This window comes from Bombus vosnesenskii, unplaced genomic scaffold (assembly GCF_011952255.1).
Source record: "Bombus vosnesenskii isolate JDL3184/JDL3185 unplaced genomic scaffold, Bvos_JDL3184-5_v1.1 scf7180000013267, whole genome shotgun sequence".
NCBI lineage: Eukaryota > Metazoa > Arthropoda > Insecta > Hymenoptera > Apidae > Bombus > Bombus vosnesenskii.
The window spans coordinates 7,759,542-7,978,651 of record NW_022882927.1 but is presented as its reverse complement, the minus strand read 5'-3'; the positions used below and the strand labels follow the sequence as shown (position 1 = coordinate 7,978,651).

At 41.2% G+C, this 219,110-nt stretch overlaps 5 protein-coding genes across 17 annotated transcripts; 1 reads left to right on the top strand and 4 right to left on the bottom strand.

Moving 5' to 3' along the window:
* Positions 1 to 56,319: 56,319 nt before the first annotated feature.
* On the bottom strand, positions 56,320 to 121,494 carry LOC117230822 (serine-rich adhesin for platelets). Of its 5 annotated transcripts, none has more exons than XM_033488667.1 (13): positions 121,114 to 121,494; positions 71,054 to 71,261; positions 67,180 to 67,683; positions 65,712 to 66,666; positions 64,263 to 65,237; positions 63,662 to 63,925; positions 60,482 to 60,666; positions 59,632 to 59,880; positions 58,772 to 58,933; positions 57,840 to 58,125; positions 57,420 to 57,657; positions 57,192 to 57,342; positions 56,320 to 56,981 (listed from the first exon to the last, which is right to left on the bottom strand). In XM_033488667.1, exons 2-13 carry the CDS (start codon positions 71,213 to 71,215, stop codon positions 56,721 to 56,723), a joined length of 4,392 nt encoding a protein of 1,463 aa, XP_033344558.1. In that variant the 5' UTR covers positions 71,216 to 71,261; positions 121,114 to 121,494; the 3' UTR covers positions 56,320 to 56,720. The 5 variants fall into 5 exon arrangements, with proteins under 5 accessions (XP_033344558.1, XP_033344561.1, XP_033344562.1 ...); XM_033488670.1 differs by having other exon boundaries at positions 60,482 to 60,663; XM_033488671.1 differs by having other exon boundaries at positions 60,482 to 60,648; positions 121,114 to 121,493.
* A 2,201-nt stretch (positions 121,495 to 123,695) lies between these two features.
* On the bottom strand, positions 123,696 to 126,167 carry LOC117230826 (selenocysteine insertion sequence-binding protein 2-like). Its single transcript, XM_033488683.1, has 7 exons — positions 126,074 to 126,167; positions 125,820 to 125,974; positions 125,397 to 125,724; positions 124,662 to 125,317; positions 124,152 to 124,372; positions 123,941 to 124,095; positions 123,696 to 123,869 (listed from the first exon to the last, which is right to left on the bottom strand). The coding sequence occupies exons 2-7, from the start codon at positions 125,858 to 125,860 to the stop codon at positions 123,696 to 123,698; spliced, it is 1,575 nt and encodes a 524-aa protein (XP_033344574.1). The 5' UTR covers positions 125,861 to 125,974; positions 126,074 to 126,167.
* A 150-nt stretch (positions 126,168 to 126,317) lies between these two features.
* LOC117230823 (serine proteinase stubble-like) lies at positions 126,318 to 204,194 on the top strand. 8 transcript variants are annotated; one of them, XM_033488676.1, is made up of 12 exons: positions 144,381 to 145,272; positions 145,836 to 146,011; positions 146,736 to 146,926; positions 148,150 to 148,448; positions 194,904 to 194,993; positions 197,819 to 199,020; positions 199,238 to 199,506; positions 199,965 to 200,238; positions 201,215 to 201,681; positions 202,084 to 202,381; positions 202,668 to 202,793; positions 203,053 to 204,194. In XM_033488676.1, exons 5-12 carry the CDS (start codon positions 194,912 to 194,914, stop codon positions 203,209 to 203,211), a joined length of 2,877 nt encoding a protein of 958 aa, XP_033344567.1. In that variant the 5' UTR covers positions 144,381 to 145,272; positions 145,836 to 146,011; positions 146,736 to 146,926; positions 148,150 to 148,448; positions 194,904 to 194,911; the 3' UTR covers positions 203,212 to 204,194. The 8 variants fall into 8 exon arrangements, with proteins under 8 accessions (XP_033344566.1, XP_033344568.1, XP_033344565.1 ...); XM_033488675.1 differs by lacking the exons at positions 144,381 to 145,272; positions 145,836 to 146,011 and adding an exon at positions 126,318 to 127,400 and having other exon boundaries at positions 146,753 to 146,926; XM_033488677.1 differs by lacking the exons at positions 144,381 to 145,272; positions 145,836 to 146,011 and adding an exon at positions 126,318 to 127,400 and having other exon boundaries at positions 148,190 to 148,448.
* LOC117230825 (location of vulva defective 1-like) lies at positions 204,122 to 211,509 on the bottom strand. 2 transcript variants are annotated; one of them, XM_033488680.1, is made up of 7 exons: positions 211,166 to 211,509; positions 210,422 to 210,723; positions 208,698 to 209,907; positions 207,916 to 208,121; positions 207,068 to 207,253; positions 206,135 to 206,354; positions 204,122 to 204,374 (listed from the first exon to the last, which is right to left on the bottom strand). In XM_033488680.1, exons 1-7 carry the CDS (start codon positions 211,200 to 211,202, stop codon positions 204,235 to 204,237), a joined length of 2,301 nt encoding a protein of 766 aa, XP_033344571.1. In that variant the 5' UTR covers positions 211,203 to 211,509; the 3' UTR covers positions 204,122 to 204,234. The 2 variants fall into 2 exon arrangements, with proteins under 2 accessions (XP_033344571.1, XP_033344573.1); XM_033488682.1 differs by having other exon boundaries at positions 206,213 to 206,354; positions 211,166 to 211,506.
* A 1,656-nt stretch (positions 211,510 to 213,165) lies between these two features.
* Positions 213,166 to 218,353, bottom strand: LOC117230426 (ionotropic receptor 93a). Its single transcript, XM_033487869.1, is given in 15 exon segments — positions 213,166 to 213,316; positions 213,388 to 213,548; positions 213,842 to 213,973; positions 214,033 to 214,384; positions 214,888 to 215,035; positions 215,515 to 215,811; positions 215,871 to 215,996; positions 216,229 to 216,462; positions 216,537 to 216,704; positions 216,892 to 217,056; positions 217,204 to 217,427; positions 217,509 to 217,658; positions 217,791 to 217,886; positions 217,967 to 218,125; positions 218,263 to 218,353. Coding segments are annotated over 15 exon segments (2,601 nt in total). The 3' UTR covers positions 213,166 to 213,218.
* Between the last annotated feature and the right edge of the window lie 757 nt (positions 218,354 to 219,110).

The window sequence follows — 219,110 nt, the reverse complement described above, 5'->3', positions numbered from 1 at the left end:
ATACCTTTCATTTCTTTCATCTCGGCATAGGTTCAATATTATACCCTAGTTATCCATAGCTGCAGCGTTCAAACTAAAATTTCCAACAAAATCACGCACCGATGTTCCAAATAAAAGATAATTTCAAGAATGAAATGTTTTCCACGTAACATTTACCCCTAGAGCGCGTTTCAAACTAATTTACGAATTAGCCGCAACCCCTTTATGGCCAGGCTGTACATATGTCACGTGTGCACGCATCTACGTGACACGCAACGCGCTACAACGATAAATCAATAAAGCGTATATACGTGTGGTCTGTAGTATGCAATACACGCGTGTGTCTAGCTTTCTCGCATTAATTCTGTCTCTCTCCGACCAAGCTCCACGCATTAAGGGTGAACTGGGGCAAAGTGTCGGGGGAATAGACGAACAAGACAGTCTCTCGAGTGTACAGAACCAATAAGAGGCGCGCTGATAAGATTGCAACGTTCATGCGACGGATTATTAGCATAGCTGAGATCGATGGACCGTGTACACACGGATACACGTACCACATAATATACCGTATATACGTTTTTCCAGTCGGATTTTTGCTTATGAAAGGGTTAGGAAATCGACGGTTTTGATGGATCGATCGTACATTAAACAACGTAGGTTGATACACCCTTGATGATTATTTGAATCGGCCGCAACGAGGTGCAAACGCAACGTTTGCACAGTCAACTATCGAGCGGTTTGCGTGGAAAGCTGCGAATAAAAGCGGACAAAACTTTTGACATGATCGTTACAAATTGATTTCGACCGGCTGGAGGAACCTGATGCGCATTTGTTATCCGGCTATCTTAGTCGCGTTCCGCGCCGATATTAGCATGTAAAATTAAACGAAATACCAGACCGTAGAAAAACGAATACGTGTTCGTTACGATATTTGTCTCCTTGACTCGGTTTCACCCTTCGATAACCCGAGATCCATCGGTCGCGGGGAACAATTTCGCGTCGATCGCAACCTCGTGCAATCCCATCTCGAAATATTACAACGCGTACCTTGTAACATGAAATCCTGTATTAGACGGTCGGCTGGATCCTTGAGAATTTATCGTGCACGAAATAAAAGGACTGGAGATGCTGTCGTAGGATACTATGTTCTCGAACGCGTAAACGGAAGCCAGAAATGGATACACATAACCGAGTGGAATTTACGTTCTAACCGAGAGGCCGGATGCTCGGTAATATTTCAGACGATCAAACATCGATACAGAGCTCCCTGCTGCTTTTTCCTTCTTTCGCTCTTTCGTCTCGTTATCGCTGATATCCAATACGTTCGTCTCTTTTCACGATCTATTGATCTCGGTCCACGTTTTTGATCTCCATCTAGAAAATCGTCGAGGTTGGAGAGACACAGAGCAATCTTGAGAACTTGTGCCTTTTCCTCTCTTGTCTTTTTCCTTCTTCTTTTTTTTTTTTTTTTTTTCGTTGCTCTCCAGAAACCTTGCTCTATTCGATACCCTGAAAATTCCTCATCGAACGCTCGCCGTGTTTCCCCGAAAAGCGAGATCGACCGAAGATTATCGATCTCTCTGCCAAAGTGGCACGGAATCGAGACACACGCAGCAATAGGAAAGAATAAATGAATCGTCGAACGTTTCTCCTCGTTGGTTGTTAGTTTCAGAGTTAATTAGATCGATATAAGATGTAAGCAAAGTTCGGACAGCGAGATTCGACATTTTCCTGTAAACGAGTTACTTGTAAGATAGTAAGATTAGGTCTGATGAGACTAAATAATAAAATGTAAGAGAAGTGTGCTTGGCGTTGGCAAACGCTAAGACGAAAATTGCAAAAGAGGGAAATACCGTGAATCCGTAAAATGCAACGTACTAAGTAATTACGATAACGTACTGTCGTTTACCATTAATATCGTTAATGAAACTACGTGTACGCGGCGATCTTGCCTTAGGCGGTCGACCAAATTTTTTGCAAACCAAATTTTTCCATGAATCTCTCTGTGTGTCAGTAATTAATTACCTTACCATACGTACACACGATGTTAACTTAAGCTGTAAGCATAAGAGAAATTTACCAACGTTAGAAGCAAAAGACCTAAATCGTGCGGAGATTTTGAACGAATGATATACGAAGAACAAAAACGACGAAGAACGATCTCGAAGGACTGGTGTAAAGAGAGAAGCAAGCTAAACGATGTTTAAACTAAAAAAAAAGGAAACCGATCATTCTAATTCTAATATTACGCTCGTACCGTCTCTGAACCTAAGCGACACGCAACACGTTGTCACGAGATTAAAATAATAAATTAACGAAGACACGATACTTTGTATTTATACACGTTGTATACAGATATGTATATTGTTACTAATATTATTCTTATTATTATCAACAGATTACCATTATTCTTATTATCGTCATTATCATTCTCGATTCTTATTACCATCGATCATTCTTACATATTAAATAATCCAGCGTCGCCGTAGGGATCGAACGATCTATTTTAATTATTATTTCTACTCGTCGAGCGGCACTACTCCTTTGTCTGCTCGAGATTTTGAAGTAGAGCGAGATCGTTCGTTATATCCACCTCGCTGATAACGCTGCTAACAATCTATTTACCCGATTCCAATCAAACTTTTCCAAAAATATCTCCGGTATCCAAGCGGCGACGAACGGACCACCGAGAGCGACGAGATGCATCCAGTAGATTTACAGACACTTTTATCGTTAGATTCATCTTACGAGAACGCAAACTTCCGAGATTCATCCTTGTCCGTGGAAAACCAGACGAACTGGTATATTTCACTTCGAATCACCGACTAAAAACTTGGATTAATTATCTCGATAACCTAGTCTCGTTACTCATCCCGTTGTTTTTTCCTCTCTCCAACTTTTGTAAACTCATAAAATTACAGCCGGATAATACTCCATTAATAGTACGTTGATTCGAAAATTTCTGCAAACTAAACGCAGTCAATTGACATTCCACCGCGTTAAATGTACGATAACTGCACGCCTTTCAAACACGTACACACACCGTCGAGCTCGTAATTAATTCGAGCATTTTCCATTTCCGTGCCTCTTTTTAAGACCCACCTACTCTATTTACGATTTCAATTATCATTGTGATACCGGACCGCTTAAAAACAATTTCCCATTTAATACCATAGCTTCCGAAGCATGATGCATTGTTTCGTTCTTTAAAATGTCGTAGGCATCGCGAATTAATTTATTTGCTGATTTATTCACCTACCGCGCCACTATCGTATGCTCTACCGATATTCTAACAATTATAAAAAAAAATTTTTCATTCGTGATTAATCACACGACGTAATAACCCGAACGATCTCGCGCTGGGCGCCGCGAAACGATCTCTATCGATAATATTGGAGCAATGAAATCACTGTGATATCACTAAAACGCTTTCAAGGTGTGTGTTGGAATCGACAATTATCGCCACGCTTGCCGGGCTCAGCGTGGCTAAGTTTCCAATAAATTAAAAGTGGCAGAAATGGAATTAGATATTTGGGGGGGGGGGAGGTGAGAGAGAGAGAGAGAGAGAGAGAGAGAGACAAAGAAAAAAAGATGATTTATGGTATCGATTATCGTAAATTATTGTAAATCATATTGTATTGTATATACGTATACATACTTATACATAATATATAAATATACATATAGAGTATATTACGGATGACTACTAATATCATTAAAGATTACTATGATCGTATTACCGTCATTGTTAGCCGACACTATTATCGATGCAACAAGTTCTACTGTCTAATAGCGTTGATCGTCTGTCGCGGAGAGAGCGAGAGAGAGAGAGTGCAGCCTACGCAAGATCAAAACCGAACACGAAACTATAATACAACGGCCGAATGATATCGGATCGTTTGCGAACGATTGTTTTATTGTACATGGGAAACCATATATCCGGAAGGGATCTCGTTTCCGGTTCATTCCGATTTTTCTTCGATCTAGTAACGTTTCTATATATAAGCGAACACACGGTTTTCTTCGACTTTATCATCGATCGTCGTAGAGGAAAAGAAACGTAAAGAGAAGAAAAAGAATCTGAAAAAGCGTTGTAGTAGTCTATTTGAAAGGGCAGTTGCAAATTCTATCTAGAGACAATAGCGAGAACGCGATTAAACGAAACGCGAACTTGTCAGTGGCCGAGATAACCGGAAGGGCGATCATTGCGAGATGATAAACCACGACGATATTAAAGTCCGTTGAAAGCACGCGGAATGCCTCGTTCAACGCGACACTTCTGTACGTAATTTTAGCGAGAGGTTTCGCTGGCGTTTCCATTTCTGCGTGAAACGTGCGTTTCATTCGCCATTCGAATACATCTCGAGGCAATCGAAAAACAATTTTCTTCCATCGCAGTGATCGCCCTTCGAAGCAGCTTAGGTGCGTGACAATGAACGGAATCACCGCTCTTATTCTTTACTCTATGAACATCGCTCGGCGTGCCTCGGTCCGAGAATAAATCGTGCAAATCAACCGAAGCAAGATTACGTGGCGTCAAAGAGGTAATTTAATAATTTGCCAGTCGGAGATAATGAAATTTTAAGCAGGATACAATTATCCCACCGGTTAATATTCATTATATTTAATCACGCTCCATCGATGCTCGTTTTAATCCGATCCGTATACAGTGGCAACCTTACGAATTTACATCGATTTTCGGATCGAGGATTTCACGCGTTGCGATCAGAACGATTGAAATTCGTCGGTTTAAATCTTTAATTTGAAACTTGCGAATATCAACGAGTTGTCACGACGATTATCAAGGCCATAAAATAACCATCTACCGATCACTCCGAAAATGCTTGAACAATCAGACGAAGAATGGTAATACCGATCACACCGCTAAACGAACACTTTCGTTCGCGGATCTCTCGTCATCCCTTCGACCTTTCTGCTTGAACGCGAGGTCATGTCGCTTCGGATCGATGTGCAAACGATACCTCGTTCCAGATCTATTCTAAGCTACTACTAATTCGCGTAGAACGGGGTACGAAACAGTACGAACGATTTTCTCGTCGTTATTAGAGAATGCACGAACTCCACGAGCCAGATTCTAACGTAAATCAAAATTTCCAATTCCCTATATAGCCTCGCTAAGAAGCATCGATCATCCTATCGCCTATATCGAACAGGCGTGACTTTCGTTTTTATTTTTTAACTATGTATGTATGTACGATTGCGAGGGCGATTTATCTTCGTAGTTAAAAACACAAAGCTTTCGTCGCGAACGTGACGACTAATTGATCTCGATACTCGTTGTTTAGCGATTAATTGTAACGTTTCGAACGGAACACCATCGACTCGTTCATCCGATACTCGCTGCGTTTACCGCTAAGAATACAACAGGCTGCACAACTAACCGAATAATTCAACGTGACTGAATCGAATTTTTGTACCGTTCTTTTTATTCCATCTCGTTTCTCTTTTAAAGCACGCGTGGATTCTCGACAACGATCCCGCGACTATACGCAGCAATAAAGTCAGCCTATTTCGTAAAGCCACACCAAAAGTCAGACCAAAAGCAAGTTCAGCCTGAAGAAGCGTGCGCCGAGTCTGTAAAAACGTAGCTTCGTAATTTTTCCGTTGGAATATCCCGTTTTTATTACACGCTGCGTAAAAATCCGTGTTTCCATGTAATATCGCTCGCGAGAACCTTCGAAGAGATTTAAGTTCCTAATTAGAATACTTCTCCCATTAAAATTCCAAGTTTCCAAACTTTTCTCGAAATACTCTCGATCGGGTGTAAATAAACACGGGTTCTTACACAAATATACACTGTCATGCACGCACGAAGTGTACACAACGAGACACTGTATACACCGGCAGAATACCGAGAAGCGAACCGCGTAAACGCAGAAACAAAAGAATCGTTCCGTTTCGGAAAAATGATAAAAGAAAACGAGGAAGAGGAGAAACACAGAAGAGAGAGTCTCGATAGGCGCAGAATTCGTTTTACGTCAAGTTTAATCTATAAAAGTCTTCCATTCCTTCCTCAACGTGTATTCGTCTACGTATTCGGCTGATTGGTTACGGACGTAGAGCGCACAGTGATATAGCGTGATTTCTGGAAACGGTAGAGGCCGAGCACTGACGGATCACCGGTTCTCGACGCGAGTTCCTCTCGAGATGACGCCACCAAAAACCGATCGATTCCACTGGACTGGCAGATATCGAAAGCGTAATCGCGCGTGTCCTCGTCCGCCAAACATTTACCACCCTTAATTTAGTAACTCACTGCGATACGGTTGAATTTCAGCCAGAAACGGTTTAACAGTAACGCTCTCGTGCGAAACATGCGAACAACGCGTCATTTAAACGCGTTAATTACATTTCGACGTTTAAATACTTTCGTCCGATTGCGTGCACGCACACAGATAGGCATAGAATAAGAGAGAGAATAAAGGGAACGACGAGAGAGAGAGAGAGAGAGAGAGAGAGATATGGTTGGATGATCGAAAATCTCGCTGGGCTACGATTAAAAAAAAAAAGAAAAAACACATGGCGGAGAAACTAATTCCAGCCAGCGTGTAATCGAATCAGAGGACCAGTTTTCGATTGCAATTTTCCACCCTCTAAAGGGAGACAATAACGCTCCGAGGAATATAATGGATTTTATACAGAAACTCCAGTCCACGGTGCTCTTTAATTCGTTTGTGGTACAGCCGAGAAACACGAAAGAAAGAAGGTATATATCTAGTTTATTCGTTAAGAAAGTTCGTTCTTATACAACGAAGTTGTAATTCGCGCTCGAGAAAAATCAAGCGACATCCTCCGGACGTTCGTCGACTTCGATAATACAAATTATTACAGCGAAACTTTCGACCGTCCGCGACACATTTCCGCTTTGTTCCGTTCTCTCTGGTCGAAAATTTCACGGAATCTCTACACCAACGGGAATTTTCGACGCGACTCCGTTCGCGATTAAAGTGTGCCCGTTCTCACGGTTCTTCGTGCATATGGAAACGAAACAACGCGAGCACGCTACATTTTTGAAGAACGTAGGCTACTTGTTGCTTCGTAGGGAACGCGTAAACTAATGGCCAATAAAATTTCTGCTGAAAATTTAACAAGCGAAGCTACGAGAACGGGTTCTGGGCCGCGTTACGATCACGAAACTCCCGCGAATAATCGAGGCAAGTATCCACGAGGCGAACGGGTAAAAGTCGAAAAGCCCAAAAGTGTCGATACAATATGCTGATCTTTTGCTTGTTTGGAAGAACAGGGCAGGAGAGAACAGAACTCTCGCTATTGTTTTGTCGCGAACCGGAGTTCCGTTGCGAATTGGATAAGGTCGCTATAAGATGCGGTCAATGAAACGAGAAAGAAAAGAAAAAGGAGACTCGCGTTGCTCGTGTTTGGAGCTCGCCGATTTTTGCTCGTCCTCTCCGTTTGGCCGGGAAATGCTTATCGCGGATATCAGAGACGCCGGTTTCTCTCTTGCGTGGTCGGTAGGTCGAAAAGCGTTTAAGAGAATAGAAAGGAGAAACGAAAACGGGCAAACGATCGTAGAATATTTCGTTCGAAATAGCGTGACAAAAAAGGAGAAATAGTGAAATGGAGGCAATAATATTGAATGTGTCTTTTAAGGAGAAAACCGAAGCAACTTTCTGTACAGTTGTAATAATTTTATGATTGTTTATGTAATAATCGTTGCGTTGTACATAAAATACGATATCGCCTTAGTTTTTCAAATATTCAAACGATGTACAGGTTTACGTGGATTTTATCTAGATAAAAAGGTTCGAACGATCTTGTTGAAATTGATTTCACTGTATATCGAGATGTTATAGCGATTCTATAGTATGTATAATATAAAGTATAAATATTGTAATAATTTCTTCGAAATTTCTCCGAGAGCGAAGGAGAGATCCGGAGAGGATAAAAGGAGAATGAGAGGTCTGCTAGAAACTATCGGAGTGCGAAAGGTGAAAGACTCGTTCTCCAAAAACTGGCACGAGAAAACAGGTACTTCGCAGAGCACGAGCTGCTCATAGCGTCTTAAAGGAAAGAAAGTCTAGTTTATACGACGTGGGAAGGGAGAGAAAACAGTAAAGACAGTAACAAAGAGGGTAATAATTAAACGAGCAAGTGGAAATAAAATACAAAATGAACGGAAGTATCAAACAGCTTTACCGGTCTACGTTTGCTATGCCGTTGTGCTCGAATTGCCTGTTTTTGCAGAAACCCTGGAGGTTCGGTCTATCGATTGAGTCTGATCGATCGATCGTCGTCGAGAATCGACTCGAACGACCGATCGTTCGTCGGTGAAACCGTTAAGAAGGTCAAGGAATACGAGTACTACGATGTATACTGGCATTAAACGAAAGGAACTATCAGTACATTACGACTTTGTTTTATAAAAGAAAGATAAAAAACGAATCGACCTGTGTTCTCTTTTCTAATACCCTCTACTCTTTTCGTTTTATACGATCATAGTAACAATAGTCGTTTCTTGCATCTCGTTAATTAACACTAAAATTTCCAACGACTAAAATACTAGAAAACTCGAGCCGAAGAAATCAAAAATGAAGGATGAGGAACAAGCTCCTGTTCATATATTTTACAAAAAATCAGTCAAACGTTAAAAAATTAAATTTCTATAGAAAATGACGAATTGGTTTGATTATTCTGGTATTTCTAGCGTTAGATTTATTTTGTATTTTTCCTGTTTATTTTTCGTAGACTGAATTTAGAAGAATAAAGATCTGCCACGTTTCTCTCAAGTACCAGAACAGGTAAGTGTTGCTACAATTGAATTTAGAAATTTGTCAAAAAAAATATTAATTAGTAAAGAGAAAGTGCTTTAACCTTTTGCGCCAATACGCAGACATGGATTTATGAAAGTTTAAATAAACTTCCTATAATAACTTATAACAGAGTTCGGGACTAACAGAACTTCTGATAATTTTGGCGCAACGAAATTCCGCTTAACTTCTTCGAAATATCGGGGCCGAGTTTTAAACAATAGTCATACTCGAAAGTTGTTAATAACAGTTTCAGATAAGCCATCGCCGAGGTTACATCGAGCAACCATTAGATCGTCATTCAACGTCGGTATCGAGAGTAGGATGGAAGAAATAAAACTTTAACCATCAATTTACTAGTGAATACGATGAAATTTCATATGATTTCCTTAAAATTTCATTCTTCTTTCCGTTCCAATCTTATCGTTTGAATCTCTTCTCAATTGTTTGCAACCTTGAACTTTTTCAGTTCTTTCCTTCAGTTTTCTCAACAAAACAATTTTCTTTCTATAGATACGCTCGTCGAATCCAACCGAATCTCTACGACCTCGCGCACAAAAAATCAGCTCATCTCGACAAAAATGTAATAAATATATGATAAAAAGTGTAGCGAACTCGCTCGTACTGCGCTGTATATAAGGATCAGAGAATTGGAAAGGCAAAGATACTCCGATAGTCCGTGCGAATCCACTCTGGAATAGAATGCAATTCCACACTTCGATTTCTCTGGACCCATTGTGATGATAGTGGAGTAGACCGATTTCCACGAGCGTAAGCGAGCGTCAATCCGATTGGCCTTCGAATGAGTTTCTACTTACCCTGTCTATCGCGGTATCTGTACGCGCTTCCAAAATGCCGGATGTACGCATTCCTTAAGCTGATCGAATAGTAAAAAGTATAAATACCGCTTCCAATCAATCCATGAACGATATCCTTACGATTATATACATAGAATCTCTAAAAGAATCAGGTAATATAAGCAGCAGTCATATTAAAATCTACAAATTTCTGGTATAACTTCATTTAAATAATAGGTGTCTCGTAACACTATCTACTTTAATGAAAAATTCTATGGTACATTTGTAGCGCCACATGAGCTAGAAGACAACTCAAGCTACGCTGTTGTTTTGCCTCTGAGTACCAATATCGTTAGGATATACATAACGTAATAATAAACCAAGTCCGAGCAAAACAATGTCACCGCTACGCGTAACCGTCAAACAAAGGCGAATGGAAACTTACCGGTACCCCCTCGATCAGTATAAATAAACGAACACGGTCGTAAGGTGACCAGTTTTTCAGCCTCCGTCTCGAGCGATTTTATCAGCGATCAATACACAGTCTTTAGCGAATCAGTTAGTACCGAGCGTCTTAGCGAACACTATTTTAACGACACGTATCGAGCAATCTACGGTTGACTCTGCATTTATAATTATTTTAAAATATATTTGACGGTTCCAACATCGAGTAATCTCGTCATTTAACTATCACGCGACCAACCATCCTCCACAAATTTATTTAGAAATTCGCTCGGTTTAATTATCCACCGAACTAATTAGAGACGTGCATTATTTAAGTTATTTCTTAAGGTATCTATAAGGCATTATTTAGGATACCACGAAATAAGCTATGTCTATCCCGATATTCTCTGAGATTCGAATCAACTTTATCTAAGAGGTGGCATCAGGCACGCAAGAACTCCAGTGCGCCATTATTCTGTGAACACGGAGCAATATCATCTCAGCAATAACAATTTGGGTCGCGAAAGCCGTGGCTGTGAACCGACTACGTTTGGTTCCCGATTGATTCACTTGTCTTGATTCCCGCGTACTTTGGGTACAATGCAACATAACTGAGAACACGTATATCTCGACTTAGGGGTGGGATGAGAAGGCGGTTGCCAGAGATGGAAGGAGCATCGCTGTTGAAAGGGATACCTTGCGGTGAGTTCACAATCGGTATCGATTCGAGGTCATTAATGACAGTCTATTCTGCTGTTCTGAGTGGATTAGCGACGATCTGCCGTGGTTATTCGTAACTGACGAAGTTCATAATTAATTAAAATTAAATATAGATTTTTCTCGATATGATATCGTACTTCTTACTATCATGTAATCTCTCTTGAAAATTAATTAATACCACTACAGAACTTTATTTGATATGCCTACAGTAGTTACAAAAAGTATTAGCACACCATTGTATTTATTATGGAATTTAGTTAATTAAACGTAAATATATCTAATTAGTTTTATTAATCCTTACGATACGCTCAGTATGCTTCATTTTCAAAGACATACAATTTTGTTATGATAAACGATCGATAAACGGTCAAAGTGTTGGCAAACGTATGCCTCCTAATTAATTCCCCCTTGCGGTATGCTTTGGAGAAAGAGAGAGAAAACTAGTTCCCCATTGGAGCTGGCCGACGTGAAAAGCATCGGAATACTAATCGGCAAAGAACGCGGTTTGGAATGTCGGATGAATGTGAATTCCTACGTGCAAATGAGATTGGCCGTCGCGGGGCTGCGAGCAAACGTGTTATTGGAAAAGATTCTAACGACAGGATCGAAGGCATCCCATTCGACGATCGACAGGCCAGTCAACAAAAGAACACGAGAAAGTAACAGACAAAGGGGAAAGGACGAGTGGGTGGAAACGTTGGAAAGAAACGAGCGAGACATAATGAAGGGAAGGAAGTGAATCCTTAAGAGGGCGGTAGACGAACAAAGGATATCTCGATTCGGTTTCGAGAATGTCGTAGAGTTATCCAACGGCGAGGATGGAAAGCGAACCAAACGAAATCAACGCAACGTTAATTAGTCAAGACGAAGGTACGACACGGACATTGAGACGCAAATGAAATTTACCGCCGAGTCGAAGCGGATCCGGCAAATTTCCTCTAGCACTTAACGTTACTCTCGGAATGAAATTAAACGTCCGGCTGAACTATCAGGAAAGATCGGAGAAATTTGAAAATCGGTCTCGATCATTCGTAATGGAATCACGATATCAAGCGTTAACTCGTTTCCTTCGCTACTATCAACAGTTCGGATTCGCCTTTTAAAAGGATTCAGTTCGATGGAGAGTTTCGCGCGAAGGTTCGAAGGTGGTAAGAAAATAAAAACATTGCGAATGAAAAGAACAATAAACGTGCGAAAAGAAAACAACGATGGTAGGATGGTAAAGAGAATAGACGACAACGGGAAGATGGACCGAAAAACTGACGTATCGCGCCGACCGAGGATATGGAATGTTTGCAAAGTAAATTTGGCTGAACGCGAAAGAAGAGGACAACTCGATTTCGAGTTTTAATCCAATTCCTTGCACCCTAGGGCTTTCAAACACATCGCGTCTCCCTTCATCCCTGATCGTTCCTTGTTGACTCGCTATATTCTTCCTTGTTCAGTCATCCTTTCTACCTTCTCCATTTCCTGTCTCACCATTTGCCAGGCATCTGTATTCCTGACCCGCGGAAATATTCGCTCCGAAGGAACCCAGCCACAGTCTCTCCAGCAACTATAACTCTCCTCGCATCGACTAGCCCACGTTCACCTTGCAAACACGTTTACGTAACCGCACACGCACGTACTCATGGCCACGTATACATCCCACCAACTAAGGATTTTCTGGATCAGAGGCACGAAGAGAGAGAAACGAAGTTTCAAGTCGACTCTATTGCCAACACCGAATCTCTGGACAAAGGGAAATACTGGGAAAATGTCGTTAGCGAAGAAGGGTATCATCGTAAAGGTGAGGCACGAGAAGGTGAAGCCATTCAGAACAGAAGCGTGGGATTTGTTGGAAGAAAGCAAAGTGTAGGATTTGCCCAGAAATAGAAAACTGGCTTCGATGTCTGATCCAGGTATATGCTTGAACACGGGCAAGAAGATTCTTTGCTTGTTACGAAGAAACAGAAACAAATTGTTCGGCAGCATGAAGGACGAACGGAAGGGAATAGAAAGGAATAAAGTGTGAAGTATAGAGAACGATATTGCAAGAAATAACTTGCGTTACCATAAGCAAGAATATCGTTAACGAAGAAAATATTTTCTGCAGATTTCCACACTCGAACAAAATGGCTGATACTGAAACTATCTTGTGTTCATACATGTGTATACAGTGAACGAGCTGTATATAAATGGTAATTCGGTAATAAATGGTAATGGAAATCAATGTGATTACTTAAAAAGTAAAAAAAAAGACGATCTGTATGAATATGTAAGTCAAGCAAACTCTTTAGAAAAGAAGTTTTCATTGTTGACCACAGGGAAGGATAATTGGAATTGGGTGGTTTACGCGCGATTGAACAAAAGAAAGGAATTATTCATGACGGTTTGATGGGATATTTCTGACGCATGGCCTCGTTAAAATGACGTATTTCGTTATCGACGCGACACAGTGCGTAGAGGTGTGAAAATGTACCGAGTGGAAAGCGGATATTTATACCGGTCGAAATAAATCAACGGATTGATCCCAACTTTGATTACACTGTTCGTCCACGCATGGACCTATACAACCAATCCATTGATCCAAGTGCAATACTAACGCGATAATTTTTCATTCAAGTATATTCCTATACATTCAAATATCCTATGCGCCTTGAATTTATGAAAAATATTATTTTTCATTCTCTTTTGAATATTTAATAACGTTTAATGCAAAATTAAATAGAAACTCAATCATTTTAAATGAAGATAAATTTCTATCATCCAACGAAGCTCGTCGCGTTATTTGTTAAATATAATACAAACACAAAATCCACATCAGAGGATAATAAGCGAGCAACGAGAGACAATGTCAACAAGGTAATTTAATCGAAATCGTATTTTCTGTGCCGATCTTGTTTAACCACGCGGTACAGCGCGACATCTACAACGGTGTAATTTTTGTGTAACAATAATACACTTGTAATGTACAAGTTTATACGTAATTGAATGAAAAGAGGCCGCGATGTTACGTTCGTATCGCGTGCATTCCGTGGACTGCCCGCCTACCCTCTTCACGAGACTGTTATGGCTCTTTATTGAACGAGTTAATACTGCTACGATATTTAATTAGTGTCAGTTTTCGGTCGGGTCTCCGAGGATTCGATCTTTCATTACTATCACCAGTGTCGACACGATATTAAATCTGGTAATTTTCATACTAACTGGTTGATTAACCGAATTACCAATGCATGTGAAATACTGCATCTCTAATAAATGACACAACGAAATCGATATTATCCAAATAACTATCGTTTAGCTTTGAATTGTAGTTTAGATGGAAATAATACAGTGCGAGCATAAAAGCAGCTAAAGCTTCACACATTTCGAGTGCCGAAACATGTAAGTGAAAACACTCTTGAAGAAATAAAAATCTCGAGTCCCTTTTATAGCCATGCACTTTCAACTTGAAACTGCTTCTGTTTGTCTCTTTCAAAAATACGGTAACTATGAAAACTATATTTGCACATCATTGCATTTATCAGGCTCAAAAGTCTCAAGTTCATAAATTTCATATCATCTAATAGTTCTCTCATGTGACTAGAAAAATTTGATACTATGAAAATGAAACGTAGAATTTGATAAAAGAAACGTTTCATTGGAAAATAAGGATATGTACAAATATTTTTGTAGCCACTGTATACATTTCACGATTACAATTACAAACTTCCCTTTGTCTCATAAATATTTTTAATTGAATGAAGAAAAACAGAGACGAAAAATACAACGAAACTTCAATTTTATAATAGGATAAGGAGACCAGTATATAGCGATATCGAAGTAGAGGAGGAGGAATATAAGATAAGAAATTACGAGCAATTGTTCCCCAGAATCAGGAGATTTTAGATTTTCGAGAACCGTAATCGTTCATCGGTCGAGCAATTATCGCGTCACGCTTAATTCGATATTTCAATGTCGTAAACAGGAAGAGAGAGAGAGAGAGAGAGAGCGTATAATTGATATGGGCTTCCATCCGTCACAATTTCCATTGGAAATGATACAGATCTAATTACAGATTGCTCGAAGAAATCCAAGCTAAGAGGATACTTTCAGAGATTTTACGATGTTGGCTCAGCGTTTCTCTCGGCTTCCCGTAAAATTAAATCCATAGATTTGAGGTAGCTGGTTTTGCTCCTTCGTGATCTTTACATGAACTATATATATCGAGCCGAATACCGACACGTCGAATATCTCAATATCGAACGAAAAGATCGCAGTTTCTTTTGCTATTCGTAAAGAAACAGATTAAAGGCGGGCCCCTACCGCGACCATCGTAATAAATGTTATCCCTAATCGAAATGGCTACCTTTATTCCAGATTTTACGGGTATGTATATCGTTACGTTCAATTCATATTTGAATGACAATGAGCACATCGCGCCATCAAACTCAACTTCAGAAATTCTCTACATTCTATGTAGACGATCAAGAGGTTGAAGGTGTTTGACAAAATTTGAAGTACCATAGTTTGTCCTAATCTATTAGCCAGGAAAACAAGTTAACTTGTCACTAGGAATCCTAATTTCTTAAATTTTTAAATTCATCTTCTGAAGCCATTATTTGTGTCATTTCTTAAGATGTAAATGCAAATGTAATGTAATATGTCTTTAAGAAATTAAATTATAGGAAGACATTACACGAAACAAAATCGATTAAACAGAAATTAATCTATATTAATCAAAGAAGTCGGGGAAAATAAACAATAAACACCAAAGATTCTATTGATACTACTATAAATTAAAACACTAGATAGAACCGGATACGAATAAAACATAGCATCTGTTAGTACCTATGAGAATTATGTATAAGATTAGATTTCAATAGAATTGTTCCGCTTAAATTCAATGGAAAATGTGTTTCCCATTTGTTTTACTAAATCCTATTTTTTTTTCATGTCGAAAACTTCTAAAGTATTTATGGAACAAACTCGTTATATGTTCTGCGAAAATTATATTATACCACGATCGATTGAAATTTATGCGAGTATTATATGCAATATGGCGACTAATGTGCTTCGAAAGAGCGCTCAAATATTAAACTCCAAAATGTTTAAATATGAAACTCTTGACTTACCACATCCAACAATTATGAATAGCAAGCCCTTGGTAATCTCACAAAAAAATCCTTTATATTCTTACAATATTAATGGAAACACTAAAAGCCACGGTAAAATCGAGCGTAGAACTACACGATATGCGTATCACAAATTAAACTGGTAAACAGTGCTGCGCACGCATCATCGACCGGAATATCGATCGCAGAGCCGTTTCGTGTTAATTCTTACAACTATCGAAATGAAACGCCACTGCGAATGCGTCGTTTGTACGTTGTGTCGTAAACATGGACCCCTTGCGTCAATTACATAACTTATGTTACATTACTAATTGTATAACAAAGCAATCGAATTGCTTGTTTCGTGTGTAAATCGTATGTAAATTATAAGACATCAATTAATATACTGTGGAAAGTGTAAGTTGGAGAAATCAAAGTAAACGCGAAAGTGTGTTACTGAATCGAGTAGTCCGAGAAAATACGTGTTCGAAGTTGTGCGAGCATAATCAGGTTAGCTGATCGACCGGTTGATATGTATTTACTGGGATAATTCATTGTCAAGCAATTCGTGTGTGCAATAAGCGTCCACAGCATCGGAGTTTGTCAAAGTCCGAAATACGGAAAGCCAGTCAGATCGATGGATGGTTCGCGAAAGTCAGGTTGAATGGCGAATCTTCTCGATGATGGAACGACGTCGTGACAAATATTTTGGATGGAATAACATACTGTCGACTTCAGTTTTGCTTGACGAGCCAAGGTAAGCGAACGAGAATGTATTACAAAATGCTATTATTTATCTTGTCCTTATGAAATACCATTGTTTTCAACTATTTTATACTTTAAAGTCAGTGGCATATATTTCGTTGTTTTCCTTTTAGTACCCGACGTAGTATTTTCTGTGATAAGCTTATTTTATGTTTCACTCGTAACAAAGATATTTCGGGGACATCAAAGACAAACGAAAACCGTTTGCAGATCGTTGCACGTTGGATTATAATAAATTCCTCGCACGTGCTATTGCTAGCGTTATTTGGTGAAGCGAAGCTAAAGGAACTCCCTTCGATAAATATTACAGCACGTATACTCGCAAATTTGATGGAAACTGCGCTCTTGCTGGTAAAACAAACATGTCAGGGTTAACGGTTATATGATGGTTGAAAGCGTGCTATTAATCGCAATGCCATCTCCATTAAACGTTTCGCGAATTTAATCCGCCAAGTAGAATGACGTATGTACTTAGTACTGTAAATTTTTACTATGTTTCCTTAATGGACACTACATTTAGATATTCTGACACTACACATTTACAATATATCTTTTCATTTTAATTAGAAAATTCTATTTGTTATATTAAAAATGTTTACAGTTACATTTCAACATCCGCTAGACCGAAAATAGAATCTTATACTACTCAAATATCGACCGCTTGATAGAAGGACAATTACAATTCATCCATGGAATAGAATCAAACTTTAAGGAAACCCATCCCCTGGTAATGTAGCTAGTTTGCTTGTTAATCGCGCCCCAAATTGCACAAAACAGATCATTATACACGAATCAGTCAGTGTTCCCTTTCTTCCTCTATCCGGTAAATAGTTCATCTTCTAATCCATCCACTCCGGAATTCCAGTTTCATTTAAGAGGATAGCAGTTTCCATCCATTCTTCACCGATTACTAGCTCGACTGCTTCTCAAGGAGAGGGTGAATTAAGCTTGAAAGATGACGTTGGGACGCTCGTCGGATATTTTCCTTTACGATCAAATTCCACGAATTCGTCGGCGGTTCAGCAGCCTGTGCATGGTCTTATCGCTGTTTATGACATCGAACATAACGTTTCGAAGGAGGAGCAATCTCTGTCCAAGACTTTCTACGCTCGATACATTAAAGGGAACTTTACGATCAGGCCGAGTTCCCCGCCAAGATTGATTGAAAATGCCCGACTCGAAATGCGAAACCATCTCAGGGTAAGTTGATTTCCGTTAGTCGAACCTCTATCCTTTCCATCCAGTGTACTTAGGGCCTCTGGGAAGATTGGTCGGGCTCAAAATCAGTCGGAAAATCAGCTTTTAATCGAACCGTTTTATCGCGCGTTCGTTTCGATGTACGAGAGCTAACCCGGGCTACGCCCTCGAAGCAAAATCGAGTAGTACGTAGTTAAATCTGACAGCGACTGATGAACGAGTCGAGCCCGAACCGGTGTTAGATAATCTTTGTAACGTTAACGATCGCTATAACTGTAACAAGCTGGATCGACGAAAAACCCGATTCCGCTTCGATTTCAATCCACTTTTCCAATTTATCTTCTCTCTTCCTCTCTCACCTGTTTTCTCTCGGCTTATCATTCATTTTCCAACTCCTCTCATTTTCTCGCTGATATATGCAACGACAGGAACCTTCTTGCAACAGAACGTTTTCCTCGTTTTCATATCGCTGCATCTTTCTTAAATAGCCGATAATATCATCTTTTTATGAACATAAAGTATTCCGAGAAAATTGGATGAAAATACCGTTATCCCGTTATACGGTGAATGGATCGCGGTAAATATCGGATTAGAGAATAATCGTGGTGTCAGAAGATTTAATTAATCAGTAGATGCAATTTTTGTAAGTCCATAAAGGGGAAAACGAGAAGTGATGATTATAAGCATCTTCGCATTTATATTCCCTCCCCTTTTCCTTAGAATTGATGACACGGGATCCCTCAGGGTTAAAGCTCAAATAGAATCACGATAATTTATGGTCGAGGTCAAACTTGATCGGTTAACCAGAAACGTACAGGTCAATTGACGAATCTCGTTGAAAGAACAGGGGTCTCCTAGAATTTATCTTTTACGCTGAATGCTTCAACTTCGAAACCGCATCATTTAGAACAGATATATATGTATATTCGCGATTTCCAAAAATTACCGTGGAACAGCTTCATCCATGAATCATGTAGGGGGATTTAATGAAACGTAAATTCGTTCTTATTTAATCGTTCAATCTAATCTTCTTTTATGGAAATTTCTTGACCTTTTTGCTAAACCGTCAATTTTAGAAATGTTACCGAGAGCCATTAGTACGTAAGTTGGTTGAAGAAATGGACACTGAGAACTAATTGCTCCTCCTTGGAATCTCTGTCTGGTTCAACCTGTTTCTTTCTATCATTTGTACGAAGCCGAAAACCTTTACCTCTAACGCGAAAGCAAGCCAAGGGAACTTATACAGAGAATTTTATTTAAAATGAGAAATGAAGGTTCTTCCCGTTTCCCACTGAGAACAATACTTTCTCAGGAAAAAATTCTGTTTTTCTATCCACGAGATCGATGTTTTTCGAAGTGTTTTACTCTTGCTGTTCATCTTTGTCAGGGAGCAGCGCAAGCAAACGAAAAACAGGAAGCAGAATGAATGGAACAGAAATTCATGTAGATCGATGTCCCACGGAATCACACGTTTCTTATTTTTAATTCAACTATCAAATATAACTGCTGTACGTCTATCGATAGACCATCGAGCGACGACTAAATTGCTAAAGTTTATTACTTAAAAGGCTTGGAAAGTTTCCAATGGATCTTTTTACACGCCCTTCCATAAATATACGCAAGAAAGCTTCGCGATAACTTCGATGTAATATCATTCGCAAAGAAGAAGAAATATCTGGCCGATAAAACGATAAAACGTGGTCTGTAACTGTATAAAGTACGAAAGACTCGTCGAAAGCAACTCCCAAATTGTACAACAGTACATGGAATCGCTACAGGCTGTGTAAGTTAGAAACGTAGCTTATTCGTTGTTCAAAATTAAGGTGGTAGTCGCGTCGACTACCATATGCTCGCGTTCGTTGGTCTTATTACGTTGGAACCGAAATAGCGAATATAGCGATGTCGGCGCGACTTTATTGCGCGAAAGAAGCCTTGAAGTTCCGGGCTTTCCCTGGAGATAACTCGGTTGCACCGCTACTACATCGGGATTACAATGTTTTACGCTTCGCGGAGCCATTTCTATTCCGGCAACTGCGCGGAACGGTGTATTAGCCGGTCGTTGTGACGTTTATTCGGGTCGTAGGGAAGCTTCTTAATACGCGCTAGCTCTTGCCACACCGGCCACGCTTTTAATAGCATTCGCCTGGCCAGGACTTGCCCCTTGTCGTTGCGTGTTCGAGACAGAACTTCGGTCGGCTTTAGCCTCTTCGACTGGTCGTGTACAAAGCAACGATGCCTGAATACCCTCGGGGAACGGACGAGAATTCCGAATAGACGGTAGACAGACCCGATTACGAGCTTCTTGTTGTCTAATTCCGCGAGCAATCACAAAGTAGTAGCTCCGTCGGATTTATGAAAGTTTCATTAAAGAAAGCGCAGCTGCGTGAAAGAATATCGAGCGACCAGGCATTGTCGAGGCCTGTTTCCGGCTGCACGAAGAGGTGTCTTGATTATGGGAAAAATGTCTCGTGCCTTTTCGATGATGTCGTGCTTTATCATCACAGCTGAGAGTTTCAAAATCGCTTTATTTAGTATCGACAAAGACTTATTCTTCGTTTGCTTGAAATTATCGTGAGATTACTTTGCCTGCAGGACACATAACGAGGCACAACGAGGAATAATAAGGAAGAGACGTTCAATTCGGCGATCTTCTTTTTATGCTTGTTTATTATTTAAATCTGGTATCTGGTATCCTCGTTACGTTATATTTCGCGAAGGATTGTTCTCTCGGTTTTATTGCCACGTAAAAGTTTCGCATCGGCTCGTCCATTCTTGATTCATGAACGACGGAGAAAAATTCCATTGAAATTTAACGCATTCAGTCTTAACGGGTAACGTTCTTCTAACAGCGAATTGTGTAACATTACAAAAAATATTGGAAATTCGTTCTGAGGCGAGGCAGCAACCGAATCTCATGGCCGATATCCATGTTGAAAGAAAAAAAAATCGCCCCACGTACGTTCGAGTTTTGCAGAAAATGGAAATTCTCGGTGCTTTTTATCTCGAATAGTTTTTGCATATCTCGTTCTCCCATATTCTCGTTCGTATCCTTTGTACATAATCATCAATTTCCCAGTAGAATTGATGGATAGACCACGACATCTTTTATAAAAGCTATCGACCCAAAAATAGCGGAGAAGAATTATGGCCCTGGCCCTCGAACGTTCTACCCGCAACAATAGCGTTGGCTTGACTGGTGTTTAAAAATCCTCGAAGAAATAAATAACGCATCACAAATTAACTTCACCTGACTGCCCCTTCGTTTTTGTGGCAACTTTTTTGCGTATCAGACGTTCTTCCGCGAATCCTATTTCTCAATTTTCGTCTGTCAGAAGCAGACCAGTTCGTTCAATTACCCGCTGCAATTTGATAAGAACAAGTAACCTCCCATCCCGGCAATATTCGTTTCTTTACCTCTCTCGCAAACAGAAAACTTTATTGCTTAGCTTGACGTAATACTACTCGTCGACAGATGGATGGATCGCTTATTGGCCTTGTTGCTGTATCTCGAAAAGACGCTGGAGAAATGTGATTTTACAAAGAGATTATTTCGTGTGTTACGGACTTTTGTGTTTCACATAACGTAACTTTCTATCTGGCCTTCTGAATTCATCGGTTTTTCTCCTTATCGGCACACCATCGTTTCCAGCCGACCACGTTAATCCGCATCCACTTCGCTCGCAATCTTGCTTGCGCCTTCAGGAACCACGGAGAAATTCAAGTCACGTGAACGAATACTCGCACGAGTGCTTCTTCGTACAAAGGGGAGAACAAGATCGTAAACATAATTTGCAATTAGCTAATTTTGCTGCTCCGATCGACCGTGGCATCGACGGGGCAATTGCTGGTCCTTTCAAAACAACCGTTTAACCGAGAATATTATCGATCCCGCCGTTTGCATTTTAACATGGAATCTGTTTCAGCCGGGGTTCGTTTGTAGTTCTCGTTAAAGTAATTCAAGGGAGAGACCCGTTTATCGCGGCTCCAACTTAGAAACGCGGGATCCGAGTTCGAAACTCTTTAACAAACGCGATTATGATACCGCGTTATTCCCAGTTCGTCGATTGTTTCGCGCGTCTTAAAGTGGCAAATAAAGTTCCGTTAACAAATTGTGTAAATCGCGTTGCCGATATGAAATGCAGGCTGAATGGGACTGGCAAGGGCGACGCGAGGACAGATGCTAAAGTTTTCCGTTGCTTCGTCGCGGCACGTCCATGTTCCCATTAAATATTTCTTTGTCAGATACGGGCGAAACTTCCTGTGGGAGGGTCGGAATATTTCATCACTATTCTCTCGTTGCCAGGCACAACTGCAACTCGTAATTATAATCTCGAAACCCGATCCTTATTTCAATATTCCCACACGCAGGCATGCCTTTCTCAAAATTCATTTCATCTTACTCCAACGGCACAAGGAGCAATTACTTTCGTAATATTATGCGAGATTACGTTGTTTAATCTGGCGAAACGGCGAAAGTGTCTAAGCAACAACGCCGTTTTAATAACGCCTCTTTTATACATCAAACGCAAGTAGAAGCAGACCTCTCTAGTCAGACGTCAGGCCGGAATCAACTTGCTACAATACTTATGTACGATGTGAAACTATACGAAGGTTTCAAACAATGGCAAGAAAGAAAGGATAAAATTTTGCAAGAATAAAGAGGACAAAGGCAGCTTACCTGACGAGTTCTCATCAGCAAATGACGTTAATAATTGAACGGTTTGAGGAAACAGTTCTTCGTGTACCTGGTACTTTCGCTATTCGAACGAAGTTATAGTCGTGTCTGCATGTATCACAAGTTTCCGCACGAGAAGAAAATTGTTCCAAGCTTGCAAGATATATGCCTGCTTTATTTGACCCATTCAGGAAATGTATACATTTAATTTAACTGCGTACACCTCCATTCTAGGATATAAATTATGTTTTCAAGTACACCAGTAATAACGTTTATCATTGTGCAGCTTCTAAGGTACAAACATATTTCCATTCATTTGTACGCGTGACAAGTGCGGCATATTGATGTATCGCGGCCGTAAAAGTTAGGAACGGATTACGAAAGGGAGTAAAAGGGGATGAAACGTTAAACTTAATGAGGTGAATTTATGCTCGGCAGTAATCGGTTTATAGAAAAATATTTAACCGCGATGATACTTCCATTGGTGCTCGGATATTCGTTAATAGACAGTTTTTTGGCCTACACTACGTTTTAATACACGAATGCACTTTAAGCTGGATTTTTCCTTGAACCCTGAAAGATTCAGTATTTACGTTGTATTATCCGTTTCTCAACCAGAGTTTCTTTCGAGATTTCGCGTAGCAAGGATCGGCTTTCCGATTCCTTTGGTTAAATAATAGAAGCTTGCAGAGAGAGCCTACTTTTCGCGAGATTCTTTGCGAATTTGTAATACGGCGACTCTGTAAATTCTCTCGGTCGAGAGAGAAACGTTCGGACCCGGAGTTGGGTAATTGACGATATTTCGCCACGGCCCTACGTGTTTCCATTACGATATAAAAGCGAAATTGAAACAAGAACGTCAGCGAGGCCAATCAATAATCGAGATAATCCCCGGGCGAAGTGATAGCGAGAAAACTCTCTGTTCGATCAACTTTTCTAGGAACCAGTTAAACGTTTCACGAATGATTTCGAACGAGAGGTAGAAATACCTGGAACAAACGAATGGACCGCCGTGAATGATACTATCTCTCCTTTGTTAAATCCAATTGCAAATCGCTTGCGCATAATGACCTCTCTGGCAAAGGCGATGTCGTGGCGACGGTCTATCGATTAGCATCGGTTTACAGTCACCATTAGATTCGATTATGCAGTTCTACGGACGAGTTGCAGCCATTGGCAGCAGCAGGAGCCACTGCTGACTGAAACGCTTCACCGCGTCGCGTCGCGTCGCGCCGTCTCGTCGATATGTAACCGATCTGTCCTTCTAATTAGCCGACACCGCAATGCCAACCATTCGATATATGCTAATGCTCTCTCGTCCACGTGTGGCCTACTTTTCTCTTCTATGGCCTATTTCGCACTCTCGCAAATTTCTCTTCGTCCCGCAAATAGCCTTTCAATACGTCTGATCCGCATCTGGCCCGCGTGTTGCGTCAATTGTGGCTGCCTGATGATCGAACGACTCGCCATTCTCTACCTCGGCGGTTGTATTACTCGTACACAGACGTGGGTTGAATAATGCCAAGAGTATAGAGATTCCTTTTAAACTCGAGTCGTTCAACGACGCGGAACTTAACCCACGAGATTTCGGCAATGGTTGAGCCAATGGGGATCGAGAGCTTTTAACCCTCAAACGTTCTCCGTATTCCTCCGGTTCACTTTGCGTACCTTAACTACGTTGAACCTTTTCCACGGTTAGAACCGCGTATGGACCCTCGTGGCTTAGATCGACCGAAATTCCCGGGTAAATGGCACGGTCTTATCCTGATAGCGTTTTACTGTTTCATCCCTCGACGAATGGATCGTTACTCGGTGATAGGCTGGCAAACACCAAAATGACACAATGAGCTCGCCATCGTGAATGACGTTCATCCGAATGAACGACTGTCTTCCTCCAAGTATGCTGTGACCGTTGATGTGTCGAATGGACCGCTCGTAAACAACAACGACCCTGTCAGAGGGGACGAAAGTATCATTCGATAGGGTGAAATCGCGTTAAGGCAAAGATGTTGTTTGAGAGTTACAGGGAATGTCACTTGGTATAATTAGATCACACTCTTAGCTCATAAGTAGTAGGACACTTATTCGTTTCGTAGAAACTTTAATAAGTGACGTAGACTGTCGGAGAAACAATTAATTCGTTAGTATTTCCTACTTGAATATTCATTACGATATCGAAAATACGTGATCTCGAGCGAGTAGTAATTCTTCAAATTCTTACTAATTTCCAAGCAATTCGTTAGGTTTACCTCGTTTCTCTATAAAGACCACTTGCGCTTTACTTGAGGAAACCCACTGATATTCAAGTATCGTTCGTTGAAAGTGCGTAAATGAAGCCGCGAGCCTCGAAGAAACATGTCGAACGTATCGGGGCAAGGGAATATGGACAAATTTGTAAACAACGAGTCCGCACTTGTGTTATATGAAACAGAAGCGTCGAACGGAAGAGAGCGTGCGACGTATATTTACAGAAAGTACGAACGACGAGCTTTTGATTTATTCGAGACCGGTTAAAAGCGACGAATGGAACACGGCCCACTTTGCCTGCAATCTATATCGGCTCCCGTCGATTTCATCATGTGCGTTTCATTGTAAAATCCCCCTTGGAAACTCGTCAAACCGGCAGAATTCTCAGTTCTTGTGGATAGAGTCAAGGAGAGAAAGGTCGACACATGCTCTTGGAAGGCGATCGATCGTCGGTCAGAGAACGGTGAATAGAGGAGGCGTACGCGTCGAAAGGATGAGTCGAGAGATACCAGGACGTACCCTCGGGATCGGCTTTGGATGAAATACATTGACCAGCTTTTGTTCCCGTTTAGCTATCGTTCCTTGATAAAACACGCTCGCGGTGAGTACCATAAATACACGAGCGAATTCGTGTGTTTCTCTGCGAATTAATGTCATCTCTTGGGCTGAAGATTGCGATCGAGTTAAAAAAACTTTTCACGTGTTTTACTTCTTTCTGACCGATTAAACGTGAAACTTTTAATCTAAATCAGACGTAATTGCGACGAGATGAATAGAGTGATATGCAAATTGACAAAACAACGACTTTTTCTGTCTAATTATATTTGAAGATCACAGAGAAAGAATATAACGAGCAGTTTTAATATCATTGTACAAAAGGGTGTGATAAAAAAAATCAACAGAAATGAATTTTTATACCTTTTCCGTGTGTTCTTCAGTTATGGTTGTCATAAAGGAGATTTAGTACTTCGTTACACTTTTTCTCAACTAGTAGCCAGCTAATAATTAAAGAACGTACAGGAGAAAGTTTGTGAGAGATTTTTTTCTTTCGTGTTCACCTTAAATTTATCCGTCCGAGCATTGGCATGCAATTAAGGGTCATTGTATATATTAGGAGAAGCAGCGGTTATAATGGACGAAGTCGCTAGAGTTCATAGCAAAGGGTCGGCCGTAAATCTGGCAGCAAACAAGCGATGTGTAAGGTATGCAAATCCTTAATAGGAAGTACTCGTGGCAGGCTGAGGGTTGAATAACATTCCAACCCCACGAAGGTGGAAAAACATTCTCCTTCGTACGACTGGATATTTGAATACATAAAAACGAATAATTTTACTTTAATCCTGAAACTCGCTGTTCCCTCAAGTTCCTGTCTGTATTTACGTTGTCTTTAAGTTACACCGGACTGGAAATGTAGCATAGAAGAGATCCAGGCGGATATAACGCTTAAATAAATCCTCACTGTGACAGTCGGTTAAGTCGTAAAATAAGGTTAGTAAAATGAGATAGGTTTGAGTCAGCTAAGAGGGAGAGAAAGAAACGAAGAGAGAGTTTTAACATCTTAAAGTTCAATCGTAAATTGTCTAAAGAATAATCAGACTTGTATATGAACCTCTCAGAAACCAAACTAAGTTTTAGAAAATTTAGACGTAACGTATACTACAATAGCAGAGGGTGTCTTAATATAACAACGAGAATTGAAAAAGTGTTATCTCTAGCAAGAAAAATCTTATGGACGGGGCTAAGAAAAATTCGTAATAGTCCATTTTCATACGTAGGTCGGCCAAAAATTATTTTGAATCGAATTGAACAAAGCAAATTTCTTAGTTTGAATTAAATATCCAATCGACTCAAGTAGTCCTACCTTATCCCAAAATATATTTTTTACGAGAGGAACGAACAGGATGGGAAAGCATTTATTCCAAATGATTTATCTCATCGAAGCAATGTAATTGATCTTCGGACAAGATAAACAAGACGATGTCAAATGGTAGCGATATGTTTGAGGGAAGAAGATATCAGTCTATCCCTCAATGGAAGGTAAATGTTTAAATATCCGCAAGAGCGGACATCGTCGATTGAAATCGGTCATTAAATAATGCAGGTGCTCCGTGTTTATCACGATTCAAATTACTTCCGCACGAACTAAATATCCATAATTGAGAGAATGCTAAATACCGGGCTGCAAATACCGATTTGCGAGTGGAGTTTAAAAGTAATTAATAAATTTGGAACGTACCAAGGATGAAACATTCGAGAGCACTTTCAACAAGATTTCCTTGAACAAGACCAGTAGCGTCGTTAATTAATTTTCACCGATCCTACTTAGTCAGTCTGTCGATAATTGAAATTTTATCATTTTTCTCTCTTCCTCTTTCCTTTGTGATACAATGAGTTTGCATTTGTTTTGTAGAGGGGAGAAGATCGTTACTCGAAGACGATCTGTCTATTCATTCGTAACTTTCATCGCCAACTAATTCATGAAGTAGGTAAGAGTCAGGTAACCATTTTGGATGCGTGGTGAACATAATTGGTCGAACCTCGATTAGCGTTGGAACAGCTCTCGCAGATTAATGGCACGCTCTCGCTGATGGTGAGGCTAACTTGGGCGGCGTCTCCTCCATCACCAGATCGTTTCTGCTGTAATTTGTAGCTTTAAAAGTTATGGTTATCCAACGGACGCGATGGTCTGAGAAAATTGCTTAATTTGAAGGTTCGAGATCGTTATGCCCGTATTTATGATCTTCGCACAACTTCTTTTTACCAAAATATTGAAACACCCAGACGACTGTAATTTTCTTGAGAAATTGTTATAAATTCGCGAAACAAACGATCCTCGTAAAGATATGGAACGAGGAAAACTTCCTTTCTTCCTGTTCCCATTTTCAGGGAAGAAAAATTTGGCTTTTCGGATGCTACGTTAAATTACTGAGGCAGCCGGCGACAGTGAACGACTGTATTACTGGGGGCAAGCCGCAGAATTAGGTAAAAGTTGAGTGTACGTGATACCACGTACCGGACGGCGCAAGAGGTTTCCCTGAAAAAATGTTTCCGTCGCGTGACTTCCGGTGGAATACTTCGTACCGGGCATTTGTATTTTCTGTCAAAATTCCAGCTTGAAAATACCGGTGCCCCTCGTTACTTGTACATTTTCAACTTTCTACCGCTACATTTTCTCGACGAAATTATGACAAGAACGTACACGCGGGCCATGATATCTCCTTTTCATGGCGGTAAATAATTGATGGGCGGGTTAAGGAGGTCGTGGAAACGTTTCATGAAAGAGGAAATATACTCATTATTACTCACCGTTTCAATTACACTAGTGTTTTTCACAATACAACAAACTCCGCTCGAAGGATCTCGTTGTTAGCGCATAAAAAACGTAAAAAATAGCATCCGCAAAAATGTTCCATGCGTGTCTACCTATGTCCAAGTTTATGATGCGTTTCGCATTTTACCTACGAATGTGACATATTTGCTTTTTTTGTGGGTGTTATTGTTGCATATCCTACCGTTGTTTTCTTTATTCTTTTTCAATGGCTGACACTGTCAACCACGAAGAGAAAAGAAAAAAAAAGATTTGCATTCTAAAAAATTGCAGTTCATCGTCGTGATGACCAATCGTGAATAAAATCAGTTAATTCGGTTTGTTTAATTTCAACGTTTCCACTCGACCGATTGTATTAAATTTCCTATTAGAGAAATTACTCGGGAACTAATCGGCACGTGTTTGTTTCTAATTTTGTTTGCACCTAGTCGCGCGTCGTTTTTATTTGACACGCGCCGATCCTGTCGAAGGAAAATATTCGTTATTCGATATTTCGAGGGAAAACGATTCGCGCTGCTGTGACCCGGGGCATAAAAGCGCCGAAGCGAACGAGTACGAGGATTAACTTTTTGGATATTAACTCTCGGTTTACAGGCATTGTGCATTAGTCAGCGGTGTATTGAAAGTTGTGCTTGCGTTTCGGTTTCCTCTCTGGCGTCCACGAATTTCCGATTATTATAATGCGCGCAAGTTTACCTCTGGCAACGCTTATTGGCGAACGTATGAAAGATACAAACCGCAAAGCTTTTACGAGTTACGTATAAAATATGAAAAAAGGAGAGTATTACGTTTTTAATGTTTCCTCCTTTTCATTTAATCGACACGAAGCTCATTGAGAGTTAACACAACGTTTAAACAGTTATCTCTCTTTCGAGGCCAGCATGGACGTAGGGAAAAGTATTTGCAGAGTGACGTTTACAAGAGTAACGAAAAGGATGGTAAAAGAGAAGTGTGCGCGACACAAGGACATTAATTAATTGCTCAATCGCGACACAAACGTTCTGCGACGTACATTGTCCCGGCGAAAAGTCCCTCGGTGAGGAAAGTGCAAATAACTCTTGCAATTTCACAAAGCCTTTTCTCTGGCCACGGATAAGCGACTGGAATAGAGACAGCGAAGGGAGAATGTAGACGGGGAGAAATAGAGAAAGAAGAGGGAAACGAGCGTGGAATCGCGCGAAAAAGCGTAGAGCTGTCCTGCACAGTTCGCTCGTTAAGGGACTCCGAGCCAAAATGGATCCGGTAAAGCAACAAGCGAGGCACGTATCCTGGTCTCATCGTCGTACACAGAGATACACCGCCAATAAAATAATGAGAGAATGGCTAAATTCAATTCTCCGAAACCCACTCGTTCCAATCCACTTCGCGTCCCCGGACGCCTCCAATAACATTTGCAACGACGATCCTTATATTTCTCTCGATGGAAACGTGTATTGCATACACGCTCGCCGTGTTTCTCTGCCGAACAGTTCTTTCGATTCGAGAATAAAGAAAAGAGGAAACAGAAGAGAGGAGTCTCGCCCCATCTCGTTTCGAGGGATGAGACGGTTTGCGGCTTGGGAAATGAAACGAGATTATTCTTTTTTCTGTCTGTGCCTCTGAAACGATACGTCGAACCTTTTCAACTATAATCAAGAGGGAACAATCAAGAAAGAAAAATCAACGTCTGTGACGTTAATAAACTTTAAGACCAAACTGGTACACGCTGTAACCTGTTTCCTCCGCGTCATTTAGCCATGTATAAGATACGGAGGAGGATTTGTATAGCGTTGGACAGGTCCAAGCAGAAGAGAAACGTATTGAAGCAGAAACAAGCAGACGATGCATAAATAAAAATCCCTTTCGCTCGAACCGACGGGGTAGAAGCGCAACGGGGATAAATAAGGAGGGCCCAAGGACGGAGGCGTTGAATTAGTGGAGTGAAAGATTGCCGGGATGCCCTTTCTGTGACACGATGCACGGTTGACACTTTCCTTTGCTGCATCTCGATGACTCGAGAGGCATTTCCTATTTGACAGCTATCTCGTTGTGTACAAAGCACACCCACGCACGCTACTTTGCGAAAGTATTTTTCAGTTTCGTATAAATATTCATGAAACCTTGGAATTCAAATCCCACGTTAATTAAAGCCCAGTCTATGATGTCTTGGAAATTTACAGATCATTCTTTGGAACATTTATTCTCTTTTTTGGTAATCCCTTTCTTCTTTTTTTCTTCTTTCTCTTTTTCTTGTCTGCAATTATTTTTATCATGAAAACTTATTTTTTTTTTCTAATTAAATTTAAGCGATGAGTGCACATTTCTCAGTAAATGCCCTTTAAAATATATTCAAGTTTTTACTCGTTTTTCAATATTTAAGTCTTAATTCTTCTTTCAATCAATTTTATGTCGCTTATAATTACATTTGTAACGATATCGTATCACACTAAACGTTTTCCATTGTGAACAACAATTAATCGTGACACGACTTTCGACGCTCGCTGTTGGTCGGTCAATGATAAATTCCGCGAGACGCGACATAAATTTTCTAACATCTGTGTATGCCCGTTAGCTCGTAATTAGTACGCCGATCGAATTAATTGGCCGCCGATATCGCGTATCCCGCCGCGAACTATGCCCGGAACTACACGCGCCATCGTAATCGATACCATAGCACGAATTGCTTTTCTAGCCGGTTGGAAACTGATTCTAGAGATCAGGGGGCGCGCGTGCTGCTTAATTTCGCCGATTAAGCAGCCTGGCCGAGAAATTCAATTTTGTTTGAATAACATACGATTGAATCAGAGCTAGCTGGGCGGACCGAAGCACGTACGTGTATATACGCGAAGCAAAATTCGTGTTACGACCCAAGCGATTTTGCTCCGTGAACGTGATAACCCGTACGGTTCGGTGTCCATGAAGCGCAGATAAACGAGGAGTCTCCGTTCCAGATTAGTCTTGGTCTCGATTCGTCGAAAAGGGCTCGAACACAGGGGTAGGTAGAAGAGACAGGGGAGCACAGGTTATGAATCTCTAATCCGGCGTACATTTGGTTTACGTAGGAGCAACTGCATGCAATTTCGTACGATCCGCACCTATACACGCCCACGCATGAGAACAGGTGTACGGGACACAACAACGAATCATTCAGGGTTCATACGAACAACCCTGCCACTGATGCCTCGAACACCGTCTATCTACAGAGAAATTATTGTCCACTTCAGATGGACGATGTTTCGAGTTAAGTCATGACAATAGTTACGCATCTAGCCTCGAGCTAACGTTCCTCCGTACCATGTCAGAGCCAGGTCCGATTGCCGCTACAAACCAGGGATTACGAATGCTTCCAAGGATTCGTTTCCCTCCGCGTCCTACGAAACCTTGACTCGTCGTAAACCTGCTCGTTTTACCCTTTCTCCCTTTATTTTCTTGCCTCTACACGTGGGACCATAACCGAACCGAATACCCGGTAGATTCGGTAAACCTCTTCATATTTGTCGATGCAACCGATGTACAGTGGAATGAGAGGAGAGAATCTGTTGCAGCACACGCCACTGGTTAAGATGTAGCATCAGATGGGTAACTTGTTTCTTGCTGTTTAAAACCGATGCAAGAAGGGATGAGCCTTGTTTTCTAACGGCAACTTGTCGGTTTTAGTACTTGCTTCTTGTCTGGATTATCCTCGTTACTTCGGTTCATGTTCGGGCTGATAATGACCGATTAGAAACATAGAATATTCGAAGAAGAAATGAGTGCTTGCTTGGATCGAAAAGCTTAGAGAAACTATTAGGTGCATATGAAATTTCGTTTACCCAGAGTCAGAATTTGGCGGTCTAGTGCTACTTATTAAATATTCTACTATGGTCAATCATTAAAGACGAAGAAGCTCGTTAAAACGACATTTCATATGCGAACCAACCAAACGCGATCAGAGACAAGAATGCACCAGAGAGAACGGCTTATCGTCGTTGCGTGTAAAAGGCAACAAACGGTTAACAGCGGCTAAAAATTCGTGCAAAGGGAAATCAAACAGGGAAATCAAACAAGGGAATCAAACAGGGGAATCAAACAGGAATCTGATTTGCGTATGTAACAGCGTTGTCAACGACGAAGAGCGATAATTTTACGCGATCGCAGATCAGAATAGTCGGGGAGCCCGGTTCTCTTCTTCGTTTTGCCCTAGGTTCCATTTTTCTCGCTGGTGTTACTCTTTCCACCGACGTCCACGGAAATTGCATCGACTAACCGTTGAATCGAGCCCGCCGCACGCCACCTTAACCGCGATAAACTCACCCTTCGAGAAACGCCGCCAGAGAGAGGGAGAAAGAGGGACAGAGAGTGAGAGGGGTGGAGAGAGAAAGAGAGAGAGAAAAAGAGGGAGAGTTAGAAGAAAATCAGGAATCACGTTGACCTCCTTCGTCTGTTCTTTCTTCTACAATTGTATTTCCCAGAGTGTCGGCGCGTTGCTTCGTTTCCTCGTCAGCGGTCAGATTTATTTTTCGGAAACACGGATCATCTGCGGTACAACGAAGCGTGCTGCTTCGATCCTCTGTTCGTTGATTGGTTCGTTTCTTGGCGAGATACGAACATCCCGGTACATTTCAGAGGCTGAAGGAAAGATTGGTGTGATGGAATTTGGAAAAATCGTGTTGAGGATTTGAGATATAAATACGTTTCAAATAGGAAGATATATATATATCCTACTGTATACACATATGTATATACACACATATATATGTACACTATTGGGCAAAAGCTAAAATAGCTATGTGTTTCATAGAATCTACGAATTCAAAAAATATCGATTGAAAGTTCTATTATTATAGAAAATTGTTTTATAAAAATCTATCGAAGCATGGGAATTTATCAGTGATATCTGCAATATTAATTTTAAATTAATGAGAATCAAATTAGGAAGAGATAGAGTTTAGATTTTAGTTAGAATTCAATTACTACGTGTATAGGAATCACTTAGGGTTCAATTAAACTAAGCTAGAACTCGATCAGTTATTGTATAGACCCTTGTACATGTATTCCAATGTATTGCAAACATTCCTCCAGCTATACTGCTCGATTACATTACAAACTCTTGGATACCTCCACTTCCAATATTAATTTATTATTGTTGCCTAACGTATCATCACTTTACTTCGCAACAGATCGTAAGAAACTTATGATTCTCCTATATTTCCCAATAATTTTCTTCGAAGATCAAAACTTGTAATAATAATCTAGCAGAAAACTTTTTCCATACCAAAATTCCTTCGACGAAGTGGATTAAACATTATCGATATCCAATATCCTTATTCAAAGTTTAATTTTTCAACTACCACTACATGTGCTTCAAGAATTATTAATTATGACGATACTGAGCAAGAATCCAATCTCTATCGTTTACATTCTACTCTCTATCCCGCAACATTTTACCAGTTTCTAAAACGTAGAAAATTTTAATTATACCGCGAACATCTATACAAATTCATAGTTTTATAAAGATACCTGAAGAAATAATATCCGAACGGAAATTTATTTCGGCCTCTAAATAATACGATAAATACTTTATTTGTTTATATTTCGTGCATTTTTACATACTATATATGTATATTATTGCATCTATAAATTTCATATACATGCATAAACATCCGCCGCTTAATTATAATAATAATAAGCGTTGTGCCGAAAAGCGAACGCCGTTACGAAGCATTCCTCCCTCATTTACATTCACGAATCGATTTACCTTTCTTCCGACGTCAGCTCGTAATTTCTGGCGAACGTATCGTACGCAAGTTCGTTGATTAGTGCGCACGCGAGACATAGAAGCGACGATGCAGCGTTGCTGCGTCGCGAACTTTCCACAAACTGAAGCCACGCGTCCGTGATCGAAGAAAGCTCGTGTGAACTCTACGTTGATTCGAGCAACAACCTCGCGAGAATTAATTGCCGGAGGACTTTCAACCGCCCCGAGGTCTCCCAGATGTGATTTCGTGCAGAACTAGGCGCGATGTATCGTTTCGATCGAAAATATCGACGAACAGTCACGTACTGGGTACACTTGTGCTTGCTTAAACTTCCGCGGTAAGTAGACGATTCGAAAATTAATTCGACAGGAAGCTACCGCGATTTAACCTTTAAGAGAATTGGCCAAGTTCCTCCGAGTTTGTCGGAGACGATAATTAATTTTATTATCTACTGTATACCGTACGAGTTTCTCTAATGATAGTTTTCACGGAGTATTATCTATAGCGGCACATGAGTCAAAGAAAGATTTGAATCGGGGGAGACTCATATTATTGTGCCTTGGAATACCAACGCTGTTTTGATTTGCTAGGTTCAAAGGTAAACGAACTCCAGACGAAATATTATCGCCATTATTTGTAATCGTCAACCGGAGTTACATTTGAGCTTTTTATAATAACACCGGTCGATACAAATAGACGAACGTGGTCTCTAGGACAGTCATTGTAACGAGTCATTATAGCGAGCCATACAGTCGAATAGCGAGCATAGAGTTGAACAGTAGCATTGGGCGAGAGACGATTACGACCGCCATATCTCTGCACTTGTACTTAAAGTGATTTTAAACACTGACTATTACAATTTTATCATTCGTCTCTTTAATAAACCAACCAACACGTTTAATAATAAATCCATCTCATATTTAAGAATTTTGACTATAATGTCCTTGGAAGAGATAGAAATATTAGAAGATAAAAATCATATTATTTACGTTCGATATGAAAATAAAATTATAGTTTAACATATGGAAAATAATTCTAAAATCTATAATATAAAATATAACGTATTAACTGGCAATAAAAAGTCGCCCATGATTTTCATGTCTACGATATTTTCGGATAAAGTAAAAAATTTTATCGAAGATTAAGCAGGAAAAATTACAACATATCAAGATTCTCGTTGGATTGAAATATTCTTGATAACCTCTCGAGATATTAGCGTTAGATACCATTTTCTCTGAAACCTGTCAACGATGCATCCTATGCCCAAGGAGCACAATATTCCAGAATAACGTTCGATTAGCGTTTCGCTAGCCTGTGAATCGTGAATCACGATTGAACGAGCGTACCTGCCGATTCAAGCCTGATGCGGAACAGCAGAGAGAACCATTCTGCTGGCTTGTACGAGAGAACCTTCATCAGCTTATCGCGAGGGAACATTATACGTGATCATTCATACGAGATGAACCGCAATTGCTGCTAGTATTTACAAGGTACAAGATAGAATTTTATCTCGTAGGTATAACCCACAGGAAAATATTTCACGATGATTAATGATTTCTGTCAACAACACGCGCCTCTTCCCGTCCATTTTTCTTCATTAGGTACGCGATACTTGAGAACAAGGAAATAGATACAAGGGAAGCCAACTAACGTTTTTCAGAAATTTCGCTCATCTTGTGTCTCAAGACCGTCATGAGCGTCACGTTAATGAATCTTAATCGTTGACTTTCATTATTGTTCCTCGTTTAAATCTGAAATCTCAAACAATCGTAGCAGCTGCCAGGGATAAATCGACGATGGCGTCTGCCTCTATTATATTTCGTATGAGATGCCTTTCATTAATTACGAAAAATAACATAAATGATCCTATTAATAAGCGTAAACCAAACAAATATAAAAAAAACAAGCGTAAATAAAACAAGTTTTATCTGGTTACGCTGTGCGATATATTTTTGAAAACTCTTCTTTTTCGAAATGAATTTTTAAACGCATTACGTAACTCTATACAATTTGCGATATTCCCATATTTGTAAAAACTTCGTGACAACGTTGCAAACCTCGGTAACGCAATATGCAAACTTCGTCACACGTTGCAATAAAAATAGGAAAACGGTGATGAATCGATAGCAAAGTTTGATATCTCTCCGAAAATAAACCCGGCCATAATAGCACGTGTTGGTAAACGGTCAGTCTTATCGAGATATCCAAAAATACACCAGAGCAGATCCCGGTGGCACGATAATAAACACGAATCGTTGATCAGGATTCCTAACGTGTAATCGTACTACGTAATATGAGTATTTCACGGTGGCAGGCATCGCGGATGGGGTAGTCTGCAGCGTGCAATCGAATCGCGCGATAAAAGGAAGGAAGGATGGCCGTGACGGGCGAGAGGGGCAAGATTAAAAGGTAGATAAACCGTAAAACGAGAGATGGATGGATGAAGTAAGGGAAAGGAGTCGGAGCGGCCTTTGCAGTCAGACCAAAAGGAAGAAAAAAATATATAGAACACAGATTAGAAGGGGTGGAAGACTGAAGGTTGGCGTTGGCTAGGGACAAGGAAGAGAAGTCGCACAAAGGGAAACCGAGAAACGGAGAAGGTGAAAAGGGGAAAAAGCAGGCAAAAGAGTTCGACTGGTTGGCGTAGGCAATGGCAAGCTTTTATCGGCAATCGCTGCCAGCAATTTCCGCCTTTATCGCCTATCAAACTGAAGGTATCCGGCTGTGCGAGTCCGGCTACGTCTCTGAGGCAGAACACCCTCGTTCTAGAATTGCGATAGCCTAATAGAGCGGCAAGCGTTGAGAGTAATTTATGCCAGTTGGTGCGTCGTGAATCCTCGCACGAGTGGCTCGGTATATGCGACTTTTAAAATAACAATGTAGAGATTGTATGGTTACTAAGAACTGGTGTGGTTACAACGATCGGTGAGTACAACACGAGACTACGTGATATTGCTATGAAAATCAAGAACACTGAAAAATAGCAAGAAAACCGTGTCACGAACCCAACTTCAAATTTACTATTGCTAACGACTTAACACCAGTAGACAGCGGAAAGGAAAGTTACTCCCTTCGAGTGAGCTTTCTCGATCCCCTTTTCTCGACCCCACGTGTTCTACGGTATGCAACGTACGCTAGACGCGTAGCTTCTCTGGAAAAATTGAATTATTGGGAAACGTGCCGCGTTTCGCGTCGGGTCTCCACGGAAACTCGGGGAGAAAAACGAGAGTCGGGCTCGCGGGCGGCGGCAAGTTATGTCACCGGTTAACACCCGTACATTTATTATTCGGTTCGAATCGATAGGGCAATTACATCGCGGTCGATACAACCGGCTAGATTAATTTGCATCTCATTGAAGATTGCGATTCGTTAAAAAAAATGTAATCGATATGCTCGTATCGTAATCAGTTGTTTAAAGCATTTAATTACACGTACGTTTCAAATATTAATCAAGATTTTACTCAGAAACTTCCGATTTTCAACGTCCGTAGTTTCTTTTCATTCGCAGAGTCGAAACGAAGGAAAGATTGGCAAGCAGCGCGATTTTCTCCGTTCTTGTCGCGCAGAAATTGCTTTTGACGACGAACGATGATCGATTCGAAGTTCGGGTTATAAGCCTTTGGAGGATTGTAATTCCGGGAAGCTTCGAGCGCATCCACTGTCCTCCCCTCAACGACGATGGCACGAAGTTCGCGTGCACCAACCATTTGCGAGATTGCCAGCGAGAATTCCTCTCTATCTTCCGGAATGCTCGCGGATAACTCTTCGGTGAGTTTTCTCTTGTGTACTTAGGCAAAAGGTTAGAGATGTGGCGCGGGCGACTGCGCGAACAATGGATTTTTCCAGCTGCATTATTCATTCTTTGCCCTTTCCTCGCTATCCTACGGCACGCCGCTCGAGTGTAGCTGAATTCGTAGTAATTTAAAGTAACCTTCGCCGTCGATTACGCTCCCTTTGTGTCGCCAAGGGCTTCGCTCGCGCCCATTGCGCTCTATTTCGTGACTGAATGCTCCGCCCCCGCATTTCGTTTCCACTTCCTTTAACAGAATCCTCTGATTTTTTCGCTTGCCCTTGTTTAATTATTAGTTGCCGATGAAATGGTTCAATCTTTGATAAAGCAAATGCAACAAATATTATCTAATGGCATTGGGTATTATTTATATCATGAATGTCATTGAGTGCTTTTAGACGTTCGTAAAATCATCCATTTCATATACGATAATCTAATACTTGCTTATCTCTCTTTCCACTCCATCCGTGCAATAAGTCAGCGTAAAATTTGTATTTCAACGATGTGGAATTGTTTGTCAGTTACACAAGTTATTTAATCTTAGGGCATTTTGCTGTCATATTTGATGCATGGACCTCGCTTTTAATTTCTCATTTCATATTTTCCGACTGGAAACCCGATTTACGTGATAAAAATGAATATTGAATGCGCGCGAGAGCTTTCCCGTGATCGAAACGCGGCGCTGCTTTTTCAAACAAATCTAAAAGGCTGGCGTATGTGCGCGTGCAAATAAATAACCAACCGCGCAAGCAATAACCAACGATGTATGATTAAATCTGTATTTTCCTGACGGTTATCGTACATTTACAACGTCAAATACAAATTTCATCGAAACCGCCGGAACGTTCGTCGGGTGGAACTTATTCCGAGTTAAAACAAGAAAAACAAGAAGTTCGTTGGAAGCGTCGAGGCGGGGATCATGTCGTTTTAAAACCTGACGCGGATAACCTTAAGGATAAGTTTCCTCGATAGATTCGCCGTGGAAGTTTGGCCGTGAATGAAAATGCTACAAGAAAAATGCATTTTTCGAAGTACATTATTCACCTTTAAACCCATCTGCCTCAACGTCGAAGTGCACGCGACGGCACACGTCCCGTTTTCATCGTGAATTTTTGAGAAAATTTTCGAACTCGACACTCTCACGTTCACGGCAGACGTATAATATTTGACGAAAAGATGAAACGTTCGATTCGTTTGGGGAGATTGAGCGAGAATGATAAATTGCACCACAAGAAGCGAACAATCTTCGAGCGAATGAAAACCGAATCGAAGAGGAAAGGGGTATGCAATTATATCGTCGTAGAATCTTCGTGATTTCATTAAATCGTGTCTTAATGGTTTCCTGAAAGAGTTTGCCCGTTTCTCAGCACGCTGTAACGATATATATGATTCGAGCGACAATAACTTTTCATCGAGACATTATCGTGGGACAATTTCCAATGAAAAACAGACGATCGTCTTTCTTTCCTCGAGAGTAGTGGAAAATATACAATGAAATTCTTTTCAGTCCCGTCTAAGGCCATGGAACAAGATATTTATTCGACACGCGTCAATTAATGTGAAGAAACTTTATTATTATGTACCCGAATGAATTGCAGAACTTACTCCTAGTTAAGCCAAACGTATTCAAACTGCGGATATAAAAGCTGATTTGCTTATTTACCCGAAATATCGTTTCTTCGTTTTTATACTCGTGCTCCCCTGATGATACAGATGTTATCTTTTACTATCAGAGTATTTTCTCTTCCGTAGATATCAGGTGCCACGTTACGATCTTTTAACGTTCAAGCTCAATTGCAGCCAATTACGTTATGTTGACTTTAACGAGAAATATCGTTAATCGCGCCTTATGACAGCCCATTCATTGGAACGAAGTTCAGACAAGAGCAGCTTAATCACCAGCAGCTTACCAGAAGGCCTTATCGAAATGTCAAGCTTAATATCTCGAGATTAAACTGAAATTTAAACGCAACATCAGTAAACGTTCGAGAATTGTTAGATTAGATCATCCCATAAATACAATTTTATTGATTTTCTGATTTTTCACGTTATCTTGTGGTTAAAAGAGTATATTTTAATATCACGTAATTAAAAAGAGGAATATTCGATCGAAAGATATAAGTTTTTCGACGATAAATGACGAACTCATACTACTCTCTCTCTCTCTCTCTCTTTCTCTCTTTTTCATTCAATTTTTCTGGATTGTGCAAATTTATCGACCACCCTGGTACGAACCATTATGATCCCTTTAAAGCAATTTACTCTGTGAAAACCATCGTTTGTGGAATTAGGAAAAATTATTTCGATTCCCATAGAAATTCCCGATTCTATCGCGAATGAAAAACAGCCAGGAATCCAATACAGGGGCCGTTGGGTGCACATTCAACTACCACACTGATTTATCTGCAATTGCCAATATCAAATACTACTAAATTATATCCATATCGCTGCATTCGTACATCCCTCTTGCATTCTCCTTTCGATTATTATGATTAATTTGAAATACAATAAAACGATTCTCTTGTCGATTGTTAATAACTCGAGATACAGCAAAAAACAAAGAATCACCTATTGATCGATATTATAATTGCGCGCAATAATTTTAATGAAGATTAACCATACTTTTATGAAATATTTTCACATAGTGTTGCGTGGAGACTAATCTTCAAATGATTTCTTCACAGTGCTATTTCCTCCCACTTTTACATAGCTCGCAATGAATGAAATGAATTTTTTTTTTCGAAATACGTCGTCCGAACGAACTCGAAAAATTAGTTTCATTTTCGATTATGTCGTATTAAAATTCTCCTGTTTAATCGTGAGATATCATTAAAATCATAAGATCAAGAAAAATGCTATGCTTGTCACGTTTTTCTCTTCTGATCTTTGCATAGTGTTGTATATCTTGCGTGCTTCAGCGACTAGAAAGAAAAATTTCAGAAGATACATTGGCGCGAACTTTTACCTTAGCGTTGATGCAGGAAATTCATAGGGAAAGTTTCGAACAAGGCTCACGGAAGCGTCCTGTATTGGATTATCGATCGACAGGAGCGCAGGTACACGCGATGCTTCCGCGGCGTCATTAGCAGTATCGACGTTGCGAGTCATCTCCGATAATGTACAATGCGGGTGATATTCGCACTGACAACCGGAGCTCAGGATTATCTTCTTGTCATGATTAAACCTGTCTCTCGTTCTGGCCTTATCCTTTGATGATTGGAATAGGCGAGCGCGCGAACACGTGGCCGGTAGATCTTAAATTTATTGGCTGCGAACTAATTACTAGTTAATTACAAATTCTAACTGATGCGAACGAGCCGCTAGCTAGAGACTTCACTGGTCTGACTGCCATTAGCCAAAATATCTCTCCCATGGAAAAAAATGTTCGGTTGGATGACGCAAACCTTTCAAAAAATACTATTAATCGGTCTGGTTCATTTTTTGACTCGCGGCGATGCTCGATCGTTACGTTAGGACCGATACGACTGTTTGTGACAAGTTAGTTTCCACCGGTGCTAGACATGAAAATGTTTTATGCTTGTAAACGCAATGCAACCGCGTCAAAGTGCGTTTGTATGTTCCACGGTATAAAACTTTCGTGTGAATAGTCTGAAATTGATTTTACTCGTAAATGAAATGACGTGGCTTATAGAATAGCATATATACACGAAGAAAAAGGTGAATGAGCTTATTGTATTTAATTCGATACAAAATAATGGTTTCTGTTGGCTAATTGGTTATGATGACAGTAGATGGAAAATATATGACTCGCTTAAGAGTTCTTTCTTTAGTTAGGATCGTACATTTGATTAATAAATCCTTTTACGCAATTGTCTCATCAACCATCAGTCTGGTGGAACTCTCCTCTTGACAACAATGTTTTAACTACCACGATAGTTTAACTTTCCCCTAAATGAACTTTCATGTGCGTACACGCTGTTAAGGGACGAGTGAACACGTAAATTCGGCGAAAAGGTCACTTGAGATCGACTCGCATAGCGGAAGACTGGAACCACTTGACCTGTAAGATGCACTCGCGTGTACCACAAAAGATTATAAAAGACCAAGGTCCGAGTTACCGATATATTTAAGTATATCGGCCAATGTTTGCAACTACACTACGGATCGCTGGTACATCAGGAAAGTCCGAAATCGTTTTCGAAAATGTTTCCTCGTTGGTCGCAGCTCATGAATCCCGATGCTGTGGCTGCTTGAATGCCACTCGCGTTCGACGTTCGAGCTGTTAGAAACCACGAAGGAGAATATGGCCATTCGATGCACTCTCGTCGTTCGAGTAGCGGAAGTTGGCCCGAAAACCGGGACAAGCAAAACGAACAGCATGCCAGAGCTTTCGATTCCCTAAATCTTCTTAAGTTGTAGATAAGCGTCGCAGCGCATCTGCACGATGCTAAACTTTCTTAAGCTTCGGATGCTTACATGGGAAAGTTTTTCCATAAAGCCGACCGCTCGTCGTTTCGTTAGTTGGTGAATGCTGGTAAAAGAAAACAGAGCGCGACCAATGGAGAAACGACGAACCGCTCTTTACCGGGCCATTTTATTCGTTTATTCCGTCCCGACATCCAACGTACGACAATCTGACTGGAAAATAACCCGATCGTTTGATTCCTTTTTTTCATATTTTTTCTCTTCCATCTATGTATGATTATACGTGTATATACACACGTCTGTACACGTATTTCTTCTTTTTTGCTTTTTACAATTTCTATCCCCCTCATACCGACTAGCGTCGTGTCCACCGATTGTAAATTATTGCCGAATCGTCGCGTCGCATCGACGAATTCGCCTCGGCGGAAAACGAAATTGTTATCTCCATTAAATGCACATCGACGCGCTGTGCTAATCGAGTAGCGCGCTGTTTACACAACGGCCCGATATTCGCTTTTAATTATTATTTACCGTACGAGACGATGCTGACGCGATCTTTTTCATTAGCCGCTCTTTTGTATGTATAACGAGCAATGAATTTGCCGATTACCTACATCCGTCCCCTACCCACCTTACCATGTAAAAACACGGCCCGTATATTCACAACAGTTGACGCCACGTCGTAAAAAAATACCCTGACCTGCGTACCGTGTCCGTTAACCTCTGCTCGATAATTTATTAGAAAAAACACGAAGCGACAGGTTTAACGATGATCGAGATACAAGGATTACGAGGCGTAATCCCACGAAGGAGATAAACGCTGCCCATTATTTATAACGCCAGTTGCGCTGCCGACTGAATAATCGATTTTACATAATAATAAAGCGCCGTGGACGCATCTATATATCATAGAAGTTGTCAACCGGCGAGACTAGGATAACCCATAGATCACACACTCATCCGTGAACATAAATTACACGCAGAAACAACGGCGTCGGTCACCAACGTCTTCGATTCCGAGTTTCTCGATAGCATGCGATAGTCGCGTAGAAGTTTTCTTTCATCTCTGTGAACTATATCCGTCGTAATATTACGTGAAATCGATTTTTTAGGCTTACTTCAACTTTATATTCGGACCAATCGACAATTGATTTTGGAATATTCGGTACTTTAGACACCTTTTGGATCTCGGACTCGTTACTTCGTGTAACAAATCGTGAATTTCGTTTACGTTTGCTCGATACTTTCGTGAGTCACTGTGAACGAATTGTGCCACCACCTTATTGCACGATGTAATACTATGAAAAAATAATATTTCATAAACGAAATATTTCATTAAACAAAATATTTCATTAAACGAAACATCTTACGCATTACGAATCTATATTTCGAATTCAGCACAAGATGTGTGTGTTTTTTAATAACAACACTAATGAGCTTCCGATGATGATGAAAAATTACCGCGACATCAAACAAATAACCACAGGCAGTTGTATACTAAATTCTGCGCAAATTACGAAACCGCAGACGTGACCGCCGCTCGTATGTTTACGCATAATTGTCCAGAATTTAATTAGTATTTCCGTGGAGGAGTATTCGAGGTTTCGCGCGACCATAACGGTCACACGAAATGCGTTAATACATCGCGTGTTCCGCGGCATCCAAAACTTCCGTGGCTGAATTTGGAGGTCTGAGTTTGAAGATCGGAACCATCGAAATCTGATTAACAGCTAGGTCACAGGAAGAAAGAAGGATCCGAGGCTGTGCAGGAGGCGAACAAAACACATTTAAGTTCGGTTCAGAAGTTTGGTTCGATGGGCACGCGATATCGCCAGCCGATTCGAGAAACGAACATCGGATGTAATTGTATCTTCTGTAATGTTGTTTTTCGCTTGCTTTGCTTCGTGTACTGAATTTTACTTTTTTCCTCTTCCTCTCTCCCTCCCTCTCTCTCTCTTTCTCTTGTTTAAATTGCCACAGAAAACACCTTGGATAAAGTGTTACGACAAAACAAAGCGGAGCGAAAATATGTCCTCCGGCTGAATAAAATGAAAATACGCCAGGGTTCCATGAAAACTGCGATGTTATTGTATTATTCTTTCATAACTCTCTACAGTGGTCGGACCACAAGGAATGCAATAACCGAACGAAGTTCGATAAGAAGCATGCTCGAACATTTTCTTCTCTGCTCGACGTACTAGGTTTGCAAGGCTTCGTTTCCCGTATATCGGATTAATATTTCTACTTTCTCCTCCTTCCACTTTCTCCTCTTCTTTCACTTCCAATCTTTTCCTTCTGGTGGTTTTTAATATTAGTTAACTTGGAATGAAACGAAATTACGTGAAATTTTAATTGTTCGTTTCATACTGCCTGTCGTTTTTAAGTAATTAATCCTGGTAGATTAATTCGACTCTGGAAACTGCTATTCAAATTTCATCGTTATACCTTTAATGATCTTTGCATTTTAATATTCCCTTTATGCTGCCCGAAACTGATGACTTTTAATAAAAAAAAAAAAGTTTAATATACGATTACTTAAAACCCGTATTGCCCGGCGCTGTAACGTAACGAGCGTTCATTATTCAGCGATGTCTGACCAGGCGCCGACCCATTCTACTTCCACTAGCTCGTCTCTTCGCTGCGACGCGCAACTTAAAAACTTTTCCCACCTGAGCTCATCGATCAGTTATTTCCAACTATTCGTTTCGTTCACACTTCCAGGCGATTAAACACCTTAAAGGGCAACGATTCATCTCGTCGCTGCTGCAGCTAATGTACGTGACGTCACTGGCATCGATAAGCGACGAGTATATTACACGTCAAAATTTCAACGTTTGTAATCAACGTTTATTTTTGCCAGCTGGATGAAAATGTTTAATATCATGATACGGTCAAGCTGACCGCTTAATTAACCTTTCTTTGGTGCGCGGCTATTAAAAGTCCGACACGTCTCGTGGTAATTGAAATCTCGCGAGCGAATTTCGACGCCGACCAGGTCTGTCTCGCTCGTGGCAATGTTCGACGGCAGCGAAATCGAAAATTTCATCCGGCCTCGTTCGTTATACGTTGCTGCCGACGAGAGAGGGTCACAGTCACTTGTTATATTAATGGGGGAAACGTTTAATTGCGTGATATGTTTTGCGGCGACCGCTTAATTAACCTTTCGTCCCATGAACCTCGAAACGCGCCCGTAAATTCTCTCTGATTTTCCTAGCCCGAATTCAGCTTCCAGTTTACTGTGTCTAGTCACGCCCGATCTCATCGTTCTCTCTCCTTTCTCTTCTCTTTCTTTCTTTTTTCGAACACTTTTACCAAGGCAACAATGAAAATCGTTCGACGAGGTATCGCGAAATTATCCGACAAGAAACCGTCCATCGGGGTCAATTAATTTTAATGAACGCCGCAGTGCAGCTCGTTATACGGGACCCAGAGCATGTTTTATCGGGCAAATGAACCGTCATCCGGCTACAAAGCTATCCGATTCGCGACACCACGTTATTATTACTTTTAAGATTCGTTTTCGTTCGATCTTTCGAATCTTCGACCAATGGTCCGACGCTCGTCACTGTTCCGATTACTTTCGAGTAGTTACAAGAAGCGCGAGTGCTCTTCAGATATCGAGAAGTTGCAACATTCGCGAAACTTTTATTCGCGCCAACAAAGTCGTTCGATAGGTCTACGTTCTCGCTCTCGGATAGGATTCGGGAAATGTAGATCATTCTAGAATTGTATGCTTTTGTTGGAACGCATGGAACGATAATAAAGTAAAAAGTAACGAAGGAAGCTACGTGAGAATGCCGCTACTCGACTCTCTAAACGTTTTCACGAATAAAAACTGTCCACGAGGATGAGACACGAACGACAAACTTGGATAAGAATCAACAAAGTGTAAGGGTTCGTTGCTTCAATGTGTAAATCCAACGTTGGTGACATTAGCTTACAGGAATCTAGAGGCGCCAGTGCTTCGCTCGTACGTTGAAACAGTGTCGCGCGTGTAGTTATCGATTGCAGGTGCTCGTTTTCTTCGCGTCTTTCTCCACGTCCATCCTATTGGTATTCCTCTGACGTTTTTCTGGGACTGTTTACGACGAGATGCTCGAGGCCTCGAAAGAAGTTGTACGAATGGGTGATGTAAAAAATTTGCCCCAAACTCGCACGTATGGTTGTTTTTTCTTTTTCAGAAATAATGGCGCACGAGAGCGAGGAACACGTACCGCGGCGTATACCTGATCTGTGAGATTGCTTTCTTACTTGTTTCTTGCTTCTCAAAGTAATCTTAGGGCCGCGTGCCATCCTCTCGAGAGCTCGACCACGTGCAAACGGACTCGCGCTGGGAAATCTACTCCGAGTAAATTTTTCCACCAATTAAATTCCCACGACAGGTTCAAGCTGCCCCGGATAATTAAGAGAAACGTTTTGAAATATGGTCGCAACAAATTAGCAACGGTATCGTAGTCGAACGTATGAATAACGACAGTAATTATGATAGCGCGTAATTTAGCATCGTAATATCTTTTGCAATGTTTCCCGAGCCGACTCCGTGGCAATACGCGAAACAAATTGCTTCGTGTCGATTAACATCGTTCGATAATTTATTCACCGTTGACGGTGCCCGTTTTCGAAACGTGTAAATTGCTACGAGTACAGTAGGTGAGCTGTTGTCGAGAAAACTTTCGCGAAAATTCGTTCGTTAAGGAAGGAAAACAGGGGTGGATTTCGTCCAAGTCCCGGGATCGTTAAGTCCCATGTGTTGATTATTTATCACGTCTTTCGCGTGTAATTTACGAAATAACCAAGTAAATCTGAAATAACGCTTTTAGGTAAATAGCGCGGCGCAGTTCGAAGCACCTGTGTCGGTGCACTTGGGCCCAGCGTTAAAGTCGTTTGTCTTTCGACCGGTCGAATTTTGCTAGAGAACGAGAAACCGATTTCTGCGCGATCGTCTGGTCTATCGGGAGATAAAGAATAAATGATTTTCGCCGTACGATATCGATCTTCCCTTTCTGGCCTCTGGTTATGAAATAAATTTAATATATCGTCCTGAAGATGTTAGCTCTGGCAGTGTTCTAGATTTTAAACTTTGTGTTAATTGAACATAAACTTAGATCGAAGTGGAGTTTTGGTTTCGGTTATACCTACCGCAACATACTAGACGTCTTTATGGCGTCTTCCCTTGCTGTTTTATAGACGCATCTTGTATGCACGTCATTATCATAATATACAAGGTGGTATTAAACCAGCATGCCGAGAGAATTTGTTTTTTCGCTGGCAAGAGCAGAGGCTGGAAATTACGTTATAACCATTAATACGCAAGAGGTGAAAGGGAAAATTAATTCGATGACGTTTCTAATTAACGCAAGCATAATATTCAGCATTTGAGTGTTCTCGATTTGCTTGCGAACGTATACCATTATAACTCGGTAGCCGGGACCTCTCCATTTTCCATAACACGATCTATGTTTTCAAACTAACAATGTCTCTTCTTCGCTTTATCAACTTTATCGCAACATTGTTTCAAAATATCTGATCCTCGGATGATCGCGTGACGATCTTGTCTACAAAGATAACATTACATCGTCACGTTTATGTTACAATGTTCACAGTCTCTCGAGTATTTCGAGTTTTTACAACAATATTGCGAAACATATCCTGATCCTTTCGAGAGCATAAATATTTCTGGATACCGTAACAAGTTTTTTAATGCGCGTGTGTAGCAAAGAAAAAATCATAGGAATGATTACCAAAAACAAAATTTATGTTTTCTATCGCAAAATCTATTGCTAGAACGTTATGCAAGAATATTTATTAATACTTTTATCTTGTAAAACTTCGCTAAAGACGGTCTAAGTACGTAATCCAACGTTGCACAGATTCTGCGACGATATCTCGAAACCTTCGATATAACGCGATATGACTCTAACTCTTCGAACGTCGATTTAAACTATCAAAAATCATTCTAAAGTTCGCGTAAGACGATCCATCGCGCATAAAAGCCATCGCGTTCTATCGTATCTTCTCGCGTAATGTATCGTGAACGTCGAAAGCTACCGACTGTTGAGTCATTCCTTGCTACGAGGCTTCCATCTCCGTGTTGGAGTGTCGAAAATTGAACAATCTCCTATGCGCCGTTCGCGTCGACCGCACTGTTTCACGCGCATACATTACGTGCACACTCTCCGCTGCACATCAGAGGTGCGATGCCGTTCTAGCTGTTCGGAGCGAGAGTTGCGAGCGTGTATCAGGGCTGAGAATCTGCCTCTTCCCTCCAAAGAGGCTTTTAGCGCTTTGCACCGCACCACGCGTACACAAGCGCCTGTATACGCGCAACCCGAACTTCTCTGCGGCCAGCGTGTTGCTCGCTCGACTACCTGCTACTTGTAATCAATGTAATTCACGGGATTACACAGCCGGATGTAGGTCGTGCTACCATCGTCGCCGGTTACTTGCCGGCAATATCGTTATCCCGTCGACTTTTCTCACCGATGCCAGACGGCTGTCGTTTACGTCGTTACGAAAGCATTAAGACCGATTATAAGTAAGCTAGAGAGTTCCAGACACTTACAATTGTCATTGATTACGCTGTTATTAGCAGATACGACTATCTGCATGATACGTACTACCTGTAATTACAATAACAAAATGGAATTTACTATATTTTTATTAACAGATGCAATTACGTTACGAAAAGATTCCAACACTTGTAGATACCTTTCATAAACGTATCCTGTATAAACGTATACGAAACATTTTGAAATTTCTTTAGCACTCTTGCGAGGCTCTATACATACCGTGGCCTTCCCTTTGGAATTCTTCAGAAAATCCCCGATATTTTAGTCTCTATAATTTAACTCGATTATAATTATCCGAGATTTGTGATAGTGAGCTTAGGCTCGAGGTGACACCTCGCTTCGATCAGATTGAATCATAACAACTATTTCTAAGTTTTATTATTTAGGTACAGCTATAATAAATAGTCTAGAGTAAAGTATTGGGGATCTTCCCAAAAATTCCAAAAGAAAGTCCCTCATGTCCTTTCATCTCCGACACATATATTCTTAGATTTCTTTCAAATTTTACCAATATTAAAATAAAACTATAGAAATCACAAGATATTTATTGCAAACATACACTTTACAAAATTCTTCAGGCATGGTTATATATTAAAAGAAGAAAAAGCTTGGTTTTCCCTTTGGACTTGAACGACCGTGTTTAATGTTCAACATTAATATAATGCCAGATATGACGATTTGTCATCGATGGTAGGAAAACAAGAAAGCAAAATGAAAATATATCTGTTACGACCGTTCGCGGAGAGACGCGGTCGCGAGGAAAACGCGTCAGCGAGAGGCGTAAATTCTCGCTACGATTCGGTTAATCGACGCCGCGAAGTAGTCGTTCCCCTGTTTCGGTTAAGATAACAGAGGTGGTTAAATGAATATGACACAGTCTAGTAAGTTATATTTCACCGTTTATTCCAACAACTTATAACGAAGGCAGTTACGCTGGTGCGTATGTACGAAATGAATGAGTGACTGATCTGCGGGTGTGTGTATCCGGTTAAAGGATGTTGATCGTTCGAAGGATGTAAAATCAGTACTGTCTTGGGAGACGATGCTGTGTTGGAGGAAAGCTAAGGATGGGTGTGTCTAGCGCACGGGACCATCGGATTTGTTGGTGACGATTTTAGTTAAGAGAGTGAGGGAAATAGGCTTCGTTGTTAATTGGTTAAACGAAGGGTCTTAACCGCCCTCGAGAGAAAGTGGTTAATGGGAGGCAAGTTGCATCATACGTGAGAAAAACTAACTTTCCCTTGTCAAGCCGTGGTAGACAATAGTCTTTAGAAATTCTTCGGAAACAGACGCTTGTTTGGTTTGAAGGACCTCTACTAGGAAATTCCTGAGATTTATGGAAGGTACTTGAGGCTATTGAGGGTACGCAGTGAGTATCCGAAGACATCTGGTTGCCATCTTGCCCGCGGTATGTGGCCTGGGCTAGGTAGAGTGTTACGCGACGTAACAATATCGGAACCGCCTCTTTCAATGAATTGGCCATCTTCCGCGCGGCTACGCTTTAAGGAGCGCGCAAACACCATTTATTCGTTTAATTTCGCGCTACGATAAGGTAGCTGGATTTAATGTCAAGGAACAAAGTGGCAATTAGGTGATAATGCATTCACGGCTTCGGTGAATTCTCGTTCAATAAGCCTCTTTAGACTTTCGCGTACTTTCTATTGTGCCAGTCACGTATTCAGCGCATGTATACAAACACGTATATGAATTAACGACTAAATGCCATATAATCTTTTCGCGGAAACAAACATTTAAATGCTTTGTTAAAAATCTTATCGATGATATATTAAAATTAAAGGGACGATTTATCGAAGTATTAATTTTGCTTCTCTTCTTGGCTCTACGTATATTAGCTACACTGAGAATTATATTTTAATTTTTCAAAGCAAGTTCTCATTTTCGAACAAAAAATAACCTCATTTTTTCTTCTATTCTACTTTCATATGAAATTAGATTTAGTAAAAAATAAGTAGGTGTTCAGGAACTTTTGAGGAACACCGTATATCACGCTACTTCTAGTAGACGAAGTTACGAACGATACTCTTTCAGGTTTTTCTTCGACGTGAACTTCAACTGCATGGAAATGGGCTTGAATTTTGATTTATCAAGCCCGGTTAGTCGATAGCAAGGGTAGAAAATGTCGGACACGATAGAAGGCATGGGGTGTTTTCGATTGGCAACAAACGGAACCGCCCTAATAGCACGGTACCCGTTCGTGTCAGTCCAATAATGCGAGATAGACGTACTGGGAAAGCTTTCGACAGCTTTCAACTCCGCCGAGTTTATATAAATAACTGCGGCCTCTACAACACCCTCTGCCATCACAAGAACGTGTAGCTTTCGACCAACGAATTTCCAGGGCGAATATGCCGGGCACACGTACCGCGAGTGTACGTTACTGCCACATATTTGTCAATGATATCGAGTTTTGCTCGAATGATACAACAATGATACGAACTAGTTACAACTGTTTCAGAGCAACGTCGTATAAAGTTGAATGGCGTTTCGTACCCTACGCCACAGCACGAATTGAAAACTTACACGACCGGATCCCAATTTCGACGGGCCGAGCTATAAACGTTTGTTATTGTTTTACAACGCTCTATTCGCACCTGTCGATGCGCCGATACTGCTGTGGAAATAATAAAATAATCGGTTTCTGTCCCCATTTCATCGCGTATCCATGTTTCCCCCTTTTGTCTCTCTTTTATTAGCCGAATATAGAAACATAATATCTCGCACAACGAGAAACACGATTGTTTCGTTTAAAATACGAATAATTCGTGGACTATACATAATCAACTTCCACGACGAGAAACAATCTATATTTCGTTCGAATCGACATACCAATTACGAACAATTTGCTGCTTTGGGTATTTTAGCCCCTGTTCGTCGACAAAATCATTACCGGTTAGAGACGAGACAAATTAACAAGGAAGAACCTGGCTCGGTTTACTGCCATGGCGGAATAATCAAGCTTACGACATTAAACTGTTTAACGACGTTCGCGCTCCTTTGCACGACCCCTTTCGTGCAGCAGGTTGCAGCAAACAATTTGCGCCTGTTTTCTACCTGGCGTTTTCAAACGCAACGTTTTTTCCGCATAACTCTCATCACTTCCCGGAAATATATCGCGTGCATTGGCGACGATGTATTTTAAAAATCAATGCGGTCAGTTAGCTGTGCTGTTCAATTTTGTGTCTTCGGTTAAGTTACTTAGCAACATTTTATTTATACGATACTGCAGTCGCTAATCAAAATTTTTAACACGTAATTTCAAGAGTGTCGGAATTTCAGCTGTTCCAGATATTTCTTGCAAAAAAAAAAAGAAAGATATTCAGAATTCATTAACTCGCGAAAGGAAATTGGTCTAAAAATTTTGGCCAATTTAACGCATCCTGGCGTTGCTAAGTACAAAAACGCTTTTCACTTTCGTATCCGTACTTTTGGGCGTACGCCAAGCAACGCGAGCGGTTACGCGGAGAGACACGGCCACTGCCAACGCAAGGCCAAATTAACCAACCGGTAGACCAACGAAATTGACCTCACGTGCTTGAATCCGCCTCGCCAGGATAATCTGGATTCTCTCGTCGAGGCAAATTAAGCGCTGCTTTCGAAATAACTGCTCGTGTTTGCTTGTTTCTCGACAACATACGGAATTAGTAAACAGGTTGATCGGCCAAAAATCATGTTGCCTGCTTGTCCAGCCACTCGTTAAGATATATATTCGTGTTCCCGCGTTTTCTAAATATTAATGAATAAAAGATAGTGTATATTTTTCCACGAGAATAGTATGATACGGCTAAGTGAATTCTAACTCAAACTTCCAACACGGTTTACGCAATATACCATTTTGATTTATGCGTCTTTCTCCTATAGATCTTCGATTCTAATAATTCAAAAGGGAATTATCGCGTTAATTTAGACATCAGTTATATGCGATAGAATACTGGACTGATTTAGTAGCGATGGGATTTCACACGTGGCCGAACAAGATTGCTGTAAACGTAACTTAATCGCATGGAGGTTTAATAAACATACCTAATTCCTCATCAACGCCGGATATTCTTTATTCATGTCAGTAGGAAAATCGTTCATCCGCTATTGGTTTATGTTATCGCTATGCGTTAATCCTCAATCTGTAATATAGTTGAACAATGCGGGTTGCTACATTTGGAGCGGAATACACTACGTGTAAGGGAACGTGAAAATCCAGGTGATATCCATTGAAACTAAACGGTGCGTATGACGATTCGAAGATAAACACGTTACGCGAAAGCGATGGAAAATAAGAATCCCCATAGTCGATCTATTTTAAACGAAAGAGAAAAATGAGAAAAGACCGGATACAGAAAGTAAACGACAAAAATTGTGGACGAAAACACTCAAAAAAAATTATACAGACGCCCTGTTACCGCGACTATTTTCGGAGTTTTACAAGCTTTCATCGTAGAGTGAAGAAAGCGCAATGGTACAAAAAAGAGGAGAAATCTAATGGCTGGAAGATCGAGGGTAATTATGCGTTTTCACCGTCTAACGTCGCTCTTCTACTCGCGTAATGCCATCCTTTGTTATTCTTTTTTCTGGCCCTTGGTAAGGCCAGTTCGTCGTCAACGTACCAAAACTTTGTTTCAACTAGCTCTTAGCTCGAGTACCGGGTCTAAAGTGGGTCGACTAATTAGTTGGATACTTGAGCCATTCGCGTGTTACATTTTGCACCAAAAGGAGTGCTGCTTTTCTTCGAGGAATTGATGGTAACGATTATTTTTGACGTTGCAACAGGAATGCGGACACGACGTTGTTAAAATTTGGTGAAATATGCCAACGTACGTATATCGTGGAAGTTGAAGTGTGGCCCATTATGAAAAGAAACAATTTTTCTCACCAAATTGTCTCTCTAATGTATTCGACTATACAGTATACGTAAGTATGTACGTATGTACATGTAATAGAGGTTGGTAATTCCAATGTTCGAATTCTTTCGTTGATTGTATCTTTGGATCTACTTCAAGAATCTAACTCTTTCGCTAGAATAGGTTTTGCATGCACGGCCACGCCCGTGCATACCAAAGACAATAGAAACAAACGAACGTGCTCATCCATTTTGTGTTCGTTTATAGTAATTTGCTCTGACTTATTATGATCTTGAATAGTTCTAAATCTTAATATATGTAATCCACTGCAATAAGTAGTCGTATGTGTCGCGATGCTTCCACGAACCACTGTACGTTTCACTTCACTGAACCTGGAAATCATTGGAGTCCTTCGTTTGGAGAAACACTTTATTCCCTATAACCGTTGCCTTAGCAATTTACATTCGCCGCGTACTGTCGTCATGTTTGCTCAAACAGTTTGCAAGACAAACGATGCTTCCGGCAGACGAAGTAGCAGACAAACGTTTAACAGAATCTACTCGACGTTCTTGAAGGAATGACGTTGTTGTTCGATCTTGGCTGCGTCTTGTTGCGCCGGTAGATCAGAATCGAGCGCGAAGCCTACTCGAACGTTACGTACCTGTTATGGAGATGGATGCAGTCAGTCACCTACAATTTCGATGGCGAGCACTCGGCCTTCTTCGAGTTCGTGCTGCTAAAAGCACGAAAACTGAAGTACGTGCCATTGTTTTCCGTATCTGTCAATGGTATCTGCTAACAATCGACGCGTCGCGACGACGTTTCGTCGCGTCTGAGAGTTGTATTACAACAGGCGTCCTGACGCCGTAAAAGACGCAGTCGAGAGCCAAAACGACGATTGTTTTTGCCTGTAAACTACGAGCGAAAATGATAAGCTGCGAGTAATCGAGTTCCCATCGATATTAAGCATTTCATGTACTACTTCGGTGACGAAATTAAAAAATCTAAATTAATCCCGTTGACAATCCTGCCAATTATATCGACAATTCAGTAATTGACCTGTACGCTTTCAGTTTATAACAGATAGCATAAAGCCAATGTATTTATAGATAATTATCACGTCATTCGATCGACCATATCATTTGGTATAAAATGATCAAAAGCAGCACGGCGTTTAATCTATTGATTTAACACATTCGTAACTGATAATTTTACCGCAGTCTTATAATACAAAAACCGCATGATTTTGTAATTTAGTTCAACAATAACTTTACATTCAATTATCAGGTGTTCTGCCACTTTGAGATAAATACAAGAGATTTTCGTTTCATTAGAGTCTGAATAACCGTATACTTTAATCACGCGAAGACCTAGTAATATTGGCAGTAATTTTTAATGCGTCGATGGACTTCATTCCCATTGTCTTTTTCTCCAAGAATATCGTTCCAACATGGTTCCGTAGTAAATCTCCGTTGGAGAGCATTAAGCGTCACCTCAATATCATCACGGCAAACAGATTTCAATAAGACGAGCTTAAATTTCCTTTGGAAAGTTTTTGTAAACCTTTAAAGCGGTCTGCCAACGGGTCAACCATCAATTTCTACCCTTCCACCACATATGACGTATCGTCTTGAAAAAAAAGTGTTCGTCTCTCGTTCGAGAGCGTTCAAGCTGCCAGGAAATAGAGTCGAGGGTAGAGTATGCGACATCTATGCCACTCAGCCCGAACAGAGCCACGTCCGGTCAATAATTGGTATATACTACTTGCTGGGAAACTTACCTCGACAAGAGGGACTCGAGTGTCGCAACAAACAAGCAGCTCTTTATTTCGTAGCAACGAACGTTCAAGCCCTCTTCAACCGGAACCTCTGTTTCGATAAAACATTCAATAGAATATTTTCTTCCAACCCTCGGCACAGCCCTTCAGCCTTTTCTTGACGAGAAAAAAAAACTATTTTACATTCGCTCACAACAAATCTAGATTTGTCCGATTCCTTCGGCTTGGAAAATTTTTCATGATTATTGGTTAAGCATGCAGAGCAGCTTCGTTTAAAAATCGTCTCTCCGAGGCGAGTTATTAAAAAGGGTTGGTTTACGAGATTCCGCGAGCGTCTCGGCGTCCACGGAAACGCGTCCATCCGGCCTGCTTTTGTACGCGTGTGGGTGTGTGTATGTGTATGTGTGTGCCATTAAATTCATAAGGTTTAATTAAAAACTCGTTTCTGCTCGGCGCGCAGGTAACGCGGCATTCCTGCGTGGTCCAATTCCGTTGCTGGAAAAAATGCGTCTAAAAGGAGTTGGTGAGGTAGGAAGAGTGAAAAAGGTGGACAGGAAAAGGCAGAGGAATTACTTAGAACGTGTTCGGGAACCGCGCCAAATTTTTAATCCGTTGTTCGAGAGGCATTGGGGCCACGTGTCGCGTATTTCACCGAGCCCCTCCAAAAAATTGCATCTTCCGTCGGTCGCCATTCCGATTATTGATTTATCGAACTACCAACGCCGCACGTTGTTATTGCATTAACGATAATACGCGTTCGATCTCGTGCGTGACTATTACACGGAATTTGTTGTATCGGATACTTGGCTTGGATTTCGCGCCGCGACGTTGACAAATCGACGGTGCCTGGTGCCACGCGAGAATGTGTGCGTTTGCGTGTCGTACAAGCGGACCAGTGTTTCCAGCAGAATGTTAGAGCAACGATCGGTAATCGGTGCCTTTTTTTGTCGACTCGTGGGTGATCTCTGAAGGAGTTGATGTACGTTGCCATTTAGAAGTTAAGATCGAGACAAACGAACGAGCTTTCTAAAGATTTAAGAGAAGACGTTAAGCAGACCTTTAAAATAGAAGTATTCCTTACGGACCGAAGTATTAACTTAATAATAGCCTTTTCGTGTCTTTGATATTTACGGTAATAACCGCGCAACGAACGCTTCGGTAATTTAGCGTTTCCACTTAATCGGATCAGCTATAAAATTGTTCGCCAGAGGGAATACGTCAAATAGCAATTGTCGTTTATTTGTACAAATATTTAATAAGATTACACTCGATCGGGGACGTTAATCGAAGGTAATTATCGTTCTTAATTATGAACGAGAACGTTCGGTCGAAAGCATCGTCCCACGCGATCTCTCTTCGAACGAGCGTTGATATCCACTCGGAACCTCGCGTTCTCATCTGTACAATCGCGACTATCGTCCAGTTTCGTTCGAACGAAACGTCGTTCCTTTCGATCGTCTGAAAACTGTACACGTTTCTCGAATTTAGAAAATCTTTAATACACTATTTACCAGATGTATAAATATAATTAAATAGTATTTCGTCTATGAAAAACTGGTCGATTCTGTTTGACTTCGTCCCTGATGACGATCGTTTGAAGAAATAGAACGATCGTTTAGCGAGTCCGAACCAGACGATTTCGTTGTTCGTCCAAAAGCAAGGACGCTTCGCCCATAATTTTCGCACTGGTTCGAACCAAGAATAGCAATTGGTATTCGTCGGTGACGGTGAGCGGCGCCCTTGTCCTCACTAACGCGTGAAGAACGTTCGCTCTTTCCAGATCCAACCATCTTTGGAGGGTAACTTCTCTTTCTCGTGGACCACCGAAAGTCACGTCCGCGGGACCCCACAGAGAAAATTCCAGGATGGATTTCACCTACGTTGAGAATATAGATTTTCGTTCAGTTCTCAATTCTTCCAGATTCTGACGCAGACAAATATTTTTTGTCGTCACTGTATATCACCATCGAATATTTGACATTCGCGTGACGGCACTGTAGTATCGCTAGTCGCCGTAGCGTTCATCTTTAAAATTATTTGTTCCTTCGCGAAAACAGACAACCGACGACGTTCTAGTTAATTTTACCTGAGACAAGGTGACTGCCTTCTCCCGTACGAGCAGCTCCTGAATCAGAGGCAGTCTACTGGCCAAGTTGAGTTGTTGAAGCGCCACGAGCGCGCACTGACACAACGAAACCCTCTCCTCGTCGCGTTCCTCGTTCGTCTCCACGTTCAATCTGTCAAACGTTATCGAGCAATGAGCGAACCAATTTCGAGCTGGCGTCGAGCAAGCTCCTTCGACGCGTTTACCGACCCTTGAAGAAGATAGAGCCTGTAATAGGCGTCCTTGTCTTCTCTACATAGAACCACGTTGTTCAAGCTTCTCGCAGATTCTTCGATTCCTCGCGCTTGAAGGCTCTTTAGCGCTGTGACGAATTGAAGGAGCACGAACGATGCTTCTCTAATTGTTCCTTCATCGTGCAAATCCTTAATCGTCGCACCGTATAATTGTATCGTGTTCACTTGCAAACGCGGCAGTACAGAAATGGTCGCTGAAATAATAAAAACGATTTTACGGTATCGCGAATTTAAATTTTCATATTTTTACGGAATTTAAAGAAATTAGAGCGTTTATAACGTTCGGAAAAACTGTCGTTTGGCCCTTAATGAATTAATATTGGTTCGTGGCAACGTGTAATTTATGGAGGAAAGGATAAGGAGATCGATAAAATACCTTCGAGCTTCTTGCTCCCGCGCAGACACGTCTTGTCGGTAATTTCCCTCGGTGGGCTGTCTATAAACTCGATTATAGGTGCCAAATAAAATTCCTTCCGCGACACATGCGTAGCCAGATCGAAGGCGATGCACAAGGTGACGTTCAGCTCGTTCCACGTCGCCGAGCAAAATATTCTTCTACCGACTGTGATCGACGTATTGGCGTCGATGCCGAAGTGGCTTACACGCGGATTCGTATTTTTCAACGCTCGCAGCCCCGCAAGCATTTGAGGCGTTTGGTTCAGCTGCAACAGTAAATGTACGTCCCATGCATATTCTATGAACCACGTCGTACGAGTAAAATACACATCTAAATACAATCTAAATAGAACGATCCAATTAGAGGACAATACTCCATTTATTTCAGTTGTATTTATTGCAACGAAATTTTAGTTAATCCCTGATTAATTAAACTCGTGCTGACTGAATCTATTTATAGCGGTTCGCGGATGTAGTTCACGAATATTTGCCACGGAAAACTTTTACGAATATACATCGTAAATTTCACACATCATAAGTCGAAAGTTTTTGAAATTCCATTATCACCCTAATGAAACATTACGCGACTGTAACGAAACAAGAAAGTTGAATATCGCAAATATGCATTTTTACATATTTTGCTGGATCTTGAAATCTCTTTAGACGGTGAATTTTTGCGAAAAGATTCCAGGTCAATAAGATAAATTAGATACCGGAACAATGCCGCTTCGTTAATCGTAAATCACCGCAGCATGAACGCATACTCCGGAATAACTAATAATAAAATATCCTATTGTATTGTATGAAAGAGCACTTGAGATTTTATCGAAGATTTCATGAATGTAGGATTTGGATCTCGGAATAAGTAGTTGGAAAATTTTTCTTAGAAGGAAGCGCAAAGTGAGAAAGTACCTGGTCGAGAAACTGGGCGAGAGCTTCGTGATTTGCAACGACCACGGCGCCGTAATTATCCTCGAGGCTTCGATGAACTATACTGCGACCTCTGCGTTGCCTCAATCGGCTTATCCTTAATTCGTCGTCCTTATTCTTCCAGTCTTGATCCTCCTCGGGACCCTGCGTTTTAAAAATTCCATTATAAATTCCGCGCGGTTGTGCCACTGATAAAACTATCTCAAAGTAAAATTGTTTCCCGGGATCTTTATTAAATAAGAAAAGTCCAGGATGCGCGCGCGGACCACGAAACTTCCCCGTCGAGTAATAAAGTTCCGCAAATACCGCGGGATCGAGTTGCATGGTAATAAAATCGCTGGGCCTGCTAAACAGTTGTGAAACCGATCCACCTTTGAAAAAACAACGAAGAAAGGTCGCTCCGGCGGAAGCGTGAAAAACCTAGTCTCTACGGGGTTTCGTTTAATTTTAAACCTTTTCTATCTGGTTAGCGTCCGATCGATCGCCATATTCGTATCGCTTCTTTTCTAAAAAGCATAAATTCCGACGGAAACGTAATATACATACACCGATTCACGAAAGTATTCCGACTCTTGCAGACACTTTTCACGAATATGTTACATCGAGTGCGAGGTACGAAACATTTTAAAGTTTCGTTGACATCGCTACGAGACCAGAATTTCGATCAAATTATTCGAAACCGAATCGTGTGTAGCATCAAATTTGTTCGTTTCGATGGCGTTCCACGGTAGTCGCCATAATTTTAAAACTAGCACATACGTTCTTTGGTTGTACAGTTTCCGATATCTTACGCGACCACCCACGCGGTCACGTCCAGTTCGGAAAATAGCACGAGATCGTACCTCGTCACCGGTGTAAAAACCATACGGGGCATACAACTCGCTCTCGGTCTCGCTGCCGCAATATGGAAGCGAAGTCGATCTGACGAACGTCTGATGATGAAATTTGAATTCCGAAGCGGGTTCCATCGCGTTGCTGTCGGATTTCCTCTTGCAGCTGAGATGAGATACGCCAGTGTGGCGCAGCTCGAGATTCGAATCGCACTCCGGCGAGCTAGAAAGGCACTCGTAAACATGACTGTCGTTAGACGTCTGGAAAAATCGTGTGAAACCACGCTGGAATTAGTAACTCGTTAGATATGGTAATTCTATGTAACGAAATTGTGGTACAAATGAAACGAGGAGATTCTACGAGTGAAAATGAGACAGAAAGCAACAATAACAACATCGTGTTAGAGTCCGCGGTACAGAAAGGAACTTTTGGAAAAACAGTTGAAATTAGCACGACTCGTGAAAAAGATTTTATTTCGAAACGATAAAATGCTCCAACTCTGTTTCGTTATTTTTAGTTTTCAACTTATTTTGACTTGCAGATTCCCTCTCACCTTACCTGTACCATCATTCTTGTCATGCAAATCGTGTAAACGGATCGACAAAGGAAGATGTTTCAAGAACCGATCAAACATAATCCACCAATGTATTAACGCCGAATGGTGAACGCTGAGAACACTGTACGTACTATGTACTAACCTAGCCGAACGTGCCATAAGTGTTATTTCGAGAGCACACTGACGTCTAATAGGTGAGACATTACGGTAGCCTTAAATTCTTGAACACCTTTCTTCCTACTTCCTGTGTACACTTCCGCGGTCAGCCATAAAAATCGTTAAAAGCCCATTAATTGTAGCATTACCAGAGAATCGGACGTGGGTGGCGCAGTAACCGCGACAGTCTCGTAATCCTGATTAAGGGCCGGGCTTGAAGAGCCGTGTTTCTTGAGGATTGGCTGCGAGGTCGCTTGGTCCCTCATGCTGGCGGTTCTTTGCGGTTTCGAGGGTGCCAACGAGCTGCGCACCTCACCTGTAACATCCTCCGCTGCTGCAGGCACGTCCGCCATCGTCAAGCGCCATGGGTTAGTACCACAAGACACAAGGCATGTCACAAAACAGGCTAGCTAGCGTACTAGCGTGCTAGGAGAGACGGAATTATCGTTCCCGGCTAAAACACTAGAGACGCGCTAGCACGTACATACGTATGTGTATATCTATGCAGAATGGACTGTTGTTGCGAGAGGACGAGGGCAAAGCGACAAATCAGACACGTTGGTGAATCACTCGAGGTCGTCGTATCGACGATTTCGGATCGCTCTTCCGCTCGTCGGTGTTTCAATCGTGAATCATTTTTCCGATAAAACTCTTACGAATACGACTACAGCGTAAGTACGATAATGATAATGGTAGTTTATTCGATCGTTCGATAAGTTTTGTATCGATTTTTAAATGGTTCGTAACATTACCTTTTTGAAATACGAGTATTTTTAATACGATATACACGTACAGTTTCGTTCAATGATCTTTTTCAACTGTTCCGTTTGTTTTAGGACTCCATTTTCCTACAATTGTTTTATATCCGAACAATTCATCCATCTTCGAGGTTTAAATCAACTTTGTACCTGGCAGACCCATTCTCGCGGCTCTATTATGAACAGCATGTTCTTGGCGAATGGAAATCGAGAAAATAGAAATACGAGAAATCGATGTTTCCATCTATACATAATACCGATGACGCGTAGTAATTGACGCTGCGAATTAGATATTGTGCTACAAAAATCAGCACCAGCTTATCGAACGATCCGATACTGTATGATAATCGAATAACGAGAATCGTGTCTATTTAACCCTTCAACTTTCTTCCAACGTTAAATCGACTAAATAACACCGTTCGTATCAATTGGAAACGTAATTCCTGTGGAAGGAGAGACACATCTCTCTCGGTATCCTAATTCCTTGGAGAAGTTCCGGCGGAGCTAAAGGGTTCAATAGAGTTCTAGAAATTCCAGGGCGAAACACAGTGAATTAAGTGGCGTTTAGAGTTCCTGCGCGAATCATCGGGAATCCTGGAATTGGCAGGCATTCGTTATCAAGGTTTGACTGAAGGGGAAGGGGGAGAGAACACGATGCTAATATGCAATCAATACATGCGGCGTTAGTTGCACCCTGGGACGGTTAAGGATACCTTGCGCAACAATCCTACCACCGTTGTCACGTCGCCGCCGACATGTTCACTATTTACAGCGGACTAGGAATGAGACGAGCACCTCTCTACCCTATAGCTGTTCGATTCTCGTCTAACCAAAGCAAATTCGACTCGTCGTCCGTGAGAGAAGGAAGGTGTCGAGTAGATCGATGCTTAGCACGCGAATGAAATTGTCTTTTTGAATCGAAATGAAGGAATACCGCTATCACTCATTGTGTGCATGCTTGTTTGTAAATCACGTGATATTTGCTAATTTCGCGCGTAAAATATTTTACGCAAAAATGGAAACCGCAGGGAAAACGTGAAAAGTCGCGTCTTCTGCCTTTTATAGAAGAACAATTTTAAAGTTTAAAGAAACCAAGAAGTTTACAAAAGATGGACTTTAACAATGTGGTTCAAGAGGGTCGTTTGACAAGGATATTTCTATTCGGTAAATGGTAACGAACTTATTAAGGAAAGAAAGGAAATAATGGAACGAGCGGGATGGTGGATGAAAAAGGGAACGTATGCAAGTTTCGCGTGGTTTTTGAATACAGTCGTATCCGGTGCATGCGGTTAACGATGAAGCAACCCCAAATCGAACCGCGCAAACGTCAAACGATCGCAATCCAATAACAATTATGAATGGGAACGATCGTGGTTCCTTTTTTCGCTTCGTCGTTTCACATCGTCGAGGCCTTCGTTCCGTTCGTCATGAAAAAAGAAAAAAGAAAGGAGAAAGCACACGCAACGGATAGAGAGATACTAGGATCACGACGGGTGCAACGAACCAAAAATCTAAAAGAAAAGAAAAAGAAAGAAAGAAAAAATTGCGAGAATATTACGTGACCAAGAAAACAAGGCTCTCTGGTTTTTCAGGCAACAAACGTTTATTTCAGACACAGAAATTCGAGGTTACAGAATCTTTCGTACTCCATTTCTATGGTTTTATTTACAAAAAAAAAAAAAAACAATGTGTAATCATCGGTTCATACAACTGGTTTCGCACTTTTTCCAGTTTCAAATTCTTTCTTAAATTCGGTCAGCCATTCTCAAACTCTTGATCGCACTCTGGTCCGTTGGAGGCAACTTTAGCTCGTTCGATAGAGAAATTTCTGTATCAAAACGACGGCGATTCGCGCGGTACAAAAAAGACAATCACAACTACGGTGTTTCGTCGACAAACGTAGCTGTTGAAAAACACGAGGCGCGAAACGTCATCGCGCGTTGTTTTATCTAACAAGACGGTAATAAGATATATCACAGAGAATCGTGAATCGTTCGGTATAATGTCTCTAAATAGAGCAATTAGTCGAGAAAGTACACGAGTATAGAGTATAGTCGTTCGAAGGGATTAGTCGTATAGAGTATAAGAAACAATAATTAGAATACGAAACGCGTATGGCATATAGCAAAAGTTTAAAGGAGAACGTAACTTCGAGAAGAATATTAATCTGACTGATTCACGGGAATCCCGATATAAACAGGATCACGCGACTCTTCGTCTTCATCGATCGTCTAAGTCCTCGTTCGTGTCCAGGCACGGACAAACGAGCACTATCCAAATTGAGAAAAAAGGGGGCAGACGGGTATAAAGAAACGGCAATTTCACGACGACCGTACGTCGACCCGGCGAAACGAGGAACGAAGAAAAAAACCCGTGAGGGAAAGGTGAGAGTTAACCACCGTTATCCAGCGTTACAGGATTATATTCCCCGATCGGACGTACTCTCGCAAAGAAAACTGTAAATTCGTCAAGGAAGCAGCTGGCGCGAGGATTCGTGTGAGTATGGCTGTTACAACATCGAGATTTTTGCCGTGGATAATCATTAGTTACATTGGATGGGCCTGAACTTACCCAGATTCGCGTAAATCGAGTCTGAGGTGGTCGAGGCTGCTGGCTGCCAGGACGATGTCGAAGACGACGACGTAGACGACGAGGACGTTGAAGATGTGGACGACGAGGGCGACGATTTTGTGGATGACTTGTCGTTCCTCGACGGTAGTTGTTTGGTCTCGACGCGTGGCGGTGGTGGTCTGACCGGTTTGCTAGCTGGATCCAGTCTCGACCAATCCTCCAAAGACTGGTTCCTTGGTGGTGGCGGCGGTTTCCCTGGTCTCGCTACCATAACATAGTAACGCATATTTTATACAGCCGGCATACGATCCTTGCAAATTTACTATCTTCGGAGAATTCGCTCTCGATGGTGGAGAACCATCGCGGTACGCGCTTGAATATTAAACGTTCTCTTTGAGGAGACTGCGAAATGAACGTGACACGATGATGTCCGCACCACTAATATACATGCTAATTAATTGACAAAGGGAGACCAGGTAAATTTTGATAAGCCAAAATTATGGACGAAATTCTAAAAGAACCGCTTCTCCGTTTCCCTCGATCCCTCACCAAGATAGATCATTATCGGATAGAGCGATCGTGTGTCAAAAGGAAAACTTACCGGCGGCGTGCGATCCGGCGGACAACGGCGATCGAGTTGCTCTTCCCGCGTCGTTCCTAGAACCGCAGGAATCTGGTTGATCTTCGCTTATCCTGCTAATCCGATCGTTTCCCACCACTTCAACAGCAGCACCATCCAACTCCAACGGATGAATAATTTCTAATCGTGGTTTAGGTTGCGGCGTCGATGGTATTTCGTCGATCCTCGAGTTGGACGCGTGACCGCTAACCATATCCACGTCTTTCCTCGAACCCATCCTGAGAAATCTCTTCAAAGAGAAACGCGGTCTACCTCTCTTCTTTTCTTCTCTAACTTCTGGCCCACTTGCCAGGCTATCCTGCGACAGAGATATCGTTCTCCTGGACGCTGGATCGCACGTTTGCGCGCTCGTAGGATCTGGAAGATCTGAGACAGCTTTTCGAAACTTCGGGCTGCACGACGAGGCTCTTTCTCTCTTCTCTTTTTCCCTGACCACCGGAGAGTCTGATTTGAAATTCGCTCCGGGATTCCTGGCGAACAAGCTACAACTGGGAGCCAGTTCTTCCGTAGAATCGATCGCTGGAGGTTTTGGCGCCATTCTTCTTTTATTCGGCGACCGTATCGACTCTACCGTCGAAAATTGGGGATCTGAAATTTCTTCGTCTACCTCCGGATTCTCCGTACTATCTGCTGAATCTGTGGTCTGACTTCTGACTACGCTCGACGACGCCTTTGACTTGCTTCCTGGCGACGTTTTCGATGCAGACATCTCAACGGTCGGTAACTTCGACTCGATACCTTGACATACAGACTTTGAGTTGATTTGGGATCGAGAAGTTTCGTTCTCTCGCTGTTCCAAGTCTTTTGGAGTATCCGCGTTCAAAGATCCACGATTTTGATCTAAGAGCGAAGCGGCAACTTGCTCCTCCGACTTGTCTTTGGTAGCTGTTAGACGAGAGGAAGTTATTTGTTCCGGAGGTGGAACGTTGTTGGCGCCTGTAAATCAGTTGAAAATGCAAACGTCGTTAATTAGAACGGAGAGTGTTGTACCGTGGACGACGTAATCGTGGATCTACGTGGTCGTTTCAACTAATCAGAAGGATGACTTTGCTCGAACCGTCTACCGAATCCCTAAGTAATCCTGGTATCGTCGCGACAGTGATCTAATCGTTACGCCCTTGTCGCAGTTGCGAATGACTCGCAGATCATTAGGTTTAGTTGTTTCTTGGGAGATTTAAACGTTGGAAAATCGAGAATTTATTTGAAAGTTATTTCGAAAAAAGAGAATGTTTAAACGTTGAAAAATTGAAGTATTCGAACATTTGGATATTGGAAAACTTGGAAACTCGAAAGTTTGGAAATATTTACACGAAAATATTTGAAAGTTTAAGTATTCAGGGATTTTATATAAAAATCTTAAAAGTTCAAGAAAGATGCGACATATTTTTCGAGAAAGAAAAATATTCTCACCTGTGCTCGAAGCGGGCTTGCCTGCGGCGTTTTGAACCGAAAGAGGCGGTAGCACGTAACTTTTCTTTCCATTTGTATCAGGCGACGTAGGACTACTCTTGGCCAAGAAATTAGTCGGCTTCTGAGGCACCATAGGTTTCATCTTCGACTCCGAGTGAACTGTTCCATGTAGGAAAGACGGTCTCGGTTCGGTTGTGATGATCGGTGTCTTACACGTTTCTGCCTGAACAGGATGCTTAGTTTCAATAGGCGGAGGACTCTTTGGAAGAGCTGGCGGTTCCGTCATTTCCTCTTCGTCCGCCTTTCCATCCGGTTCACCAGCCGATTCTCGACTTTCTTCAAAACTGAACTTCTTCTCCACGGGTGTAGCTTCACCTTCCACTTTTCGCACTTCAAGTAACAACGGATCGTCTTTAACGATTTTCCTACTGTCGTTTAACGTTGCGTCGATTTTATTGGCGTCTTTTCCTCGAACAACCATGGATCTATCGCTCTCAGCAGCGTCTTCAGCCTCGTTCTTCAAAGGTGTCAGAGTCAATTCGATACCCTTGTCCAAGGATTCATTTTCTATTCTCGATACGTCGCGTGCTTTCTTCGTGACTTTCCCGGTAAAGTCATATTCGATCTTGACACCATTTTGCGAAGCTTGCGCAGGAGTCTTGGATTTCTCGTTGTCGAACTTTTTAATTGGCTGGCTTCGTGGAATATTGGCAGCCTTCTTATCCGATTTGCTATTCTCTAAATTCCTCTCGACGTTGATTATGTTAGATTCGGACGTTCTGTCCTTGGTGTCATCAGGATCCCCCGATTCGTTTCTTTGCATGACAGAAATTAAATTATTCGACGTGATCAGGGGCATGTCCACGATCTTCTCCATGCCGGATGAAAACTTCTGATCCTTCTTTTCTTCCTTTCTCGCATCGACATCGGTTTTTTTCATGCTCTTCGACATCGTCTGTAGGAATATTAAAAGTCGATAAAAAAAAAAGAAAGAAACTTTTCACCAAGTATAGAATATTTCTTTAACGCACTTTACGATACGAATTCGACGGAAAGTTTCAATAAAGTTTCTCTACAAAGGGAAGATCCCTTTAATGCGTTTACCGCGCATGACGTGAATCCAAATCGGCAAACGTTTATCTTCCAAAGTGCTTCTAAAGACGTGAAATAAAAATCAGAAAATCGTGACTAAAAGTTCTTAGTAAGTATCGTAAATTCAGGATAATAATTCGCACACGTAGTATTTTACAATATAGAGACAGGTGTTATACGAAAATTATCTGTTCATTTGCCTGTTAACCTGGACAGAACAACTGTTTCGTTATATCTACGTCTGCAAGACAGTAACACTAAAATCGGTTTAAATGAAATTCATTTGTCTTTGTTAATTCTATGATCATTCTGTGACTATGCTAATCAAGGGACGACGAAAATCGAACATGCAACGAACGTAATACAAAATACCAACCTCTGACTTGTCAGTTTCCATTAGTTTAGATTTGGTAAAGTTCGTTAAGCCATTAACGAATCCATTCACCTTCTTATCGCTAGGCCTCTTTGCTGTTGGCAAAGATTCGTCACCGCCAAACGGCGTGACAGAGACCAACAACGTAGTCTTCTTGCCTTCTGAATCCTTCTGTATCCTTCCCAACATAAGGGACGCGAAGGATCTCGTCGTTGTAGACGACTTACTCGTCTCGTTCGTGGAGACGATCTCCGTCAAGTTTGCGGTGATCGTATTAAAGTTGGTATTGGCACGCGTCAAGTTGCCCAAAGCCCTTTCCTCTTCGCTGTCTGGCAACGTGTCATCGTCGCCGTTGAACGACTCCACGAAGTCCTGTTCATCTTCCTCTTCACCTTCGGAGACGAAGTCGTCGCCTCCATAACCGATTACCTCCGTCAGCCGCTCCGTAAATGCCACGCTCTTTTTTTTCTGATCCTTTTGAGACACCGCCTTCCCGCGCAGAATACTCTGAAAATGATCAAAACTTATATTTATAATTTATTATTATAAGATTTGAACATTTAAAGCGTCAGCTGAGACACGGATTTTTTCCGTGCAATTATTTGTGCTGTAAAATAAATCGGTTCTAGAATATTTATGAATATCGTAGTAAATTTGGACGCGTGTTTGACGTCAACCTCTATCGAGATTGAAATATAATTATATATTCCTATTTCAATTTCGACGTATAATTCTAATTATGTCTGTTTATACATAGTACATTTAGACAATTAAATATACAATATGTTTGTACAATTAAATACACAATTAGATACTTATTATTGTAGCGCGAACGTTTCTATGAATTTCTATGATTTCTATACGAATTTCTCTAATTCATTACGTATTCAATGAACGTGAAATGAAACGTTGTTCCCTAGACCGAAGGAATGGCGGAAGTTTCACGTGGATCGAAACGTTCGAAGGATGCATTATGTACCACGATTCTCCAAGTGATCGGCATGAATCGTAATCTTCGTGGACGGCGATCAAGTATCTACTCTATGGACAAGTTTCCAGGCTAGTTCCGCAGATTCACGATCCAATCCTCTTCGACAGGAATTAAATATTATTGTTTGGCAGCAGCGCCGACGGATAGGAGCAATCTCGAGCCAGCTTAAGTAAGTTATAATCGTCCATACCACTCTATCCTCGTGTAATCCGTCTAATAATTCACCGGTACTCGGAAGAAATAGTATTCTGGATCTGGTTAAAGGGTCTCCTCGTACACTCGAACGTCTTATCACCGTTTGCCAGGAAATGAAAGTTGCTGGCTCAAGTTGGATCAATGCAGCCGGTGCAAAAACGTTATTTTTCGCCGAAACTCTCGGGTGGTCAGCTGGCGTTAATGAAACCGTTGATGAATTATTCAACGTGGATCCAAGCTGTTCTCGAATTTCACACGTTTCGGACTGTTTTAGAATTTTCGTTTATCAGCTACGACAAGAAACTATCGACTAGCTAGAATATTCGTCGCAGATTCGTCGACGTTGTCCCTGTTTCATAACACGAGTCAGCGAATAGAAGAGGGTGGTGGGATCATCGAAATGACACTGCGAATTCTTTCGAAAACGACGACTCGACAAAAGCTATGGCAAGCTTCTACGTCGTTCCATAGTCTCGTACGAACACCTTGGCAATTTTCTCGTTCGACTTTTCATCCCATTCCCTCTCGTCGCTGCGAACATCATTTTTTCGCCAGTTGCCACTTTTCACGCGTTCCTTTCGCCGGATGTTATCGACACACTTGAACACGTATCCCCTCTACGATCCAGTGGAACGAAAAAAGATCGCTCTCGGATGCGTTATTTTACATCTCACCGGATGTTGAAAAGTCTCGAGATTAATCAGCTGGAGAAAGTAATCGTAGATGCCTGTTTTCTCATTTTCTCATTTTCTCTCTCTCTCTCTCTCTCTCCTCTCTCTCTCTCTCTCTCTCTCTCATCTGCCTGCCGTTTTATTTTTCCCTCCAATTTCCTGCATGTAAATGAGAAAACACGCGAAACGATCTTAAAAGCGTCGTAAGTATGTGGGCGAACGATGATTTCCTTCGATGGAACGCGCCCACATGCGGCATTAAACCCTCGTAGAATAACGCCTACCCTCTCGAGCGTGGACAGAGGCGCGCGTGTCGCGCGATTAAACGTTCACCCTTGTCACTGGCTGACGCGCACATATGCTTCATGTAAATTTAGAATTCCACGACAATGAGGACGTCACACTGCGATTCAGTCGGTCTTCTCAATTGGATATTAACGGAAACGAGATGGAGCCACGAGGTGTATCTCCAGTAGCTTCTTCTCGTGCTGGTTCTTTAAAAGAAATACGGTAAGACCGGACGTTATCCGGTCTCGCTTTAACTGGCCACATTTTTTATCCAAATGAAAACAATTAACCAGCAGACCAAATAAACTCGCTTAATTGGAATCGACGGTCTATATATAGTAGCGGAACACTTATCACCCGGTGTTCTCGGAGATTTTTCCTCCATTATGTGGCGTGTTTGAACATCTTACAACGCTCTTCGATCAAATTTCTTCCTCCATTACCATCCACTGCTGTGCATCTCGAGGAACGTGAATTCCAACGTGCCTTGGCGAGAATAAGAAAACGCGAGTACAAAACCGAGCATAAGTTGGTAGAAATTATAGATGGAGGAACGCGAATGCGATCCGCGGGTAAAAAGCTCGTTGGACATCGCCACGTATTACGATCCGCATGGTTACACATAAATTCCCTCTTTTTCTTACCAGCGGCAGCCAGGAATTCCCGACGAACGACAGTGCACGACGGTCCTTTGCTCGAACGACCCAGTTTTACGAACTTGATGCCGCTGCCATAATGCAGCCGCGATTCGTGGCCGGAACTTCGTAACAATTTTCCGAGCGTAGAACAGTTTAGCTCGCCGCCTGCTCGATCCCAACGTCATGCGTGAAAACGATAGCGGGACCCTGCCACGCTAGTTTACCCGAATCGATTTTGTCGTTTGCTCGCCGGTTCTTTCGCTCCTATAACCTGCTAGCAAAATGCTAATTCCACGCGGCTGGTCCCTTGATCTTGTCCGTGTCTCGAGAAAGCCAATTTCGTGGTCCGCATTTATCTCGCCATCGAAGCTGTTTTCTTCACGTGTACCAGAGATCATTACTAATTAGTAGTCCCATTCCAGAAGCATTCTAGTTACTCGATTAGAATCAATGACCAAGGAATAACCAAGTTTCCCGGTTACGCCGCGCAGCTGCTTCGCTCAGGCACAGAAAATTAGCGATATTTTCTAGGGACTTGTATGTATTGCAATATCATTTAGCCTAACGATAATATAATAAACCACATGATATTCTAGTTTTACGATGTTGCTGCTGTATGATATTTTTACTTGCCATTTAATAGGTCGTTAACTGTAACAGTCTTATGTAAAATATTGGACATCATACACACACACATACACACACGCGCGCGTATGTAATTTATATTCCGTAACTCATAGTCTGAAGAAACTTTAGCTAAGGTTCGTAGTACATTTTATACAAATCCGATTTGTCTTCGTTGAATCAAAACCGCAGTATGCTATACAGAGTGTACTGTATACGACAACCTACTGTGTATGTATAATATTCTACTACTGGCTTGCTTTTCAAGCGGCAGTAAAATCGTTGACATTCCTTTAAATTATATCATCCGTGTTGGAAGTACTTTTGCTTCGATAAAAAAGGATTTATTCGTCGGCGAAGACAATAGAAGAAACAATTTTCACACTATCAATGTCCCTGTAACGGGACCAATAAAATGCAAAAGACTGAAATTCTAAAGCAAGTAGGTAACTCAGTAGGAAATAAAATACCTGTATCTTAACATTATCAGTCTTCACATAGTTCAGAGCCTTGCCAATGTTCAACCTGAACGTCTCTTCCGGCAAAGTGTGTTCCTCTCTTGGCTTGAAGCAATTCGAACAGAGTTCCTTCTTCCAGGCGTTCTGCACGAAGCGGTTGCATTGTGTGGACATCGTTGCTTCACTGCAGCGACAGCGAAAGTCCCGTTACATCATCACCCTGAAAGGAAAGAGGCGAAATAGTAATCGTCCAATTCTTAACCCGTCGCTATAGCATCGCCGGTGAACGGTGAGTTTCGTGCTGCACGTGTGCAACATCGCGCACGAGAGAACCGCTCCTCCTACACGACTGCACGTCGTGCTCTCCTCTAGGGAGACATTACTCCAGATATACACGGTGTCTCTGCTAGAAGACTGATTTAACTGCCGGAAGCGACTCAGACTTGGTTTCGTGAGCGAGAGATACCGAGTCGTTTGTTAGAAAATTAAGGAAAGGGACCAATAAAGAGGTCTAGAATTAACGGTTAATACCCAGAACTTGTGTCTCGTGAATGTAACAATTTCTTCGAAGTAAATTCTATACTATACAACTGGTTAAAATATTGTTAAAATATTTGTTGCAAATTTGTTAAAAATATTCTGCAAGAGAAATAAGAGGAACGATACTGAATTGACACAATGCAATTCTGAACGAGGTCTCGAGCATCTTATTTCCCCTTGCACGTTTCAAATCGTTGTTTTGTCTCTTGGAACGTATAGATTTGTACACCTGAACAATTTTATAGCCTCTCTATACCGCTTCCAACAACATCACGTCGAAGAGCCTATTCACAACAGGATGGTTGTAATTTGCTCGTGAACTGCTCACCAACCGCACTACGTAGACACGACACTGTCGTATTTTTCTACTGTGCTTTTATACGATAATTCTCTAAAAATTGGCAACTTTCAATTTATCTTCTCAATATTTATCTTCTCCTAACAAATTACACAAAAATGATAATGGATAATCAGGATAATTAATGCGAGGTTGAAATTTGATTATTCCTACAAAACACAGCACGGTGCAGTACGATATAGCGGAGCTAGTAAATTTTGCGAGAGCACAGTCGAAACGCAATCTCGCGATGAACCTCGAGGGTAGGATAAAAAGATAATTAAACGTCTCCTTCTTTTTGCCGCATACGTTTACGGGAAAACTGTCCGTAGCGTTCGGTGAAGTTTAATGAAGGACGTGGCTATAAATTGCCCGATAAAACGATGCTTTATTGTTAACGCCGGTCCGTTGCAACAAAGTTTGATCAGGGAATGAGTTGAATAAATTATTCGGTCTTCGGAAGCACGGGGGTAATAGGAGTTTAATTCTGAATATTCCACGAGCTTCTTACACGCGATGCTTTATTTTACAGGAGATATAGCCCACCGGCTCTCGTTAACCATCCCTTTCAACCTCCGAAGCTTTTTCACAGCCTTTGTTTTTCTATCAAGCGAGATTGAAACGAGTTCAACACATACTGTGTTAAATAGCTGTCTGATAGCGAAATAATCGTCGCTTTCTGTGTAGAGTCACATCCTCCGATGTTTAACTCGTCGTATTGCTATACATATTTATTCTTTAAAATTGCCCTGTTATGGGATACGAGGCATTTTGATTTTTCTGTAGTATCGGGGAAAAGGGTCGTCGGTCTTTCAATTGTATAGTTTTGTAGAAAAGGTCTACGTGACCCTGGCAATGAGCGTCTGCGGAACACGTGCTAGGAAAAGACAAAGGGATGCTAAAACGGCCAGAATGTAAGTTGAGAAGTCGCAGTGTGTCAGTTGAGAAGTCGCAGTGTGAGTCGAGAAGTCAGAAAGTGTAAGTGGAGGAACCGGAGTGTATGAATCGGGAAGTTGAGAGCCGAGTATGATAATAAGACGTACGACGATATTGTAATCAGTTTTTTGTATTGAGTATTACTTGCTAAACTAAACTTAACTCCAAATAAAACATCATTACTTGCCCTTACTCTAAGATCCATACAAGTTACCACATATTTTTAGGGGCTCGTCTAGGATCTAGAGCAGGAAAACACGGTGCGCGAGAAGACGACGACGATGAGATTGGCGTAATGGGGAGCGTTTAGACGTCAACGGTCCAGGAAATCGCGATCTCAATAATCAAGATGGTGGAATTCGGGTAACTCCAGTGATAAAACTACCAAGGCAAGACGAGCCTAAGCGCACAGTGTTAACGCTCATAGACCTAGAGGACTCGCTAGAGAAATTCAGCGAATGAAATTAGCGCTGACGAATATATCTGAGGGCAGATGTAATTGTCAGGTATGGCCGAGTGTAGTGTCGTGGAAAAAAAGGCCTGTGGCGACACTCGATAGCAAATACCACCACTCGACACTAACTAGTGTCGGACGACAGCAGCGCAGTGGTTAGCGCCTTAGGTTACGAACGTTCGGAACCCGGGTTCGAATCCCGGCGACCGGACTCCGATTTTTCTTCCACGATTCAAAAATAAGAAGAAAAGCGGCCGTACCCAGCAGCGACATCTCAGCACCCTAAGCAGCTCACGGATACTACATTTCATTAGCGTTATAATAAGACAGGACCACTATGATTATATTGATGAAATTTATACGAAATTGAAAATGAAATGTTTATCGTATATACAAGATATTTAGTACAAATGTATACATCGTAGAGATCGCGAAAATATTTAATCCATTGTGTCGATAAATCCCAATATTCAGTGGGACAATCATTAACATTTATTATACGCTTAATAAGAGAACTTGATTAAAGTATCATTGAAACTAGCAGGTTCGAAGGGAGCGACGGTATCGTTGGAATCTTTAGTGAATAAAATCTATCGGCTTCGTTAATATCGCACGTTCCTGCCATCCGAGAGAACGGTTCCCACCGTGGACCTTAAAACGATAAGAAGTTTCCGTGGGAGGATGGTTTATCGTCTCAGCGAGAAAGCGTCGGAAGCTATGGTGTTGGTTAGTTTTCAAAAATTTCTCTCGCGATGGTCACGTCTTGGAATTTCTTTGGCCGGGCTTCGAACCAGAGCCGTTTGAAATTCACCAGATCCTGCCAACTTCTTCGCGATTTTTATCCTTTCACGCCAACTTCCGTCTCGAAACTTTTTCAGGCGAATAACAAGTTCTTCTCTCGTGGGAAACCATAGGAAAAATGGAAAAACCCATCGCCATGTGCGAATGTAGACGAAGGAGCTGTTGCGTGAACTCTTTTGATTTAAAAATGTATTATTTATATAAAAGAGAAACGTTTCGTAATTCCAAGCGATTGGAAGAATATGAAATTGTCTTATAAATTTCTTTTCTCTGTCTTTCGAATAAATTTGCCAAGAATCACGATAAACGATAGCGAGATAAACATTTCAACGAATAGTATCTCCAATTTGTGTAATGAATTTTTATGACATATATCCGTCACTCTGATACATTTCCTCTACCGATTCATCTTTTATGTTATCGTTGCGTTTTCCTACGATGTGGCTATGAGCCAAGTTCTATACATCGTTTCGCTGCTCGATCTTCACCGTGTTTAATCAGCAAGGTGAATCGTTGGTCACGTTCGAAGCAATGGGAAAAGGTAGAGAGAAGGAAACTTAATCGATGTTCACGCCGACCACGAATCGCATGGTCGTTTGTCGTCGACCATTGTGCAACCAGGAAACACCGACTCGCGGAACTTGCATTTAACAAACGAATAAATTCATTCACCCTCGTTCAATAGAAATTTCTTACCGAATATTCTCGTTTTACGACCCTGTCCGTTTATTATTTTGCCTCGAATCGAAACACGTTGATCCGCATTGGTCGCACAAATCGAGCGTACCGTGTTTCTTCGTTTTTCCTTCAATTCGTTCGAACGATTCCATCGACGAGGAGGGTTCGACAACGATGATAGGGATCCTTTCCTCGAGAACATCTTCCCAGGCGATGGGGCGTCACGATCGTGCGAGTCTCGAGGTATCGCTGGCAAATGTCGAGGGTCGGCCAATACGATAGCAACGGATAAAAGCGGGACCGGAAGCGGGGCAATTATTCAGTCGAGCGACCAGCTCGGGTCAATTGTCCTGATTGTGTTCACGGTGGCCGCTGTCGACAGGAAAGCATACTCTCGCCCGGATTAACCTTGTCGATGCTATATTTCCTCGCGTACAGTGTCGTTCATAATTAATGCGACTGCAATGTAGCCTCGTATAACATTGTAACGTAACGATTTGTATAACGTGACGTAAAATTGGCGGCCGTATTCATGGATAAATCTTTCTGTAAAGTAAGTACAATTTTTATCCTTTCTTTTGCAAAAGAAAGATTCGTGAAATTATACGTGACGAAAAATCGCATTCTAGCTAAATTAGCGGTTGCTTGTTAATCTCTCGATTTATTCACTATACTCGCGTTCATTCCAAAGAATAACGATTCCTCGTAGTTGCAGATTCTCTTCGATCTTGAACGCTCGTCCGAATCTCGACGATCTTAGCTCCTAGCCTTCTCGACGTCCATCAATCCGAAAGTAACTGCAGCTACCGCTACTCACCGCTACTCTAATAGCAGGGACGACTTCGTTGGCAGAAAAAGAGAAATCAAGGTCGGCTTCTATGATCGACCAACTATCATTACGTCACAGGTTTCGTGGTACAGCGTGTTTTACCCGGACGAGTTCTCGGGCGCCGGAATCCGCCATGAATTCCTCAAACAGGTTCCCACGACCAGTCTAATCCCGAAGGATGAACGATCGAGCGCGTAAACGCGCGCGACACGACCCGTCAAGGACAAAGAACCGTAGTGACACCGCGGTGCCGCATTAACATGCACGAGAGCTGCAAGCAGACCCAGGCCAGGAATAAAGTACCGTTTCCAATCTCGATGATCCGTTACATCCCCTGCGTTCCATCCGCGCGCTGGAATCCCGTCCATCGAGGACTTCTTCGCGGGGAGAGGACGTTCCAACGAACGTCTTCGTTAAACTTCGTTTCCGGACCGATGCGACCACCTGAGAACTTTAACGGCTTTGCTACTTTGGCGACAGATAATCTGCGGATTAATCTTTCGTTGTTTGAAGGCTACTGGCATGAAGTAGCTTAATTGTTTTAACTAAATTCGAAATTGCCTTTGCGTTATTAAATTTCAAAAAGTTTGTGTAGCTGCTGATTTCCTAAGGGTGGCCTGAATAACTGTCCTCGGTTAGATCGATTAAATTTCAAAAATTTCACGATCGTTTAATAAAAATCGATAATCGGAATAGTTCCGTGTTTGTTTGTCTTCGTTAAATTCTAGGAAATGTCTGTTTTGTAACAACCTATATAATTATCCGAGTACACGCAGAGACAGGAAATGTATTATTAATGTGGCAATTAATTAAAGAAAGTGAGACACAACGTTTTGATGTGAAATACAGGTGAAATCCTATTTAATTTATACTTTTAAACGTACACGTTAAACACGAATAACGATCATACCTAGTACGATAAAATATTCTATCTGCGTTTCAACTGTTAATTCAGGAATATCTGTCTTGGTCGATGATACATAGGATGTTATAAACTGGTAAAACCATGTGAATATCGTTCAAGACAAATAAACTAGAGTATTTCTACGTTCTTAAAAATCACGTAGGACGTTACAGCATCGTTTAAAAGGAAAGAAACGTATCGGTCTCGAAATATTTCAAAATATCACGAGAAATGAGAAAAGCGGTAGATAAATCGTTTTACCTGAACAGAATACCGTAAGGGGAATATTTTCAGAAGAAATTTTATTTCAAAATATGTCGGAAAAAATTGTAAACAGGTGATTTTACCTAAAGAAATGTAATATACGAAAGATATTTCAAAAAGAATTTTTATTCAAGATAGAATGAACACCAGTGATTTATACGACAGTTTCTGTTAAATATTCCAAAGCCATTCGTTCCATCGTGGGCTCGATTTCGAAAACGCCCCATCGGCTGCAGATTAAATCAAGCTCAAAAATAGAATGTAAACGAAGAAAAGAGCCAAGATATAACAACCTTAGGCACCTAAATCCCCGGGAAATATTTAGTGACGGTAGAAATATCGACGCTGAAACCGAGGACGATAACTTATCCACGACACGGAGGCTGCGGTATGCCTGGCGTGCTCGGAAAGTCGTAACAACCTCGCTCAATCAATTTCAAGGAAATTTTTGCTCCATTTCTCCGTAGCAGTCTCGTGGATGCCGCCGCATCTGCCGAGGCCTCGAAGAAAAATTAAAGGTGACGGGGACAGGTTACGCGTTCCTGACCAACGCGACCAGGATTATCTTCCTGCTGAACGATCAGCTAGAACGGTTCCGTTGCCGCGAAACAGGCCTGTCAATTGCAGCGAATTAATGACGCATGCACGAGCCTGCGTTCGACCGTGTTTCTCTCAAGATCACGTTCAAGACCGAGACGCGTTCCATCGGCGTTCTTGGATCCTGTCTTGGCGACCCAATCGCTCGAATCACATGGACGCGCGAACAACAATCCGCTTTTTCTACTTGATGAAATAACACGGATTTTTATGATATCCTGGCCAACGTTGCTTCTCGCTAGAGATCGCTGCGCTTCGGAGTACTTTTGATTTAACAGCGAAATCAGGTTTAAGAAAGCATAGAGCGAATTTCAAAATCCTGTAATTTATAGCTCAATTAATTAAGAGCGTATAATTTAATTGTGCAGCTGTTTTCGAATTTTTGGTGTCTCTGTCTTGCGTTAGTTTCGAGTTTCAAGTAGTAAGTTTCAGATAATAAATCAAATAATCTTGCAGACTTCCTCTAGAAAGAGGAAGAAGAGGTAAAATGGAAACTCGTAGAGTAGGATGACGAATAAGAGAAAGTAGAGAGAACGGATGGCGGGACCTTTGGAACGTAGGAAACCGAAGGAATCTTTCACGAGGCCTCGTATAACGAGACCTCTCACGGCGTGGCCCGTAAACAGGTTCGTGAATCGATCTCTTCACGGACTCTATCCTCGCCAGTTGAACGGGTCGTCGACCCTCTCGTGCCAAAATCATTTCAAATTCTTGGCGCGCTACATGCGCCTCGATGAAACTCGGTCTCGTTCATTGCCACGCTGCCAACTATAGAACAATGACAGACAGAGACGAAGCACGAATTTGCAAACAAAAACCTCTATCGTCATCCTCGCCTCGTATATCTATTATGCATGAAGAACAGCGAATTCTTTCGATCAGTTCGCGATTGGTCGCCTTTCACTCTAACACCCTCTCCGACTCTCGGTGCGCTCGACGCTGATCGGATTTTACGAAAGTATTATTCAAAACCTCTGAATGTTTCTACTTGCCTATTGTATTTGAGTTAGTATCGCGTTACACGGTAGTATCTATCATACGGCGAGTGGGACGAAATCGATGAAGGAGATTAAAGCGATTCTTCTCGAACACGCTCCGAGCTTCTTATTGTTAACGAATGATAATGATACGCTGAATGATAATCAGTATTGGCAAAGAACATCGTTGGAATGTGACACGTCCATCTTTCTTGGCTTCGAGGCTTCATCGGAATTACGCGCGTCACAATTAAACGACGTAAACACAGGAATTTTCAATCAAAAATTTGTGTTCAACGGCCTCGTATCTCGATGCTATTCAAGGAAATCGCGAAAAGGAGCGACTGCAACGAGGGCAAAATGTTAAATACCACGGGTGGATCGAGTCGGATGCACGTCAATAAGCAGATACAGCTATCTCTCGTTTGTAAAACTTCACGCTTCCGTACTTTGACCGGAGCATGATTTACGAAGCAGTTCCTCTCTTTGATGTCTAGGGACGACGCTGTTCGTTCGTTGCACGACCGCTCCACGGGCCAACCACGACGCGGCCACCGGACTCTCTTTTCTTCGTCGCGGCCACAAAGTCAGAAAGGCAGACCTTGCCGAGACATTCCATAAAGATGACGCGGCCCAAGAACAGCCGAGGAAACAAACTCGATCCACGCCGTCGTATTGTTTCGAACCATGTTTTCTGTTCTGTATCCTACAAAAATGATCAGTCCTGTAATCAACATAATAAGCAGCTTCTCTGCTTGACAACTTATTAAAAGACAACGTATCGTTAACACAACGTTTTATTTACGTTACGTTACGTTAATTTAATTTTTCGAATGCTGTGTTTCAACGTTGTAATTATGAAAGGAAATTCCAAGGTTTAATACGTTCTACCTCGTTATTTCCGATAATGACGAAACGAACCAGCATCCAACAAGTTGTTTACAGTCTACAGTGTATAATCGTCGATTTTGTTCTACAAACAATACGTATATTCGTGAAAACGCACGATGGTAAGCTTGATTTTCGAGGAGAGCGGCGAACGTTCATGAAATTCGCGTAAGAGAAGAAACGCGTGGAAAGCAAGCTAGGCGATCAATTTTGCGGAACGACGAAACAGGCGTCGAGAATCCGTGGTTCGTGGGAGTCGCACCCAAACAGTGTTTCCCTTCTCACGACAATAAGGGAACGCACGGCGGCACACCGAGACAAAACAAATTATTATTCGCGCCATCGACTAACAGCTGCCAACGTTAATGCGTGACAATGGAGAATAAATCGACATCATAAACCGTTAGAAAGAGGTTTCGATTCGCCTACGAATAGATTAATCGTGAAAACATGGTTTATAGATCTATCGTGGAACTGTAAGCTACGCAAGCCGTTAATTTAAAAGCGTTAATTCCTAGCCAAGGTTTCAGATCGCGCGTCTCGGCGTAAGAGTGGAAACAGTGACCCAAATAATATATCAAAGTTATAAGAGGCATCTCGCTTAGGTTAATAGAAAACAGCGCACGGCGTTTTACGATGATACATATTTGTTAAGCGTTCGAGCGCGAGAGGAATAGGCCGCAAGTACAGTTACCTGCGCGAGTCGTCATTAGCACGAAAGGATCAAGTGTTAACGTTCCATTAATTACGAAGCGCTCCGGAAAGAAACTTTCGAGTTAGTACGAGTCTGGAAATTCTCCTCGCCGTAATTATTATGAGCCTGCCCCGTCGGTTAATATTAAATTCGCTGGTGTTTAACTCCACCATTCTCTCTATCATGCACGAATCGTTAACGAAACAAAAGCGATAATTTTCTAATATACCCAAGAGAGCAACAGTCGAGCGTCGTGTATTAAAAATCTGACAAAAACTTTACCTTAACCCGGTCGATATTTCATATTAATTTTCTACAACACCGGAAGAAGCAATTTCTCAAAGTCCGCGCGTGACACTAAAATGCATTGAAGAAAGTTCATTTATCCTCGTAGTACCCTCAAGGCGACCGAAATTCTACGAATGCTCAGATCGATTCTTCTGTCGCTTTGCTCGATCCCGGACATAAATATCGTCGGACTATAATGTCGCAACGTTTGGGAATTGGTAAGCAAAACATGCAGCAACCGAGAGAACACACAGAGAAGGAGATTCTTGGGCAAAAGCCACCGAGACTGGTGCCTGGTGGCGCGCAGGCTGATTAAAAGAGCGAGATACCGTGTTTCCCGCGAACCAGTCCCCTCTGGAAACTTATTAGCCATTTCGGATTGGCCGCGGTTCCACGAGATCTGCCGGTGATCTTGAAGCTCGAACGGATTTATCGCGCGGCTATGGCGCCGTTCCTACGGGAATAAGAAGCGACGAAGATTTATTCGGCCCCGGGTCGAGACGAAAAAAAAACATTCCAGCGTTCCTCGAATCGAGGCGGACCAAAGAGTTCCCTCGTGGAACGTCGAATGTTACCTGTTTAGAATCGGAGATTCCAGAGTCTACGAGCGAGAGCATCTGCTATTTTTTAGAGATTCGATATTTAGTTTATATAGCACTCGAGTATTTTACAAGCCTCGACATGCCGAATATGTCGAAAACTTAACTCTTGAAACTAGCAGTTGAATCGATCACACGGACGTCGTGTTTTGAGCTTTGCGTTTTGCGCTCTTTAGACTTGGAGCACCGAACTTTCCATAGCACGACTTTCGGACGTCGTATTTATACCGAAGTGTTGCATTTATCAAAGATTTAACGTTAAGAAACAAGTTTCTATCGATTCGCTTTATACCCGGCTGCACGAATTACGCGAAAGCTTTAAAACACTAGCAGCTCTGCTCGATGAAGGATATTCGGCCCGGCGATACCCTTTTGTTGTGCCGTGAATAAAAACCGAGAAACCTTGGCACGCTTGAATGGTCAATTAATCGCGGAATTAAAACGTCGTTGTTTCGTCGGTGAATTCGAATCTGAGATGGAGAAGAAAGGAAAAAAATAGCTTGGGGGAATAATTGTGTCGATCCGGAACAAAAGGTTCGCTCGTTTGTGCTAGTTTGCAATCGGAAATCGCCAAAAATTTGCAGAAACGTGAAATCAACGGTCGAATGCGGTAAAAATACGACAGGAGAAGCGGTTACCTGTATGCGAATAAAAGGGGGAGGGGGAATTATATCGACGATCAATTGGTTCCATGTATTCGAACTCGTACCCGATAAAATTAAAATACAAACGCGTGGAACTTTCGTCCGGGCTCGATTGATTACGCCCGATTAATTACCGGATACGTGCAGCGCTGACCCCGAGTTTTTAGTTAAAAAATATCTGGCGATGAGAATTAAACAGCGGATCGACGCAAAACACAGAGAATTATCTTCCATCGTAACCAATTAACGAGGTTGCTTCCCTTATCGAGCTGTCCAACGCGATCTCTCCTCGTCGTAGAAACAAAGAACATCGCAATGCGTTTCATTCTAAATTTACGATACCACATGCGGCTTAGAAACACGGATTAGAATGTTTTATCATTAGACCGAGGCTTTTTATGCGTTTATGGAAAATACGATGATACGAAAATTCGCAGAATACGCATAAAATTTCCACAATGATATGTAAATCAACGAATTGCATCGCATCGATATACGATTGATTCAATGTTTCCTATAACTCTTGGAAAATATTTTTTGCAAATATTTTCTGCATATTCAGAGTCGTTATTTTGCACGAATACACAATTCCGGCCAATTAATCGTTTCCCTGATATTCGGGATTAAATATCACACCTGCACGAAATTATCGGGTGTTCTAACAATTATAGACGAGAGTGTATCTGTAGGAACGATCGAATTCTCGTGCATGATGAGCGGATGATGAACATAACAGATTTTTATGATAGGATATCTATAGGGAGTAATTCGAAGAATTCACGTGGATATTCGGTATGCCTGGCGCTACGCGGAAATTAGATTACACGTGGCAAGAATGTGTAGCGTATGCGTGAGACCTGTGACCCTTTGCCTTTACACAATTTATATCATATTCAATGCACTTCCGCGATTAGAATCAAAAGTCTTCGAATTTAGTAGCCAGTATATTTAAATTTTACGCTATTCACGAATGTATAATATATTGGAAAATATAAGAAGAAAGTATCTGTAAAATACAAAGGCGAAGAAGAAACGAGTGGACCAGAAAGCTTAATTATACCCGTAAGAGCATGAATTTGCATAAACATTGCTAATCTAGCGATTAGAATTAAAGCAAGGTACTCTAATTACAAGAAACTGCACGAACGTACTCTGTATCTATTTAAGTGTGACAATCCTCTCTCGCTGCGAAACGAGGTGGAAACAGCTTCGAGGATCGAAAGTGGCCTTTGTTGGCTTTCAGACTCTCAACGATCCATGAACGAGTCGCGCGGCTCGCGATCGTTCCCGCAGCTGGCTGCTTTCAAGGAAAGCGCTGCTCGCGCTGCAGCATCGCGATACACGATCTAGGGAACAGATAAGTAGTCGCACGCGCGTAAGAGGATTCGCCGTTTGCAATTCGCTGCTATGTGTCGTTGGCTACGTTTGACTTTCGTTAGTAACCGCGCGTTACGACGACGAGATAACGTACGCGCTTAAACAAACGCGGGACACTGCTCTTCGCGGTGTCGCAGGCTCTACGTTTTCGCGATAGGGCACGCAAAACTTTCTCGGGATGAAAAATGGACCCAAGTTCGAAAGCCAGACACCCGCGCCTTTCCCGGAAATCAACTTGTATATTGTGTACATAGAGCCACTTTCAGCTTGCACAAGTTAAATCTATTTAAGTCGCTCGGGTTTCTCAAATGTTAGATTAAGCTCGGGACCGTTTAAATTTTAGTAATTTTATGAGGGAAGAATTATCGGTCATCGTACGAAAAATACACGAGTATATTTAATAGAAATTAAATTTATATGCAGTGGCTATGAGAAAGTATTACAAGTATTTCGATAACAAAATCGTAATGAAGTTGGCAATCGTTTGAATACAAGCAACTTGAAGTCGGATTGATCAAAGTAAACGAGTGTTACGAAGTTTCAAGGATATTTCAAGTAAGTAACAGGTTGAAGCTTGTAAAATGTGAACTGTTCAAATTCCTGTAAGTTGACTGATCTAGACGAGGTTGTAGAACCTGACTTCCTACTTGAAACGTGCGACGCAACTTTTCAACCGGTTAACGCGATGGGGAATTGTTATCCGAATTACGGGTTGACCGATATCGTCATTCGTAATTGCACGGACATGCCGCCGCTTGTCCGCTGATTACAGAATCACCGAAAGCCCCTAATTCGAAACAACAATTAAGCAATAACGCGGTGATTCGCAATTTGTAGCGGGTATCCTGTGGCAATTTATTCCGCTGCTTCGGGCGAGCGTAATCGGCCCCGGTGTTCCTCGTGGCTCGTCAACCGTGTATCGCGAAACAACTTCGCGCGTCGTCTTTATAACGATGTATACAGTGTGATAACTAACCGCGTTAACTTTCTAATTGCCGCTTTTCGGGGATAAAGAACGCTCTGAGATGGAACGGACAATAGAATCCTCGTTGCACAATAGTCTCGAGAAGCTGACACACTTCGCAACGCGTTATTCCATTTACCGAAGAAGGTATTTTTCGAAACTGAAAGTTTACGAGTATGTCGTCCGGAAATAGGAAACTCGGTGTGTGCGAATATCACGTTTCAACTATCTGACCGCTTACAAATCACGAATTCGAAAGGACGACGAATCTAAATCTTGAAAATTGGCTACGAACGACTATAATCGTCAGAGCCTTTCAAGCATCGAAACCGAATAATCGGCTGAATCGGCGCCAAGCGTTGACTGCAGCTGCACACTTTGCATCGCAGACGAGGCTTGTACTGCCGTGGTGCGGTTTGCGACCGGCTAAATTCCTTCGGGGCGCTTCAAGGTGACACTTAGTATGCCGGTATCGTTAGCGATGCTTTTATTTAAAAAGATCGATGCTCCGAACGAAGAATTTAAAAGCGCGAATCACAAGCAATCGCGAGCCAACTATTCCGTGTAACGTTCGAGATTGAATTTCAAAATGTTAAAGCTTAGGTGACACAAATAACCCTATCTTAATATATTTATTGCGATTCGTTGGAACTGGGATTCTTTCGGTCAATATTATTCTCTGGGTCGAATTTACACACAATAAACTCGATTACCGTCCGCGGCTATTCCGTTGCAATTGAACCTTTGCTCGTCCTGCCACAGGGAATTCAACATAATTAGTAAAAACAAAGAGCTTTTGAGCGGAACACGCCGCGATGCCATCGCTGCAAATGAAGTTACGTTCGATCGCGGTGTGTTGCATAAATATTTATCCGTTTAACAACACTGTGGATACGATGCGATTTTTGATCGTGCTACATAAATTACATATGCTCGCTAATTTAAGACGATATAACGCGGTATCGATACAGCTTTATAACTTGTAAAAAAAAGAAAATACGAAGAAAACACAAAGAATCGTGTACAGTCGTCGTCGAATATTACTTTTCGCGCGCGCGATAATTTTCTCCATTTCCTTTCCGAAAACAGTTCGACACTGGTTCGACGGAGTGAATCACGGCCGCGATGTTTATCGTGCGTTCGCCTTTATGGAATTTACATTTCTACCGGGAAATTAAAACGACAAGAGACATTTCGCTGGAACGGGAAGTTGTTTCTTCTTTCCAGCTGGCAATCAACGCCGCATAGTCTCGCGGTTCCCCTAATGCCTAACAGTAATTCACGCGTTGGAAACCGTTGTTAAACCGTGTACAGTTTTTCGTGGCCGCAAACTTCAGTCACGTAGTCTCCTCGTAAACCGTTTAACGTAAATCTGCGGTCGAGCACTCTTCATTCTTCTCGTTATCGATTATTTTCTCTAAAGCAATTTGCTAGCGCTTTGCTAACCGATCACGAGTCAGAAAGAGTTTCCTGAACAGTTATCGGGGGAAATAAATTTCTAAAACAATTATGCATTTATCGTTAATCATGATAATCGAGTCTCGTTACAGTTCTAACGAAGTTTCAAATACATTTACATAATACGCGTAATATATTCATAAAAGTCTTCTATAATAGACTTATAGGTACTCTCTGCACATACATTTCTATATTATACTTTCATGAGTTACGTATGTATAACACGTAACACCAGATTCTTCCTCCACGAAATTATATTGAAAACGTATGGATAATTAACAAAGAAGGATACATTGCTATATAACGCTCTCTTAATGAGTTCAAACGTCTGCCTTCGATTTTACCGCGCGAAAGGACACGCTTGTTATATCAAACGCGAACGAAGAGCCCGCGGCATCAGAACTACGAAGTAAACGAAGCAGAATTTCCTGCTATGCAAATGAATTCCCGCGATTGCTCGAAATGTCAGTCAATCACGCATCGAAGGTCGCGGCGTTCCGGGCAAGGTGGCATGAATGAAAGCGTGTTCTTTTCCATCGTTGCACGAGTCTTCTCTTCCGCGACTATCAAGCTTTTAGTTTGTCGTTCCAATCTGGTAGTGCAACTATCCTATCGGACATCTCCAACCAAGCTTCGCGTCCGATTCGAACGTATTTCTCACAATAGCCGTTCTCTTGCATTACGAACAACGGAGAAACCGCACGCAAAGCGCGTGTTCTAAGGTTGAAACGCGTCGAGGCAGCCGCCAGTCGATTTGTAGTTGTACTTACGTGCGTCAGTCCGTTCGTGTATTCGTGTTATGCCTTTACCGGTCCTAAACGAGGTCGACCAGCTCCGACCATAACCACACCTCCTTTTACCAGAGTCCGCGTCCGTGTATTTTATCCCGCGATGTCGGGCGCGAGATTCGACGGCAGATAGGCTGTGCCGACCGACAAAAGCATCCTGAACCCTGGAATCTCTATCTCGTTTTCTCCCCTCGTGGTGGACGTTCAACGAAAGCCAAACGACACATACCCTCTGGGGTACGCTCGTCCCACCCCTCATTTACATAACACGAACGAACCGCTTCGACTAAACGTATATTATGGTAGAAATCCGTTTATATGAACTTATACGAGGACAAATGTATAGTACGTCTACGGTATATAGGCGGCCGAGTAATCACGGTACGATCGGCAAGGTGATTCTAGTAAAAAAAAAAGTAAGTCGGAAATATAAAGTGACGTTTTTTTCGTGGCACGCTTCTCGTTCGAGATTATCGAGAACGTTTCTCAAGTATAGTCGAATTTGGCTAATTTCGAATTGAAGGAAAACGAGCAATCGACAGGAGGTTATTCTACGTGTGGAAATAAGTCGAAAATGCAAGATACGTTTCCCTCGTACCACGCTTCGTCTCTGAGGAAAATGAAGTTTCAAGTAGATTGAACCAGCTGGAGTTCATTTAAGCACTGATTAAAATTTCGTTGAAATAAATGAAGTTCTACCGTACATGTAAAGTCATGATAGTATTGCAGGTTGCTTTACGTTAGTTTGCTTTAATCGAATAGAACTGGAAAGGCGAGGGTGAACGTCTTGAAGAATTACTTTGATGCTCAACGTTTGAAATGCCACGCGATGAGATCATCTGGGAGAAAGCGTCCGATCGTGAGTTACTCTTGCCAGCTAGACCCCCGTGTGCTCTAGAGACTGTTGCTCCAGGTATCGGCATTGATTTCTAAAAATCTGTATCGATTCCAGTTTACTCGTCCGTTATACCACGCTTTTTCCAAGGTTCGTTCGTGTTTCGAAAGCTTTGATCATTTCGCTGTTTGGACAGATATTATATGAATATTTTCGTGTTTCGTTGTACGTGCATTTTTCCACGCGATTAGATTCTTTGAGGGATGTTTTTTTCTTCTCTCTTTAGACTCTTTGTATGCAGTAATTTTTACGAAGATGAGTTTGTATTTTATAAAAGGGAAGGAGAAGGGGAGGTTCGGTACAGTATGATGAAAAACTAATCTGGGGCAAAATTTTAAAATTATAGAGAACCTTTTATCGAGAAGATAGTTTGATAGACAAGCGAGAGGCACGTGTTAAAAATCCACCAAGTTTGAGATATCCGCAAAAATTCATTCCGAAAGCTATTTCAATTCTCAACGATGCTTACGTCGAGTATCGGAAATGACTATCACATTGTCCTGTAATGTATCGTTCGAAGAACGAAGAGAATCGTCCATCGTATCTATCAACTTCCCTCGAATCATTCTCCAAAAAGTCTACAATCTGCTTCACCTCACAACCACATTTTTACGAAATGATCGATAATTCACCTTAGCCATCGATCACAAACGCGATCATTATTATGATATATAATACGTGATCTGGAACGAAGGTTGACAAAATAGCAACGCAATTTGGCCGATCGACCGCGCGTCAAGGAAAGCAAAATTATCAGAAACTGCAATTGGCTACAGAATCGACCAATAATAGCGGTTTTTTGCTTTTGCGGCACGTCGTGGAAGGAAAGGTTTGTTTTATTATTCGCCGATTGGATCGTTGGTATCGAAATGAAAATGGTTCCGTGGCGGTCGTAGATCCGCGATACGACTACGCTCGATTGCCCGCGCCTTGTCGGCCAGGAAGAGTTACATAATTTCGTGGCCAGGTTGTGACCGTTCCCCTCGGCCGTTCCTCGTAATCGAACGGCAGTAAAAATCGTCGCCTAGTTGCTCGAGTTTCTCCGGGTAGAGAACCACCCACCGTTAAGCTTCGTAGAACGAAATTTTCTTCGTGGCTGACAGTAGAGGAAGCTAGAGGTTTGTGAAAGCCGAAAGAGGACGGCTTTTGTTTCATTGTTCATTTACCGGATATTATCGGAACCTTTCAATTCCATTTTTATTATTTCATGTTCGTTGCGAAGGCATTCAATGGATACAATTTCGATTACAAAATTTAATTCATAAATCGAATTACTATAAAGCTAGAAACTCGAATACCCGGTTTTATACGAGTTTCCTATATGTGTTTCATTGTTTTAACGGGGCACCGCAAAATGGCCGACAACGTGATGGATTTCTTTGTACGTGGATATACGCGGAGGCGAGGCAGCAACGATCAAACGAATGGACAGTCGTAAAATTGCGATGGTGGAGGGTGAAGGCCGAGTGATGACAATAACCGTGGCTCGTAAAACTGGAGAATGGCTACCTCGTTTCTAGGATGAGGTGCCAAACTTTAAAGACACGTTGCACACATCGTAGTAAATACGATTTTTCGTATAATACGGATATAGTAAATCGTAAGCACAATTTCTCCGAACAGCCACGTTTTGCGGGCAAATGAAATAAAATGATAAAAGGATTACTGACGTGTAGGAGTACGGAAACGTTCGAAATATTTATGTAGTATCGGGGAAAAGGGCCTAACATCGAGGTAACCATGAACAATGTCGCGAGAGCCGAGACGCTGTCGGTCCATCAATGTGTCGTTGGTCTTTTCAATTCTATAATTTTGTAAAAAAGGCCTACATGACCCTGGCAACGAGCATCTGCGGAACACGTGAGTGGTGGGCCTAGGAAAAGACAAAGGGATGCTAGAACGGCCAAAATGTTAGTTGAGAAGTCGCAGTGTTAAACTCTATTGGCTCACGGGCCGACGCTCCAAACTAAATATACAGAATAAAATTACCCTCTACAAGACCGTAATAAAACCTGTCTGGACCTACGGAATCCAACTATGGGGAACAGCAAGTAACTCCAACATTGAAATACTCCAACGCTTTCAATCGAAAACGCTAAGATCCCTAATTGACGCACCTTGGTATGTAACCAATGAAACAATACACCGCGACCTCAAGATACCCACCGTCAAAGAGGAAATAGCAAAATATAGCAACAGATACAGCAAAAGAATCAACAAACACCGAAACCCCCTAATCACTGGACTACTCGATACGACGGACCAGACTCGCAGGCTGAAGAGGCACTACCCGCTAGACCTAAACGTCAGATTCATTTAATTATCCAAATTAAGCATATGCACTTACTTATAATACTTATAAATTATACCTATCTATAATAAGTATTAACTTATTGTAAATAAACAGCCATGTCACTGCGCCACGCCAGAAAAATTACTGAAAATTCTCAACGCGAGAATTGATTGTAATTTCAACAAATAAATAAAAAAAAAAAAGAAGTCGCAGTGTGAGTCGAGAAGTCAGAGAGTGTAAGTGGAGGAGCCGGAGAGTATGAATCGGGAAGTTGAGAGCCGAGTATGATAATAAGACGTACGACGATATTGCAATCAGTTTTTCGTATTGAGTATCGCTTATTAAACTAAACTTAACTCTAAATAAAACATCATTACTTATCCTTACTCTACGACCCATATAAGTTACCACATTTATATAACGTATCGGCGAACACGTGGATTTGATTTGACCGTGTGCCGATGATTTTTACGACCACGCGTTTCTCATAAGCGATGCATGATCAGATGCGTAAATTGAAGCATCTATGGAGCGTGTAAGTAGCTTCAAATAGTAAAATAATTATTTATTACTTGGATAAAATGCATGAATGGCAACGTTCAAAGGAAATGGATGTATGTATGGAGTGGTACACTACAAATTCAATTGATACGATCAGTATTGGATATATCCGTCCTGTTTATTGGAAAAGCATACTTTTGTTTGAAAATTGGAACAGAATTGTGATTCGACTTCAATCGGTTGTAGAATTATATACAGCGAAACAACGGGAAGTCAGAGATAAAGAAAGAAAAAAAGTTATTTTATTGGACTAAGAAGATTCGTAAAAGTTCGAGGGTAATTCGGTTTTAAATCAATCAAACGTAGTGAAACCAGGGAGGGGGCCATTCAATGAAATATGCGAGCTGTACATTAAAAGTTCAGGCGAAGTCGTATCCTCCTGGAATGCGCCCGATGGTCCTGAAATTCTCCGCCTCTTATTACGAATTTTTCTTGTTAACCGAGGCGGAGCGACGAGCATGCTGCCGAGAAGAGAGAGTCCGAGCGTTTCTTCAACTCTGGCCCGAAATTAATGCGATAACTTGAGAGGAAGTTTTTCAAGAATGAAAACTGCGCTCTCGGAGAATCTCGTCCTCCTTCCTTGTTCAAATAAACTTAAAACCCAGAGTACATTTCTCTTCGAAGCCGTTTGCATCGGTCGTATATTTTCACGGAAGACCGGTCTGTTGCTTCGGTGGAACACGGTCAATGTGACCAATAAAATATATATAATAATAAAATATGCGACCCATCGAATTAGGGCTCCGTGCGAATATTTCACTTCTCTTAACTACAATGTTACACGACAGAAAGCAAATAGTTTTGACTGTTCGACATTAGAATACAGTAGGACCTTGATCAACCGGCTTAATCGAGGGACAGACGACCCGGATAAATCGAGTTAAAACGTGTTTTCTATATCAAAATAATCTCTTTCCTTTAGAAAATTTGTTTCTGTTTGTTACATTATCATTTTCTTATTTATAACACACAGCGATGCACTGGACAAAAGTATTCGTACATTCCATAAAACAGGATAAGCTCTTCTAAACTTGGATCAAACTATTTAAATGTTTTAAGAAATTAGAAGCATTGGTTGACATTTGTTAAATATTTTTTTGAAAAGTAAAAAAGTAAGTAAAAAGAGAAAAGTAAGGCTCTTTTCGCAACTCGGCTATTTAAGTTTCTAATGAAGATCTAAACAACACAGTTTCAAGATTTATGTCTGTTATATACATGCTGGAACCTACTGTGTCTACAAATCGAATGCTTTCCATTGTTTTTATCCTTCGGTCACGTATTTTATATCAGCAGAAATGCTGCTTCCAAGTACCCTCGCAATGTGAATCGTTGATTTCTAATTCAAACGCAATTTCCCATAAGTATCGATGTATCTAATCACGCCACGTTGCGATAGTTCAAACAAACGGTTCACGCGTCGTTTGCTCGTCCGCGTTTTTAATGGCGGCTCTTTCACTTTGAGAGCCAGAATGCGCGAAGGCAACACGTAGTTGATACGTGCCATGGACTTTCCCTCGTAACCCTGCAATCTTACGTGTCTGGTACCGTTCCACACCATGGTCGCCATTATAAGACGATCAATGCCAGAAAACAAACGAATTAATGTTTTTTCCTGTTAACAAGAATGCTACTTCCTGCGGCAGCTTGCGTGCACCACGAAGCGAGAGATCCGTTAAGATAAAAAAGGAAACGGGATGCTCGTTCGACGTGCAAAGAAATTAATTATTGACGAGGTTATAAATCTCTGTGTAATCGCGCGTAGGCAATCGGGGTGTGTCACCTGTTTGTCCCATTATTATTCTCGGTCATCGTTTTTTTTTTAATCTTTTATCTTTAAGAATTCTACGCATCGTTACACCTAGCTAGGCATACGCAACTCTCTATTTCCCAACCGTGTTATCAATATCAGCTTCGTGCGATTAAATATTCTACATATAGGTGCAATTACTCTTGGAATGTTCGACATTGGTAAAAACGCTACAGCCAGATTCAACCGAGAACAGCTTGGCATCGATGTATGTATTTGGAAAGCGGTTCTTTCACCGGCGAGCTTTTGCAGTATCACCTCGAGGAATATGAGCCGTTGCAAATAAAGAAACTTTCGTGCTGGGACTCGTAAAAATGTGAAACGCGCCTCCATCCAGACTTTTATTCCTATGCACGTGCCGTCTCTCGAGAGGGAAAAGAAACGAACGTATACACATACTTTTAACGCGTTTACTATACTATTGTACTTGCCTCGAAACATCCTGCTTCGCGCCATTAATCTTCTAAATATACATACGGTAGCTACATTTTTATAAATCGTTCCCTTTTACCGTAAAAAAATGACGTTCAACGCGCAAATATAAATATTTATTTTGCGGCAAGGAGTACGGTAGAGGTGCAAAACTAGCAACAGCTTTGCAATAATTAATTTCAAATATTCCGCCAAACTTTTTCAACGCGAGTAGATGTTCCGCGTTTGTCTCGTTATCCGGAATGGTCCCGCGAAAGCGCGATCCATCCATAGGGAATAAAGATGAGAAGAGCGTGGCCGCGAAACAAAGCGGCCGACACGTCGAGAGACAATAGAGAGGTGCTAGACTGCACAATGGGTTTTTATTTCCTTTCCCGTAACATCGAGGCGACCGCGTGACGCGGTTCAATCGCAGAAATGACAGAAAGAAGCGTTTCTCGTGTCGAGGATTGTGAACATCCTGGATATATGCGAACGTTTTACATGTATTTGATGTTACTAAGTTTTTCGATGACTACAAGGAAATCCATAGTTATCGTTAAAATTTCCAACAAAAATAGCCAGTCGCTAATGAAAGTTTCAGTCGGAGCTAGTCAAAGTGTTAAAATTAATGAAAACGTCGACTATCTGCTGCGCGTTCTCCAAAATGGCGAAACGTTTCCTCGGGACAAACCGAGCGTAGAGATTTCGTTTTCCTACTTTTACGGAAGTTCGCCGTCCTGATTTTCGTTCCTTCTTCCGACTTCGAATAAGTTCGTAGTTTAAGGAGATACGAAGCCAACGGTTAATAAAGCGGCCGGTTAAACTCCCATTTCCACCGGAAACTTCTTACACTCGTTCTCGATTGTATGTATATGCTTCCCGCTCATAAGCGTTAAAACACTCGTTTGAAAAGGAAAAGTAAATCTTAAAAATGATTTAAAGAATTATGAAAATCTTTAGGAATTGTCTGCTAGATTAAAACTTTAAGTTACACAGAGTTCGTGTATTTAATGTGATAATCAACATTTTATTGATTATATAGAGAGTCGAATATCTGACAATTTCATTGGTGTTATTCCTTGACCATACATTTCAGATAAATACTTGCGTAAAATGCCATGTATTTTATGAATACCCACTTCGATTCAGTGAACATTCCACTCCACAGCATGACAATATTTAATTAGAAATACATATTTCACGCGAGCTATCTCGCCACGCTATAATAAAACTAAATGTTTCTCTCGTGATTTACGTCTATCTCGAAATACTGCTTTGATTAATTTTGACACATATACTATTCATTTTTCTATTTTACTTGGCGTTATTTAGTTTCATGTATATTATATAAGGTACTTCGTGAATCACGTTCTAATTTTAGCCATGCTCTAAGTCATTTAATTTATCGCGAACTCTTTTCCAATGAAGCTTCGCGTTCGAAAATTGTGGAAACATGTGAAACATAAAATATAAAAGCATCAAATTTTTTTAGCGGAGAAAAAAGACTTGTCTGACTTAAAATTATTTTCGAAATTTCATTTGTTTTCATTATTATACGATCTTAAGTGTACGATAATGCAAATGCATCACAAAATTTTTTACTTTTTCCACTAATACAGTCAAAATTCATCAGAAAAGGGTTATTTAGTATTAGATACTAAATATTATACTATTTGTAGAGAAGCCTGTACATGTCATCTGTAGGCACATTCGTTTAAGTTTGCAAGCACTGTAGATACCAATCCTGTTCGCCTCTAAATAACTTTAATTAAAAAAATAAAAACATATAACAACAAAAATTATATATTGTTCTTTGTTATAGATGTTTTTTTTATGTTTACTACACAAATATATCTTATAATGTTCCGAGTAAGAATTGTCACAGGATTGGTAATAAAAAAAAACAAAGTCAATCGCCTTTTAACGCTAATAATTAATAATTATTTACAAATGGAAATTGCACAAACAATATTTTTTAATTCTTATACTTACAGTGTTGTCTACAAAAAATCTTCAATTATTAATACATTATTTTCCTCTTAACTGTTGCAAGCAGACTTTCTTCGTTTCTGCCGTGCATTTTGTATCGTTATCTTGCACGAATATGATATTCTAACTGATTATTCGTTTCACACGAAACTAGCAGGTGTCCTAATACTCGTGAATGGATGTATACTACACAAATACGTAGAGCAGAGACGAACGTTGAATCGATCGCACGGAATTAATTATCGTTCGTCCATTCGTTCGACTTCGTCCACTTGCTTTATCTAGTACGAACAGCGAGTCCACGTGATTCGATAACAATAGCGCGTATTCCTCAAACAAAACAGCAGATACGTTTCTCGTTTATCTGACGATTGGTCGCCGTGCTTCTTGTGTCTTCTCTAGACTCACGTTCCCCTACAACCGATGACGAACAATCTATTTTCATTTCTCGTGTTATTTATTTTATCCGCCCAATAAAACTACTTCTTTTTTTCTTTTTGTTCGAAAAGAACGTCAGCATTAATCTTTTCAAGTTCCTGTTGGTGATTTAATCGACCAACTCGAGTCGAAAACGATCTAGAGAATTCATCGATCGACTACGAGATCTCACACAGCTATATATAGCTACTATTCCGATAAACAGTAGGGAGGCTGAAATTCTCAACGGAATTTAGTCGGTTGCAGCGTCGCGTCGGTTGCGCGATACCAAGGCAACCGAATGACGTCAAAGTTTTCTACGTACACAACGCAGCGTTGGGCAGGAAGAGATCGATGACCGCGATAGATCTCGCGACCATTGTGACGACGAAACGTTGCAAGAGAAGATTTCGTGGAAACTCGTAACGAAACGAGACCGATTTCCGGCCGATAATCCTCCCACCTTCAACTTGTTTTCCGCATCTTCGTTTATCGATCAATGTTTGAAGTCGATAGACAAGTTCAAGGAAAACTTGATTAGCTAACTTCCAAAATAAGCTTCCTAATCACTATCTTCTCGCGATTACATAGATCGACGAGAAATACATTTCCATGAACCCTGGAATTAAGAAGAAATTCGATACGTTCCACATATACTAAAATACGGGCCTCTAGGAAATTAAATCGATCGTCGAATTCATCGCTATCTTCTAAGAAACTTCTGGAAACTTCGCGCGTGTCGATGGAAAGAAATCGCACGGAAGCGAGAATGAAGCAGAAAATCTCAAAAACCGCCTTCGCGGAAGCGCAACCGATTTCTAATTGCCCGAAGACGAATCGTCGCTTCGTTGTCCCCGATTTTAGAACCGGTAGAGCCTATAGATCCCCGTGAAGCCGGAACAATCGCCTTGATCGTCGATCGTAAACGATGATCCCGGAAACAACGCTGTTCCAGGGCTGTGGCAGTTCACCGCGCTGGTTCCGCGGCCTACGACCAGGTTTCGAGAGAGTCGCGAAAAAACTGGACCCGGTTACTGTGTCATCCGCTTCTGGAATCGTCTCGATCCGCTTTCTGATATTCCTTCGCTATCTCGTTCCTTTTAGGCAACGCACGTGGCACGACATTGACAATCTTTCTCGCAACATGTGCACGCCATATTTGAAACGGCAATTTTTAATCGTCGATGAATCATGGAGCCACGTCGAAAAGAAACTGTTTTTGGATCTGTTGGAACTCCGGTCTCTCTGCAACGCTTCTACATTTTTACGGCGTGCCACGTAAGATCTCCATACAAGATCTTTCGAACGGTTCTTAGCATTTTAGAATCTTAATCTCGGTTGGAACGTTATAATGTACGTGACTTGTAGAATTTCATTAGTAATGTTATTCGATCGTATAAAAGAATCCTACTATTAAACAGTTTTGATCTTTCTTGCTGCGTTGAAAACCTACCACAGAGTATACAGAACTACCAATACTTTAGAGATTTAGAGAAACAAAAATTAATACACTCCACGCTATTCCACTATAATACTCCAGGGTTGGATTCCGTATACTATGATCGTTTAAACTTTTAAAAATCGAAGATGTATCTCGACAGAGTCGATCGATTTGGCTCGAGTCTAAGTGGATGATCGTTACGCTGAATCTGACATAGCCGAAAGAAACTCTTCTTCGCGGAAGGAGCAGGGCGTAAAATACGAAAGAAAGAAAGGAAGGCAAGCTGGTTTGATCGGTGAAAAAACTAGGCCCGACCGGCATGGCGTGTCAGGGTTTCTAGGATCGTCGAAACTCTCTCTCGGTGCTGTAGAAGCACGTGATGCTCGTGTTCCGGAGTCGATCCGCCGTGGCAATGAGCACAAGGTCCCCGGACCCGGTTCCCTCCTTCTTTTTTCTCTTCTCTGTTTCTCCCGGCTATCAGGCATACAGCGTCGTTTCCCTAGCCCAGTCTGAAACACCTCGACCCGTTCTGGGACGACCTAACGAGGCGCGATACAATTAATGCGAAGCCCTACTTCGCGACCGATGCACCCGCGGCCAGAGTTTTTCCTTTCCTTTGCCCGTTTAATTACCTGCTAGAAGAAACGGCCCCCTAATGAGGTCGTTCTCGATTCTGCGTTACCGTGCGGCCAACTAATTCCGATATCCGCGAAATACCCGCCAACTTTTACCCAGATTTCCGGTCGGTCGCGTTAATTAACCCAGGAACTCTTCGTACATCTGATTCTTCCGTATGCCTACGCTATGTTTTCAGACGAGACGTACGATTATGTGGAAATTTTTTATTGTAACATTCGTGGACCGGCTGAAAGAGCAGGAATATTAGGTGATTTTAAAACCGTGAATAAAATTGCCGTTCGGTGTATTAATTTGACTTTCGTATCATTTTCAGACAAATGGTACGATACGTTCCAAGATAAATTTAAGAAGATTGTTAAGATATTATAATCTTTCTGACATCATCGTAGAAATTTTGTTCGTAGTATCTTAACGTAACGATACCTTACATGTTCTTTCACGTTCTAATCTCAAGCACTCGGATTGGTTCATCCACGTAATTCGCTTCTTATAGTTTTTTTTTTTTTACTAGATTTACTCGAATATGACGATGTATTAAAATCTGACGGGATTTGTATAATTTCTCGATTGACAGATTTTCGCTCAGATTCCTAATATTCACTCAAAGATAGTGTCACTGCAGCAATATCACTCTAATAACTCGTCTGGTCAGACACTGTGTACGATCGAAATTACCGAAGCACTGACAGGTACTGGTGCAAGGAATTCGTTCTTCCGGTAGTTTCTATTATCCGCGCGAATATCAGCGACGTCTGCACCGCGGGTCGAAGAACGTGGGAAGGTATGCTGGACGGGAGAAAGTGTGTGGCAGTCGTGGGTTTAATAACTAGAAACTGAGTACGCGAATCGAGAACTTCACAATTAGCCGTTTCGAGGAAACCCTAAAGATCGTTCTGTGGCTCGTAAAATGGCAGACTGAAATAATAATTAGAGGTAATAGCCTGCGCGGATTGCGAACGATCATGGCGACGATGACGAAAGTAACCGATCCGAAAGGTTACAGTATCCCTGACCAACGTTAACAGTCTCGGCTCTTTCCTTGCGCGCGAAACCTCCGTGTAACCTTTCCCGATCGAAATCTCAAGGCGATTCAGACGTTGCCTTGTACGAAGCCTCGATCGTTCGCAATACGGCACGAAGGAACTAAAACTAATCGAAGAATAAAGAATCGTAAGTTTGCTGGATATGTTTTACGCGGAACTGGAGTTTTAATCATTTAGAATTTGAACGTGTTCGATACTCTGTAATATAAATTTTGCGGACGTTATTTTTGGTTGCGAGATAACAAAAACAGTTCCTGTTTAATGTTTTATACGTTTTGTGTAAAAACATAATGGTAGTCAAAAACGAGATCCTTAACAGGATAGAATCGATACCGTAAAAAAGGATGCGTGCTTTGATTTATTGTCGGATGAAACTTAAAAATACCGATATTTTTTAATGTATTTTGTTGTTTATATTTTTCTTATTTAGCGGAGAGCACGTGCAGGTGAAATTCGCGCGGGGATACATTATTCGCCATATTTAATTCAAACGTTTAAGTGAAATGCACATTTTCATAATTTGATTGGCTATTTAATCGTTCGATATAATGAACTTTTTTTATGTATAATTGAAATTTATTTAATACAGACTGGAGGTTAATCTGGCGTATATTTCTACTCTTCTGGAAAGAATTGTCGACTCTTCGATTCCCAATCAAATCTCCGAAACGAAACGAACTAAAAGAATATTTTCATTTCTAGTAGTATTTTAATAACCATTCTTAAATAAAAAAAAGTAAAGGTAAATAAAATATTCACGACCTTCCATTTTCTAATCTAACTTCCAATATAAACCAAAAATCCTATTTTCCAATATTTTAATAAACGGTCTCGAGTAAAAAGGATGTGTAAAAGGTAGAAAGAAAAATATAGAAAGTTTTTGATCCGTAGTCGATCCATCCGGAGAAGGCAGAATTCGCACGCGTGCGGTGTCACTGGCGCGCACGCGTGTGCAGGTCGCCAAAGAGGTCAATGCCTCTGCTGGTTCTCGTTCATTCGCATACACACAGTCGACCAGACCGGTGTCAGCGTTTCCTCTTCGCATTCAGAAGCTTCCGCACTTCCCCTGCCCGGTCCTCCAAACCAGAGAAACCGAACGAATCTCTTAGATTTATATTCTTATCCGAGATGGTTTCGTTCCCGCGCGCGACCAGTATACCGTAAACTCAGTTATACGCACGCTCACGCGCTATTCAACGAGATTTTCTCCGTGTTTGTGAATGTACATGCTTGTGGAGTGTACAGGATGATCGTCTCGAACCGCGACCTGGGTTAATGGGAATCGTTCATGAGATTTTCCTCGCTCTATAGGATATTGTTCTGTGCAAAGTATAGAGTAGGGGTCGTATCAGGTGATCGTGAGCTACTTTTCGATACAACTGGGTCAGATACATAAGAATCAAAGCGCGAATTATCCGAAGAGATAACAGTAATATCATCGGCGAGTCTGCTGATAATTTACTTGTTTAAATAGCCTCGGAATGGAAAACTGTTTAGTATATGGCTACTAATTTCTAGTTCAAAGTATGTTTCATGCGACGCACGTATCTCTTGGACGAGTGAGAGTCTTGCGAAAAGTTCGAATCAGCTGGAAGACAGTAAACGCGTGAAAATTGACCTGAAAGGTGCGGTCGTGAGAATCGAAGAAACTCGTAACGACGTCTTTCGCAATAACGGCTGGTTCGTTCTCGCGTCACGAATACTATTTATTATTCGTTCACTGCATTTCTATAACTTATGCCCGCATTCCTATCGAAGGAGAAACTTTCGATACCTTCGCTCTCTTTTTTTTTTTTTTTTTTTCTTTTAATGACCTTCTCACATCCTCTGCATATTTCCCAAGAACCGTTTATCGGTATTACAGCGAGGAAATGTGTCTGGTACCGTCCATTTCGATACTCGAATCTTACATCTGTATATGTGAGCTTTATACGTTTATTACAACGATACTGACTTCTCGTGGTTAACTCGTGTCACGATTACGATAACAAAACAAAGGAAAATATTTGAGTTACGCGCAAGAAAGATAAAAGTATATAAGTGTCGATTTTCAACGGAAGATTTCCTTTAATTTCGACGAAGTTTCAAAGCGGAGATCAGGCTGTACGGAGGACGCACACTAATGCGGACAATGAAGGCGTGGATTATGTGTGCGAGGACCACGTACGAGGCAAAGTTCCGCTACGTGCCAGCACGTTTGCCATCGGCTGCCGAAGAAACGCATAACTCTGGGAGGAACGTACATAAACCACGCGAAACGCTCCATTCGTTTCGATGAAACGTTCCCGGAGCTGAGAACGTGCCAGTGTCCATTCCACCGTCCGGAGAACACTTTTCAGATCGTCGTCACGGGATTTTAACGCGAGCAAACACCGGAAGACCATCGAATCGACCGGAGGGAACGTGATACGTCTTCGATCGACGTGGCTCGCACAGTTATTTAATTAATACCAGATTATTTCAAGGGAATGGACTTTAAATTCTTGTATCCAATAATTCACGGATCTTATCTTTTCGTATCGAACCCAGTGAAATTAATACAATTCTCGTTTTTAATTATACAGTATCGTGACGTTGTAATTAAAAGAGAGAAAAATAGAGACATAAATTGTATTTTGCATGTGTTAATATCAATTAATGCGATCCATGCTAACGTTTCGCAATAGGTTTGTGTTTTATGAGGAGAATGTAGGATATTCGTGTGGTTAATTTAGAAGAAACTTTAAACTCTGATAGATTTCGTCATTTTATTTAGAAAAATAACTCATTATGGAATTTTTCGTATCATATTCGATCGAATCGTATTATATTTATCGTTGATAGATTTCTTAAATCGAAATAGGCAATTCGCAATTAGATTCGATCAGTTTGATTTCTAACAAGCTAAAGCATCGATCTGTATAAAGATACGAGGCAAAGAAATCGCTTGTTTCTTGTACAAAGAAAGAGCAAACCTATCGATGGAAATTTCACGCCTCGAATAACAGACTACCAAAAGATAATCTTAGCTGTCGAACGAGCAGAGACAAAAACCAGAAACCAGAAGGAGCGACTTCGGTAGTCGACGGACGGGAAGTTGAACGATTCGGAATGGAGAGAAGAGCGAAGAGAGAAGTGGACGTAACAGGTTGTTACTCGTTAATAAATCCCGCCGCTTTACAACTCTATAAACCGCGTATCGCGGCCAGCTCGTCCGTCCTTAGAAACGATGCTGCAAATTAAAGCAATCGCCGACTCCCTACTTAAAGACCGTACTAGTGGAATCTGGCGAAGTTGCAACCGCTCGAACGAAATAAATATTAATGCCGCGACCGACTCTATTCGCCGCTAGATTCACCGATAGAAGTTAACGAACACGAAGCGGAGTACCGTTTGCCGGATGGCTGGCTGGGGAATCTGTGCCGAACACTCCACGCTCTCCTAACTTCCGTTTCGTCGAACTTTCCTTGGAAACCGGCATATCCTTCGTTGGGTGTCTATTTTCCTAAGCGTTAATTGAGCTTAATTAGCGATCAAATGATTTTTCTATGGCAGAACATTCAAAGGAAGAGATGAAACCACTTGAGGCTGTGAATTATTCGAATGTTACAAAATTAAGGTATCGAAGCAAAGGATATGGATAGAATATTACGCTAGAATTGCTACAAGTAGGAATCGAATATATGGTAAAAAGTTTGGAACAGGTTTAATTTACGATCAAACTTTGTTTAACTTTGTCGATTCCTAAAACAAACGTAACGAATTAGTGCGAAATTTCAGCTGCGATAGCGTCAACTTTAACTATAGCTTTTAAAAGAGTTAAAGTTGTCACACGTAAGAGTAGAATAAAACAAAGGCCCAGAGCGGTGCAGTTCTGTCAACGTGCTGCCAGAGTTTCGCAACCTAACCGCGATTCGTTTCGCAACTCGAAGTGGACCGAAACTAGGTTCCTGCGTCAATATTGTCATTAAGTTGTTGGAGGGAGAGCACCTACAGCCTAATCATCGTCGGTAATTCGAACCGCGGCCGTGTACACCTTAATTACCAAGAGAGAAGAAAAAAGACAGGCACAGCAGCGTGAATTCGCTCGTAATAAGTGAAAGTCCGCCTTTTGTGATAGAAGCAAGGTCTTGCTTTTACAGTACACGAGTATATTCGCGTGTTCGCGCGCGCACGGCATTGGCAATGGCGGTCGACCAATCGCCAACCCGTCCGCGAAATGGATTATTTGCTCGCGTGCCGATCTCTTATCTTTGGTATAGAAGCATCCAGCTTATCGTAGGCTACTGAGAAAAATTACTTTCACCAACTCTCCCTATGAACGCATCTTCTCGTTTCAGTTAGCTGTGCGAATGTGTGACACGATGACTTCACCTCGTTCCTCCACTTAACGCTGCTTACGACTTCTCGCGAAATCAATTTTGTATTTCTTGAGACACGGCCGTGTTTCATAAGAACTTGGTTAAGAATTTTTTTCCAAGAAAATCGAGCGTAGTGATGTATGCTACGATGAACGAAGCATAGTTGGTATGACGAATAATTGTAAATAAAATCTGAATGCCGTAAAGAAGGCGGAAAAACGCGTATATGTATCGCAATATACGCTACTATGAACAGGGTTCTAACTAACTAATTAGTTCGATGTATCATATTCCACTGTAGAATATTCTACATCTCCCGATACATGAAACACCTGTCGGCTTTCCAAACATCTCCTACGTCTCTCTATAAATTACAATCGTACTCTTACCTGTACCACCTTCGAGCAAAATTCATCTTCGAAATTTTTAAATCGCGAACGAAACTTTCATCCGACGATTTATTAATCCTTTTTCTCGTACAATATCCATTTGTCGGATTTACTTTGCCAAAACACTGGGAACAACACACGAAATCTCCGTTAATCCTACCGCGATCCGCTAACGACCACGCATCCAACGCAAACTGAATCGAACAACGGAACAACCACCGCGAACTGTGCAATCAGGTCTCACCGAAGAGCTCCCCTTCCACCGCATAAAACGAACGAGAACAGTGTTTAATACGACGCCGGTGAAAACGCATAATTTAGGCCGAAGCATCAGGATAGTTGTGGACTTTCTTGCAGCCGGTTTATTTCCTTTTTCGTTCGTCCCACTGCGTTTCCGCCCTGCATACCGTTTTTTCCCACTTTCCACGACGATTAGACACCCTACGTGTCTCATACTAATTCACGATGCACACCCACTTTCCACACTTTGTCGTGGAAAGTGCAATCGAGCACAGGAGAATCTCGCGAATTCCGCGATCCTTTCACGCGGTTGCTCGTCATCGTGTGTTTGCTTACTCTGCACTGTGGACACTTTCTAGACCTGTCCATTCGTTCAAGGTTAAAGCGTGAACGTATGAGACCATTTTTCATCGCAACTTCTGAATCGCGAATAATAAAACCGGCTGCAAATTCTTTTCAGACTTTCTGATCCGGTATCTGTTGCACTGGAATTCTGGAGATTTGCATTTGCAAGGAAATTCATCGTTACGCGAGGCAGAGAAAATCCACGTAAACGACGAGTGATCGAGAACCGAGCACCATCGTTCGTAAATATTAAAATATTTATGAAAATTTAAGCAAACCTTGCAAAATCGTTCAGAAATTATGAAAACTTTAAAAAATGACTACTTCGTTCGAAACGCTGGATTGCGAAGAATTCGTACGTTTACTTTAATTCTCTCACAGATTTAAAAAAGACTCGGTCTCTGAAGGGTTCAGATAAAATTTTCCTTCACTTACTTTACATCGCAACCCAACATTCCTACAATATTGCATTTGCATAAAATGGCCAGTTAAATAGACTAGTTACGGGGGTAGGATAAATTCAATTTCGCGAAAAATTCTGGATGCGCTCGTCCTACTATTTTAACAAAGCGGAATATTCGCGGTGCAATATACGAGGCAGAGGTATTCAAAGGTCACGGACTTCGCATAAATATACAGGTTTCTACGGTTGTAGCTACGCTAGCAGATTCGATACGGTGACATCTTTAGCTTTTCCCTGGCATAGATTGTCGAAGACGGTCGCGTGATTCGTTCGCTGAGTCCGCGATTCTATGGAACAGCATTACGAACTTCCAAAAGCAATCGAATCCGAAAGTCTCAAAGCAGTTCCAGGGGACCGTGAATAATATGTTGTAATAAAAATGTTCTCGTTCTGAGAGTTGGTCCACTGTTTCTCGAATATTCTTATGATACATTGCCTAACTTCTTAAGGACTGAATATACGAATCTGTATATCGTAAATTTGTCGTTCAGAAAATATATTTAGATAAATATGAGGAAGAACACTTTGTTCGTGCGGTCTTACAATAACAAAATTACAAATTACGTTAATATCGTGAACATTGTCTTGCTCTTAAATTATCTGTCAATCGACCTTTTTAGCAAAGAATACAACAACATCGCTGTGAAACTTGATGGAACTGTGTTTGAATAAAAATAACTTTATTATAGAGTATAGCAAATATCCAGAACCTGTAGAACCACTTTTGCCGCGATACCTTTCGATATCTCTCACGTTGCTTCGAACCAAAAATAATTGACACATCCTCCAATAATGCCTCGAAATAACTGGAGAAACTGCGAATTCAGTTACAGGTCCTGGAGAATGTTTCGAAAGGAAAGGGGTTAACGATGGCGAGCAAAAAGGTCGCCAACAGCCTTTCTCCGTGGCGTCGTAAAGTCGAGGCCACGCTGTTTGATAAACGGCGTCAAAGCATGGACCAGCTTAACAAGAACTCGTTGTCGAAACAAGATCCGGCGTATCCAACCGAAGGAAGTATTGTCGTCTATGGTATAAGAAATTCAGAATCGAACGAGATCTAACTTTTCCTCCTCTGATCGTCCTCCTCGAATGAACGAGAGGGAGAGTCTATAGCACCCTCGGCGACGATGTCAAGGAACAGCACGCGGTATTCAAGGTTTCTACGTGTAACTTCATTAAGCTCCTACCAGAACGAGCCAGAGTCGACTACGTCCCAAGGAACGAACTTAGTCTGGATGATTGTTCTTCGTTCCATGTCAAAGTTCAGGAGTTAGGCGAAGTTGGACGAGGTGTTGGCGCGTCTATTGTCTATCGCGTGTCGATAAGGTCGCTACGATTGCAATTAAACTTTGTGCGTGAAAGGACGAAGAATTGCTGGAGCAGATTACCGGGCTGGGATTCCAGGCTCCTTCGATTAAACCACTCAGAGCTTCTTCGTTCTTCTCGCAATTCTGCGAGTTCGAAAACGGCTGTTTACGGTGTCACCGTGATAAAACACGGAGAAGAAGGATCTCGTAATCGAATTTCCCACGATGGAAATTGCGTGGAAACGACGCCCGTGAGGCTGACCAGTGTACGCTGTTTCCCATCGTGTCGAGAACTCTGATTAGCAAGGAGACAATGGCCGCGCACCTCGGTGAATGTCGGTCGATCGACGTGACCTTTAGGCCGACTGACATTTGAACCCTGAAGAAGAAGAGGGAGCCGCGAGTAACTGCGCTGGACGGCTCCGTGACGTACGATCGGAGAAATCGAATCGGAGTATACGTCCACGGGTCTGCAGATTGATCGACCTTTCTACGAAAGTTCTCCGCTCTCCGAGTACCGTTCTTGCCCTTCGTCCCATGAAAATCAATGTCTTCCAAGAACCGGCAAGATCTACGGGCTGTAAATGTCGTTCGTACGAATTTACAAGGTGACAGGAGAATTCATTGGATATTCGAGTTCTTAGTATGAATGGCCCGCGCTGGTTACGAGCTTGCTACACAGTGGTGCAAAAGTAATATAACGTTTACGATAAGAAAGACGAAGCGATAGGATTGATACGGTAGGAAAACGCTATATACACGTATCTATAGGATATTCCACAAAGTTGAGACAAGTAAAATGATCTGAATGTGGTCCTAGATGCGAAACTTTCTCCTGTCAATCTAATATACGCAGACACAACGATATACAATACATTATTATTAGACGAGTTGAGAGATACTAAATCGAAAACTATCGTTCGATACCATCCTATCAGCATTTTTGTGGAATTTAAATAGGACGTTGAAATGGACTCGAACCTGAACCAATTGCCCGCGTTTAAATAAACCGGGAAATCGTGTCGATCGACAGATACGAGTAGCATGTAGGTAACCCTGCTATACACACGACTAATCTGGTCGCGGGTCGTTCGGCGAAGAAGCAGACAGACGTCGGCGAGGGGAGGCCGTCGATCACATGATTTCCCCAGGAGCGAGATAATACAAAGTTATCACAGCCGGCCAAGCTTGCTCGTTAATCTCGTTCGTTGTGGATTCACGTCCGGAGGTTATTTCGAGCGGAAGTGCATCGCTACTTAGTCTGCGCTCGCTAAGCTCTTACCTCTTCTCTTTCGCTTCCTGACCCTACGCGTATATACTCGGCGCAGCCAAACCCTCTACAGAATCTTCTTCCGAAAGGAGATGCATGCCACTAAATTTAGATTTACGCGTCGAGCGTCTGCTCTCTGCCTGTTAGGCAGAGGCCATGGCTCGCTTAAGCAAAACAACGATAAAGCATTCGAAAGTGGACGGCCACGAAGCTTAATGGAGACGCATCGCGCGTCGAAGGACGCGATCGGCACGCGACGCCGCGTAAATTTAGCCCGGAGGATCGAACGAGCCAGGGATTAAGTGCTATCCCTTATCCTCGCGTTCCAGTTATTTATGTGTCTTGCCTTTTTCTCCCTTTTGTCTGTTTCGCAGGAACGCGTGGGATGCCAAGTTGTAGGTTCAAGGGTGAAATTAACCCCTTGTTATCTTATATCAAACTGAAATATAACTCTGTGTATAACTTATTTGAAACTCTTTTCGATCTTGTTCTACAACTGGAACCTCTATTGTCACGTTGTCTCGTTCCCAAATTTATTCGGACAAACGAGAAGAATCTACTGCTATATCCGAGTTAAGGAACAAGGTCGTATTGATGCAACTCTTGTTTGCAATGTTTTATCAATCAATCTATAACACAGTTTTGACGAAAGATTTCTAAGATTTGGTTGATATTTGTATTGTTGCTATTTGCTATTCCATCTAGACACCACAGTTGGCACGACGTTTGAAGAAGTTGAAATACATTTATAACTACAGGATAATTTCTTTCTCGAGTGCGGGCATTTTTTCTATACATCTGAATTGCGCAATAAATTTCAAGACTTTTCTTGTGTTTCGATGAAACGATATGTTGCTTTATTTACATTTTTCAATAATGTTGTACATATATCGGTCTCGCTGCCAGTCGCTCAATGGATTCATTTAATAGGAACACGTCGATATAGGTAAGTTACTGAATCACGAATAGCTTTCCAAAGTAGTTTATGCCTAACATAAATAAATTGTCGACGTTCAGGAAGAGTGAAATTTATCGATATTTTGGAACAATACAGTAGTATCATGCAAGAGTCGTTGTATAGCGTTTTGATTAATAGGTAATCGGTGTTTCATCAACGTTACAATCGCGAAACGAGCGTTCCAATTTCGTAGCGAGCGTTAGAGCACGTTCTTACGATGCCTCTAGCCTCAGCCAATTGATTCTTGTTGCAATATTTAACAATAGACTGAACGGGCTTTAATTACACGGGTGAAAATAATTTTCTCGGCGCACCGACATGTTACGCCCTCGATGCTCCTTCAACTATTAAATTCCGAAGGAAATAAAAGCCGCACTCGCACGCCTTCGCCGCCGTTCTAAATCATCGGCATATTAGATCATACGATGAGTAACGCGATTTTCCTTCCAACCACGTCCAATAGGTTGTCGCACACAAACGCGAATTAAACGCTACCAGGAATGCTGATTTATCTTCATTCTTCTGTACAAAGCACATGACGAACACGAGTCGAGTTTTCGATATTAGGTAAATATATTGATATATTATCGATGTAATAGGTATAATATAACTGATCCATACAACGGATTTTTCGATTATTTCGATCTGTCAGAATTCTTTGCTAAGCCTACGTTTAAAACAAATATACTTTTGTGCACATTCTCAAACTTATTTTACAATTTACCGGTATGATTATTTTGTACAGTATAATATACTTTGTATAGTATTACGCGTAATACAACATAACATAAAAGTTTTCCGGCAAGCGTTCAAATATGTTCACCAGCCTCTGAATATCCGTAATTTTGTAATTAAAACAGATCATGTCAAAAATGAGCAAGTATCTGAATACTTTCGAGAGTTTTCAAGCACGCTGGAAATTTCTAAATAATGGAGCAAACAGGAAACCATGTTCTAATCCTTTCTTACAAATTGGCTTTCTGGTTTGGCGAAACTGCGACGAGGCACGAATTAAAGTTGCACGCTATCTCGTTGTGCCGCCGTAAATCATACTCCCGTTCGCCGCGGGACAAGAACAGATGCGTTTGCCTGGTTCGTTGCGAAAGATCGGATGCCCCACGCTTCGTTGCCTTTAGACCCAGCGCAGTCCACGCGAAGACGATCCAGGATTTCAACACTTAGGTTCGACAACGACGATGAGCCAATATCTGGCGGGAAACGATCGCGAAACAAGGAAGAGACCTCGATTCCGCTTTTTCGCGTGTCGAATCTGGCGCCAATTATACGTGGCACAGTGGCTTTCACAATAATTAATCCACGAAACCGTGAAAGCCTGCGTGCTTTCCATTCGGTGATAAGTTCATTTGAAAAGCTAATCGGAACGAAGAAAAAGAAACGATCGGAATAGTTCAAACTTTGCTGTTACGCGTAACCGTGCTAATCGAGTCTCGTAACAAGGAAATTTCAAAATGTTTTCGAATACTTCCGTGAGCCTGCGTATATCACTCGAATAAATCTCCAGTGCGCCAGGATACCGATCGACGTTCCGAATGTTTGTGCTCCGTTTCGGCTAATTGCGCCTGCAGAACCGGAATACCGTTATCGTGGCCAATACGCGTGTAAGCGAGACAAGATGAAAACGGCGGAGGAAAAATGAAGCCGTTTTACCGCACGCGAAGGACATCCACTTTGCTCGAACGATTTTCTTTCTATAGGTAGTTTACAGAGGTTTATGATTTTAAGTGAAACAGATTGAATGTTGTAACTTGTAATCGAGAGTTCTGGCTATAAAAATAAACGGCAATCGTATAAATGACGACTTGGTGAGAAAGTTACAGTACCGATAAGTGTTAGGGCTGGATGGATAGATCGATGTAATGGTCGATTGCTTACGAAGATGGTGTCAACGTTCAGCCTGTAAATCTTCAAACACAGATTTCAATAACACGGATCGTGAAAGTGAAATAAATAAAGTACTGCTTTATGTACATGTATATTTTATATGAAAGCGATGTCACGTGCATGCGTGTTTATAAGAAAACGTGAACGAACTCGTTTCTTACCGCGTGTTTACTAAACCTTCATCCAATTCAAAGATACGTGGCTCGATTAAAACCTCAAAACTCGAACAGAGATTTTCTCCAGATTCATCAAAAGCGAACAGTGTACACGAACGATCAAAATCATTGCCTTAAAACGGGCCATAAAAGATCGCTGAACGATGGCTGCATAATCTAAACAACTCGAGCAAACCATTCGGCCACGATTTACCGTAGAACGCCGCAAATCAGGTGGATCGGGACGGGGTCCGATCGTGGAACATCGTTTCCTATTGGTGTTATCGGCGTTCACGGGATAAACGCGGCAAAAACGAGGAGACGGCGGAGTGTTTCGCGACCGGACGATTCTGACTTTAGAGTTGGTCGTAAAGTTTTACGAGGCTTTTCGCCGCCGTCGCCGCCTTTGGTACCGTGCGCACCCGGCGCTCTCTTGAAATAGCGATCGTGGAAAATGAGCGCGTACACCAGACGGACCCTTCCTTCCCCGCGATCCGTTCTTCCGACCGGATGTCGTGTCGTACCACTGCCCATTCATTCGTATTGTACGAATGAAGCGTTCCCCCGCGAGCCTCTATGCACGCGTCTGTGACTCCGTCACGCGTCACGCATACGTATGCGCTCGTAATAGCTTGGAAGTACATCGTGATCGTTTCTACATCGACCTGACCTTCCGTTCTATTCTGCATTCTTCTTTCCAATGCAGTTTCTAGAGTAGTATAAGGAGTTGAAAATGTACGCTACCAATCGGAACTTTGAAACCATTTTATGCTCCTACTTGTATCGAATATTCGATTAATTTCATTATTAATAATTAGGAATCGGTGCTACCTATAGGCAGATCTTGGACGAGAAAATGTTCTACGATGAAAATAATTCTGAGCTGACATTTTCTATTTTTTAATCTATTTTATTCCTCTACGCTAAAGTTTAAGTAATCCGAAATTCTGGCTGGAATTCAAGGTGGATTCTTATCGGGGGTCCTGGCATTCAAGCAGCGCTGCCTGCGCACAAAAAATAAAACCACTGCACGAAGAATGTCAAGTATGACCAAAAACACGCGCCGTGGTTATCTTGGAAATTCAAGGAACAAAGTTTCTTTTTCACCGCGAAACACTCGAGTTTTTGTTTATCAAACGATCGGAGGAAAAGCAGCAGAGTAATAATCGATCCTCGAAATGTACGAGCAATTGCCACCCGTCATACCAAAGTATGCAATACTTTTATCTTTTAGACGTTTTGTTATTTTATTAGTGTCTTTTATCTCTCAAGTCCTTTATACTTCTCTACCTTTCCCGTTATTGTTTGCATAAATTTTATTATCACGTCATTGTGGTTTATTTATCGCCACCAGCGTTTATTCTAAAAGTTCATATAAACATCTTAAAATCGTTCGCCAACCTCTGATTGCATCATTTTTACGATCCGGTTTACGTACACCATTTCGCCGTTTTATCGACCTACTTTTTACGTACCGCCCTTTGAATCTGACGATCGTTCGAGGTGTACTTCGTTCTCGTAAATAAGAACAGAGGGACTGGAAATGCAGTGTTTCCAATAAGAAGGTTAAGAAGAGAAGAGAGAAAGGGAGAATTTCAAAAGCGCTTCGCACTACGCTTCCGGACGATTATAACGCACAGGGGAGTTTCGAGGGTTCTTCCGGCGGGAACGGCGGGGTTTTAACGGTTAGGGGCAATAATAATAATAGCTTAATAATAACTTAACAACACGTTGACGAAATAAAGAGAAAGAGAGGAGAAAAAATATATTGGACGAGTCTCGGCCCTCGAATTTCCAAACACGAAACTTACCCACGGAAAGGTGGAGATCTCGCGAGTTTTACGCGCCTTTTTATCGTTGGCGGAATTTTATTTTCCCCCGTGTTTCCCAACCAACGTGAAAAATAAGGTAAAGCAAAAGAGAGTGGGAGTGTTTTACAGTTCTCGAGTTAAAAGGTGGCCGAGGGTAGAATTTTCTCTTATCCCTTTCTCTCACTCTCTCTCTCTCTCACTCTCTCTCTCTCTCTCTCTCTCACTCTCTCTCTTTCTCTCTATCTATCTATCTACCTGTTTGGAGGGCTCGCGAATTTAACCTACCTTCTGATCAAGTTTTATCATTAGCGGAATTTTCTTTTCTCCGAGTGTTCCAACCAACGTAGAAAATAAGGACGAATACAAGGACTTGGAAATATTTTACAGTTCTTAGATCAAAAGATAAAAGCTTAAAAAGGAGGACAGAGTTTTCTTCTGAATTTTATGCCTTCCATTTTTCCATCTAACCGCCTTACTCGTATATGAATCTAGAGCAAAAGTAATTAAGAGCGAACAGTGTCTCCGCGCGAGCATACCATTGTCGAAATAAAAAGCGTCACCGTGTCGCAGTTTTATCGCGGTAACGACCAACGAGGCAACGAATTTCAGCAGGATCGCGGAGGTAAAGAGCTTACGAGGAGAAGAGAGAAAGAAGAACGGGAAAATAGCGTATGGTTGTAGAAAGATAAAAGATATCTAAACGCCGTGGGTTCTTTTCCGCGCGAGGTGTAAAGTTTTGCTCATTCTCCGCACGATCGGGGGGACTCGTCGGAAGAGATCTCCAATGCCGATGCTTCCGGTTCGCGATCCGTTGAATCGTACCTCGTTTCCTGCTCCCCGAGCTTTTCACTTCTTAATTGGTAGATCTGCAGATTAAATAATATTCCAGTCAGAGAGCGAGAAGGGAAACAACGTTCGGAGCGCGTGCAGGAATTAGAGAGGTGTGCGATCCATGTTGTCTGCTCCAAGAAGGAAAAGGCTTCGAGTCGTTTTGTTTCCGATGATACAGAACAAAGAAGATCGTAGAGCACATTGGTATTTGAACATTTATCGTAGAAAATGTTTATGATCATGCGGTGCGGTGCAACATTTTGAAATCTTTGTTAATCAGATACGACTGTCGTGATTACATTGGTAAAGTTTGAAATCAATCTAAAAATGTATATGTATAGAAATTACCGAGTATTTATCGCAAACATGTGTTTCGTAAAACATTGACACACAACATGAACATTCCTTTTAAACGTGTAATCGAAAGAGGCCCTCACGTCGAGGGTTATTTTTTTAAGATAATAAATGATCGATTTTGTATTATCATAATCCGGGAATTTTATTGTCGCGCAGTATGCTTCTCGTGACGGGATGTAAATGGTCGAAAATCCCTCGCGCAATTCGAGATAGGAGATCGGGGAACCTCCAACCACGTTCGTGGACCGAAATTTAAATATCTCGATACGTCTAGATATCGCGGTAGAATCAAGGTCGTTGTCTGCTACTTTCTCAACGATAAATACGTCACGCGACGGGAGATAGATTTACAATGGCAGATAAGAGCAATCGGTCGAAGAAGCTCGCCTCGAAATCGGAAGGTCCCGTGTCACTCGACGGAGAACCGCTACAGAGGCTCGTGAAAGTATTTCAACACTCGCACATAGATACCTTTCATGTACGTGTTCTGTAACAAATATATTTTCGATTTTCAAATCTTATCGATATAATCACGACAGACGTGTTTCGTCGCAGTGTCAATGAATTGCGAAAGTTTCGTACGACGCACACGGTATATTCATAAAACTGTTACATAGTTGACAATTGGAAACTTCCGTGAATTCAGATACTTTGTGCATAGAATATAACTTGAAGGAAACGTGGAAAAATTTAATTGAAAACCATTAGAACTCGTAGTCTGGTACCAGTCCGGGAACTTTGCTGTCGTGCCGTATATCTCTGCGATATTATTTAGATCGTCGATAAATGTATAATCACAGCATCGTTATAAGACCGGTACTTGACAACGTGGAATTTCAGATCTCAGGTGAAATTTTTATCTCGATACTTAAAAATGACAAAGACAGTCCGCGATTTAACCGAATTAGCGGAATCATAAACTGGCATTACCACTGCCGCGACGTTATCTGCTTAAGTAGGTAACGTCGCAAAACGACTAGGTTGACGCATAACCTCGCGGTTTTAAATGTAGGTAATGTCCCTGTAATGCGATCCAACGGCGGTCGGGATCAGCGTCTAAACGCCTAGACTTTCTCTGAATGCGTTCTCTTTTATCTGTTTCTGAAATCGCTCTCGAAAATAAACAAATTGAGAAATCCATGTCATCAAAGATAATCGTACAACGAGATCGTTTTTTATCGGACTAAAAAGATCGACTATGTTTCACACTGTGTGTATATGAATTAGAGGAATCGTAGCTAGTGTGGAGAGTTAGTGAACTCCAATTATCCCCAAGCAAGTTCACATAAATGGAATTCTACTGTACTCTAAACTCTAAGGTCGTAAAGCACTAGACCCCTCTTTTCATAAAACATACCGTACATCTTCGAAGCTGACTAAACAATTTCGAATTAAACACGTGGCAACGATACTGAGACCATGACCGAGGTCAGATATATATATATATATAAGACAACAAAGACACGAAACTCGGAAAAGTATCGACGAAATCTTCTAACCGGTCGATTTAGAAATTCCTGTTCTTCCTGTTGGTAACCAGATAAATCGGGAGAATATAGTTGAAAAACGTAAAGTAAATATGTAACGAGCATACGTGTTATTATTTCGATGCGCGTTAACATAGTCGTTATTGCGGCTTTCATCGCATCCCGATGCCTTCTCCTCCATTAAAGAACGAATTCACCGAACTTCGTCTTCGCCATTCAATTTATTACTTTCCATCGACTTTCACGTAGCAGGAAACCGCTGGAACACGCACGCGTTTACACAATGAGAATTCAGTTTCTTCCCGTTGCGCAGGCAAGCCGTTATCAAACCGTTTCTGATAGCGATGCTGTGAAACGTTTCATGGCTAGAAAGAGAAAGAGAGAGGCTGAAGCGAGTCTGTTTCAAGAAATTATCGGAGCTTTACCGCGTTTCCCACCTCATGCATAAGGAACACGAGTTTGCATCTCATCCACGTGAAAATTTGCCTGGAAAATTCGCCTCTGCACAGACGAGGCGAATTCGATTTAATTGCAATGTACGCGTAAATTCGAAAAGTCCCACCGCGAAAACGACGTCGTGCATTTTTCACCAGCGTTCGATCCTAGTGAAAACATCGTCGTGCAATTGCTCGCAAAAACGCTCGATCGCTTGTAGACATTTTTTATGAATACGATAGTCGAGTCTCGTTACAGTGCTAATGACATTTCAAAATATCTTTTATAACACATACGATATGGACGTAAAAGTTTTCTATGATAGACGCTCAATTATCGCTGCATATGGTCGCGAGCCAAGAACACCTAGATGGAAAGTACCGTGCTTGGTTTTTCTACGAACCGATTGGCCGAGCGACATTAACTGTGCATTGTCGACCGTGCAACGAATCGCGCGCATTTCCGCGCGCCTTAATTTAATTAGAGCCACCGCTGCAATTACAAAAAGCGTTCACAGGATCGCGGAACTGGGGTTACCTCGAAACTGGAACAGGAAACGTATTCGGTCGCGCGACAAATAAATTTCGACGAAACATGCCACGTTGTGGCTGATGAGACTTGCATTTTTGTGCAGAGTTCTGCAAAAATTCGGGGCCCCAGACTTTGATGGCCAACGGTGTTACTTTGTCCTCCTTTGTTAATAGGTTTGGAATTTTTGCACAGCACAGTATCTTATAACGGTAATGACGATAACGCGTCTTCCTTATGCAAGAACAGCGTTCAACAATAAACGGCTTTGTTCCCGGTTATCTTTCGTTTTGTTGTTATTTGTACAGTATCTTTCTTTGTAGACTTTGCAGTTTCTAAACGAGGAAAAAGGATTCTCTCCATACCGCGTATAAAAGTTGACTTTGACGAAACGGTCGGTAGAAGTTTGATATATTAAATCGGTTTGATTTATTCAAATGGTCAAAGCTAGGATAGAGCTTCTCGCTCATAAGTTTAATATTTGGAAATGTTTCCCACGGATCAGCTTGTGTAACGTTCATACTGAGTTGATCAGAAAGTCTTTACGTCAGCCTCGATATTCGATTTTTCCGTCTTCTCTTTGAAGAAGCCTGTTTACTTTACGTGGATTATATAGCAGCGGGATATATGGAACGTCCGATTTTAATCAGTGCAAATTTTCAGAGAGCCAACGTCGACCGGCGTTGTTTTTCCTTTCCACGCTTCGATAATTTTAACCAGAGCAGATAAATGCGATCAAAATATAATTTTTCTTCAAAGAACGAGAATGCATTTTTTGGCCAATTTTAGAGAAAAATCTCCTTTCATAAGCAAGAATATCTACCCTCTAATGTTTACGTAATATATTCATAATAAGTAGGACGCATTTCTTATGGCCGACACTGCGCTTTATTAGCAGCCTGCCGAAGAAAGAATTTTAGTAACGCGCAATTGATCGGCAACATACAGAATTTGAAAATTGTTCTCCGGTAGGACATCGAGAATGTAACTTATCGTGTTCTTTTCCTGTAGTTTTCTTATTCATAAAACACTTCTATGTACTTGTTGAGATACTTTCGTGTGTCACTGTAATTACACTCATCCCTCGAACAAATTAATCAAGTTCCGCCTCTTCGCGCAAATATCGGAAGGACTTCTAACCTTTGATAATTGAACAGGAGGGGAAAGTCACCGTCCCTGGGTTGCATTAACTATGCATAGAACGTTTGCCGGATCGTTGCACTCTGAACGGTGAATAACTACGTAAATAATACATTTTACTTCGTCGGTACGTTACGTTCGTTTCCTTTTACGGGACAGCTGGTAGTTGACTCGTGACTTTACGTTATCGTTCGAGTCCGCAGGCTTGTCCTTTCATTTTTATTATTTCAAAGCACAAAAGAATCTTACAGAACTAGAAACAAAGCTCGTCTTGTCGTTTTTCTTTCGTCGTCCCTCTTCTGTAGATCGTTACATAATTACAACGAATAATATGCTAATTCACCGATATTATTAGTCGATAAATTATTATGCAAAAGGAACGAAATATTTGTGCACGGCAGTGTAGCTGCTAAGCGTTTTTAATGTTTTAAGGATCGCGCGCTATTAACCGTTTTATATTCCGCCCATAGCGAAATAAATCTCGTCCATCGACTTTGCCCTCTCGTCGAGTTGCCACCATGACCCGTTTACGACCATGCAAACGTTGTTACTACCAATAATGTTCATATTACGTCAGGTTCATAGCGAAATGCCGGCCACTAGTTTGGTCCACTATCGATTACGCACAGTTCACAGTTACTCAAGCATTGCTCGCTAATTATTCGATAACGTTATGCTCGGTCCACATCATAGGATATCTACATAACTCGCTGGTTAAATTACGTCGAGTTCACAGCTTACGCAAACATTGTTCTCCATTGCTGACGATAGCTATACTTTTCTTTGTTGCTTTTTCTTTGAAGCGCGGCTCGGACATTAAGCGCTATTCACACTGGCACGCGAAAGTATTCTAATATTAACCATAGATAACTTTCGCGCCAATGTATTGTATACATAAAATTTCATTAGCACTGTAACTGTAAACACGACTGTCATAATCATATTGGTACATTTCGAATAACATATGAATAATATTTGAATATACTACTATACGCTGCGTATGTATCCGAGGAAAGAGATTTTCTAGATGAAATATCGTTGCTACTCCGATCACGAGGCTTCGCGCGTCAATTTTCCAGGCGTGTTGCCGTTCAAGGTGAATCTTATTAATCACCTGCAGCATGGATATCTGGCGATACAAAGGAGACTCGGTTCGACGTTGGTCGAAGCATCGTATTTCGTGCACAGAAATCCAAGATTTTCTTTACGTGGTGTGGCTACTACGTAATAGGAGATTTCACATCCTGCTTTCGTAGACGTGTCCACGTTCCACCACTCGATACTCTAGATCGAGTCTCGTTATGAATAAAAATAAAACATGGAATTCTTTCCAGTTTAGTCAATCGAGTCGTGAAATTCCTTTTGAATCTTAATAAACAGTGTCAGTCGTGTAATCGATTCCGCGAAAACTCGTTGCGTCTTCCGCTCAGCGATCGTTCCTCGCGTAAGGTAATTCGTTACAACGATTCAGTAATTTCTTGCTAACGATAAAGATCGTTTCCAATTTAACGATCTATCAGTAACGATGTATACGAACGGGGAAAAGAAAAACGAGACGAGAAAAACGACGAGGCTAATGAAGTGCTTCAGAAAGCTAGGACAATTGGCGTGAAGAATCGACGACGAAAACAAGGAATTTCACACGTGACCGATTGATACGCGAGTAATTGCCGCGCGGTCTCGATTACAAATCCTCGTTATGCCGGCGCCCTAATTGGCGGTGTAATAGAGATATCGAGCCGGAAACTGGAACGAAACTGAGCGACGCGAAAGAACAAACCGAGCCACCAGCTTTTTCACGTGTTCGTGCTCTCTTAAGAAGAGACACGCGTACACACGAGAATTAGCGGGCCGCGTATAAAACGCAGATTAAAGCCGTGCCTGTTGCGTTCCAATTGAGCTCTGACAATTGGTCACGCGCGAATTACGTTATCACGGTATTATGCTACAAGGTGTCTCTCGTGCTGCGTCATTTTTTCTCGCTGCTCCGATCGTAACCAACTTCGATCAACCGAAACGATTGATAGCTTTAGATGTCTCTGGATTGCGAATGTTTCTGCAAATTCATATCTTTACGAACAGTAAAGTCATCCAAGCAGACGTTTGTTTCATCCGCTAAATATCATTATGCTTACTGTACTTCGAGTGTTTTACATTTATTATTAGAGCACGGATGTTTGTACATTTATGGAAACGTGCAGAAATATATCAAATTTAAGAGGCTATTAATAACATTTATTCGGCCAATTTAATAAAACACCACCCTCGTAAAATGATCTTTAATAACACATAACTGAAACTCTAACTTACAATTATAATTTTCGAGCAAATTTTCAGAGCGTGAAACATTTAATCCTGAAATATTTTTAGGAACAGAGTTCATCTCTGTCGAAACAGTGCAAATTCTCCACGCTCAGATCGTAGACGTAGCGTTATCATGCCACATAAAATTAAAAAACGTATTAAAAATCTGCATTTCCTTTGCATATCATTGTTGCACGCTCGATAAAACTCCGGATATATAGTGTCCACAGAAAGTATTTGCGCACCATTGTATCTATTATATCATTTGCATAGCAATTCATTAAGTTCCAATGTATTAAATTTCTTATCATGTTAGTAGCTCTTACAGAGGCCAACCGTAAAACCCGATAAAAAGACGATTCATTGAAAACTAAAGGTACGTGCAAATACTTTTTGTAGCCACTGTACACCAACCTAATGCAAATAGTGGAAAAGTGCCGCTTACCGTATAGATATTACTTTAGCGCGTGAAAACTGTCGACTGTGTAACCGATTTTTATTCGTCGTAATTCAGACAGCGGATACGTTTGATGTCCAAACGAGGAAACCGCGGGCCCGTAGCACGCGGTTAAATTGCCGTTAACCAACTTATCGAATAATATAATTAGTGACAATTAACGCACGTTCAATTCGTTTTGGCAATCAGCCACAGAACGAACGGAATGGTATCCGGTTACCGTTAGAATTAGATTATATCCTCTCCTCGATTTCGCAAGCGCGCGTACTTTCACGTGTCAGACCTTTTTCTCCTTTAAATCGCGCGCACGCCTGCCGCGTGTTCACCCGCGTCGAAACACCTTCCGCCACACCGCAGCGGTGAAACGTTGCCAGCGAATTACGTACGCTGATAAAGACCGCTCCAAATACAGTTTTCGACGAACGTAGGAGAAAATTAAAAGCAACTTTCTTTTCGACGCGCTATTCTGGTCGGCGCTGACTTGAAGAATATTTGAAGTTAATTTAAGAATAACATTTTTTCATTAACCGTCCGGTTCTTTTCCAATCTGTCTGATGCAGAACGAATGTTGCACCGCGATAGATATTATTACAAAGCAAGTTTTAAATATTTAGTTTTAATATTCGATATAATTGGACTAGCTTTTTGTAAACAAAGTATACTCAAAGAAAAAGAAGATAACCGAAGAGATAAAAACGCGAGGAGGAAACGAAGAACAGCCCAGTTAATTTAGAATTTTACGTAAAATGTTTAGCGATAGTAGTTTTCGTGCGTTTCTTTTTACAATTTAAAACCTTCAGGTTTTAACCTTCTTAACTTAAACATATCGTGAATGATCTAGTTGTAGAAATACAATTGTCGGACTTTGAGCTATTATATATGTCTGACTTTCTTCGAGCAAGTCATACATGTTTAATGAGATAATTTCTAAAAAATATCTATTACATACTTACGTCAAAATAGATAACTGCAATTCAGTAAATGGCAACAAAAATTACAAGAGTCTAGTCGACGTATTAAAAATGTTCGCACAATGATCGATGATTAAGTCGGATCATTAACAAGGATCGATGTGTCGGACATGGATGCGACGTCACGACGCCGTCCGTCTGGCTAAATATAGCTTGAAACCAACGAGTCAGCAACGATCACGAGTTTCGTCGCACGCTCCTCAGACACGCCTCCGCTTGTGTCGTTCTCTAAACGCGGCGGTTAAAAGGTTCATGAAGAAAAAACCAAATGTTTCCGACCGATAACGCGGCTGTCTCGCGAACGCTGTTCCCTTTGTCCCATTAATTCCATCGATTCTGTCGAAATACAACCGTAAAAACAGATTGTATCGAAATATACACAAAGGAGTGGACGGCCACTCTCGTGCCGCGACTATCGCGATAATCGCGGCTACAGATCCTTGACGAGGAACGACACTTAAAAATCGAACGTCGAGCATTATCTCGTGTTTGCGTTGGATCGCGAGCGACGTTCCTATAGCCTCGTTAGCGGCAAAGGGAAAGGGAATGACACACGTCGAGAATTCCTACGTAGACATACGTGACGTACAGTGGCTTGCAAAAGTATTTGAACTATGTATAAAAATCTTGTATAAATATATTGTGTATTTATGTCGTAGGAAGATTCTTGAAATGTCATTAACACTGTAGTGACTCACAGCTATCGATGATATATTGGTAAAGCTTGAAACAAAGCCGAAAACATGTATAGAAGTTATAAGATACTTACTACAAACGTACGTTTAGTGAAAACTTAAATTAAAAAATGAATAGCCTTATCTTAATCGTATAAGAAAGCCATTTGAATATCTAGGACTATTTAATACAATGGATATTTCGATCGTCTAAATATATTTGCCATCTCTGCGAAATATATGCTTTTAAGTACTCGTAGCTTTTATGCACATTTTGAAATTTGTTTTAAACTTTGATATTTGAAAACGTCACGCCAAAGAAATGTCAGAATGTTTTGTATAAGATACGGGTGTCTGCGTGTATTCGAATACTTTCGTGAGCTACTGTACGCTACATCTTCGATTTAATTGCGTGCCTGCTCGTGGAATTTGTAATCATAGCGTAATTCAAATCTTCAAAGAAGAATATTAAAAATGGAATTGCGACAGGAGCAATTAAATAAAACAAACAAAACGATCGACTTGAATGACGCAGTATGAACAGCGAAATGCGACGGTTTTTACTCGGTCTAGCCGGCTTGCGGTTTCGCGCGTTATCGCGTCCACTCGCGATCCAATCGAAACCGAACCAGCCGACTTTCCCGTGGTTGTATTCGATGTGATGACATCCCTTGATCGCGGATTTATCCAAAACGGGGTATTCGCCTGATTCCACGTATTTTACGACCCGTCCATTATCGATCCGTCGATCGTTGACGCCTAACGGGACATGAAAATAATTCAGCCTATCGGCACTTGGAACGCGCGTGAACGTGTTCGACATCGAAGCAAACGATCATCCATTCCTCTTTCAGCGAACGACTCTTCTTTGTAATACATTCTTTCGACATCATTCTACTGTTACTGTCTCTTCAACGATCTCGAGGATTCAAAGCTTTTCCCATACAATGTCAAAAAAATCTCACAGATAAAAAAAATTCCAAATCTGCAAACTTGCTATATAGTTACAACGAATACGTATCCGGATGGACTGCAGTTCTAACAAACTCGATACGTCAAAGCAATCAAATACGTATACAGAGAGTCTTGTGAGCGTACGCATTATAGCGTTGAGATGTTTAATTCGCCAGAACGCCAGTTAGAATTCGTATCCACCGTGACCATATCCTTAAGAATTCGGTTCTAGGCTTACCTGGTCGATGCTGAGACGTGACCCTCTATGGTGATTTCGACAGGCCCACTAATCCGACGAAGCACACTGACACTCGGAGCCCCTTGTTGGTACACGGGCAGGTTTCTCAACCTGGAGGGAAAATCGAGACGGAAAAACTGGGCCGAACAACAGGCCGGGATCGAGTGGCGCGCGCCACTCGCCGGAGAAACAGAGGTAAAACGGTGTTTGTCGAGGCGTGCAGGCCACTCTATCGTGTTGTGTGCGTGCGTATATACGTGTGGACGGAGAAGCAAGAAAAATCCACGCGATCGTGCGTCGCGGCCGGTGCCGAGCCGACTGACTGACTGACTGACTGACTCCGCCAGTCAGCACGTACAGTCACCGCACTTGCATCAACACACACCGGCTGGCATCCACTTCCCCCGCAGCCTCTCGTTTCCAGCTCCATTCCAGCTCCTCTCAGAACCGTGCCTTCTCTCGTGCATCTCGGCCGAGGCCCTGGTTCGTTGCCTGCATCTTCGTGGCCCGCACTCCAGCTGCGTGCTTTCTTCGGTTCGCCACGCTTCTTCGCCCCCTTCGGAGATCCTATTTACTTCGTGAAAGCGTGGAATTCGATCAAGAATTCGAGAAATTTGTATTCTGATTTTTGTCTCTAATTGTCTTTGATTTTCCGCTTTTATTTGATTTTGTTTGAACGATGGATTTTTGAGAGAGAATTTTAAGATTGAGAATCTAATAGTGTAGATCTGTGCTATTTTCCATGCAACAGTATCCTGTACTATATGTATTGGATATATATTGAAATATGTGATCCAATTCAAATTGTCCAAATCTTGATTTACTACACCACTATGATTTTTAGCCCGCCAATTGGAGCGTACATTTGGGTAAAAGCATTTATCGCTGTTAGCATGGTATCGTGTGGTAAGGACATTAATTGAAGAATCGATAATGGTAATACGTTCGTAAATAGAGTTGTCGAGAGATTAAATTTTTTCGATATCGATAAAAGTTTTCTATACGAACTGCTTATCGTGCAACGAACGCGCGAATTTAAAATATGCTACATGACGTTGTAATATTTAGAAATTAATCGTCGTGACTCTGGCCGTACTAGCTTGCATTATTTATAAATGCCTGAATGAAATTAATTGTTTCAACTTCGTTTATCATAATGAGCACAACTGGAAAACAAGGCCACAACGAACATATTGCGGCACACGATACACGCAAGAAGCTGAATACCAAAGATTCCTGGAATCACTGCTATAGAGCGATAAAGCGTTTACACCTGGATCGATTAGCATCCTTCATTAAAATTAATGGAGAATCGATACTAATCCTCCCACGATCGAGCATCCGTGTTCGATGCATATGAACGTAGTAATTAAGCGAAATATCTGCATCCGTCCGAGGTGTATCGGTGCGTTGGCTTTGGTTTTAGGGACAGGTATGCATTACGTGTTGTGCAAACACCGATGTATGTAATATACTTACACACCGACTAATATTGCCCTGAAAAATACCTGCCGCAGCATTGACTAAATACAGCATAGACCTGACATTATATGAGATTTCGTGTTTCATGTTCTGAAATACCGACCTCGTGAAAATTCAGAGTTTGTTACGCCCTCTACGATTTACTACGTCGCATGTAGGAATCTGTATATTTGTTTCAATCGTCGGAAGCGATAAAAGTGGAAAATTATATTCTGTAATACCGACAATTCACAGATTTTATTACGCCATCTACAATTTATAACATGGCGCGAGTGTAATTAGTCCGCTTGAATCTGCTCATTTAAATAAAACTTTAAACAAAACTAATTATTGCATGATTAAATAAACTTCTGCCGATTCAGTTCATTTAACTAAACGTAAACTACTATTATACGAACGAGATAACCTTAGTTTTAGTATATTTGTAAAGATCGATGTACTTAGTCGATATATTTATCGACAGAAACAAGATTTCTTTTACGCTTTCTATTGGGCGTAATTTGTCTTTGAATAATACATTTTTCCCTTAGAAATGGCAATATATCAATGCGATTTTTATTTTAGATTTGTAATGTTTATAAATACGTACTATGGTATTCTCAATTAATGAATATTAGAGTCCTGATTTTTGGTTATTACATATATGTAGATCTATCTTTAATCATATATGTATATATATGTATATACGATGTGCTCAACAGTAAAAGACTTCAAAAGAGAATTAATATTCCAAAAAATTCACAATTGTTCAATGTCTATCAATGAATAATATTATTACATTATATTATGAGAGATTAGGAATTGTTTCAAGATCAAATGAATTTTATGATAATATTGACTTAAGTTTATAATGATACGAAGATGATTTCTAATACGAAGCCAACATACAGATTGGAATATACTATTTATTATACTATTTCTAAACAATCTGTTATATAATAATGCATTTAATAATATAAATTCAAATTATAAAAAATATATCTATTATAACAAACGTCGATATGTATCGATTTCATAAATCACATGCCAATCAATATTTTCTATATACACAATTAATACGTAATAAATACAAATATATCACCGCTTTTATGATTATTTTATCAACTATGCATATTATAGGACAAAATTTTCAAAAGGGCATTAATATTTTCTGAAAGTAAATAATCTTCCGAGATCACCTTTGATATATCGATAATTGATTCGGTGTCGCCATTTAGTTTTTTGAACGCGTTCCTCGCGTCTACAAGTTCCGTTAAAACATTTTTGAAAAGTAACTGAAAAAAGTGTCTTTCAAATATTTTGTGCGTTTTATATGTTATGGTTTAAAGGATTATGGTCTGCTTACCTCAATTCCACTATAATTTGCAATGCCAACGCATCCTACAAACCCTTTTCCGTGAGTATAATATCCTAACTTCCTTCTCCGTAATCCGAAACAGTAAACTACATGTTCTTTTTTACACGCATTGAGCAATTTATCGATTTGATCGTCTAATCCGTCTAAAATTACACGATCGTCATCTTTTTTTCATTCGAAAGAAAAATTTGATATTTACCTTCGAGTTCGACCTTTTCTATGTCAGGAGCGATAATTACGAATTTGAGCTTTTTCAATTCGACGTGTTTACGAACTTCTTTCAAACCGGAATAGTAACGACGCTTGTACTTAGATTTGTTTGGATTTTTCTCGTGAAATCTTTTTTGGAGTCTCGTGATTTCTTGTATGAATTTTTCAAGGTTGTCATTCAAGGCCACTGTTAACATATTAGTGCAGTATCTGTAAGGTATTTGAATTTTTAAAATCAATTAAGAATAATTTAATATCAATAATCGATAATGTTTTGTATAAGGTTATAATCATGGAAAGGAAATAGGATAGAAAAGAGGATAGGTTCTGATAAACATTTTGATAATGTAATGTGTTTATATCGTTTATTGCATCTATAAATAAGAATTAATGAGTCAGGTGTACAAATATGTATATTACAATGTCATATGATAGCATATAAGTATTGTATCAAATATTTTGCTGTTTATGAATATAAGCGCTTACTTACAGTACTTACTCTCTAAAGTTACGAGAAAATTTTATAAGGCTTTTATCATCTATGTCTGTACTATTTTGACCTTCTTCCTTCAGGTCTTCTGCAATATGAAGGGAGAGTGTCTGTTTGACAATATCATTCTCTATTATGTCACTGACAAGATCAGAAAAATTTGTTCTGCTATTTCTTCCAACCAATCTGTTTGTCAATCGTCTTCCTTGAATTCCAAGATTATTTATTTTCCCAATCACATCTGGTCTGTGAGATAATGTATTATCTGAAATATTTATTTCATTTACATTTCTGTGATCTTTATCATACAGCGTCATTGTCCACATATTTCTAACATAATCTATATTTGTTTCTGGATCGGCTGTAATTTTTAAAGCATCAAAATTCATGGCATCAACATCTCTATAGATAGCTTCCATTTTTTTACGTTCGAACGCTTCTCTTTTCTCAATGTTAATTTGTGCTTTCATATTACGGTTTAACAAAATTAATTTCTTTAGTTTCGAGGGCTTCTTGTTTTTAGAAATACATATTCTCACTCTCCTTAGATCTGAACATTTGTTTTTGCCCAATGTGTTTGGCATCGTAAATCCAAAACTACCCATGTATAAATTAATCCTTAGTTTAGGAACTTCTTTTCCAATTTTACTTGCGTGTATAGTATTCTATAAATAGAATTGTGAAAATTATTTAACGTTTATCATTATAGAATAACCACTTAATCATAATATTAATAACAGTTACCTGTAAAGCTTCCTGAAGGTTAATACAAATTTTATCTGATTTCTTATACCTTTTTAAGGATTTTGACCTCTTTGATTCCATACTTGTCTGCATGGGTAATACAATCTGCACACTGTTGGGTCTTGACAAACAATGATCTCTTGGTACAACAAAATTTTTACTCTTGACAAGCGCACTACCAAGTTCTGGATACTCAGAATGATCTAAACTTGCTGCTCTATCATCATCAGCAATATTTATGAAATCTTTTTTTCGAGAAGAATGTTTGACTTCATTCTTCTGACAAAGTTCCGGCCATGGATTACGAGAATTAGCATTTCCATTTATACTGAAAAATATACGTATAATATATACATAGAAGTGTATGATTCAACTTTCCAAATATTTGCGAAATCCATTATAAAAATTACATGCAATACTCACTGAAATGACCACATGAAATTATTAATCTGTGATTTCTGCATCCTATCTTATTTGCGTTCAATCGTCGTAACTTCCATTTATGTAGAAAATAGAGTTCATAAAATTGCTACAGATGCCTGTCACTAATCGTGAACTACGCAAAACTGCGTCATTCACTAGGAATATATAAACAAAACTATATGCTGCATTCTATTTATTCTTAAAGATCCTAGATTTAAAATTCTAAATTTAGAAATCTAATTATAATAGTATACCTAGCACTATCCAGTGGAAGTAAGCAGTTTCTTATTCACTTTTGTTAGAAACGAATCAATTCCATTGAGTTACAAGTTACAACTAAACTAAAATAGCGGGTAAATATTTTTTGAAGGATAGATTTAATGGAAAGTTAGGTATAATAAAGGTTGGTAGACATGATGACCTAATTTCTCAATGAAATAATCTCAGCGCTTCTCCGTCAGAGGGTACTGCTATCGTATACGATTGTTCCATTAAATTTTTATGAAAATTGCAGGTAGGAATTTTTTACAAAAAATGAAACATATAGATACTCTTATCAAACATTTAAAATGATTTATTATTTATAAAATATCTCGTGTACATACATCAAGGTTTATTCTACGATAATTCAATCGCTCGACAAGTTAAACCACACGTTCGTATTTTAGGTTTTGTAAAGGATCCAATCCTCCGCAAGAATTCCTCGGCTAAAAAATGGCTTCATTAACTCGCACCCAATTAAAAATGCACTGCACGTACAGTTAGTTGTAGGAAATTTTATGCATCGCCATCTGCAATTCGGAATACCAACGAAAGAGTCAAATCGCACCCATCTGCGAGCCTAATGGAATCGTTTTATCCTTCACATTCCACATTATATCAATTCCTTCTCGCACTCCATATTCCAATATTTCTTTTTCAATACATTTTAACACATTTACGTTTCAAGTAACATTTTTCGTACAACCCCATTTATGAGCAAGCATTTACACATGGTACGCAATTCTCGTTCGTTTACTAACCCTTGTGGGATGCATATTTTATTCACCATATACAACGCCATCCTCCTAACATTTCCTCGATATTTAATCTCCTATAAAATCTCATGAGCTGAAACGTAACCAAGTCGATGAACCCGTCGACCGAAAGTCGTTGCATTATCTAACAGTAGTAAAAACGCCTCGCAATTACCCCCGTTGGATCGAGCTATTCGTTGGTGGTTTATCGCCGTTCATAAAATCGCTCGTCAGAACATCGCGCCACTGGCGCGTGGAAATGAACATGTCGGGGGCGGGCGACTTTCTTGAAAAAGTATTTCCTTTTATTTTTTCTTATTTCGCTGGTGGGAACGTCGCGTCGGTGGTGCTCGTGCGCCGTTCACCAAGGACCTGCGCACGTGCACCGGCCTGGCGGAGCGATGGAAATCAATAATTTCCAGGGTATAAAAGGTCCTGTTTCCGTAACGTGGCCACCTCTTTGAGTTCCGGTGATCGGTGTGTCGCGCACCTCGGCTTCGAACGTGTTTAGTGGATTCTTCTTCGTTTACGATTTATCAGTTTCATCGAAGAGGTATACAAGCAGGTAGTTGATTAAGTGATTTAGCGTATAAGGCACACGCACCGGCATCGGGTATGCCGGTGTTTAGTAATAAGTTTTCACTCCTGTGGTCACACGGACGATCTCGGGATAATCCTATCGAATCGCTCTATCGAGGCGTCGTACGGTAATATACATACATACGTACACATATATATATACATATATATGTATGGTTGGAATTAACGAAATTGTCTAATTTTCCTTATCTTTTTCCTTGTTGTCGATCTTTCTTGTCGTTTTCGTCAGGAGATAAATGTAAGAAGAACTGTCGGAGGCCTCGAAGAGCGCAACATCATCGTGGCTTCCTCGAATACCGATAAATAGATTCGAAAGATAAATGTAAAAACATTGGCGTGTGGGAAACGATTAAACGATTTGATCCGTTCGATCGAACGATTCTGATTCTGCATGGGGATGGTTTTCCACGGTAGAAAGTGCGGTTGCACGTGGCAGGCACGTAATCGAACGAGCGTGCAGGAAAAATACGCGACGAGTCATTAGCGTTAAAATACTTTCACCTCTTAAATGATGGTTGGCGATCGGTATTCGTTGGTCGTCGCAATAACATTTCACACCCGAAACCGTCCGCTTGACTACGATTAATTTAATTAAGAACTTCGAAATCAGAAAGATGAACTTCTTACGAGATTTGCATACATCCACGAGACTGATGGCTTAAGGATTATACACTTCTCTTCTCGCTCTCTTTATAATTTTGTCCAAATACTATATATTTGGTTTTTCTTTTCACTTTAATTTCATTTTTTCCACACGGACATACCGTGTGGCATGGTGTAGGCCTCCTGGGGATCCCCGCCATGTAAAAAAACGGGAACGCGTTCCGGCACAGTACCCCTTGGGTGACGAGGAAAGCTGTGCCATTTTTATGTTCGTTTGACACCCAGCTTTCCTTGTTTTCCACCCTTCTTTGTCTATTTCTAAGAACAAGATTATTTCCTCTTTTTTTTTATTTTTCTACCGGTTTACGCTAATATACGAGACACGTTGCTCGACGCTTTCATTCTCGATTCGTAAATTGACCGACCGAGGCGGGAGCATCAGCTCGAACAGCGTAAGTACACAAAGTGGTTAAAGTATTGTTTCAAGGCTGAAAAACTTTGAGTTGCTCTCGTCTCGAGCGAAGTAAACTGCTTTCATACTGTGCCACCTCGCTTCAAGTTCCCTTCAGCTTTCCCTATTCTCTACTTACACAACCCTTCGTTACCAGGGACATCGTTTTCTTTAGAATTAATTCTTCGCACGACCGGATGTCCTACCTTGATTTATCCAAGCAAAGAAACTTTTAATGCAACGTATGTACTCTCTCCCGTCTCTATCGTGAAGGAAGGCAGCAACTGCAAAAAGAGCTTGGAACCAGTTTTTTGCAATTTTCTAACGTTGTCCCGTTATTATCTCGCGTCTGTATACGAATTAAAAACGTTAGGTTTTATAGTTACGAGATGCGGTGTAATATCGACGATCGAATCTATAAAAGTTTATATCGATTTTCCCCTTTAACAGATATTGTCCTCCTCCGCAGTCGAGCGGTGTACACCTTCGCAGTTCATAAAATCTACGTATCTAATAATCAGAATCGAAGACACGCGTACGAACAATCGTTTTCTTCGCTGATTAAAGAACGAACGCGTATCGATTTTATGCAATTGGTTAACAATAATCTTACCCTAATGGGAGAAATTTCTACCTGTCAATCATTAACTCGTTGCCAGCCCATTTCTTCGCCTCCAGCTGAACATTCTGACGCGTGTTTCATTTCTTCCGTGATAACGATCGGATTCGTTGGAAAGTTTGATTAAAAGTGCAGCCTTACGGCCACGGGAATGATTCATTGTTCGTGGAACGGGTGCATCGCGTTGCTCCTCGAACAGGTGATACCGGAAAAACCAACACTGGCGAAACGTTTCATTGTTCGAGCAATTGCTAATTGTTCTGTGACAATAGAAGTCTACGAACCTTGTCGCTTTTTATTTCAAAGGGAGTTTTCCAATGAAAAGAAACATCGTCGGTTTAGAAAGGAAGCGTGCAAGAGTAGAGTTGTGTCTGGTTAACGTTAAGTTGTTCCTTCGCTATTGAGGCATACAGTACCACGTTTATTTCTCTACGTGTAACGCTGCTGACGCAACTGTTGCGTTTCCTGTTTTCGTGTTTCGACAAACAGAGAAGCAAATCGATAAACTGTGCGTTAAAATAGATATTAATTCGATACGATGGTCGGAAGGGAATTTTATTGCAATTTTTCGCAACATGGATGATCGACTTGTAAATAGATGATCAATTTTTGAAAATGAGCTACTAGGGATACAAAAATTTAATCAACGCATTTAAACGTACATCTAAACCACAAATAATAAAATGATATTATTTAAAGAAACACCGCAACAAAATTTGCACATATTTCGCTTAACTCAAATTTTTCGATACATTTCTGATAAAAAGAGCATACAACTTGGAAAGAGGAAAAGGTGTTAAGTGAAATCAAGCGTTTCCCTTCGATCTTTCTTTTCCAAGCTCACACTCGACGAAGAGAGGATCGATCGAACTGGCTGTTCTCTCGTAATACAATCCCTTGGCACTTGCACTTTGGATATTGGATTCTCGATTGTTTGGTCACCTCTGTTTACGGGTACTTTCCTCAAAAATGGATTCTCTTCTCCAGTTACTAAGAATCGAGGGAAATTCGAGTCGTCGTCGTGATAAATAGGCTGGAATTTCAATTTTATTAATAGCGGTATTATCCCCGGCGGCAACTCGTCCCGCGATTTATGCGATCGTTTGGTTGAACTTGGGTAATCTAGAATCGAGAGAATTAAGGAAGACATTGGGTCACGGTGTGATCCGGCGATTCTTGGCTTGATTCAATCTAGCCATAAAATTTCATTCGTGTAGCCAATTTGTAAGGTTCTAGCTAGGCGTGAGAAGGCGAAACCGCAGCAGTGCGCATTAGTCCGCGCAAAAAAACCTATTGATTATTATAAAACGACCAGGCAATATCTCCGGCTGCCTACTTGCCTACTTACGGCATGCCGACGATGGCTGTTGTGTTTCGAGACGAGTTGAACGGAAAAAACAACAATGAAACACCACCCTTCGAAGATTGGCTTCGAAGATTGGAGTTTCGCGTGCTCTAGGTAGCACCGTCATCGTGTCATCGCCCTATTTCGTTAACAGGCTTCTTGGTAATCGTCGTCGCTCATCGCGATTACCGTACACGTTAAGTCATACTGCCGATCGCTTTACCGCGAGATTTTCGTTTAAAGTGAAAGTGGAATGACGTACACGCAAGCATTGTAACGAGAATTCATTGGAAAAGTCGACGAGGAGAATCATTACGATATTTTTCATAGGAATATTAAACGAAGCTACGTTAGAACACGAAGACGTTCTTTCGTTCTTTGAACCGCAGTTAGAAAAATCTTTATTGGGTGTGTGGGAATGAGAGAAAAACTTCTTAGTTTTATAAGCTACCGATGTTCCGCTTCTGTAAAACGTTTATCAATCAATGAAACTCTAACGAAACATGTACGGTTAAAGAAGATTAAGGATGAGAAAAAATTCCTTGGTACGAATACTTGTCGATGATCTTAATCAAGTTCGAACAGCAAAATTAATCGAGTGGTCGATATTTCATTCTTGTAAGATACGCATCTATCGTTGATGGTATTGTAACCGCGTGTGTGTCTCTTTTAAAAAATAATAGAAATTAGAAAAATTCTATCGTTGATCTTAATCGAGGTTGCAGCAGCAAAATTAATTAAGTCACCTCGCAGTTGTTAACTTAGTAAGTGGTCGATGTTTCACTTCAGCGAGATACCTATCCACCGACATGATTGGAGCTGGAAACATCAATTAATTTTCTAAGGTACACGATTTTGGAGTAGGTTAGTAGAGGAGTATCGAGAGAGCTAACTGGTATATGGGACAGCACGGAAACGAGCTCTTCAACCTGACAACACGAGTATCACGACTAGGACTGACACGCGTTTGCCCTTTAATTTCATACGTCGATCGCCTATTATTAGCGAAATGCATTGTCCCGAAGCGCGCTTGGCCGCTTAATCGAGACGTTCGCCGCTAATGGAAGTGGAGAACGCCCACAAAATCAAATTCATCGGGAACACTCTGTTCAGAGTGTCAACGTAAACAGAAGAGACGTATAGCAACCGCGCGTACCTATGGCGCGAACGCCACGATGATAATTGATTGTTTGTCGAGGGAAACAGCAACGTCGTCACGCGATGCTTCCACTCGAACTGGAACGCGTTCACGATTAGGATAGCTATGAATACCACGATGTGAATGCTACGATGTGAATACGACGCATCATCGTCGAGAGCATGCAGCGCGTTCAACATGCTAATATAATCTTGTAGGAGGAAACTTGGCCTCGAGACCCTTTTGGCGCTATTGTGAACAGCGACGTCTGTATATTGAGATGCAACCAGACCAAGTTCGAATACTCTCACCAGAAAGATCGAGTGGGCTTTGTTCGAGAGGTGTGCCTTTTTAATAGACGAGATAATTGAATCGTGTAGAGTGTAGGCGATGTTAGGTGTACAATATATGTGTCTACAAATATTAAATCGGACAAGGAGGAATTTGGTTGACCTACATTGTCCGATCGTATTCGAAAGCTTCTACTTTTTTTTTAAGATATTTTTTCCAATATCTTTTTTCCAGGGCTCCTTATATGTATTTGACCTTTTTCTGAGTTCGGTGTTTTTAAGCAGCGCATTCCACATCGTATCTTCTTTTTGGTACAAATAGCTTTTTACTATTTTTTGCAATTGAATTCTTTTTACGTTTTTATAGACGAATTTTTCCTCCCATCCTCTTATAATTCGCTTGTAAATCTTACTCTTATGATAAATGATGATTGAAAAATGGACCTTGTATTATACACGTTTTTACGTACATGTACGTTTGCTCTTTCTTTTTGGCACGAAGCAATTCACTAGACCCTACTATAGTCATTAGCAACGATCAAAGACGAAAAACTTCGGCTACGAAGAAAATTACAGTGAGCGAAGATTAACTTTAATTATCGAAGAACAACTAAAAGCCCAAGTGTATCCAAACTACACTTCACTCGTAAATTAATCATCTAACTAGAAATGGGTTTCGAGGAAATGATCGATCGATGTTCTTTCTTCCTTTTTGCGTATAAAACCATGAACGCAGTTAGAAACTCTAAACGACGAGAAAATATGAAAATATCACGATTTAACTTTTATGTAATTTTTCGCTTGACAATCCATCTGTGACTATGTAATCGTACAATAAATGTATACGATAGCCACCAAAATTTACCACGATCCACGAGTGTTGTATTTTTTTCCTAATACGCAACGTTCGCGGAATATACGAGGCGGTCTCGAGAAGCATGTGCGGCGTGGTAAGTCGCGCGGAACGCATTATTTTCCTTTGGCAGCCTTAAAATATGTTGCTACTTGCGAACGTAGAAACGTGAAGAGAAAGAGAGTAAGAGAGAGGAAGCTTAGTATTTTTTTCGAACCTTGCGTACCACGAAAGCCGCGCGGAAATGAGGACGCTCGTTGAAGCACGAAACCACGAACACTTCTCTGTCGAACACGCCTTGAAATTTGCTAAGATGATATCGAACCATCTCCAACAACCGCTTATTTTCCACCTCGTATCGAATTAATATAGTATTTTATTCGTTCGATGGCAAGAGTCGTGGCAGAGTTCGTTTTCACTTTTGAAGAAATATCCACGTTCAAACGTTTTTCCCATCGTTTTCCCGGTGAGAAAATTCTGCCACGTTTTGCCGAGATGTTTCGATTCATCATGATCCCGAAACAAACTTGCAATTACTTATCGCACAGCACGCGATTCCAGACGTATCTTTATTCCCAGTAATTGCTTTCTTAATGGAGACCGATTTCGAGGCCGTGCAAACTTTCTCGACCGGCAGCCGTAAAGTCAATTTGACGACAGTTAAGTAAATTTAGGTTTCTTGGACAACCTTGAGCCGACGATGTAATTCGTGTCAAGCGATTTGACCGTACGCTTCGTGGGATTCCCGTGAAATCTTCCGGTTCCCAGGAAAATCGCGAATAGTTGCACGAAATCCCGTTTAGTTTCCCTTAAAAGTCGAAAGTTCCTAGAATTACTTTGCGTCTCGTTTTTTGCTTCACGTGGTTATCATCTCGCTAATCAGTCCATAAATTCACGAGGACAGTAGTAAAACATCGAAAATGGAATATTTCAACGAAATTACGCTTGTTTCCTTGAAAAAAATGGATACTCGTACAATTTCCCATTCTTTCATTCCGTTTTCCTTTCATCCATTCATCCATCTCGATAATCGATCTACGAATTTACGAGTATAGTAACGAGTATAATACTCGTTTCTCTCAGAAATAAAAGATTCCTGCAGATCCTCAAATTTTCGTCTCATTTTCCTATCACGTTTATCGTTTCAATAATTAATTCCACGTGTTCGCTGAAAATGGTATTACCAATAGAGAATGTCAGATTACATTCGTCATCTGTAAAAATAAAAACTTCCTACAATTACTGTACATTTTCGATTGCTTTCTGTCTCGTTCGTCCTTCGTTTCACATACGCGTTTATCATTTCGAGAATCAGTTATTGACGAATTTTACGTATACGGTAGTAAAACATCGAAAAGTCGTAAGCTAATTAACTGGAAGCGAGAGTATCGATGGAAAGGCGACGATAACGAGCAGCAGGGTGGCTGGACACAATGTCCACCGTACAGCCCGTACCGTTATTTTTTTATATTTATAACGTTGCCAGGTTCGAGGCCCTGTTACGCAACTTTCGTAACTGTATATCGTGGACCGTGTCACGGGATCAACCGGAGAAATATATCTGGCTTCGAGAGCGAGCTTTCGGCGAGAACTTACGAGCCTCCTGACTGCGTGGTGTGCACACAGCATACGGGAGTCATTCTTCTGGGACGATAAATCGTCCCTTCGATACGCGTGACCTCGTGAAATATGCGATGACGCGTTTTATCCTGCGACCCAGGGCTTTGCCTGTTTCAGCTATCTGAAATTCCGCCATTGTACTCCTCGAACTTTGTAAGGTCTGTAACCGTTTGAAGATGTTGCGCTTTCTTCTGAAGCGTGCTTTGAACTTTGAAGTATTCGTCGATCAGAATTTCAAGGATATAGTTATGCTATATAACAATAATTATTAGGCTTATGTTTGTGCGAATTCATATTTTCATTAATAAATTTGATGGATATTATGACGGTGAATTTGGATATTTTTGCATCTTGAAATTCCCATATCTACATAAAAAATCCGCAATTAATCCATATGTATTGAATTGCATTTCAATGATGATAAAATGTTTCCAACGGGTGTTCGACGTAATTTCAAGTGAAAATAAAATTCATTAAGTTAGAGCGTATTTGGCTGGGTAATTTTGACCGAAAATAAGATCTCGTTGAGTCGCAAATGAGAAAGCTACGACGACGCGCACGTACAAGGGCGTCGCGACGGCCCTTGCACTCTGATTAGAGGCGTCTGTTCGCCTGCTCGAGAATTCGCTTTATCCGCTGATACTTTGCATAGAAATTGCCTCGACCCATTTCACGAAGCGACCAGAAGCTCGAGCGAAGATTCCCAGGGTACTCTCCAACCCTAATTCACTGTCCATGCAAATGCTGCCGTTATTGGCGGGCGTACTTTCCCAGTTGCAAAGTACTCCGACACAGATTGATTGAATTTTACTGGGAAAGCCTTCTTACAACGTTCGCATAAGACCATTTTTCTTTTATAGCCGTGGAAATCTCTAACGTCTTAACGCGTGAATTATGGAAGGAAAATTGTACGATAGCGATGGAAAAATTGTGGCTTGTAACAAATATAAATCTCTTAGAATCCAAATTGATCAACTTCATTTTTTGACCATTTCAATTCTCAAGAAGCAAATCCGAATACTTAGGTACAGATCCTTTAATAAAATTCTAATTCCGTGAAAATATATAATCTGCAAATTTTTCTTCAAATCTACCACGAACCTTTTCAACAACCTAATATTTCGTAACATTTCGAGGAAACAAAAGAGGAATAAACATTTGACAAAGATCAATTTCATCGAGAGTTTCTCAATTGAACGCACACTTTCGACGATGCTTTTAACGAATTGCGAACACGTATACGCGAAAGATATCGCAATGCTCGAAAGCGTACCTCGATTATACCGTGTCCACCTGGTGCAATAACGAAAAACCGAGGACGGCGATTTATAGGCAGTAAATCATCCAGCAAAAACAATGTTTCGTCGTACGAGGTTCGTTCGTATCTTTTAACAATGCAGTGGGAGGCTCGGCTATTCGAGGCCATCGGTACCTCCACGTGACATCGAATAAATGGAAATTCCGACAAAGCGGAAAATACGCGCGGACGCGAGATCAAGTGCGCTTTAGATCGCGTTTCCATCGAAACGGCAATATCCTGCTCGATTAAATTTTATCGAGATGTTGGATTAAAAATCGTATACGTGAAAAGAGAGGCGGATAGGAGGAACATCAGCAATATTTTTCCACGATCGTGGCGGTAAAAGGGCGGCTCTAAGCCGCAACCCTCGATTATCGGGGGCTATCGAGGGTGAGGCGATCCGGGACCAGCCGTTTTGTCGAAGAATAAAACGTAACTTTTCCCAATTGGCCTCCAATCGCGACAAACTCCCCTCGCTATTTCACCGAGATGAAACCTCCTCTCTACGATGCGCTTTTGTGCTTTATACCTGCTACTGGGTTTAATCTTTTGGATCTCGAAGTGTCGGAACGTAGAACGTCGAAACGTGGCGTATTAACAATTTTTCTCTGCAACCAATAACACTTTCGTAGGATAACGATTCTCCCGTGTTTTTCTGAAATTTAAGAAATTCTCTAACGATGTGAAGTAACGATTCGGTTTACGACAAACATGGACGAGGATGGAGGGCAGCGAAGTTTTTTGTTAGGACGAGTGGAATTGTTAAACGTCACGTCGAATACATAAACGGGGCGACGTTTAAGAAGAACGATCGGTAAAAGTACTGGAAGACGGAGGATGTTTTTTTGAAACGTAGTGTCTCTGTTCGCGTGCAACAATGCAATTTCGGGGATGACAGGGACAAGTGGCTCCGACAGAGAAAAAGATTGTGGCCCCGAGGTGAACGGTTAGCCATTCTCTCGCAAATCGTTCCCCCATTTACGTGTGAGAAACGAGGTTGGAAGCAAGTCAAACGCGAAGTCGAACGAACGACTCTCTCTCTACGATCGTTCTCGTCGCCTTGGATTTCTTTAGAAATTCGAAATGTAAAATTGCCGACAATCCTGAGCTTATTACCTGGAAACCGAATGGATCTTATTAAACGACTCTATACGTGACGAAATAATAATATTCTCAAACATCAGACAGCCACTATTCCAAGTTGCTGAAAGAAATTGTCGATCGGCACGTTTCTATCGCTTGAAACCGCACGATCGTCACGTTTCCATTGACTCAAGTCGATCCGAGTAGTAAAAATAATAATATTCTGCAATATCAAAATGTAACCACGAAGCGGCAGCAGGTGATTCGAAGAAGTTTTCATCGCGTTTACAGGATAGAAGGATACGATGTACGTTCTCCTTGTTCGCGAAATCTATAGTTGGCAACGTTCCTTCGACAGAATCACGGCGAGGCGAAAGATTTCTGTTCTCAGCGCGCATCCCCGAGACGAATGCCTCTGCATCTTGTCTGCGTGCAAACTTTCACCAGTGTGCATTGTCCCCATCGTTATGCCGACTCACACGCGCCGTTGCAAACTGATTGAGGCTTTCGTTTCGCCAGCGACAGTCCGTTCATTCAGAAACGTCGATCCTCGTGGATGATTTCTTTTGCTACTCGAGAAACGCTTCGATTACGCTTAATGCACACGCAACGAACGTGCGTTTTCTTCTTCTTGCGTACTTTTGCAACTTGCAATCGAGAAACTCTCTGCAAAAAGTACTTATACCGTATGTTTGTGTAATCGTGTATTTGTGCGATGGAATCGTGTTCGATCAGAAGGCCCATAAAAAGCGAAGTCGATCAGCAGCTTCTGAGAGATTCAGTTATGGTATTTGCCCAACAGCGAAACAGATAATAGAGATTAAAAATCCATTAGAAGGATAGAAGTTAGCCTTAGCACTTTTTCACTCTTCTCTTCAAGGTTTCGTCTAACATGCAGAACAAGGCCGCGTTTGTTTCAACGTTCTGCGAAACGAGCACGCGCATGTACACGCTTGTAGACTCAGGCAAAGCGTCAAGATAGTTGCCCGTGACAAACAATAGACTGGCTCGTTTCCACCCACGACTTCCACCTGCTTTTTTTTCCGTCTGCTTCCTCTTCCCATTCAGCGTTATTACGAAACCACGTGTCTCGCCAACCGGCACTTTCATCCTTCTCCTTTTTATTCGCCATCTTTTTATCAGGCCGACGATCTCGTGATTCCGAAAATTACCACGTATTACGTAACGTTACTCGCATGTTGGCGACAATAACCGGTACCGAGGACGCAATTTTAGAAAATGAAGGTAAACCTTCAAAACGACATTATTTCCGCTCTTATTTTCTCAACAAATGTAAAGTGGTAAAAACCAAGCACCGATAGAGACTCCGATATTCCCATTCTTATCACGTTCTATGCTTTAACGAATTTTTCAAAGCTTGTGTTCGCGAGAACGTCAAAATATCGCCGGTATTCGTTCGGCGTTCGTCGTAGTCTACAATACATCGTTGTAGTATACAAAGTAAAATCACCAGGGGGAAAGAATGTTGGAGCACGGCCAGATCGTACGAGACGTCGTATCTCAAACGAAGATCGAGACTCAAGCTCGCGAATGTATCGAAATACCATCGGCGACGCTAAGAACTTCGCCGACCGGCGAAATAAGATAAATCGAGGGATTCGAGTGCACCGAAGCTGGAAGAGACAGTGTACGGAACGAATGGTTAATTTTACAGCCGAATGTTGCACGAAGATTCTTACTGGGCCAATGCCGGTTTACAGAACGGAACGGACGATCTCTCGTTTCCCACTTTTTAATTAGCTTCACGATGATAAATCTCAGCGTGCTTCGTTTAATTGCGCCTCGTAATCCATGATACCTCGCGATGGTTTCAACTCGATGAAAAATTCGACAGCGGTTAATCTCATCAATTACACGTACGAATTTCATTGGTCAAGTTAAAACAGCGGCGTCGATAAACGCGTAGTCGGTTGACGAGACTTCCTGGACATTTTCGAAGGGATTAGATAACAAATAAGTAGCTGAAGATTCGCACTCTTTTCAAGATTTATTTCGGCAAGAGGAATTTCAATCGTCGATCGTTATAATTTATTTATTCGAGATTCACGTCGTAGGAAACAGCACGAAGACAAGAAAAAAGGGATTCCACTAAAACGAGAGCGTCAACGTACCACGAGGAATTATAAGCCGCAAGAACGATAACCAATATCGAGAGAGAAAAGAAAAGAATTGATGAAAGACCGTAATAAAAATAAGACAAAGAATATCTAAAAATTGTAAAGATATCCAAGACAGCTGAAGATACTAAAGTACAGATTATCGAAATATGTAAACACAGCTCTGGGCGACGTAAAGATGAGATACAAAGCTGTCAATATGAAAATGACAAAATACACGGAAAGTATAGACGAGCGGTAGTATAGTATCGCGTCCCTGTTGCCATACGCTCGGCTCGACGGAACAAATTAATATCTCCCCTAGGAAATGTTTCTCCTTGTATTTATCATCATTCCGGTGTACCCCGTGGTGAACGGATGCGGCGAGAAGCGGGGTCAGAAAATGCCGCTAGAAAATGTGTATTGCGACCCAGTGACACGACGAAGATCCCGGCAACCGTTATCGCGTGTTGCCGCCGCTTTTTCTTCGCGTTTCTGCGACACGTTACAGGAATGCGTGAACGTTATCGATGGTGCATAGTGGTTCTTGATCCCTGGCTCCCTAACATATAGCCTCTCAGCATGCTAGCCTTTGGGAAATTCCCTCGAAAATACCTAGAATCATCGCTTATTTCTCGCAATTTCCATTTTTCTCGACCATATTTTATTCAACACGTCTTTATACGTTTCTGACCACCATGAGGACCAACGGCGACACAACGCACGTCGTACAAATATCAGTTATTATACATGATGTATAATGACTACAAAAAGTATCGGCATATATTTCTGTTTTTTAACGAATTATCTTCTAATAATTAAGTTATTTTTAATTGTTTTCTAATAGGTAGTCGCTAATAACCCTGACGATAAATACGATTTCGAATAGTTCAGAAAAGGAGAAAGAAGAAACGCGTTTCGATTTCTTATAGATCTCGGAATCAGTTGAATAACGAAGCACGGATGGGCGAATATCGGAAAGAACATGGCTCATCGTCAGGTATGCGATTAACTGTGTTTTAACTGTACCAAAAAACTCGCGGCGAAGTTGATATTTATCGCTGATATCGAGTTAATTAAAATATATTGCCACGTCTGGCATTCGTCGTACCGCCGCGTGCGTTTGTTAAGTTTATTGGAAATTCTGAGGGCTAGAGGAGGAGTGGGGGCATCGAGCGGAGGCAATTAAAAGAGAATAAACGGAGCCTTTAATTCAATCATCAACCACCATCAACAATTTCCCATGATTACAAATAAAAGAAACGTTACAAAAGAATAAACAGGGCCCTTAACCCAGCTATCAACCACCATCGGACTTCTCACAATTAAAACTAAAACAAATATTACGAAAAAATAAACGGAGCCCTTTGTCCAAGCATCATAACCGCCATCAAACTTCTCACGATTAAAAATAAAGCAAATATTTCAAAAAGAATAAGTAAAGAAGCGAAAAAAAAAACGTATCGAGTGGCTCGTCCTGCAGATCGATCGCCCGTTTGCTCCTCCATTTCCGTCGTTTCTCTGTCCTTGAAAAGCAATTAAACGCAAGTACGTTCCCGTGAAGGGGCCACGACGAGAACGGGAATACTGTTGGAGACGTGGTCGATAATTAAGAAGAGAGAGTCGACCCTGCAACAGGCTCGACTATCTCCTCAAAGCGTTATGCCAGCTTCACGCTGAATCTTAAAGTATCTTCGGTTTAGTTAATAATTACAGTTTCGTTCGTCCTGCCAAATATTTTCGTTAAAACGTACAGAAGCAGAAATTCAGCAGTTATGTCGACGGTACGACCAAGAGTAATCTAAGTTTTAGATAGTTAAGATTGTATTAGTTAATGTATTAGTTAAGAATACGTCGACAGCATTATGGATACAATTTCCTAATGCACTTGCGAAGTGGCATCGCTGTTGAGAAATGTAAACTCGATCGTCTAAGACCCAAGAGGATTATAACGACGAAGCTAAAACGAAACGACCCGTCTGCCGCCAATGACACCGTTCTTTGGATTTTATTGTATAATTTACGGAAGTGTTACGACCAACATAGTAAATCCAAGAGAGATTCGTGTGTTCTCGACGATCTTTTTGATTCTCTCTTCATTCTATGTAGCGTGTTTCGTGGCTCGTTGCGCGGCTTATTAAATTAAAATTCCTGACTTTACACGGTGTAAAACAGTCATTACACGAGTTGCCTTCACTCTGCTACAAATATATTCAATTCATTATCGAGATGAGCCTTTGAATCCTAGTAATTAATAAAATCTTGCTACTAGAATTCGTCTACGCCGCTTAATTTTACTAAGAAACGTGAAAAATGTCGTAGATTTCGAGTGGTCTTTTGGTCGATTGGATGACTAGAGATTGTAATATTCCATCGGACCAACCCTCTACGAAGAGAGTACTCTCGAACCAAATTGCCCGGCAAAGGCGAACGAGTCTGAAAGACAGAATAAAGGATAAAAGGTAAGAAGTGGACACGGACTAAGAGGACATCTCGATCGATATCGAACTCAATTACGCGCAATGAACGGAGTGGCGTAAATAAATTCAATTCAACGACGAGCCGTTGTCTCTGTGGTCGGCCGTGGTCCAAGTGACCCACTTCCGTCGAGGAGGAAGAGGACGAAGACTCGGTTCAACCGCAGGGTAAACGAAAACGCGACAAAGAGGAACGTGCTCGTCGCGAAGGGAAAGGGAAGAATGTACAGAGTCAGAGATCGGAATCGTGCGTGACAGGTTCCGTAAAGGGGGACCTTTTAACTGCGTCTCGTCCAATAAACCTGCGGGTTTCGCCCGTGGAAATTCCTCTTTAGACCGTCGTAAACCTGCCATCGCCGTCCGTGTCAATTAGGGGCGCACACACGCCACGAAAATTCGGCACGAATCGGCGCAGCGAATCGAATTTATGCCTCGTGCCAGTTTCATTCTCGCCTGTGTTCCTCCTTGTCGTGCCTCAAACGATCAAGGCTGTGGCTCGTCGAAACGAGCAATATTCAAAGTTGCGGCTTTATCTAGCTCAACTCTAGTTTCCAAGTTTCCCAGTGAACGGATATTGATTCCATTAAATCCCATACTGTCGGTAAATTCTGCTACATGTACTTACATAGTTAACGTAGTTGATGCCGGATAGCGATGAAATGTTCACTTGAATCGGTAATATTCTACCGGATATGGAGATATAAAATGATTTTCGAGGATTATCTAAACAGCGTAATCTAAATTGCGATGTACGGCTTTAACATGGAGATGATTATTACACTTTAGATAGACGTTCGTGTATATTCGTATTTTTATATAAGCATATAACTAAAGAAGAAGATATCACGTATAAATTGTATTGGGATATATTTTTTATTTTGCATATTTAATTCGAAAACTATAAACAACACCACAAAAGTGACATGTTAAAATTCGTTTCCGTATAACAGTATGTGGAAACGTTTTCTGAAACTATATTTCTCAAGCATAAATTGCTAAGGCACTCCGTCAGTCTGCGACTCTAACCTAAAACTCTCAGCGTAGGTGGTCGTGAATCTCGTATCATCGCCGAAGGAGCCCACACGCGCAATTAGCAAGCCCTTACACGAGATCCAAAGAGGGCTGTCCTAATTAAAATTTCACTTAGCACGCATCGTTACAAGGCAACAAGAACTTGCTACATTTTTCTCGATGGAATACCTCGGGGCCACCCCGTGGTAAGCAAACCCATCGAACTCGAACACGCGTGTCGTCGTCGATGCAACAACCAAGTGCATCCTTCTCCATTATTCTTTCTTCCGTTTTCTTTTTTATTTTCTACGCGGCTACTCTTATAACGAGGCGCAATTAACGAGACCAAGCCGAGCCAGCAATTTCGAGCATTCGTGTAACGTCGATGACCGAAATGGGAAGGAGGAGGACGGTTTCTAAGTCATCTCATCCGGTGGCGTGGCGAATTCCGGTTCGGCTAATCGGCTGCGTGCATCCCCGGGCCACCACGCATTCCAAATGAGTCTGGTCCCCCGCAGAGGGTCCCCCATGTATTTTAAATGTATGCAAAGCCAAGATTGCCTCCGCGATTTATGCCGTAACGTTAAAGCCGGATTTCGCGTGATACAATTACCGCTGCGTTCATATCGAAGATCGCGAAGGATACTGCAACAAAGATACCGAACGAAAATTAAAATTGTAAGCAGATTGGTCTTAGACGTGCACTGTTACACCTCGGCTCGAAGATCTTGGGACAGCTATTATGTTTTATGAATTAGCCGATTTGCGAAGCAGTGCCACGTAAGTTTCCTTTTGATCCTCGAGGAAGACTTCTCTGATCCGATAAACATAGCTGAACTCGATAACGTCACGAAGAGAGATATCGACGAAGGGAAAAAGAACGTCGAACGGGTCACAGTGAAAAAAGAAAGCGATTGTTAAGCAACGAGGAGAAATTCCTTTTTCAACGTAGTCCTGTCGGACCTCCGCTGTCCGAGTGGAAACAATGGAATCAACAGCGGCCGCGATATACGCGACGCAAGTGTACCGTGAAAAGAAAATGCATCTCAACCGCGTGTCTCGATCTCCTCGAGCTTTGCAACGTATCTTGGTGTCTTCCCATTAGCCAAAGAAATGGTACCATATCGATAACGTAATTGAGAAATTTATTTCTCTTCTATATGATATATTAGCCAACCTGTACGATAAGATGTTCTACTTGTATTACACGATAAAAGTACTCATTACCCTAGAATATTTATTCACATTTCGTAGTGTAAGCTTACATAGGTCAGGCGGTTCGCGTCACATCAACAGAAACGAGGGAATTGTCACGTCGAACAGTCTAGAACTGTAAACTGAACGAGTTTGAGGGATATCGATGTCTAAGTCACGTCAGGTTTCTATTACGGTCAGATAATAATAGGAGATTACAAGTGAAACTTGCTGGAAAGGTTAGGAGTCGAGACAGTTGAAACGACAATGCGGAACAGAGAGCATAGCACGGAAAAGGGGTTAATTAATCGTGTCAATTACCCATTTACCACCTGAAGGAAAAAGAGTCTCGGTTTCATCAGGCGTTTACCTGACATTTCCACTCTGAATCGCCGGATTTTTATACGCGGCCAGGACTCGCGAGCCTCCTATAAACGTTTCCCTCTATCTCTCTATTTTTCTCTCTCTTCGGTATCTAGCTCATCGCAATATATCTTGGCTCACGCGTTCGCAATTAGTGGACGCATTTAATACAAAGCAGCGGCTTAATTAACGCGGCAATTTTCACCAGGTCGTCGAGTTATCAGCGTGCAGAAACGTCGCGGTATTTTTCCGTGATTAGATCGGACCCGGCATGTGGACGCTATGAGAAATCCATGAAATCTTCGCGTTGTTAATCATCGCGACGAAAAATCGAAACGATAACGAACCCAGCTGTTCGCTGACGAATAGTTCGTTATACAGGGTGTTCCAATCATCACGGTACAATCGGCAAATTGCTAATTATTCGTGAAAAAATAGATGGAAAATATAAAATAAAAGTTTTTTATACGGCGCGGTGCTTCGTATCTAGAAAATTCAATTCGAACATTTGTTTGGTATATTCGCTTCTGTCCAGTGCAAAATTAACCAAGTTCGAATATATCCACTTGACAAATTTTCAAACTCGATCGTCTTAAAAATGTCATTTGTCCCTATATTTTCGATTTACTCTTTTACGTACAGTCACTCCCTTGCCGATTGTGTTATGATCACTAAGACACCGTGTATTAGAAGCTATTCGCGAAAATACAATTTTGCCTTGTTAACCTCGTGACAATAGTAATTATTTTCTAGTAAATACGATGAAACGATAGCTTTAAATATGCCCAGCGTGAAACGTGTTAATTCCTCCGGGCTAATTGGAAGAGTGGCTCTGTTTGTCGGCAATTATCTACACGTCGTCGACTGCGCACGGCGTTAATCCTCATGGGATATCGAAACTAAAAAGTTTCTCCTGTGCCAGATAATCAACGAGGAACCTTCTGTAACAATATGGTGAACGCGTATGCAGAATTGGCCATTATTTCCGCGTACGCACCAGTTACGAGCCGAGAAAGGAAATGCATTTCGCGTCGGAGAGCGTCCGGCTGCACTCGATACACACGATGCATTATCTCCCAACGAATGTCCTTAACGCCACATCTGTTTCTCCATTTATCGTGAAAGCGATTCTTTCTTCATTGTTTCTATGACTGTCAACGATTTACCTGTCTTACTTTTCTTCTCACCGTTCTCTCTACTGTTCTATCAGAAATCCAGATGCCCGATCGTCTTATTAGAGTCACTCGAAACTTGCAATATTTTTCATCTTTTTAGGATTGACAGGTGGAATTGTTTTTTTAGATTGAAAAGCAGCGACACAGTGTCTTATTTCCACGTAAGGTGTTTCTATTCTGCCAAAGATCTTTCACCAGGTACATCTAAGTATATATATCTAGCTGATAACGATCGAAATTCTGTAGGAGTGGTTTCAGAATGCAAATATAAACGATACGAAGTTGTTGAGAAAGGAAACTCGAGCGTTTGTGCTTTCATAATAATATTCATAAATAAGTGGCGATATTCCGGCCATGACGTTGCGATGTAATTAAGTTGCTCGAGTTGAACGAGCAATTTCGGGGAAAGTAAATATTCAAATGCTATTATCTCGAAGCTACAAGCGAACCGTAGATGCTCCTACAATTCCGTATTCACGGAATAAGCAAATAGAAGGTACTCGTCTACACTGTCGTTCAAAAATACAGTACAACTCCATTTATCTAAACTGCATTTGTTGGAACGAAATTTCAGTTAATTTTACCTGATTTAATAGAATCTTTACCAATCGAAATCACTAATTTGAACATGAGCTTCTATCGTGCGAAAGAAAAATAGATAGTAAGCAGAAATTGATGAACTCTATTATATATGGACTACCATTTAATTTTCAATACGTAAATACAATTTATTTAAACCCTTTTCTTCTTTCTTCTTGTAGGGAAAAACAATTGATGCAACGATATACAATTCGAAATAGAATGAAAGAAACGAATTAGTTAGTCAATTGGAGGAACAATTAAACGGGGACGTGGTTGCGCAGCAAATTTTTCTTGCCGGTTCGCAGAAGACGGTACTCGTTAGGCCAGCGAATTAGAGCGAAAACTTCAAAAACTGGTGAGAGTGGCGTCGAGAGGCGTAGACCGCGTTTCGGTTGTGTCTAAAGCCGTGGCGATATTTCAATTCGAAAACTTCCCGTAGAAATCAGCCGATGCGGGAATATTAATGATCCTTGGCTGCAGAGAGGCGAGGTTTCGTTTTCCTATCCTTTCCATCTTCTTCTCTTGGCTTGCTATCATCGTGCTCGCACGCTTCATGTTCCTTTTACCTCACTCGATTTCACAATAAGAACGACTACACCAGTAATGTCATGAATTACAACAGTTATATCGAACGATCTTACTATAATAATAGTCTACCTAATGGGACTAGGTTTTAGGCTAATAATCATATTATATTAATAAACCTGGATATTCAGTGGAACTATATGCAACGCTTACTGTATACTTAAGATCAGCCATCCTGTGTATTAATTTTTGTTAAATATATATTTGCGATATCCTGCAATTCCTATATTTATGCTGTTTACTAATTTTTATAAAACGTACTTGAAATAAACATCTTGTAATTTCTATAATCTTCAAATTGCTTTCAAATTTGATCCATACAATCTTGACAGCCGTGTGTCATTACAGTGCTAATGAAATTCCCAAATATTTTACATAACATATACAACAATGTGAACATAATTTATTACGGCAAATGTTCAAATACTTTCGTGAGTCATTATAGATAGCATCGAATTCCATTCTCATTTAACCAATCTTATACAATCTCACAGGCAAGGTAATATCCTAGGGACGTGAGTATCGAGACGATCCTTCTAACGATGGCTCGCAGCGATGTCCACAGAGGGAGGAGACACAGGACTAGACGTTCGGACGAGACAGGTAGCGCGAGAGGAGGCCGTCGGCCTCGACTGTTCTCCAAGAGGTCGACCCACTTCGCCCAAAGGCGAGAGGGACCGTACTGGTAGGCAGTTACGTACATATACGTATACCTTACATACGTAAATATATCTACGATCTTCTCTTTGCGTCGTATAACGGCCTCCCTGCCTCACCCTTTCTCCGCCTCTCTCTTCCTCCATTCTTTGTCCCTGTTCTCCCCGTTCGATATGTCCAAAAGGTATTTCGAACAACCGTGTACTTCGATAAACTAACCTTTCGTCCTCCCTTATCGTTACGTTCGGTCGAATCGTCGAAACAGGTCGCACGAATAACTCCAATCACGCATTGTTTTCCTAGTCGAAGAAATTAACCGCGACGGATTTTCCTTTCGATCGTTCAAGCTTGTGCCGCTATCGGCTGTTTACGTTTCGTTTCGTCTGTCCTCGATGCGACATCGGTGTCGATGCGATTGTTAAACCTCGGGTCGGCGTCGCTCGTAGTGTTGGTTCGCGCGCCGCGCCGTGTTGATCGCACGTGTCACTCGTGCCTGTAACGATTTTCATAATTTATTCCGATTCACCATATCTTGATAGACCATTTTAAACCATTGTCTAACTACGACAATCGCTCTCAACCTTGTTCCAGACATGTCGTAACCACACATGCGAACATTGTTCTAACGGAGACAATAGAGTTTCGAGAATTTGATTTAGTAACGTTGGTTCGTTAAATCAGACACCAAGGCAAGATTGGACACATTTTTAGAAATTTGATTTATTAAAGTTATTTTTACGAAGAAGACACGAAGACAATGGAGTTCGAAATATTTGATTCGATAATAGCCTCTTATTAAAAGACACGAGCGAAATTGGAAATCAAAGCCGATATTCCTGGCGGGAGACGGCACGTGGTTTCTGCAGGCACGCGGCTCCCTACTCTCTACCACGAGTTCCTCGTCCACGCTGGACGCAATCAGCCGATCCTCAAAGCCCGACCGGTAGTCGAACCGCGTGCACGTGGAGCCCGACGTGGCCTCTGCCTCCGTGGATCGCGATCAACCGACCGATCAACGGAGTCTGATATCGATCGAGCTCCCATTCAACCTGAGGATCTAGCCGTGAAACGTGACTGCGATCGTGGATGATCGACCGTTCGGAGTTACACGAAGGGAACGATCGATCGTGATCGATCCGATACTAATTGAACGTCGTTTAGGAACAGTAGTCGAAACGTGTCTCAATTTCTCTTTCTCTTTTTTTCTCTCTCTCTCTCTATCTCTCTCTCTTTCTTCTTCTCTTCTTCGAGATCGTAGACGGTGAATCGATTTCCGTGGAAAAGTCAACAGGTGAATCATCCAAGAGGCGTCCAGTCATCCAGTCAGACTGGATTCGACTGGATTTCACCTTTCGACCAGAAGAACAGACACACGGGGTGGTTCCTCGGAGTTCAGTGGCACATGTGATCGTGATCAAAGAAGATCCAGTGTCTGGGTTCTCGCGGGGACCAGAGGTTTTTGTCGAGGATCCTGGATCCAGAGGAATGGATGAAGAATGAAGAAAGGGTGAATGCTCCGCTTCGCAGAACGTGAGAGCTGCTTCAAATCGGTGAGTTCGGCTTTTTTTTTTATTTTTTTAGACGACCTTTCCGTAATATTGTCTTCTATTTGATCTTAACTGGATTTTACCACGAGTAAGATTATTCTTTGTATTTGATTTTGAAGTTAGACACGTGTATATTATCCCTTTGAAAATTCTTGTAATATTTATAGAAATGTTAAAAATACTGGGTGTCTTAGTAATCGTATCTTTGTTTCCACAAAACTCCGTTAACTTACCAAGTATTCTTGAAAGAGTAACATCTTTAAGCTTATTTTCATTTTTCATCGTGTCGCATGAAAATGCTTCTGTTCGATTACAAAGCGACGTTAAAATTGACAAATATTTATTTACACACTGTTTTCCTCCTTTGATCTTCATACACGGTAAACTTCATTTTTTAAAGTTTTGAAATTACATATCTTGTACAAGTTACACGTAAATGATATTACTTAGAGAATGACCTAATATTTTGTAATTTTCTGCGTCATGTTCCGACACTCGACATAACGTTTCAGCTTGTTCTCAGAATTTTCTTTTCTATGTTGATATTTAATATACACGAAAGTTTTTCACAAGAAACTTGCGGTGACTAACAGACACGGAACGCGATTGTAATCCAGGTTGGAGATTCTTCGTTTTTACGAAGCTCGTTGGAACATCTGTCGATCACTGTTTCTTATGTAGATACTTTCTTGCGTGGGCAAAAACATTCCGCGAGGAACGCATAATAACACGGAGACATCGCGGAATGTCGCGAACTAGGTTACCGATCTTTTACTAGGAAAATTTTCCTCGAACCGACAGCTGCTCCGGCTAGCTTTCGTGCTCATTGACTTCGTGAATCTGAAAAAAAATTCTGGTTGGCGAGTTTATCGAATTCCCGCCGGAATACTACTGTTTCTTCCATACAGCATCTCTCTGTACATTTCAATCCTCTTCGACTGCGGATAGAAATCGTGAGAAAAAATAATAAACGCGAACCACGAAGCTCGTAAATTTTTTTTTCACGAAATACATTAACGATCGCGCAATTAGAACGTTTATTAGCAGCGTTCTTAGAGGATACTTCTAAAAGCAGACGTACGACCTACTTGGCTGCCGAATCCGACCACTCTTGTTGAGAAACGAAGAAATATCGTGCGTCAGGTTCGTGAATTCCCAGCAATTTTCTGCGACGTGTTTAACACGAACCCAAGTAGGGTGGCTGTTATAACACGAATTACCACTTTATCGTTGGTATTCCTCTCAGGCAGGTTAAAACGAAAGTGACTTAATTCCTGTGAATCAGTCACGCCTTCCGAATAACAAAAATGAAGGTCTGACGAGCCTCGTGAAGCCCTCGCTAATGGAAATCGGACAGATCGTGCATAATTAGCTTGCCTGTTCTTCGAACACAGATGTTTTCATTGAGTTAGTAACTCTGATAGAGTCTTCGACTTTGATTTCTATATTAAGGATTCGAATTAGGATTCTAGTTGGAAATTTTTTTCTTTTTTTTTTTTTGAAATTTTTGATTTATTTAAAATGTGTTACTTGGACTTGTTAAGTTTGATGTTAGCTTCAGTGCTTTTTTGGTTTTCCGGATTAACTTCTTTTCGAGTGATCTTAGATCTAGTGACCCCGTCACTAAATTATGCAACTATTCGAGTAGTATCTCCGAACAAATCTATCTGTTCTCTGGATCTTATTATATGTTCAGACGACGCAGCAATGCAATGAAAATTGCAATTATTTAATTTCTGACGTGTTATCATAATTTAACTTCCTTTGACCGTCTTCTTTTTTATATATTTATATCTTTTTTTTTGTTTTCTTTGTTGTACAGCCATTATTCATTGTTGTAGCTCCTCTTCTTCTTTGTACCATCGAGCTAGAGCCCGTGATTTAGTAGATAAATAAATAAATAAATGGATATTCTAGTGTTTAGATAATTGTGATCTATCGAATATAAATCGACTACCATAATGTGATTAACGTCAGTTTTGTTTTTCAAACCACTTATCCATCTCCATAAATTTTCTAAAAACCACTCCGTCAATATACAGCATAAATCAAGATGGAAAACAAAAATAGAGTCCGTGATTCATTCAGATCGATCGGTTTTATTATATAAATCGTCAGCTGGCTACGTGGTAGTATTCTCGTTGTACATTGTTGGACAAACCGGTTCGCGAACAGATCGGAAACGCAAATAAATATATCACGATAAAATCGAGCCGCGTAATCGACGCGGACTAGTCGCTCGCGAACGAATGTATCACCGGAAGTAATCAGGAGTCTATAAAGCGACGTCCTCGGAAGACATACGGTACCAATAAATTACTTCGATGGTGATTCGTGTGACAATAAAATTTCATATGACTCTGAATGACGTAGACATGGTTCATCGTTATATGTACCTTGATCCATAGATGAAATTCAGTAGCTCTTTAAGCGGGTTAAAAAAGATAATTCAATGTTTCAAAAAATAATGATTTATTAATTCATAGACTTCTTACGGCTATTTTCTATGAAACATTTTTTATCGGTACTTTTTCAATGTTCATGATCGTAGCATATATTTATCCTCAAAATCAAATGAAAAGATAGCTTTAATGTGAAATTGATTGATGATACATATATTAAATCTTAAAATTGATTTTCTATAAAAGATGTGAAATGTGACATCTATGAATATTCATTAGATATATCATTCGAGTTTCATTTATGAATCACGAATGACGGCGATGAACATAATTTTTTGTTCCTTGGATTCACCGTACAAATATTTTTTATTATATTAGTTGTTAAATTTCAATGCTGTTGCAACGTTCATCGTTCTAAATGGCGAAGGAACGAGGATGGAGAAGGTCGGAACGGAAAAACGCCGTGGTACAGGGCAATAAATCGCGCGAGATCGTGTAACCCGCCGCCTTCTAACGCGTACAATGAATATCTATTGTGCCTTTTACTTTCTCCCAGCCGGCGTCGGAACATCGTGCTCTCGTGTCTCGTGGAACAGAAACCATGTGTACATGTGTGGACACCTGTTTCTATCGTTTCATTCGATTCAATTCGAAAGAGTTGACGACGTGACACCGCGTCGTTAGAAAATCGAACAAACGATTGTCAAGGGAAAACATAGTCGGTATATTTGAGTTTAAAGTCGAGTTAGAAATCGTTTGGCTGTAAAGATGCATTCGACTCGATTCGACACGAAAGCATGCGTATCGAAATTGGCCAACGTCGTTAGAAAGCAATTCGTTGAAAGAGCTGTCGAAGAGAGAAGCGAAATTGAGAGAACTCGCGAATATTGTCCTTACGATGACGGGATCGTAGGATTATTTTTGTAAAACTTATCAGAATTTCCTCTTTCTTGCAAGCTAGTCTGATCTTGCGTAGTTTACCCTATCATTATTGATATATGTATCATAGCGTATCTAATTCGTTGACGTAAAATCTTTGACGTGTCTTGAACCAACCTAGACGAGAGAAGAACTCGTCTAGACTAGTTTTTTTAAGTCGTTTCAAATAGCCGAGACTATATAATAAGGTATCTCCGTCGCGAAACAAAGAAACACGCGTCAAAAACAAGCAATCCATTATCTGGAAACGAGTCGTTGCCCTACTCTATTCTCGTAATTCGTGATTCAACTGGATCTTCCTTGAATAAATAACACTTCCATTTCAGACATCTTCTCCGTCTTCTGCCTAGCTGTATTTCTCGAATTTTCATATCTCAATCTCACTTTTATTTCAAAGGACTGAGACGACTTTGAATATTTTAAATTTTACGCGTAAGATTCGAACGAAAAATCAATTAGGTTTTTTCTCAAACGTAAAGAATTGTCTGGCAATGGAAGAATAGATCGAGATATCTGACGAAGGAACGCTTCGTTGGAAACCAAGAATATGAGCAAATACTTTTTCTAGCCACTGTAAGAATCGAATTAATAAGAAATAGCCACGATGTGTCAGACCGTTTTGGCAGCACGCATTACGTGTGCCAATGAGTTGATAAAATATACTTTAACGAATATTCAAGTGGAATCCAAAAATATCGCACCGAGAAAGTGTCGGTGTTACCGTGATTAACTGTAAAAGCCATCATCTGGCTGACCAGATGGCTCGAAGACGGTAGGACGATGCGTTTGAACAGTAGCGTAGAGCTAATCAGTGAAAGTGCCACACGACCAAGTGGCCGCGCTCCTTCTGAAAATCGAATCGACCCACTTCGAGCTGCACTTACGATTCTCCTTCTTGCGTCTCGTTCGATGGAACGAACCTCGGTCATTGTCGTAATCGCTGTAGACGTTTAATCAGTAGCTGGAACAGAGTCGAATGACGATTTTACGCGCGTGCGATGTTTATTTTCGTCCGTTTCTTGCCTGGTCTGTGTTTCTTTAAGTGGGTTAGACAGTCTTTCATCTCGTTCCAGTCGCCTACTTGTCGTTTCATTGCTTACGATGACTTTGCTCCTCGAAAGCACGGAGTGCAATCGTTGCATCCCGAATGAGAACGATTCTATCTATGGAGATTTATATCGATTCGTCACGAGTTTCTTCGCTAACAGAGATACCCTATTTTCTGATTGTCTAACGACTATGTCCCACGGGTTATCTGGTCGACCGAGTTTTCACAGCGAGCTTCCACTTTCACTTCGAATAAAATTCAGTAGAATCACCGTTAAACGAATTAGGTACGAGAACGAGGATACGGTTTTTGTAGCCACAGGTTAAAGGACAAGCAGGTATATCTGGAGAACGCGTGCCAGTCTAGAACTGTAAAGTCATGTGGCGTTATGAGGTTTCCAAGCTATGTAGATATCGATCGATCCCCTTCGCTACGTTTCACCGAGAAATCCTTTTGTTCCACTCAAGGCAGATGGAGAACAGAACTTCGAAAGCATAGCGACGACGAAGTGAAAATGAAACGGTTATCCGCGTTTCTCTCGTTACCGGTGTTACATTTCGTGAAACGTATTGTTGGAAGTTTAGTTAATTTAGTAGCGTCGTACACTTATAAATGGCTTGTACATATTACGATATCGTAAGTAATTTAACCAGAATCAGACGGAGAGGAAAACGAGAATTATTTTTTTATTCTTTTACAAACTGAAATATTCGCATATAAGCGACGAAATGTTTAAAATGAAATAGACAATCGTTAAATAAATTAATAAATCAAACAGGACTTATTTCTTTATTTTTCTCTTTTTATAAATTGAAATCATAGTATATAGTGAAAAAACTGTTATTTCATTCTCCATCTAATTTGTTATAGAATTTTGTCCATAATTAGGCCAGGTAGAATTACTATAGGTCAAACATCTTTACTATATGCCGATCCAAAGACAATAACTTGGAGAAAAAGTTTCGTGAATCCATACGATATACTATGAATTCAAGGTATGATATCGATCTGGCTCGTGATACTATCCTGGCAGGATTTCACCTAGTCACTGAGAAATCCTTTTGTTCTACGCGATAGAGAAAGACCGGTGATATCGTTCCGTTTGGTATCGTTTAGTACGGTATCGATGGAAGCGAAAACGAACGGACGATCCATCCAGGTGTCCCGATTAAATCGCACCGCTTGCCTTGGATATCGCGCTCGAGCGATCCGAGTTCGCTATCATCGAAAGTCGCAGGTGTTAATTTCATCCGGGAACCAGCAGCCAGGTCGACCACAATACGGTCGACTTTGTTCTCGAATCGAGCGCTACTGATCAGCCAACCATTAACCATTTCGCTCTAGTTTCAAGCTTCGTTCTTTGCCAGACGATACGGAACAAATTAACACGACAATATATAAATTATTTTATATAAATTATATTGTTGCATCCTCATCGTTTAATGTGTATTGACTCACGAAATTATTTGGGCACTTACCATAGAAAATTGTTATCTTTGTATCGTACCTATGTGTTGTATAAAATATTTTGAAATTTTATCGTTACTTTAACGATACACGACTCTACCGTTCATTTAGCAGATGTACATACCTAGTTCATAGATATATTAATTTACATAAACGTTCACAGCTTATTTGTTACTCTGATTGAAATAGAGACACATAATGGGTAGTATGAGTTCGCGAAAGATTCTCTCTACGTTTCCATCGACCCCTTTCTCTCTTCTACTTATTATATTATTTCTGTTGCGGTTCGGAAGAGGCCATTAAACCATTTCATCGTCACGGTCGCTGGACCACAAAAGATTTGTCCTCTATATCTCAGAGATAATACTTGTAGTATTTGACCCAAAATCGGCAGATCGAACGCGAATTCGCGAAACGTAGGTCGTTTAACGCGGCTAATTCGCACGGGCGCTTTCTCGTGTCTCGATTAGCGTTCGGTCGTTAACGTGGTCCGGCTAATTAGCCTTCGAGGAACGACCGACAGCGCGTGAAAAACGCCTGGAATTGTATCGACGAACATGATAAAGCACTTGTTGTGCTGGTGTATCCAGTTGGCTGGTAATCTTTGAAAGACGGTTTCAAATTGAAAACTTGTTTACGTTATATGTAGTTTCTACTTCGTTGACCCAAAAATTAGAATTTTGAAATGCACGGAGATATTAGTTATCGCGATTTATTCGATACGTCTCAATTACGAGAAAAAGAGGTAACTTTTTTAACATATATCAGTGTGGTGTATCACTAATTAGTAATCTCTACTTTAGAATAAAAGATGTTCAACGTGTATATTGGGCTTGACGCGCTGGAAATACGATGCATTGGATTATAAAATCCACTTAATTCATTATGAAATAGATTATACGGTTACAATAAATATGATAATTGAATGTAACAAAATCTAGGTCTCGTGTTTTTTGTACAGCTCGTAATATGAATGATGCGGCGATGACGTGCAGAAAATACAGCGCGATGCTCTTTCATTAATTATAGTTTTTATTCCTGCACAAATACTGACACGCTGAATTTCAAGAGCTTCCTATATTTTCTAAATGCTACGTCGCTAAAGTTGAAATCTGAAATTTCATTTTAGGTTACAATATTAATTGCCACAATTTACTCGCTATATACCGCCATATAAATGTATGCATCTAGATATATCGCAAGAAAAGTAGGTAGCTACGTAGCAAGTGACAGTGGCTAATTAATTAACAATAGGTTCTACGAAGAAAAGAAACCTCGATTCGCTGTGCACCATTGTTAAGCCTGAAACCCACCGATTAACCTATCACGAAGGTAAACAAGGTTGAAGCGCGTGACGAGGAAAGGGTGGACGCGCGACACGAATGAAGAGAAGTTCGTCACGTATCGTTGGAATTCTCGTGGGACACATAGTGGCATGGTCGTCAATTACGACAAACAGCGAAACGATCCACGGGGAATCGAGTGATATTACAGGCGGCGATGGTTCGATTGCCTGATCGGAAATGACGGGGACATGGGTTCTTGTGAAAACATCCGGGCGATAGATTGAGACCGCTGTTACGAGCTGTGACGGAAGCTTGCATTCCACTGTTCGTTTCCGTGTTCCATTTAGCTCCTTCTTTTTGTGGTATACAGATGGCTGACGGCGTCTTCCTTCAAATTTTATTGCAACAGAAAAACTAATAACGTTAGAGAAGTAAACTTTTTTGTGTTGCGTATAATATTGAATTAGTTGGACTTTGTGGATTTTTAGAATAGAAGACTGCATTCTCGGATGAGATTTTATCGTTGACGACGTATTATTCGACGACAGCTTTATCATCAACTGTAAAATTCTTTCGCTATTATTAACACATCGTTAGATCGCTAAAAAATTAGATTCTCCCTACTTTCGCGTCTCTTAATCATAATAGGACCATAATCTACTTGAGCAAATTCTCAAATGGTTGCTCTTATTTGAAATGATAGTAACCGCGTCTAATACACACCCTCGTCACGTGCGTCGCGAAATCTCGATGCATATCGCGAGGCACGGACATCACGATTGCTGATTATCAGAGGCACGCAGCTCGCCGGGAAATTTCGAGTTGAAATACGCTAATTAGAACGCGTAGACGAGCGGTCGTTCGCTTGTGGCCGCAGCTCCGCCCTTAAATCTGTATTCCATTCACAGGTATCGACTTTTCTGTCAACATCGGATTGGAAATAAGTGATCTCCGATACGGCCATTAGCGATCGTGACCCTATTTCCCGTGGCAATCGGAGGCCGCGTTGAAATTTATCGAACCGTTCGCTTGCAAAACTACCAGCGGTGCCTCGACGGTTCATGATAAATGGGATCGGGGATGATATTGTCGGATCGAATCCAAATGGCGTGCCACGATGTCCTGCCAGCCTGTTCCGCTCGTAAAATATGAAAAGTAGACGATACAGATATGTGTACCGAATGGAAGCTAGCTTTTCCCATTTCTTCTTCGTTTCATTTTAATAGACGTACGAGTCATTTTGCTCGTTTCATTTCACAGATTTGTTTTCAAATATCTGTGAAATATATTTTTCTTATCTTTGTTACAAATTATGAATTTCGTATCGTGTTCCGTTATTTTTTAATTAAAAAGGTGATAGTAATTGGAAAAAAACAGAAGAATAAGGAAAGTTAAAGGTCCTGTCTGTTGCCCAACTCGTTCGATATCGGTATAATTATTTTGGAAGGTAATCTACAACATCGATACTACACCTTAACTGTTTCGTTCTTTACAAAAAAATCACTTAAACCATTCCATGTTTTATCTGCTTAACTCGCATTAATCCTCTCCTCTCGCAATATCAACGATATCTGAGATTAATGAGCCGTAGCACAGGGGATCGTTTTAAGCGAATCCAATTAGCGGGCACGATTCACGAAACGATCCGGTCGCAAACGGTACACGGGCCAAATGGGAGCTTTAAAAGATACGACGCAACGCGGTGCGACGGAAACGAAGACACACGCGCGTGTGCACGCCAAAGTTGCATACGACTTTAGTAACCCTGTTTTACGGTACACGCGGCACCAGCCACCGGACTGGCTTTTATTTACAGTGCAACCAACCGGTGGCCTGGCAAGGGACCGCAAAGGGTCAATGGTTGCAGCCCGTTAAAACCCGGTGTGGCAATAAATTTAGCCCGCGGATTTCGTTGCGTTCGCCTCTTGAAATCCCCACGGTTCCGCTGACGGGCATTGTGCGTAACATGTTCACTCTGTGCCCCTTGCAGGAATCGATTTCAATTACTTCGAGTGCCGAGTATATATTCGCCGCACTTGAAACATTAAAAGAAAATAAGGAAGAGGAGTAGCTGAATTGTTCCCTCTTATGTATATCCTCTTAAAAATCGGTAATTTTTCTTCCATAAAAATAACACCAGAATTCAAGGGAGAATAAAGAATGTCGACTGTCGTATAAACTTTTGTACCTACAGCAATAATTTTAGTTAACGCTTTCTGAATACATTCGTAATTAAAGATTCATCATGTACATCATACGGTAACTACCGAATTTCACTGATGATGTACAGCGTGTATCATACGTAAGACTTCGTATTAACACGATGGAAACTCGAAGAATCTGAAATATGTTAATCGGTTAGTGTATTCATAATATTTAGATGTAACAAGTAGCTGTCTCAATACTTCTGATCGTATTTTTCGCGTAATGTCGTATTAGAAAATACGAAAGATTAGGCAAATAGACGCCCATCGTCAGGACGCATGGGTTGCTACCGTGCCTGGAGAGTCTCGAAAAGACGCAGGGTGAGGAAATGAGTCGTTTCCCATAAAACGGACATAATGCGAGGTCCGAAACCGGCAGGTCCGTTCCGCTGCAAGGCTAATAATACATACATCATCGTGAATAATTAACATCTCGTCTAGCAGGGCTGCCACGAAGCTATCGACCGTGCCAAGTGAAACGGGAGACATCGCGCTCGTGGGAAGGCACGGCCGAACGAGCTTCGCATTTTCATCTGCTCTCTTCTGTCCCTTCGCGATCGTGAATCGAACTCGAATCAAACGCGTGATCGTTGATCGATCGTTGATTGGCATTTCCTCGAAACCTGACCCCAACTGTCGCGTAGGTGCGCCTCGCTGAATGCTGAGAGCAACGACTTTCCAATACCGTTTCCCTACACGCGATTCTAGTTTATAGCGAATCGTGTAATGCAGCTTCTAGGAAGAATAGGTTCAACATATTCGCCATCACCAACGTTGCCTCCGTGTAATTATCTAAAAATTTCTGATCTTATCTAAAGATCGTTTGATTGTACATAACGCTAGCGACGCAACTGGTGCGCTTTTGTTTTACGATTTAATAAAGTGGATTAGAAAGATATACAAAACAGTGAACGATGATGCGTAATGTGTAGACCGCCGATTTTTATGTATTTACGAAAAATGTATGAAATATTCAAAATAGAGTGCTTAGCAAAATATTTAGCAGATGGAACAAATTTCTGCTTAGATTCTATTTCTTTAGCTGTACTTATAAAAATATGAATTTGCGTCAGCACAGTCATATTATCTGTCAAAGTATTGAATATTTTATAGCATGCTGGCGAAGACATGAAATTTTTACTGTTTCTCCAGTACAACAATCTGCATCCATAAAACTCACGGATTGCACGGGGGACAACGGAAAAGCATAAAATGATGGCGCCAGAGAGCGAACGAGCCGGTTAATTAGACTAGCGAGCCGCGATGTTCGAGCAAGAAAAAATCAATTCCGGCGAACCGGTTGAATCCTCCGGATCCGATCGTCTCGCCATGGCGTCGAATGTGTGCCAACAATTGTACACGCACAGCCTCCGGTCAGTAAAGCGGTTTCGAGGTGGTCCGCAGAAGAATATTCCCGCTCGCCGAAATCCTCCGGCCGATAAAGCACGCGAGATTCTACAGAAAAAGAGAGAAGTAAAAACGATTATCGGTGGCCACCGAGAAAAATCCAATCTCCTGGCCGTTAGTTCGCCCATGTTTCGGGTAAAATATCAGCAATTAATCGGTAATGGCGCGGAATTTTTCGCGAACGGTTCTTTTTCGTATCCGGAGAACGCCTGAAATCGCGAGAAGTCAGCGTTCCAAATGGAGATCGGCCTTTCATCGAGAAACAAATCGACGATCTTACCGATTACTTATAATATACAGATATACGGAAGTATTCGAAGTTTTGTAGGCACCTTTTATGAATTATTATGAGAGTTACACGAATCATTTTGAAATTTCATTAGCATTGACGTGATAATACTGATGAAGTTCGGAAGAAACGTATGTATACTCGAAATGTATGTACATATATTCTGTATCGCTGCTTGGCATTGATAGTGGCACAATTGACAAAATTTCAGATTTACTTCTATTGAATAGAATTTTAGAATTAGGATAAGTCTACATTGTGTTCATACTTTTATCATGTAAAACGGCATATTTACAATTCCATCAGTTTTGCGTCAGACGACAGCTACGCCATTATAACCTTACCTTAGCTTTACGACAACACTGACTTAGAAAGCTTCTCCTCTACGACTTATATTTTTTAGTTTGTACCACTATCGATATATCACTATCGATGCTACGGTATATACATTTTTAGATTGATTTCAAACTTTACCAACATAATTATTGCAGCCGTGCCTTGTTACAGTGCTAAAGAAATACCGATATGCTTTGTATGATACACCCAACATCGACATAAATGTTTTCTATGGTAAGTGTTTAAATACTTTCGGGTACCAGTGTACCATTCGTCCTCATCGAGGCGGAGAGTATAAATTTTCGAGGTAGACAGTTCGCGGAAAACAATTAGCGGGAACGTGGCCGATCGTCGAGTCGAACCATGGGCTCTTTGGTACGCGAGCGAGCGGGCGAGAGAATGTGTGTCAATCGAAAGCCGGTTTCTAGGTGGCGTCGAGCATCAACGGTCGACGATTTTCAGCGTGGAATTAATGGCGATCATTAATATCGCGGTGTAATTACGTGTTTTACGCAGCCGGCCGCGGTGCGTATCGTCTGTTAATGCTCGTTATTAATACGAGCGCGTAATAACGGTGCGTCGTGCTTGGCTATTGATTCATTCGTGCGGTCGCCGATCTTGCCGGACTCCGCTCGTAATGTCGGCGAAAATCACGATTACCGCGGGGTTAAATTAATATTTACACTGTGGCAAATCGCGTAAGACGAATCACGGCGACATCCTCGTAAATAATCGACTACCTGTTCAGATCGTATCTATGATATATACGTTTTTGTACTTTTACTTTAGCCTCTTATGACGTTGACGAAAGTCAAGGAAAATTCTCTAACATCGTTTAAAAATAGATTTATAATTCCAACTTGTATCTTAATGCGTTCGATGTCCTCCGATGTTCTTTGACCCTGCGCACAGGCGTTCATTGAACCACGCAGGAGACAAACTCGTTGGAGATCAGAAATTGTATTACCAGACTGTGGACGTTTACGTAAATTGTAAAATATTTCTATGAACACGACTAAAAAAGTGAAGGCCAAAGAAATTTTCGATTCGTTTACTAAATACTATAAGTACTACATTTCAAATATTCCCTTTATTCTGGATGTTCTGACATCTTTAGACTTCTTATAAACGCATAAACATCGGCAGATTACGTATTACTTTTGACTTACGCAAGAATTTTCAAACGCGTTCGTGATCACCCTGTAAAAATGAATGCGTGTACGCTGGCACAGAGGTCTCGTGCACGAACCGAAGTGGGTCACTTTTACCCCCTGTAGCAAGCTGGATCGCGCGATCGCGATCGAAGATCGAGCTGCATGATGCGAACGATCGCGATATTGCGTGGCATTGATCGTGTACCGCCTCGACGCGAGCGTTGCCACGTGCGAATACAGGTCGCTTCAAAAATATATTTTTACGATTCCGCCCATCCATACACAATCATCAATTACCTTTTATTAAGATGTTTGTCTTTCTCAATATAATATCTCATAAACGTCATAAGACATTTCAGTTTTGAATAAAATATCATTGAAATTGAACGATATAATTCTTGAATCGATCTATAAGTATTCATCGTCCTATGTTCGAACATAGTTCGATTAGTTGGATGTATCGGGGTTGAGATTTATAGCGATGTACCCGTGATAACACCAATTATTACCATCGTGCTACTTCATAAATTTACGATCTCCCGAGCGATACATTTGTCGCGATCGATCGAAGATCCATCCACGATATTCCGTAGTGTATCGCTTGCGTTGTAGTAGAGGTTTCTTACCGATCGAGATATCCGTTTGAATAACGCGAAGCTCAGGAAATAGAGGAATATCTTCTCCTAATCGTCCTAAGCGTCGCACTCATGAACAGGGTTGTATATCTTATTCCACGAGGGAAGTATCCGTTTAAAAAATCACGATCGTTGCAGAATATTTTATTTATTTTGTTTACACATAATATGCAACTCTCCTGCGAGTAATAGCGGCTAGAAACGACCAGGAAGCAATCGTAGAATTTCTCCAGCGTTACCATCTTCGTGGACTAATACCTAGGGCAATTTCTATTCGAGAAACCCGTAGAAACTCGTCGTCGCATCTTGTAATCGTTTACCGAGTTAATCTGAGAGAAAGAATCCTGGGAGAGAGATTAATTCGAAAGAACAGAGAAAGACTCGTGTCGGACGAATCAGCTCGAGTGTGGACGATACGCGAGAAAACGTAGACGCTATACATCTCCGTGGCGCAATAGCCGGCCAACCGGCCTTGTCGCCATTAAAATGCATCGTCCGTCGTGGAAACACCCTTTCTAACAGTCATACACCGCCCGCCATAAATTTTACCGGTACCAGCAGCAGCAGCTTGCTCTAAATGGTAACGCGAGATTTCTACCGAGACAAAACGGTCGCCACTTAGAATCTAACCTTGCCAATCATCGATTCAAATCCGAATATCTCCTCGTGGCTCTGGCATAGCTCCTGTTTTTTCGGTATTTCTCACTTGGAAAACCACCTACGAGACGATGTCCACGCCTCTAAGATCGTTCCGATCGATTCCTCAAACATCGGTTTTATCTGTTTCTCCGTGTCTGTGTTTTCTTCGTCTCTTCCTTCTCTGGCTTTGTTGAAGTTTTTCAGCTTCTCTCCAGGCAACGCCGACGCCCATGGCGTTCACCAGACGACCTTCTTAAGAGAGATCCGTCGACTTTTCCATCGTCCTCGATCTCCCAGTCTCTAAACCTAGGAACCAAGAAGATGGAAGATCGCCACAAAAGTACGATAATAGATGACACGTTTAGAACAAAGAATGACACTCGAAAGTAGAAATACGTGCAAATACTTTTCGTACGTATTCCTATACGCTACATTATATAGACCTTTAGGAAAGAACGGTTAAGAATACTTTAAATAGGCTGAAGAAAGACGTACGGTACAAAGGAAACGATAAAACTTCAGCCTTCTTCAGTCTCGAAATGGTAAATGGGATATTTTAGCCAAGAAGGATAATACCTTGCCAATAATATTTACTCTTATCCTCTAACGTTTGCTTTCGAAGAACAAAACAGGAAATAAACTACAGAAAATACCGAGAGGATCGTCGCTCGTTTTCCATTTCGTTTAAAGCAAAGATTCAGTGAGACAACGAGCGCCTCTCCTTTATTTCCATGCATCCTCCGTCTGTACGTTAAATTCCGATTACCAGCCATTTGTATGCGAGCTTCACAAGTGTTCTCCCATAGGAGAACGATTTCTCTCAGCTAATCGGCGGTAATTATCTTGAAGCAGCGTAAGAAGCGGTAGTAGGCGTGCGTGCTAAAACGCTGCTGGCTATTAGAAGCGAGCTTAGGGACGAGTTCGAATGAGCGATTCGCGATAAATGTCCACTCTCGAAGCTCGAGTCGAGGTCATAGGTGATGATCGAGGCGTTATCTCCGAGGCTCTCGAGCCTGAAAACGGGAGTGGCGTTACTCGGAACTCGTACGCGATTTTCTTTTTCCCTTATAGGCTCTCGGAGCCGGATCAAGGCAATCCATAAAAAGAGGCGCGCGAGGAATCGCGCGTTTTCACCCGACGCTCGGACTTCCGGTTGTAAAGGTTTCACATCGGTGTCGTTGAAATTCTCATAGAGCTCGGCCCATTTTCTCCGGACGAATTCGCCTCTGTTCCTCAAAACCAAATACACAGTCTGGTTGCTAGTTCTTCTCCTCTTTTTTTCCCTCCTATTTCTTTTTCTTTCTCTTTTCTTCTTCCTCGTCTTTTTAATCACGGCGTGACGAATTAATACATTATTAATAAATAACGAGTATTATCGCGGTTTCTCATCGCGTCCCGGTATACCGTGCATGCGAAATATCATCGCATCAAGCAGAAAAATGGCTGACAGAGCAAACATGCGAGCTTTCACGTGGCTATAGAGCAAAAATCACTGGCTCGTGTCCGATCAGTAAACGCCGACAGGTATCCGTGGTAAAGGAGAAATCGCAAAGATCATCGTATACGCGCGTTCGACGCCTGCCTCCTACAATTAAAGTAAAACATATTCAATTTGCATAATGATCGCGCGCCGGCGAGCTAATCCCTCGAACCAGGTAAAACGATCAACGCAGACGCCGTCGCATGAATGACGCTGGATTATGTCATTAAAAAACGTAAACGATACATGGACGATCGTTGACGATGAAGGAACATCACGCAGAGATGCCGGTAATTAGACGATGTTCCTGATACGTTAATTATTCCGCAGCATCCTCAAATTTTCACTCTGATTACGTGGCGATGAGATTTTTCTGCGATCTTCCGTGTTTACTGCCAGTTTATTACATTTATTATATTTATTGTCATTGCTCTTACGAGATTGCGATTTTCGAGATATTAGAGACGCGTGGAAGGATTGCGTGATTTAGATTAGAACACAAAAGAGAAGCGCTCTTACTATCGCGAATTTTAAGCGTTTAATCACTAGCATTTCTAACGTTAATCTTAATTCTACTTTGACGTTGAAATTGTCTCGTATCGCTTACACATCCTCTCTACAATCGCATAACACAAATTCCTACGATAATATTCAAATAACAAGCTCCGGGGAATCTCTTGATTATCTCGCTTAAGACAGTCTCGTTTGAGAAGCTTCTTCGTTTTCGTTGAAATTCCGGACCAGTTGGCACGGCTCGCTGTAATTAGCATATGAAATAAGAAATGGTCGAAACTGATGTAATCGCGGTGGACGGTGTCGCGCCGGAAACGGCGATACTTTCACTGAGGCCAAGAACACCTGAGCCACGCGGGTATATACGCGCGAATGCGCTTGTTCGAGGCGAGCACGCGTGGGCGGAAGTTACACATTAAAGTTACGTCGAAGCGGGACGGACAGGTGCACCGGTACACGCATTCTCTTTGCATTGTTCGTCGCGACCCGGTGCATCTCTCGAACGGCATCTTCGCGAAGCTGGAACGGGTATACCCACGCTTTATGCAAATTGAAGGACCATGTACCCGATCCTTGCCCCTGGATCGGTCTAACCGTGTGTACACTGTTACCGCTGGACACGACGTGTCCTCCGTAAGGATGTAAAACCAGCTGGAACATCGCGGATAGAGGAATATGCCAGGGAATGTTACTTCGAAATTGTTTCGTGGAAATGTTCTCGATTTTAATCGAGAATTTAGAGTCGTCGCTTATATCGTCATTTACTACACGTGTTAATTAATTCGATATCTTTTTAATACTGGAACTATCTTCGCATCGATCAAAAATTTAGGTTGATCGTTTATTTATTTATTAGTTGTGTTAATTAATTCGGCAGATTTTTTGATATTAGAAATGTCTTGACTTTAATTGAAAATTTACATTCATCACGTGTACTACAATCATTTATTATATGTGTTAATTAATTCGCTGGCTTTTTAATAATGGAATTACCGAGCTTTAATGCGCACCTTGATATAATATATGTTGTCTGCGTATGATTTATAATTAGAATGATATGATACGAAGACAAATAAGTAGGTATACCTATCTATATAAATTGTCTAAAATATTTGTAAATGTAGCTTTCTTGAATTTAATTTGGCTAAAACTTTCGTAATAATAAAAATCAGATACGCATTCCTACAATTATAGATAAAATACCGATTAAATAATCGTGAACGAATCAAATAATTTATTCTCGATATATTGGTTTAAAAATAATCAGCTGCATAGCCGCTCAAGTATATATTAAATTTCGCATCTTTCGTAACCTTCGCTGACGATTTGTTAATTCGCCGAATGGTCGACGAGTTTCAGGAAGGAATCGGCGAACGAGCATGAAATAACCGAGGTCGTGATCGTTCCCGTCCCTTGCGTTTACCAGTCGAGTCGGATTGAAATTATTAATCTCTAGCACGGCACCTAATTGTTTGGCCGACGAATTTATCATGGCACGGCGGGTAGGCAAGGCAGATTTAATTGCACCTACCTCGCAAGGACTAATTAAAGAAAGGCAAGGAGAATGCCCCTTCTCTCTATCTTTCTCTGTGGTATAACGTGTACGTCTACGTGTAAGATAGCATCGTCTAAACGGAACTAACGAGCGAGTTGCTCTTAATACGCGCGCGAGCGAACACACTCCCTGCCATTTGGACGCGAAAGAGCGGGATAATATCCCTCGAGAGAGATCCACATAGAGACCAGTATTGTCGAGAGTACACGTACAGGTCCGCGAGTTGTCCATTCAACGCCGATAATCGCTGTTATGCTTCCAACTTTCTCCAAATTAGCGATGGAACGCCACACACCGTCTGGCTCCTCGCATTAGATAGGGTTGCTCCATCGTTTTCCTTTTACTTTCGTGCCTATTGTTGGATGGGAGGATCCATCTTGAAGGGAAATCGTAGCTCGCGTGTCTGCGAGCTTGTCAGGGGAAATTGCCTCGGAAAATTGTGCGTTTTCAAGACGCACGCATGGAAAGTTCGCGTTAGTTTTGGAAGTGGAAGTTCAGAAACGTGAGAGTTTCTCAAACTCTTTGACTTTTTCTGTGCATTTTGGAAGAACTTCAAGGTGTTAAGAGTCTTTAATACATACGTAAAAGAGATGAAAATAGGTCAAACAGAGAATAGATAAATAGGTAGGACAGTACGTTTGTATTCGTTTACGTTTCTCTAAACTACATAAATATCCGTAACCTTATCGCATCCATTTTCATTAACGCCATTGTGCTGTCATTGTCGATCTATCTCACGTTTACCAAATCACTCTCACTTTCACACGCCATTCTCCCAAAAGCCACGACTAAACCAGCAAAATAACGCTCGCGCACAAAGAAGATAAATGTGGGAAAATAAATCTTCGAAGCGTAAGAACGTGCCAAACACAGTTCGCGTCTCACCAACGCGTAACCGCCCAGCCAGCTTCCGCTTAATGGCAGCAATACCGTGTTATTACGCGTAATTTCGTGGCGAGAGGCCATCAACTGTCGAAGTCGGTCATGAACACGGTCCTACGCCACTTCGAATCATTTCACCGCGGAGGACCCTCGACAACTTTTGCCCAGAACTCTCGCCATCCGCATGTGGAACGATTTTCGGCCGTAAACCATCAGTTTTAAGCGATCGTATAATCGTCGAAGAAGAGACGGGGTCCCGACTCGAATTCGGGACGAAGCTGTATATTCGTTTCTCGTGTAATATAATTTCGTCGCAGAGAGAGGCCAGTCTCTCCCGAAAGTCGTCTCGGACGATAATCGTATCGAGGGAAAGGGTCGTCATGGCGTTCAGCTACCACGCTCGTAATTAAAAGCTCGCCGGAGAAACGACTTCCGTGAAATCTCGTCGAGAGAACTCTCTGCCTCGACGCTGATTATTTAGACTCGGGTCGTTACCTCGATATCGCGACATTTCCTCTCCAATTCAGAGGGTTAAACAGCCACGTTTTCGACATTCTCCGTACTTTGCTCTAAATGCGACTCTTCAGCTTCTGTATGGAACGTGGACGATTCGTTAGCTGCGATTTTAAGCCAAATTCCTCTGGTTTAGCTTCGTTTCGCCATGGAATAGGCGAGAGGTGAAGCTGCTACGTGACATTGGCGTTCGCTAAACTGCGAGTTTCTCGAGAATTTGTAGGAATTTTGTCGTTTTCTTCTCGATTACCGATGATCTTATATCGTAAGCCATATAAGCCATGACTTACATTAATTAATTCCGAGCAGGGAAAAGTATGAGTATGAAAATCATTTTTGGAATTACACTAGGTACGAATTGTAGAGTTCATCGAGCATTGCAAAACGTTAATAGGATTTTACCAAATGAGCTTTCGTTTCTTAGATGTCTGTGTTTAGTTTCGACGATCTCTTTACAGCTATCGACGCTTAAAATTCGAAATTTGTATCTACTAAAAAAATCGAAATGAAAAATTGTTTCGCAAGTGTCGATACTTGCATCAAATACGTCACTAAAAACTTGGTGAACTAAGTAAAAAATAAACATAAACTTGTAGCTATCAAGTATGATAATAATCAGTTTTTTAAATACGATTCTAAGCTAACAAGGATCCGATCTAGGATCACAAAGAGTGATCATACATAGAGAAAAGGGGAAGCAGAATACCGTGAAAACGCTGGTGAAAAGCAATTAACGAACTGTTCTATGCAGAGGCTAGGCCGCCTCTTAAAACGTGAGTTATTAACTCGATGGCAAAGGACGAGAAGGGGATCCGGTAATTGCCCGCTCGGCTAAGAGTTTATCTACCTCGTGGTTCGTGCACGTCGTCGTGGACTTTCGTTGGGGGATTAGTAAGAGTAAAACGTAACGCTCGGAGACATCGATTAACGGTAACGGTAAGCGACTTACTCGTCCGGTATTCCTGCGGTGCACGCGCGTGCACGCTTTCGAAGGCTGTTCGCCTCGGGTATCGATTTTCAGCGACGCGCCCCGTCGAATGCGCGCGATTAATTATCGAAACGCGCAGCTATTCACCACTCGATTAATTAAAATCGAACCGAGTCGGTGAATCGATCCGCACGACGAACTCTGATATGAATTTTAGCGACTGAATTTGTCGCCGAACCGTCGGATGAAAGCTACATCGATCAACTTCAGAAATTGAAAATTGGAGAAGAGCGATGAAGTTATAAATTTTATTATTATTGGTAATTTGATTTTATGATACCTACCTCCTTATGATAAATGAGAATCAAATATTTGATCTTTGAGAATATCGAATGAAATATCAGTTGTGTACGTAAACAATGAAATAGAGAAGTTTATAGAAAACGACGATTGTAGCGTACTTTTACGTGGGTGAAAAGGAAGTCGAAGCGATGTTAATCGAGATCGATGATCGGAATGAGCAAACAAACATGAAAGTAAGAGTGGGAAAAGAATGAAATTCATCAGCAGAGAAATCACGCTGGATCAGCCTCGAGTGTAATGATTCAATAAGAAAGTTTTGCTTAATCTCGTGTAAAGAAAGAGAGTACCATAAATCGTTTTGTAAAATGAGGCATGCAGCTTCTACGAATCTTTGAATACCTTTTTACCTCTTTTAACTTGTATACTTTATCTAATAATTTCTGTACATACTAATCGCATACTGTACATTTCTAATCGCAACTCTGAATCTAATTGATTTTGCTGTATTCGATTAATAAAAATTTTCAAACGAATACCGATAGAACGTTTACGTCGAATCTCGTGGATGGTATTTCAATTTTAATACTATCGACGGTAATTCCAAATAGCAAACGATCGTTACAGAGGGTTTCGAGCACGGTTTAAACGAAGATTGCCACACGATGTATCATAGAAACGGTGATAAAGGCAGGTAGCATGTTCTACAAAACGTGTATCACTTGTTCCGCAATTAAAGCTGCTACCCATTGGCGCGATAGTTGCACTGATAGCGCGTCGATAAGCATCGATACAAATTAAACGTTTACTCTGTAACGATGTTCCAATGCAACGTCGACTACCGATCGTGCGAGTTTTCCCACGAAACTTATCATCACTCGCGAATTTTCTCCCTTATCTTGTCTTACGTTCAATCTCGTTGATCGAGGAATTTATCCTACATAAACTTTGTGAAATTCCCGAGGAAATCCAGCCGAACTGCCCTACTTTTCGTTTTCGTTGAAATCTTCGTTAATTAATTCACGCTGATCAGAACTTGCGAGGTTTTGCGTTCCAGGATAAGGAAGCATAATTTCTAAATTATAACGTTAATATTATCTAAATATCTGAGTATGGAATTGCTATATGCTCTCTAAAACTCAATGAATTTAAAAGAAAGCTAGGTTAGCATTCCGTTATTTCATATCTAAGTTATGATATCAATGGCATATATCTGACGAGTGAAAAATTAATACAGAATAATATCATCATCGATATCGAACAACATTAATTCCAAATTAATAACAAAATGAACAGAAGATTCGATGCAACTACAATTAAAAAAGTGATTCGAAATTTCTGATCGATAGCGTATATCGTTTAAAGCGAAGTTTCTAAATAAAAACACGTCGGTGTATAAAGGGAAAAAGAAAGCCGGTTTATTCGGTTCAGCAATCTCGCGATCGTTCACGAAGCTCGCCGCGTTCCGTCAAATCGAGTCCGACAGATTTACCGAGGAATCATGCAAATCATGCGTCTGCTCGGCACTATCATCATTTCAGGTATTTCCACGGTGCACGAGCAACCAGCCTGGCTGACTGGCTGCCACGAAAAAGTTAATCGAAAACTAATTTTCGGCGCGTTCTCTTTACCTCGCCACTTTCACTCGATTAGACGGCGTGGCCCTTTAAAAACGTCCATTCCGGAGATACCGTGCAAGAGGATGGGACACCAGGCGGCTGTGTATACACTTAGCAGGAAAAACAAGCCCCCCCAGATACTGGTCTACCCTTTACAGCCTGCTTGAGAATAAGATTTAATTCACGATAGGGCCAGCCTTTCGCTACCAGCACCGTAATCACTCGGACACGTTGATGTATCGCGCGTCCCAGGGCCCCAACTCGCGTACGTTGCTTTAATTACGGGCCTGCGAGCCCAGACTCCCTACACCAACTCATTCAAATTTGGCCCGGATACCCTCTGTCCGCGTTCCGACCTGGGTACCTGCTGTCGGAAAGTAAAATTGGAATTTCGTGCTGGTCGTGCCACCGGTTGACGCGATGCTCCCGTTTTTCTCCTGCACATCGGGGACAGACAGGAGAGGAGGTTTTCTTCTTTTATTCGTGCGTCAGCTTTTGGTTATGAATCGTGAGGAGATTGCAATATGTACGGGTTCCTTGAGTTCTTGGAATTTTGAAGAAGTTATATCGCGCGTTATTCTGTACCTTTCTGCACCTTTGAATTTTCTATCAATTCTTCCGCAGACTAAGCATTTATAATTCTGATATAGTTTGCAGTTTTAACGTATAGTTATTATAGTTTTATATTTTACAGTATTATTACAGCTTTAATGTTAATTTGAGAGCATACTATATCAAAGTTTAATAATATTCGTAGTTGTCGCAAATAAAAATTTGCACTTCTTAGTGTCTAAAAAATCTAAATTTCACAACTATCGGTTCTATACTTTTATCTTCTTTTTAAACCATCCACAAGTTGGAAATACATATTATAATGGGATGGATAACAGAAGCACAAAGTCTCGCACATAGTTTGAATAAATCTGACAAGTGCAACAGTACGACCCGACATTAACATTCGCGTGAAAGTATACGAGGCAAGAGGAGAATGCGGTCCGTGGTATTGTCAGTCGGCCGAGATCGATCCGTTCGCCGCGATATAATTGAATATATCGATGGCGGGACGCGGCCAAGTAACCTCGAAATTCGATGCTGTATCGGCTGGTCGATTCGAATATTCGCATCGGATGTCCGACGGGTAACAGATACGCGCTTTCAGACGCAGAATGTAAGCCGGCCGGCTAACCTAGAATATCTCCTTGTTATGGCTTGACTAAGAGATTCTAGCAATTAGTCGTGAATCTTAACGATGCTCTCGGTGCATCAACCACGCCTAAGTCTCGCATAGAGATTCTACTGCTGATCTTGTCGGTGCTATCGCCCTCGATAGAGATCCATTTTAATTTATCCGGCATCGCGTAGCTAAGCTAGCCTGCTAAGCTGCTAGATCGTAATCGAGCGATCGTTGTCTTCGGATCTACAAGATTCGATAGTTAGCCTGGAATACGAAGAAAGAAGAAAAAAGGAAAGCTCTAACGACTGATTCGAGGAGAAACTCTATCGGCTCGAAGCTTATTATCGATCACGTTTTCACTCGAACTATACGAGACTTGTAGTAACACGCTGATTAATAATTAATATATATGTATCGTTACGGAAATTTTAAAGCAGATTGGAAGAAGCGTACAATGTTACTCGCGATCTCCTCTTGTCAAGAATACTTCCAAATTTTCACTATCTTTTTGTTCAAATACAATTCTACAAATAGTTTCTTCAAAACGGTATATATTCAGTTAATTTTCATGATTATTATTACACTGATTATTACGAAGTCGAAGTGAAATTATCTGGTTCTAAAAACATGAACATTAATCAGATATCGTGATACTGAAATTAAGAAATCTTCGGGAAATGTACTCGATGAGTTTCGCTTCTAATTGGCACAATTAACGACGAGACAAAGAATAACAGACATTGATTCGATTCAAATCTGACAGAAAATTCATTTCATATGCCGCGGATGCAATATGTAGAGCGTTGATAGAGAAACAGAAGGTGGAACCGAATATCGTGGATCGACCGAGGCCTCGAAAAAAGATCGAGGCAAGATAGGTGGCTGAATGAGGAGGATACGATGGACGGAAGCTCCAGACGAGTTAGCAGGGACGCGAGAAGGCGGAAAGATGGACGGTGCCGTGTCATTAGAGAGTGCTGGGTACGTGCCGGTCGATAGAGGAGGGATAACATTCCTGCTTCTGTCGATAGATCGATCATCGTATCGTTCTGCCCTCCTATCCTTCTACTCTCTTTCTCTGCGTTTCGCCACTTTTTCTATTCTGCCAGCTCATCTCTCGCGTGTTTCGTGGTATTTCTCTGGAGTAACGGCCGCCCGTTGCAGCCTCTCGTCACTCGGCTCCGTTCAATTGGCTACAGCTCGATTCTCCTCAAGTTTTTCACCATTTCTCAGCGGCAGATCGATTGTTCTATCCGCCGGTGATCGATTGGAAACCGAAGAAGAACGGATCGCGAACCACGAGTGTGAGAGATGGACCAACTTGGAGGAAATGACAGTTTTTGTTAAGGTCGAGTCTTCTGGGCATCCTCTACAGTTTCTTAGGAAAGAAGTAACGTTATGGCACTTTTCAATCCGCGAACATTACCGTGCAGATACCAATAAATTCCTCGAGAAACTATATTCTTTGCTCGAATCAGCTTCTAGTATTTAAGCAATCGATCGTAAATATCGTGAACTTTTAGATTCATTACGATCAATGCATATCGATCAGCTCATCTAATGACTTTCTAGTTGAATTACATCTAGTCGAAACTAACTATCCGGGTAGTTCATATTTTTAACAGTATCATTTTTGTATATTTTTTAAACTTTAAACAGTGCCATATATATTTGCCGTTTATTCTAGTTTTAATTAAACCAAAATCACGTTTGCCAAATACCAGCGTGTAACTAAAGTTCGGTCAGCCATGCGCACGTGGTGGAAATTAAACGCCGTTGTTCATAATGAAACGTGTTCACGTGGCACGGACGATCGAGCAACAAACGGATTCTCTCGGTCGCTTTTCCCGTCGGTTTTCGTCCCGTTCCTTCAGATTGCTCCATTTTGATCGCGGCGTTTCGCCGTCACGCGTCGGTGCGCTTCGAATTAATTAATATAGGCTGGTATCATTGGAGCGGTAAGAAGCGAAATAGCTCTCTTTTTTCAGCAAAAAGGAAACAGCTCGACCATCAGGTTCAGAGCCGGTACTCTCATTATACGAGTTGTCTTATCGAACGATAACTTTCTCGATACCCGCCTCTGCCTTCTACTCCTCTTCCTCTTTCTTTCTTTACTTCTTTTCCATCTTTTCCTTCCTCCAGCTCTCGCGTCGTTTTTCTTCCGCTTTACTTCGTACCTATTCCATTGTCGAACAAATAACAATGTACGATAGACTGGAAAGAAATATAACATGAAGAATAAATATAGTAAATATGGTACTCGTAGATATAATATGAATCATCGACTTTTATGCACGCGTTATCTTAATATTCTAATTAAAAATCCTTAAGCGCTTAGAAGGTAAGGTAAAATAGACAAAAATTAAGCGGTAGAATATGACTAAAATGATGGGTCGAATTTTTCTCGGTCAGACAGCTGTCTGCGAGATACACTGCGAGATACGAAAAACAGAAGAAAGCTCACGTGCAAACTGGCCTTTACTTGAATGGGCCACAGCACTTCCTCCACGCCACGGGAGAGTTACCGCTAATCTGCACTCGCGCTCAGCTGGTGCTACCACCGCGTTTACATGAACCGCGTTACCACCGCCCGTGAACATGAATTAATTTCACCGTGTCGCCATTTTTGTAACAATTCATTTAGAGTAGGAGCCTGCTTCTGTTAGATAACAGAACACTCGCGGAATGTTACACGTTTCGTGTAACGCAGGAGGGAAAAATTGCATCAGTACGCGTGGGACATAGTGTATAAATTTACAGAGTACAGTGAGAAATTATGTGCACACTTGTGCATGAATTTTAGTGCAATTAAATTTTTACTCTTTACTCTTATTCTGTATAGTGTAGAAACGAAGAGTATGCTGAATTTTTACGTATACTACGAATTTGTTTTATTGCATATTTTTAGGTTGTTCTGTTATTGGTTTAGATAATAACGTAGTAGTAAGTATGTAGTAAAGTAGCAAGTGTTTTTTTTTTTATATGAAACAGGTATAAGGAAGAACTGTATTTGTCTAGAGAGCTTTCAAATTTGTATAACAAATACATATAATGGATGTGTCTTAGGCAAAAGTGGCACAGTAATGGCCTTGACAGCAGAGTTATTGTTAGGAATTTGCTTGAAACAAACAATGAAAGTTAAGTTCTTGTTCCTGCTGAAATTATACATTTTATATACCATCCTTTGTACCATTCTCCCTTTAAACCTCTCAATTCCGAAATACCTATTCAAACAGCCCTTACAGAAAACAAAACAAAGTTCCAATTAACTGAAATTACATTTCAAACTGCGTGTTACCGCTTACTCGCCCTTTTACCCAAGGTTTTTCAAAAGCTTTCGTATATATACATATGTATACAATCTAAAACGATACACTTGGGTGCACGTATCCAGATTCCAGCTTGCGTCGAGCTGCGCGCAAAAAATTTCGCATCGTACGGTTCGCAAAACGTGTTGAGCAGGTGGGGAAGGGCCGGTGGCCGCGACGCCGCGGCCGATGCGCGAGTTGCCTCGCAATTAGTGGAAATAATTTCGTCGTTAATTGCGTCACGGGCTGGCGGCTGCATGTTTTCTCCGTTGCGCCGTTTCGTTTCTTCTCGCCTACCGCGTTCCGTGTCCCCTCGAGCCCAGCAATCCGCTTTCTTGCTTTCTGAACGCGTTTCGAGCCACCACATCCTATCGTTTCGCGAAGCGTACCGCTGCGAGCTGGCCTCGTTATCATCGTTCGATCCTCGAGGAAGCGAAGACTGACACGCGCTGGACGTGATTTTGATAGATGACCGCGCGAATAATTCACGCGCGCGAAATGCAAATGCGATCCTTCGCTCCCCTCGAGAGATGAGCATCGAGCACAATGAGAAGCGTTCGGCCTAGTTCCGAGAGTAGAGTACGTTTACTAGGTAGATAGACGAGAGGCAAGTTTCGTGTATATACGATCCATTCTTCGAGACACGGGTGGAATTCGTATACGAATCAGGCGACCGTTTCGATACGTCACGCTGTCGGATCCTAGGACCAGCGTAACGCAACGACGAGTTTATCTGCTGGAACATCTGTTAAATTTCTACCGTTGCTTTTTGTCAAGCCGCAACGTCGTCGGTTTGTATATCGCTGGTGGCTAAATATGTGGACTACTTGTTGGAACCTCCTTTCGTCGAACTATTAATGAGAAAGAAAAACGAACGAGAGCCTGTATACAAATCGTCAGATCTGTCACGTTCTTGAAACCATATATCATATCATTACTACAAAAGCGATTATACTCGATAAATTGTAGTTTAGTTTTTTATTGTCATTTTTTATTATGCGAGAATTCTCTAGCACTTTTATTGCTATCAGTTTTATTCTTATCCGTCAATTCTCTTTATTCTTATCAGCTTGTATCAGCCCCGTTCGTTCTAATTTTAGTTGTCTTTGTTTAATAAAAAAGGTATGATTCGACGCGTCCATCGATAAACACCATTTAACGAAAGAACAGCGAAATCACGTAACAACTCTGTCCAGACTAATTCTAGTTACCAGTGACTTTTCGTAATTCAAAAGTACCGTTTACGATCACGTAGAGAAAATTCGCATATCGACTCTCTTCATCCTAATTTTAACTATCTTTGACTGTTGACGAGTGGAAAGTACCGTTCGGGAAACAATCGTATAGCCCAATTCACGAACACACGAAAGTGTATCGAGTCCAGCTGACTGGAGCGCCGAGTCGAACGGGAGCGCATGCCGGGTCGATTTTGACATATTTCCCCGGATGACCTTGAATAGCCGAAGACGCCGCGACGGCCTAAGAGGATCGGCGCTGGAAGAAGGACGAGTGACGGTGGCGATAGTAGTTAGCGGTAGAAAAGAAGAGGGTGAACGAAGAAGGGAGAAGGAGAAGGAGAAAAGAGGGCCGGTGGAACGAGAGAGAGGAACGAAGCAGCCAGGAGGAACGAGACGAGGAAGGCCGATGATGGCTACGATGGTGATGGTCAGTGGTTGTATACCGGTTAAGCCGTTCAGTGCCAGGCCGGCGTCCGTCACGGTTAAACCTCGACTACTCGGTCGTTCGATCTCTCGTAGACCAATCGAATCCTCCGGGATTCCTTCCTTCCATCTGGGGATCGTCGCCTGGACCAACTCGATGCACCAGGTCATCCAGTCGTCCTTTAAACTGGTGCACACTAACTTGGCCAATTTCAATTTCTTTCGAGAACCTATTTAGTTTCCTATCGAATTATATAGTGATACCTAGAGAATTCAATTCGTGACCCGTAACTGGATCAGTTTAATTGGCAAAAAAGAGAGAGAACAGATATAATCGTTGGAATTTTATATGGAAGATTCTTGACCCGGAGTTATACAATATTTGTGATGATATCGAACGACCGTTTTCGCGAAGGATTCCTCGAGGCAGCCGTCGGAACTCGATCTACTGCGATCTAACGAAGACAGAAACCGTTCTCGACCCCCCGGAAATTAAATACAACGGTTCATCGGCGTGGATCTCGAATTCTATCCGTCTGAGTCATAGGCCTCTCCTTAGAGAGGAAGCGATTCTCGCATCAATCAGCGGTTCCTCTGATCCGATATATCTGGACCAAACCTTTCTACGTCACCAGTGATTCACCAGAAAGCAAATCCGAATGTGTACCAAATGTTCGACCTTCTAGGTCCGACATTGATCAGACAATTTCAACGATCCTTCAAAATGGACATGTGATTAGGACATGTGAATGTGTGAAAGGACTAAAGAGAGACTCATCTAGAAACGAAGGAAGGAATTGGTGAAAAATTCGGGGCGGTAGAGGTGTTTCAGAATGGCGAGTGACATGGCGATCCGCGGGTCATCGGGCAGCGGGAATCGAAGCAACCAGCCATTGGGATACCAGGATTCGGAGCGAGCGCGGATGAAGTAATTACGAGGACTGACCAGTCACGGACCAGTCTGATCCCACGGGAGATCCAGGTACTTCTTCCGCGTGTCTCTCATTCTTCCGTGCTTTCTTCAGAAAATCGTGTTCGTTCCTCGCGCTGCTGATCGAAGCTCAATACTCTCTCTCTCTCTTTCTCTCTTTCTCGCGCGCGCGCGCGCGCCAACGTGCCGATCCATCGTTTCTCGCCTTGGTACAACTTCATCCGCAGCAAAGACGGAACACAAGCTGCGAACCGGACGGAATTCGATGAATCGGCCGCGATTACCCTCGCCTTCGCCACTGTTTCCTCCTTTTTAGGTGTCGTTAACCTTCTCTTCTTCTGGTGCTATAATAGTCGAATGTGATCGATATACTATTCTATTTTCAACAGGGCTAATTTGTGGTCGATATATCTACTAGTGGAGATGTAGATAGGTTTTAGGTGGAGTTTCACAGTTTTACGTACAGCTTTAGGTACAATATTTGATTGTTCGTTGGTGATATAGTGATTCTTGTTTTTGATCGAAGCATGGCTAGAAAATGTATGATTTATTTAACTGTAAAATCAACGACAAGGTAGAGTTTATGTGGTTCGAACGACGAGACATTTTTGGTGAAACGAGGATCTCTGGTTATAGTCTTAACAGCCTACCTTTTTTCTCTCTCTTTAACTCGTTAACCGAAGAAGACTGGTTAACCTGAGCTATCGATCTCTTCAACATAATGATTTTTTTCGCTAATTTCTTTATCTGTTTCCCATATCCTCTGCCTTTTTTCTCTTTTCACTTGTCGCTTCGCTTCTGTTAAAAATACGACACACGAAGGGAATCACAATGGAAAAGTAGCTATATAAATACTAAACTATTGGTCAGGTTAATAAGACGGAAGAGCGACGATGTGTCTCGTAAAAGTAAAAGCAGAATAGAATGGCATACCGGAGGTATCGGCTAGACGTTTTGTCCTTTACGACGCAATCTTCTCGTTCGCTTATCTTGTAGCAGACAGGAGGGAAAAACGTGGAAGATTATCAAGGAAAAAAGAGAGAAAGCGAAAGAGAGGACTGATTTTATCCGTGAAAGCAATTGCACGCGGCATACGGACGCGATAAAGCCCGAGCAATTCTGCTACCAGTTACGAATCCTTGATGGCCGATGCTACTACGATTTCCACGTTACCCGTGGCCACTCGAATACCGTAACGACGCCGAACGTGACTTCGATCGAAAAGTCGTCGTGATACGTCCTGTATCGTCAGCCTGCTCGTTTCCAGTTATCTATTACCGTTGTCATACTTCCGTAATACTTCTTCATTGGCCGTTAATCGCTCGTCCTGCCCTTAGGCCTGGTCCATACTGACGTTCTTATATCCTCGTGCTTCTGAGATTCATTAATTTTTTACAAACAGGAAACGAGTGTAGGTACACCGATATTTGTACATTTACCATATCGTATGCGATATACAAAATATTTTGAAGATCAGTCTTCCGAGTTTTGTGCTAGGTTCACAGTTACGTTTGAAGGTATTGTACTAGTAAGAGTACGATGGCCAGGTTTTTTAAATTCGTGTACGAATACAGGTAGAATATAGATATGTATATAGCACGTGATAAATCGAAAAGCTTGGACTAGAAGAGCGGCAGAGATCAAAGGCAGCAACATGTTGCTACGAACTGCAATCTTCTCTGTCCTCATAGAATTCCACTTTCATCTTCCGTGTTCCGATCGTACATTTATTTTACATGCTGCTCGGAAACGCTCGTGACTCCATGTAGCATCTTATATAGATATATCAAAACTAAAGATAACATCCTGCGATAACGTCCAACTTTTGAAAGACTAGATTGAAATCGAAGATTAACGTCGAAGATTATCTCGATCGATAAAACGTGGAAATTGTATTAAACCTCGATTTCGATGTCGAAGAAAGAAGAAAGCGTAGAAAAGCAACGCCTCGGGTGAACTCGGAAGATGATTGGCAATGGCTGGCAAGCAAAAGAGGAAAGTTAAACGCGCTCGTTGTCGTTTGGTAAATTGTTCATCGACTTTCGAACTAATTACACAGGGACGAGAGTAAATTTATGTTCCCATCGGTGTGAAACCGGCATTAAATACGAAAGTCTAGCTCGGGGGAGTCGAAAGAAAAGTGGTAGACATGCACGTTTATAGATAATACTGGATACACAGTAAATTTGCCTCTGTCTTGAAGCGAGCTATCAGTTTCAATTGGCGTGTCGTATCGTGACCCGGCGTTTCTCTTTGCTCGTTCCAGTAGCCGAGTATTGTCATTATCGACCCGTTCGATGTACCGTAGCGTTGTTACTACGAATAAAATAAATGCTATTAGTTTAATTGTGTATAATAAATTGCTGATTCGTTGCTGATCTATGCGTTTGGACGTCCAGTAGCGTGACACTCTACATTTCGCATTGAAAGCCTGCGTCGAGTTCTATTTATATGGAAAGATATTCTAAATTTATACTTTATACGCTGCCGACCATAATTATTATGTAATTCCCTCGATAAGATTTGTTTCGTTATTTCTACATCCACCAGTATCAAACGCGAAAGAATTTATTTTCTCCAATTTTTTTGTTTCGTCCAGCGATAAAGCACATAAAAACTTTTAAACATGAACGTAGGTATTTATACAACTAAACTAGATAAATTCTGAACCCCCAAAGACTCAGGCTATAAAATACATCTATCCATCTAAATTAGACGAACTCTGAAATTCCAGAAACTCGGCCTATGCGATAAAAGATGCACAAAAACAGGGAATCCTGTCGGTCCAACGAAGCGAAAGCTAGCAAATCAAGCGCGGACATTTCTATGGACAGGTTGATCCTCGTATTCACCGATCGTCGTCCTCGATCATTCCTGATCGATCGAATGACGTCGTCGGGGCGCCCGCCATCGATCGCCACCGTTTTATAGGAAGTTACCAGGGCGTTATCTCACGGCGAACTCTGCGGCGCATTCTTCCTTTTTCCGTCGCGGTGCAACGGGATCCCGATGGCTTGATTTCGCGCCTATCGCGGCAAAAACGCCGAGTTATCGTGCGTTCCACCCGCAGAGGGGCCACCGTTTCACGAAGATCGTTGCGTAGCCGACTTGTTCGCTTCGTCTTCTATCATCTAGAAGAATTTATTGATCAATAAAACGTCTCCATTTAATGGGAGCCCCCGTTAATGAACGACATCCTGGTCAATCTTGAAATTTCACAGGTTCGACATACGTAAGATCCTTCGCGAGCTTATTGTGAGCACGAGGGAACACGCGTGCCCGATTATTTTTCTCTTTTTCCGTTCGCGTTCAATAACTGGTTCTGTCTTGTGGTAATTATATTAGTGTACGCGTAACGGGAATTAAAGATCGTTGGGAGTACCTTTATTTTCGTTTTGCCAGGCTAGAGTAATAGAGACGCGTTTTAGGGAATGTGGAGAATGATTCATTGATAAAAGGAATGCAGATATTTGAGTATCCGATACTGCAATATCCGATAGCTGGTTATTTTTGTAAATAGAATCACAAAGTGTACGAGTGAGCAAAGTTCCATGGCAATTAGAGATCCTCAGTTGAAAAGATTGCAAGGATTCCTCTTCGGGATTTTTTTAATTTTCAATCGTTTGCTTTCCTAATTTTCTCTTTTATAATCTAAAGTCTATAATCTAAAACTTAAACTTGCATTGGTCACGGTCAATTCATAATGCAGTTACTCGGCTGGAAAAATGTAAAACATCCCAATAGCTACCGTAGAACTCAAGCAATGTAACAAAAATAAGGCAACTATTATTTCTCTAACAGAATCTCCAAAAATCGTCATAGTTGGAACAGGTCGTTTAACGGGCAAATGGCCTCGGTAGCCAGAGATCGCGAAACAGTTTATTAGCCGGGCGTGCTATCTGGTATCAGGCAAGCAAGCTCCGATACCTGGTCGTAGCGAGCTTAGTGCCCGCGTGGCAGATTCGTACGCGTTCAGGTCGCGTTCGGTGTACGAGAAACTGGTCTCCGCGACTCTCTATGAATAGAATTAATGGACGGTGATTCCGCGCTTAATCGATGCGAAAGAGAGGACTGCGTGGATCGTGAATGACGAGCCGAGATGTTCGATATCGTTGGCTTCGCAAGAATTTTAATTATTGTCAGCAAACCGTCGTCCACTGCGACTCGAATTAGCAGCGGTGGCCTACGTGGTTCGCCGATAATCGACGATTTATCGTTCGATTCGCCGTCGATCGTCGGTGTCGTCGTCGTTGTCTTTGTATCCGAGATAACGCGTTCCCGAGTGTCGACGTCGTCGCCGCCGCCGCCACCGCCGCTGTCGTCGTTTGGCGAACAGTGGCAAGCAAAACACGCATCGATGCCTCCTGTACGTGCCTCGAAGGCCGCTGGCTTCTTCTCTCTTTCCGCGATTGAGTAACTGTACATCATCGACAACGTCTACGCCGTGCTCGCGTCCCGAAACGAACCGGGGCAAAAAGCGGTCTCGCGCGCCTCGCAAATAACACGGTGGATTATGAATACGCGGGGCAGTTTATTAAGAGACATAAATCGCGCAAAAACCGCCGACCAATTACGATTCGCTCCAATTCGCTCGGCATTCGCACCCTACGAGTCGATTAACAGTAGTTCGTACGATTTCTACGCGTTCAGCCCTAGACAAAAACTTTGTTTGGTCAACCAATCTACTTGTTAGATCAACGCGTCTTCGAATATCCTCGATAAATAGTTGAATATCCAAGTGTTCGATCCTTACCCCTGGTCGGGTACCTTCTTCCTTACCAGTTCCTCTTTCGTCGACAGGACTACTGTACTTTAATTTCGTTCTCGATTCAGGAATAAAGTACGAAGAGATAGAATATAGCGAAATGGGGAGGAAGGATTTGTTCGGATCAGCGTGAGAATGGACGATACGCGGGATAATAATGAGAAATCGTTAGTCGTGGCACACTCGAAAGCGAACAGCCTTTCCCATGGCAGCGGTAACAACCAAATTCCAGGCTGACGAACTCGCTTCTTCTTCTGCTCCCCTTAATCATCCTCCATTTCCTGCAAAGCTCTGCTACGCCCGCTTGTTAAAACTGCGCGAACGCCTGCGACTGAACAAGCCAGGAAAGACATAAATTAAATTACCGCGGAATCAAGCAGCGAGTCTATAGGTGGAATCATTCGTGAACTCGGAAACCGATGATTTTCGCAAAGCATTACGGAAGAACGAACTTAAGAATAAAGGACAAAGAAAGGGATACATGATCCCTATTGAATATAGACAAATCGACAAATAAGAGGAGAATCGAGGAACTGAAAAATTGCTCTTGCTGGCTTTTCGGGCGGATTAACCCTTTTCGATCTCAAATAATTCTCTTAAACGGATAAAATGGATAAAGATAAGATATCCTTTGCGTATGTTCAGATAGCATAAAGACATCTTATGGTCTTCTTAACCCTTGAGTGACGTTAATCGCGAATTAACGTTTGAATTCTATCATCGAACAATTAAAAAAGCCAAACAAGTACAATGAAATATTTTAGTATCGTTTAATGTTAGATGAGCCCGTATTAAATCTTCAAGTACACGACATACATCATAAGTGCGAAATAATGACACTCGATGAAATAAAAATGAGGAACGTGCATAAGGACTGAGTATCCCAGTGAAATGAAATGCCACGGTCAAAAAATATTAAAATATCTCGTAATGGCTTCGGTTCGTAGACTCAACATCCTAAATCGTTTCATCACGGTTTGTTGCTCGCGATTTCTATCGAGATTCAACAAACCGACGAATAACACAGATGGATCAAGGAGATGAAGGTATCTTCTTCACTTCTGGAAGAAATTAAGATATTTCGTAATGTTTTCGATTCGTAACATCGAGACACTAAAAACCACCATTCTATCTCGATTCGTTGTCTGCGAAAGGATTGTCATAAAATCGGTTGCTTAATCAGGGTCTAATTAATTTGACGACCGTGTCACGAGACGCGTACGAGCCACGTACGGTATCAGATCGCTAATTGCAGTCCATCACGGATTATTAGCCAACGCATAATGACGATGTATAGGGGCGCAACGACAGCTTCTCAAACGGCAATTTGATTCTCCGTCTTCGTATTGCGATTTACGTACCAATTATCGACGATCGTTCTTCTTCGTTTTACGGTCTCTTATAATCAGGCTATACACCGTGGTATAAAAGTAACTTTAAGAAAAACTATCGAGTACCACGGTTAACGAGAAGAAAATTCTTAGCAGCGTTTTAAATTTTATGTTAGATCGCTCGTACATACATCGTTCTATGAAATTACACAATATGCTTCATTTTTGAAGAAGTATCAGTGAAAAAAGTATGTTGTGGTAATTCTTTATTTGTTTTCTTAAAACATACTAAATTGTTATTACATACTAGCCACTTCGTAACTGCTATTCATAATCATTATTATGAATAAAACATGACAGAAAATAATGGTTATTTTAATCTTGGGTGCTTTGCAACACGGTAATCGAGTAAAATGTGACAAAACGCCTCTACATAAACAAATACCTGCTATTATTTCCGAAGAAATATAAGATTAAATCGTCCATTTCTCGAACATACGTACGCGTTAATTTTTCATAAAAACAATACCGACTTCTTAAATTACTTTACTTACCGATTGTTCACGCTATTCGGTCAGCGTCGAGTTTCAATCTTGTCGAGTTTTAGCTTTTATCCTGCATACAGCAGGCTCGAATGTCTTAAACTAAATAGTAGCAAGTGGCCGTAATCTGATCGTAATTTCAACAGCTGACACTTTAGAACCAATGGCTGTTTCTTAAACGCGTTTTCAATACCCCTTAGAAACTCGCACCAAATTGGTCTTCTTTTTTATTTTCTCGTTTCATTTCCTCAACGATGCGCCATCGAAAAATGTTGATTAAGTTCGTCGCGGGTCCTTGCGCATCGACATTGTCCCCGTTAGGTCCGGGGCCGTTTAATTGGTCTGTTAGTAGGTTAATTGACGCGTTCTTTTCTCTTAATCAGCAGTGTATCAGCGCGTGTGGATAACGAGGTTAAATTGTGGTTAGCTCCTTCTTCAAATCTGACCTCGCACTATGCCGGCACAATAGAAAGGCGCGTTTAACCTTTGCGGACGACACCGGGTCTTCATGCGCGTTTCTGCGATTCGCGTAGAAATATTTCACGGTCGGGACGATTAACGTTGAAATGGGAACGAGTCTCTATGATAACCGCTACTCGTTACGGAACATTTCTTTGAGGAATGACGCGCCTCCGCGGGAACACGGTTATCGTGCAGGAACTCGCGGAAATTAGGATTAATGCCTCAGTAATGAATTATCAGGATGCACGCGAGGTGCCTTGAAAAGTGATAGAACATTCTTATAGTAAGAATGAATCAAGAGATAAGTATTTACAAAAGTATATGCACGCATTTTATGGATTCATCATACCTTATTAATTTAACATTAGATTTGAAATTCGATACTATAATTTATATCGAGATAGACTTTAATTAATATAGCCTGCAATAAAATGGATTTATTTACTTCCAACTGAAGTATAAATATATACATTCATTTATTCATCAGCACTAGAATCAAATTGATCGTTCATCACAACACCAAACCAATCGAATTGATCAGAAACGAACGATTATTAAAAATATCCAAGTCTTTTGGCACTATTTGTGTTTACGTTCATTCAGATAGAAACATGATTACATATACTTATTTATTTTTTGTCATATTATTTTAGTTTTAATTAACTTTGTACAATATAACATATTTAAGTATACAATAAAGACGGATAGTTCTTTTATTGAAGAAAATATTATCATTGGTAGAGATGGTAGAGAAACACACATAAAAGTATGTGTACGACTTCCAGAGTATGACTACTCCTGAGAATAACAAAAGAAAATTGTTATCGCAGGCTGTGGAAGATAAGGTTGCTCCCACCCCGGTTCTAGATTGAGGGCTCGAGTTTGAGGGCTGTTTTCTGGTATATGAACGACTTGTCCTATGAGACAGTACAATACAATGGAGTGTGGACTGTAATACAAGTTTTGTAGCATACGAGAAAATTCATAGCTGGCTGAGTTCGTATAGTAACATTGCCGAGCAGCGGCCATGGAATGGCCCTGTGACGTTTGTGTCGGAATAGAATGGCAAGAAAAATGATCATGCTTGAAGACAGAGTCTAAGGAACATAGAAAAATTGTAGCAATTTAACTAAAATATAACTGCACATATACAATAATTCACAGAAACATCAATTCATAGAATTACTCGCTTTGACTGTGTGTTATTTCTAGTATTAAACGATTAAGAGTAATCATATTTAATATTCGATTTTAAACATTGTGCGCGTATTTTCATACAGATTTAAAAATTGTTTCGAAGAGGATTCCTGGAGTGGTCAAGGTTTTCATTTCGTAATTACTTTTTAGTATTCAATGGCGAGCTCGCTATCGGGAATAGGACGATTGTACCCTATTTGCGTTTATTTACGCCTGGCAGACAGGCCGAAAACGTTTGAGTATAAATTTTAATGGGCACATCGGGCCTTCCCCGGAGCTCGTTCACGAAAACTCGTCACGTAGAGATCCCGGCACGTGTTTAGGAAGTCGCTAGAGAGCCACGAGCATTATGAAACCTCGTCGCGACTATGAATGTTAATGGAAGCTTGGCCGCGCCGACGTTTACTATCGCCGTTGCAGAAAGTATGTATAAACACAACTGCTGCGCCGAGTGCATCCGCGCCTCGATTTCACGACTGGCATGGCGTGTCCCAATGGTTTCGAGCGTTTCAAGAATTCACATTGCACCACGAGAACTTCTACGAAGCATCCTTAAAATTGCCCGCCGTGGTTTCATACTGCACGCGACCACGATTTACATCTTGAACATCCGATCCTGATGAAATTGCACACCGAATCCCCCGGAAAGATACTTTAGAAAGATAATTTAGTAAATTTTTATTATAACAATGTTTGTGGCTCGTGCAATTTTATATTAAGCGGTCTAAAAACTTGATACGTAATAATTTTCGGAAGTTCTAAGGACAATGTCGCTTTTTAACAGAGAGTATTTAATACTTGGCGTTGAAAAGAAGGTTGAAATATAATTTAAAAGAATTGAAAGTAGTCTTCGGTTATAAAATTCGATCGTAACACAATTTCGTAGCAAGTAATTTACAAACTGGTTGAAAAATAGCCTACAGAAATTTTTAAATTGCCGTTGTATTCTGTAGCATAGAACGCTCGACGATTCTCATCTTGGAAATTTAATCCTGATGCAATTGCGCGCTGAGTGGTCTGCAAGGAAGGTCGAAGAATAATTTATAACATCGTAAGAATTTGAAGCGGATGCAATTTTGTAACAAATGGAGTAAAAGGATGAGAATAATATTTGTAGAAATTCTAGGAATACTGTCCTTTGGTATAAAAGGCTTCGTACTTTTTATCTTGAAAATTTAATTCCGATACAATGCTATGTAGCCTGAAAAGAAGATTGAAGAATAATTTATGAAACTATAAAACTTTCATCCTGACGCAGTTCTCCGTAAAGTGGCGTAAAAAATTCTAAAACTATTATCTCTCTCTGATATAGAGTACTCGACATTTTTCACATTGAAGATTTAATCCTAAAGCAATTGCATAGCGAATAGCCTGAAATGGTCGAAGAATAATTTACCAGCTCGTTCTCATAAGAATTTAATCCCGATACTCTGTATTAAGTGGCTTAAGTATCGGTAGACAAATAATTTACGAGAATTCCAAAGTTGCTATCACACATATCCTAGCGTGGAATGCTCGAGACTTCCCACGTTAAAAATTTGATACTTATACCAAACGACTTGGAAATTGATGGAAGAATAATTGAGATAAATTCTACGAGATTAGACTTTACGATCAGATAAATCCGTTGGATCAGTAGGTCATGTGGTGCGTGTGCTTTTTGCTGCACACGGTTTCTCGTAATGTCTAGTCGGCCAGGAAACACCAGTCAGCGACAGTTTTATACTCTTTGCTTCTTGACCTTGCCCCAGAGAGGCCACCGATCGGAACACTATTCGAAGCATGTAAGGTAGAGCAGTAGTTTCTTTCCTCACCACTGGACGCTTAACGGTCTCGGTCCAGTCCGATCGAATCGCCTCGTCGTGTATCCTTGAAGTATCTTCCAGTAACCAACCTCGAAACGATCAACCTGTCCGATCGATCTTTAACCATTAAGTCGATTATAAAATTCGTCCCTCTTCGCCTTCAAATATTCTTGCAATCTCCACTGGCATCAACAGCCCTGATTTAACCCTATATGTAGCTGTATACGATTCTTTTATACATTAAACTTAGGTATCTTAATCTTCTATGATTAGAATTTAATTGAAGGAATCCTAGTATCGAGTAACTTCAATCTTTTCATCTCAAAAAATTACCAAATAATATAAATAACGCAAAACTGCTTAGAGATAGTTGAATAGAAGAACAAAAATGTGTAATGAATATTGTGTGTTGCGATGGTATTATAAGATTAAGAGCGAATGACGAACACACCTTAAAAAGTGAAGGTACGGAGAAGAATTTTTGTAAAAGCAAAATTTGTCTCGAAGGCAAAAGGTAGATTATGGCGAGGAAGATACGAAGATCAATGGAATCGACCGTGAAAATTGTCTGCCGGATATGTTCCGCGTGCTCGCGGTCAGTCGAGTTCTCGTTGCCCTGAAATATGTGTCACTTTTTGCGGACGCTCGTGCGCCATGCGGGAGACGAGTAACACGAGACCACGGCCCAGTTCCTCTGCAACCGCCAGGGACACACGCATTCTGTTCCTCGAGCGTTCCTCTTCCTTGACTTTTCTTTTTCTCTTCTCCTTATTACTCGTTCTATTATCTTGGTCTTTCTTTTCGTATTTCGATTCTTATATCGATCATATATGTATATATCGAGATGTCGTTGTAGCTGATAGAAGATGACTGTTTCATGCAAATCGCTAAATAAGCGGAAGAATGTAGGAGTAGATAACAGAGGAATAAATAATATAGTAATTAATGGTACAAGATAGGAATAGCGTGAATAAAACAACCAAGGAAACGGATCCGCTTATAATCTGTAAGGAAAACAATTAAGATATTACCTGTTGAGATGATTAACGATGCTAAGTGATCTTGTTTTAATATTAATCTAGAAAAATAGTCAAAATGGTTCAACATAAATGCAAATAGTTCCAAATTTAGTTTTACCAGTAATATCGTTTGTTCATATTTCCGTCTATTTCCGTATATGGCAGAAACAAGTTCCATCTCCATGTGCGAGCTCAATCTCGCTAGTCGTTCCTATAAAAATTCAAATTTCGTCCAATATCGGTGACGGGTTGCGTAAGGAGCTCGTCCTGAGTCAGTTTCGTGGTACAGAACTTTCGTTTTCGTTTGATAGGGGACGCGAGGAAAAATAGAAATCGAAATTACGATTGCTGGAGAGGAAAAGATGATTTTCTACGAAGCAAAATGGAATGATCGGTACGTTTGGGAAACAAGAACAGTATTCCACGACGCGGTACTGTTTCATATTACCCGTTTCTTTTTCCCACATACCTACGAATCGTTCATTTTCCATCGAAACTTTCTATTCGAGGATGTATGTTCTACCGACCTGGTGGGTGTCAATACTTGGCAAAGTTTTCTTATCTCGTAGGATGGAATTGGAAAATATTCCACAGCTCTCTTTTCTCGATACCTTTCAGCTTATTTTCCTTTGATCAATCTTCGTCTATTCTCAACAGTCTTCCCATTTGACTACGACTTCAGAAACTTAGAAATTTTACGTGAAAATTGTCAGGAAAAATATTAATTACTAAATTGTGGATTTTCATGCAATTACGACATTCATTTATGTATTTAAATATGTAAATATAATTAATTATATGTAATATAGTATATATATTATAAATGTAATATAATTATATAATTAAATGTGTAATAATGCAGAAAATACACGTAACATGTGGAAGTATACAATATATGCAAGGTAAACGTGTCGTAGTTATGAAATAAGAAAAAGCTAGTATTTATAAAAATATATAAACAGCAAGAGCATCCAGAATCTACTAATTACAGATACTCGTGCGTTTCACATAAAATCGAGAATATATTAAAACATCCTAGAACAAAGGGGCAATAAAAGTCACGAAGAAGAGAAAACAGCAACCATCGTGCAGTCTCAAAGAAATAATTCTTAGTCTGGCAAGTTCAAGCAAGGTAGTCGCCGCTTCCGGATACGAAATTGATGTTTGCATACCACTTCGGGGTTCGATCGTCGTCGCGTGTCCCTCGGTAGTGGTTTCCAGTGGCACAGCCTGGCTGGCAAGTAGAATCAGCCATCATGCGTACGGCACACCGCATTTTCTCCTGCAAACAGGAACATCCTCAGACAGGGCTCGCGTGACCTCTCGTATTTCCAGGCGTTACCATGGATCAAACTGCGAGATTACGAGCTTTCGAACCGCCTATCGACCGGTCACCCACGCACCAACCTGACCATTAGCACCGATAAATTATCCTACATCGTAACATTGTACAATGTGGCATACAATGGACAAAAATCGATATAATCACTGCTCGATCTTAATCTTATTATTCGGTGATATCGTCAGCCCGTAAGTACAGGTAATAGAAACGTAAACGGCAATACTCTCAAAAATCAATAGAAGACCAGTAAACATCGTTTGTAGATCAAAGTCTAATCACTTGAAAATTTGCTCACTCGATAATTTGAGCAGAGATATGTCTAATTTTATGCTAAATATACTAAATGTCAGGCTGTATCTGACAAAACAGAGGGTAGGGTTCCAAGCGTCGACACTATTTATTTAAACGTCATCATGTGTACTTAGACAAAGAAATAAATATTCAAGACATTTCAACCGAGTCAGCAAATAGGGAAAATAGTAGCAAAGATTTGATAAACAGACTCTTACTCGCGTCAAGTGAATCACTTGATATCAAGTTCCTGTCCCAAATTCTCGTTCAAACGCCGTACTATGCATTGTTTCGTATCTTTATTCTTCAGTCGAAATTAAGTGGCAAGGATTCCGGTTGCAAATAATAATTGGACAAACTATTACGTACATAGCAAGATATCGTTATTTTATCGCATAATCTTCAACATCTTAAAATTGAATATTCAACTTTGCACGGAATATATAATCAAACTTGCTGTACGTACATGTATATTGGCGTGGTCACTATTTTCCCAGAAAATTCTGTATCTGGAGATCTCGAAACGAACAGAAGTTCGTTCGAAGATTCCATTAGCCAGTAAATGGAGTGTATAAAATGAGAGATGCCGTTTGAGATATAACGCTCATAAACCTTGACGCGTGAAAAGATGTTTTCCGTGGAACGTGTCGTTGAATGGTCGGCACGCGATCACCGTTGGAAGCTTTCGCGACGCGCGATGATCGCGTAAAACGACGGCATAAATCAAGAGGAATCGACCCAGATGGGCAAGCTTTCTTCGAAAGCGTGGCCAACAATCGAACAGCGCCGGTTGATTTATGTGCCGTGAAACGTGTTGACGTGCGTTCAAGCCGACGCACGGCCGTTGAACGCGAATCAATGTTTTGAGACTAAACGATTCGCCGCGAGCATACCACCGTTTTCTGCACCGCGATCGCGAGCGTGATTCGCTTAAAATGATAATGAGCTACGGCCACGCCGAGAAATATCACTCTGGATGGACGCTCGTGGCCGTTAGACCGAGACCACTTTGCATTCGAGTGCGTATTCACCTTTGGAAGGATCGATCGAATTTCAAAGCACATCTCGGAAAAACGATCCAGCTTTAACCGTCTAACCGCGAATCATTTCCATAGTCTACTGTATTAGAACTTTATATACAACTCTAAACACGACTTTACAGGTCGTATTATCATTAAAACATCTTTATTACGATACAACGAAAACGATAGATGGAGGAAAAGGGAATATTTTTGTTCGTCACGTGTTACGTTTTTCCGACCGCGTTGTTGTAATCTGCAGCGTCATGGTCTACGGTATAAACAAAATATTTCTGCGATTTGATATTTGTCGAACACCGTTCGAAGTATGCAGCAACAAAAAAACGTTGCTCCTATTTACTTCAGCGTGGACACGGCTTTAGACTCGTAGGTACGGTTGCTCGAGATCCTCGATAACATTCGCGGCACATTCTTCGCTGATGCTCCACTCGCCCTTCCCATTCAATCTTTCGAGAGGAAGAGAAAAATCGATTTCTCACTAAGGGATACAAAAGCTTTCACATTGGCGCGACGTGAATTTTTATCGAATATCGATTTTGCTCGGTTCGGCGGATCGTCCGTTCGGTCTGGCGTGTGTCGCCGTTGAAATACGAGACACGATAAAACCGCATCCGTCCGCTGGAACAAAAAATAGAGGAGATCATGGTCGGACTCCCTTCGCCGGGGAATCGGTGTCAACGAGACAAATTGCCTGAAAAAACGACCGAGAAAACCCCGAAAGTCAGCCGGATGACCCGGTATGCGAAACCAGAATTCGGTAACAAGCCGCCTTCAGCCCTCGTGCTCTCTTTCTCTCCGGCTGTAATCATCGAGTTTTTCTCCTATCGGTCAGGCTGCACCTGCTACTGATTCAATTACGTTCACACGATGTACCCGGCGCGTTCGCAGGTTTTGCGATCCAGCAACAAGGGGCTGTAACTTTGTTCCGAAATCGGATTGTTAGCGAAACGTGAAGAAAGAAAGTAGAGTGGATATAAGGGAGAAGAGTGCGGTATCAGGGAGCGTTTCTTTAGATTCAGATGGCTACTTGAAACTTCTTTCGAGGAAGAATGTTGTTGAATGGAAAGAAGAATCGAGCAGCAAAGAAAGTGTTTTTAGCCTTTTTACGTTTGATGTTATACGTACGCAATTATGTAACAGCGAAGGAATGAAACAGTTGGTCAAATAAATTGAACGATTGTTCGGATATACAAAACCATAAAGTCAATATCGTAAGAGACAACTAGTAATTAAACATTTTCGATTTCTTTATTTATATTCTTCTTTATTTACATTTTTCTTTATTAAATAATTCTTGTTATCTTATTTAAGTTCCTCGTCCTTTATTATATAATTCCTTTTTGCTAATTTACATACACTTGCAACTAGGAACTGCTCGAAATGGGCATTCACAAAGGAATAGTCAGAGTTTCCCTCGCTTGTATAACAGCGTTCCACTGCGATTCGCGTCGGGCTGGAAATCCTGTTAAATCAATACCCTAATTGACCGAAGCGACTCGTGTGTAAACGCGCGTGAACGCGTACGCACGCAGCGCCGTTTCGCGTAATATTCAAGCAAGGATCTTCACAGCGTGGAAACATGGCCAGCTGGTCGCGATCGTGCGTTACACCATATCTCACGGTTTTACTACCATGCTGTTTCATTTATTTGCATAATAGCCGCTGATGACTCGTCGTAAAGACGCGCTGCGAACGCACAGACCTCGCCCTCTTTCGTTCCCTCTTGTATCTTTCATTTCCATTCATATTCATCCTTTTTCCATAGTCAAGCTTCGCCTCCAACAGAATATTTCGATTCTCTTCATATTGCATTTACCTTTTACATCGACAAGTTTTAATGTTTTCTTTTAATCACGATTCTTATTCAGAATCGCAACAGGGTCGAACTTGGAAGACAAAACAGTCACTGACTCTTACGTACACTCGATACCACTTTAGAATATAAATATAAAGTTTCAGACGAATAAAATGAACTTACTACTTGAGTAGCTACACTCCAGCGAGTTTTCTCTAAGAGCCACTCTATATCACAGTTCGAAGACAGAAAGTCGATCGACTCTTGGCGTATGTCGTACGCACCTGGTGCGTCGCATTTATCACGATCAATACTTATTAATCGAGAGTCGATTTAATTGAATCTCTGGAGACCCCACCCATCGCGAGGTAAGAGAGCTTGGGGAGATATATCGATTTCCCTCGCGACTACATACTGACCTCTTCGTCACGATATTACGCCGCATTAAATTCAGGTTAGCGCGCTGGAGGACTCATAAGACGCGGACGCAAAAATTATGAATCCCGTGAAAGGTTTCTAGTACAAAGGCACGGCTGAACGGTCCAGTGCAATCGCACATTTCATTAAACCGTTACAGTGTGACGAGTTCTTTCGCCCGGGACTGTAGAAAGGCGCGCGAACAACGATTGTTCCGCCATTCCATTTCGTTCCAGTGATATAACATTATGAAAAACCAGACGTCGAGACTTTAAAATTAAATCGTTGAAACTCCATTTTTCTCTGGTCTTCGGTTGTAAAATGTAGTAAGGTAGGATTGTTTCAGTCACCTGTGTTTCAACGTCTTAAAATTCAGTCTTGGTCTTTAGGCGAAATAATCAAACGTTTTGTATGTTATGAGAGCAATTAATCTTTAACGTAAATGATAACGAAAGAAGGAGAAAATATTCGCGTACCCTGTGATAGCGTTAGGCAACCGAAACGAGTTAAACCGAGGACGCAAATGCCTCTCGATAAACACGGTCGTTAAGCATTCTATCTTATAGTACGAAGGCTATTCTTCGATACGGAAAAACGACGAGTTCGTGAAAATCCAGGTCGAAGCATTAAAATCAACTTACGAAGGAGTTGAAACTATTAGTTGGGAAATTAAGAAATTACTTAAGAATGAAATTAAAATTCCTCTAAATTCTACGATTAATTCCGATTAATTAATTAATAAATTAAGAAGGAATTTGTTAATTATTTTGTTTCTCAAACATTAAATTTAAATTAACTTTAAGTTACATAGAAATAGAAAACTTGATAATAAAAAATTATTTTATGTAGGACGAAGAGTGTGAATTATTATGTAGCATATTTTTCTCCTATCACTTCGCATAAACGTAACCTACAAAAGTCTGTAAAATTCGTCTTCGCACGATTTCTCGCATCGAGAGCGAAAATGTGACCTAGGGATCGTACTTTGGCACGGTTCCAAGGCACGCGAGGAACGTGAGGCATTAGGCATGCTTATTAGTAACAGAAACTGAAGAGAAGCGACAGAAGGAGCCTCGTACACGTATCTGCACGCGCGCACCTGTATGCAGCGGTGCATCGGAAATTGCCGGAGTTGTGGCATAGGCAATAACGCGAGCCATACAGGTGTAACTCGGCCCGTGGATAACTGGACGCACACGTAGCCGCGTCCCGATGGGATTAGACGAAGAGTTTTGCAACTGTGCCACCGGTAGCTGGTCGCAATTTGCATGATTTCCGAAGATTAACCTTGTAGCGCGCGTAACAATGCCCTCGAGCTAGAGCTGCGCATTTTCTTCATGGAAGGATTATATCGTTTCATAGCCGCGACGAGAAACGTCGATACACGGCTGTCGCGCATTTCCACGACGAAGAAATAGATGAGTCGAACAGGAAATTGGAAACACGCGGAGGATTGATATTCTATAGCTGTTGAACCAACGGCATCGATGAATAGTTGCTTGATTCGCGTAAGGTTCAGCTTCTTCAATCTTGCGGATTTTATACGACAAGAAAGAAAGGTCATTCCTTTTTGTAGCGTTGATTTGTCCTCCTTCGGTTCTGTCGATGAAATACGCGTTTTGCGATGGAACGTTATTCGTTCGTTCATTGAGAATTGAACGTGAATCATGTACCTGGGCAACGAGATTCTGTAACTTGTAAAAGGTAGAGTTGATCATTCAGTTTCTGAGAGGCAGATAAGTAACGTAATATATTTCTAATGATTCTGATTTCTGATTTCAGGGATCAGGATGCGGTGGATCGGTTACGTGGCCACAATTCTCTGGTGGTCGGGCATCGCCAGGTCCCTCAGTACGCTGAATCGAGGTCACAGTCAGTAATACTCCTTTTGGTGGTTTTAAACGCGAGTATTTCAGTAGCAGGCGCGTTCCTTTCCTCGTGTCTCCCCGAGCTGACTTTCTTGGCTGGACCACTTCCTCGCTCGAGACTCTCTCGCATGCTTTCGAACCAGAACTGGCCATTAATCGGATTCCCTTCGTTTTAATGCTATGCCTGACGTCCTGCGCATTTAGATCATTCTCTCTCTCTCTCTCTCTCTCTTTCTGCCTCTCCTTCTGACTCTCCCAATTTCCAAGCAGTAACAGTTTCCGATCGAAAATACACACTGTGACTTCAGACGGATACTTACCTTTTTCATTTAGGTAGAAATGGCTAGTTTTGACTGTAACCCTTCGTCGTTAAACGTTCTCCACTCTCCATCTTTCTTTCCTTCATCTGTTCGAGACCTGTTCCTCTTTCTTCATTGAGACTCCTCTAAAATGTGTAACAGCTAATTGGACAAGGAACTCGGTCAAGGTGCAGTCGGTCGTCTGCTTCGCGGCCGTGGGAAAGGAAAAGCGAACAAAGGGGGCGACTTTCATCTTCCCTGTGTCCTGAACAACCACCAGAGATACGAAATAAGACTGGAAAAGTCTTCCACTTCTCATTAACCCTGCACTGTGTACCAGAAAATCTGCACGTCTCATTTCTGCACTGGTACTAACGATAATTGCGCTGGAAAATTAATGTACCGTATGCCGTACCATTTAAACTGTCTACAGAAGTATGATAAATTCAAAGTATTCATCTCGACGACTTTCCTTACGCGCTCGCGATATTAATAGCAAATTAATATCTTCTGCTACCTTAGCGATGGTAACATAATATTCCTATCCCCGTTTACCAGCTGCATTATGTACACAGTCATAACGAACGTGAACGTAATTACCGTACCAGTACCATACTACCCGCCTCTACGTTGCTAAACAACGAGCTTTAATATCCGTCTTTAATTACTACCTGGGACAATGCGGAAAATCGTGCGCCAGCAAAAGAGACTGATCCTCTATCAACCACTCGTGGCACAGAAACCGATGTTCCGTTTCATATTTCCAACAGACAATTCAGTCAAGCATTCTCGCCCCTTTTGTACCTCCACAGAGGTGTCACGGATGGTCCATAAAGGTTTGAAGCTTCATGGAATAATCCAGGATCCAAAGGACGTCGCGTAAAGTAGTTTTAGTGATGAGGTGGTGAAGCTTTAGAGAGTGTTATCTGTCATAGTATGATATTATAAAGTCGTAACTTGCAGGAGAGTTTAGTTATTAATATTGACGTGATTTATCGTTGTTTTCGCGATGGATATAAATTTTACGTAACGAAGAACGTGGAACGAAAAATATATACGTACGGCCTAGCTGAAAAATGTTTGTCTGAAGACTTCTGAGCAGAAGTATATTCGCTTTCTATTCGCGTATACTTTTGATAGAAATACAATCAAGCATTCTATCGTTTCACCGTAACAAGATAGTTGGAACCAAGTCATCTATTTCTTACGATTCAAGCCCCTGCAACTATCATAGACAATGTCCTCTGATCCATGAGACTGTATGTCTTCGCTGTCGGCCATTGTTTCTCCCCACGAAGACGAACGAACGTCGACCACCGATAAAGTTTTTCTTTAATTAACGCGGTAACGTGGTATAGGAGAAAGCGAGACCGTGAAGGTAGAGACCGCGACAATTTACGTCGGTTTACGCGCTCTTACTGTCTCGGTTAACGACCTGGCCCAGGTCTACGTACTCCCGTACACTTCGACGATCGACCACACGCTTTTTCCTTGCTTCTTTCCATCCTTTTCCTTTTTGTTTTTCTTTTTTCGCGTACGTCCCCGACTTCACGTGACTACGAGCACTCCAAGAGGATCACGGCGCACTTTCACCAACCAACGAAAGATTCTATCGAAGGTTGAGCACGTTAACGACGCTCCAATTACCGAACTCGGATTCTGTCTCAAATGGTACCAGGTCCTTTTAATTAGCGATTTGCCCGAAATCCAAAGAAGAATCGCACGGTGTCGAAGAACTATCGATCCAGCAGTTAGTCCTTGAACGAGAGAAACGATTATTCCTCGAACAGCGCGACCTCGCAGGTCCCAGGATGCCTGCGTTAATTATAAAGCTTTGTTGGTACGATATCGAATGAGTTAAACAGTTACTCATCACGCACTACGCGGTTACGAGATATAGGTCAACAGGCGCATCGTTGAAAGTTTAGTTCAACGTGTTCGAGATAAGGAAATAAGCGTCCATTGAGTTCGTGAGGTATTCTCGTTAGCCAGGCATTAGTATAATAGATCGTTACGGGCCATTAAAATCGATTCTAGTTTCGATGTAAACATTGCTATTAGAAGGATTTAATTGTCCATTTATTGGCCTACTTCTAATCTTCGTGCAGACGCGCGATACACATGTTGGAATAAAGAAAAATTCATAGGATCAAAATCTATCATGAAAGTTATCGACTTAACGTTCCTAATCTATAACAGAAATCACGTTCCTTCTCCTTCTGGTTGATATTTGACACAAATTCATCATATGGGTTTGACAGAGCAGTCGATAAATGTCATGAAACGTGTGAAACAACATTGTCTATCTCCGCTGTTTCATATCCTTCCATGTTCACCTAGAATACAATTCGCCAACGTAGAATAATCGATTGGATGACGCTGGATGACAGGATGATAGAAGTTCCCAGAACGTCTCAAAGTCTAGATCCAAGATACTTCGATCGTGTCTTAACTTCTTACAATGCTAACCATAAAGAAACTTCGGAAAAATTAAAATATGGTACCAAAGATGTCAATCATCTATGCGTAGGTTACAAAATCACCCCGAAACCCTGTCGAGTCCCCGGGCCAGAGTCCAAAGAAGGCACGTGCATGTTCGTGTGGGAGTGCATTAAATCAGAGGGCACGCACGTGGGCGTGTGCGTGGACACGTTCATGTTCGGCAGCTGTTGTGTGCACAATACGACAACGAACGCGATCACCGCGTCCAATCTTCAACACCACCAACATCAGTACCATCAACACGCTTCATCCTCCTCATCTGATCCATTGAGACCAACCCTAGCGGAGGCACTGGGCAACGAATCGACCAGGCCAACGTTGACCTCCCTCTCCAGCTTCCTCGTCACGGACTCGAGCACCGCTAGACCGAGTCACCATCCATCCGAGACGCCGGTGTCTTCCGGAGGGTCCAGCAGACCGCACAAACCGCTCTCGGCCGGTTCCGCTAGGCCGCTGCAAAAAAGACCGCACGCGAAACCCACGTCCGATCACAAGGACAGAATTCAAACTTCGGCGGTGCCTGCCTCGTCGAATTTCTGGGAGAAGGGCTCTCAGAGCACGAAGAGACCAGGTTCGTCAGAATCTTGGGACAAAGGGTCTCAGAGCACCAAGAGACCTGGATCTGGATCCTCGGTACATTGGGAGAAAGGATCTCAAAGTACTAGGAAACCTATATCCTCGGATCTGTGCGAGAAAGGATCTCAAAGTACTAGAAGACCTGGATCCTCTGATCTGTGCGAGAAGGGATCTCAAAGTACTAGGAGACCTGGATCTTCCGAGCTTTCGGAAAAGGGATCTCAGAATACTAGGAGACCAGGATCTTCCGAGCTTTGGGAGAAAGGATCACAGAATTCGAAAAGACCTGGAGGTGTTTGGGAGGATAGTAGTCAGAATACGAAGAAACCTGGTCATCATGACTCCTTGAATATTCAGAAGACAAGACCGGAAAGTGGTCAGCATACAAATATCAAAGAGAAAGATACGACGCATGGAAGTTTTCAGAGTCATCTTCAGGGATTCAAGGATAAGGTGGACACTGGACACAATACATTGGTAATTAGATTACCGGCGAAAGAACATGCTTCCAGTGAAGGTGAAGGTATAAGGCACAATAGGCCTAACAACCAAAGACCGTCCGAGTCGAGACCGGATGATAGTAAGACCGGGGATGCTGATTTGAGCGTGCAAGAGTCGATACATAGACCCAGTGTTAATTCAGTCGATGAAAATGTGAGTATTTGGTAATAACGTTCAAAAATAACTGTTCTTATTTCGGGCTCTTTATATAATACAATAGAACGTATACGGTTAATGAAACTTTACAAATTCCAAATTACGAGTTAGTAGTATCACAAATTGCCAATATTATCTAACAAATTCGAAATACTTAAATCTCGAGGGACTCGAATTAAAAATAAAATTCAGAAATGTTTTATCTTCCATCCAGGAATCTGCCAAGGACCCTCATCCAAGTTTGAACTTCATTCATACGGAACGTCCACAATGGGCGACCAAACCAGTATCCCCGAAACCTACAACAGACTTCTCGAAACCATATTTTTCGATAAAAACGACCACCACCTCTCGACCGATTCTGATGAACGATCAGCCAGATACCAGGCCGAATTTCATCTCAAAACCCAATAGTCCCAGCACGGTTACGAAAACCTCCACCACTGTCAGACCGACATATTTCAGTCAACAGTCCACTACCAGGTATTCGACTATGTCTTTACGTGACTTAAAGTCGTAGCTTGAAATTTTAATTGAAAATTCTTTTTGTATCATTTCTAAACACTCTAAAAGTATATAAAATTCACCTGAAGACTTTCATTATGAATTTATACTGTATTGCTAATACGTATAACAATATGTTTCAATGTTTGCAAATGCACAAGCCATAAATTCACATACAGAATTTTATCATCAGATGCCCTGTAAATATAGCATAATAATATTTCAAAGTCCGGAAGCATAGATTTTCCTATTAGAAGTATGATCTTAGCCACAGCTTCCTCGAATGAAAAATGTTGTCCTGTGTGCCAATCTTCTTCCTTTGAGCCCCTCGATTAAAGTCTAATTTCAAATTTATCAACTTACTCCATAAGTAATTAGAACAATCGAGCGAAACGACGGTGTTCGAGCGCCAGCTTCAAGCTTTTCTTTCATTCTAGCGCAGCCGGATCCTTGCCACAGACCTCTCACTGGCATGTGACCACAGAGCCCGTGTTCATCACGAAGCAAAGACCGTTGTCGTCCACAAAGCCGATGGGCTCACCCGAGACTACTAAACCTTTGACCAGCAGTTCGCATTTCTGGTCGGAAAACAGTTGGACGCCGCCGAGACCGTCCTTGAAACCGCACTGGACTGACAATCCTAGCCTTCTTCAGAACGGGCCCGAAGCATTTCCACCGCGGCCGAGTTTCAAACCGACCGAACCGCATGAAGTACGTCCAATCACTTGTTCATCATGTCGAACCTCTAATCTGCTTAATTTAAAAATATTTGCAAGTTGCAGTTACGGATAATCTTTATCAAAATATCATTGGAACAACACGTCATTCTATCGATCCTATAATTACCTTTTCACCTGTTTTCACTTAATTGCTGCAATAGAATCATCCATAGTAAAGATCCTTTAATAATTTTGTCTAGTGTTGCCAGCTATTCAAATAAGGAATCGACTCGTGGCCAATTAACAAGGCGCTATCGTATACACATGCTAGATCGTATCAGTGTAATTCATAATTAATTTACAATTCATAATATTCATAATTCATAATGTATTCATAATTTGATGTGTTCATAAGATCATAGAATTCTTAAATAACTCGAGGATCCTCGGTTCCTCGCCGCTGCCACGCTGCTCATAATCACGAACGCTTCTTCCTCACACGAAAGATATAATGCTTCCGTGTCTTATCTAGAGATTGGTTCCCCTCTAAGCAATAGCTTCATCGTGTTGTATCCTCGATCAAGAATATACTCTCTGTACCCCGCGGTACAATTAGATTCTATCGGTACTCGTCATAGGAAAAACATCGTTTCGCTAAACGAAAGAAAACATAGCGCGACTTTTTGTCAAAGATTACTGTTAATCGCAACAAAGAAACGGCGGATCGGCCTTCGGCTCGATTACACAGTCCATCGAACAGCATGATACAAAATGAACGAAGAACTCCATCTACCATCTTAGAAAACTAATATTGGCTTGTGCGAAAAATTTATTGACAAAATTGAAAAATATTATGTCTTTATAGAATTCGTATATCAGTAAACAATATATATATATATATATATATATACTATCTCTTCATAATCATTGATTCTCTCTCACATATAGAAAATTAAGAAATTCCAACATCGCGCATGAAATACTCGGATAACCAATCCAACTAATATTTATATATTTCTTTTTTATAGAACACGGAGTTTCATAAACCGCTTGGCGCAGCACACTACATCACCACGTCTCACTTTGAGACTTCTGCTAGGCCTAGACCCACAAAGAAGACTACCACTTCTACGACAACTACCACTAGTACCACTACAACTACTACCAGTACGACCACGACCACGACCACCACGACCACCACGACCACTCCAAAACCTGACACGACAGTGTCTACAACCGAGGCAGTCGCGAAAACTGGATCGGTGTTAACCGTGTCTGCCGCGACTGAAAGCAAGGGTATGCAGTGCGGAGTACCGCCCCTGTTTCCAAGACCGGAGACCAGGATCGTTGGAGGCAAGGACGCACCGTTCGGTCGATGGCCTTGGCAAGTATCTGTTAGGCGTACTTCGTTCTTTGGCTTCTCCAGTACTCATCGATGCGGAGGAGCGGTGCTGAACGAGAACTGGATCGCGACTGCGGGACACTGTGTAGACGAGTGAGTAATATTCCTCGTTCTATTATTAGGGAATTACGAGCTTCTTGGAACTTTTCACGACGATCGACATGTCACGTTTTTCTTTTTCCGAAAGCAATCGTGTAAAGAGCGTTACACTTTAGCACCAATAATTGAATATTCACCATTTTAATAACGCGATAGGATTTCTCAGAAGCAAGCCACATAAGAATAATTCAGAATACTAATTTCAAAATTTGTCAAAAAATAATAGAACAAAAATAGCGAAGAAGAAAATCTAAGATCGTTGTCAAATGTTGCCGCTTCTCGTATAGAAAATGAACCTCGATTAACCCGAATACAGAGTCGAACAGCTTACCTGTTTCTTCCAATAGCCACTAAAATGCAAAACGAAACAAATATTTGTTATCGATTCTGTTATAGCCTGCTGACCTCGCAGATCCGGATTAGAGTGGGCGAGTACGATTTTTCGTCTGTGCAAGAACGATTGCCTTACGTTGAGCGTGGAGTTGCGAAGAAGGTGGTGCACCCGAAGTACAACTTCTTCACTTACGAATACGATCTGGCGTTGGTTAGATTGGAAAGCTCATTGACGTTCGCGCCGCATATTTCGCCGATTTGCCTGCCAGCCACTGACGATCTTTTGATCGGCGAAAATGCGACTGTCACCGGCTGGGGAAGATTGAGCGAAGGTGGTACACTACCTTCTGTGTTGCAAGAGGTAAAATTGTGTGAAGATTGTCAAGTGTAAGCTTCAACAATTTTAGAGGTTCGATTCGCTGTATACCACGTTTTAACAGAAGATTTGTAATGAGTTTGCGGATTTGTAGATAAATTTATACCTTTTTATTAACACGATTAATGATACGAAACTTAATCCTGCTGTAGTTTTCGAATATTTATCTTATTTTTATTTTCTAGTACTTACTTTGAATAGTTTGTATATTAGGTATATTAAGATAGATACGGAATTGTTAATTTAGAAGAGGGTTGCGTATCTATTGCAGGTTTCCGTGCCCATAGTGAGTAATGATAGGTGTAAGTCAATGTTCCTGAGGGCTGGGAGACACGAGTTCATACCAGATATTTTCCTGTGCGCCGGATACGAGAGCGGAGGCCAAGATTCTTGTCAGGTACCCTTTTAAATTCCATATTCATTTTATATTTTACACTTTATATATATATTCTATCATTTAGTTTACTATTTTTCTGTATATATATACTTTATTATACAGAAATAATATCCAAGATTCCAGTTGTCCCACCAGGACGGCAATGTATGAATATTCTTTCAAATATTAGATTCGTATCAAAATTGATATTGTTCTGAAACCAAACAAATTTTTGCCGTGTTTCCAAGACTCAGGAAGGCTTCTTACGTGTAATTTTCAGGGTGATTCGGGTGGTCCTCTCCAAGTAAGAGGAAAAGACGGTCGGTACTTCCTCGCTGGCATCATATCCTGGGGAATTGGTTGCGCGGAGGCCAATCTGCCAGGCGTGTGTACCAGGATCTCCAAGTTCGTACCATGGATCCTGAAGAACGTCACTTGACCCGGTTTCCAAATAACCATTTGCCACAGGACCTTGTCGACAGCTTGCGACGAACCGACTGTCCGAATAGGAGTTCCAAGCGTAACTCTGCACGTTTCTTCGATTTCTTAACCGAGGGGTAACCAGGAGATTGCACGAATCACTGCCAAATACGTAAGACTTGTCGAAGAAAACGGGACTCGAGCAGGAATGGTTCTCGTTCTTCTTCGAAGACGAAAAAAGCAGGAGAGAAAAAAGGAATGGTAGAAAAGAAACGAGAGATATAAGATATATATGTATCTATACATTGGATAGAAGTTTGAGAAACTTCTATCTTAAAGACTGCTACTCGGAAAGCGAAGCCAATCAAACACAGACCGCGCGAGACTGTGGAGATCGTTATGGAACGATAAAAAGAAAATCACGCGCGTAGGACTGTATTTATATATATAAATATACATATAAATATAAGTAAGATAATAATATATTTCTCAGCCGCGAACGAACCGCGTGTTCGTCTGTCAGTTTTTTGCTAGCCTGTACATGAATATATAAAAAGAAAGGAAGTCTAAGCGGAGAAATAGCTAACGGCTTGACGTTGAAACGCCACGTTAAAGAAAGGACGTAAATAATTAAAAGATGCGGTTTCAACTGCAAGCCCTATGATTATGCATCTATCTTACTCAAATTGTATAGCGAATTCTGTAAAATGCTAAGTTCTTGCCCATCGCCCTTAATAATCGTCTATTAATCGAAAAGCTAAATTAATCTCCTCTCTCTCTCTTTCTCTCTCCCTCTCCCTTCGTCACTCTTTTTCTCTCTCTTTTTCCCTTCTTTATTTACAACGTACGGATATTTTTGTACAGACATCGTGTACTTAAAGGTAGGTGTGTGCGAACTAGGAAAGATCTAATAAATATAAATATATATATATGTGTGTAATTGTTTATAGATATATAACGATATTTATAAGTATGTCAAATAAACATATGTGTTTATTACTACCCGGAACTTGTCCATCTTTGTTCCCAAGTAGATTAAGAGTTACAAAATTCGCGAATTGAGCGGATCGTTAACCCGACCAGCGATCAAAGCTACCGAAGTCTCTGCGTCGACGATGAAGTAGAGGAACGGATGGACAACTGTAAATGGCACTGGCCCTGCCCTCTCGAATAATCCATTTCCTACAAAGAAAAATTCCTTTTAAATATCTTATTCGTAACTCTAAACGCTTACTTATTAAAACTCGATAAAATTATTTAATTGAGAAGCTTTCCAAAAAATGGGTCCATAAGACAAGACCAAGGGTTCCATAAGACTCTTTTTCAAGTATATCGTGTTAAAGTAGCTCTTAGCTATTAAACTTAGTAACTAAATTAAAAAACCTTTTAAATTAAAGACCCTTTTTCCAGAAATCATCTCAGTTATAAGCTAATACAGTGCAAATGATAAAGAAGTTTTAAGTAAATGAAACGAGTAACAAGGAGTCTGAAAAATTGAGAGAGAGGATGAAAATTGGAAACAAGCAGCTGACAGATTAATGAAAATATTTACGAGCTGCATTCCTTGTAACGATTCAGGAATTCCTAGTAGGCATAACGGAGAACGAACGCAAGGTCTTTTTATTTATTTCCCTCGGTGAGTCAGGCACACAGGATATCAGTGATTAAATCCAGCCGACATTATAACAATACTGAGAATATTCTTGATCGTGGCCGGCGTCGATTACAATAAACCGGAAACGACAGCTCTTGGACGAACAAACAACGAATTAGCGACGATTCGACATTCGACAGACGATCGAAGGAAAGGCGAATCTCTCAGAATCTTTGCGTAATCAAACATCTAATGACTTCGCGGTAAAAGAGAGAAATTAACTATTATATGGATCTGTTTTCTTCCTTTCAAAGAAAATAAACTAACAGCGATATTTGTTCAATTCTCACGATGCAGTTTGCTGATACGACGTTGGTTGCCAGTCAACAACCTCGACGAGAGAGTGTATCGAGTTACAGATCCGGCAATCTACCAACGACGAGATAGTCCCTTGACGAATCAATCAAATTCGGCGCAGTTCGCGATGCCTCGATCTTCGCGAAGATTTCTATTTCACCGCGTGTCTCTAAAAATTCCGTCTTCCACAAACACATATTCTTAATATTAAGAAAAATATAATAAAATTCTAAAATAAATCCTAAATCTGAAATCTAGATCTACAAAATTCCAAAAGTATGATCAAATCAATTCTGAAATTAATTTTATAGTAGCTAAATTTGTTTTCGCCGGTTAAAAAATGTTTTTATTAATAATTCCTTTAAAATGTCTTTGTTTAATTATGAATTCGAAAATTTTTATGAAAGAGATGTAGCATAGCAGTCACATAGATGGATATCGTAAATCGAATTCGTAAGAGATACACTCTGGCTGACAGAATTTATGTAGCAATCTAATACGAAGAAGAAAATAAAAAGGAAGGGGAAACTGATCAGACACGCGCCAGTAGTAACGGCAAGGCATCGTCAGACACTTGTCCGCCGCGCGTCCACCGATATCTTGTTGTTTGCGAACGACATGCACCGTAGAATCGCAATTTCACCTGTGGATATTGCGTCACAGCGATTACCTGATCGAACCTTGCTAATCGCTGATCGCTTCCTCCTACGATAATCCGAGATATCCTCTTCTGTTTCCCATACAAGAGAAATTCGAGACTCTCCGACATCCTCTAACAAGAGTATAATTCTATGGAAGAATTTGTAAAAATTCTAGACCTCGCGGGAGGAAGATACTGGATAAAAATATTGGAAAAATTCTTGCGAAGGAAGAATGCTAGGTCTTCTAAAATATTTAACGCCGCCATATAGTCACGTAGCTCTTGGAGTTTGAAGTTATAAGGAAAGTAGAGGAAGAGTGCAGTAGAACGAAGAAAGCAGAGAACAGAAACCTGGATGATAGTATCGATAATAATCCCGACGCAGTGGAACGATCAATGGAGGATCGGTAGGACGATAAGTCGACTCACGAGAGTGGGTTCTGTCGGGTTTCATATAGTTTCTGATGTTCACCCCGATACTCTGTTGCACGTCTCTGGCGTACACACCAAGATCTGGTGTCATTGGTGAGAGGTCGGCGGTTCTAGGCTCGAACACGTCCAGAATTCCCAACTGAAAATGAAATTAATTTTTTATAACGAAATATTAAAAATATATAATCAAATAACGGGAAAAGTTATCAAGACGATAATTAGAATCGTTAAATAACGCGGTTCAAAGAATATGGAGAAATGATAAAACGCTGGTAAAAATAGTACATCGTCAGGCAAAGTCAACGACGATTTTAAATAATCCTATTCGACCGCGTGAAGTGGCTCAATAGAACAAAAGACTTTAACTTCAAGAGTCAAATTATCTCAAGCTGAACATCGTCTATTCAAAGGCACTAAAACCTGTGAGAATGCTGAAATAACAGTGGAATCGGCCGTAAAACTCGCGACTAGAATGGTGCCGGGCCCAGAATTACGTCTATTAAACAATTCTCATTTTTCGCTGTGCGCTTCGAATTATCGTGAATTACGTGTCGTCAAGAAGGCTACGCGTTGTGCCGATCGCTCTGCTTCGCGGAATACAGCCGTGACGAGAAACGGAAAGTGCGCTCAAGATCTCTAGACTAACGCGATTAAGTAATTAGGCGCTTAATGGCCGCGACTAATGGCAAAATATCGAGCGGCGAACACCGGAAAACACGGTTCGGCCAGGTTTTCAGAACCGTTCCCTTTTGATCTATTAAAATTTATTCTTCAATGATTCGATCTATTTCGGGAGGAAAAACAAACTGAATAACTGTTTAAGTTTTTTTGTAACGAAATTGTGCTTCGTACCCTTTGCAGGAAAGACGTTAATGTGACAAAACCGCGCAACATAAAGGACGGAATGGTGGCCCTGACCCAAGTAGCCTGTAACTGCTTCCGCAAGAGTCTCAACGATTTCCCTCCAAGATCTCTCGCCAAACGATACGTGTCCCTTCTGTCTGTCGCCATCATTAGCAGGATATTGTACCTTGGGTCCTGGAATGACGAGTTAGAAACGTGATTTCGTACAGAAATCATTCGATGACTCTTTACGTTCAGGATCCTCTTGTATAATTAAACTACCGTTAACGGTGAAACTTGGCAAGTCGCGAGTTACTAGCTATCAGTACTAATAAATTCTCTCCTACGGCAATCATAAATTTAATGTTAAAGTAAATTAAATTTCACGAATGAATTTTACAAGCTGCCACCCGTTTCACTATTCTGTATAATATAAAATTGCAAAGTTATAGAAGTCTACAACGTACAACTTGTAATTTTGCAATTCTAATATTTTTTGTTAGTAAATCTTTATTATTTATTTCAAGTATCTTTATTAATCGTTCCATTATTCATTAAAGCGACGATATGCCGCAGTAACTATATGTGAAATTTTTAAAAAATTGTCACACATCGATATTATGTATAATCATTTATCTGTTGATCAATATATACTCTTTGTATTGTAGATTTTAAAATGGAGGACAACATAATTGTTCGTGTGTCGCCGCAGTAATTATAGATCATATCAGTTTATAGTTTTCTGCATACGGGCGGTACGGCCGTACGACATACATTTAGATGAATAATTATAATAGTAATTATTAAAATAAATATATGTTTGAGAGCTTTTCGTGGGAGAAAAATATGATTCTTACATCAAGTGGAAACTCAAGTGCAACTGCGTGCAGCGATGGAAAATAGGCAAAAGGTAGAACTGCGAAGTATCTGGAAGCCGTAACGGAGGAGACATCGCAGCCGTTTACTAGGAACGATATCTCCGTCGAGTCTCTGACGGATGCCTCGTTCAAGGTCGTGGAATAAGGCTTCCAGATTCCTAGGTCCTGCATCCAAATTCCTTCGTCTGAAATGCAAAAAATAGAACCATAGATAGTAGAAAAATTCTATTAAAAAATTATTTTCGGACACAAGTTACGAAATTAATAGATGAAAATTAAATAGTCTAGTCAACACGTCAAAAAGATTGTTTTACGTGTAAAAAACACAGATGACTACTAAAACTTGATACTGTGAAAATGAAATGTAGAACTCGATACGAAAGAGTGCTTCGTTAGAAAATGGAAGTATGCGTCAATACTTTTTGCAGCTACGCTAATATAAATACTCTATAATGTTACTCTTCAAGGATAGGGAGACACGAAAACACAAAAGAAGACGAAAAATCTACAAACTGTATAGCGTGTCAGACAACCACTAATTTATCCCAATTTCTAATCTCTATCTCCCTTTTATTTTTCACGGATCCTAATACAATAAACCAACCAGATTCATCAGCGCTTTAAGATCCTTCGCCATTCGTCTTAATCATTTTCTACAAAATTCTCCACACTCATCTCATCCATCCTGTTAATCAACGTATAGAGGAATGAAAGAACGAATAACAGAAAAAGAAGAATAAAACGGAAATAAAACACTCTACCTGGATAGCTAGAGAAGAATCCCCTGGGGCTCCTGTCGCTACGTTTCCTTCGATTCATCATCGTGCTCGAGGATACAGTGGTCAACTGTCCAGTCGACCCGGTTTCACTTGTGGTCGTGACTGGCAAATCGGTAGATCCCATCTCGTTCGGGATAGACTGATTGTTCGAGCCCGTTGAAACGGTATTCTCATCAGCAGGTGGTCCATTCGTGGACGACGCCTCGTTCGCCTGAGTTGGGATCGTCGAACTCGTTGAAGCTTCTGTGACATTTGCTGCTGACGTTTCTGAAGTTTCTGCGGATAACGCGATGACAGTAGTTCCGGTAGTTGTTGACGTAGAACTTGGCGTAGAGCCTGTTAACGCGGTCGTTGACTCCGTGATGGGTTCCGTCGTCATCACAGATTCGGTGGCCTGATCGGTAGAAACGGTCGTCTGTCCAATAGCAGATGTAATCGTCGATTCTAAATTTGTTTCCATTGATGTTGAAAATGTTACGGCCGTCTCTGAAGTTGAACTTGGAGTAGATATAATCGCAACGGTACTCGTCAAAGTCGATGGCGTACTTGATGTTCCATCAGCATTTGGCGATTGAATACTTGGTGTGGAAGTGACCATCGTTATAGGTTGAGCAGAATTTGTAACGGTTGTCTGCGGTATTTCAGAAGTTGTTGTAGTAGCTGCAGTAGTAGTAGTAGTAGAAATAACAGTGGTAGAAGTTTCAGATGAAGTTGTAATTGAACTAGGCAAGGTGCTCGTAGATGTAGTCATTGCCTCGGTAGATAAAGTTGTAACTAAACTAGGCAGGGTAGTAGCTACTGTAGCACCCGTTAAAACAGCGCTATCAGAAATAGTTTGTGTCAATCTATCTTGCTCGTCTACGGTGCTTAAGGTCATTTCAATAAGTTCAACCATGGGAGTAGTGGACATTGATATATCGCTAGTGACCTCAGAACTCTGCATAGTTCTTATTGTTGTACTTGGCGTGGTAGTTTCGTCAGGAACCAACGTTCTTGCTTCGGTCGTCGATTGTTCAGTCATCGCACTAGTTGTTTCTGGTACAGAAGTAGTTTCGGTTTCGTTGGTCTCCTCCTCAGGGATAGACAGATCGAATCCGTAGAACCGAAGGATGTCTTCGTACTCTGGCCTCAGTTTCGTGTTCTCGTGATTGAGCGTTAGACCCCCGAGGAATCCATCAGCGTTCAAATACGTCTTTGAAATACAGAAATAATTACTATAGACCCGTCACGGATGTTTGATTCGTTACGAAACTTGTTCGAAAAGGGCGATCGACCAGAAGAGAAACTGCTAGTTAAGGAAGAGAAATTACGCGTTCAAGCCTCAAATGAACTGACGCAGCAAATTTTCCGTGTTCCTTTACTGTGTCTAATCGCACTCATCGAACGTATTATGCAACAGTGAGGAATTTAACCCTCTGATGCTCGGATTTTTCCAAACTTACGAAGAATATAAAAGAAATAGCTGGCATGACAATTTATACATACACCGCTGCTCAAGATGCTCAGAACAGAGCAATGAAATATGAAGAGCACGAAAAGACGCAGTTTCACAGAAAGTCATAGCCTGCATTTTTTATAAGGGAGCTGTTTTGAAGTTCAGTGCATTGTCAATCAATTCCATGTCGTCAAATTATTAAAATATTAAAATATTGAAGATACTTCTGGAGGGGTTAACGAGAGTCAGAAATGACTAGGATAATTCTTACCCTCAATCTACGATGGATATCGCGAAAACCGATCCTGGTGATGTCTCGATCTCGCGGTAGACCAAGAGCATCCGCGATTTGCTGTCTTCCTCTGCCAGCCGAGCCCTCGTAAAGTGCGGCCAGGATGAAGCCAACCCCCGTCGGCGAGAATGCAACGTTCCCGTGGGCCGTGTACTGTTGCAGAATCCGCACGCCTAGGTCGTTAATAACGTCCGTGATGATGTCGACCGGCCGATGCGGAACCGGTTGATACCAGCCGTCGAATCCCACGTTGTCGTAGCCGTGGACAAACACGGACGACACTGTTGGAGAATATTTTCATTGAATAATCGCATCATCTTAAGGAAGATTAATTAAATCCTAAGATACGGACAATTTCTCAAATACCAATTGACGTTGTTGGAACGTTTTCACTGAAAAATTATAGAATCTCAAAGAGGCTTGGTTAAATCCTAAGTTAAGGACTATTCCTCGAGCATGAACGACACTGTTGGAATATTTACCACAGAAAAATTATAAGATTTTAACAAGACTCGATTAAATCCTAAGTTAAAGACAATTCACCGAGTACGAACGACACCGTTGAAGAATATTTTCATGGAATCGTAAGGAAGATTAATTTAATCCTAACATAAATCGTGTATATATTGCGCGGAAATTGCAAAAGTTTAATACTCCGAACTGTCAACCAATAGACGAACATTAAATCGGAATAATAAAAGAAAAGGGAATAAAAATACGTACGCTGCAACAGGATCAGCCAGGACATCCAGGCGCCCATATTAATCGCGACTGGTTGCTGGATAACTGGCGGACGAGGAGCACAGGTCGACTGGCGAGGAGCATGGACAACCCGTCTCCTCGCGGATTCTCTCTCGATTTACGAAAGGAAGCGCAACACGGTGGCGCGGAAACGTGGGTCGACAAGCAGCTCTGTTAGGATTAGTCTTAGTCGTCCGCTCTCTACGTCGGAACTGGCTCGCGGATGGTGCACGCCGCCCGCTCGAGCCTCTGCCGGCCACTCTGCGATTTTTTAAACGGCAAGGTCGTCAGGTAGATAAACCCGTGTCTATGTACGCCGTCATATCGCGCGCTCGTCTTTCTCCTTTCCCCTTCGCGAAACCGTGTGCCGGGGTTCCAGCTTCCCCAGAGGATGCCAAGTTGGTAGTAGGAGGAGAATGAGGAACAGGAGGAGGAGAATTATTCAGAATTATTCAGAGAATCGTGGCGGATTCGTTCCTCCAAATCTTGTTATGGGTTCTTCGGATCCCGGGGATTCGCTGCTTGTGGAAATTTAATGGCGACTGAATAAGTGATGGAATTTAGTTTTGAAGAATTCAAGAAAATTAATTAATAAAAGAAGAGTCATATTTTTAATTGGAAAATTCGTTACTTCAAAAATCTAGTTATTTTATTAGGATTTTTTTAAACATTTTGTGATGTCTGCGCGAATGGTGGAATCTAAAGGGTTTGGAAATTTAGGTGACAATTTATAACATCCATTAATTCAGCTCGCGTTGATGCGACGACTATTCTAGAACGAAATTACAATATTTATGTATGAAGTATTCCATGACCCCATAGTAACAGTTAAGGGGTAAAAGAGTAATTACATAGATTTCTATGAATTCGAAAACAAGCAAATTATTCGAAGATAAACAAGTAGGAGCCGACCTTTCTTCGCTCTCGCGTTCGCACACTTGTAACTTCCATTCTTCTTCGAGTGTGATCTTAATAAAGTAACTAGTTGTGGCAACTTCCAGCGTAACGTAACAGGGAGCAACTGAATCATACGCGTCATAAGTCTTGCTCAATGTTGCGGTCGTTACTGTTCACAATGCAATAAACCTTGTTAGGCGCGAAGTCTTCCAAGTAAAATTAACGACTTAACGAAACAATGAACGAATCCTCGAAATACCTGTGCAAAGAGCATCCGTGTCAATCTTCTTAACTGCAGATAGTAAATCTCGGTTTTGCAATAAAGTCTAATATCTTCATGTTGCGTAATATCAGGTAGATTTTACCAGCATTTTACCAGTGAATAAATAAATAATCTTTGCGTTACTGTTCTAAATGAATTTTTATTGCTTGCACGGTACAGAATAATTGCCGTTACCGCGTACATTTTCTTCAGATTGACTCCATAGATAGTATCCACGAAACGTTGCCACGATTCTCGTGCAACTAACGATAAAAAAGCATGTTCCGAGCGCCAGTGATGGAACGAATCGAACGTTTTCGACTTCGAACGTTGCGTGGATATCCACGCAATATCCGGTGCCGTCCATTACCCGCAAATTAGACGTTCGTGATGGTAATTGTAATGGCTTGCGAACGTCCGCGGGCCATTGGTCGCTATTTCATTGGCGAGAATCATTTCGCGCCCGCTTGGCCATGCGAATTGTCGGTAGAAATGGACTAACAACTACTGGTTTCTCAATTTTATGGCTCTGCTCAACGTTCGTGATTCTTCTGAATCGATGTAACGAAGGAAAAGAAATTCGAAAAAATCGTGAGCTTGGATTGAGCAAGGATTTTTAGGTCTTCCGGTTACGTCGACTAGTACCAAGCACGCTTTTTTTGTTTAGCCAGTAATTATGGAACAAAAAATTAGAAAAAAAGTGATTACACGTGCGTTTCGGCGCATTACGTCGGTTTGATTCGTTTTTCCGGGGAGAAATCGCGTATCGCCTATATTGGGACACTGGTAGATAAAGGACAAAGGAGTGACAAATAGCAGAAAATGATTTTGTTCCTATTTTATTTTCGTTGCATCTTAATATTAATGTTTCGAGATTTAAGAGACGAAGGGATGAATTAATTTTCGTTCCTTAGATATCTTACGTCTATGACAGTAACACTCGCAAAAGAGAAAGAAGAAAGCCAGTATGATGCCTAAAATAACGAAGAAATCTTTTAATTAAGATGCTGATGAAATCTGCGATGATGGATTTGAAAGACAATACCCATGAACAATACGAAAAATATTCCTTGCATATCGGTGACGTTCACTTTCCGTTTGTTCACCGCCTGATTGCTTCCTGGCACTTCCCAGCACTTGTCTTTTATTGGCATCCTTTCCGTGATCCATTTATTCATCATCCCAGACTCCAGCATTCGATGCAATCTACGTTACGAAGATCCCGTTTCATTCAAACAATCTTAATTCGTGGAATAAATGAAACTACGAGTACAATGGGACAAGCTAGAACAAACTTTTCCTAATAGGAATGATACAGCTTATAAAGAAACTTATAAAAATATATTGCAATCGTGCCAAAACTTAATTAATATCAATACTATCTTATTCTCTAGTTTCTTTCGTTCTAACGTATCCCGTTATATCTTATTTCCCCATTCCAAACCATTACCCCAACTAATTACCGACTTTTATCGTTCAGAAGTCAACGCGCAACTTACTCCGCGTTAATGACAGGCAAATAAGGACTGTCGTGTGGAATGATCATGGCGATAGGTTCATCGAGAAACTCGTCCATACTCAACGAGAAATGGCAGACTCCGGTCAACAGCAGATCCTTCCTCATCAAGAACCTATTTCACGGTCTCGTTAATTTTCACGAAATTTCGTATGGATTTGACACGAACGATACCTGAGGGAACTTCTCCAGTCGATCAGAGCGTGTTTCCCATCCTTCACACGTTCCACCAGTTTCTCTTCCTCCGTGTCGTTGTGACTTTCCGCGCGCGACAATAAAGTATGATATTTAGGCTCGTCGGTCTCCTGCAGATACATTTCGAGAAAGCTACCGTTTGGAAAACTCCAGGTGATCCCGTCCTTACGCGCGAGCAGATCGTCTACGGTTAGGATAGAGGCGTCCATTCGTGGAAAAGTGAGAAAGGCGACCAGACTTCCGGAGTAAGTAGCTACCACGACCATAACGATCAACCACCAGACGCCGATCAGTATGCGAGCGCTGTCACAATGCGGCAGATACATTCCTCCTGGAATTTTTTGAATTTTATTTCGATGGCGTGAGATTTCTTTTTTTTTTTTTTATAGTAGGTACTTTTTGATCGTTGAATTTCTATTAGCAAATAAAGAGAGGGTAAAGGAAGGTGTTTGGTTACTGTATGGAAATGGAAAGAATTTAAACGCATGAAATTTACGAGCCGATATTCTGGCAATGAGTATTGTTACCATTGCTTATTAACCCTCGTTAACACATTCCTGAAGTTGTAAGATTATGCGGTATGAGAAATTGTGCTGATTTCTGCAATTTTGTACTAAATATATGTTTCCGGCAAGTATATTGTAATTTTTATATGCTTTCAAATTGGTTTCAAATTTTGTGAGCCACCACAGAAAAGTTAGATGCCAACAAATAAAATTTGTATGCGATAAATACAGAACATTTGACCTGTTGATCGGTAATAAAATCGCCAGAAGCTTGCATCGCGTGAACGTGCGAGAAATAGAGGCGGTTTACGGGACAATAAAGTCGTACCTTGTTGAAGAAGCGCCCCGTACACGTACCACACACATTGAAACGAGGACTTTAGGCCCGAGGTCTTGATGCTGTACGGGCTGTACTTGTGAACCAGGTACAAGATCGGACCCATTACGATAATGGATACCGCCAGACAGGCCCACGTCTAAAAGGCAGCCGGAACGTTAGGGGAATACCAGCACGGAGCATACAGAACCGAACGACGACAATCTTTATAGTTCTGTCATTATGCGCTATTACGTAGCGGAATGCCGAAACATTAGCGAACGCTTTTAGCACAGGCACGAAATATCTCTCTGCGATCTTTTTGTAACTACGTCGATTCGTTTCTGTCACTGTGAGAAGCACAGGAAACCTTGTGAGAAACTATTAAGCGACTAATGTTCGATAATATTATATGTACGCTATATTTGCCTCGCTTCTTCGGTTTTATTTTCAAGTTATTTCGAAGGAAGATTCGTTGGGCTGAGTTTTGAGCAACGATCAACCCTCGAGTAATAACTTGAAAATACTTTTTATACGATGTTTTGAGACCTAACTTTCTCGTTATACAAGAGTTACCTATATTATTCAATGATCCGGTAGCATTGTTGTTATAAAAAGAAATGTTGTATCTATACAAACCTCTTTGGTGAACGGTGAGGCGAACAAGAGAGCTCTAGACAATTGTTTAGGCCTGGAAGTTAAAAAACTATAGGTCTGCACGAAAATAGGTACAGTAAAATTAATCGCGTCCTTCTTATTTTCGTTTACAGTGATCGCGCAAGCACCTAAAAGAACCTCCCTGTCTCGCACCAAATCGATCACTTCTTTTGGCACTTTTCTGGTAGCCGACATGGTCATTTCTTTAATTTTCTAAGAACAGAAGCGTTTAGCCGACGAAGAAGACGAGGGACAAAGAACAGAGTGTGTGTATAAATCCTTACCTCGCCAAGCTTGGCGTACCGAGAAGTATTCCAAGAGTTTGAATTTCGAGTCACTTCCGGCGTAATCGCCGTATAAGAGAAATTCAATTTCGAGCCTAAGTAATTGATCGCATCGAATACCAATCCTTCATATAGCTTTTGGCCTGTTTTACTCACAGAAATGATCTGCCATGGTGGATTCTAAAATAATATATAAATTTTCGATTACATGGTACTCGATTACATGGTTGTGTCGAAGTTGAAATGAAAAAGATTCGAGTAAAGGCTTGATAAATTAACTTTCCTCTCTAAACAATAACACAAGAAATACTTTACTTGTTTGTCTTCCTAATTTTTCTTTTTTAGCCAATAATTCCAAAGGTACATCCATTAGAAAGATTCAAATAAATAAGTTAAAAGATTGTTTACCCACATGGTAAGTCGCAATTGGTAAATTAGTGCCCCTGAATCCATGCGCGATATGAGGAAAAATCACGTCCGTTAGATTTACTCCGAAACCAGGTGACCATGTGCCTATATCCAACAGGTGTGCCATGTTTCTACCACGAGAAAAAAAATTTCCCCAAGTTATGGACGAGGAGAATCTCCATAATAAGCACCGTCCGCAGAAACCTTCTGAAGCAAACGCGTTTTGGGAAAGGTGTATCTGACGGGAACATAGTTTCGATTTTAGTTCGGTTAAAGGACGTTTCGCTATAAATTCGTGTACAATTTACTGACTCTAATGTTCTTCAGGAGTTCTGCTCGCCTCTCGCGTTTCGTTAGCCTGATCATCTCGAACTTCTCCTCTTCCATGCTCTTAAACAGATCAATCTCGTTCGTCAAGGAGTACTCAAGAGCTTTCGCCAGTGCTTGAATCAATTTTTCCACGTAACATATCAGCTTGATCTGAAGCAAGAATCTTTCAACAATTATTTGTCCTATGTTAAAGAAATTTTATAGAGGGATTGCTTATAATATTTCTCTGGGAATTACTTTGTTTTTTTTTTCTTTTTTTTAATATTGTGTAATAAGTTCGTTTTGCAACAAATGAAGCAATCCCAGCAGTTAATTATCTGAAAATATAGATCGTTACTTCACAGTAGTTGCTCAAATTGGTCGCGTTGTACATGAAGGCTACGTTTCCTCCTTCTGCCAATAAATCAACGAATGCCGTCATATTGGTCATATTCTTCGCCGCGCTGTCGGTGATCACGTACAACCATTGACTACCTGGATGGACCATCTTCAAGGATCTCGCCTTGAAAGAAAAATCTCAACCTAAGAAATCCCTCCGGAAATTTTCAAATGTTTGATATGGAATTGACAACGTATTGGTCTTCTAACAAGAAACGAAAAATGTCGCTTATCATGGTGTTTGAGATTTTTATAAGAACAGAGATCTCACCACGCCCATCACATCAGCAATCATGTCGACAGTAGCAATAACTAAGAAACAATGTCCCAGTTGTTCCACGTGGAAATCGTTCAACGTCTTCTTCACCGAACTTTTCCTTTCACTTCTCGTCGTTTCGTGTTTCAACGTGAAAATCGATCTAGAGATCAAGTTCACTTGCTTGTTCGGTAACTTGTCCGAGATGGCTGTCATTACTCTGCTGATCGTGTCTCTGCCTGAAACGAGCCATGAACACAGATCGGATTAGATAAAAGGACTCACGTGCCATTATCGCAGCTACTAGTTGCCCTTATCACCGAATGTATCGTCGTGGAGAATGTTGATCACGTTCCAGGGTAGAATGTTCATCATCCTTAAGTCGAGAAAAATCTGTGACAGCTCTTCTCCTGGTACCACCACCGGCATGCTCATGCCATCCGTCTCTGGAATTCGGGGACAGTCTGGATCTTGAAATGATAAACTTTTCTCTTAGATTTCCTTAATTCAGAATCTCTAGAGAACGATACTAAATTTTTAGGTTCTTTTCATTTATTTAGATTTTCTTAATTTAGAATATTTAAAAAACGATACCTCTGTACCTGTTATAGCGAGATGTATCAATTCTTCCTTTCGTACGACCTCGTGCAGGCGCCACGTTATACAGCAACTCGCGACAGATAAAAGGATTGTATAGCCTTGTTAATGATTAAGAAATAACGAGGGTTAGTGAGTCATCCGAATGATAATTAACCATATTTCAAGATGTAGAGTTTACCTTGCCATAGATTGACATCCGCATCACGAAAAATACGCACAACTATGCCACCTATGTGCATCTCCTTTTTCACAGTATTTATGATTAAATCGTGCACCACCCCCATAACATTTCGGTGCTCGCCATTGTTATCAAAGAAGCTTTTATCGATGATGACGGCTGTTTAAAAAAATTCTTTTTCACTGAACTTAACTCGATTTTATTTCTTTCTAAGGATAATAACACCATCAAAGGATAATATCACTTGGAAGAAAAATTTCTTTTACGTTTTGTTTTAAGAGGAAAATCACTCGTACCCATAGTAGCGTTGGTGGTAATTAGAGATGGAAAATTGTTGTAACTGTCCCCATAATTGACACACCAGAGGAGCAAGAGAACCGATATCATTTCTATTGACGAACTAAAATAACAGCGCGTCGTATTGTTCGTACGGTATATAACCGAGGACACCTGTGAATAATGTATCACTTCATTAGTTTGGCCGATTCGTTATTACAGGCTGAGCTGATCGCGATCACGAGCCGTATACCGAGCAAGCCTAATGCAACTCGATGCACCGCGAATCACAAGAAAGGTCAGTTCTTTAATAACTAACTACCGAACGATCGAACCCCCGTGAAATTGAAACGAGACATTGTTTAGCCTAGTTGCGTGCGCTATCGAACTCATCGCGAAACTCACCCTAAGCTTTTCAATATTATAATGTTCTCAGAAAAATTTATCAAAATGAAAGAGGTAGACGAAAAATCAGATATGTATAATCCTTGAAAGTCGATAAAGTGAGGAGATTATATCCATACTATAAAAATGAAAGTCTCCGCTACAGGCACGTAAAGAATTTTGTTCGCGTTATAATTTATTTATCATATTGTTTGAGATAATAGTCTCACACATGAATATACTTTTTATATTTTTATCTTTGGAATGTTTCTAACATTGTGTACCTATGCGTGCTATATTACAGTTCCAAGAATGACTAAAAATTGAAGAAAATAGAGATATGAAACAAACTGAAGAAACATCGAATAGCACTTTGGATCGGTCTGCATGGAAAGTATCGACACCGAGTAATGTTATTACATATTTCGTTTGCGCGCGCGTTTGTCACAGCCAAGAGACAATTGTATTGTTTCATATCGGTTGG

Coding starts and splice junctions, on each gene's coding strand:
- LOC117230822 (XM_033488667.1), bottom strand. CDS start 71,215: ATGTCCACACAATGCAACCGCTTCGTGCAGAACGCCTGGAAGAAGGAA. Junction 67,684..71,053: donor CTGATAATGTTAAGATACAG/GTATTTTATTTC, acceptor GATCATTTTCAG/AGTATTCTGCGCGGGAAGGC. Junction 59,881..60,481: donor CACCCACGTCCGATTCTCTG/GTAATGCTACAA, acceptor CGATTTTTCCAG/ACGTCTAACGACAGTCATGT.
- LOC117230825 (XM_033488680.1), bottom strand. CDS start 211,202: ATGGGCGCCTGGATGTCCTGGCTGATCCTGTTGCAGC. Junction 209,908..210,421: donor ATATCCATCGTAGATTGAGG/GTAAGAATTATC, acceptor TGTATTTCAAAG/ACGTATTTGAACGCTGATGG. Junction 206,355..207,067: donor TAACGTCTTTCCTGCAAAGG/GTACGAAGCACA, acceptor TTTCATTTTCAG/TTGGGAATTCTGGACGTGTT.
- LOC117230823 (XM_033488675.1), top strand. CDS start 194,912: ATGCGGTGGATCGGTTACGTGGCCACAATTCTCTGGTGGTCGGGCATC. Junction 201,682..202,083: donor GCGGGACACTGTGTAGACGA/GTGAGTAATATT, acceptor ATTCTGTTATAG/CCTGCTGACCTCGCAGATCC. Junction 202,382..202,667: donor TACCTTCTGTGTTGCAAGAG/GTAAAATTGTGT, acceptor TATCTATTGCAG/GTTTCCGTGCCCATAGTGAG.
- LOC117230826 (XM_033488683.1), bottom strand. CDS start 125,860: ATGCAGAAATCACAGATTAATAATTTCATGTGGTCATTTCA. Junction 125,318..125,396: donor ACCTTCAGGAAGCTTTACAG/GTAACTGTTATT, acceptor TTCTATTTATAG/AATACTATACACGCAAGTAA. Junction 124,373..124,661: donor TTTTCTCGTAACTTTAGAGA/GTAAGTACTGTA, acceptor AATACCTTACAG/ATACTGCACTAATATGTTAA.